Source organism: Musca vetustissima, unplaced genomic scaffold, assembly GCF_032173495.1.
Source record: "Musca vetustissima isolate MV318-11 ecotype Yass unplaced genomic scaffold, APGP_CSIRO_Mvet_v1 utg3678, whole genome shotgun sequence".
In the NCBI taxonomy this organism is placed as follows: Eukaryota; Metazoa; Arthropoda; class Insecta; order Diptera; family Muscidae; genus Musca; species Musca vetustissima.
Window position 1 is genome coordinate 147,843 of NW_026878205.1, and position 288,358 is coordinate 436,200.

Consider the following 288,358-nt stretch of genomic DNA (forward strand, 5'->3'; position numbering starts at 1 on the left):
GTTTTTGTTGTTGTTGTTCTGTTCTTAGTTGATAAAAACAATTTTCAATCACAATAGTACACACTTATCATTATACGATAATTTCGTATTATTATTATTATTGTTGCTATATCTACACTTAAAAAATGTATCAGGACTCTCTTTGGCCAGGTGAGGATCATTAGTTGTTGTTGTTGGATTTGGCGATAGATTATTGGGATTGGTTTTGTATCGTGCCAAGCTGTTGAAGTGTGACCACGTTGTTCCTGCAGGTTTCTCGTTTGTTTTAGGTTTCGATTTAGTTGTACTCTTAATTATCAGATACAAATGTTGGCTTAAGCTAATAGAAATCTAAAATTGTTTGGAAGGATATCCATTGGTAATAGACATTACAATTCATATGGTTCTATTCCGTAATCTCCTGATTAGTAGGTAAATTCTATCTTAAAGGAAAAAAACAAAAACAAAAAATATATTTTCTTATGTTGACTTGTTCCATCTCGTTTCAAATTTTGTAAAATTGTGTTATATTGGAGAGCAATTGGAGAGTAATTGGGGGTGACTTAGTATCTGTGTACTTGGGTGGGTAAAGGATTTTGTTTGGTGGGAGAGACAGTTTTCTCCAGTTTAAATTATTCTAAATATACACAGGTCTGTGCCCGTCCTGATGACGTTCACAATGGTTTGTTTTGGATTTTGTTGTTTTTTTTTTTTGCGGCAGCGGTACCAACACTACACACTACAGAAGAAGGGGTATCATGGCCTCTACTTGGAAGTGTGAAGTGTTTGGATGTACTATCATTCCAAAATGTAAAAAAGCCAATAGCCGAGGTTGAAGGCCATAAAGCTAACGGGGAAAACCATGCGTGAATATTTATCGATGATGTTGACATCCTTGATTTTGGGAATGGTGGCTTTAATGGCAGATGCGCCCTTTTTCAGGGCATGTATTACACGAGGTTTATTGCCTGTGGAAGAAACTCAAATGTGTTATTCAATTCATAATCGAGCAGTCACGTACCTCTCTGGCCCCGGTATCTAAGATTTGAACGACTTGTGGTTCCATAGTTGCGTGCAATTCGAAAACTCGGTGGAAATTTGGCCAAATCCAATGTTTCTGCACCCAGAGAATTTAGTGTGCTGTTATAGTTACCCTTGCGCAGTGATGGTATGGGACTCATGCGAACATCTTGTAACTCGATGATATCCTCGGCAGTCGAACAGGTCTCAGATTTGTCAGGTTTCCCTTAAAAGAAAATTGATTTTCGTGAGAGAGGTTGTTACATATATATTTGATCAGTATGGAAAATGTTTGGCAGGAAAGTATCATAAGGTTCGTTTGTGAGGGACGTCTTCGCTTACCTGATTTTTTACTATCACCATCTTTACCACGTTTCACTTTCTTTTTAGCTCGTTTACCCCAATACGTATAATTGACGGCCGCATATTCCAGTAGGGCAGCAAATACGAACACAAAACACATGACCAGATAAATATCTATGGCTTTGACATATGATATCCTCGGTAAGGAACTGCGAACTCCCGTACTTATGGTAGTCATAGTAAGGACAGTGGTAATGCCTAGACGCACAAAGAGAGAGTTATCGATTAATTTCTCGAAACAATACAATTCAATTGTCGTTCCACTTACCTAGCGCCACACGAGCACTAGTTGCCTCGTGATTTATCCAAAATGAAACCCAAGAGAGCATTACAATCAAAATGCTTGGCAGGTATGTTTGGAAGATGAAGTAGCCGATGTTGCGCTGCAGCTTAAAGGATAGCGACAGACGTTGGTACACCCCAGTGGCAAGGCGTTCTTTGCGATCGTTTGTCTCATAGCCGATTATTGTAAATTGTGGCAGTTGGGCATCCTCTACACCGCGCACTGGTGTTGGCTTCCAATACATGACGACATCGCTGACAGTGTAACCATCTACATGGAAGTGGAATGGAAGTCAGATCTCTCAATGTGTGCATATATGTATACGCGTAGTTGGCTTAAAATTCTCAACTTACAGCTTTCAATTTCTACGGTGCAGTTTTGTGAATCCAGGGGATAATAGTGCAAATCCATCATGCAGGCTAGTGTTGTTGTAAATCGCATGCCATAGGTAACGGATCCATCTCCACCCAATCGTACCAGTTTATTGCGTTCGGTAACATCGTGTAAAAAGCTAACAATAACAACAACATTAGAAAAAGTACATTAAAATTTATAGTCGACTTCCTTACCTATTTTTATCATTGGCAAAAAATGTATCCGGCACCCAAATTTTCTCTGCAAAATCGCCTGAGAGTGTTAGCACATCGTTGACACCATCATCATCCGCATCGTCATCATAGTAGGGACCATAGGCATTGAATGCCAACCGCTCATCGCGCCAATACTGATTCAGATACATGGTAATTGTATAGTCCTGAAAACAAGATGCAAGAGAGGTTTACTCTCTACTCAGAGTCTATGGAAGAGGAAGAGAATGCAAATCCCTCAACTGGAAAATATCCACAGAGTCACACACAAGCCGTCATCAATTCACACTCAATCATACAAGCTTCCATTCGTCCATTCATTCAGGGGGAATGAAATGAAGTGAAAATATGTTTGTTTGCAATTCGTTTGTAGGTTTGCGTGTGAGTGTCTGTGTGTAGGTGATGCCATTAAATTTGTAAATAACTTCCTTCATATCGTCATCGTCGGTGTTGGTTTTGTGTGTGTCTAAATATTAGGGTGTCATTACGTTCAATACTTCATAAGGGAGTAAATTAAGAATTTCTTGATTTTTTTCTTTAATAGAATGTCTTGATTTTTTCCATTATACAATTAAATATTCCCGGGTATTAATTAAAATTTGTTAGGATCAGTGGGGCGTAGGTTTGCGGATTTTTATATCGTGTCAGCCCATTGATGATCGGTATAACAAATGGTGGGCCAATATGTTGTGATATTGAAAAAACATGAACTGATGCAAACCTAGCAAATGTCATCGATTGATAGCGAATATAAAATATATCGTCCCAATATAAAATCTCTAAAATGGAGTATATACGTAGCATAGCGTATTGAATTAAGACTAGATGCTGATGATGCGTGCTAAGTTTCGTGGACATTGGTTAAGATTTGGATATAGCTCCCATATACATATTACTATTTTATTAATTGAATATACATGCTTAATAGGTCTGTTAGATTTTAACTGTACATCACTGATGAAATAAAAATCTTATTAGAACACGCAAATGTTCACATGATAACAAAATTCGAAAGTATATGGGAAATTACAAAATTCATTTAAAATTCCATTAAAAAAATTTGGAAAAAAATTTTTGCGAGCACATTTATGATTTTTGGTATATAGGATAAAAAAAAATATGCTGATTCGAAATCTGTTCGCGTTCACAAATTCGGATGCTGCGCACAAAAGTTATAGCGGTTTTAAATCTTGTATTTCAAATATAAATTAAATGTATTCCTATTCGTTGTAATTCGCGAATTTTTTCACAAACGCTTAAACACCATTGTTTTCTTTGCATACTAGTCAAATCACACTGAAATACGGTTTAATAGTCGCGAAAAACAAATAGAAACATGAAGATATCGGAAAATAAAATAAATTAATTTTTGAATTAAAACAAATTTTTTTTGGAATTTTCGATTTTTTTTAGTATGGTTAAGAGGATACGGTTTTGCCTTAATCTTCTAAAATATACGACGCTTTCTTCTGCAATTTTTTTTAGATGATTGTTAAATATCGGTAAATTCATTTAATAAGAGTTTCGTCGTTAAAAGTGACCAAATATATTGCACATACAATTCATAAAAATGATCAATATTGAAAAGCTTGCAATTCGCGAATTAGTTGAAATCAGTTGATGCGCATGTGTGCCACTCGATGCACTTTACTATGCAAAAACCCTAAAAATGGCTAAAAATCACGCAACTTGCTTGCGATTTTTATGCGCATCCGATTTCAGTAATCTCCTATGAAAATACACAAAAGGACACCTATTTTAAAAGGATCGGTTAAGAACCGCGGATGTGCCTCCACAATCGATTTTGAATAAAATACGCATATTATTCGCGTATCGATATATTTTTGACCTATTTTCAAACAGATTCGCGAATATGATAACACAATGATGAATGTATGTAAAATCAATTCGAAGAAAAACACGATTATATACGCGAATTTGTCAAAATAAGTTTGTGCAGTTTTTCCCACATTCAAGGTACCTATATCCGCCGTTTTATTGGACGGAATTGAATATAGATGGGCTCATTAGATCCGGCACGTAAAAAAAATCACGCGGGGTTCCACGGAATTTGAATGGACTTTCTTAATTTTAGACTCAAAAAATATGTTTTTTATAAAAATGTACGCACCAAATTTTCGTCTTTGGAACCCAATTGCAAAGAAGCTATAGTGAGCACATTCATGAGATATACACTAAACGAAGCAAAATCACGAGTTATACAATCCTATAATTAGTTTAGTCCATTATCTGAATGTGCATCCCAATTATAAGAAAAATTCAAAAAAACACGGAAAATCCGGCTTCAAAATGTCAGCATCCTTTTTGGGTGGATGCAGTGATTATATCGAAAAATCATACATTAGAACCATATTGTCCATGGGGTATTCTGTAACTTCGTCACGGATCACATGTGCGTGCGTTGTGTAGTTTAGCCACAAATCGGGTACGAACACAAAAAAAAAAACTCGTTGGCTTCAACGCATTTTCACCCATTTTTTTACATTACCACCATCACAGCTTCCACGTAACTTATTATTTATTACCAATATTTTAAGATTTTGACAAGAACACTTCATTTTATAGAATTGAATTTAAATTATATGCAATATGTTCATATTTCGCGAGTTATAACCTTGCAAACCTCAGCTTCAAGGAATTTAAACGATTTGCGATGAAGTTTCGCAATGTTAAACAGATCAACCTAATGTTTATACAAAATTTGGCAACAGCTGTAATTAGTATCATTCATTGCCATTAGCTTTTCAATCTGTTTGCTTGTAATTCTGTTTACACACCCAACACCCTTTTTTGCTTCGCATTGCTCATTAATAACCATTTACCAAGTAAAGTAAATAAAGTAATTAGTTAGCATCTGCTTCGAATCCAAATATTACACTGAGGGTGTTCGGCTCTGCTCTGAACACTAATTTTATATAAACTCACCATGTTGACTTCTGAAATTGCATCGAAACTTGCTATTGTCAGATCCATTCCCACGTGAAGGGGCTCTCCTGTTTTAATGAAACAATAACAACAAATATAATTTAATTAACATACATTTGATTTAATGCTGCCCTCCCGCCAATACAGCTTACCACCAAAGTTCGGTCTTAGTCGAATGTCATAGCCCTTCAGTATTTTTGTTATGGTCTGAGTGACATTTTCCAGTCGGCCGGCAATCATTTCTCTTCGTTTACATCTGACGGGGGTTGTATGAAGCACCAGCATAATGATTAAACTGCAGGCTATTGTTGTGCCAACAGTTCTTAGCATTTTGTTTGTTCGTGAAAAGGATACTTGAGTATGGATACTGTGCGATGCTCCTTAATGTTCATTCCATAGCTGTTCTAAGTATTCGGGCAGGCCTTCAAATCTGCAAAATAAAAAAAAAAACTCAAGGAAATGCATTATCCACTACCACCATCGACATCATTGTTGTCGTCATCGCCATCATCATTGGTAAGTACATGCATGAAAAGTCCGCAGTAATGGCCATCAATGGCATATAGTTGGGAGAGGACAACGATAGTGAAGCATCCGTTACGCATGTGGGTAATGAAGGGATGGATAGGTTTTGTGTTTGCATTGTTTAGCGGAAAATGCAAGTTTATTCAACTTCGTGACAGCATGTCTCAGCATTTGATTGCCAAAAACGAAGTGCGATTTAATTTCTAACGGCATTAGAAAACATTTATTTAGGGAAGGGCGTTCTGAATTAAATGGATTAAATTAACACAAATATCCTCTTTTTAAAATTTAATAAAATTTAAATTTTTGTCCACTTGTGATGATCATTAATAGTTGATATTGTTGAAGCATCCCTCGTAAATTGAGCAGAACTACGATGGAAAACAAACAATGATAAAATCCATGAGAAAGTGAAAATTGAAATTGTAACATTAAAATAGAAGAGGGAATGCAAAAACGAAAAAAACCTTCAGTGGAGGGTATAATTGCGTTAAAGCTCTTTAAGATGGAAGGATGTAGGACAGCCCTGTGTGAGTGTTAGTTTACAATTAACATCAATAGCCAGTACCACCGTGTGCGTTACTTACATCTCAAAAAAATGATACTGGACCGTAAGTGCTTAAGTGTTGGTTTACTTAATGAAATGTCATATCCGGTGTGAGTGAGTGCGAGAGTAAAAAATACGGAGAAAATGTTCTTGCGAGAAACCGTGATGAACGATTTAGTTAAATATAAATATTTACAACATGTGTTTAAAGATTTTCAATATGTTCAACTGAAAGTTAAAATTGCCATAACTTGGAAAAATAAATTATATATCTTGTCTAGATTGGTTTAGAAAACAGCAAATAATTAATGAATGCACAAGTTTAGACCAACTTTTTTATACATTTTCACTATTCATAAATGTATTATAATAAATGTTGATACCATTTTATACATATATAGATAAACATTGACAATATATCTATGAAGGGCAACACTTTTAGTATTTTGATTAGTGTATTTAGAAAAAAAATACTGTGATACTAAATACGAACTGTATATGTTCTGATAATATGGATAAATGTAAGGCGACCAGATTTTGAAAAATAGATGAAAAAAGAAAAAATCCGACGGGAATAAGAAGTAGAACTATTTCGACTAGGTTTTCCAAGGATATTTTGCAGTCCATAGGCCACAAGGAATAGTAATTTGTACGCACTGTTAAAGAAACATTTTTGTAAAATAAAAAAAAAAAAAAAAAAAAAAAAAACAGTAAGGAAAGTAGTAAAGTCGTGCTGGGCCGACCCTTCACCACTTTGGGTATATTGTACATATGTATCCTAACAATTGCATGTCTATGTTCCCTCTTTCTCCAACCTATCCTAATCTTAATTTCATTCGAGCAGATTTAGAGCCGCCTGCGTAACATGGGGAAATTTATGGAAAACGATTTATAGCAAAATTGATACACGCTATTCGGTACGCCGCGTTGTTAAGAATATAATCTATATGTGGGAGCTATATCTAAATCTGAGCCGATTTTCACGAAAATTAACACACATCTCTCTAGACTTAATTCAGTACGCTATGCCAAATTTTGTGCAAATCGAAAGCTATATATAGGAACATTGGTGCACCATTTACATAAAATCGGACGAACATATATATGGGAGATATGTCGAAATCTAAACCGATTTTACCGGAACTCATCACTCATCATTCTAGACTCAATTCAGTACGCTATGCCAAATTTCATGCAAATCGAAGAATATAAAGGGACTTTGTTGCACTATTTACGTAAAATCGGACAAAAATATATATATGAGAGCTATATCTAAATCTCAACCGATTTTCACGAAATTTTACACACATCGTTCTAGACTTAATTCAGCACGCTAAGCGAAATTTCGTGCCAATCGAAGGATACAAAGGGACTTTGGTGCACTATTTACCGAAAATCGGACGAAAATATATATGGGAGCTATATCTAAATCTGAACCGATTTTCACAAAATTTAACACACATCGTTCTTCAGTACGCTATGCCAAATTTCGTGCAAATCGAAGTATATATGGGCAATATTGCCAATTTTTTAATATTCCATTTTCAAAAAATCAGCTTTTTTGTTTTTGTGGCACATCAATGATTTGTGGTACACATAAAGAGAAAAATGTTCTGACTCCGAAACCGTTCGCGATCAAATTTTTGGTTGATGCGCGCAAAAGTTATCGAGGTTTTAATTTTGGGCATAAGAAAAAAATCTTAAAATTACGCCGTTTATTATATTGACCAAAAACGTTGATATATATCTTCCTCCGTAAAATAAGAATATGAATATATTTTAATAATCGCGATAAAGTTGCACATCTTCGCGAAATATGAAAAAATAAAAAAAATATAGCAGATTACATCAATATTTTCATTATATTAATGACATACACACACACACCTAAAAATTAATTTAAAAATATCTACACAATCTAAACACGATGGTGTATCAAATGATATCAAAATCACACAAGCCCGTGTAGCGGTTTGTAAATCACAGCGACAACAAAACAAGATATTGAGGAAAAATATTTGTTTTTGGTTCGAAAAAATAATGTCATCATATTTATTTTTTTAATTGTATACAAAAAATTTCAGAAAAAATGTTGGGATTATTCTGCTATTTTACCCGAATTTCGCCGAAAAATTTACATATATAATAATAACATATATAATAATAATCACTTTTTGTGTATAAGTATACGCCTTGCGGATTATATCAGGACCCTTCCGATAAATCTTAGAATTCTATAAATAGGAATAAATCTTAAAATAAAAAAATATTATGAAATATACATTTTAAATTGCGTGTAAATCGCGTAATTCTCAAAATCATTTGATGCGCATGCGGTTTCCAGGAAGTACTGAAGTTTATCTTCCAATCCATATATATTTTGCGAAATTTCATTTGACGGCTAAGATGTGCCACACGTTGCATTGAAGTACCCAAAAAATCGTAAAACGCGAATAATTTCCGAAAACTCCATATGCCATTAACGCGCATCCGATTTCGGTGGGCACCCTTAAAAAATACATCGATCTATACCGATTTCAATGTGGTCCATTAAGAACCATGGATGTGCCAGCAAAATCTATTTTTGAGATAAATTGCGTACATCTCTCTTTCGGCTGAAGTTTTTAAAGTTCTTTTTTCGAAAAAGATCAAAATCCGTATGAGGTCATTTATTGAAGCGAAAATGATACACAGAAAACGCAAATAAATCCGCGATATTTTCAAAAACATTTTTTGCCAAATTTCGTGTTTTTGGAAGGCCAGTTCCCGCCGTTCTAGTAGATGGATTTTCACGAAAATGAATTTATATCATCCGAAACGTAAAAAACTTTACTGATCGCGGGTACCCATGTCATTCAGTTGACAGATTTAAAAATTTGGCCCGAAAAATAGGTTTTTTAGAAATTTGATCGCACAAAATTCGCACCTCTGAAGCTGTGCATACTACATACACAAAATACATATCAAATTACGCAGATTCGCGACTACAATAATCTTATAATCGGTTATTATAAATTCCTGTTTGCGTATTAAAGCTAGAAGTAAAATTAAAAAAACACTCAAAATCGAGCTTCAAAATGTCAGCATCATTTAAAGGTAGATGCAGTGAAATTTTTGAAAAATGATACATAAGGGGCGTAGTCCATATTTTGTTGGCTTCTAGTTTTATTTTGACATGAAGATCGTGCAATGAGTGGCTTAGTCACAAATCGATAGAGAACATAAAAAAACTGGTTCGCCTCAACCTGTTTTTACACATTTTTTTACATTAAAGTAGACACAGCTTCCACCAAAATAAAGTTTGGAGGCCAATATCATGAACAGTTTGAAACGACAGATCAATTAACCCAAAACTATTCACTTTCTTTCATATACTTAAATAGTTCCCGAGTTATAAAGGGGTGAACCTCCGCTTCAGCTATGTTAAAAAATTGGCAATATTGCCCATATATAGTCTTTGGTACACCATTTACTTTAAATCGGACGAAAATATATATGGGTGCATTCTAGACCTAATTCATTACGCTCTGCCAAATTTCGTGCAAATCGAAAGTTAGTTTATCTTAAATCGGACGAAAATATATTTGGGAGCTATATCCAAATCTGAATCGATTTTCACGAAACTTTGCACACATCATTCTAGACCTAATTCATTACGCTATACCAAATTTCGTGCAAATCGAAAGATATATAGGGACCCTTTACATTAAATCGGACGAAAATATATATGGGAGCTATATCTATATCTGAACCGATTTTTCCCAATTTCAATAGGGTTCGTCCTTGGGCCGAATAAGTGACCTATGCCAAATATCATCCAATTCGGATTATAAATGCGACCTGTACTTTGTTTACAATTTAACATCGACAGACGGACGGACGGACATGCATAAATCGACTAAGAAAGTGATTCTATGCATATTCTCATGTGTCTATCTCGTTTTCCTTTGGTGAAGGGTATAATTAAAAGGTGAGTTTCTTTATATTGGTGATACCTAGAACCCAAAATATCAAATTACAGCCAATTCGGACAGAGAGAGCACATAAATTTTATAGATGACAGCCGGTCAAAATAGATGATTGTCCTCTTAATAATGGAGTATGAATTCTGGCTCAAACATTATTTACCAAAATGATGCTTTGACATATTTTGTCCCCGATTTTTTTATTTTTTAATGACGAATATAGACAATATTATATTCCTTTTGTAGATACTTAATATTATATTAATTGTACAACAGATTTTCAATATTCTGCAAAAGATAAGAATAAATTGTTGATGTTAAAGATACACCTCGCACGAATAGGCCGGTCGTTAAAAATGTTGATAAAATCAGATAAGGCCGAAGTTGACCGGCATGTTAGTAGTCGTAACATCGCCCGGGAGCTAAAAATCGACCATAAACCATTTACAATAACCAGAATTCGCCAGAATTGGCCAACAGGAGAAGTGTCGTGTTCCACTAGGACAACGCTAGGCCACAAACATTTACAGTGACTCGCCAGAAACTTCGGGAGCTTGGTTGGGAAGTTTTAATGCATCCGCCATACAGTCCGGACTTGGCACCAAGCGATTATCATATTTTTCTTGCATTGCTAAATTTCTTTAAAAATAAAAAAGACTTTTTTGCAAATAGAGAGTAGGACTTCTATGAGAGAGGCATTATGAAGTTACCTTTAAAATGGCAACAAATCACAAACAAAACGGTGCAATTTGGTCCAATCGGACATTCCGAAGTATGTTAAATCAAGATCTATAGTTCACATAAAAAAATGGATTTATTTTTCCCCAACCTTATATTTAAAATATAAATCATAAACGCATCTAATTTATACACCCAACGTTTTTGGTCTTTTCCTTCCTGTTTTTACCTTTAGAATAATGACTAATGTGTGGACTCATTTCAATATTGTTCTTACAAAATCGGGTTCAGACAATTTGCCGTCGTGAGAACGAATTTAAATCGAACTGTACTAAATCTAATATTAAAAATATCCTAATTCTCCAAGTACCTCCCCCCTTTACAAATCACATGTGAATCGAACGGAATGTCAAATTTCATCAAAATATACATATAATAATATTTTTATCAACCGCTATAAAGCTCCAAAACGATGTTAATTTCGGCCCGTCCTGAGGATGATATTCCAAAAATATAAAATTAATGGGGGTTCCTAGGAGAAAACTAATGTTATGATAGGATCTTGAATATGCCGAAACATATGTGAGAACAAGATGATTACCTAATAGAGTTTTATGGGGCTATACCAAAACGGGGATCACTATTTATTATTTTGTGTAGTGAAATTATTTTTAGTACCTACAGAGATGTGGGGGTACCCTGAAACTTACTTCAATTTAGTACAAGAGCGTGCTATACAATGAGAACCCCAAATACTAAATTACAGCCAAAGGAGAGGGCGGGTCTCTCCTTTGGACTTGATCTAGGCTTGGTTAAGATAATAGGTTGTACAAAGTTTGGTTCAAATCGGAGATTCCATTCCAATTTGTTACCGTTTGTTGTTGAGGTACAAGAGGTATTGAACCAATGGGTCCCATATTCGGACATGATCTAGGCGTTGTAAAGATAACAAGTTGTGAAAATTTGGTTCAAATCGGACCTTTCATTCGTCTGATATTGGATTTATAAATATTGAAAATTTTGACCATTTATGGGGGAGGTTCCAGAAGGATTAGACCAAAGGGTCCCATCATTGGAATTGATATAGGCTTGGTACATAAAATATGTTGTACAAAGTTTGATTTAAATCAGATAGTCCGTTTGCATGATATTACAAAATTAATTTTCAGCAACATATTGACCATTTTGTGTAGTTAGGATGAAATCTATTACTCTTTTCGAGAGTTAACGTACTCACCAGCCGACAAGACAGCCGGACGGACATGTATTTGCAAATCGAATCCGAATTTTCTGAGATGGATTTGGTCCAAGAAAGCAGTTTCGTCGTAACTATATAGAGCATTAAGCATACAAACTTCATATCAAGCTAATGGAGTATCTGATTGGATCCATTGATTGTACATCGTAATATTTTTTCCAATCGTATATTTAATTCGAAGATTTTGGTGTACATGACAACACTTCATGGTACCTCTCCATAGATGATAACAAATATTTATTATATAAAGCGAATGGTTTCATTGGATTCACTACCAAATATATTTGTTTACACCTCCAAGCACTGTGATGTTCTTGAACCTTAAGTATGCAAGCGTCAATTTCAAATTACTTAAGCCCTAAACGAGATTTCATTTTGTTTAACTAAGAGCGTAGTTTCAAGTTGGTTTGTGTATTTCGTAAAGAACACAACTGAAATGGTATATTGTAAAGAGGGAGGGAGTGAAACATTACGCGAATAGAAAACCAATGCAAATTAAAATATTTCCATTTCTATTTTTCCCCGATAATCCTTGAATGTTGTTAAGGTCGTGGTTTTTGTACAGCGAAGGAGATTACTTGCTGCTTTGGCTGCCGTTGTTGGCACTGGTCGATAACGACGACTCAAAAGACAACAACAACAACAACGCATCTGTAAATGAAACTAATAAAATTATATTTAGAAGAGAGATACTGTCCCCGTGCGGATGAGCATTTGTGTGTCTCTGGGTGGATGAGTGGGTGTGTGTGTGCGTAAGGATAGTAGTAATCGTTAATTTCGAACCTTGTCCTTTCATTGGAGAATAATAATAGAACTGTACAATGTTCTCGTTCTGCATATGGGCTGTCATGGGCGTGTGTGTGCTTAACGATGTTGGAAATTGTTTGTATTGTCATTTATAAATTTCCATAAAAGTGGAAATGGAAGCAAAAGTGAACAACAACTGCACAGTAAACATACAAGCAAATTATGCTGTATCAGCAACAGCAGTAGTAGTAGAAGCAGCAGCAACATCATCGTCAGATGTATGTTGCAACATTACGTGGAAATAGTATCCGTCGTCGTTAACGTCGTCATAGCCTCTGTCAACATTAACCCACACTGCAACACATGCACACACTCGATGCCCGACCCTGTTTACGAAACCAACATCAGAATGAAAACACAAAAATCTATGGTTCGCATAAATGATAAGTTTTACACTGACTGACATTAGATGAATGAACGAACTACGAAAACAAAGAATGCGGAAAAAAGAAGAGGGGGCCGGGGTGTCACGACACCGTTTCACAGCAAGTTTGACCTATTTTCAAGACTATGTTTGTGACGAATGCATGCCAACGACAACGAATGCCTTAAAGAGAACATGAATGCATAGCATCCGACGGATAAACAGATTGTCAAAGGAATAACACCACCAGACAGACAACATTATAAACTACAGCAACAACAGCAATAATAATAAGAACAACAGCACAGACATGGAAAAGAAAACTAAGCTCAGTGTACCCGTTATACCGTTTTGCTCTTTGGCCTGCACTTGAAGGATAACGATTTCAAAGTGCAATATTGCCTTTTTTTCTTCGGTGTGTAACAGCGTTTGCTTTGAATTTGTGGCTAGAACTGTGACGACGGCAGCGGCGACGACGACTGTTGTTGCAACAATTTGTTATGGATTGACCACCTGACACGGTTAGTGTGGCATGCAGTGGTTGTGGTGGTTGCGGAGGTGTTTGTGGCTGTGTGCAAAGAGACACCTAAATTAGGTTCCATTGGCACTTCCATTGCTGTGTTGTTCTTTGATTTTTGCAATGTATCTGCATTTGGCTATTCGCAATTTCCTTTTTCGTCGCCAAAGAGCAGAGGACAAAAGAACGAACACTTCAATTGAATGCCTTACAATTGACAATTCTATCCTACAGAAGATAACCTCGTATAACTTTAATGTGCTCTGACATTAAAACAGATTTCAGAAATTTTATGAAAATGAATATCCTTTGTGGCTTCGCTTCCGTTTGTTTAGCGTCTGGCCCTGCATCCGTACTTACCGTGGCGTTAAGCTCTAAAATCTGTTGCCTTCGTTGCTGTTCGATACGAGGGAAGAAAGATTATGTAAAATCCCCTGGGTCGTTAATGGACTATAATATAATATGATTTTGTTGTTGGTATTTTATTTTATATTGGTTGGTTGGTTGGTTGGTGGCAATGTAATTATTTCGTATAAGTAACGCGTTAAGTATTCGCCCGTATTCCCGTTGGTTCGTTGGTTTCTCGATTGGTTAGTAGCATTCAATTTGAATCACTTTCACTTCAACTTGATTGGCTTTATTTGTGGGTTGAGTGTGCAGTGGATACATTTTCATCCTTTTCAAGTGATACTGACGGCCACTGCTTTCACTTTTCTTTTCATTGTCCGTTCAGTTTTGCGTTCCACGAGACACGACGTGCTTTACTATCAACCGTTTCGAACCAACAGAGAGCTTTGATTTGTTTTAGATGCCAGTTTTCGGATGCTGTGTGGTTTATTGGTTATGAAATTTGACATTTTTACGGAGAAAGAGAACGACGAATATGATTTAAGAGAGACTAAAGAGAAATATTGTGATGTGTTTTTTGAGCTATGCGCATACATTGATATGCCGGTAATAGCGACATCTGTTTTTTATTCATGGTACAAATCCAAACTAAAGCTTTAATTACAGTTATTTAAGTTTTTTTATTCATAGATTCAAAATTTGATTGAAATCGGGTCCATTAAGCTATAAACTAAATTGATTACATATTAGTTAAATTTTATTGTTATTTATAATTATAATTTAGTGCTGTATATCATTGCTACTCAGTGTTGTATCTTATATATTAGGTATGCCTATCATATTGCGATGTAGCCTGAAACCACATTTTTTGTAAGATGAGGGTTCTAGCCAAATTTACCTGGTGAGTGCGATAAAAATTCTTTGGGAAGACAATTTGCAGAGTGGTCGATTTTATGTATTTTGGATGTGTAACTTATGGTGAAGGGTAGGTATCATAGTTGGGCAGATTTGCACACCAGCGTTGATGGGCTCTCTTTAAATTTTCCGAAATTTTTTTAATGAATTTATTTTTTGAACTTCCTCGGATTTTATTTATACTTTAAAAATATTAAATTTAATAAATTCCGAAGAAAAATTCATGTTTTTATTTTCCCTTAAACATTTTTTAAGAGAAATTTTGCTCAAGTTTCGACCTGGTGTGTTATGTGTTAAAAAATAATTTTTATGTTTTACTAACATTTAAATTTGGAAAGTACAGATATATGCGACCCTAATAAATGTATCCATTAAATCAAAATTTATTTATTTAATTTTTTTTTTTGTGGAATATATAAGAAGAAGTTGATCCATATAGCCCATTTAAACATCAAACATATGTTCAATATAAATATTAGGTTGTATAAAGTGTGGACCAAAGTAGATTCTCGTTATATGATGTAGATTTATGAAAAAAGGGTTCAGAGACCAATGCGCTCCATGATCTTGATTTGCTAAAAACGTTCGATACTGAATTCGCTTCAGACAATTTGTAAAAGTATCCAAAACGATGAACCTATGTGAGGGGGATACTAGAAGAAGTGGGCCGATTTTGTCCATTTTGGGGAAGTAACAAAAGGAGTGGACCTTCCTTTGGGAGAACCCTCCAAACAATCGGACATTACTATGCCGACTCCAAATTATCTAAGGGAGATTTGTGTTAAGGACAATGTTGACAGTGTCAAAGTTAAACATAATTACACATAAGGCAGAGTGTTGTTAAGAATCCGCACATGAAATAAGGTTAAGGTCATTTCATTTGAAATTTAAATCACTCCATTTGTAATTCAAAGCATTTAAACAAAATTACGGTGCCTATGCAAACGAATATACAGTTTTTTTTTAAATATATTCGATTATACCTTCGAGACGATTAATATACAAATTTGAGATTTACCTCCTCAATTATTATTGCAAGTGAAGGACGGCCATAGTTGAATCATCTAAGATTTCCACCTTGATGAATAACATATATACTTTATGAGGCCTGAATTTATGGTTTGAATGAATTATCTACTAAATTGCAAATTCAATACAACATCCATGAAATGGTGGATGATAAAATGAAACAAATCTTCTCTGATATAGTATAAATTATACATACACATACAAGTTTTAACATATCTACAAATTGTATTTACTTATATCACACGGTTTAATTACATCGATTTGCATTCTTATGTTTATAAGTTAACCTCATAGTCTGATTGATTTCGCTGTGATATTTGCAATTCTAATGAAGTCAACACTGAACTGTCAATAGGAAGGGGTTACATTGCTCTTCACGGACACCTTGGAAACGAAGTCAAATGCCGGGCTGGTTGTGTTTAGGAGTGGGTGAAGATGTAAATATTAGCATGTCATAATAAAGATAAATATTAACTACATCACGGAGGATAGACACATTATTTCTGAATAAAGAAAATAAAAACCATTGATTTCATATTTTTGAACAATGTGTTTATTTATTTGTTAACAATGTTTTTCGCTGATTTCAAAACAATCAAAGGATTAAAATCATGTAACGCACTCCATTCCGCACACACACACACACACACACACGCATTGGAATCTCTTTATCCCTTGGGCCATGTAAAATCCTTTTTGAACATGCCATAGGCAACCCAATAGAGCAAGTTGAATAAAGCAAAAGACATGGGAAAGGCAATTCGAGAAATGCGATCAATTAAGGATACACTGTTTACATAACGCATTCCTAAACGAAAAATAAGAAGATGAATATTAGGCGTGTTTACAAACAAATATTAGAGCAACTATTTACCTTTTTGTACCGCAGCTTCTCGTTCTCGTTGCTTGCGAAATTTCACATCGCCGATGAAACAGAGCCACATTTGTTTGCCCTTCGAAATGACGGGAGGTTCAGTTTGTGTCGTCCGCTCCATGGTTGATGCATGCGACGAGGGGCATTGAAAAATATGAGTCGGATCGTTATATATTGGACAGATCATGGCATTGCGTTTACGAAAACCACCCGGTTGAGTTTGACAAATGTCAGTGGCCAACGATTCGCTGCTCTCCCTCATTGATGGTAATTCTATTTCATGATCAATATCGTCATCATCAATTTCTTCATCTTCAATGTCCTCCCATTCATCTTCGCTGATTGTGGGTATTTCACCACTTCCCACCTTGGTGAAATAATGAACACCGGCAAATTCCAGTAACGTTGCTATACAATACAAGAAACTCATCAGTAGGAACCAATCTAGGGCAGTGGCGTATTTGACTTTTGGTAAATCGGTACGCGAATCCAAGCTAATGGTGGAGAGGGTTAGGACCGCTGTAACACACAAACCAACACGATCACTCGTCGCTTCACGGTGTATCCAAAACGATACCCATGATAGGACAACAATCAATATACATGGGACATAGACCTAATAGGAAGGAAGATACAATATCAAGATATTACTAACGGGGGAAAATAATAATTATTACAAAGTGATTATAAGCCAATCTTGTCAGACACACCGATTTCATGGTACATTTTCGAATGTTCGTTCGCATTGTTATTAGATGTCACCTAGATGTGACAATGTTGAATTGTATTCATTTATGTTGATATTATGATGTATTTCAAACAAGGGTACTATACCATATTGAATGCTTTTATTAATGTTTGAAATGTTTTAAAAAATCGTGGAGTTTTACTGTAATGTACCGTATAGTTTCCTTGGTTTTCCTTTGGTATACAGGGACTAGAACAATTTTTTGTCATATATTCGAATTTTATGATTTTAGAGTTGGTGATTAGGGCATTTTCAGCATGTTTTAATATTTTAAAACATTATTTTATGTTAGTATACATATGATCGATTACAGAAAAAGTTTCAGGACTAATTTGAAGAATAATTAGAAAATAACGGACAATAATCATTATTTTAGTCTCTGTATACCAAAGCGAAACCAAGGTAGTTTCTGACTTCCACGAGTCGCCACGTTGACTATGATTGTTTCGGAGTGTTTATCATTTAAATATGGATTTAAATATATATATATATATATATATTCTTTCAATATATATGATTTTGAGTTCCTACATCTAGATCAGATCCGTATAGACTAACCGCAAAATATTCCAAGTTTTGCGGCTATGTACAAATGTACCACGGTTATTGTTCTAAATACGTAATAATTTTAAAAATTCATAAAAATTATATATATGGAAAATATTTATAATTTTTTCTTCAGTTATGGGTGAAAATACCTGAAGAATGATTCCTCGATATTTGATCAAAATATATTTATTATTGAAAATTTTACTACTCTTACAACTAGTTCGTGAAGAATATCTATGTGACCGAGCTGACCAATTTTGGACCGACAATTTATGAGAAGAAATTGGTTCAATAGATTCAGTTATCGGATTTAATGTAGGTTTGCTACATATATGATGATGAACATTTGATGAATATTGAATTTAGAAACATTAGTTATTTGAGCAAAGACACATACGCTATTTGGACTTCTCGAACGCCAAATACTTCTTCTTCTCTTAACTTAAGCAATTTCACAATTCAAAAACTAAGAAAAATGTATAGCCAGTTATTTGTAATACTACCTGTATCAGAAAATATCCTGTATGTCTCTTTAAATTGAAGGCAACATGAAGTGTTGAAAAATCACCCTCCCTTCTTGCGTAGGTTAGATTGCGGCTCCTCATACTAATCAAATCGAATTGATTGAGAGTCATGCCTGGTACAAATGAGACCGCTTCATCGCCGCCTCTCCATTCGTAGACCAATTGGCGGCTGGTGTATCCATCTGAAATGACAACAACAATCAAATATGTCTTCCTTACCTCGGAGGTGGGTCTACTTACAACTGCCAAAAATTAAAGGGCAAGATTGGCGATCCATGGGGAAGTTTTTCAATTCCATGGGGCATGTGGCCTTGATGGTTAGTCTAAAAATTAGTTGGATGGCCATAAATAAGTCTCCTAATTAAATATTCATTAAAAACATTTTACCTCATTGAATATAAAATGCCACCATCCTGATCTAAACGCAAGAGTTTATTGGGCACCGTAATCGTGTGGATATGAGAGTGCTTGCCATTATAGAAATATGTATCTGGTCTCCAGATTTTATCCAACATCTGAAAGATAATTGAATTAAAATCTACTATTTATGAATAATAACGACTGTTGCCACAATTAGCCTACCTTAATGCTCAACGAAAGGCTTTTGATAGGTCCCTGAAAACTCAAACGTTTGTCCTTCCAGTATTGTCGAAAATAACAATCCATTGAATAATCCATATCGAGTTCAGACACTGGACCCATGCTGCGTATCAAAATATTCGTTTGTACGACCGTTGGTATGCCTAATGCCAGAAATTGTTTTAAATAATATGTATGCAATATTGTGTATGTGTGTGTGTGTCATACATACCTTGTCCATGTGTTGGCAACTGAGATTGCTCATAACTTTTGAGTAGATTTTCCAATAGTATAGAAATATTTCGACTTAGCATATCTGTTGAGGCTGTTCGCTTTTGCATACTATTTGGATCTGAGGCATTGTGACTACTCTTGAATACCGTAACCCGTTGAGTTGTTGTATAATCGCCGGGGAAACGTCTTTTTCGATATGGATTGGGATTTTCAATTTCCACATTTGGTACTATGTTGTCGGTATAATCGTTATTATCACTGTATGAACTGTATTTAAATAGTTTGGAATGAAATATCTATGTCGTAAATATATAAAATTTAAGAATTCTGGCCACTTACTCAACTCCTGCGTTATCGGTGCTGGTATATGTTTCAATGGTCTTGTTCTTATTCCAATTGTGTTCCATTGAAATCCATGTTGCTGTTGGTATTCCATGGCACTGCAGTTTTAAGAATCCTATTAAGATTAGCAAACTGAAATTGTAAAAATATAGAAATCAAATTTGGGGTCGAACATTGTTGAATTGGATATACATTCGTAATACTCCAAAATAGAGATCGGAATTGTGATCATTGTCAAGTGATCACGAATTATTGGTCTTATCGCATTTTTAAAATAATGTTGTATCATGACTACTAAGTCTTTAGAATAAAATGTATTTAAACCTCTGTTGGATATGGAATGGTTCGATTAAGTTCATATTCACATAGCTGAAAATAAGTTTATATCGATTTGTTTAGTGTTTGTGTAGAAGTTCTGATAATGTGCCTCAATAGTGTAGGGCGATGAGGCTTTCAACGCTATATGAAGTATATGGAAAAGCGGAACTATTTCAAACTTAAAGTGCATCTATCCAATGCAACATGTGTGTACAAAGTTGCCTTTTAGGAAAATTCATCATGCACATGGAATCGGATGGAATTACATATGGAAACTACATATATCTAATTGTGAACCGATGGATATTCACCATTTTGAGGAGAATAATCAAATGGAGTTATACTCGTATATAACTCGATACATGCTGTATAGAAAATATTTCGAAGTCCGATAACAGAATTTATATTTACGGAGACACCTTCAAAAAATTACAACCCACCGAATTGATCTAAAGATTAGATTAAACAATATTACATTATTAGGAGAGATAATCATAATGTGTCAATAATAAGTATATCAATAATGTTATTATTAAGGTTGTATGCAATTTAATAGTTGGCAGACAATGAATAGTCTGTCTGACACAAAATGAATAACGTGGAAGAACAATCTGTTCAAAGAGGATTTATATATTGTATACACAACAATTGATCTGGCGTTATCATAGAGTCCAGAATCAAGTAATAAAAATACTTCTTTATTTCCACATTACTTGTTTTATTGACACATGTACAACAATGAAATTGTTAATGTCTTCTCTGTTAAGCATATACATACCTAGTATGTGTGAATTCCTATCACCTAGATATGTTACAACTCTCATCTTTGGTAATTATACGCCTTCGTGCGTGTACGTTCACTTGGACACATCAGCCCTAAATTGTTGTCTGAAACTGGGTTTCCTTCAGGAAATTCACATGGAGCGCACACGCCTGTCTTTACACACTTGATACAGATGCAACATCGGAGGGCAAGAACATTTGCACCGCTGCCAATGCTTCTTCCTATGGCGGCAGCTACACTGCCATGATGTCAATTCTAATTTGAACTAAAAGTCTTGATCTCGTTCATCGTCATTAGGACACTCATTTTTTGCCAACAATCAGCACAAATGCTAAGGACAATGTGAGCGGGCGAATGTGACATAAAAGGAAAATGTCTCAAGAGACTCGTAAAATTTCAACTAAATAATGACAAAGCAAATAGTGAGGAACAAAATTGTCAGCCGGCAACGGGGGATGGTGGCGGTAGAAATTAGTGCATGTTTGATTTTGCTATGTAACTAACCACTGGTTCTTGTTGTCGTCCAGAGTTTATAGTCTTCGTGGTATGTACTTCATAGCCAGAAGTCACTTTTACCATCACGTTTCAAGTTGTAACTCATATGCGTTCATTTCAACACAATTAAAATGTGTAAATGGAACGAATTCTCAGTTGTTTTTTTTTGCATTTTGTATTTCTTGCACCTTTTTGTCGTAGAAAACACTTTATTCGTTCTATTGTTTTATTCCATTTTATGATGTTATTATATACTTGTCAAACTACTAAATTCTTTATTATTGTTTGTTAAAAAGAAAATCCATTGTATGTTTGCTCGGCATTGAATGTTGAGGGGAGGGGTAATGTGTGTAATTTTTAAATCATACAATAAAAAGTGTTAAAACTATGTACTATATATATATATATATATATATCTCAAGAGGATAATGGTTTTATCAAAAATTTAGCTTTGCGTTTTCAGCTTTATGACAACTTATGGTATAAACAAGAGATGCTCTTAAGATTCTTATTGTAAGGTACAGTAATATTCGATATAAACCAGGTACATCATGCAACCTACTCTAATAATTATGGTCATATGTGTACAAAAACCTGTTGATAGAATCTTTGGCTGACCACTGACATGAAATTGGACAACAAATATATATTTTTGTATATAGATATATGAAACTATTTTAATCAACCCATACACATGACATTCAATAATCTATGTAAAATTCATTGCCAATTGGGCACAATTAGAGTCTTTGGTGTACCATTTGCATGAAATCGAAGAAAATAATGTATGTGTATGTAAATCTGGTTCGATTTGAAGGGTATTTGACAGAAAAATTCATGCTGCAACACAGCACTATGTCAAAAAATATATAAGAAGAAAATATATATGAGAGCTATATATATATCTGAAATTATGGGAATATATAAACCTTTTTTAACGAAACTTACCGCTCACAATTATATACTCAATACGGAATGATATTTCAAATTTCGTCATAATGGGACAAACATAGGGAGTATATTGCACAATTTAGGCAAAATGGGATGAACATATATATATGGGGGCTATATTTAAATGTAAAATGATATGCTAAATTTAACAATATCTTGGAAATCAAAAAAAAAAAATATATATATATATATATAGAGATTAGAATTTGCACACATAATTCTAGACTCAATTTAATACGCTACTAGCAAATGTCCTCTACTTCGTTATAGTTCTAGCTCTACAGGTTCGCCAAATACAAATGATACCATATTAAGTACATTTTGTTAGGTTCTAGTACGAATTTCCAAAACCCCAGCCTTATCTGTCTCCTTTGGACCCAGAGTGACCCTCAACCAAAATGTGAAGATTGTAGCTTCAGCCGTTTCGTCTGGGCGTTGATGAATCGCTAAGTCACTCAGTCAATCAGCCAATCACTTTACTCTCTTATTAATACAGATTTACACTCTCTTGAAAATCTAAAGAAATATAGGGTATTTTGTATACCATTCATATAAAATCGGACGAAAATACATATGGAAGCTATATCTAAATCTGAACCGATCTTCAATATTAATAGGGTTCGTCCTTGAACCAAATAAGTGGACTGTGCCAAACTTCATCTCATTCGGATGATAAATTCGACCTGTACTTTGATTACAGTTTAACATGGACAGACAGACGAATGGATGATTCCATGCATATTCTCAAAAGTCGAACGAAGTCGACTATATAAAACACTTTGTAAAATCCATTTCGTTTAAGGACAAGATGATTATGTTTTTAATGACCCCGCAAATATATATGGGCAATATTGATAATTTTGTATAACTCGGGAATTATTATACTATACAAGAAAAATGTAATACTCTTGTATTAACTTTTCATAAAACTGACCTCTAAAGTTTTATTTGTTTGAAAATTGCTTCAATGTAAAAATGGGTAAAGGCAGGCTGAGACAATCAAGTTTTTGTGTTATCTCTCGATCTGTGACTAAACCACACATTTCACTACCTTCGTAAAATTAAAAGTAGAAGCCTACAAAATGAGGATTACGTCTCTTATGCATCGCCCTGTTATTTCGAGCTACGGGAGTTCATATGCTGGCATTAAAACAAAATTTTAAATAATTTTAGCTGCTCAATAAGTGACTATAATAACTATGTGACTATATAATAAGCCTATGCTACCTTGGACATTTCGAAATAATTTGCTTGGTTCTATATATATATATATTTATAAGGACTAACAAACGTACTTACAACCTTAATACGTGCTCAATATTATGGTAGATAAACGACTTTTACTTCAAATAATTTAAAATCCAATAAATATAAAATTCCATAGAAAGTCGTTTTCGCTGACATTGTGTCACTGCATCTAGTGGACAAAAGAGAACAACCACAGAGCCTTAGGCTTGTAAACAGCATAAATTGAAAATAACCTGCTTGCTTTAAGACTTTAAGATATATGACTTACTAACTGTTCTGTGGTCAAGACAGGGGTTGTGTTGATGCAGATAACTGTCATAAGGTGGTTCCATCTCAGTTAGCCTTTTTATGTACGCACAGATTTGAAATGTTTTTATTTTTCAATATTTAGCTAAACAGAATGCAACATAAGTTGATGTTGCATGACATTTGCATTCCAATTAAATTTAAGGTAATCCGTTCAGTTTATTTGAATCGATCTTAATACAAATTGTAACCCCCCCCACACACACACACGCATACATGTTGACTTTTGTTAACGAACAACCTGTTAGGCTGCAGTAAGATCTCAAGACAGAAAATGGCCACCTCTGACACAAAATGATGTATTAATCTGTGAAATCAGTTTTCTCACGCCACTTTGCGAGCGTATTGACAGTTCACCTGGTTGCAGGTTGCTTGAGCAGGTCAACCATCATTGAAGGGTAAGTCAAACCAAAAATGTAAAAGTATTTAGCCAACGGCTATATTCACGGCAATGTCATGTTGCAACAACAGCTATAGCATTGACAGCGTATAAAAGCTACAGCCAGCAGCTACAGCAACAGCAACAAATGTTTTGCAAAGACACTAAACATGTAACATTATCATCATTCGTTCGTTCGTTCGTTTGTTCGAGAGCGTGAGGAAAGAAAGATGTTCTATGCTGTGTTGGGTGTCTGTGTGGTTGTAATCACATTTGACTCTTCCGCAACAACGCTTGAATGCATTGCCATACACGTTGCCAATGCAATTGTGAGAGGGGTTATTCATATACGTGTATGTCGTCTATTTCACATGTGCCACAAATTATCTATTGGCGTTAGTGGCAGTAGTGGTTTCGTGGACGGATGGAAAGCGGGAGGGGTAGGGATAGGCACCACTTAAATGCCAGCACTAATGCGCTTTAATACTTTAATAAGTTTGCATTTTGCAAAATAGTTTTCAATATTTCCCAAGCTTTTGTTCATGTTTGAATATTCTCGGCATACCCGCATAGGCTGTTTGGAAATAAGACTGCCACAGAATTATCTTTCAAGTGTAAAGTGTGGAGAGGAGAGATATGGCATGATATCCATACTGTGTCAAGATATAATGCTTATTTCAATTGAAAGTACACACTATTACTGAGAAAGGATTAGCATGTAAAAATTAAAAAAAAATATTTTTTAAATCGAAAGTTTTAGGATATCTTATATGTAACTAAAGAGGTGAGATTTAAATTTCCGATATGAGAAAAAATCTAAACTAGTCTAAAATTCGACCAGGAAGATATTAAAACAAAAGTGGTACAAAGCGCAAGATTTCACAATATATCTTTGGTTTGGAGACTAATAAAGGCAGTTCCCATCGATGTGCACATGCAGAAACATAGCATTTTTAGATGAAACACTTAACATGTCTATCTATAGGGATGCTGCCACACAAGGATTTTTTGTTATAAATTCCCACATTACAAACTAAAATAATAACTATTGCAAATTTATATTAAATACTTAAATGAAATGATATTTTAAAGGTAGCGTAATATGATACGCATTTTTCATAAGCCATTCTACTTTTTGTACCCTCAGCCTTATGGCTAATGATATATTAGGTTTGGGAAAAATGAAATCCATTATTTTTATATGAACTATGGGAATGTCCGATTTGGGCCAAATATGCACGGTTTTGTTGCATGATTTGTTGCAATTTTAAAAGTAACTTCATAATGCCTCTCCCATGGAAGTCCTGATCTCTATTTGCAAAAAACTCTAGTAGTCGAGTTTCACAATCCTCCCTAGATACCAATTTTTTATCATTAAAGAAATGCTGCAATGCAAGAAAAAGATGATAATCGCTTGGTGCCAATTCCGGACTGTATAACAGATACATTAAAATTTCCCAAACAAACTCCCGAAGTTTCTGGCGAGTCAGTGTAGATGTGTTTGTTGACCAATTCTGGTCAATTGTAAATGGTTTAAAACAGTTTTTAGCTCCTGGTCTCCGGTCAGCTTCGATCATTTCTCCGATTTTATCGACATTTTCGACGACCTACCTGTGTCTTTAATATCAAAAATTCCTAAACGGAATCTACAAAACCAAAATTGCACATAATTGGCTGTTACAGTATCTGAACCATAAACACCATTCACAATTTTAGCCGCTTGGCTTGCATTTTCGCCTTTGTCAAAGAAAAACATTAAAATGTACCGAATTTTCTCTTTGTTCACTTCCATTTTTATCACCCTGTAACTCACAAATGCGAAATGCCACCCTTCCATAATTCTGAAATTGTTTGATCGTTAATATGCGAGAAATCTATCCAGAAATCTATCAAAAGAAATCCATTATAAAAATGTTGATAAAATCGGAGAAATGATCGAAGTTGACTAGCATGTTAGTAATCGTACCATCGTCCAGGAGCTAAAATTCGACCATAAAACTGTTTTAAACCATTTAAACAAAGCTGGATTCAAAAAGAAGCTCTATGCTTGGTTGCCACAGCAATTCTGTATCTCTGTATCTAACCAGACCATAGGCTGCGGGTATATATCTGCCGGCAACACCGATTGACATTTTTGCCGCCTTAGAAATAAAGTAAATGCAATATTTAAAATACTTAAAGAACATCGGAATTTCCACCGCCTGACTACTATTATGACAATTCTCGATCATAGAAACTAGTTGCAATTTGTACTTGTATCGATCTTGACCAACTCTCCAACAATTGCTTATTTATTTTAATAATGAAGAAATTGAATCAGTCTAGGCTCCATCTAATGACACAATAACGAAACGAAAGTGCAACAAGCCAAGTATCTGATATTCAATCTAATCCTTATAACATGCACTCACACACACACACAAACATAAAACGTTGAACAATAGATGTATGAACATTTTGCAATGTTTGTTCGGTTGTTGGAATTGCTCTTGACTGCTTTTTGTTGCATTGCACTTAACCTAAACTTTTGTTTAGTGTGGCAGCTTAAGCAATTTTTGCTTTATTCGCATAAAAAACTGAATCACGAAATTTACTTTCCTTTATTCTGTAAGCGTTATGCTGTGTTGATATTCAAAGTAGCTTAAATGCAGAAATGGAATTGTTTAATTCAATAAAGAATGATTTCATAAATTACGTTAACACCTCTCAAATACCCTACATTGTAGGCCTTTGAAATTTTTTAATAACATTATTTAGGAATATTTTGAATTAAGCTATTTTATTTTCAACCCTACACGAGCATACCAATGTATGAGTATGTTTGCGACATGTCGAGTGTGTAAATCCCCATAACCCTCTTTTAGGTTCCCTACGTTTGTCGTCGTCGTCGTCGAAGATAATGATATTGATAATAATGATGACGTTCTATGGGAAAGAATTATGCTTATGCACTTATTTTAAAGCTGGCTGAGTGGTTGGCGCTCTGCCTGCTTGACTAGTGTAAGCTATTTACAGTTTGTTCACTGTGGTTGTGTTGCGTACATCAGTGGTTTTCATTTGAAGGGTGTGCTCTGCGTAAATTCCTCGGTAGAGACATGACATCTCGACAGAGCATCTTTGATAATTTCTTGTTGTTTGTTTCGTTCTTTTGTCCGTCCGTCCGTCCGTTAGTTCGTTTGGTTGGCATGATTTGCTTTTCAATTATCGCTTATTAATTATCGATTTCCTTTATTGTCCAAGCCACCACCCTTATGCAGGTTTAGTGACGTACACACAACGTAATGGTGGTTAGATGGTCTGTCGGTGGGTCGATCAACCGTGTCGTTTTTGTATTATTGTCTAAGTCTTCTTACAGAATATGTGGTTACATTGGGTGTGAATTTAATAACCGTAAGTAAATTTAGTTTTCGGGCATTTCTCATGAGAATTTCGAAAAGGAAGAACAAATCTGAACGCCTACAATGTTAAATTGGCACATAATATTATTTACAGTGTCACGTCGTATTATTGGATAGACAAAAAGGAAAAGTATTTTAATTTTTTATAATAATGTGTATAAGCTTATTAGTCTCTCAATATTTTGTCTCATCGAATTAACTGTATTTTTTGTTTCTCTATTCGCACCATTGAATTTTTGTTTGGAGTACCATGGGGCGTATATTTCATTTGTTATGTTTAGTATACGCATTGCTGTTCATTATGGTATTATTTAAAAAATTGTCACGAAACGTTGGAAAAAATTTCGAAAAAACCTGTTCTGATTTAGCGATAACAATTTAGTTCACCCTATGTCGGAACAGTTTTATATCATATAGGCATTTGATTTATTTTGTATAATCGGCCTAGTCTAGAATTTTGACATTTTTATACTTGGAAACGTGAAGCAACTTTATGAAAATAAATCAGTTTGAGATTAATTTCAAAAATTATAATCTTTCTTGATTATCTGGCACTTATCAATCCAAAAGCAATAAATCCAAAACTGCTCCATACTGCAATTTACATAGCGAATATTAGAAGTTATACTTATACTTTCCGAATTATTTTTGATTTATCGATAAATAAATGAACTGTTTCAGAAGCTGCAATAATCTAATGTGAATTGAAAAATATCTTTAATTGCTCCTTTATACTTTTGTAAAGTCTTACTAGTTTTTGTGTACACAAACAAATTGACATCAAATCATATCTTTAGCATTGTCCAAAATTATAAAAGACGATGCTGTACGTTCCAATTACTTACAGTTTGAATACCAATGACAACTAAATTGAAAACAATTACCATATCAGAAATAAGTAATGACTGTCCAAAGCGTGAATATCTCTTCGTTGTGGGGGATTTACTTTGCAGCCAACAGCAACTGTAGTGTGTACGCAGGACGTAGTTGTCGATAAATTAAATTATTTTTGGATGATAAAGCCTTCCTCGTTCTTTGACCAGCATTTATGAGCGAGTAATTTTATAAAAGTTATTTCAAACACACACAAAATCTATTTTTTATTTGAAAATGATGGCTTCCAATAGATGAGGATGGATATTAAATTGGTATTTTGTAACGAATGTTTGCATAAAGTGTTTATCGTCATTATTAGATACAATAGGAAATGGATTAAATATAAATTTAATTTTAAAGACAGTTATATAATCCGATATATATGTATATTTATGGGGTTTCAAATTATTTGAGTGATAAATCGGAGCAGGATATTGTTCACAATTACTATTATTTATTACGATCTATTATTTCAACTATATATGTGGTAGTTTGATTTAAGAGTGTCCATACGTAACATACGAATATTTTGGTTTAATATTTTGTTGCAGTCGAATAAGCAGTACAAGAGGAACCCAATATATCCATGTGTATTTAAATCACTAGTAATCGGTATTTTGCACTTTTAAATTTATTTTACTAATTGAGACAGTGCGGATAACTTTACTCAGTTGATACTCGGATAATTTAGAATCATATGAATCCTTTATTTGGAAAGTGGTTTAAGTCGATATTTTTTCTTATATTGAGTTATTTAAATGTTTGTTAAAAAATATTATTAAGTGGTACTAATTTTGATTGTGGCTTGTGCCCTTAAACATGTTAGAATATTTAACGTAATATATTTTGTAAACTTTTCTAGGAAACCATGATATGTTTCAGAACCTAAAATGGACTTAAACCACTTTCAAAATAAACAACTCATATATTATCGTGTATTATTTATAAAAATCCATAGCGCACATCGAATAAATCCATAAATAATGAGAAAAGCGACAAAATTCTTTAAAATAAAAATTCAACTTTATAATACAGCCGCTAATATGTATTATTGTGGTATTATATTTAAATATAAAATAATGAGGGTATATACACTTTAATACGTTGAAAAGGTGCTTCATCGAAATATTGGTTTTAGACCCCAAGTTTCTTTGGACCAAGTCCGTTTCTGAAAATTTTGAGTCGACTTATAAATTTCTGTCCAATTTCAGGCCAATGGAATGCCCGATTCGAACCAAACCTTGCACAACCTATTATATTTACCAAGCATAGGTGAAGTGTGAAGATGGAACATATTGGTCCACTCCTTCTGGTACCTCTCCCACAAATGGTTAAAATTGTCAATATTTATAAATCCAATATTAGGCGAACGAAGTGTCAAATTTTAAACAAACTTCACACAACCTATTATATCTACCAAGCTTAGATGATGAGATGCTTCAGGTACATCCCCACAATCCCGATAAAAAAAAGTATACAAAAAGTCAATTTTATAATGTCGTGTGAACGGACTACCCAATTTGAACCAAACTTTGTACAACCTATTAACTATACCAAGCGTAGATGTAGTCCGAAGATTGGAGACATTGATCCACTCCTTATGGTACCTACCCCACATAGGGTCAACATTTTCAATATTTATAAATCCAATTACAAACGATCCTATTATCTTTACAAATCCTAGTCCTCCCCCAGAAAAAGTTAATATTTTATAAACTTGTAAAATTTATTATATTGACACAAACTGAATAACATATTTGATCAACTTTAAATTTTAAACCACTTGATAAGCTGTGTGTAATTCCGAAGACCTCCGCAAACCATAGGATGAGGGTATATATCTGTCGCAAACACCAGCTGACATATTTTTACTTGTTTTTATTTATTTTTTAAACCGAAAATTATTTTTTAATAAGAAATTAAAAGTCGGGTACTGTTTACCTATTTAAAGAAACGGGACCTTTCTATAGGGATTAGTTCGAAACTTGGGCACATATTAAAAACATTATAAATCAGCAAAAAATGTATCACGCCATAACTCAAAAATTTGACCTTTGAATAATGTGTCTTAATATACTCGCCAAGGAATTTATCGCTATTTTGTCTTACCAAAATCAATTTACCATTTCTTTATATATATATATATATATATTTCTTAAATTGTTTTAAACTTTTTTAAATATTTTCACAAGGCTAAAATCTGCTCCACACTCATTACAGTTCATCGCTTTCAATATTTGTGCTTCGTTAATGTTCTATTACCGCTTTAACTTGTGAAACTCCCTTGTAGCCCTAAGTAGACGTGGCGTGATAATCCGATTGAAGACGGCGAACATTTCCATTACACTGCGTCCACTGAAAATTGATTGGAAACGACAGTAGACAGTTTCGAAATATTATTAATAAGTATGATGGAGTAGTCTTAACAACATCCAACATCTTCGGTAATTTAAAATGAGACCTCACGTAAATTCTGACAAACGAAGATATGCTGTTGTTTATCGACGGATGTAGAGCTCATTAGTATCGTAACTCTACTGATAGAAAATCCGTGTTCAGTAGACGCTGCTTATCGCCAGATAAAAACACACTCACCACCACAAAATCAACAGAGGCCGTTTACATATAAACATTATATTCGCACCGAACGCTAATTACTATTAGCGTACTTCACTTTTTTAGAGGAAGTCTTAACGATTTCTATTTATTTTGCGTTTAACCGTATTTCTCGTTTGTCAATTTGACACGAGGATGTCTGCTGTGCAACTGAAAACTAAACTGAAAATGTCGCCAAGTGTAAGGTATCGCTTGTGTACGTTGTCACCGGTTAGGACACTAGGAAGTAAATGTCTAATGGATCTCACAGCAAATGTTGTGTTGGATTTTTGGCGCGCAAATAAAGCATTCCACATCTTTTGTTTATGGAGTGCATTGTACCATGTTTAGTCGGTGGTTTGGATGCTATTAAGGAAGGGCATGCGCCTGAAATCAGCCTTCCATATGCATATTTGTGGAGTGCATTCATTCATAAATTGGTAATTGAAATGTTGTTTTTTTGTTGATGACTTTATATTTGAGTAAGAAATTAGATATCAAAATATTTTAGTTTGATTAAAAAATGGCGTTGTCTGTATGTGAGGAACTAAAGACACCTTATAACATTTTGGTACATTCGTTAGTACGAAACCTTTTCTACAAAATCGACACCATCAGAACGAACTCGCGGAAAGGCAATGATTGAGTCTATAGTATTATTCTCGTTCCCATTATAATAAAAATCATATTGTCCAATATAGATGGTAGTTCACATTATCAGAAATGGCAAACATGTTTTTATACCAAATACACAATTCTGATCTCTTTTCACAATACCGCAATGATGATGGACGTACGGTATTCAGTAACTTCATAGTTTCTGTACAAATAAAAAACAAAACATTTATATGTGAATGTAAAAGTCAATATTCTATCCCTATGTGATTTATATCTTTTTGTTCTAGTTAGAAATATTTAGTAAATCTCAGATGTCTCTTTTTACACCAACGGCCGAAGAATATTCATGTGTGATATATTTTGTAATTTTCCCGTTCTGCGGTATACCATATTTAGTACTATTTAGAACTAATTTCCGGAAAATATTAGTGAATACCATTTTATTTATTGCAGATAAAGCTGCATACCAAATTTTAAAATTTTATCTCAAAAAGTTCTGTCGTAAAGATACTTACAAAATTTCCTAGATGCTTAGCCATATATATAATTCAGAACTTTTTAGTTCTAATTTCCATTTTTTTCTTAAAGCTACGTGTTAATTTTTTTAGTAGGAATTTTCAACGTCCTCGACCTTTTCACAAGCCTACGCAATCACACTGATACACATGCAACATTTTAAAATTGTATTTTCATCCATTTCGTCTGAACGTTTATGAACGCCAGTCATTTATAATGCAACTCTTTTATATTTACAGTATGTCAAGAATGAGTTTACACATTGAATCAATATTTTTTTTTTATTTTGTAAGTAATAAACCTAAATGTTTCTTTATTAAAGTGGTCTTTTTGATTACTCTATAATTGTATACATATACATTTTAGATAATATCGAAATACTTCTAATATAGAGATTTTTTCCTAAATTATTTTCTTTTTACTTTTACTCGTTGTTTTTGAAAATATGATTTTAAAATTTAGCAATTTAGTCACATCCAAGAAACGCGTTGGTGGGCTTTCATATTATGAATTGTATTTTTTTCTTGAAATAAATAAATAAAACAATAAAAATGCCAAGAAAATAGCAATTTTAGTTTTCAAACATAAAAAATATAATATTATATACTACAATGGCAGGTTTATAGAATAATATTTTTATTGAACGCACATTTTCATAGTTTTAATATTTAGTATGACAGCCCTTTGCATCTGTCACACATTGTAGGCGTTTTTCATCGAGTGGACCAACATTTACAAGTCAAATGCGTTCAGTACGCGTATTAATTTTGGGATTAGGACCACCTCCTCGCTTTAACTCCAATATTTCCTACTTTTTTGCTCGATGTTATATATTGTAAGTTCTTTCGTGTAACAATTAATTTCCCAATGAGCATATTTTCCTTAATCTATGTACCAAAAATCATGAATGTGTGGTTTTTAAAAGAATTTTGTAATTTCTATATATGCTTTTGTTGTGCAGTTATTTTAATTTGTACTAAAATTTAAATTGGTTGGCTCAAACTGTGTTATGTGTAGCATACAATTCTGATATATACAAATAAATATCAAAAAATAATATAATTGGTGTTACTTCGAACTTCTGCATTTGAAAATACTACATACTATATATACTACAGAGTATAAAAATTTTCAAAGGATTACGTGTTTCTCATAAAAGATTTCCGTTATAAAAAGTTCCTTTATATATTGTTTTAGAAGATCTAAATGCATACAAGATTACTGCCACATTTTTTATTCCTTTGATCCCTTCTATCAGTAAAATCAAAATAAAATCATGTTACCTTTTTTCTTCACAATTTAAAGTAAAAAAACAGTTTCGCCACCAGTTACTTTCGCTTTGAAATGCCCCCTAATACCCGTTTGCATCTGTAGCAGTTCAACCCAAAAAATTGCAAATGCATTTGCGGAGTATCGTACATGACTGGGTGATTAGTATGTCGGCTAATCGCAATGGCATTGGATCTATTTTTAAATTTTACTTTCACATCGTGGCATTTGCGAGAATTAAATTATATAATATCTGGAGCCCACTTTAATCACGATATACAGACTTTGGTTTATTTCGGCAGCCCGTTCGATGTGGAAACTTATATTCGTGCCGCAGAAATATGGACTACGCCGAAAATTGTGATTACCGAGCACACCGGCGAAGTGCATTTGAAGAACGATGCTGGTGTTAATAACAATCTCTTCTTCGTGGCCATTGGAAATTTACGTCGTCGATCATTTTGGAATCACATGAACAATGCCCTGTCGGAAATGCAAAGCCGAGTGCGTGGAGTATTTATCACAACTCCGCCGAATGGTAAGCGCTCTCAATTAAATATTGGCGAACATTTTGAATGGTGTTGGCAACGAGGTCTAATAAACACACTCATCCTTGTTGATCACGAGTTACCGACAGAACAACGATTTCAGATATTCAATTATAATCCATTCCTGGAACGGCACATTTTTGATAGTACCAATTCAACAACCATCAACCTCTTTCCCGATAAATTTCGCAATCTTCATGGTTATCAAATCAAAGCAACGGCCCAATATGATCCGCCAAGGGTTTTCGAAAGGATCGAATGCAAGGGAAGGAAGCGGCAACCGCTTTCGGGATATGTGGCCAACATCTTCCGAGCTTTTCTCAAAGAATACAATGCCAGTTTGTATTTGCGATATTACGTTCCCAACAAAACGTTAGACATAGTGGAAATCCTGCAACAAATCAACCAGGGCGATGTTGAGTTGTCTGTTAACCCATATGTGCCGCACAAAGGTATTCAACTCAGTTACCCAATTCGTATGCTGCGCCGATGTATTGTTGTGCCATCAGCAAAGGAGTTGGAGAAATACAAATACTTCATTATGCCCTTTGATATGGATGTCTGGCTGTGTTTCTTGGGATCCTGGGTGTGGTTGAGCTTAACACGTCTCCTGAATTGGACTAGCACACATAGACGTTGTCACTGCAATCACCTCGATGTGGGCCGGACATTTTTAGAAGTATTTCGAATACTGACATTTCTTCCCGTTCCTGGCAATTGCTGCAGCAAAAGTGTTCGCTGGTACCACCTCTCGTGGTTTGTGCAAGTTATTCCCTTGGCATTCATTCTCTCGAATTTATATCTGGCTTCATTGACCAGCTTCTTTTCTGGTTTGACATTTCGCTCACAAATTTCCACATTAGACGAGTTGGTGAAAAGAAACTTGGCCATTGACACCATCGACTATGACATACCAAGTATTTTGGAAAATCGCGGTCTACCCAAAGGATTCACCGATATATTGAAACCTCGGTCAGCCACAGATTTGCTGCCCGAAATATTGGAACTGAAGCCATCGCTGACGTTTTCGGCTTTGATCGATCGCATTCAATTCGTATTGAATCAAGAAAAACATCTGTTGAAACCGACTAAACACGTGGTGGAAGAGTGCATCAATACCGTTCCATTTGGATTTGTTATGCCGCCACATTCTCAATTTGAACTGCCTTTGAATCGCTTCCTAATGCGATGTGCAGCCGCTGGTTTAATTGAAAAATGGGCAAGGGATTCAATTGACGATGGATATTGTACGGGTATGCTCACGCTCAGCAAGTCCGACTTCCAGGTAGCTCGGCCATTGTTGTTGGAACATTTTCAATTTGGATGGTATGTGCTGGGTGGTGGCTACACCTTGTCGCTTTTGGCATTCGTCTTGGAAAATTGTAAACGCATCCTAAGGCGATTTAGAATATTTATTATATATTATTAATAACAATGTATTCAATCTTGAAAAATAGGAATAACATGATCACGAGTTAATGCTATTCATTAAAATCACAAACAGTAATTAAAATAAATTATAAACAATAAACATTTCATTAGCAAATTAAGGAGAATACAAATCGATGACGCAATAATCAGCACGAATATTTATAAGCGAATAAATTTATTATTATAAAATAGTTTGTCTGTTAATAACATTTTGACGTTGTATTGCACATAAGGCACTGACTCGATTATATAAAGTACATATAAATATAATACTCAAAATTAAAAATGTTTCAATATCCTTTTACGGCCAGGAACATTTCAAACCGTGGATAGTTACCTCTGTTATGAAATCAGTAAACCACTTTTCGATTGGCTGCGCTGGCCCAGAGACATAGAAACCGTAAAGACTGGACAAAATGCATTTTGACAAAATAGTTTATGAACAAATGTGAAGGGGGAATCAGGCATAACAGAGGCATGTTAAGAATAAAACCGCCAATACTCCATAATGTGTGTATAAAATGTAAATAAAGTCAGAGATCTGTACTCAAAATATATTTTTTATTTAATAAGCTTAAGGTATAGATAGCACTAAAAACGTTCAATATTGTTCGCTCTGTTGTTTTGGTATCATAACAACAGAGGAAAAGCCATCTGTTGGAAATTGTTTACGTAGCGATTGTCGTATATTTATACTTTTATGTCTTTGTCTTAGCTCTTGTAATTGTAATAGATTAGGCTGGATGTGGATGCTATGTGGTGCAAAGGTTGATTATCGTGGACACAAACCCGATATAATTACATTGGTAACTTGTAGATGTCGCTATAGTACATTTGTGTTTCAAAGTCAATGATGACAATTGATGTCGATAGGAAAGGGGAAATACCTATTTCGGGGTTTCTCTTATCAACTCGATTCAAAAAGGATAATTTTTATAATGTTTTAAACACGTGGGTAAATATCCGAGAAGTCACGAGTAAAAACAGTTTTTCCTATAGTAAAAACTGTTTTACTGCCAAACCACTTGACGTAGGCAGCAATATATTGTTTATATCAAAATAACTATTGGTATGGAAAATTGGCAAGAGATCATGGTCCATGTTTTGATATATAACCGTACATTCCGATTTAATTTATTCATCTATTACCAACATTTGACAATGAAATTGACTGTAATTTGGCGCAGAGAGATTTCAATGTGTATACAAATATCAATGAAATAATTTGTCGTAGGTCCGCGTACCTTACATAGATAAAGATGAATTTTGAAAAATGTTTAATCCAGTATCAAAATGTATCTTTTAATTCAAATTTTGCCAATCGTTATAATTTCCAAACCTACAGTAAATCAAACCAGTGAGCGGAGCAGTATAGTCGGACGGGGCCGACCATAAGATACCCTACACAACTTCGACGAAAATCTAACTTTCTATTGTTCTGTATTCAGAGCTTGGGCAATATTTCGCGATATTTGCACCCTCTAGATTCCAGATTCTCTTTACCGTGTGTTATGTTGTGATGTTGAGCTTTCAATTGTGGCCTGTAGATCGACTTGAAAAACAAACACAAAAAATTAAGTTTACGGTCCACTTCATTCCAAAATTTTTATCTGATCATCACCGAAAATTATAGGCGTTGTCCTTGACCATAACTGGAACCACATGGAACATTTCAAAGCGATCAGCGCTATAGTTCCGCTCTCCAGAGTGGTAATGGGTTACTAAATAATATACGAATACGGAGATACCTGTAAATATTTAGGTGTAACTCCCACATCCGATCACATACAACAATATAATTGGTCTTAATTTAAAGGTCAACCACTCCTCTTGGATATAATATCAACTTCTCGGGTAAATGTTCTTCAGGGGTAAATATATACGCCATAAAATAAAAATTTTGTAATTTTTCACACAAAAGTCAGGGTCCATTTGACCCGTTAAATATTGACCGATCTTTATCCAAACAGGCATGCTTATTCTTTGGCCCGATCCGCTTCTCCATGCAAAATTTCACGATTTTCGGGCCATTATTGCGGCCTCTGGAGCGACCAGAAAAACCGACAAAAATTTAGTATTTGGTCCATTTCATCCCCTAAATATTAACCGATCTTTCCCAAAAACAATAGGGGTCTTCATTGGCCAGATTGGTCCATAACTGTGGCCTGTATCGTGTTTACAAATTATAATGGACAGACGGACGGACGGACACACATGTCTAGATCGACTCAGCTAGTCGAGATATGACGATCAGTATACTTAAAGGTGGGTCTAGGACCAATATTTCGCGGCGTTACAAACTTTTGGGGCTGCACAAAGCTATAATACCCTGACAACATAGTTGTGTAGGGCATAAAAATAGAGACTAAAGGGCAACCTATTCATGTACCTCCCCTCAGATGGAAAACTTTTTAATAAAAACAAAGAGTAGAAGAAGTTAAGTCCTATCATCGAGAGCTATCCTGTGCACCACTTTCAAACATCAAACTTTGCACATCGAAATACTTCTTCCAAACTTTAATCATATTCCAATATGAGAAATATCGGACCACTTCTTCTGGTACCTCCCACACAAAATGGCAAACATTTTTCCTGAAAAATAGTTTTGTACAATATTGCGAACGTACTTTCCGATTTTTACCACAGCTGTATAATGATCTTAAATCTCATATGAAGCTAACGGAATATCCAATTTTATCAAAACATTGCTCGCAACATAATTACCTTAAATATATCAACTTAAAAGGGACCCACCAGAATGAGTGGCCCGATATTCCTCATCTTCAAACTTTATTAAAGTTTGGAAGAAATATTACGATGTCCACATTTTTTTTATGAAATCGGTTACTCTCGAATTATAGTGAGCCGGCCAGACAGACGTACGGATATTTGTAAATCGACCCTAAATGGTCTGAGAATGAATTGGTAAAAAAACACATACTTCGTTGAGGTACATTTTGCGTAGCAAAGTGTATATACCCTCATCAGCCACACAAATAATAGATCACTTGAAAAGTCGACGTCTTGACACATAACTGTTATATTCATAGAGTATGGAATATTGCATTATGTGGGAGGTATCATATGAAGTCCCATCTTCGAACGTTATATTGAGATTATCCTGAATTCTGTAAAGATTTTTTTTTGATTCAAATAAAACACATTATGTAACTAATATATCAATTATTATTATATTTGTTATTCAATATTTTTGCAATTGGTTAAAAAGTAAGACTTAGCCTAACCTAAACTTGTGTCAAGATTTGTAATTTTTACAAAAAATTCATGTTAGTGCTACGGTTGTTGTTGTTGTTGTTCAATTCATGCGAGTAACCATTGATTGTTTCGCATTTTTGATTTCCTTAACATTGTTTCCACTTAAAGCTAATAACAAATACTTCTACTGCTTCTTCTTCTTCTTTCCATTAACATTAGTAAAAGATTAACATAAAAATTTGTTTATACAAAAACTCCATAAAACGATATCAGTAGATTACAAATTACATTAAACATTCTAGAAAGGTTTGTTTTGTTTGTTTTTTTTTTAGAATTTTAGCACCCAAAAGGTATGAAACAGTGGTTGAGAGATAGACACATACACACATACACGCTTAAACATAGTGAGTGAGTGATGAAAACGGTTCCACCATTTTGTCTAGTTTCTGTTTGTCCATCATGCCGGATGCACTTGCTTGCTTTGATATCAGCGATAATATCTGAAAGGAGGGAAGAGGGATAAAATAATTATTTTTTTTGTTGAAGTTGATCCACGGCAGCGGTTTGAAGCATCAACGTAAAAAAGCTGCTTAAAACATATCATAAGCTGTGTCTGACGTTAGATTGATGTACTCGTAATTCAAAACAAAACACAAAAACAAATACTTGAATTAATACTAGAATACAATGGCTATGAATTGCAATAAAAACGACTGTGATGGTTATCACATGGATGCTGAAGGACAAGAATCACCTTAGATTTGAAGTCACAACTCTATTGAATGGCTTGGTATAGCTTACTTGTGTGCTACCCTGAAAATAGAAAAGAGCGTAAGATACAGAGATACACAAGATCCATACATTGTTATTGTTGTTGTTGTGGTTACATCTTGGTGAAAATGCGAAATGTGTAAAAAGAGAGTGTGAAAAGTCGTTTAGAAAATAATGTTCAAAATGAATTCCAGTCAATGCTTACCAAATGAACGCATGCGCATGAATTGATTTGAATGTGTTGGGGTTTGTTTTTGTGGTTTCCACTTAGTCGATATGCCCCAGCAGTTCGTTGAGTTACAGTGATGTGTGGTTCTTTACTTAATTAACACCTGAAATCTCTTAAAAATATAACAGTTATTCGATTTCTTTACATTTGAAGTGTTTCTAAAGGAAACAGAATTACATGTAGCGGGGTATCAAATGAAAATGTTTAAAGCAAAATGAACTGCGTTTACCTTTTTTTGAATTATCCAAATGTAAGCTGAAGAGCCACTACTGAGTGCTGATGGTGGTATCTACTAGTGTCAATGCTATAGCGGATATGAAGCTAGGGATTATTTGTAAACAAACAAAAACAAACGTAGATATAACGAAAGAGATGCTTTATTAGTTTGGAAATGTAATTTTCAAAAAAAAGTCTAGTCGATTGTTCTTCCAGTTGTGAACTACATTGATGTTGTTTCTCGTCATCTAATAAAACGGGTACAGAGGTGCAAGCTATATATTGGGGAATTCTAGGACATTATGCCATTTTTTGGTTTATAAAGATCCCTAAAAATAATAGTATACTATGTCGATTGACATATTGAAAAAAATAAATATTTTTGAACTGTTGGAAAATCTCAAGAAGAATTGTGCTACAATATATGGCTATTTCGATGGGAAATTATTTTCCGTTAGAGCTGAGGTTTGGCTTATTGTAAGATGGGACTGTTTCAATATGTACTTTGATTGTGCAGCCCCAATAATTTGGTGAGCAACATCATAATCACAAATAATTTACCACATTTTTAAGGAATTATAATTTTTTAAATGTTCTACTGTAGGGAACAAAATCGATTTTCGATTATTTTGTAGAGAACGGTATATTTAATATCTGTATCATCGACGAATTTAATGTATTGAAGTGAGTTAGGATTTGCATTCTATTCATGTAAAAAATGAAAGGAAAAACATTTTAAAAAGCGGTAGCAACGTAATCAAATGCGATTGTTACGAACATGTATATGGAAATAAAGGGGTAATGTTGTATGGCATTAACTACAATTTAGTTTGCGTTAAGATAATCCTTATTCCTCAATTTCACATTTCGAAAATTTCAATAAAAGAAGATGAAAAATAAATAATTTTGTAGTTTTTGAAATTAAGGAGGAGAATGACCAAAAACTCCAGCGGTATTAGATAGATTACATACGTATAATTGCGGCCATTTGCATTATTTTTCTGAGAAATCGCCTCTTTTCATCCCAAACAATGTTAAAAGATGATTGTATTTTTTTAAACCGATCGGATTAGTCGTTTTTGAGTGCCCTCCAGTCAAGACAACACTGTTTCAAGAATAAGGCCTTTAATGTTTTAAGAAGCGCTATCGCTACCACTTAGAATTTCCATCATAAATCGCCTATTAATTAAAAAGTTTTTTAATTATTCACCTTACATTTTTAGGCAACGTTATTGGATATTGGATATTTATAGGTTTGACATATATAAATCGATGTTCAGAAACTGTTAATGGACTTGTATTTTTTTATTCTTTCGATAGTCGAGTGGTGTTCCCAATTGTGAGTGATGCTCCCATAGCATGCATCAACTGAAAATGTTTCTGAAATACAAATAAAAATCTTGTTAAATTCGGCCGGGTCGAACAAGCCATCCGATTGATTGGGATCCGTCCATTGAATAGGACGGGACCTTTGTATAATCATGGACCTATATCTATAAATTTTCCTTTCCGAAGCCACATCGGGAAATTACAGCAAAAACTTGAAATTCAATATCAAACATACATGTCATGTATGTTATAAAAAATCATCATTACATAGACGTGCAACAAGCAATTCTAACAGATTCGAAATGTGAATTTATTCTTTTTGCTGAAAATATTGATGTATTACACATATTATCAATGGGGGCTACATCATAAATTGGACCTATAAAAATAGGCTATAACATTTAAATGGTAGATCCGTAGGTTTCTTGAGAGAGTAAAATTGTACCTTATGAACAGCTGATCAGTTCAATCCAATCCATCTAACAAAAATGTAATTGCAAATTAAAAGGGGTCTACCTAGTCGGAGTTAGTAACTAATACGGATGTAATTAAAGTAATTAAAAAAATTAAAATGTCGAAATTTTTGTTAAATTTTCGTACATCCTCCTTTGAGTATTTGTAACGAGTTGAATGTGTAATTCATTCCTGGCTTCTTGAAAAACATCACCTCTAAAATGCGTCGATGTATGTACGCATTTTAGCGATATGGAAAAATATCGTCGTAACAAAAAAACCTAAACCCTAATACACGTCTAGTACGAGTTATCCTATTACTACAAATGGATTCGAATTGGGGAATGGTATGGACAATAAGCTACATACAGTCATGCCTTGGAACTTGTTACAATTTGTGATGCGGGAAGCAATGGAAGGGAAATTTCAATTCAGATCAAATAAAACAACGTTCAGTTTTAAAATTTTCATTTTTTCCATGTGTATTTTTTCGTTTGTTGTTGTCTTTTCAAAAAAATGTTATTTCTTTTTTTAGTGTTGTTGTTTTTGTTTGCTGAATTTTTGTATGTTTCGTATCAATTTTGTGTGGGTTTTTGGTTTGCCAATTTGTTGTTGTTGTTTTTTTTCTTCTGATGTTGCTTACAATAATAATTTTGTTGCCGTTTTTTTTTGTTTTTTTTTGTCATTTTCTGTTGGGGTTGTTTTTTTATTTTTGTTATTAATTAATTTATTTCAATAATTCATTTAACTAAAATTAAATCAATGAATTCTTAATAGATTTCATTCGGTTTTGTTGTTGTTGTTTTTTTTTTGTCTAAATACTAAAGTGTGAGTTTTTTGTTTTTATTAGTTTAAGAACTTCTTGCAAACACATTCATTATTTATTTAATATATTTTTTTCTTGTTTTCATGTTTTTGTTGTTGCTGGTAATGTTTTTCTTTGTTGTTGTTGCTGTTTTACTATTATTGTTAATAATATAATTACGGTTTTGTTTTCATTTATTTGCCTTTGCTTTGCTTTGTTTTGTTTTTGTTAATTTGTTATATTTGTTTTTGTTTTAATATTTAATCATAAAAGTCACAACAGTACGCAGTTCTTTTTATTATTTATCATTATAATCATTATTATTATTTTTTTTATTAATTAAATATATTCAAATGTTCATACCAAGAGAATGTGTAGTTGAGTGTGCGTGTGTGTGTAGGATGAGTGGGTTTTGTTGTGTGTAGGAATTGTTGTTGTTGTTGTTGTGTAGTGCAAGAATATGTCTTTCACACTCTTAAATTTAGTTATTGGACTAAGTGTATTGTGTATACGTGTGTATGTGTGTGTGTGTAAGTGTATGTATATATTAGGCTTTGGCTTGCTTTGAATATTTTTATCTGTGACAATTAGATTATGACACTATTATTATGAGGGACATGTATACGTAAATAAACAAAAGAATAAATAAAAAATATGAATACCAGCAATTTCGAAAAAATAAACTATTGAAAATATATTGCTCATGTGCTTTCTTGGTTACATAAGGTTAAGATGTCAACGTTTCGTCGGTAATAATATTCATAATAAAATATGGTGATCTAATCACAACTAAATAAAAAATGTTCTTCTAAAAAAAAACCAACAATCAAAAATGATCACTTTTGAAATATTCACTCCTCAAACATTGAGCACGTCTGACTAATTGTCACAAGGCAAAAATGGGCGACCAACCCTAATGTTGTGTATAATTTGTTTTAAAATTAATATTTACATACTTAGCTTACCTCTATTTCCGTTTCCGTTCTTTGTTTCGTTTAATTTTATTTTATTTATTTTGTTGTTGATTTTGTATTTGTATTTGTTTTGCATTAGTATACCATTTCCTATACAAAGTACGCTTATAAAGTAATTTTAGAATTTGGGTTTGGTATGTTTACTTGTATTTTTCTCTATAAATTTCCATCAACTATTCATTCATCTGTTTTCCGTCGGTCCGTCCGTTCGTTCGTCCACATACTTTCGTATTTCCTTTCTGGCTATTTTCAATTTCCTATCATGCTCTTAGATAACTTCTTGTTCTTCATGTTTTTCGTCCACACTCATCGAGTGAGGCTGGTGTGGGTTTTTGTTGTTCAGAAACCTAGCATTTATCTGAACTGGGGGGCGTATGACAACTGCACGATCTTACATATGTGTGTGTGTGTGTGTCTGTATGTGTTTGAATTTCATCTATTATTATTTGTCTTGCGTCTAAGCGTTTGTCCAGCGGTCTTCTGTTTGCTTTTTGTTTATGTGTTTGTGTATGTGTTGCATGGTTGTGTGAGTATATTTAAATGGACATCATTTATTTTAATTGGTTTTATGGTAATGCAAATGCATTTTTGGTTGTTATTCGTTTACAAGTGTCACATAACTATTTAGAAGGGATTATTGTTAGCATAGTAGTTTGAGTGTGTGTGTGTGTGTTTGTGAGTATGTGGTAGTGTACTCTGCTTATAATTATTTGAAATGTTTGTATTATAGCTTACTAAGCAGTCCATACGCCCTCCATAACTTTAAACGGCCAAGTCGTTTTTAGCCGTTTTGCACACAATTCACAATTCATTCGGGGGGTCTTCAGTTGAGGGTAATTATTTTTTTTTTGATGCTGTTTTGTTCTTTATTTTAAATTTGTAATTTCAATTTTTAATGGCCCATTCAGAATTGTGGTGTGCAAATGCGGATTGGCGTGATTATTTTGTGTGTGTGTGTGTGAGTGTTACAAAAAACATTCAGTGAATCTCAATTAAACATATTTACACAAGTGTGTGAATGTATGAATGTGTTTTTTTTTTGTTGGAGTATTGGTACTTGTGATAAATTCATTAAATTGTTGTTGTCATTTGTGGCAAAGAGTTTCCATTTACACATTAATTGCATTAACTAACTGTACGATGAGTTTTAGATATGTATTAACACAAGTGTCACTTTTTAGTTGTTGTTGTTATGCTCTACCGCTCTTTTCTGTTGTATTCTGTTAGTATTGTCTACATATAATCTGTATGTGTGATGTTGTTGTTACCAGTGTGTGTGAATGAAAAGTGAGAATAAAATTGAAAAAATATACTGATTCGGGGTTTCCTGCTGATATTAAGCTTTTGCATCTCAATAAATTCCTTAGATACAACATTTATTTTAATCGGAAGGAATTACATCATAATGATAACTGATAAACGTAGCAGGAATTCGGAATCAGATTAGTTTTGGTGAGTCCGAGTCCACTCTGAACCTTATGCGAAATATTATTGATCTCTATACTGTGAACGTGTACTTTCATGGCGTAGAACATACACGGTGCTAGCAGCATCGAATTCATATGGGTTCTTTGTATTATCATTAGTTTGCGAATAGTATAATTTTGAATGAAAGAACTTTTGTTATTGGGAAAATAGTGAAAAGAATTATGTGGCTTCATAAAAAAGTGATTTTTAGAGTAATAAAATGACGCTGAAACAAAATAAAAATTACATGAAAATGATTTTCCGATCATAACCTAATGATTATTATTATCAAAGTAGATGCTGTCATTTAACCAAAACAAAATACGAGGTGGTAATTCGACCTGTATTTTGAACATGAATTGCATAATTTATTAGTACCGATAATTACATTACGTTATTAGACCGTTTGAGGGCGAATTCAATGCCGCCCGTTGGATGATGAGGGGATCGCCTCTTCTGAGAAAACGAAGTACCAAATTACCGACAATACGCCTAAGAAATTTCGCAAAACTTGTAACTACATTCAACATTTGTTGCGAGGAAGTTTTGCAGCCATCAAAAACATAATATTCGCACAGAACCAGTAAAATGTCTAAAGTGGAATGGGACCAGGTGCTTCATATGGGACCAGGTGAACGTATATTGAACAATTTCTGCAATGACAGTTTTCATCTGTCCTGAATCCGAAATGCAAAATTCAAGCTTCTTCGAAAAAAGTGAATTGATATATCCAATTCAAAATTCTATTACAAATTTTGCGATTTCTGTTGAGATAGTATTAAAATATTGTAACACCAATAAATACAACCACACTGGTAATTTGTATAGTAGTAGTATTAGTGTACATAGATATGAATATGAATTTGACATTCGATGTGACATTGATGGTTTCCTGTACTCCATATTAGTTTTTTGTTCGTTTTTATTTTTATTTTGATTTTTTTTTTTTTTTTGGTATAAAATATATGAGTGACAATGTATGTATGTGTGGATGTTTTTTCTTTAACTGCCCTCTCTCTCTCTCACTCTTCATTTACTTCATTATCAGCATCGTCATTGTAATTCTCGTCTTTGTTGTAAACAAATGTAATGATTATTCTTGATAAATTCGCATTTGTTATGGGTCGTTCATATTGCCTATCCCGTTTTGTTTATTTGTCTGTTGTGTGTGTGTGTGTGTGCATATGTCTGTGTTCTTTCATATTTTCTTCTTCTGTTTGGTGATCGTTATTGTTGTTATTTATTTTAGCCAAATGGCTTTATTGTTGTTGAATTATTATTATTGTTACAATTAACTGATTTATATTAACAATGATTTTTTTTCTGGGTTCATGTTGTTGTTATTCGATGAGCGAGCTTGTGTGTATGTGTGAGTGATGTGTATGTAGGTATGTATGTTTTGCAATACAATTAACTTTGTAATTTTTGTTGTTGCTGTTACAGTTTATTGAATTTGTGGTCAGAATTTTTGCTGTTGTTGCAATTCTGTCGTGTTTATTTGTTTGTTTGGTTGTGTGTTGGTGTGGTTAATGTCGTTGATGTTGCAGTTTTGTTGCATTATTAAATTAAAAATATTTTATTTTAATTATCAATGCATTTGCCATAATACTAGTAGTAGTAGTTGTTGTTTATGTCTTTTTCAACGTCTTTTTTGTTGTTTTAAACAGTAATTATTTATTTTTTTGTTTCGTTCTCTTATTTTGTTTTTTAATATTTAACACACTCATGACGATAATGATGATGATGGTGATGTTGACGTTGATGCCCTGTGATTTGTGTCAATGATTTTTGTTGCTTGTGAGACTGTGTGTGTATGTGTGGCTGTAATGCGTGTGTAAATATTTCTGTAAATTATTAATGAGATGCGTGTGTGTGTAATTTTTTTTTGTATGAATGTTTGTTTTGTTGTTGTGTGTTTCATAGAAATTGACATTTTCAATATTGTTGTTATTTTATTTCGCATGAATTATTTTCCATTTGGTTGTTGCTTTTATTTTATCTACAATATTCATTTTGTTGTTTTTTTTGTTTCATTTAAATTTCTATTAAATTTACTAACAGAACTCTTTAAATTCGAGTCTTTTTGTTGTTGTTGATTTTGGTAATTTTTGTTTTTCAAATTTCCGCCTTTGTTTTGTATAAAATTGTTTTTATTTTTAATTTTAATATTTTTTTTGTTTGTTTATTTTTTTAATGTTCTTCTAAGTGCTTTAATTTAACTAACTGTATGTATGTAGTACCTGTTTTATTATTGTTGACTTAAAAAGATCACTTAATTTTATTCATTTGTTCTTCATGCTTTGTGTGTTTTGTTTTTCAGTTTTAATTTTAATTATTCCTATATATTTTGTGTGGGTGTGTGTGTGTTTTATTTATTTAATTTTAACTTAGTATATCATACCGTACCGTTAGTAGGCATGGCTGAATGCATACACTTTGCATATATACAACAGTTTTCAGTTTTAGTGTTATTTTGTTTCTGTTTGGTTTTTGGGGAGGAGCCATTTTCAGGGGCTGGGATGAAAATGTGTCGAGGATATTTAACGGATGGAAGTATCCTTCCACTGACTTGACCAACCATATAATGGAGATCCAGTTTGTGTCCAGTTTTATTTTTAATTTCTTAGTATTTTATTTCATTATAACATATTTACAGTCTTCATTTAAAAGTAACGTTTACATGTATGCCTGTTTTCAATTGGGGGTTCTTGCTTACATTTTATTTTATTATTATTATTTTCTTTTTTAATTATTTGTTTTTTTCAATTGATATTACAACTTTCTATCTATGGTCAAATAGAGAGGGGCGGGGGAATTTGGATTAATGGTGGGGTTATGTAAAGTAATTCTGTATGTACATATTTACATTAAATAAATTGAAATATATTTTACATGGGACTGAGGGCAACTGGGAGAAATGAATTGCTTTATGTTGTGGTTCAAACTATAATAAAATTGTAGATATTTTCTAAAGACATTTTGTTTATGTTAATGTTGAAAATATAAAAATTTTAACATTAATTCAAGAACAATTTTTTATGAATTTATCCATGCAGATGTTTAATGAAAAAAAAGAGTCGAATATTTGTAATTTTCCCTCTACCAATGTTACATCCCGGAAGAGGATCAAAATTCAAATTACAGTAATGGGGTTGATGAACTAACATATGGATGGGAATATTATGACGATTCCATGTCATAGTTGGTCAATCTAAAGATTTCGAAAATTGAGCCAGACTCCATCCACAATTATATTTTTCAAAAAACATCCAATATAATACCGTTCAAAAACATGATGATATTGAAATAATAGATCAAAATTTCGATTGTATTCGAGACTCCACAGCCATGGAGAAAAATCAAATCGCATAAATTTAAAGTGGTTTCTTTATTTTTAGAATTTTTAGCACTTCTTATTACATATATTGTATTCATTTTCATTCTGACAATACGAAAGTCGATATCTACATCGATATTTATTTAGAGAATGCGGTTATTTTATATAAATACCCATTTATTTCAGTTTGAACCACAACAAATTGGATGTCGAACACACAGTGAGAATCCGAGGAACTCATTTTGTATATCATTGGCTCTCTGTTTGAGAATTATCAGTCGGAAGAGTTCACACTTTAAGAAACTCTGTGTGTGCGCGTGTGTTGAGCGTGCTCAATTAGAGCGCTCTCGGCTAAGGTGTATAATGCACTCCTGCAATTAAACAAGTTTGAATGGCATAGAATTGCATCGAGGAATATGTAATCTATCTAGTGCTTACAACAGGTTACACTGTGTACGCGATGAGAGGGGCGGGGAACTGGAAAATGGGGACGTTTTGTTTGACTAGCCTAAAGTAATTGTTCTGAGCCATTGCATTGTTTTGTCATTATAAGGCAAATGTCACCCATGCACACACACACACACCCGCACACAGGGAGTATTCAATTGACAAGGATAACATGGCAAAGGTGTGCGTGTGTGTGCGTGCTAATAGTAATGCGTGTTTGGCATGATACCAGTTACGTTTGCCTTCAAATGTTCACAATGGTTTTTTTTTTGATTTTTCAGGATGAGCCGGATGGGGATTTTGTGGTGGTGGTGTTGTTGGCCATTATCAATCAATTCGTTAAATTTCTTCTAAAGATTTGTTTTCTTTAAATTTAATACTTTACTTGTTTTTGTTTAAACTAAAATATGAATATCGTCTACTTTGTATAAAATCACAATATTTTCTTTTGTTTTTTTAGTGTTATTATTATTGTTTTTTTACTTTTGTTTTGTTGTTGTTTTTGTTTGTTTTTCTTTCTCTTATTTTGAAGATAACTAATCGAGTTTGGTTTGTTTAGAATATAGATGTTGCTGCAGTGGATCCATGTATTGTTTTCTTAATGCATGTTGTTGTAGTTGTAGGAATGTTTGTTGACTGTGAATGTGCACCTCGTATATACATTAATCTCGATCCGAATGAGAGTGGCAAGCATCACATGGCGGTTAGACAGATAGATACAGAGAGAGTGAGTGACTGATTTAAGGGTGGAGGAGGAGAAGGAGACATATAAGTGGCTGCTTTTGCATGAAATTCGTTCAGTTTTATTGCGACAGACAGGCAGACAGTCAGTCTAGGCATTCGGCAACATATCGGGATTGCTTCACGGTAATGCCTGCAATTTGTGGGCATAGCAATGAGGTGAATGCTGTTGTTGTTGCTGCTGTGACTGTTCCTGCTGCTGTGGCGGCTCAAGTTCCTGGCGATGAATTTGAGCTTGGGCATGAGAGCTATGCTGGCTGTGGTTGTTGGCGGTGACTTTGGTGCCTTTGCGTTTGGCGGCGATGGTGTTATACTATCAGTGCTTATATTCGGGATAACGACCATTCTCCATGATTTGACCGGTTTGACTGTTGTTGCTGCTGCTGGTGGTGGTGGTGTTGTCGCCGGTGAGCTGCTGCTGTTGCTGCGGCTGTGGTTGATGCTGATGGGAGGGGTGCTGATGCTGCTGTTGGTGTAGCTGATGCAATTGCAGCTGCTGTTGAGCTGAATCGCCCTGCAGCGTGTAGCGACGATTGAGTGGCTGGATAACACTTCCACTGCTTTCGGTCTCCGTGGAGGGTGGCGAGGGGTAGTAGTCCCTCTGACTTACAACGATGCCATTTGGTACGGTTGCCATATTCGCTGCCATATGGGCATTGACTGACGATGAGGTTGTATTGGCCGCTCCCACCGAGGATGGATGATCGCCGTGGTGCTGGTGCTGATGCTGGTGGTGGTGGATAACGGTATTCGCTGATGCCGTCCCCGATGTGTGTCCGCCGCCGTTGGATTGTTGGGAATCCGCTGTTGTACCGGCTAACGGTTGCTGCTCCATTACCACGACGGATACCACATCCTCACTCGCCCATCGGGCTAACTGTTGTTGAGCTTGAATAAAGTCATCACTAGAAAATAATAATCATAACAGGAACAACGGTACACGGAGTAACGAAAACACAAATAAACAAATAAATGTTGTTTTTGGTTTTGGTTTTGTTTTTTTTTGTTTTGGTACACCACACAACACACAAGAAGAATATTAAAATTGAGAGAGAAGCAACGCAACCGATAAAGTAACGTAAACGTAAAGGTAACGCAACGAAGCGGAATGAAACGTAACGCAACACAAACATCAAAACATAACCGATAAAGATATTTTCAAAACAAAATTCATTTCGAAATGAGAAAGGACATGATTAAGAAGCCAAACGAATCGAAAAAAGGAACGAACGAACAAATGAAAATCAAAGTAGTGTCATGTGGTTCATCATGATGTTAACAACAATAATTATGATGATGATGATGGTGGTGGTGGTGGAGGTGATGATCGTGGGGTTGGTTGTGTCCATTGTTGGTCATTGCACCATCACAATTACGATGACGATGCAGAGGGTGGCGCACATGCAAAGCGCAGTTCGCATTCAGGATGACAGTCGTTTGTTTATGTGTCGATGGAAATAAACGAAAAGAAACGATTCAAAATTATACACAAAATCGGCACACACACTCGTACATGGCAAAACTTATAACAACAGAATTGAGGGGTGGGGCTGGGCCGTTCAAAGTTGCATCAACAATATTGACCCAAAATGTACGGGGAGGGATGGGGGTTTTTTCGGCTACGTTCTATTCTACAAAATGCCACCGTGGGCGTACATACCTCTCACTGTCGGCCACTTCCCGAGGATCGAGACGTTGGTCTACCATCGAACGATCGTGGGGATCGGCACTCTCATAGATGCCGTCTTCGTCCTGATGCAAATGCGTGTGCGATGAGTGATGCGATGAATGCGGGCCGTGCGTGGCATGGCCATGGGCATGCGAGTGATGTGCATGATGGCCGAAAGCATGAGGTGAGTGTGACTGATGTGAAGGATGTCTACTGGTTGTAGTGGGATGTCTGTACCTTCCATACGAGAATCTCGACTCCTCTTCGGCACGCGGTCGACAACGACTGCTATAAGACGGATGTATTGTTGCAGTTTTTTGCGATTGTGCTAATTGCTGATTAGATCTGCGGGTGGGAGGATGTGGCCATAAAGGAATGGGAGGAGAAAAATAAAAGAAAAATCGTTAGATTAATACAAATTTTGGACTAAATGACTATTTCGGCATTGGTAGCATCTAATTGGAGCAATTTTGTCTAGGTGCCTATTTTTTTGTATAGCCAATTCACATTTATTGAGAGAGAAGCCCACTGTTCCTGTTCAATTTAGGGGTGGTATTGTATTCAGTGTTTTCTTTTTCTTTTCATACATACATCGATGTGTATGCGTGTGTGTGTGTGAGATAGAGAGTGTTTTGTGCGTGCGAGCGGTTGCCCTTTCGCTCCCTTCTTTTGTACCTTTACCTTCATCACACAAGGTATTCCACGCCATAGCGATAGTCTGTAAGAGATTTTAGAAATTGGTTCATATTCAGAGTTTAGTTCGGATTGGGTGCATGTGTACGTATGAATGGATCTGATTCTGAATTCTATCATACGAATACATTTGGTGGTTTTGGTATTAGTTTTGGTAACTGGTACTTGGTAATTGGTTTATTTTGGTTTATTTAAGTATGCTGTGTTTACATAGTAAGGGGATATTGTAGCATTTAGTATTGGGACTTGCCGAGGCAAAACTTTGTCGTGGTCCGTCCAATTGTCGCTTGCAAAACGCAATGATTCGTTGTTTTGTTCATCAGCTGCCAACAACAAAGTTCGGCTTCGCAAGAATCCCATTTGTTTTTGTTGAAAGCGGGTTGCACAACTCTTAATAAACATGTCTATATGTTTGCGTATTATTATTATTGTATTAGTAGTAGTAATCATTCAATCAATGAATCAATTCCTAAATAAGTATAACATTTGAAAGCGTTCTCTTTTTATGTACGAGTACGAGTATATCTATGCCAAAAAATAGACACCTACAATACAGCCCCAACACAATAATTATGATGCAGCAAGCACATTACTCAGTTAGTTACTAACCCTTGCGAGGATTCACTACAAGCGGCTGAACTATCTAATCTATAGAGGCGGTCGCCTTCGTTTTCCGAAATCCGTATGTCCTCTGAGCCGCTGGGACTCATGTGGCGCGACGAATGGTGTTCTAGCTGGCGTATGAGGTCTTCGAGGTTGCGTATACGCAATGGCCCCGTGGCTGGTGCATCCTCGTCGTCGGGCGGTAATTGCTGCTGCACAAGCGGCTGGTGCAGCTGATGCTGGGATCGATGGTGATGCATAATGGGTCCGCCACCGTGTGGACCACCCATACCCGATCCTGACATATCCAACAGGGTGTGCTGAGCACCCTGGTCGCAAATGTTCTCCCGGGAACTATTCTTGGAGCTGGCCGAACGTTTGTAAGGTTCGGTGGAGTAGCCCAATTGCGACGAGGCACACTCCTGTAGTGTTTTGCGTATCATTTCTTCGCTCAGACTGCCAGTGCCGACGGGTGTATTGCCGGTGCCAGTGCCGCGATGTGAAGCAGCATTACGTAGTGCTTCCAATATATCTTCATGATAGCCGTTAAGCGATTTGAGAGTGCGTTCTACCTCGGAGACAGCAGCATTGCTAGTCGATGCCATTGTGCTGTCCTGAGCGATCAATTCCATATTATCCGATTGTCCATCGTCATGCATACCGCTGTGAACCATACCATAGCCGTGTTTCTTCAAAATACCTTTTTCTGTGAAATAGTGGAAGTAGGAGGAGTTGGAGAATTGTTTTGGTCATTGTGTCATACCGGTATGCTCAACAAGAGGGTAATTTATAAAGTTCAAATATTTCAAAAATAGAAACATGAAACAAAATAATAAAAATTTCTAATATGAATGTCTGATATAAATATACTCATTGAAAACTAATTTATTTCAAAGAGATTCGGTGACATATGGACAATTTAAAAAAAATAAAAAAGAATCGCAAGTAGCTGTCAACGATATAATCGTTTTTTGTACTATATCTGAAAATCTCCTATATAAGTAATGGACTTTATGTGAATTTTACTACCAGTCACCGAAGAATTAACATGATTTAAAAGATATAAAATAGAAGATGTCTACGAATGATGGCTACATAGACCCAACATACAACAATTCTAGGAACAGATATTTTTTTACATTAAGTTTTATGTTTATGGATCTAGAGCAGAACTAAATTGAGAGTAAGTGAGTGAGAGCGTAGCTGAGAGATAATCATCAATAAATGACTGACGAAAAGACAAAAAAGAGAACACGCGTTTAGCCATCACCGTTATCCTACTATTTTGTGTTGATATTTATGGAAGATCTATACAAAGGCAAAGCAAATTCATTATAAACTTCTTGTCCACTTCCTTTAAAGTTTGAAATGTCGAACTATATTTAAATTTCAACAATCTTAGAATCTCTATATTTATATATGTAGCATTATAATAAAATATTTTAGGAAACTTTTTTATATTTAGATTAGTATGATAAATATTGGACGTTGGATTAATTCAATTTCATAAAACTGTAAAATTACTTTTTTTTTTAATTATTGAAAATGTTAGTAGCTTGTCAAAAAATTAATAAATAATGTTTGTTTTTATTTTTCTATGTCTTAACTGCCCGACAAATAAATCATAAAAACCAATAAAATGACTTTATAAATTACCCTTTTCTTGACGTTTATAAGAAATGTTTTGAAGTATGCAGAGAGAGAGAGAGAAAGAGAAGTATTTACAAATGTTCAAGTGTTTCATTGTTTTCGTTTTTCTTAGATTTAATCTTCGTTTTCTTTGTTGACGTTCATGTTAACAGACATAGTGGGTGCATGTGTGCAGCTGTGAGTATATGTGTGAGTGCGCAAAGTAGAATTAGAAATATAAACTTTAAACATAGACAAAACAAATGTCCGGTAAAATTGAAAATAACTCTCTAAGCCAAAGTGCAAAAAACAGTTGAAGTGCAGAATTTCAATTGGAATCGTGAGTATTTGAATCATTTTTCATTTTCAATTCAAAACTTGTCGATGCACAACGTCTAAGCCACGGAACTCATTAAGATTTTTGTGTAACTCGTTGTTTTGGTAATTTTTACGAAATGTTCGTTTGTATCCTCCTTTGAACTCTTCGTTTTTATGCAATTAACATACAACATTCCGTTAGCACAATAAAACATTTAAAACAGGACACATAATGAATTTAAATATTAATTTCGGGAGCAAACTGCTAAACATGTATGTATGTAATACGAGTATGTAGTGTTTTTTTTTTGTTTTGTTTATTTATCTAGCACATTTATATATTTAGACTGACAATAACTGAATAACCACCTGCTATACTAACCATTTTGTGATTGATTACAGTTGAGAACACGAACCAAGAAAGAAAGAAAGACTCACTACGAAAAACACACTACTTTAGGTGGACATTCATTCGCACAGACTTTATTTCAAGTTAAAACAAAAAAATAATAATTGAACAAAATTCGAAAAAATAACATTGGGGCTTAAAATAATAACAACGTAATTCGTCAGTTGTGCTGTATCTTATATGTTATACACAAAATATTAAATAATAAATATTAACACATAAATATAAATAATAATTAATAAAGAATAAAATAATAATTTTCTTAGTAATTTATTCATGAATTATTATTCGATAGTTATTATTTGGTCTGTGATCACAAATTTAAGAGTTAGCATATCATGATGTTGTTTCACAATTCGTTTTGGACATTTTTTAGCTGCTTAGCATAACATGAACTTTTTTTTCGTAGACAACAAATATTGTACCAAGTTGTATAAAATTCTGTATTTAACTAGCATACCAATGAATACTGTAATTATGCGAATGTTCGTCCCTCGATTGAAAAATCACAATTCGATATTAGTTTAACTCTGGAATCGAGGGCCTTGGCTGGGGTAAAATGGGAGGGACTAAAACTGATTTTAATATTTAAATAAATGTAAACATTTTTAAATGTTTTTGATTAAATTCAATTCTGTATTGAAATTAAAATTAAATATGGTTTTGCCTTTTCAAATAAATTAAAATTGTATTATAAATAAAATTGTTCGTTAAATGTGTACACCAACTGACGATTATGTTTTTGTTCTTAAATAGAAACAAAATCCACAAATACACACACACAAATCAAATAAAAATTATACAATATTTGATCAGATAAAATATACACAGGAAACATTGAACGCCAACAAAGTTTAACTAATTTATATACGAGTATATAATTTGTTCACTAGTTATATTAATAAATATTTATTATTTTGTTTTGTTTATGTCTGTTTGTATAAAATGTAGAACAGTTACACATTATAGAGACAGAATTTATATGTTTATGGATTTATGTGTTTGGTAAATAACAACGAAAAACACTATCTGCACTATTTATAGGTATATGAGACAGAAGTCAAGTTTACCTGAATGCTGGTGATCGTCATCGGCCGTATAACGGCGACTGTGAATGCTCTTGTCACGTCTGCAAAAGAACAAACAAATTATATGGTTAAAAAAGGTATAGTATAGTAGTATTCGAAGTCAATATAAATAATAAATTCAATTAAGGTCTTAAGATTTAGGAAAAATTAATAACACTGTAAATATTTTTTTTAAATTTTTTTCAGTTTTCTTCCACATTTTTAGTAAATCGAAAAATTTTAATTTAGTTCTTTGATACATTGGGATTATGAAAACCTAAACGAATTTAGTGGCAAATGTCTCGTTGGCAAATAGCTAATCCGGAGTAGTCTTGTTAGACTGATTTAAATATGTCTTGAGAAGATTGATGGCACTAGGTAATCTATCTATTTTACCAGGAAATTGAATAATTTATTAAAATACCTATATAATTTAAAGAAATTTATTGGATGCTTAGATTGGTGTGTTGTTAGGAGTCTCAAGATTATGTCACTACAGTTTAGAATGGGTCCTGGTAGACTTAACTTAATTTTATAATTAACTTAATTTTATAATCTCATTTTAGGTTATAGCGATTTTGGTTTTAAGTAAAATTTTCCTTCCCGATATAAATGTTTGAGGTTATGTTGATTTTCCCTTGATGTAGGATTTTAACATTCCGTTAAGTATGTAAGTTGGAAATTTAAGGTTACAGAGGCACCAGCCGATTTTATATATTTTGTGAATCTTAGTCACATTTGCTAGCCAAAGTTGAATGCAATTTGGAATTTAAGGTTTTGTATGTTGCCCTTAAAATATCCCTTGCCGATACTCTCATTGTACCTGCATTGGGAAATTCGAATTTGGAACGGCACTAAATATGGTACAATTTGTATTTGGCGAACCGGCAGAGCTAGAACTTTTAAACTTGGTATGAAGGAAATTTGAACTATATGTATCTGAAATGTACTAAAATGTACTTAATTCGGTACAATTTCGTAGCATGTGAACGAATAGAGCTAATAACATGAAATTTAGAATGCGAATCAAAATCGAGAAATAGGGTCAATTTCGCAGCATGTGAACGAATAGAGCTAATAACATGAAATTTAGAATGCGAATCAAAATCGAGAAATAGGGTCGATATGAGGAGGTGGTCTTGGAAGTGTGTGCTCATGTGTACGAAAAGTACTAAGCAGTACAAAATTTGGTACAATTTGAATTTGGAGGAATGAGTGGCGCTGGGATCCTAAAATTTTAACTTAACATTACCGTCGGATTGTTGGACTGGGATATGTTTAGGAAATTTGTACATATGTGTACGAAAAGTACTACATGGTACTATGTTTGACGCAATTTACATTTGGGTGATGGGATAGAGCTATAATACTAAAATTATGATATAATTTGGTGAACCGATAGAGCTGAAATCCTAAATTGGGAAGTATGACTTCTATTAGATTGTATCCGGAATTTGAAATTAAGATTGGTGTTGAAGTGTATGACTGGGGAATGTAGGAAGTTTTGGAAATGGTACTGAAGTTGGTACAATTTGGATTTGAGTGTAACGACCGAGGTTCTAAATTTGGATTTAGGTGAATCTATATTTGAAAGTGGGTAATAAATGGTACCACATTTAGCATAAAACTAAATTTCTGTGGCGGTCAGAATTGGTGTGCAGTGTTGAGATATGGAGGTAGTTTCAGAAATACGTACTACAAGAATACAAAGTTTATAAATGGTACTGAATTTTAAATTATGGTCGATATTGGTGTGTAAGTTGATTAGCTCTTCTGATATGTGCAGTTTTCTGTGAAAATAACATAATATATTAAGATAGCTAGCTTTGGAAACATATTAAAATCTCAAAATAATTTGCAGCGATTTTTCAAAATTCACATGTTTGGCTTGGATTGCTGCAATTGTATACGGAATAATTTGATTGAAATACTTACGTGAAACCTGATTGATTTTCGTAGACATTTAATTTATTGGAACCATCTTGGGAGATCTCTTCCACTGATTGATGATTGGGGGCAGTGGCTGGTGGTCCACCGTATGCTTTGGCCATTGGCTTCTTGGTATAGGGTGGATCGTATTTAAGGGTTGTAGTCTTGCGCCTGTTTGTACCAACGTTGACAACATTACATCCAACGACATCCATCGATAACAGTGGGGACGCAGCGGTGATGGTGGTATTATTTTTAGTATTTATTATTCGTTTCATGTTTTCAGGTTTTGAGTTTATTTTGAGTTTGGTTTTGAGGTTTTTCGTTTTTCAATATACAGATATATATGTATGTGGATAAATATATATTTTTTGTATTGGATTTAGATTTTGGATTTGGGATTGGATTGGATAGTTCGATTTGAAAATGATGATATTGAGGGTTGGTTGATTGGTCGGTTGGTTGGTTGATTGGTTAGTTATTGATTTATGGTTATTATGAAATTGGCAATATTTGTAGTTAAGGTGGTTCGGTTGTTGATTGGTTTTTTGTTTGTTTGTTGTTATTGTTCATGTTGGTGTTGTCGTTGTTGCCATACGTTGATGATGACGATGGGTTGGTAGTTGGCGTTTGTTTGCATTTTGTTGTTGATGTTGTTGTCATGGTTTTGGTTATTATTGGTTTGATGATTATCATTTTATTTATTTTAGAGCAGATTTTGATTAGTTTTTATCCATTACGCATTTATGATTATTTTTGTTGTTGTTATTATTGTTTAATGTGATTTTGAATGCGTCACACGCATACACGGACAGTGACAGCGAACGTACAATATGACATTGGATGAGTGGCGCACATTATGCATGTGTGTGTGTATATATATTTTATGTAGCCATGTAGTTTGTGTGCCATCCGACAGACAAATAAATGCATTTTTAATTATTTCGTTTTGATTTCGTTTGAATGAAAGACGACCATGATGTCGAGTGTCATATTATTGTTGTTATTCATTCATTTTGTTTTTTTATGATTTTTATTATTATTTTTTTTGTTTGTTTTAATTTCATATTTTTATTTTCCGTGGGGGTTTGCAATTGAAGTTTTTTATTATTTTTGTGTGGAATGGAGAATAAACAATTTGGATTTGTATGGAATAGTAAGTAAAAGAAACATATGATCGATTAATAAGATACAGTTTAATTTCAATGTAATTAATAATTTTTGTTTTGTAATCGATTCTTTTATTAATCAAAGAAACACAAAATTAAAAAAATATGTAAATAAAATTACAATCAATTTAAACACAAATTTGAACAAAAATTACAGATATCAATTAATTGAAAATGATAATGAATTTGCTTACAGAAATAATTGGAATTAAAAATTTGTGGAAAATCCGGTATAAAAACTCGCAATGGTTGCAAAAGTTTGTTATTTTTATAAATTAATAACTTATTTTGAATATTTACTGAAGTAAAATCATAAGTTATTCTCGGTATTACCTAAAAGGCTAGACTTGATAGCGACGAAGATATACATATATTTCATAGGTAAAACGATATATTTGGACTTATTTATCAGTCAAAATTGGACATACAAATTTCCTTAACACATTATCTGGACTTACATGATGTCTTATTTTCCGAATAAAATTTCCAAAATTCAAAGAATGTACATTAAAGATCTAAATATATGTGAATTTTAGATGTATGAATAGGCATTCCAGAGTTTTTGGAGAAACCTTAGATCTCGATAAATTCGGTTGAATGTTCCTAATTTTTTTGTTTCTTTATTAAACTGGAGTCATACATCATGAGTGATTTTCCATTCCATGTTGCAGATTTGTGTTAGCCATAGGTGCTGTGATCAACATTATGTTTTTACCAATACTAAAAGCACTGGTGATAATTAAATAAATTCGTCATAATCCTTGACATAATGTAAATTTTATATTTGAATTTACGTAGTCTTTTAAGTATAAATATTTTACATTTTCGAGATAAATTAATTAAAATTGAACATCCTGAGGGTACGATAATCAAAATGTTTGTATTATCTCACCGGATATTAAATGCGATTAGGGAATTTAAACAATTTATATAATTTTGAAAATAATAATAACAATAACAATAAAAGAAGAAACGATATTTATAAAAACATCTTTTGCAACCAAATGATTTACCTTCTTTTCCACCTGTTGAGAAAATAGCAGGTGAGCGTGTATTGGTGTGTGGCGGTCATGACGTTATTCAATATGCAAAATGTGTGAGTGTGTTAGTAAAGATGTTTTATTTTGCTTTCATTGTTGTTGTTATTGTTGTTTTTGGTTAGTGTGTTAGGTTTGTTGTAAGAAAATGTCATTGCAACAATGTTTATCAGATATTTAGTTGTTGTTGTTGTTATTGTTTTTACAGTGTAAAATGTACAAATATTAATTATTTAGTTTGTTGTTATTGTTGATTAGTTGTTTGATGCAAATTACAAATACATATGCATACAATTAATACACAAACAAAACACAAATGCAACAATTTCAATGTTTTATATGTGTATCGGGCATAATCAGGCGAGCATCGGTCCATTCATCGAACATATGCATGTCGATCGTTTACATGACACAATTTTCAATTCCTTTCAAAGGGGCTCAGTAGAAAGCACCACCATAACTCAAAATGTATGTGAACTTTAATTTTACACATTGTTTTTTGTTTTTTATATTGTGTTAATGTATGCGACATATGAGGTGCGTCGGCACACAAGATGCAGCCAATCGATCAATTCTTGCAATATGGTGTACATTTAATGCGAACAGAGATTCGTTGATCCACCATGGCAGGGCAATGGCATGCACGACGTGCTGACGTCCACATTTGGATCAGCGAATATCTGTTCTTCAGATCACAGTCACATGGTAATGACAACTAACTACATTCCATCGATAAGAGAGAGATAGTTGGTTTTGAAATTTAATTTAATTTTTTTTGTGGGAAAATCCGATTTTGTATGGCATATTCGAAAAGATTTGGTATGGGGACCAAATATGAATTGTTTACTTGTTTCTTGTTTTTTTTTTTAAGGAATATGCTTTAAATGTTTGATTGGTTGGTTTGGTATTCAATAAAAGTTCTTAAAATAGTTATTCAAAATTCAAATACTCTAAATCCTACATTACTAGTACGTACTCCCCGGTCCGACTATGTAGGTATAGCTTATTAAATGAGAAAGAATGAAACAAGAGTGTGTTATAATGGCAAATTTCCACTTACCTGTTACAGTGCAGTGCAGCTGTGTTCAGTCAAATGCAGTGAATTGTTTCTGCTTAGTCGCTGAAGTAATACTCCATACTCCATAGACACATACCCACACTCGCACACATACAAAGCGAATTAATTCATGCACTCAATCACAATGGACCAAAGTCAAAAGTTACCAAGTCATAAAATGACCATAACAATGCATTTTTACAGCTTTGCCATCAAACAAAGTTGCCTTTGAACATGTTGATGGCGGTGGCCTGTCTTTTTGTCTGTTGCTAACCACATTTATGTCATGTCATGTGGTTGTCATAGTCGGATTTAATGTCATTCAATTGATGATGCATTTAACGGATGTCATGTCCATCCATTCAGTCAGTCAGTCAGTCACCCACACCCACGTCATACAACAACTACAGCAACAACAAATATTGTATTTCAGTCTGTTTTGCTATTGTTGTTGTTGTTGTTGTGAATCGAATTTTTTGTGTTCCCAACTTTATGTCTGTATCAACTAATTTAATTGTAGTACATTTCGTAGCAATTGTTGTGATTCATTATTATGGTGCACGTTTAACCAATTCAACGGGATGGCCATACCAGGTGTTTATGACCCAATACAAAGACAAATGTATGGAAATGCATTTGATTGAAGTGTTTTATATCTGACCTTCTTCACCGACGTGAAAAAGAAGTACATATGTTTTACTCTAGAACATTTTGTAAATGCCGCAAAATCAGTTAGGAAACAAAGCCAAATTGGTAGACACTTTGCAATGAAAATAATTAATAGAAGACGTTTTTCAATAATAAATTTAGCATAGAAAACTGAATTGAGACTAAATCAGGGCTGTCCCCACTCATACATATATTTGTTATTCCCCTAACCAAACTGTGGTACAACGTATTATGTCTTTGTACATATGTTTGTATCATGCAAAAGGAAACGATATAGTTACATTATTCCTTTTGAAAATGTGCATAGAATCACTTTCTGAGTCGATTTATGCATGTCCGTACATCTCTCCATGTTAAATTGTAAAGAAAGTACAGGTCGCGTTTACATAATTTTACCCCATTGGAAACAAACGGCTCAAATGAAAAAGTATAGTATAGGTTGCAGAATGACATATAAATATGTAATGGATGAATCTAAGTCGATACATAAAAGTACATAAAATTTCATCATTCAAAAATGCGACGTCTGTAGGGACAGTAAACTGAACAAATTTAAATTGTAAAGTAATTCATTATATAGATAATGTTGATGTTAAGTAAAAGTTGATTCCCTTTTCCAATCAACCTTCAAATACATGAAAATACTGCAGTTATTAGATTTTTTTAAGTTTTGAGAAGAAAAAGAAATAGACCGTCAAAAATATTGACATATATTACATATAAAGGACCAAGCTATCGAAGATTAATTTTACGACCACTACTTGGCAAAGAATCGAACAACGTCAACAAATGGACGGCGCTTTTATTTGGAGGAATTATCTCCAAGCTGTGGGATCCTTTATGACACGTTAGAATACAATTTCATAAAATTGTTTCATGTGTGTTGAATACGCAAGGTCCTTATTTGCCTGTGTAATTGAAAACGGCGAAAATGGACGAAAACATTTTCTTATTTAATCGAAAATTGTTTGCATGCCTAGAAAAATTAATTTTTCACAGACTGGAATTCTATTTTCAAAAAAACAAAAAATCCAAAATACGCATTGTTCTTGTTGAAATTGTTTAATTTTATAATTTTATACGCAATGCGTATTTAGGTAGAATTCATTGAAATACATGTATTTAACACTTGAGGTGAATACAATTGTACGCATACGCTACATCAAGGCAATTTTCCGTTTTTAAATGAATGACCCTAAAATAATATATTTATATTTAAATTTCTTGAGGATTACTTTACATTACAACCTGATTTCAAAAGAAAACCTTTATGTTGTGATTCTGAATTCCACAGAAATTCAAATGTGATAAAATACATTTTTCAAAGACGAATTTATCTTCACCCGCACACATTAAATGCACATTGTAAATGTTTTGGTTTTACAGAAGTTTCTATGATATTTTGATGTGTCAATATATTCAGAAATAGGTATAATTATGGTATAGGTATAATTATATGATCTGCAACTCTTATAATGTGTCGAGTATTCAATTTCAATTCATACATTTGAACACAGCTACACTGTTTAAAGTGAAATATTAATATATTTATGGAAATAAAGCAAATGACCAAAAATAAGTGAATAACTTACCTGAAGTCGGTTGGGCGATAGTGTTTGGTTCATTTTAATGGGGTTTATTGATTTTCAATACCTTTGCCAATATTTTACATATTTTTTTTTCTTAACAATTCGCAAATAAGCGACGAATCGAAAGTATGAAGGTGGGAGGTGAAATCGCATTGATATGCAGCGATAGCAAATAAGAGTAAATTTCGCTTTATACCGTATTATAGGTTTTTATTTTCTTTTGTCGTTTTTCTTCTTTTGTTTTGCCAAAAAGAAAATAAAAACTCATTCAGTGACATATTACGAGAAAAATTTGTTTTAAGGTTTGCCCAATGTTGCCATGAAGGAACGAACGAACGAACAAATAAAAGAACGAACGAACATTTGGTATGAAGAACGTTTGATGGGGATTTGTTGGATGGAATAGTATACGGTACGTATCGATAGTAGGATTTGGATATTTTCTTCTAATTATTTTTTTGGTAGTTTTATTTATTTTTTGTTTTGTTTGCTATTATCACTGAAGTTGTGGAACGAGTACAAGTACAAGTTGTTTTTGTGAATACTGAGAATACTGGATACTGAGAGTACTGAGTCTACATAAATGCTAACAGTCACAATGACGACGACAACCGTAAAAGTAGTAATGAAAAATTTACTTTATCCGGACTTCACATTGGTTTTGCATTTCTTTTTTTTCCAACAACGTATATTTGATCTTTGGCTATATACGTTTCTTTTGTAATTTTGGAATTTGCTCCTTTTTTAATTAACATTCATATAGAAAATTGATATTTTTCGATGTTGATTAATTGTTTGGTTTTTCATTAATAATTGGAACTTAAAAAAATTTGTTACAAATTAAAACATTGAATTTAATGAATTTAATTTTTTGTTTTTTTTTTACTGAGCAGAGGAAGTGACAGCTTGCAGTGGTGACTGGCTGGCTGGTTGTTTTTTTGTTATAGCTTGACATAACTGAGCGTGGAAGTAGTGTGGGTGGTGGGGGCGGAGGAAATGGTTATGTGGTGGTGCCTTATAGGTTTAGCTTGTTCCTAGGAACTCTTCTAGAGACGTATTTTCATGGTTACTGGGAAATATGGCAATTTTGCGTAAAGGATTGTGGCGGTGATGGCGGTAGTGGCAGTAGTAGAATGTGCAATAAGCCAATTAGCAAGCATTGTGATTATTGTTGATTACAGTGTGTTCAGGCAAATTTAGCAGCAATATAGCTTCATTAGAATTTAAAAAAAAGGAAATGGAAATTTGTGTTTTCCTCCTCTTGTCTTGCAATAACATTCAAAGGCTTACAATGTGTGAGTGTGTTGGGTGAGCGAGTTAGGGAGGGGGGTATGGACTGCGTGGGGCTTTTTGGCTGATTTTTGTTGTTGGTGTCGGAAAACACAACATCGAGTTATGAAACACATGTAGATATGTATATAAGATACGAGCGAACACTACAAACAAACACAAAATCATATATATACACCAATAATGAAAACACAGACAGACACAAAGAGATATTTAGATAGAGAGAGAGATAGTGATATGAACAAATATACAGAGTGTATAAAAGGTTTTTTTGTGTGTTTTTGAAAAATAAAAACAATTATTAATTTCAAATGTCCATAAGAAACAAAAAAGATTTCAACACACAGTTGCCAACAAGGCAACCACATAATGGCAAAAATGAAAAAAAAATATTCACAATATGAAAAAAAGAATATTTTTTTAAATAGATACATGTTCTTGTTGTGGTTTTGTTGCTCTTCAATGATGAAAACTAATGAGAGAAAATATTGATAATGGCATTTGTTTTTTATTATTTTTTAGTATTCTATTTGGTGTCTACCGGTGTTTTTTTCTGCCTTTATTTTTATGAGAACCTATGGTTAATGCTATGGTTGGAGTCTAATGTACTGACTTGAGTGTGTATATGTGTCTAAGAGAGTGTGTTAGTGGTGATGGTGGTTGTGTTTAGAGGTCTTTGGGGGCAATGTGGCAATGGTGTTTTTTTCTCGTCATAGTTAATATGCAAAATCAAAAACAAAATTAAAAAAAAAAATAATTACAACAAATTGACTTTTTAATCAACCAAAGAATCGTATAACAGATTTCGATTGTTTAGCTTTCAATCGCTTTATCGTTTGTTTTTCTGCATTTTTTTTGTCACCAAATATTGGTTTGTTTGTTTTTCATTACTTCTTTTCAACTAACCTCAGACACAGGGAGAAGTTTCTATGTACTACAACTGACCTGTAGCACAGTGCCATCAAGGTGAATGTTACAAAAACGAACCCAACAACTGACATTAGTACACCAACTAGGAATACTGTATTTGAGCCATGGTAGTTCTCTATACGAGTTTCAATTCAGAGTTTTGTGTATGTGGCGGTGGCGGTGATGGTGGCGATTGCGATGGCGGTGGCGGTGGTTGGAAATTTCAACAATTATTTTTATTATCATTATTGTGAGTGTTGTTGTTGTTGTTTGTAGTTGTGTAAATAAATGTAAATATTTTCAAATGTGTTGGGAAAACATAAAAATATGAATTCATTGTTTGTTTGTTTGTTTGCGAGGAAATAATGGCAAATATTTAATTAAATTAATTAATTTAATCAAATTTATGCACAAAAATTTGTTGTTCAAGAATCCATTCCACATGTGTAAGTAATAATGGACGGGTTTTTTTGTTATAAATAAATGCATTGGTTAATTATTTTTAGTTGTTTTTTTTTCGTTATTGGTTTATTGATCGATCGATGGATAGTCGTTGATGAAAATTGAATTTTCCATTGCGTTGGGATTGGTTTTTGTTTGGTATTTTGTCAATTCGTTGGCATTGATGTGGTCATCACCAAATGTTATTCCATTATTGTAGTTGATGTTGTTATTGTTGTTGTCGATGATGTTGCAGTAAATATATATGTAAAGTAATTGATATGTTTTGTTAGAATACAATACAACTAAATTAAGTAAATTTGCATTTAAATAGTTAACGTAAACTGACAATAAAACCTTCACTTCATCACCCTTCCTGTGTTTTTTTGTGTAGCTATCGTTGGGACAAGAAGAATCTCAGCACGCCATGACAATGGTAATCCCAAAAGCGCGCATTATTCAAATGGATATTGACCTCTTTCATGCATTCATTCATTGATGATGGACAGTTTCAGGACAAATTCCTCGCCAACCATCCATCCACCCATTCGTTCATTCATCTATCAAACCAGACCCTCGAACCATTAAAAAAACTATGTGTATAAGTATTTTTTATGGTTTGTGTATATGAGTGTGTGTGTGTGTGTGGTAGTAGTTCATGCATAAAAGATGAATTGATTTGTATACAACAAATGTGTTACATTCAACGAAGAGAAAAACATACGAACAGAGAGTCATGTAAAGCCACTGAAATAATAAATAATTAATTAGTAACCTCCAATCAATCCCTTGCTATTATCAACACAATACCCTCCCAAACTCACACATTCACACACTAATGTTTCAACAATTCCTGAAGTAATAATGAAAAGCTTTCAATAGTTACAGGTGGTTTGAGGTGAAAGTGTACACACAGGTAAGGCGGGCTATAGTGAATATGAGGTTTTGCTTAAACTATTTCCGATTTCTTACTTCAAGAACTTAAGACGAACTATTTTACGAATTTTGCTAATAGTTCAAAAATAGTAGCTCATTATAATACACAAATTACATCCCTAGTTTTATGTACATGTTCAAAATATACTTCAGATATTGCATTGTATATTGGTTCCCTTAATCACGAGTGTACTGTTTGTGGCTGTGTTGAGAGGCCAGTACATCATACATCATTTCTGAGATGTTGGAAAAAATATGTATTCAGTGTTTCAAAAGCCACTTTCACTATTCAACCGAATGAATCAATGGAAATGTATATCCTAGATGCATTGAAATGTAGAAACAGGTTACTAGACCACTTAACATGTTTACTATACATTTTAAATATATATATATATTTTATGTTCTATGTAATACTTAAAATCTAAAAATATGTAAAATTTAAATTTTCAATTGATTTCGTAGGAAAATCAAATTAAATAATTAAGTATTAGTCCAACATTCATTTGGCGGTTTTCATACTTATTAACAATCTAACTAATCTAACCAGGTGGATTTAGGAGTAAAATAATCCAAGGGACTTGTAAAAACTACGAGTTATTCAAATATTCGTTTTATGTCAAATTTTTTTCAACATAAAATTGAGTTGAGTTGTAACGATAAAAGTGAATATATTTTATTGTTAGCAAACAAAAAAAATTCTGTAGATTTTGTTTGCATTTTTCTATTCTATATTATTATAATTAGAAATTTTAAAATAAATAAAAAAAAAAACAAAACTTGTACGACAATATAAATTAAAAAAAAAATAATTGAAATATATAAATATATATATATATATGAGATGTATTTGAGAGAGATGTATTTGGACCCACACAAACATATATAATGGAAAATAAAGGATTTAACATTTTATATATCACCACACTTATATTTGGTTTGATAACATATTTGCTGATATACACAGTAAGAGAGAGAAAGAGTTAGACAGATGTTAAGAACGAGAGAACACGAGTATTGAAAACAAGAATTGTGATAATTCATATGCAAACATATACACACACACAGACAAACATATATTTATATACATATTTAATATTTTCAGAATTATACGAATAATGATAATAACATTTATATTTTATCGATAGTTTTATTTGGAATCAAACATACACGCTCACATATATATGATGAAATATTTGTTAGAGGATTATATGAGTCACGCACACACACACTCTCAACTTCGTACATGTTTCTTACGCTTGCACAAAAGAAAGTGGAAAATAATAATTTCTTGTTAAATATGTAACAGATACGTATGTATGTATGAGAATAAACCAATACATTCCCACTTAATAGTTTAATATCTAGAATAATGAAATGTGAACATATGTACTCTCGTATGTATGTATACATTTAAATTCATAAATATTTTCCAAATTAAAATTATTCATTAGTACAAATAGACAATTAAACAATTTAAATACATACACACGCACAGAAGGAAAGGAACACACGCATGTACATATTAAATTGGCCATAGGCAGAATTTTGAATATCGTTTATGCACCCCCATCTAAAGACAATTATTGTGAGAGCACAATACTAAGATGGTATCTTTGGCTATGTAATGAAAATAGTGCAAATTATTTTGTCCTGAATGCCCACGGCATTTTCAATCGAAAAACAATGATTGTATATGCTTTAAAGGAAATATATTAATATAGATCCAAAGTATAATATTGTAGGGACGCTGTATAGTGAACCGATATGAAAATAAATATAAGGGGCGGTGACAAATTGGTGGTAAATTGGCACAAAGAATTTACAGATTTCGTTTGGGAACAACCCCGGGACTTTAGCAGATGAACGGCAACACGAGGTACTGAAAGAAATACAAGTTTAACCATTGGAGGAATTCAATGTCGAAACCTAAAACGAAAATCACCTGATCGAACAAAACTCTAAATTATTCGATGTCTTTTTATATATCCCTTACTAATTGGATATACATGACCAGTTTAAATAATGATAATTCATCTATGGATTTTTCGTTTTCTCTTAATGTAGTGTGCGATCCTGGTAACCGGAATAATAAACCATTTCTTGTACGAATTTCAGTATGCATATAGGAACTGGACAGAAATAATTCCAAAACGAATTTTGATGTAAAACAGTTTGTATGGAACTCAACAGCAAATATCTACATGTAAATAATTTATAAAACCAATTTTCTCGTATTCGTCGATGCTCAACTTTTACGTTACAGATATGTATCTGATAATAGTTAATCGAAAGATATATGATCTAACCTGAAAACTTACTACCAACCACAGCAATTGATAGTTAAATTGTCTTAGAATTTGTTTAGGGCAAAGAAGTATTCCCTAGACGTATATTCCCTTTTTACTTGGTGATAACTGTTGCAATCACATTTTGGACATGACATTCAATTTGGAAAAGTGAAACCGCTGCCTATATTTTATGGAATCGCCCTCTCTCTACATTTGATTATATTTCAATGAAATTTAAATATGTTCTATGGTAGTATTAGTATACATACATATATGTTCATATGTCTGTATACATGCATACAATTTAGAAAGCTTTATATGACGATATGAGAGTGTGTGTGTGTGAGGTCTTGTATTTGAATAGGCACGCAGTTTACTAGACACCCACCCCTCTACTTCGCCGTCGAGCAGTGAGTGCAGCGTGGGATGTTCGGTCGGTAGGTGGTTGGTTGGTTGATTGCTCTTCTTCGTGTCCGCTTTTGTTTGGGAAGGACAGAAAACCAAGCAAATGTCTTTTTGTTCTTCTTCACATTTTGTTGTTAGTTTTGCTTTTTATTTCGTTTTTTGTTTTGTTAATGATTGCAAGTGTGTTAGGAATTTTTTGTTTGTTTGTTAGTAAAAAGCGTTTTAATTGCGAAAATGTACTTTTTGTTCATTATCAATGTTTTGTTTGGAAGCTGTTTTTTCCGTTTTTTTTTCAAATCATAACAAAATATAAACATAGAACAGTGAATAGAAAAGGGATTGTATTTGTTTTTGGGGGACAAATTTTGTGTTGTGTTTTTCTTTGGTTTTTTTATTCGATTTTTATGAGTGACCAAAAAATTGCAGCAAAATTAAGAGGACAGTTAATAAACCAAACGACAAAAAAAAAAAAAAAAAAAAAAGAAACACACACAAATCAAGGATACCAAATAATCCATAAACAACAAAAAATAGGACACAATCAATGTAATTGATTAGATAGTAATAAAACAATAACTGACGACAATACGATAAAATCGGAAGGAAATCAACAAAACAAAACAAAACAAAAAATCGTTACAGTTGTGATCAAATTTGCTGTTGTTGTTGATGTTTGCTTGGTACTCTACCTGTAACAAACGGCCAATGTTGCGAAACTAATGAAGACGCATTTCACGATTACGGTTAATATGATGACCATGGATAATGTGCTGATTCTATCTTGATCTGTGGAGGCTGCAATGGGTGAGGTGAGGCGTATTGAGAGCAGTTCAAGGCAGAGAGAAATATGATACAGAGGTTTGGTGCTTGCAACAGCCCAACGATGTAAACGCTGTCATCACATGTCTACATATCGTTGGGCTATTGCCCGGCCATTCATTGTTCATGTTTTGTCCTCTTAAGGATTACCATTGTCATTTTATAGTTTGAAAATAGGCGCAGAACTTAATTAACTTAAAACATGTGTACAAGTCAGAAAGAGTCTGGCCACTCGACCACTGGCCACAGACTTCAGAACAGTGGCATCTTCTTGGCCTTTGTTTCTTTCTGTTTCTGTGTCTTTTTTAGAGTTCAGTTGATTTAGCTTACCATACGGCGTCTCCTTCTTCTCCATTTTGATTGTGTTCTCTTGCGTTGGCAGGGCTTCCGTTGGCAGTGGTGTGGTTAATAAGACAATTAGGCTGCAATCAAATCCTCCCCATCCCATGTCGCAGAAGCATTTGTTGGTGTTGGTGCAAACCTGTAGGGACAAGGGGAAAAGACAAGGGAAGAAAATCAGTCTTTAGTGGGACATCGTTATGACAACATATGACATGGCCTTCGCCGCCGTTGCTGTCGACTTCGAAATTGATGACAAACTGCGCCCCACCACTGGCGGTCAAATCAATGGACGCTGTTTATTGCAATGACGTACTAATTGGAATGAGGCTTTCTAGGCGAAATTACTTTCGTAATAGTTTGGCAACGAACCAATTGTATGCCGATGCAAAAGTCCACAAAAATCAAACCACATCAACTTTGACGGAATGGTCAGCAGCAAGCCTTAGCAGTTATTAATTACGTGTCTCTTTTGATTTCGCAATCAAACCCGTTTCTTTTTTGTTTGAACTCAAAAGGGGGCACCGTTGTTGTGCCAGAAAAGCAGTTCGATGGAAACTTACCCCTCGATCGTTACACTCTTGACCAAGACTGTTGGTTGGACATTTGGTTTGGTCGACATGTGGAAATATGCTGACACATGTCTGATTGAGGCAAATCAAATTTTCACCGCATGGGGTGCCATCCTTGACCAACCCATGGTCGGGAGTTTCACCAACTCCTGTTCCTTGGCCGCTTGTAGCTCTGCAATTAAGGAAAATATTATTTGCCAAATGTATGTAGCAAGCACGAGTTTTGGCTATAGTACGTGTATGAAATAAATCGATTTTCTTAGAAATATCAGCGGCGATAAAAATTGTATTTCATACATTTTTTTTATTTTACTTTTCAATTCATAGTTTTGTGATGTTTGATATATTCTGATTATTTATAATTCGATGAAATATCCACTTACTTGCATTCATATTCCTTGCCTTTGATGGATATTATGGTTCTTGAATAGAGGTCACCATCATTGACAGGCTGTCGTTCACCCTCTTTGCATTGCAATGTTCCGCACTGCACATTTCTAAGCGATGGAAGAAAAAATGGTTCGTGGAAATTCGCCATTCAGGTGGATATGATGTGTGTGGCTCTACTTACTCTGGTTCGCATTTTATGTAGTTATCCTTGCCATTTTGACCGCAGTGACCATTAATGGATCCCTTTGAATTAAACTGCTCGAAGCACTCACGATCGGCGGCTACACCGCCATAGCCCCATATGGCTTCACACTGCAAATTCAATGTGGGGCATTTTCCCTGAAAGCAATAACCTACGGACGCGGAGGTACGCAGTATGAAAGCAATTAGGGCCAGCCGTAAAATAGTCTAATACAACATACCAGACACTCCAGATTTGGAGTGGCCACAGGGTGATCCGTTCTTCTTGAACACATCCATGGGACATTCGCCAACCTCGCCATCACAGTACTCTGGCAAATCACATTCGTTGTTTGAATCACGGCAAATATGATCCTTGGGACGTAACTGTTCGCATGAAATGATTGAAGGTTGCAAACGCACGCACGCACACGGAGAGGCGGGGAAGGAGTGGAAAGAAGAAAATGGAAAAACACAGAATGCAATTAAAAGTTCATTTTCAACTTACACGACACTGGTCACAACAGGCTCCACCAGCACACTGGGCTTCCGACTTGAGCTTACACGTAATGGCATCACAGCATGGATCAGAGGCACATTCTTCAAAGGTACCACAATCGCACTCCTCGTCCTCCTCCACAACCTTGTTGCCACAGTTGCGACGCATTTCGATCTTTGCGTGGGCCAATAACAACGACAAGATGGATATTTTGTTTGGTTTTTATTAGTGAGGGGGCATTTAAGTGTATTCGAATGTAATGGCATGGCAGGTAGAGGGTGGGGCACGGTGGAAAAGCAGGAGTATATAATAATCAATTGCTTGTCAAGGGACACAAATGGAACGGGACTGTGGGAGTTCGTGTGTCGTGTGTTGCCAAGCAGCACACATTCAAACGAATACATCAAAGAATTCCCTTGAAAGGTAATACATTAACACAAATAAAGGAAGGCAGCCCAACAAAGTCGTGTTTATGTGTATGTGTGTGTGTGTGTGCGAGTATGAGTGTGAGTAAATGCGTGCTCGCCCTAATGTACAAATATACATATGTATTAAGCTATAGTTGTATGAATGCATGGTGTGTGTGAGTGTTTACAGTAAATTAAATAATTGAAAGGAAGCTGCGAAAAAGGACTCTTTTCATAAAAAACAAACAAACAAACACACGCGCGCGCACCCACTAGGCATAGGGCAATGTTTGGAAAACATGCGATGTTCTTATTTTTGTGCATTTTTTATTTTGGAAGTCTTCCTCTCGCAATGCCACTTCGCTTTTTCGCATAAAGGACACCTGAGCCAAGTGTATCCTTGTGGCATGTTCCATGTACTATATGTAATCCTTACAATTAACGTAGCCGACACTTGTCCAGCGTCTGTTTGCCGGCGGTTATTTCAGTTCAGTTGTCAAAGTGTAAAACAGCTTTCAACGTCAAGTATCCTGCGGTTGCATATTTTTCTTTACATCGAAAGCTGAGATTGCTGTTGTTGTGGTTGTTGGTGTTGCTTTTTAGATGTAAACAATGCTTGAGGTGTGCTTGTGTTAATTATACCCAGCTGGTCAAGGTCCATCCATGTTGAATATTGTTAAACGCTTGCATAACTCTTTTTAGAAAAAATAAAACACTATTTATGTTGATGTACTCTTGTCTTTGGCGACAGCTTTGCGTGTGTGTATTTCGGTGTGTTTGTTTTCACGGCAATGATGCAGAATTATATACATTAATGATGAGATGTATATACATATATATATGTGTGGATTGTGTATAGAATGTCAACAATGTCAACCAGATGAATTAATTGCAATAAATTTAGATAATGTACATATGACCTATGGTAGATTTACTTTTATGTATGCTAGATTTAGTTGTATGCTTCGAAATAATCATCGCATAGAAAATATTTTCTCTGATAGTTTGAACAGCTATAAAAATTCGGTAATAACGTTTGCGTGGGTAAATATGTCAGTCATAAACAAAATCTAATTTTATCTACATACATATATTTTTTGTCTTCAATTTATTTTGCGAAAGTTAAACTCTATATTCAGAAACATCAATGTTATTCTAATCATAGGACAAATAATTGTGTACTATTGATTTACACTGGTTTAAAATAGATTCTAATAATACTTTAAAAGCGTCAATAAAATTTGTTGGATACCCTCCACCACAAATATTCACCGGAGATCCCAGAAGGTATATACATATACATATATTCTTCATCTGAATAAAATTCTATGTCAATTTATGCTTGTTCGTATGTCTATTGAAATCACGATAGAGCTCGCAATATTTATGATAGATAGATTTTGCACATACATTGGTATTACTCCTAGGATGTTTGGTATTAAAATGACCTATTTTAAACCACTAGGATAGTAAATCTTCTAACAACAATTATCGGTATGGGTCCACTTTTCAGGATAGCCCCTATATAACAGAAATCTACATTCATCGGTATTTTGGGAGTTTCGACACGTTTTTCAATAAAATTGGTTATAATTTGGTATGTTGAGTTTTCATTGGTTGACACATCTTCCTACCGAGAATGATCAATATTGGTCAGTACTTCCCATTATTTGATATTTTGGGCACGTTTTTCCGCCAAATTAGCTACAATTTAGTATTTTGATATTCAATGGGTATTAAATCTTCCTACAAATATTGTATACTTTGGACCATTCATAGGATGGTCCCTATATAACGATCCCTCTCAAATTTCATTCTTTGTGCTCGTTTTTTTGAACCTAATTGGGAGAAACATGGTACTTTGAATTCACATTAGGTTGCTAAAAATTATTAAATTTGTTTGGATAGCCCCATATAATGTTAATCCCATTATTTCATATTTTGGGGATTATGAGCCCGTTTTTTAATGGGAATGGGATCTTGTTTGGTTGTGGTTGGGTGTTAAATCTAATAACATTTTTTTTTTCATGGCATTAACCGCCATATCTCTGAATACAGAATATTTCGGAAATATATTAGTAACAATAAAAACCCAAAATTGTGTTAAAATGATTTTATTATGAATTTTATCATTTTATGAATTTTTCAGATACATATACGATATATGAACTTAAAAATATCTTTCTACGACTGTCCTTAAGTGAAAATATTTTTTATACCACGAAAAATATGAGTATATTGCAAGATCCAATAAATTCTAAATGGTACGTAAAAAGGGTGCGAGGAATCGTACAGAATACTGTAATTACATATTTTATTTAGTCATATGATTTTATGATTATTATTATTTGTGGAATTATCTAAAGTTTTTTTTTTCGCATATTGACTTTATTTAATTTAAGTTTAAAACAAATGCCTTTTAATGAGAAAACTATACCTTCCTTCGGTTATTTTATGACATATGACATTATGGGTCCCAATGGAATTCTAAGGTGGCATAAATGTTTATTTTGATATTTGTTTTATTTTTTATTTTTTGCTTTCAATATTAAACAAAGAATGAAAAACAAATAATAAACTTTGACTTACTTGCGTTTTAAATCGAATCTGTTAATTTTTTCTATTCAATGTGGAGGGAAAGAGTACGTTTTGAGCCAGGATTATATTATAGTATTTAGGTTGCCGATTTGCCGTCGGAAAAAAGCGTTGGATAAAAAGAGAAGGAGCAGAGGTTGTGTGGAGCTTTAATGCAACTCCTTTAAAATGACACTTACATCGCTCTCAATGGAACACTCCAGTTCCATGTCAAATGTGGACATTTTTAAATTGCGTTTTTTTTCGATTTTTTCACCTATAAATGTTTTTGCACTTTTATGTGTTTGTTCTGTTTCACAAAAATAACTTTTGTTGGTTTGCTCGAAAACTATTTTGCTGTTGTTTTCCTTCGTTTTGTCTTTGTTTTTTATTTAATTGTTATTATTTTACTCTGATTAAAATCATCATTATTTATTTTAAGTTTTTATTGTTGTTTTGGTAGTTGGGTGTTTTTTTTTTGTTTGGTTTAGTTTAGTTTGGCTTGTCTGCTTCTTTCTGCCTATGATTATTATATAATCACTTACAAAAATATTTCACACTTTGTGAATTTGCGTATCTTGTGCTGCTGCTGTTTTTCTGCTACGTTTAAACTGTCGAAGCTGCAAAATGCAACTGCCGTTTTTGGCCTGCCCAAGTTGTCATGAAGGCTATTTTTTCCGTTTCAGTTGCAGTTTTTAGTTTTTGTTTTTAGTTGTGCATACACAAATATAATAGATGCTCGTTTCTGAGCTCTAGGATGCTGATGATGATGATGACGGCTACGACGAGTGGCAGTGGTAGTGGTATGAACAATGTGCATAAGTATCACAGTTTTAATGGGGGGAAGTATTCCCCAGGCATATTGTTTGCTGTGCACACAGATTTTTGCTCTGGGCTGTCAGAGGCCTTGTAATATTGCCACAGGCTAGCTGGCAGAGTGAGCAGAGGCTGGTGCTGGGTTTACTTCCCCGTACCAATTTCCAAAGCCAAAAGTTGTACATCACACTTTGGTGGCTGTCAGAAAGGGGATACAAAAACCACTGACAATTTTCAAGACTTTGTGGTCGTTGTTGTAGTTGTTGTTGCTGTTGTTTTAGCTGATGAATATGTTGGTTGTTCTTTAGGCTGGGTTTTTTTGTGGTGCGTGTTGTTTTTTAAGTAACACAAGAGTTGATGAAGAATTACTCAAGTGGCAGCAGCTAAACACAATAACAAAAACAGCAAAAACAACGCCATGAAAATATGTGAAGCAGCAGCAAGCATGCATCGAAGCGTTACACACGTACCTACAACAATTAAATCTGACGCCTACGCTTTGCTTTTGAAAATGCCCACCCTGCAACCTCATGCACTGCTATAAATGGCCAAAAGGCTGGGTTGAGCACCAGCTATAATATCAGCAACGGCAAAGGCAAACATCCAGATTTGGTTGTAGTGGCAGCAACAACATCAGCGCCAGGCTGTGCAACAAACACGTGCACTCAAGCTGACACGCGCAGGTGTTTCGAAGGCAACACCAACGACAACTTTAAGCAACAAAACCAACAACAGAACAGAACAACACAACAACAGCGAGCAAAGCACCGCACAACACAGTAGCAACGATTGAAGCAAGCAACTCATTCACTGATGTTGAGCACAGAGGACAAAGTAGAGGAAAATATAAAAGTACGTGAATAGTCACAAGGCTTTACTTGAAGCACTTATTGTCTCGCATCCAAAAAGATTCAGATTCATATGTTCGTTGCCTGCTAGAAGATATAGCAGCGGCAGCATCGGCATCGTCAGCAGCAACAGTAGCACCAACAACCAACTGACAAACCTATACTAATTCATAAAAAGTTTCGAACGCACCACTATACATTTAACGCACACACACACACACATACATTCATATATATGCCTCTTGTTATTCTTCTTCTTCTGAGAATTGTGAACATGATATCGAGGTCATTGTTTACGCGCTGAAACTAAATCTGAATCTGACTGGGGCCTCAATGCGAATGTGTGTTCCATTCTCAGCCATTGTATTTCTGAAAGTCCTTTTCTTTGTTGTTGTGTTTTTTTTTTGTTTCGTTCATTTTTGCTAAAGTATTAAACAAATAACAAAAAGTGAAAACAATAACATTATTGCAACACTCGCATAGAGAGACAACACATACCAACGCACTGACAACGACAACGACGACACTCACACTTACAATACAAAATAAAACAATGAAAGGCGGCTATTCTATTTGTTTGGATATATTTATGACAGAAGCGCGCACCGATTTTAATCATCCAACGAACAAAAGGACTGGGCCGCAGAAGTGACGCACTAACCAAAATGACCTATTGCCAACCAGAAAATACAACAACAACAACACGAAGAAATGGCAATAAAATGCACATAAATTATGGTCATGCTGATTCTGCAGTACCCTGCTAATTGAAGCTTATATTCTATATCACTGGGATATTCCAAAAAAGAAAGGATTGTATGCTTTTAAATTTTCATTGAATCGTATAAAGCTATGTTTGTAAGAATGTACACTAAATGTTAGGGAAATGGAACATGGTTGGCTTCGAACAATTGTAGTCAGCGTATGAACATTTTAGGAAATCGGTTGCGTCAGAGATAGAAATTAAAAAAAAAATCCAATTGATTACAATATCTAACTATTTCTGTTAGAAAAGCTCTCCTTAGAAAACTCGCAACAGTTGTGAGTACTAAAATGTCCTCCGCTTTTCTTATTTTCTACGAGGAAAATGTGTTGGAGAAAAATTGGTAACCTCAATTGTCGACTGACTTCTGATTAATTGTATATAATATATAATATATGGGCGACTTGAATGTATACGTATAATATTACAGTCGATGGTTCAATTTTTAAAATGGATTAAAATTAAAGACGATGGTATTTATGTTTTTAATGTAAAGTAGCCCTTCGATATTCAGAAATATTCAGTAAAGGAATTGTATTTATTCCGAAACAAATAATTCTCAGGCAATTTATTGAAGTTATTCTCAACAAAGTATATAAAAATTGTAATATTAGTCTTAGTATATCTTAAAACCGAATTCATGTGTCATTTTCGAAGTGCGGTGTTATTTTGTATAAAATGTTTCTTCACGTGGCAACGAACAAAAGAATCCGCTATCTAAATTGAAATATATCCCATGACAATCCCATTATACGCATTGCATACTTTATAGAGCAACATCGTTAAACTTTCATTTTTCAAAGGAATTGATAATGGCAATAGCATTTTTTCTAGAGGCACACAACTAACGAATAAGTAAAAAAGAACAACTACAATAACAATAAGAAGAAGAACACCACCAATAACAACTGAATTCGTCGAACATAAATAATGCAATAAACGAACGCTTTGTTTTATTTAGCCTATTTTTGGGTCGTATGTTTTCGTTTTCCTGGCACAGTGTCAATGCATTTGGCATTTTGTAGAACAAACAACGTTGACCTTTTGGAATTCTTTGATGATTTCGATGATGGCTTGTCATAGACGAGGATATGTTCTTCACTGGGCATTGATTTATATGATGGCCATGCACAAGAGTTGTTGGCGTTTTTGTTTCGTTTCGTTCGATTGACTTACCTCGTTGGGTTTGTTCAGCAAACACAGGCCATTCCCCCCACGCAGTGAATCGATGTAATCCTTTTTACTGCACTCGGAGAATTTGTAAGGCTGGACATTCTCTTGGCCGACAATCGATTGAGCCATTATGCAACCGTGCCAATCGCGGCAAAAACATTCCTCTCCTACAGCATCGACGAATGAAAAATGGAAATGAGAATTAAAATTTATGAAATAGTCATCGTCCGGCTTCGGTGGGTGCTGTCATCACTGCCCGCACCAGAGTGAAGTGGCGACAGCTAACAGTCATCGATACTTACGTCCATCGTCGTGGCCCATGCCAATGTTGTGGCCAATCATGTGGGCCATGGTGCCGGCCAATAAATGTGGTTCGTAGACATTGATGTCAACGCTGATGCCCACAGCACGTGGCGTACACACGGTGTCCGCCACTGCCATGCCCGCCTCACCTCCGGCAAACGTCTCTCCGCTAGAATGTAACGAAAAACGAGAAAAAAAGCAAAGCAACATAAATAAGTAGTCTCATTATTAATCTGGCTGATTGACTTGGAATATTTCTCGGTTTTTTGATTAACTTAAAAGCGAAATGAATTCTCGGGGTATTAATTGTGATTGTGTGAGTCGGAGCGTAAGGAATTCATTTGTACAAAGTCGTTGATTAATTGTGGCAAATCAAAAGATAATTATGGTCTCTTTATCGGAAATGTAAAATGTTTTCGCTACGCTGTTCACAGTCCAACCATAAGGGCAGAAAGCAAACGGGATATGGATCAATCGTACGTATAAGTAATGGACGCCTTACGTATACGCCGCCACGGCAGATTAAGTATAAACGATCATTATTTTAAGTATGCTACTATTATTGTTAGTGTTGCCATTGGTTTTTAATTTTATGATGTAATTGAAAACAATTTGACACTTAATATGCAAAATGTTTCACCTGAAGATTATGAAAAAAATATTCCAATTACAAATAGATTCTACATCGCAAAAATTATTTGTAAAATATATTCTGAATATGATACGGCCCAAAAATATCTCCAATGTAAAAACTCTAAAGCGACAACTTTGCAAACTACTACTGTCCTTCCTCTCAGCTTCTAATAAATACTTGACCATTAGTTTGGTCATATGTCAATGTAATGTTGTTAATTTCATTACACTAGCAGAGGCCATGGCAGGCATTGATTTAATTAATGCGAAATAAATAAACGGAGTGTATGCAAGAGTAATAAATACGTAAACCTGCTCAGCCTGCTATTGTTTCAGTCACGAATGTGTTCGTGTGCTGACCGCTTGGCTGACTGACTGACTGGCTGGCAATTAATGTTGTAAAAAGGTAAAAATTGAATTATAATTGGATTAATTTTTCGGGTCATAAAATTTCAATCCAATTTTATGATAAGTGGAAATCGAAAAGGCAACAAAAAATATAAATAAATGTAATTATATTTTTTAATTATATAATTATGTAAAACTATTCACTACTGAATGTCATTATAAATCCAATTCAATATATTTATAATTATTGATGTTTTTTTTTTGTTAATCCTTGAAGTTGTAATTTTTGTTGGATAATAAAGAATTAAACTAGGCAAATCAATGTGATGGGTTAAAGTGTTACTTATCCAAGCGTTGGATTTGTAATAGAAGTTCGCAATTCGAATATGAATATTGAATCATTTGTATATATCGGAGTCGTGTCCAGACAAATTAAATTAAATGTTATTTGAAAATCAGATGACGTCGTAGCCAAATTAAAATTGAACCAATTTGAACTGGTGTTAGCTGCTATTTTAAGGCCACACTTTATTTTTGTTTTACTATTAAATTTGGATATCAAAAGAAGACTGCATGTTTTTACGTCAAATAAAAAGCTTTCAATGAGAAAAAATGGTAGCAAAAATATATTATTTTTAATAGTAAATCACATATAAATAAAATAAATTGTTTAAAAAAAGTTTAATTCTAGAAAAGTAGTATTGTTTTATTTTTTTATATTATTAGAAATGTTCTTATTTATGTTAATTGGAAACAGCATTCTATTCAACGTCATGCGTATCTATTTGACATTTGGCTGTGAGTGTATGTCAGTGTGAATAAGTCTTAGTTGTGTCGTTAATTAACTAAAATGACCATAAAGGCAGTAATACATCATTAATGTAAAGTACAACATATCACAGAGGACTAAAATGGACTGTTTTCAAATCAAGAATACACAAGCACATAACAAATTACCAACACATGAATGTGTTTTGAAATATTTCTCCTAGCTAATGAATGAAGAAGAAGATGAGCAAAAAACAGCAAAAACAAACTTCTATGGATAGACAGTTGTCCATTATACTGACACCACCACCACCACCCCTGCTACTACTTCTACCTGAAATGATAATCTCGGCTTATCTCACACAAGAAGTAACTTTAATTTAATTACATAATATCATCTGTATGTTGGTGATGTATTACAGTTTAGATCTGTTGGCATTGGCAACTGTAGAAAGATTACAATGTTTGACCTCTTTGGCAATTAATTTAATTTTGTGATGGAAGTTTTGTACACTTTTTGTTTTACTTGTGCAAATTTTGGAACGAAACAAAGATAGACTGAAAGCATTAAGGAGATGAGAAATGTACGGTGGGGGTCGAATGTATTATACCCTACACTACATAGGAAATATGCAGGATCTCAATCCGATAAGCTGTGAAAATGATAGTTCCAATCGATATAGTATTGTTGGTTTTGTAGTTACATTATTTTATACATTATTAGTTTCTAGTTAATTGGATTGATATGACTATTTCGATACATTGTTTAATATATACTGTAAAATATAATACGATTTAAACTAAATTTGGCCCACGTCTTTCTAAATCGACATATCTGGAGGGATTATCTGATTCTTGCTTCATGGCAATTACATAATACAGAATAACCTTTTCCGAATTTAAAGTGATTCTATATGGAGCTAAGCGTACGTTCGAGAGTGCCATTATACATCCAAATTTAAGAGCCTTATCATTACGCTGTACAATTTTATACTACGCCAATGCCTTACAATTCATTTATTATTATGGGTTATACTGAATATTTTGTGATTTGTTTCCATTTCTTCGTATCGAATAAACTCAATATTAATTTTATTGAAATATCGGGTCATTAAATTAATTTTTAAATTGCAAAGGCAATATTGAAATGTTCAGAAAATTGTCAATATTAATAACACCTCATATTTACACACATATACTCTCATGTAGTTTGATGCTTTCAGTCGGAAACCATTTATCTATGAAAAATTATAGACTATTAGCCCAAAGGATTATATTTAAATACTTAAGCATGTTAATTGTTGTAATTCCCCAATACAAAGTGTCTATGTAAACAATATTTAATATGATGTCCATTTTAACTACAGTTATATGTTCCTGTAGACCAATTTTGATGCTGGTTGGATTTGCTTGGCATGAAATGAAATTTTCAAAATAACAAAAAATATGCTATATTTTTATATGTGTATTTAAAGTTGATTGCGCATATACAAGTAGATAGGAAATACACAGTATTTTTATATCATTAGCATTTTTTCAAGATATGTTTATATGCACATATATTAGAGGATGTATATACAAATGCTCATTTGGTTTCCTTGTACTTTGATGGATGAAAACAACCAAATATTACCAGACAAAAAAGGTGTTCATCAAGCGCTATACACCCTATAATATTTAACAAATTAAAACCAGTCAAGACATGTAGAAAAATCTATGTAAATATTAACACATGTATTACAAAATGAAATTTAAACCTAAAAGTTTGTTACTAAAAAAAATTACATCAAACTAGTGGGAATGTCTGATAGGAGACATAGTTACAAGTTGTGTGATCCCATATTTTGTGTATTAATTTAAACTTTCAAAGAAAAGGACAGGAATGAAACTAGGGTAAGAATGTTACAAGGAAAATTATAATTCACAAATAAAAATTTTCTGTCTTCACCAAAATCACCAAAAATTACAAGAAAAAATATATTTTATTAATTCTTTTCTCATAAGAATTCGCTTTGCATTTCGTAAGTATTTAGACTAAATCATTATGCACCAAATGGTGTAGGGCACATATATAGCAAGATATTTAAGTGGGCTGGGAGTAGTTATGAATGTATTATACGTTTTTGTGCTTGAACAGCAACTTCAAAGAGATTTTCTGTTACTAACTCATTTTTTCCGCTAGCATACTCATGCATATTTGTATCCGGGAAAAAACATACACACGCACACACAGTCAAATTTCAAATACATTTCATAACATAGATTTATGAATACACAACGTACTCCCCCACCCCTTTGCTGTGTATGTACGTATGTGTGTTATTGAAAAATACAACTGTAGTTTAAACCGAAAAAAATGAATGAACGGAAATAATAATAAAATGCTAACTTAATGGCATTTGGCGTATGTATACATTTGAAGCACTTTGTGTTTGTATGTAAAAGAGTATGTGTGTGCATGTATTTGTATTTCCTAAAGTGGGCTTCAATTTACTGGGTTTTGGCATTTTTCCGCTATGCCTACAATCGTTTTGCCTTCTATAACAATTTCGCGTTTGAATGTTTACAAGCTGAAGAATATTTTTTTCTGACTGGGGTCTTGCCATTTTTCCACATTTTCGCTTAAAGCTTTTAGAAATATATATATATATATATATATATATATTAAGAAAATGTAGTCGTACTTATTGGAAGAGCTTATTTAAAGCATACGCCAATATGTAAGGTCAACATAATATACAAATAAAATGAAAACGACAACAATAACGGAAATGCCAAGAAGGGAAATAAACAAACATGTGTGTATGCACAAATACATATGTATGTATATTGGGTTTGTTCGCAAAATAAGTAAAATACAGGAACATATCCCTTTCCACCTCTCACCGCCTGATGCCATGATGGCCAATTCAAAGTTCACTGAAAGGGAAAGCTTTGATGGGAGGATTGCTTTGTTGAAGAGCACTTGGTAAAAGGTTGCATCGTATACAAACAAAATTGAATACTTTAAGTAGACTTTGTTAACGTTTTGTATCAATTAGGAGAGCAAAAATACATAAAAAAGTGAACATAAAAATATATATAACGATCGTACTCTGTCGTACCACGAACAACATCTAACTACTTGTTCCAGTAATTTGTTAAGTAAAGCAAACAAGATTTTATTATCCTCCACAGCCAAGGGATCCCTGTCTGACGGACAATCAAATATCCAGTATGTTGGTCTATAACATGTTCACATTGTTGTACATACTTACTTAGCACCAAACGCCGTTGTTGGCTCGTTAAACATGTACTTTATCCTGTTTTTCGGGTAATTTTGACAATTACAGACAACAACTACATACACATATTTTTCTGTTTTGACAAATAATGGGGTGCAGAGTGTTTTTAGGATTAGCCGATTATTTGTTATGGGAATGAACACACATGAAACCGTGTTTTACAAGTAATATTATTTCGATTGGGATTAATCGACATATCGCCAGTAGATCTGAAATCTCAAAACAGTTGTGAACACATTATGTCGTATGGTTTATTGTATTTTATTGTACTAATGTTTGTTAACACAAAGATAAAGAAATGTATATACTATACGGGGTCCTATATTAATAGATTTTGGTAGAAAAATGTTGCATGAATGAGACCAAATTTTATATTCTTATGTGGACCATTTGCAAAACCAAAGCTTCTAGTGGTACCACCAACGTCTGTGCACACGTTATATGTGGCCGATTTAATTTTTAATTACAAGTAATTTCTTTAAAAAAATCTAGATTTTGCACACTTATCCGCCATCGCTCGTCTTCCTATATTTTTATTTTTGTTTTTTTTTTATTTCAAAATGTTTAACATGTATAAATAGTAATATAAGTCTAGGCGACAAGAAACAAAAAGCTAATGACTACAGCTTTTATCTTTGACATTTTGTGTACTAAATATTCCCAATGGCCTGTTATGGACCTCTAAAATTCGCCATTAGTTTGTGGGTATTAATAAATATTTCATGTGTTACAAATTTGTCCAGAGGATATTTAGAAAGAGCGAAACACACACAAACACACATGACGGCAGCTTACAAAGGAAAATCCCAAAAACGTAACAACACCAACAGTAACAGGGGCTATAATGATAGCATCATGAGTTGAATGTTTATATCCCGAGTTTTCTGCTGTTTATGGCTTAAACATACAAGCTAAACATCCAACCAACCGACTAACCAAACAGCCAGTCACCCAGCTCTTCAGTCTGTTACAGCTTCAGCTTTATTTAGGCAAACGTTTTGTTATCCTACAGCAGTTCCCACATCAAACACACAAGTATACATGTATGTGCTCACAGTATCAGCTGCTTTACAAGTGTGATGTTTTCATGCCATTACATTACTCTGACCGCCTTGTTTTTTCGAGAGCTAGAGGCCCTCCGTCGTCAGCGCACTCCAGTCTGCATTTGTTTCCCAGTAACGTAATAACAGACAGGATTTATAGGCATTAAGTTGTTAACTAAAAGTGGAGCTACGAGTTGCTCATAAATCAAGCAGAACTCGCCAAGAGCTTTTGTACCATACGTCCGTTTACCCGAAAGACTAGATGTGTAAAATGGGTTTCTTTCTAGTAGTTGGGGCCAAATGAAAATTTATAAAGTATAAAATCAAATGGGATAGGATTTAGTGAGTGTGTTGATATATGTAATATGCTTAAATGCGTATAAAGGAGTAGAACGTCTATGGAGTTGAGGGTCGGAAGATAGAAAAATGCCAACTAAATGCAATGATATTTCAATGAAAAATCAGAAGATATTACTACTAGATGCTGTATATGAACACATATAACCTATATATATATAACCTATATATATTTATATATATACATATATATTGTTCATGGGATATATGGGTCTACGTCTCCATGATGCAGTAGCGAGTACAAAAAGTATTAATATTTGTAGTGTCCCCATAGAAAGATCCGGCGATATTTTGAAGAATTAAGTCGCATTTCCATACCAATTTCATCATTCAGGCTCCTGATAAATAAAAACAGTAAGCAAAGTCGGACGGGGCCGACTATATGGTACCCTTTACCACTGTGGGTATATTAAACAGACGTCGCAATTTTTAAGGACCATTAACTTGAAATTGGATGAACTAAAGTATGTGTTCCTTATCTAAATGCGAACCGACTTAGATCAATTCATAAACATGTCATTAGTTTGGTGCACTATTTGCTAAAAATTGGATGAAAATTTATATGGAAGCTATATTCAAATATGAACAAATATCAACGAAACTTGTCATAGTTTAGGTTATACTAATTTCAAAACGCTTTGTTCACCATTCACCTAAAATCGCAAGAAAAAATATATAGGAGATACATCTAAATCAGAACCATTTTCACCAAAACCTGATACACGTTAGACTATACTATCTTCTGTAGCAAAAAGTGTGCCTATCGGCCCAGCATAGCGCCTTTGGTGCACCATATACAAAATCGCACGAAAATATATATGGGACCTACATATAAATCTGAATTTGACACACATTAACCTCTACAAAATGTAGTACAAAATGTTGTGCCAATCGGCATAATTTTATCTTTTTGGAAAATATATCTCTAAATCTGAATCGATACCAATAAAACTTGGCAAACATTAAGCTGTCCTAACTTCACTATAGTATGCAAAATTTCGTGTGAATCGGACATACTTTAATTCGTTGGTGCAATTATTACTAAAAATCAGACGAAACTATATATGGGAGCTATAAGTAAATCTGAACCGATTTACGCGAAATCAAATTGGTACGCTATGCCATATTTCGTGTAAATGGTGCATCATTTACAGTAAATCCGATGAAAATATATATGGGAGCTATATCTATATCTGAACCGATTTCAATGTTCGTCCTCTGGACCAAATAGCTGTGAGCTGTGCAAAATTTCATCCAAATCGAATCCTAAACGCGACCTCTACTTTCTTGACAAGGATACATGGACATGCGTAAATCGATATTCTCAAAAGGAACCATTTGTCTGTTTCCTTTCCTTTTGCCTGTTACAAACAGATGCACAAAAACGTAATAACCTGTATCACAGCGTGGTAAAGGGTATAAATATCATCTACATAGGTGTGTGTTTTAATATAGCACCCATACATATCTTTTACTTAATTCTGTGAATTTTGAAGTTTTTAGCCCATTTTTTAACCCCATGGAGGGTATGACATGGCTCAATTTTAAAACTAGTTAAGTCAATACTTATTCATCTTATCTTATCTTATTAACTCAACATAAAATAAAAAAAATAACGTAAATAATAGTATCCATATATTTTATATACAATCAAATACGCCAAATTTTAACATGGCATATAATGTGTCCGTATAACTATTAATACTTACGTTAGAAGTTGTGTTGTATCACGTTCCACTTGAAAGAGATTTCTCGATGTGTAGTCATTAAAATTTGATATAGCCTTGGTAATGTCCTTGCTGCCATCAATGACAGCCTGATTCTTGCCCCAGGTCTCAATGTAAACCACTGATACGCGGGTATTCATAGTACGGAAATACTGAAAATGCACAACAAAACATGAAAGATTAGTACACGACCGATTCCATTTAATTAAAAGCGTCAAACACTATCGCAGTCCGAAGCCACAGTGAGCAAACAAAAACACTGCTGCTTGTGAGAGGTTTCAATTAAAATTGACGGGAATAACATACACATACACACACGCACACAAGCAGAGAAAAAGAGCTGCTGCTCTCAACTAAAGACAATAATAAATTAAACAATTAAAAATACTTTTAATGCGAAATAAAACCGGGGAAGACCTAAATGGATTAAGTGTATTCGCATGTATGGCTGTTGTCTATGTGAGTCTATGTTTGTTTGTATGTGTGTGTGTGATAATCTGTGTTTTTCACAAGGAAACAAAGTCTTGAAGATGCGTTTTGACACGAACACACATGATTTATTAGCCAGGCCAAGTATCAAGACCCTCCACCAACACAAAAATGGAAAAATGACAAAAAGCTACAACAATACCATCAGAGGGTAAATTGAACATGAATCTTCAACATGAGTCGAATGTTAAATTCCAAGTCCAAGCAATAGAACTAGAAGCAATGTTTAATGGCTCTTTGGTTTGTCCAAATAAGCAGTGCAGAAACACACACACACACACACAACAACCAACTAACAAACCGACCGACCGTCCAATAGACTATAGACTGGACGGGAGCAATGGGGCAATGCTGTGCTAATGGAGTTGTTTCACATCGACCGGAGAGTGTATGGCAAAAGATAAAATTGCATTTTAGGCTAAACGACTTGTACTCGTATTCTTTTCTTCAACTAATGGCATAATGAATGGTTACCACGATGATCATCTCCAAAGGAGGTAAACACGCTACCATCAAGTGCAAGGAAAATAGCAGACCACCCGACTAATAGTAAGACGATGATGACGACCACGTCGACGACGAAGGGAGGCCAAGCAAAGCTGTTTGTTGTTTAGTTGGTTGGCTGGCGTATTCATTTATTTATGGTTTTCATTCTCGACGCCAGACCAAACAAAATGATTGAGCTTAACAATAAATAACCGAATACTGTCAGCCGCCAGTAGTAGTTGTGGGAAAGCAAAACAATGATTTTAATGCGAACACATACTTGCATACGTGAGTGTGTCTCTAGAATGCTACACTCCCCCGGAAGTGGCAAAGAAGTAAAAAAATGTATTGTCTGTCGAACGAAAAATAACAGGCATTGGATTTAAAGAAAACTTTTATAGGCACATACACTCAATCTAAATGGCAATATTATGACATACGAGGCAGTTGTATAAAGCATTGGAAGCAAAGGACTATAGTTTAATATTCGGGTTGAAACGAATATTTCTTAGGTACAATTACAATCGAAATCGGTTGTACCCACATTGTTTATAACGACAAATCGGCTATAACGATGAAATTCAAAAGTCCCGAATTTCTGTCCTTTAGAGACTACACTAAACGATATATCGGTTGTAATGATTTGTGTTCGCAAAATATTAGAATTGTCCTATATATTTTAATGACGAAAACACAGAGCATGTTCGAAAATAGTGTTATGTTTTATTACATTATTCTTAAGTGTTTAATTACTATGAAATGTATATGTATTTTTCCATCATTTCTGCTATTAAATTCAAAAATTTAATTTTATATATTATTTTCATGTCAGAATAACAAAATATACGTATGTCGCTTATAAGCGATTTCGACTGTAGTACAAATGGTGTCGAGTATCATGTGGACTGGTCCGACTGATTTTAATTTTAAATGGAAAAATAATATCTTTTTTAGTCGGCATTAACTATTCTCCCTGAAAATTACAGACAACGACTAAATAAGTTCCCACTATGACTGTTTCAGAAATAACTACCAGAATACTCCATGTCAATGATTTCTACCCGTGCTTCCAACCAATCTTGAGTTTTCTCTCCCCATTCGATTTTTCCAAGGATTTGGTTTTTGTCTGACTTACTCCAGTGGCAAACTGTGCGGCAGAGTGCCATTGTGAACACGAATAGACCAAAGCCATTAAAGATGAAACGAACAGAGGAGGAATGTTTAAGGCGAATATTGTTTTGTTATTGTTTTCCAGTTGGACGACGTATCCTGTACATTTCAACTCACTTGACACATATTTTTTGCAAAGTGTGTCGTCATTGTTTTTGTTTATTTTGTTTATTTTGCAAAGTTCATTGATACAATGTGCCCTACTCCGCCCTGCCCGCCCGCACCGCACGGTCTGTACTCATTTATGTTTAAACATTATACCTTAAATATAATTTCGAATGTTTGAATAATGGAATGAATCTAAGCACAGATATTCCATTGTTTTGCAATAGGATTGGATTTCTGTTATTATTCCGTTTGATTGTGGTCAAATGGAATAAATTTAAGTTGCATAACATTATCATGCCATTGAATACAGTATTGGTTTCATTCATGGATGTGGTTGTAGAAGCTGGTTTATATACGAGTACTAAATGCAACTCATTTCTAGTTGAGATGTTTAAAATGTATACAAAAATTGTTGGAAAAAGTTGTTAGAAAAATGAGCTATACCAAAATGTTGCAATACCATTAGTATACTAATAGTCATAGGGGGTCTACATAATATCTTCTTTAATTTTTAAAGAAAGTCCTTATCTATCATGTTTTCAAAATGTAAATTTTGGAAGAATGTGATTCAAATGGCTGGATTCATAACCCTTCCTCTAGGAATACTTTTGTACGGAATGAAGCATGTAAATGCTGTTAGGATCTGCTATAATCATTTTCTAATTGTTCAAAAGTTTGGTAGAATGAATCCCAATTTATTATTCAGTAGCCGGCAATTATTACTCTATTGATATTTTGTTACAAATATCTTAAGTCATTTTATTTAATTATTCCATTTGTGACCGTCTCACCTACATCATTGTCTGTACGAATTTTCTCTTTTGGCCTTACATGAATGTAAATGTGATAAATAACTTTGTACTCCATAAATGTTCCATAAATAATTACAAAGAAATTTACCACAAGCATTCGAGCAATGTGCACAAGCACGACCTGAGATCATAAATAATTCCGATACGAATTGTAATAATGAGCGTATCTTCTGTGGCCACCCACCCACACGAGTCCTGATGGAAGACTAACGAAATGAATGAACTAATGGAGCAACTAATTGTGTAAAGCCGTAATGAAGAGCCAACCACCAGACGAATCTCAGATTGGAGGTCTATTTAACGCGATTGCAGACAATTGTCGTTAATCTTCTTCGTCTCAGAGGATAACACCCCCTAACGTATATAAGTGTATGAAAAAAACAACAAACTAAAAATATGCCAACGGCTTTCCTGTGGAATATCTTTCTTGTCGGCTACTATTGGTAGGTATTTTTAAATTTTCCAAACAATAAAAAAATAGTAAGAAATTCCTTTTAAAGGACGAAAATTTAAGAGGATTCTAGGAAATACGTGAAGGATAAACTATAAAAAAGAGACAAAATGTGAAAATGAAATGTTTTTTGTCTATTTGTTATTTCAGATCTCGTTCACATGACCGACATGCAGTGTTGAGGAATGTGACGGCGAAAGGCGGTGTGCAAGAAGAAAACCCGGAAGTGCTTGCCTACTGTTCAAACAAATGCTAAACGTGGAAATGCAAGTGTGTTAGTGTATAAGTTAGTAGTCAGTCACCGAATGAATGAGTGAATGAGCGTGTGAGTGTATGCTCTTTAAACATTCAAATATTGCACGTGTTTGCCGTAGTAGTTGCTGTTAGTCAGTAAACGTGTGTATGTGTGAGTGTGTTTGCTATAGAGTTAAGTAAAACAAAACGGCAGAGGACTTTCATGTCTTTTATTGAAGAGAAAGAATCATGACTGACTTACTTGCAACAACTTTTGCAAAATCCACAAACACACACACACATTCAACTTTACGTGGGTGTGGTTGTGCGTTTTGAATATGTGTAGTGTGTTTGATTTGGTGGCAGTGTTACCATTTTAAAAACTTAAAATTTTCAATTGAACTAGTTTGGAGATTCAATAGAAAATCCAGGGAGATGGTGATAAAAGTGTCAAAATTAAATTCTCAAGGTCCAATAGAAGAGTTAATCATTACGAATATTATAATGCTATACATTATCATTCTTTTTTCCATCAATAAAAAATCAAAAGCACTTTCAGTCAATATAAGTCGAAAATGTTTAATCTAAATGCGTCATAGTTATATCTGTCTGATTGTGTGTGTTCATAGTTTGTAGGTCGTTAAACAGCACTATCTTCGAATAAGTTGTATGTATGGTAATTGGGATCAAAAACTAAATTATTTTATTTTTAGTTGAAAAATAGACCAGATCTGGTATGAAAATATGGAAAATCGTATTTTTAATGTTATATTGTATTTTGATTATTGCATACAAAATCATGAAACATTTTATAAACTTCTATGCTTGATGTCTTAGGATATGTTACCCTTTTGTAGCTTTTTTTACTAAATTGAAAATCGCAACGGCAACACTGTTCACATCAGAGTTCGTTTGCAAAACTTAAGATTTATGTTTTGCATTTAAAAGATTTAAAGCCTCCTGTGGTGGTGGTTTAAATAAAAGAGACGGTTTTAGTTGTCTGACGCGGCATCATCAGACACATGCCCTCTTTGCCATTAAGTTACGAACGAATGCACGGAGAATATAAAAAAGCAAACTAAACTAAAGAAGGGAAAATACTGAACCTACAAAAATAATGAGCCTAGCTAAGCCTAGGGTAGCTTTGTTTGCCATAAATATCTCGTCACTGTAACTCTAAGCCAACTTTTCTCTTTGAGCATGACCCCCACCGACGCGACGGTCGTCGTGTCACATGTGATTTGGCAGTAATTTTAAATTAAAACAAACACAAAAAGAGTGAAGGAAAAAACGAGTATGCTTCTCCCATAATATTCCATCTTCGTTGTCTAAATGTGTTTGGAATTGAGTTAGCGAGTCTAGTGACATCAATGCTTCGCAAATAAATAACAAGAGAGTTCGAGTTAGACGGAGGAGAAGGGTATTAGGATGGAGGAACATTAAATGTACTTACCAAATCCGCAATGTTGGCAACTTGTATTGCATCGTGTATTACTTCGGCCCTTGTACTTCCATTCCGCTTATCGAACATGGCCTTGTCCACTATTATGGCAGTTTCTATGTATTTGGTAGCTTCGCGAACATCACGTTTATAGCGACCAGCACCATTTCGATCTATCTCATCGATAAGACCAGCTGGCAAATGTTTTGTGCGTCGTGACAAACGCCACGAGTCCAGATTGCCCGTATTCGCGCAGCCCTTGTTGGCTTTGGTGCGTGCCTCAAAGATAACATGAGGATGCTTCTGCTGAAACAAATGTTGAAACGAAAGTATGAGCAAAATACGAAATACAAAATGTACAAATAGTCGAACGACGAACAGTACAAATAGTAAATCTTCAAGTGTTTAAATGGGATTTTTCGTAAGACAAATGGTTGTTAGTAAATAAATTGTTTAGAATTTTGTACAGACTGTGTGGCCATGTATGTGAAGTGTTTGTAGGTACAATTGTGTAGCGAATATTTTGCAACATAATTACACGGTGACAATTGTAGAATTTTTGTTCACATGCTTCCAAGATATCTAATAGATGCAATTCATATGACAGTGTGTTATACGGAGATTCTTAGGATTTGATGCGGTTCATTCTATGACGCAGACATGACACCGAAAAATTTTTGGCTTGGCGTCTTCGTAGGGACACCGATGTGGAGTTATTCAATTTTCCCAATTCATTATGTGGCATAATTCAAATTGTGGATGATTGTTCTTATGCATTATTTTGGTATGCGCACGTCTGCATTCCATTACAATTATAATTGGTGCGGAATAGCTATACGATTCGTTAGGAAATAAAACTAGTAAAACCAGTTTAAGATTTAAAGAGTTAAATTTGCATATATTGCAAATACCATGATGTATTTTGATTAAAAAAAAACAAACGTTTCCAAAGTAGGGGATCTGGTATGACAATAACACTAAATGTGTTCAAAAAATAAATACTCAATAATCGCTAGCTGGGTTCTGAATTGTTGCTTTTTGGATTGGATTTTCTTTGTAAAAACCTTAGCTAATAATTCAAAACCCAACTAGCGGTTTAAGTTGCAAAATGTGTCACTGTGTTATACCAAAATTACTTGCGGCTATTGTCAATTTGTAAGCGAGAGCGGTGAAGTGTTGCCTAATATAAATCCAGACTTAGAAGCAAAGTTGCCCAAGCCAATTTTGAACTTTCAAAAATATTTTTTTTTGTAAATTTCAGTAACTGTGGAAGTCATAGCCGATTTTTGGCGGAAACAACTGACGAAGTCTGCGAAAGTTCCTCAAAACATTTCAGAGTTTAGGATGAGGAGAATGAAAATATCTAAATATAATGAAAACACACACCCAGGAACACTAAGAATTAAATCGAAGTTTTTTAAACAATAATTGTACTGTCCTGTTATCTTAAATTCTATTGTAGTATTCACATTAAATTTGTATATAGAAAAGTCTACATGGTATTACGTTTCATTCTGGGGAGTAACTGTCAATCTTTTCGTTGAGCCATTCACCCTCCCTTGGCAAATAAATTCAAAGTAAAAGGGGTGACCTGGAGAAACTTGCTTTCCATTTCAGTAAAAGGGAGAAAAAGGATAACAACCACTTTGCAATCAAAAACGAAAAAAGGAGATCTTGTTATTTTATTGTTGTTATAGTACACCAAAAATTTAAAAAAAACAACAATAATAATGAAAGGAAAAAATTTTTGCTTATACGTCAAAATGTGAATATACCCATATGAGCATGCAAAATTGGTACAAAGGTTTGTCAGAAAGGTAAATTGTTCTTGTTGTTTGAATTTTCCAAAAACTGGGTACATATACACCCAAACACATGCATGCGTGGCCTCTTACAAGGTGCATGCCTATTCGAAAGTTCCCGTTGTTGGATGTGGCTGCTAAATAAAGGAAATGCTGCGTCAGATATTTCCTAAAAATGGGTTGTTGTCCGTTGCCGCAGCGTGTTATTGGAATTTTACATTTTTTGTTCGTTTCTCATCGATAAATTTGACTGAATGGAAAACAAAAACTGAAAGGTTTTTTGAAACGACTGCATGGAGTTCAAATAAAACAACGGCCTTGTATCAAAAACGCAAAAAAATGTTTTTTTTTTTTGAATTTTGCTTCAACTTGAAAATTGTAAAAATATGTTTGTTTGTATAGCGTTTTTACAGTTCGTCAGGTTGTTGCATACTTTTTTTGGCAATTGCCAAGGAGAATTGCGGTGTGTAGGTATGCATTTACAGCGGAATATTGTACATAAGTACCAATTGAAGAATATGAATTATTATTTCGAAAAAAATGAGGTTGTCTGAAGTGGGACAAATAAAAAAGTACAGTTCTATAGAGTTTGAGGGACAAGGACAGAGTACACAATTCTGAATTTTTCATCAATGATTGATACTTAATAAATATCTTAAATACATTTTTTAATCTATATTATCCTAAGTTTTATTTTTCAGAGGTCAATAAAATGCGTTCTTCAACAAGAAAAACTCCATCAATTTGGACAGAAAGAAAACAATAGTTATTTAATAATTTAGATTTCCAATTCACTTTTTACTACCTTTAATATAATACAATAAAGTCCAACATACGCATACATCTTACTATACAAATACCTTAAACATAAATTGACCATTGTGTGGAATTTCGAATGCTTGCTGTACATGTATGTTATCTCGGCATCCGCAATGGGACTTATCTCTCTACTCTGAAGTTGATTCTTGCAACAACATGCAATTTATGAGGCATTGTTTGTAAAACATTTTATTGTTTATGATGTGCTCTTTTAAAGCTACATTCGGACATGATTTCCCTCCGGTCTTTTTTCCGGTTTAGAAATTTTCAAAGTTTGCATTGAAGATAAAAAGAACAACAATGCGTACGGTTCGATAAACAGGGAAGGGTGGGCTACAAGTCGATGTTTATGCCTATACAAGTTTTTATTTGCAATGAGCCACCTAACTGTGAGTGTGTATGAGTTGTGAGTGGTGCTTTCTCAAACATGAATATGAATCTGGAACTGAGTCTTAAATGGATATGTTGATTGATTCATGGCAAATGCGTAATGTTGAACACAACAGATTAAATGTGATGATATATTCTATGGAGCGGGAGAGAGAGAGAGAGACACAGGGTACATGGTCAACAAAACACGCAATGCAGCTATGGGTTATACACTTTCCATGATTGACTTTGGGTTGCACTTATGGTCGTACTTATTTCCAGTATATGTAAGTATATATTAAGTGTTGTATGTCAACTGATAGTTGACTAATACATACCATTTTGAAAACAGTTTCCTAAAGATAGAAGAATTGTTAAAAAATTCGAACTGAAATTGTTGTGGTACAAAATAGACTTACATCTAAAATGCTATAATTTCATCTAAAGACTATTTTATTTTGTCATCTTTTTTTGATAATTACTTCAATCATGAGATAATTACAAAACTTCGGTAATGGATGTACATATATTCTCGATTATTGCGAAATTTTCGTTAAAACTTTTTCAGACATAGATATTCTTTCCTTTACGATTTTCGAAATATTTGAATTTTAAATGTTACGCTGATCGTTTTTGTTTTTAATAGTTATGGTATGATGCTGATTTTTATAAAGTTCGTATGTTTTTGCAAAGGCAATATAGCGAAATAAAATATTAATCACATGATCGATTCTAGTTTTCTTTGAAGCATAATATCCTGTCAACATCGCATCGTACCAAATCTAATGTGTTAAATGATTTCATATACACGGCTAAACAATTGAAACATTAGTTTGGTCATTAAAAATACAGAACATATGGTAGAAACCATACCGATTTTCTTTTGTCAGAATGTTATTATTTACCTTGATGTACCAAAGTACAGCCATTTCAATTTCGTAATGTAGCTGAATCAGTTTAAATCTTTAAAATCAGGAAAGGTATCTGTACAGACCTAAATGACATTGTTGAGATCTAAATAAACAGGCGGACATGACTAAAGTGGTTTAAAGTTTAATTTTATAAAACCAAGTAGATATTTTCCAACAAAATTATCATAAATATGTTTAATGACATCATAAACAAGAGCTCCATATGCACTGGCATTTTGTGCCCTAATGATTTTATGATGGAGAAGTGGTGTTGGGCGCCATTTGAGTATTCCTTTCAAAGGTGTATGCCAATTGAAATTATATAATATTAAATAATTGTTGGGTAGTCTATATTAAATAATTATGTGTTCTGGGCAAGAATCGGGTAAAAGTGGAAAAGTACGATCAAATATAGATTCTTTGCGTTTGGGAACTCTCGGTTCAAGAAAATAAGGACACAAAAAATGCGCAAGGACTCAGCGAAATTTTAATTAACTTTCGTGGCTTGAAACAAAAAAGTACAAACATTGGGAAAGATATTTTTTATGTCTTTAAAGATCAACTATTTATTTTGCTAATATTCAAGTTTGTTGTTAGAAGTGATTAAAGTGCTTTGTTTCTTGATGTGGCTTTTAATTCTGTTATGTTTATTGTTTTTCAATAATTTCATTTCAATAATCCATTTCAAGTTCCACCAAATTAAGGGGGTTTAAAAGAGGATTTTTATTAACCGTCGTACAAACCTATTTTTTTGGTCTTGTAGTTGTTGCTCTTTGTTCTCTTAGTATTACAAAGGATTATAATTTTCCCCTTTAGTCTATGGTAACGGCGGTTTAGTTGGCCATGCTTGTCAACGCTTTACACAAGGACCTCATGTCCTGTGTTCATGTTTTGTGTTGTTGTTGTGTTTTTTTTTTTGGTTCTAAAGAGAATTTGTAACCATTCAGGCTGTCAGTCAGTGTGAGGAAAACAACTCCTCGTTGTGGTCGTTGGTCTCATCAGTAGAGGCACGAGAAGGAGTCGTTGGTAGTAAACCACGAGTTGATATGGGTTAGTTTCTCTTTTTTGTTTGGTTCGGTTCGGCCGGTACCAATGGTTGCCATTGGTTTTTTTCGGAGCCATGAGAAGAACATTTTTTGTGTGTTTTGGTGAATTTTGGTTTTGCAGACGGCTTTGTCACAACACATTCCCTGAACACCAAATTGTGAGGCGTGGAGTTTGCGGTTCTACAACGTTTTGTCGTTTTAACATATTGTCGGGCGTTGGCGGAGCCAGGGTATTTTATTTGAATGTAATGCAAAAAAAAGTTAATTAAAAAATCTTATGGTTTTTCAATGACTAGAACACACACCCACCCTGCTAAAGAACAGCAACACATTTTACAATGTTAGCGACAAACTTTGCTTGAGCTGATGTTTTTACTGCTTTTGAAATGTTCTCGTGATTTTGTCAAAGGATTAATAAGTTTTTGTTTTTGGGACCTTCTCCCAAACGCGGGTGGTTATTAAACAAAATGTCTTCATTACAAAATCGTTTTTCATTAGCGCGCAGTGCTGATTTTAAAGCAACTGTTTCCTGAAATTAGTACATGACTGAAATTGACATTTGTGGGAGGTTACTTTGTTCCGCTTTGCTTTGCTTGGCTAATGACAAAGTCATTCATCAATTTTAAGGTGATTAGATTTTTTTCGCGAAAATTACTTTTTCTATTGTGAAAATTATTTGAAATGGGTTTATTTCCGTTTAAATTAGGCTCTCTACTGGCTGTGTGTATTCAAAATTTCGAATGTTCTCCATACCGCTGAACTGAATTGAAGATTTGTCAGCATTTTCCGTAATTGACCTTCGATTAGATTTAGTTTTCCAATTAGAATTATGCGGGGGATGCCGTTGTCGTCCACACGCCTTGGCATTTCCATTCGTTTTTAATGAAACCTAATTAATAAACTTGATAGAAGCAATTAAAATCAAAGCACACAAACAATTTCAATTTTGTTGATGGCGACGGTGACGGTGATAATTTGATGCCGACTGTTGCCACAGCGACACGTACTTCCAATCCGTGTCATTGTTGGCCCGGCCCAGCACAGCCCTCCTACGCTGTGTTGACGGAAAAGGGGTTGGAATTCAATTGCAAATAATCAAATCGAATTTCTAAACAATGACAACAATTTAGCGACCCTCGCCAATGATTGGCATTGCTGTTGGATTGTGCAGAAGTTTGCTAAAAGAAAATCCGTTTAGCAATTTTCCACTCTCCCAGGTATATATTTTGTGTGGTGTTTCGTGCTGCTTAGTTTTTATTATGTTTGATTAGCATATGTTGGAGATGTTATTGTTGGGGCTTTGTAGGGTTGTTTCGAGGAAGTATCGCCGTGAAATCTCTTCACAGTTATTTAGTTTTCGTTTCTTTTGTTTTACTAGTTCCCTAATCTTTTGTCATCATTCCTGTTCAATTATAATAATCACGACAATTGTGGTTCATGTTTCACCTTAAGGTACTCTGGAGGGTGAGGATGATAAAAAACCGAAAAACACTTTGAAACAACATCATTCCCTTGGCTTGGTTGTGATTTGCAATAAAAGCCAGACCATAACAATAAAATCGTCTATCTTAGATGACAAAAACCGGATCAAATAACACCAACACACATGCGGTATTATAATACTCAACGAGGGAATAAAAAACGTTGTTTTTCATGCTATTTTTTCCCTTCTCTTTTCTTTTATACCATTTCGAGTACCTTTAATCGTACGATTTTTTTTTCTTTTAAACGCTTCCCATATATTTTCTACAACCCTCTACATTCTGCATACAAGCATTAAGTAAGAATGGTGAATACGAAAATCTATCAGTTTCGATATGTGAAGTGAAATAACGGGGTTGGACAATATGCAAAGCATTAAAAAACATGGCATAGAACTTTTCAATTTAGTATTTTGTGATATGGTTTAATTTATAACTTCGATATCACTAATTGAAAAGAATACATATGCCTCAATATTTAAAAGAAAAATAAATATTTCATATTCCTTTTTAATTGGCATTTGTGGAAAAAAATCTTTTTTGTAATATTTTTTAAATCACAAACTTTCAAATATATTTCTAAACCTTTTGCGTTAATTTCTCATAAACATTTCATTTACAAAAATTCCCCATATCATCCTCGTACTTTTATTCACAAAAATAAAAAAATTATGATGACATTTATGGACGAGATAAGGTCGACGACAGAATCGAATTTGAAATGAGGGCAATAATAATGGGCCACCACTTATCCACGTATACGTTTAAACCGGGCGACATCGAAGGAGGGAGCGAGTGTAATTTCTATTTCCCTAAATGTATAGCAATGTTTAGATGTGTGCCATTTGCATTTGCAGACTAACTTCACATCATCCAGACACCTGTTCCAAGTGGGGTCTTACTGCCTTTTACGTTTTCTTTTTTCTCACCAAACTAACTCAATCAGCATTTTCGAGCATCCTATTCATCAGTTTTTTTTTCTACATCTGCCCATGTTTTTTCCGAACACCGATTAATATTTTATTCCGCCAGGGTTCCATATTTTAGAGATTTATGGCAAAATGTTCGTGGTTGGTGGCAGCAATGAAAATCAATATAAACGTTTGCTGCCATAAATCTAAATTGCTGCTGCTGCCTTAGACTATAGCTGTTGTAGCGTCGAATTGGGTTTGAATGGAGAAATTCAAATAAATGGGCCAAAATTATGAGGGGGGCATATTGTGGAGACGTATGCACATCGAGAAATAAAAACGCAGAAAAAGAAAATAGCAAACGAAGGCAAAGAAGTCATAAGTTCTCCTATTTATACGGGTTTGTTCATTCTGGCAACGTTTAGTTTCCTGCCACATCCCCTCCCCTGATTTTATGTGTTATTCTACTTTTTCTAAAAACGATTTCTATTTGTACTCAAATCCATTCGTACGTTATAATCGAAATATTTGATTGTTTTTTGTGCTCTTCAATGAAGCGACTGGCAGAAAAAAAGGATTGTGGGTGTTGTAATGTATGGTTGACTGAATGACTGGTTGGTTGGAAGGCTTCTGGGGCTAATACACCAACAATTGTATATGGGACAGTTTTGGAATGGATGCTTAACTTTTGCTGTTGTTGTTATTGTTTGTTTCTGAGTTGGAAAAGTATTGTAAGGTGTTGGTTGTAAAAAAGTTTTGAAAGTGTTGAATCGTGAATTTCGTTTGGCACCACATAAATTGTTGTTTACCTCCACCTATTTTAAAAGGCGGAGAAGGCTAATGCGATGATGACAAGAAAAGGGCAAACGTGTATATATTTTGGCTACATATGTATGGATGTATGTGTGTGTCAGCATATGCCATGGTGTTCTTCTTCAATTACTTACCGATAGATCACCTCCATAGAAGGGATGTATCACAAATGTTTCATTGCCTATGTGTATGACTCCGCTGACACCATTGCATGTGTGAAAGGCTGCACTGGCTCCTGGATAATCCTTAACCGTTCCATGGTAATAACAATGCTCAATATCCTAAACGGAGAAAGTGAGAAAAACAATTTAATTCAATAACTCATATCAAATTACAATAATTATGTATTAATTTTGTTGAATTGTGACATTTGAGAAATAATACGAATACGAAGTATGATCATATATTTATTAAAGTTAACTTATTCTGCACCTGTTCTCTTTAGTTGCGAATTTTGAAAATTGGCCAAAAACAATGGCACTGAAGTGTTAACATAGTCTGCCAAATAAAAAAGTTTACTACGTGCCTCTTTTATAGATAAGTGGTTTTAGGCCCACACACTCGTATATAATTCAAACGAAATATTGAAATGATTTGTTGAGTTTATACCCACGAGAAAATATCTGTAAATTCGCCAACAACATTTATTACCCATTGATACTTTGTTGTTGGGCTTTTATTACCGATTTGTGTTTAATGTTGAACTTAAATAACAGTTATGCCGGTATGGATAAAATTAATTAGCTGTGTGTCGCCGATATATAATTTGTCTTTAGGAAATGTATATAGATATTACACTGTCAGAAAATCTAAGCAATATTATTTCGAAAAGGACTTTAAAAACAAATCTACAAAGCATTATATCCATAACATTGTGAATCAGCGACGTAGCCAGAGGAGGGGCCCGCTATGGAATTTTTTCACAGTAAATTTATGTTTGCAACATCGAATTTATTCATTTTGTACTAGCGGCCCCCATGAATTGAAATCCTGTATACCGATCTGTTGTGAATGAAGAATACTGAATACTTACTGATATCTAATTTATAATTTTTATATTGTAAGGGTATCTTCGAATATAGCAATATATTTCTTTGTCCACCTGTTATGTCAAACCATTTGAGTTGTAATTTGACAGAAGTCGGGTAGGAGTCATAGTCATTGCAATTTTGTGGCATTCGGAAATATACAGAATCATTTACAAGAAATCGTTCGATTATATATTAGGTTTGGGGAAAAAGATATCCCTTACTTTTATATGAGCTATTTGGACCAAATATGCACCGTTTTCTTGTATGAATTGTTGCCATTTTAAAAGAAATCTTCATAATGTCCTGCTCTCTATTTGCAAAAAACTCTAAAAAAAGAAATTTTACAATGCAGGAAAAATATGATAATCGCTTGGTGCCAAGTCCGGACTGTATGGTGGATGCATTAAACTTCCCAACCAGCGAGACACTGTAGATGTGTGTGGCCTAGCGTTGTCCTGGTGGAACACAACACCTCTCCTGTAGGCCAATTCTGGCCGTTTCTGGTCATTTGATATCTTTAAACGGTCTAGTTGTTAACAGTACAGACAGAATTTAGCGTTTGACCATATGGAAGAAACATACATGGACATAATAAATAATCCTCTTACAGTCCCACCAAATGCATAGCAGAACCATCCTGGCCGTTAGTCCTGGTTTAAGAAATGGGTCTACCTCAATCCGTTTGACCAAGACTTTGCAGTTAATTGGTGTGGCACCAAAATCCAGCTTTGTGTAAATGTTTTGAAACAGTTTTATGGTAGATTTTTAGCTCCTGGGCGATGTTACGACTGCTAACATGCCTGTCAATTTCGATAATTTCTCCGATTTTATCGACATTTTCGATGAAAAAAATAATGCAGTTTCCCCTAACTATATAAGAAATATGTATAAAAGTAAAGTTATATAAATAAATCTTTACTAATGTCTTGGTATATCCTCAAAAGCAACTATGGTTTTATCTGGTTTCGCAATTCTATAGTTTTACTAAAAATATTTTTAAAATAACATTACATTTACGTGAATACTTACATGACGATTGCCATCTACTAAATAACCGCTAGAGTGATAGTGTTTCTGTATTAAATTCGGCGATAAAAGTTGTCTGCAAGTAGAAGAAAGAAAAGAGAATAAACAATTACTTTAATTACTTAATGATTATTCCAAGCTATAAAAAATACATATTCAGGTTCTAACCACCAAAATGCAACCCTACCCCCAAAAACGTGACCACACAGCTTCACATAAAAATACCACCCGTACTGTGGGAAGAAAATTATGTTATCACTATGTTAATTATTTCTGAACGTTGTTAATATAAATAGGCCAGAAACAAATGACCGTCAGTAGTGTTTGCCTTTGTTTTTCTTCTTCTCTGTTGTTGTTGCTGCTGTGATGTTTGGTCGTTAAATTATGTTGCATTGCACGTACTTATAAAAGCGTTAAATATTTATTGAAGCTAATAAATAATTTTGCATTTAAGTGATTTCTTCTCCCCCCTATCCAATAGCTTCAATCCAACTCAGCTTTAGTACTCGCCCTGGCCCCCTCCCCATTCAGTGGCATGCGTTATTTTGCAGCCACCCAAACCATTTGGTTTTTGTCCCATTCATTCATTTATTTGTTGTATTTTTATTTACTGGGCGATTGTGCCAGTGTGTGTGATTGTGCGTGTTATTGTATGCGTGTGATTCTCTGTGTTTAACAACAATTGTTCTCAATTCTATTTTGTATTATTATACGGAGGGAAAAATTTAATTAAACATGTACTTCTCGTCGTACATTCTGCACGAGTGCGAGTAGAGAAAACATTTGGACGGACGCCATTAACTGGATATACGGCAGAGTATTACCGGGGTCCACCAATGATATGGCCTGCAGATAAATTTTGTGCCACACAGTGGAGTCCAATTGAGTTGAGTGTGAAAGAGAAATGGGCAGCCATCGCTTACCGAGTCCATTGTTACACGGGAGTATGTAAATGGTTGAGTCCATTGTTGGTCGGTTAAATAGATTTTATTTATTTGTTGCTGTTGTTGTTGCTATTGCTACGCTTTAAGAATTTATTTGCTTGTGCAGCATTTGTTGTATGTGAATATGTGTGTATAAGTGCTGGCTTGGTTGTTCGGTCCAATAAAATCGAGTATTTAGTGAAAATGATTATGGTGGGAACAAAATAATCTGTGCCGCACACAGACATACTAACATACGTAAATAGACACATATGTGTTTGCAGCCCCTGTCGTTGGTGTTGTTGTGGATGTTGTATTATTGTGGGTCACTGGACTGCATTATGATCAACTACAACAATTTAAAATATTAATGTCGATTTAAGAACAACAGTCCATGAACTAATTTCAATCTCATTCTATTGTGGCCGTGTTAACAAATGATAGTGTATATGTATGTGTGTGTGTGTATGTGTGTGTGTGCATGTGTGTTCTTGTTTCTGTGACAGACTGTGAGATTTCGTTTTGGTATTATATTGGCCTGGTTTGTATTGGTTGTTGAGTTAATTAAAATTGTCTTCTGACCGCATTGATGCTGAAAAGGTCGACTGCAATCAAGTCACGAAACCATGCAATCACAATCACAATACCTGTGTCTTCGATGTGCATCAACTTGAATGGATCTTAAAAATGCTATTTATGTGCAACATTATGTGATTGCATTTGCTATGAAAATTGGCTGTATCCAGGGCATATTAGCTACATAGCATGTCGCCATGTCACAGTGTCCGGAAGTGAATGTTAAACATTTAATGCATTTTTTACATAAATATATATCTAAGCTTGGCCGTTTTTAAAATATCATTAATACAAAAAATAAAAAAAAAATGATTTCGAAAGGAATTAAAAAGTAAAAAAAATAATTCTGGATATATTCTATAGTCAGAAGGACCTGTTAACAAAGTAAACCTAAATGAGACCTGCTACAATATTAGGAATTTCAAAATTGTAGAATTCTGAGGTAAAGTTAATATTACGTCAAACATGAACAATTCATAAAACTGACAATTGAGGCACATAAAACTGACTATTGTGATTTAGAAATAACTGAAAAATATATTTTTGCTATTTTATTAAAGCGTGAAGGTAGTTCCAAGTTAAGAATTTTGCAAATTTAAAAATATTTACAGGTTTAAAATATAATTATCATGTATGTAATCCATATTTTCCATATCTGTATATAGTAATCGAAATTCTCCGCATTTTTTAAAAATATTACTAATAAATTGGAAATCTATTTATAGACTAGAATACAAATCTTTATTTATTTATTTCGAATACATAACAAAAAAAAAACCTTTCCAAAAACGAAAATATTTGAAATGGCATAGAAAAAAATAAATAAATATACAACATTTAATGTTGAACACAACGACGTACATACATGCAATATTGCATTTAGATGAGAGTGTCATGTCTGTGAGTGGTAGATTGAATTTGATCCTTATTGATTGTAATGGTCTGAGTCTTTTTTTTATGATTATGTCTAGATTCTACTACAATGTACGTACAAATGCAACTGGCCTGTGCGAGAGTATAGTATACTTTTCAGGGCTATTGCATGTCTCCAAACATATACAAGTTTAGTGTGTATGTCTGCTGTATATGTTATGTCTATTAAAGAAACACACATACAAACACTGTCAGGATTTGGAAGTACGTGCGTTTTTGTTCATTTACAATTCACTCCACTATCCGTATGACAATCCATTCGCTACATATACACATTTATATCCTCATGTGGACTTGCATGTGTGTATGAATCTATAAATAAATGTAGTTTCCTTCCTATATTTTGTAGGCTACCAATCGAGGGAGAAAAAAAAAACATTATGGGTCAATATTAGAATGGCTCTATTCAATTGTTTATTTAAAATGAAATTTATGCATGGATTTTTGGCAATGTAAATATTTGAGAAACTAAATGCTTACCACCAGCACACACATATATACACATGTATACAAACATATTAAATACCACTCAAAATAAATGCCACAAGCAATTATGTGTGAAAATTTTGAGATATTTTTGTATGGAATTCTATGCAGTTAAATAAGTAAAAATATATAAACCCTGGATATGTGAAAAAATGTGCACCCATCTAGACCTTTGATCTAAATCAGTAAAAATTGCTTTGGAAATGTTTTGACAACGGATTGATATTTTTTACGTTTTTTTCGTGTGACTGGCTGAAATGGCTCCCCATAACTCATGAAGGGAGCAATCATTTTGTCCAAAATCTAACCTCTCTTCCAAACTCAGAATTCGTATTGATCAATTCTTCTTGTGCCTCCCATACAAAAACTGTAATTTGGATATATTTTTTTTCATTTCCTTTATACAGTCAAAATCGTTTAAAACGACACCATTTATAACGAAGTCAAAAGTCCCGAGGAATGTTCTATCCTTTATGTGATATCGTTTATAACGACATATCGCTTATAACAACCAATTTCATCGACTCCTTGACAATCGTTATAAGCGATTTTGACTGTACTATGTTTTGATTTTTGTAATTTTTAAAAAATGTGAGGTATAAGAAAAGAGTTCGCAGATTCTGAAAAATCGATCTCAAAATCCTTATAAGTCAACAGTCGATAAGATTTTTTATTAATTTTAATATACCGTTACAATCGGATTATAGAGTTTTAACAATTTCTCCCTAATACACACTTCACTACTTCACAAAAATAAGCAATGTGCGGTCATTGCTTCTCAATTCAACAACTTGAGAGTTTTTATTCAACTTATTTTATTTTAACTTAATTAGTGGTGTTTTTGGCCGAACGCATAATACATTATTTAATGCGTAAGCTGACACCACTTAAATTAGATTTATGTCTTAAAAAAATTAAAATGAAGAAGATGTCTTTTTTGGTCCTCAGACATTGGTGGCTCTGTTATTATGAAGGCACATTCTATCCAATTTATTTTTTCCTTGATTTTTTTTTTGTAATTTTATTAACGCAATTTTAATTTTTATTGTTTATATGTTTGACATAGGCCTTAATGTGTAACCTTGTAACATTGCCTTTATTGTTATGGTTGCCCTGTACATTAACTACGATGAGAGGTCAGAAATCTTTGGCATTTTAAGTGTTTTAGGCATTGTTTGTAATTTGCACTTTCATTTGTTGTTGTTTTATTTTTCCTTGGACGATCTTTTTATGGGCCGACAACAGGGAATTGCCGACAGATATACATGACACAAACACCCCAAATCTTATCATTATATTGCAAAGGGGCAAATCAACTCAGAGATGATGCAGGTTTGACCACCCCCTCCCGACCCAAAATTGACAATGAAAACGAAACGAAAAACACACACAAAAAACGATAAAGAAAATAACGAATACAAATAAGAACGCAACAACACAATAAAATATTTCACAAGTAAAAATAAAAAAAATCCAATTCAATGCCCATGTCCCTTTGCGTGTGTGTGTGCTACAAACGGAAGGATGTTGTGGCAAAGGCCTTTGAGTAAGGAAACAGTCAGTAAAAAAACGTAAAACATTTTCGAATATAATCAAACCATAGTTGCTCCCAAAGTAACAAACCAAATAACGAAAACAGTTTGGGCAATAAAACACAATATGAAGAATGAAATCAAATTAAGCTGTTTTATCTGTTAAGACTTCAAATGCAAAACAACATCAATAAACAGAAAGCCCAGAAAAGTAAAATAACAAACAAGTGATGAATGAAAAAAAAACAAGAAAACGAACACACCCACGGCAACAACAATCGAATGGATGAATGAATGAAAGAAGGAAAGTATTAATACATCATCCAAGTCTGTTAAATATTGGAGCAAATGCAAAAACGTAGTCGTATTCAATCATTGAGATTTTCTTTCCTTTCTTTGATAGTTTCCTGTGAGCTTTACATCTCAATTTTATTAAGAAAGAAGGCAAATGAAAACTATGTTTATCCTTTGTAGCTGTCAATTTTGCGTTGGTTTTTTCCAATCATTCTAATGGTTGCAAAATGTTGGATGGTCTTTTCGGAATGCTGCAAATTGTAGGGTTAACACATGGGATTAAGATTTATGTATGACTTCGGTTGGAATTTGAAAATTAAAACATTTTACGATAAAAAAGAAAAATTTGCATTTATTTCGAAGAGATTTAATTTCATTCAACGAAATTCAGCAGTCAATTAAGGCGGCAAGAATGATAGGGGTAAAATGTGTCGAAGTTATGCTTTTCGTTTTAAACAAATTGGAATATTTACATTTAAATAATACTTTGATTTCTGATGTCAAGAAATTATTTCACGAATGAAGACCAATGGAGGGAGGCAGGCGATGCCGACTGATCAAGAGATATCGAGTTTTATTTGCATTAAAGGGCGTCAATAAAATGTCTGACGCCGTAAACCTAAATTTGTGAAAGAGCAGATTTGCCGACAGTATGAGAATTATTATGCTTATCAACCAAATAGGTGTATATTCTGATTCCACACAGTAACAAAAGGAGATATATGAAAAAAATACTTAGTATAGTTGATTTTTAGTTCAATGAATCATTCCTGATCGGAATAAAATTCTGTATCGATTTTGCCATGTCCGACACGATTGCGATCGCAATATTTAAGATTGCGACTCAAAATTACCCATATAATTTGTCCAAATTTAGGTATGCTTACGGTTTTACCGAAATTGATATAATTGCGTAATCATGGAGGACATAATACTTATTCGCAAACATTTTCCAATATCCATATTAACCTCATAAAAAATATTCCTGTTCCTGTATGTTTAAATTGGGTCTAAAGGTCTTGAACTATTTTCGGTATAGTGAACATTTTTGTTGAATTCTCATTTCGTCCTGGCAGACAATTTAAATGTCCGGAAAGAATATATAGGCTTTCCAATACAAGTTTCGAAATATCTTCAAATTTCACGATGGAAAGTTTAATTCAATCTCAGATATCACAAATATTTTCATTTAAATAGGGAGCCATATACAACCATAAGTGGAAAATAAAAAAATATATATATATATAAATTATATTACCATAAATATTGAATAGGAATAACTAGCGAACTGTTGGTAATTTCTTTCAATTTTGATCTGGGTTTTGTTTTTCAACTGCCTGTGACTGATGTTTCTCTCATACAATGTAAACGTTAACGTTGAATTGCAGCATGTGACCTTTAATTGCCACTCATGGCAGCAGGTCGAATAAAAAAAAAAATACTTTTTCCGGCTGTCATTGTATATTTTGGTCATGGTAAATAGAAAAACAACCCAAGTAAATTGTTTACTTAGCCATTCTGTGTCAGTTGGACGCAGTCACTGGGTTGTCACACTTTTTGCTCTGACCTCGCCTAGATAAGCAAATCTTGCTGTGATGCTTTTATTACATTTAATTTGTTTTTCTTTTTTTTGTTTTGCTCTACCTCTGTCTACGTTGCTTCCTCTCCATGATATGGTTAAGTGGGAAATGCAAGTTTTTGTTTTCTTTTTTGTTGCCTTTAGGGAGGGATTAGATTTCGGCAACAATGTCCAGAAAGTTTTGTCAACACGTTTTAGGGTATGCCCAAAGGAATGTTTACCAAAAACTTTAGTTTTTCATATTAAATCTGATTATTAATGACATTAAAGGTGCAGAAATATAAACCAAAATTAACAATGATGACCATGAGGAAAAAAACCAAAAAACAAAGAATTTTAGAAATTATAACGTTGGGCTAATAAAATGGGTATTTTGAGAAGATGAGACAATAAATAATATATTTTAGTGACGGTGGATGTTATTTCATGGCGAACCACCTTGAAGTAGTACAATTAAAAAATATACGAGTGTTCAATGGCTGATTTATTTTTTTTTTTTTTGCAATTTCCCATCACATTCATCCCGTCATAGGCCAATCCTATATCAATTACAACAACACGTTTTAGTTTATGTATATTTTATACTAAAATATGTATTTTATAGACAGCTCCGCCCTATTTTGTATCGATTTTTGTAATGTTTTTAAATTTTTTTATAAAGTCTCATGTCTTGCTTCCAGAAAACCTACGTCGTATGAGTAATTGTAAATAAATGATTATGTATGCAACACCATGAATGCCACATACCATAATCACTAAATCCTCCATCCCCCAGTCACAATTTATTTTACGTTGCGTACACACGTTCGCAACACCTAATGAAATATCACATTCTTATGGCAAATACTTACGAATTTAATTCCAGATCTAAACGAAACTTATGATTAAAAGCCTTAATTAACAATGAGGTTCGATGAAAGTGTTTCTGCAAAGAGAGAAGAGAAGAATAAAGCTTGAAATTAATAAACAGAATTAATGGAAGACATTTAATACTCGAGTAAATAAATGAGAATTTTATTAAGTGTAAATAAGTAGAAAGCATCTGTTTTGTATGCCAGACAATAATTAACGTAAAGCAGTATGAGAGGGATAATGTCAAAGTCGCATTTTTTTCTGTTTCTACTTCTTTGTCTTTTCACTTGATTGAGGAGAGCAATGACACACACACGTAACAACGCACAAGTGTTTTCAGACATCTTCGGTTTGATTAACAAATTGAATAATTTATTTATTAATTTGCAAAGTGAATAGTCGTAGTCTATACTAATATAAAGCAATTATTTAACAATAGATCAATGGTAATTAATTATTTTAAAAGAGTATTTTCATTTACAAAGTATACTTAAGATATTCTACGTAATTTATTTTTTTAAATTTTATTATTTCCGAACAACGTACATACTTCATAGTTAACTTGACATAACATTAATAGAACTATGCAAGACATGAAGCAATTCCGAATCAGTACAAAATGGAAGCTCCTTGGAGAATTTATCTCCAAAAAGGATCCTTTAAATGTCTCATAAAATATTATATTGAGAGATATTCATTGTGTTCCAATTGGTGTTTGACTAATATTTTCTTCAGCATTGATTTATATTTGAATCGATTATAAACAAAGATATTTGTGTTGGATTTCCAAACTTTATGATCAAAAATTAAAAAAAGTATAATTTCAACAATCGTAAATATAAAACTGCACTTACATTGGAACCTTTTACCGGGTTAACCTACTTTATGAGGATTTATTTGACATATATACAATGGAATTGGCAATTTAAACCCACAGGGTTAACGAAATCCGGTACAATGTAAACGTTCTTTAAATGAAAAAAATGCATCATTATTTTAAAGCCAAATTAAAGACACCAGTTTACACATTTGAATTCTGTATTTGTTTTACTTGCTTTTACAGTGTCCGCGGGGAATCGCATTGGTGGCAAGAGATTCATGAATATTTACATTTCAATTGGAATATTTTAAATAATTTCAATATTGATATTGTTTTTATTTTTATTTTGTAAATATATTTGCTTTGCCATTATTTTTGTCAGCGCTGCTGTTTTAGCTACTGCCGCAGCTAAAGTAGGTTGCTGGTTTGCGTCGACAACTGGTTGACTGTTTATTTGTGTGAAAGAAGTAATGTAAACCATTCATTTCATTTGAGTAATTGAAATTTAATTGATAAACAGAATGAAAGCTTTGGAAAACCGCTTTCCATTAAAATGTTTCACTTGAGAGCACTCAAATCGACAATGCCGGCAAATAAAAAGAAACAAGAAATGAGTTCGTAGTCATTCCCAACCACATGCACACACACACACACCACCCGCCCACAAACGAGTCAACTATAAATAAGGCCGTGGCTAAAAGAGAAGTGAAAATAAATAGCAAAAATGTGCCGTGAGAGATCCAGAGGTGTATACACGTAGCCATCACCTCCCCGCTATCCTTGCCCTTTTAAACTGTTGAAGATTTTGCCACAGTTAAACAAGGCAAGTAAACAATTTTCAATGTATGAATTTAAATTGAAATACAACCGAAGCAACAGCATCTGAAACGAAATGCTGCCTACCGCACTCATTACGGCTGCATCCATACCTTGCGAATTGAGTGGCAAATATATTTTCGAATACTGTGTATAAATAAATTATGGTTGTTATCGTTATGCTCACAGTTGTTGTTCGTTGCTGTTGTTGTTGTTACAGATGATATGCCGAATCCTACCTAACCTGGCGATGGTCGAAAAATTCTTGTCATTGCTCGGCAACGACAATGAAGAAGAAAGCCTACAATTGTTTTCCTCAACATGCTCATTAAACAAATTAAAATGTTGACTGTTCTCATTTTGTTACATTTTTTTGCTGATTTCTCTTTTATACACATCCGTTACCACCACATTAACGTTCATCTTTGTGCACGTACATGCTCACACATATATTGTTATGTTTTTGTGTACAGATTCTGGATTCCATTGTATATGCGTGGGTAGGTGTTACAATGGATGCACATATTATAACATAAATGTTTACAATTATACAAAAGCCCTTGAAAATATTTCTGATTCTATATGTAAAGCAATTTGACAGTACCAAAAGTTTCGGGGTATACATTGTTTAAGAAAATGGAATGACAATTCAGATATGAAATTCAACGAATAAATATTTAATTATCGACAATTCAACTCTTTTTAGGCGGTATATGTTACTGAAGTCCCCTAGTAATATTATTTTTAATAGTGATTGGTATCGTATAGATTTTTAAAATTTTAAAGACATTCCACTATATTTATCATCGCGGCGGACAGTATATTCAGAATATATTTACGACAGTAATAAAGAAACGAATGCCAGATGGCTCGGATAATACATGTGTAATTAAATATTATTATTTGTCGATTTGACAATCTATCCAAAATCTTTGTGTAATAGTCGCCTCTACTAGTTCCTATTTTTTTTTTAAGATAATCCCTTAAAAGTAATAACACAATTTTAAATACCAACAACATATAATCAAGTGCAATACAATAGGAGTGAAATAATAAAGCAATGTCTTCTTCCTTTGTCAGATATCGAGGCAAAAAAAATCAGATTTATTACTCTTGATCAGCATTAAACAATTTATCGATTTTTTGGGATCTCCATGGGTACCTTTTTGCGATAACTCACTTACTTTTTTATATATGCAACAAACACCATCTATGCATTGGATCGGGGACTTTTCAATGGATGTGATGTCTTTTTTCAGAAACCAGAAAAAACTCCAGAAACTGGTATCTGGTATAACATGCCAACGATTGCCTCATTTAAATATCATATCATTACAAAATAATGGAAAATCACTCCCAGTTGCATAATCGAGCTACGCCAATGCCGCTCAGGCAATATTTTATACTTAATTACAAAATAACATCAACAACCATTTTTGCTTGAGAAATATCATCGTTTCCACACAATTAAGTGTGTACTTCACTTCATTATAAAAGAAAAACTCATCGTCGTGTTTAATAGGCCATCATCATCATCGTCGTCGTCGTCGTGTACACTGAACCATTTCAGCCAGCGTAGACACATAATGTACTAAACATTTATGGTAATGACCTACACTTGGAAAAGGGACTTGTCCCCTACTTCTCTGCTCTAAAAGAATACAAAATACAAAGAAGACTTTTATGTTCGACTTCGACTATCACTGCCAGAGCAAGTCATAGGTGTTTGTGTTTGTCTTTCTTTTTTTTGTCTCCCTCTATTCGATTATGTGTATATATGAATCCCTTATGACCTCTTTGCATATTGAAATGACTTACCAAAAATAAAGCTACATTTTTGCAGTTTCTCATTACATTAACGTTCTAGATGTTCGTTCAGTCGCTCGCTGCAAGATTCATGCTCAACGAATGACATAAATTTGAATAAGGTCACATCATTTGGATTTGTTAATGATAATAGTTGTCATTAGTATTCATTTGAAATTGATAAATGTCACAAGTTTTTTTTCCTTTTCTTTTGTTCTTGCAGAAGAATATAATTTCTCCTTTGCCTTTTCTTGTTGCAAGGGGTGGGAGGGACAATGATGAAATGAATTAAAAAAAATACTCCAAGTAATTTATGTACAAATTCCTAAGAATTTATGGGACATTTGAACCAAAAGGCCATGGCTAATAGATGAATCTGCATTCATAAATCTCACACAAGGGGCAGTCTGAGACATTATCCAAGACGATTTAAAGATTGAAGCTATTTTATGGCCAACGATTACCACAAATAAATATTGAAATTTTATGAAAATTTTTCTTGAATATTAAAAAGATATCGTTTTCCATTCTCCGGGTTTTGTGGCTTTCGACAGGGGTGAATGTGTGTGTGTGTCCATGTTTGTGTGTCTATTTTAATGGAATACTAAGCACTTTGGGTACTACATCATCAGGCCACACTAATGGAATAACCGCAGAAATGGAATCGTTCGTTGCGGACTATGGTGGTTAGTTTGCCATTGTCCTTCTTCATTGTTCTAGCAATCAGTGGTTGGCTGGCTGGCTGGCTGGCTAGATGGCTGTTCTATACTTGCCACAATAGCTGAAACATGAGTTTTATAGCTTGAGGCATTGCTTATAAATTGTTTGTTGCCGGTCTAAGCTTAGTTGTAGTCGTTTGCTTTTTAATACATGTCCTAGTTGAATTAGTGGCAATACACCAAAAGGAATTATTTAAAAATTTTCATAAAAACTAATGTTATGGTTTTTGGTTTATTTGCAGCACCGCCGTCGTTCTGTGTTCTGATAATTTTTTATGGTGGCCCTCAAGTGATAATTGGTTAGAATGAATGTTAAAACTTCCCAACTGCAGTATATAAATATATTTGGGATGTTTGGCGGGCTGGCTTGTAGGATGGTTTGTTCGCTGGTTTGCCATGTGAATATTCAGGCTGTAGCTTGAATATTGGATGAAACAGGATGATTGTTGACAATGTGCCAGAAAATGTCGCAACTTTAGAAGATTGTTAGCAAAACAATTGTTTTCTTGGCTTGGTGATAGGAAGGAAAATATGTATATGCATTGCTGCGGGTTAAATAGAAATCTAAGGTGAAAGACCATCAATATGAAATAGAACAGTGGTCGATCAAAGGTAAAGAATTTCATATATTATAAAAACAAATAAAAAATGTATCTGAAGAAACAACATTAGTTTGGAATATGATAACTAGATTTTTTTGGTTTTGATGGGACAATATTGTTTAGTTATGGTAGGGAGCATTTCTAGGTAGCGAAAAAATTACCTCACATGAATCAGCGTTCAAAAGGGGTCGAATATCAATGGACATCTGAATATTGTCAGATATCTATTTTCGTTAATTTGTTATTTTATTTAATATTGTAGAAAAAAATATTTTTGTGAAATTTATAATATCCCGATTGCATCGTTTATTATTTTCGTGGACAAGTTTCAATTGTTGAAGCTTTAAACATTTTCCTTTTAATTTACAATTTTGTAATTAATATTGAATACTCATTAAATGTCATGGACACAAAATTAATTTTATTAAACCATATCACAAAAAAAAAAAAAAAAACGCTCATATTCTCTCCACTGTGTCGTCGTGTAGTGATGACAAGAATGCAACAGAAATACAAGCCTAGACACAATGAAACAATCCCCAGTCATACAACTCACAATTCCATGCAATGCTGCACAATTACAAGTGGTATCCGGCTACAATGGAAATGCAACTGATATAGTCGAATCAGTGAGGGAAAAACTGAAACGGAACGAAGGAGCCTAACCCCAAGGACTTAAAAAAAAAACAACAACAACGACATAATCAACAATGGCAATGCCTTGCTAGCATTTGGGGAGTTGGGCTGGCATCCAATAACACACCAACATGGTGTTCAGGCATTCAGAAAGATGCCGACAGCACTTGAAAGTATGCAAAATATTTGAGTTTTTCATTTGCAATGCAGTGAGTCCTGAGTTGAGACCGTTCTCCATGCTGTCGTTATTGTTGTTGTTGCTGCAGTTGGTTTTATGTATTTCGGTACTTTTGGATACGCACCAATAGCTGTTCTTGTTTTGCATTGTCTGTCTCTCTGTGTGTGTGTGTATCTCTCTCTGTTCTTCGCGCTGTATAGCCCCAGAAACAATGATATTTGGCTTTGATCTTGTGAAAACATTTGATTCGATACATGGATGGTTCTCTTGCCCCGCCGCAGCTTGTACACACAAAAAACAATAATGCAACATTTGTAACCCTCCGCTATGCAGATATTCTTCTATGTGAAATAGAATATCACATTGAATTTGTGCTGTTGTTGTTGTTAAAAGTTATAGCTATGGCAACGTGGAGGCTATGTAACACCTATGAATGATTGTGTTCCTGGTCGAACCAATGCGTCACAGAGCCTGAAGTAATTGCGGTGACACGTTTACAAAGTAAATGTACTATACCGGACACGGGTTAAATTTGGGTGTAAAAAAAGACACACAAATGTTTAGCTATTAAATCAAACTCTTTGAAATGTTGTGTTGGATTTCAATCGTACCAATGATTACCCTTAAAAGCTTGTTTTTATTATTATACACTTCAGTTTAAATATTCTGATAGTATTATTAACATTATTGGAAACAATCCTGAATCTATATCTAGCTGAACAAGAAGATAACACACGTGCTGCTTTTTTGCTTGATTAGGCATTATTTGCTTTTAATTAGGTATAGCGTCCGTTTATTAAATTTAGGATTGTGATATAACTTTACACTCTTAAATACATGATTTACACGAGTTTGTAGATCTTATACACTGAACAAAGAAAATTGTGCAGTTATTATATATTCTGAGAATGAAATATTTTATTACGAACAATGTTTCCCCTCATAATTTTATTCTTTTATTATTACGAAAAAAAAATTATTACTTTCCTATTGTTCTATATATAGACATTGCAAATTTGGTTCATGCTCACAAATCATGATTTATTCACTACACAACTCAGGTACCCAATAGTTGCCATCACGGAGTTATTAATCAGATTTCGATGTAGTGTTCGGGGGAATATACCCCCCAATGGTGACTAAAAGAACAAACTATAAGCCCACATAGATATTTCATTCACTGGGCAGCTGTGATACGTTTTTAAATGGACTTTCATTTGAAATTCTTCGCTAGACTCAAATTATGCCATGACGACCGTGTGCTGTTGCAGCCCATCACGACATAAATCAACACAGCTCTTATATAATATTTGCCTCTATGTCCATGGCGGTGTCGCATGTGCCTATGGGAAAGGATGCTAGAAGAAACACACAGAAAAACTGGACAAACTTAATACGATAATATCGGCAAACCATTATATTAATGTGGCCGTTTATATGGCTATGGCATAACACCTGAAGCATCACGGCCGAACGTGAAAGGAATTTCGATAAAAATCCAATCCAATCACATGGAGTGTACCGAGAGTCAAGCGAACAGGAAAAATATAAATTTCGACAAACACACTAACACACACACACATTTATATACAAACAACGACAAAAACAGCAGCAACAACATTGTTGTTATGTCCAAATGTTTGTTTGATGCAACATGCTGGGCTCCGAGAGGCAAATCATAAAAAATGTAAGCACCCCCCATCAAGAACTGTTGATTATGTCTACTAAAATTAAAATGCTTGTCCTAGCTGGACGGAGTACAACACAGAAGTGATTATTCCAATGGATGACATTATTTGATACCATGAATGTCTATGTGGGCGGAAAAAGGTGGGTAGATAGGTAGGTGTTCATGTTAATATCTCCATGGCTACTTGAATTTTTGGCAAGGCACAGCTCACGTAGCGAATATTATCTTTTGTTTTCATGCAGCTACAATTAAACGGATTATGTATTATTTGTGATATGGCGATGTCTGGCATAGATTCATGGAAATCATCCCATAATAAAAGTTATAATAATAATTGTGAATTCACCGTAAAAATATAATAAATTAATGTTGGACTTTATGAACACTTTATCCTTCATGCTTCGCGTCTCTGATTTAAAATTATAAATAATTTTGTAAGTTATGAACATAGGTATACTTTAAAAAAAATGATATACAAATAGCTTAATGTAGTTATTTGAAATTAAAAATTAAATGGTATTATCTACGAAAGATAATCAATATGGAATCAGTTAGCAGATCTATCATGGAGAGATAAAACAATTCAAACGTTTAAAATGGTGCTTGAGTTATTATGTGAATCTGTCTTTACTCTGATGGAACTATTTAAGATCAATTTGTATTCATATTAACATAATATTATAGAATATTTAATTAAAGTGTACTACCGGAAATCTATTATTAATAAAAATGTATATCATCTATAAATATTACTGTAAAGTCTGGACTAGTATTAGAAAATGCCAAACAATACCGATAGTAGCTGAAAACGTGCAAATATGGGTGGGCGAAATTATAGCTTTACTTTATTCCGAAACTGCACTGGTTTTCAAAATTTAAGGGTATCTCTACAGAGTCAAAGATCCAATTTAACATTAAAATAATGTTAAATATATTATTATATTTTTTTTTCACTTGGACTTCACTCTTTGATCGAAGTATTTTTTCGCTACATTTGTTGATACAACTGGCCCTGCCACTTTCAATTGCTACCGAATATTGCATCACAATGCGATCAGACAAAATTATTTCAAATCTTATATGAAATACAACTATAATAAATAATAAGCTTCGGTATTGGCCCCATTTAAGTCTACTTTTACACGAACAATACTAAATCGTTTGCATCTTAATATTAATTTCCAATATCCAAAGAAATTTCCTTAAACAGAATTCTATCGATGCCAGTGAATGGGATGATAACCATCATATGTGGGAAGCCAACGAACATGTTTGTTGTGTATGGTGCGGGGGTCATTCGCTCATTCATTTTGTACTTTGCATTCATTGTAAATGCATCCTGATAGTTTATGGACTTGTGTGATACGATGCCAAATTCGAACGGATTTGCATAAAGCTCTGAACTTTCATTGGTCTAAATAATTCAATTGTCGTTTTTAATTTTCAATTTAAGAGATTATGCATGACCTCAACAAAAGCTCAGGCTAAGGCTCATCTGAGCAAATGCATATGCGAACACAAATATCTAAATGTTTATCCATGGACATGCAACCTTTTCGACCCAGTCACCAACCACACCACCCCCCAGTTCTTGTTTGGCACACAACAGCACTGCCAGACATATTTGCAACTTCAAACTTTGTTCTGAGGTTGAGGCTGATGGCTGTGTGTGTGTGTGTGAATGTATTTGTTGGGGTGGTGTTGAGAGTGTAAAATGTTCATTTTAGGCATATTGCCAAAAAATGTTTTACAAACTAAAAACAATAGTTTTCCGGTTGTATTTGCTGTTGTTGTTGTTGTCGTCTTGCTTTCTTCTTCATAATCTTGGCTACCACAATGGAAATGTTTGTGTCCAACTGAGAAATATGTCATGTAAATGTTTCATGTTTCAAGCTAGTTTCTTTTTCTCAGGTATTAAGCTAAAGCCTCTCACTCTGTTTGCGTTTTGTTCTACGTTTTGCTTATAAAGCCTAACAGTTGGATAATTACTGGTATATGATATTGTTCTTGTATTTTTGCTGGTTTGTGTGTGTGTGCATGTATACCCACACACACACACTACTATTTATGACAGATAATAAGTGAAGAGGCATTTCATGTGTTCATACACATGCACTCTCGTATGTGGACAAAGGCATTTGACTCAAACAGATTATGAAAGAAATGCTATCCTTTTTTGGTTTCGAAAATTGCTATCCTCGTTGTATACTCAATTCACTTTGAATGTCTTTGGGCTATTAAATTCCAAAAAGTGCATCCATTAATATCTGTAGTCAAAGGCATTTATGATATCTTTTCTCACAAAGTGTTGCATGCAATTATTTTTTTTGTGTTTCGTTTCATTGAAATGTCTATGTCTTGGGTCACTTCAATCGAAAAAAAACGGAATAAAATGCTTGAAAATATTATTGTGGGTGTGTGTGTTCATGAGTGAGTTCCGTAATTATTTATGATTATTTTAATAGTATATTGTTAATTGATGCTCAAGTATAATTTCTGAGTTTATAATTCTACTATTTCAATTGTGGGTCTGGTCTTAAATCCGGTTATGGTGACTCAATTCCATATAATGCTATATTCAAAATAATAAATGTATTTAAGACCAAATTGTGAAATTATTGATAACAACTATTGTTTATCGAAGTATTTCATTCGAATAAATCTGTCAATATATGACAAATACTCAGGATTTTCACTGCCGTAAAAAAATAAAAATAAAAAATGTTTAGGAACTAAAAGATTTTTAATTTATTTCAAATAATATTTGTGCTATTAAATTTAAAATAAGTCTATGGACATAGCTGATGGGTGCATTGCATTTGGTTCCGTTAGTTGTTTATACTATCATTATTAACATTTTTAATAATTTTTATTTTAAACATTTCCAACGATATTGAAAATCATAATCTAAAAGTATGTTGTAATACCGCTATTGTTGATTTGGCTATGTTATAGCCGAGCAGAGCCGAGCTATCAGTAGCATATTTATGCCAACATTTGCCTTTTGTTTTCACACATTCATTAGCGTAATGGAGTTTTTCAATTTAATTAAGTACCAACAACAACAACAAAAATAGCAGCAGTAGGAGCTACTACAACACCAACAACTGTACACCATTGAATTGTTGCTGTTATTTTTTCTGAACCAAATTAGGACATGTTGAAAGCCAAGAGAAATAAGAAGAAAGATCGAAATGAAATGTTGCCATGACTAAAAATGGTTTTAAGGCTGATTGTGAATTGGGGCGGGTTCGATGTTACTTTATACACTTTTTGAACTTATGTAAAATTACTAATTAAAATGAAATTCATATTTTGTACGTCGGTATGTAATTTTGTTCATGGCAAGTGGCAAACATTTAAGGGAATCATTGTTGCCATGACAATACATAACAATTAAGGCAAAAATTGTCCAATTTCAGTCCCTGGATTTTCCCAAGGAATCGATTTCGACATTGTGCAAACCATTTGAAAGCAACAACCAAAAGTTGTCGGTTATGGTGGCATGGCGTGTGCCACATGTGTGGTGTGAAACCAGTTTTTTTATGTTAACACAAGTGTGTGTGTGTATGTGTGCATGTACATTTTACCACAAAACTATGTTGTAGAAAATATATTAAATTAAAATTTAATTTCACAAATCCCTTACAAACAACCACCAACAACAAGGCATTCCCCAAACAAAATCATGGCATATGTTAATGTTGTCACAGAACTTACATATATTAGGGTGGAACGAGAATTAATGTGGGTTAATCGATGAATTTTGGAGTTATCTTGGAATTATTGTGGTACAAACTATTTTAAATTTAAACCTTTTCCCCGATTAAGATCGATGCCATATCCCGTATTTTAATTTTAAGCGACCTACGTGCATAATAATTTCAAAATTGTCTTTATGAAAACATATTTACTGCTATCATTACAACCTAATAAATTGCATCCCTCTCCAAAAAATCCGAATGGGGAAATATAACTTGGTAACTAGAAAACTAAAAGGGAGAAAAATAGTTTTGTTTTATGAAATTTCATTGCGTGTTTCCATGAAAACTCCAACGATTATAAGCAGAGACATAAGACATAATTTATACAACGGCATAACTAACGACACTGTAAACATTTACGTCAACTACAGTTACAACGGAACTGAAAGAAAGGGGGAGGAGGTCCATGAGCGAAACGCCAAATGGCGACAAACATAAAAAAATCAAGTTGACGAAAGTAACAAACCGAAATTCTTCATAATCGCAATCACATACATATAAAAATACATACACACATACAATGTGTGAATGTTGCTGTTGTTGTACACACAGAAAAAATTATAAGGGACCCCATTTAAAATTTACTTTGAACCTAACCGCAAATTCTCATTTGAATCTGGGCATCAGCGACGACAAAAAAGAGATGAGAGACAGCAAACTGAAAGTACTAGGATTTCGTGGTTTGGTTGACAGATTCAAAAAAAACCAAAAAAAAAGAAGAAACTTACATAGACTCAAACAAATAACCCTGCAACCACTTTCAAACACACAGACACACACATGCATACTAAAGCTTCTTAAAAGCTTTAGTAATCCCAGAGTATTTCCTGATTGATCGAGATTAGCTGTATTACAGGAATACATGACACATAGACATAACTCAAATATTTCCTCCCACACACACACACACACACAGCCAATGAAACATATGTAACATGGATATGAGTATGTGCATTTGTAGTTGTTAGCAAATGATGTTGTTGGTGGTTTTTGCAGTTCCTTTTTTTACATATCCACAATCTACTGTATTCAAAATGTATTTGTATATTTGTGTATGTTTACATGTCATAAGCATAACCATGTTCATTTTTGCTTTAACAAATATCTATTTTTTGTTGATGCTCTTCCATAGCATCAAACGAACGAACAAGCATAAGGTGTCATATGGATATGTTTTTGGAGTGGAATTCTTCATCATCATCAGCATCATCGCCGTCACCATAGCCCGAGATTCGTTTTCACATAAACACTATTTTTCCACATACATATAAGTTTGTGTGGATGTATTTATGTAAATGTGTGAACGTAAGCCCGATGCTGGGTGAACGGATATTAAAATGAAGCATTGTCGGAAACGGATGTATAAACAAAAATTGCTGAATTGAAAGTTACTTACAGCCATATTGTGCTGAGCGCGTTCCCTTTTACCAAAGCATCCTGTTTCAATATTCGATCCTTAATCGTTTATTTGTTGCAATATTTGCATTAAATACTATCACATACAGACAACAGATACAAATAAAAGCATATACACACACATTCTTACACACATTCTGCTGTACAATCACATACCACACGCTGTTGAGATTTCGATGAAGAAATCAAAGAAATGAAATGGAAAAAAACCCTCATTCAACACTTTTTTTTTTGCAATATATGAAGAATTTTTATAAAAAATGAAATATGTAAATGTACACTTATGTGGGAAATAATAGCAGTGTCATTTCAAAACTAACTGAATTTGCCAATAACTGGCTAATAGATTTATATCTTAGGATATAATGCTTCTTATAGTACGGATTTCGTTAAGCCAATGGGTTTAAATTGTCAATTCCATTGCTTGCATCCCCATAAAGTAGGTTAACCCGGTAAAAAGTTCCAATGTAAATGCCGTCTTACACAAGGAACAAATAACAAAAATTGTAAATAAGTTTAAAGAAAAAATTGCATTTTTTTATTTAAAAAAAGGGCAATTGGAATTTTTGCAATATATTTCGTTCTAATTATACTTAAAAATCTGTCTATATACAATTTTAAAAGTTCCGAGTGGCCACGCCTCACACTGCTATTACTTTGCCCGGTACTGTTGTTGTTAATATTTTTTATTGTGAAAATATGAGGGTATTTCTGGCATTGTTAAGAAAACAAACTAGGGTCTAAAATTATTAATCGGCAGTGATAAAAGTATTTATATACCGTGGAGGGTTTTCAAAACGAATGTGCGTCGGATAAGTGCATATGTGTTAACCGTACATGGTTTTAAATCTAAAAATAATACATTTTGTTCTCTATTTATTGTTATCATTTTGAACTATTTATGTGCTTAATACGATTTAGATGAAAGGATCAATGAAATAAATTTTATTTTTCAAATTTTTACACATATGACTCAATTGCTGCAAGACCGTCATAAATAAAAAAAATGATTTTGCAGAAAATGTGTTTTAATTTTTCAGTTTGCACACACCTTATAAGAAAGAGAGAGAGAGAGGAACAGCTTCTCAACATGAAATATGATATAGCGAACAATTCTGCATTATTAACTTAAAAACCAGAATTTTTTATTTATGACGGTCCTGCAGCAAATGAGCGATAAGTGTTCCCTCATTTAATTTACAATATACCCTATGTTGTTTTAATGTTCTGTTATTGTTAGTAAATTTATGAGAAAAATGCCAAAGGCAAGGGATTAAATACTTAAATACATCGCATATTTGTCCAGGAATACTTGAAACACGTTTCTTATTGTCTTGAACAAGTGTCTGTTATCGAACTAAGAATAATATTAAAAAAAATAAACAAAATAAAACGTGACTTCAAACTTGAAATATTTGATATTTACTCGTCTCAATAGTCTCGAATTGTAACAGTGTTGCCTTTAGCTTGCCCTGGAACACAATCAATAAATGTACTCTATTACATCTTTACATGAAAATGTAAAATTATTGTCAGTTTAACAAGCTGTTGCCATTTTCAATTTCCTTGTCGACAATGAGAAACCTTGAATTTATGTAAATCTGTTGTGGCAATATGTGCGTAAGTAAGTGAGTGTGTGTGTGTGTGAGTAGAGCAAATTTATTATATTTGATTTCCTATTCAATACTAATCATGATAATGACGACAATAATGCTTCCAAACCAATCTAAGACAAATTTAAAATAAAATTTACAATTTTACAATAGGCTTAGGTGTGTATATGTGGTTTTTAGATAACCAACAACTTGGGTATGTGGATATGTTATGTGGCAAGGCAAGGAAACTTTTGGCAACATTATTCAAATATTATTAAGAAAAAATATTTGCCATTGTAAAAATAACATTGTATTGGGGAAAATGGCAATGGCAATATAACATTGTTTTATTGGAAAGAAGCATTGAAATCCCCAGGTAACAAATATATTATTCTTATTAAATGTTACAAAGGAGATGGGTAATTTGCTATTACATAATATTGTCATTGATGTATGTATGTCATTATGTTACCACAACAAATACAATCGTATTACAAATAATCAATAAAATGAACAATGAAAATTTATGTATAAAAGAGAATGCTTCTATCATAAAATGTCTACTTTGGTGAGTTTGAAGGTTTTTCAAAATTTAATATTGGAAAGCGTTGAAGACAACAGAGTCAAGAGCTCTCCCGAAGAACAAAATGTACTTCACCAAGAGAAGATGTTAAGAGGAACCATATACGATACGGCATACACAGCAGCAGATCATTCACGGACAAAATCATCGGAACAAAAATGCGCAACATAACCATCCTAGACTAGGACGAATAGAAAAACACTATCACATTGAGAAGAAGACAATATTTTGTGTGATGAGAAGAAGACAATATTTTGTGTTCCATAACTTTTTCAATTGAGTCAAATTTGTTTATATTATATGCAAATATTAAAAATTGCTTGGTGTTTACCCATTAAAACCTGAATTTCAGTCACAGCTAAATAAATAAAATCTCGAGCTCAATTTGAATAGGGGTTATATGAAAATGTGGACCGATATGCCAAATTTTCAATTCTAAATATCCTAAAAAACACAATCGCAATACCGATTAACCGAAATGGCAAAATCTTCATCTTGTTATTGTAGTATTCAATCCTATAAAATATGAAGACACGTACAAACTCCTTCATCTCCAAATCACAAAGCTTATTTTGGCTTAAACATCTAAAGCAATTATATTCCATGGTGAGTTATATTTCGTGTGGTTGGAGCCAAAACCACGTGGAAAATTGTGGTAATACCGTAGTGCAGGTGTCATCGTTCGGGATCTCATAATGATGATAAATATGTTGGTAAAATTTTAATGTTGTTTGAAATTCATTTGAATTTCAGCTAAACAATTTTATAATCAAGGAGACACAAATTGTATATTCATGGAAATGTGTGTGTGCGTGTGTGGTTGTGTGTTCACACAACACCACATACCACAAAAGTTAGAAACTTGATTAATTGCTTGAAGAGTATTTTTAGAAATTCAACCCTTAAGAATAAAAAATCACCTTGACTTGCAATTTGAAAAAGAAAAAAAAACAAAAAAGCTTTACATTTTTGTTAACCGAAATAAAGAAAGATCTCGTCTTTGTCTTCGTGTGGTGTGGGAAGGTAGCTGATGCTACACCACTATCGTAGATATCAACGTGTAGGCAGAATGTCGTTTGGGTACATAACTTAATTTCCGGAATACCTAAATTAAAACAAATCTACTGGGATTTAATGTGGGTTAGGTATGTACATCATCGTCATCTGATGTATCCTTACTGGATACATCTTAAGATGTAGTTTTTTATACCTTTTTTTTTGGTTTCAATATGGGAATGACCCTTTGGTCCAACATACATATGTTGTTTGTAGACACAACTACAGTCACTGGTCAATATGTTATTTAAAAATTTTGAAAAAATTGTATTTAGCTTTTTAGCAACAAAACTGCCAAATACAGTGAGTATTATTTTCAAAATTGAAAATATGGAAACGGCACTTTAAGAAGAATGTGTAATATTATTGAAAACTATAACAAATCGATGATTTATAGAACTATTTATCATACCCTTCGTGGGAATTCGAACGGGGTCACTGTGTCAGCACAATTCTAGACATACCTAATTTACAATACCGGACACTGTATGACACTGCAATATACATATGTAGTAGTGCCTTACATGAGGAGGATTTGATTAGTTGTAGAACACCACTATACCTGTATATTTTATTATCTCGGGTCGGGATGACATTGTTTATTTATACACTGGTATGTATATACCCTAAACAACAACAATAACAGCAGCATTCCCTTATTTTGGTCATATATTGTGCCATTTCATTTTGGGTTAAATGTAGAAAATTGCATGGTCCGACAGTCTGACCCATGTTGTTTGTCATGGCGTTTTCAGTTTTTGTAGTTGTTGCAGCTGCCACAAACCCCATTATTTTGTGGGTGTGTTTCTGAAAATTCCATTTTGGTTTTATGTTAAGTGTAGCCAGCAAATATGGTACTTAATTTTGTATGCGCTTCAGATGTGGTTTGTTAAGTTAGCCCGAGGATATGTTTGTCATTCACTCAGACCCCAATAAGTTTCTTCAGAGTAGTCTATGGTATGACCAACTGGACAAACTATCAGCACTCTTTCTATAATATTTGAAAATTCTTGAATCTCTGCCATGAGGAATGTTGAAAAATATTTTCTAAGTTTACATAATTGCTGTCGAAGAGTACTAATGAAAGCAACTGGAATTAGGGTTGCCAAACATGAAATAAAAAAACATCCAAAGAGTGGTGGAAGTTAATAGGATTAACTTCCATCCAAAGTTATTTCCCGCGGATTAATGTTTCTAAATCAAATCAAATTTTTTGTCGATTGAAAATCATATTCGGCATTTTGGATTGGATAAGGCGTCCTTGCGTATAAGGGTAATGCGGACGTTGAACAAACCCAGACACGTGCATGTTACTAGATATACACACACCCATTTTGAGTTTAGTATCTCTAAATTTACTCTCTAAACCCTGAAATTGATTTCGAAATGCCAACTATTTCCATTCATACACAGAACTGCTAGAGTCCACTGGAAAAAAGTATATCTAAATTATTGCAACATTACAAATTGTTGTGGTAGTTTTTAGATTATACAGCAAAGGGGAAGTATGATTTTGAAAATATTTGTCATTTCTTCCGGGGCATAACAACAACGACAACTCACTGCCATTTCACCAAACCAGCGAACCGACAAACCAAACCATATAACATTTTGCATAAATATTGTTTACTTATGCATCTGACAAATATTGTGGACACTGGCTAATGATATGTAATGAAAAGCTTATACTTTTGAACTGTAGGTGACCATAGACCAGTGACCAACTACCACACAATGATAATCTCCTACACGCTTGACAATGTCACAGCGTGCTGAGTGGCATTGATGGCCAACAATGGAAATGTTTTGAAATTATTCATGCGCATGACTTTGACGCCAACATTATTAATAAAATAAATTGTTGGAAATTATCACACAGTGTAATGAAAAGTCCTGCAATGACCAAAGGACCACAAAAAGGGATTTAATTACCAACACACATATGTAAACATGCCTACGTACAGTGAAATGAATTAGTTTTTTAGGTTGTGTTTGATACAACAACGTTCGTGGGCTGCAACAAACACCCATTACTGTACTGGAAGTAATACCAGCTATGGTCGCTGTGTACGTTGTCGACCACCAAAAGGGTCAGGACAAAATATAAATTAGTTGCCAGATACTAAATAGTCAAACTTTAATTAGTTGTTTAGTTAAGTTTACAATTAATATACGGACATTAGATTTTCATGTAAAACCATATATCCGAGGTTAGCAGGGATGCTATCTATCAACATAATACATAATTTAAACATTTCTAGTTATTTTTTTTTTTTTTTGAAAAAGTTTTATCAAGCATACCTTTGTTCTTCCTCTACTAAAGCCACCATCATCATGAGGACGTGGTCGTTGTCCAGGCTGTAAGAAATAAAACGACAGGTTTTTTATTTAAATTTAAAATAATAGCCTTAAAGTATAAGTACATGGACAATAATTTATAGTTAATTGTTTAAGAGTTTAAATATAAAAGAGTTGTATAAAACTATTATGTGAAAAGGTAAAACATTATATAAATCTGTACAATTGTTTGATTAAAAATGTTATAAAAAAAAACAATAATGCTTTTACATAGTTATTAATTATTTATATTAAAATAAAAAAGATAAATAAATATATTACACAAAAATATTATATTAGTATATGAAATTAATTAAGACTTGCAGTTGTAGTTAGCTATTTTTACCCTACTGCATACAATCATGAAATGTGGGTGGAAAAGTGTAATTAATACCCACAAAATTTGATTTGTAAATTGAAAATGGCAGAAAACTCTACTACAACTATCCAACCTGTATACATTAGGGATATGACTTATTGATTGGGATGGGTCTGCCAAATTTTCGAGATTCATATGAAAATTTGGCCCTGATATAAGCACTAAAAACATCAATCGAAAAGGGATACCTGGTATTGAACGAATCCGTAAAAGAGGTTCGGTGTTTTTCATTTCATCCTCTACCACATATTAATGACTTTGATTCCCCCATACAAAATAATAACCCTGTCACAAAACATTCACCAAATTGTGATGAAAATTATATCGTGATCGTTAATATGGCCATAAAGGTTAAAACCATGCCACATGCAATAGCTCTTTAAAGAAATCAAATAAAATAGCAATAAAGACAGACAACATTTGCAACATAACTCCCAACTAATAATACCAGAATACCATGAATGCATTGAAACATTCGGACCAACTGATTGTGGTCACTGAGGTGGCCATGAATAATGTAATAAAAAAAAACGTTAATGACTATTATTCGGTTAAATTTCCCAATCGGAATATATACACATATTTTATGCGGAGCCGTTCTATTGACATTGGTTTCGATATGGTTATGGGAATTCTCTTTATCATTTATGCTTATAAATTGGACTTTGCACAAAGACTGGCAAAAAATGCAATAAAAATAGCAAGAGCAATAATTGGGGTAAGCAAAACCGAAAATAAGTGGGTGCGTGTGTCAGTTCGGCTTTGAGTTTAAGCAAAATGTTATTTGTAACTGTGAGGGAATAAATGAACAAATAGACAAACAAACGATTATGTTGGCCAAAGAATGTTGTAAATCAATTTTGCTAATAAATCTTTTTTGTGTACATTTCCGGAGAAAATATTTATCGTTCCTTATTTGGAATAAAATGTGGAGTGAGAGAGAGAGAACGCCGAAACGAAGATGAGTTTATTTTCATTATATGTTTTGATGCCTTGAGCTTAGTTTGTAGCGATAAATTGTTGATACACTGGAAGAAATAAATCAGTTGTTTCAGTTTCAATTAAAAATTGAGTTGGATACCATCATTAGCTCTGAAGTGAAGTTTTAATAATTTACATTATTTTATTATTCCAATCTACAGTTTCATGTATACCTTATCATTGTTATTACTTTTTCTGTTATTAATTCCCTCATTTTTTATTAAAGTAGTCTAATTTTTGTCAGCGGCCAAAAAATTAAAATAATTACCTGAAGTTTAAACTAATAAAGTACTAAGTTCAGTAGGCCTATTCTGTAACTGTTTAACAACATTCGACATTGTTTATTTTACAACAATTTCATTTGTTACTTTTGTTGTTTTTACAATAACAAAGGAAAATTAAACAATATCGAATGTTGTTAAAAGTTACAGAATAGGCTTACAGATCTATAGATCTTATCGGAACCCTGTAATATAAGAAATTCGAATGTATTGAAAACACCATTACAAGTAAAAAATACCCTAGACGAAAGCTAGTTTTATCTAAAATATTGAAATGTTTTTGGGGATGGCCACCTCGATTTCAAATTTCAATTTGTATGCTAAAAGGGCATGTCAAATGAAGTTTTGTCTTTTTTTGGGATATAATTGATTAAATCATCAAATATTTAAATATTTTATAAATAATAAATATTTGAATTTTTTATTTAATTTTTGCTTGGTGTAAAGAAAAATATTTTATGTTCAAAAGAATGTCATGTGAAAAAAACAGACAGAAATAAAGAAAACACACATACAAAAATATCATACACATATTGACTGTATGTTTTGGAAATATAAATTCACATTTAGTACAACAGGATGTGAGCAGCTTCTTTTTTTCTTGGTAACATTTTGCTCGCATTGCCAGAGGGACAATAAATATTTGTTGGCAACCTAAACATGAGTTACAATTTAAACACTAAGCTTTGTTAAAAACACAGACACACACGTACATATTACAAATATCAACGAGCGACAAGGCAAGACAGCAAGGCGTTCAATGATTACTGATTTGCCATTCGTTGCTGGCAGTAGCTGTCAGTGTGGGTGCGTTAAACAAAGTGAGACCTTCTGGGCACATTTTCTCGTCAAAAATAAACGCAGTAAGAACGGCAAATCGTTTAACGGAAACAAATGATGGGGTATACTGTTGAACTTCATTGATTTTGAAAATAAATCAGAACAATTTACACCATTCTTGGTAATCAATTTTTTCGCCGTTATGTACTCCTTTCTGATTTCGCTTCGGTTTCCAGTTCCCATCCGCAGACAACTGCAACATTTGGTGGGCTCGTGTTTTTTTTTCTTTTTGTAAACGTATTACTTATAAATGTGCCGGCGTGCCACCGACATGACTGTCTGGGCCTACCTCATGTTGCAAACATTATTTGTGCCTTCTGTTTCAAATTTGAAAAGTTTTTTGTTTTTGTTTTCTTTGGCTCAAGTAAATGAAACATCGATTTATACTTTAAGTACTGTTTTACTGCCCCAATTGCCCGGGGCAGGGATACCCTGTCTAATGGCAACGACAATTGGAAACACGTTCGCTTACAAATTGTTTCAAAACGCTTTTCGTTGCTAATTTGCTAATTTCCTTCATAAATATTGCGGCCTACTCACAATAAAGTATTTTGCATTTTATTACATTGAATGCCAAAGTGTATCGAATATTCGGCGGAGGCGGGCAACAACGAATTGCTTTTCAGTTGCCAAAATATTTTGAGCAAACAAATCGAATGCCAGACCCGAGGCAAGGGGATTGGATGAATGGCTTTAGGTTAGCATAACAAAGCATGTTTGTACATCAATGGGACGGTCCTTTGTAAACCTTTTTCTTTTTCGCCTTCGTTTTTTATCTTTCGACAATTCGTGTATTTTGAATAATTCATTGCGCATACATAAACTTTTCTTTTTATCAAATTAAATTCATAAGACTTGTTTAGCTTCTACTATGACTACAAATAATAACAAAAAACAACAACAAGCATCAGAAGCAGCTGTACCATCTCAACCCATTTATTTGTAGCTCTCTTGGAATTTACTCCGAAGCAATTAAATATGTTTGAAGTGCGACATTTTCGCTGAAACACTCACGCAACAAAAGGTCCCCGGAGAATATCCACTAATTGGCTTCTTCTTAAAATACATTGTAGCTGGTGTTTTTTTTTTCTGAGAATATTTCGTACTTGTTTGGATTTTGCTTTCGACCTCTAATTAATTATTTCGTAATTTACATTTTATAAATTAATGAAGATGTCTGGAAAAAAAACTGTGCAGAGAAATATTACGGATTTTCTTTGATGACAAATAGTTTTTCGAAAACATAAAAAAATCGTGGCAGTTTAAAATGTAAGTAACACGAATTATTTGTGCCATTAATAATTAAAAACGGCGTAATTGTACTCAAATTTATTTCACTGAAGTTTAATTCGAGAAACCTCGGCCCAATGCTGTAATTGGAAACAGTGGAATTTCAATTGGTAAGCAATGGCGTTTTGTTATTGAGATGAGTGGCAAGAAAAAAAAAATATGTCCTTATAATTTTGGTCATCGTTGATGGTAAGTTAGTAAAATAAAGCACCTGCTACACATTTGTTGGAAACAAGAAAAAAAAGAAAATGCTATCAAAAATCGTATATTGACCTACATACACTTGTGGCCAAAACTAAAGCAACTGACATTGCAAACTGAATAAATGAAAAAAGTAAATTTTGCTAGTTATGGACAGCATAACCATTATTTTTGATTGCGGCAACAATCGAGGCATTGAAACAATATAATGCTCAATTTGATTCCTCGGGTATTTTCGTGTCTGAGACTTTAATTCATCCGAGAACATAACATTACTCCACTGAGGCGCATTCCTACTATACTATAGACTATAAGAACTTTTGCGAAAGCCAAATTTGGCTTTCCTATTTTTCAGAAATAAAAGAACCTTCTTGATAGTCTCCGTGAATATAGTCATGCTACCATAGCTCGTTCACGCTCTGTTCTTGAGGACATATCCAACGATAACCCTCTCACAAATTAGTTGAACACTTGGATGTGTATTTTTTACTGCTATGGCAATTTGTTGATCAGCACGAACTGTTTTTTTTTTCTATAAGGTGTAATAGGTTTAGAAATCAAAACATAGTAATTGCAACGGTAAAAATAATTAAACTTTCAGAGTTCATTTGTTTGCACATTAGATTTGCTTTAGTTTTGTCCAAGTAAAAATAGAGACAATTTACTTTTCCATACATTACTAATTTCAAAACACGATATGTTTATTTTTCAAAAAGTCTCGAATAAATGTAATTTTGGTTGCAGTGTATATAAAATAATAAGCCTATTTTAAAAAGGACCTATTCTGATAAAATCGACATTTGCATTAAAAAGTAGAATTATGTTCATGAAATAAGTCACAAAGTCGAACGTTCGTAATAGACTTTAAATTTTCTTTGTAAATGGTTGGATTATTTTATCGAAAGATAAAAACGAAAAATATATTCAACAATGTTCGGTTGACGTATACATCACATTTATCAACTTAAAATCGATGTAATATGATTTGCAAAATCGAAATATAGAGTTATTGCTTGACCTTGTCAACGTATCACCACGACCGATATATGCCATTCATCAATGTAGCCAACTCTATTATTTTCGGGTCAAGAGTAAACAATAAAATATACGGGGTATATATGTCGAATATTTCGAGGTGTTGCAAACGAGATACAACCAGAGAAACAGTGACGTTAATGACATACATTTCCGACGTATAATACATACGTCAGAAACGTCGGAAACCCACCCAAAACCATTAGGTTTTTGACAAAATGGCATTTTCCATTAATTAATTTGGAATTTAAGTATGGTTTACTCAAATCCAAATCAAATTTCAAAATTGTCTTTTAAAAAAAGTTTTGAATTTGTTATCAGTTCTAGTAAGGAATAGTCAGATATATGTAAAAATAATATATATTCTTGAAAATAACTGTATATGGTAATAATATTGAAATAAATGACGTTAACTACATTTATTACAATTTATATAGGTATATGACGTTTTCGACGTTTACACCTTTTTGACAGTCAAAAACCTAAAAATTCGTCATACGGACCATCCCTGGATGCAACATTTAATGGATGCAGTTCTGTCCATCCTAAACAATGAATAGATAGTGGCAAAATCAACAGAATGAAGGTTAAATCCATTGGTTTTATGGAGGCTGCCAACAATACAAAGTATTTTGATCCTATCTAGCCTCTGGACAAAAACAAAATGAACATTTTTGGATAAATTTGCCGTATTACTATCGATAGTTATTTAGTTATAGGTTTTAGTTTGTTTTGTTTTTTGTTGTTTTTTTCATTTTTATACCCTTCACCACACTGTGGTACAGGGGTATTATGTCTTAGTGCATATGTTTGTAACAGTCAAAAGAAAACGAGATGGACACATGGTTCCTTTGGAGAATATGCATAGAATTAAGTTTCGTGAAAATTGTCTCAGATTTAGATATAGCTCCCATATATATTTTCGTCCGATTTTAGGTAAATGTTATACCAAAGTCCTTTTATATCTTCAGATTTGCCCGAAATTTGGCACAGCGCACTGAGTTATGTCTACAATGATTCGAGAAAATTGGCTCGGATTTAGATAAATGTCCCATCTATATTTTCGTTCGATTTAAAGTAAATGATGCTCCATGGTCCCAAAATATAGCCGATATTAATCAAACGTACTGAAATTAGTATAATCTAACCTGAGACAAGTTTCGCTGAAATTAGTTCATATTTGGATATAGCTCCTAATAAATTTCCGTCCGATTTTAAGTAAATGGTACATCAAACTCTTTATGTTTGTCAAATTGATATGAATTTTTGCATAACGTACAAAATTGAGCATAAAATGTCTTAATTGCGTTTTGTAGAATTACAGACTTAGCCCATATATATTTCCGACCCAATTCGTGTTAATTGGGTTCCAAACTTTACTTTCGTTACTGGTTTATTATTATCATTAGTATATTATTTGGGAAATATCTACGTTCTTTATACACTTTTCTCATATACTAAAAAATATTTCAGTGAAAAATAAAACTACATTCTTGTATTGTATATACAAAAAAAAAAATAATAAATAATGAATAGAATTCAATTTCGTTCTCTTTGTCAATTTACAAAATTTGTACAAATTCTTAGTGACAATATTAAAAAAGATGTTACTGCTAAATGCAATTTATATTATCATCAGAAATAATGAAAGAAAACGAATGGAGAGAAACATGCAATTCAATTTATATAGAATAGAAAAAATACGTTAGGAATTATTTCATCTAAAATCTTCATTAGGTGGAAAAACATGCATAAAATTTCGAAAGAATTATAACTATTTTGTTTGTTTGTTTAAGCAATGGTATGCTTGCTGCTGTTGCTGTTATTGTTATTGTTATTTGTATTGTTGTTGGTTTGTCTGATATTTATTGAGTGTTTTATTTATTCTTTGGGTGTATGGTTTCAGTTTGGGAATTTTGAATAAGTGAAATTGATATGTGTTTCTGTTTTCCACTTGAAGATTTTGTTGTTTCGTTTCTATTGATGGCGTTTCCATTTTGTTGAATGATTGTCAAATCAAAAAATAAAATATAAAAACAAACAGATTCAAATGACTTTAAAATAAAAAGAAACCAGAAAAAAAGAAAAAAATGTTTGAATGAAGTCTTAACAGATGAATGAGAAAGTTTTGTCAGAGCGAGAGAGAGAGAGAGAGATAGAAAGGAGTGAGGAGTGAGAGTATGAACATACCATTGTGTAATTGTTTAAATTTCGTTTTGAACGTAAACGATTGCGTACCTTGGGTGGACTCACTTCACGCGTTGAAATGCCCATTTTCTCGTGGTGTCTTAGCTGCACCGGGTAAATGATTTGATAATAATGGCCACCGATACGGCGTACCAATTCTTGGTTCTGACGGTATTCCTTAAGTAGACGTTCAACTTCACCTAAAAGAAGAGAGAACAATAGCTTAATTAGTATATTTGTAATATCGGGAAGATATGTCTGTATGTACACATAAAAATATAAATTATGTTTGTAATTATTAAATTCGATCTATTTGTCTCTGTAGTGCAGGCATCGAAAATAAATGAAAGTTCACCGAGGCAAAGGTTCTTAATCATATCTGAAATAATTTACAAACAAATATCACAACTGCGAGTTAATCATTGAACAAATTTCCTGTCGATTTTTTATGATGTATTATTGTTGTCCTTCCTTCAAATTCAAACACAAAAACTATTTGACCCTCCCAAGCATATTACCAAAGTAAATTTATTAATTCATTATTAACAATTCATTGCAGTCTTTAAATTAATTGAATTTAATGGAATGGCTTTCAATGTTATAAAAAAACATAGAACATTTACACAAAACATTTTTTTATTTTGTTTTAAATCAGCATTTTATTATGCTGTTGTTTTTTTTTTGCCATTGTTGTTATTCTTGTTGTTGATGATGACGATGATCTATAAATTAAACTAGCAAGAGTCAAGAGATGAATTTGCTGTTGTTTCTGGTCTTGGCTGTTGGTGATGGCAGGGGTGTGTTACGATTTGAATAAGTTCAAATGCTGCATAAAAACGGAAATTAAATTTTCGTTTCGAGAGTAATGCTGTTCTGCAGTCACTTCATCCAAACAACATCAGCAAAAAACAACAACAACTAATGAAAAGTTCACTTGAATAGAGCGCCGAGGGGGAGCGGTCGGAGTGATGGTTAAAAAATAAAATAAAGATGCATTTAAAGCAGTAGAGACGCTAGGGTTACACGTTAACAAATAACACAGGGTGTCATACCCATTGCATTTCGGCGGCATGGCATGGGATGGCGGGGTGCAACACATAGCCAAGGGTCCAAACAAAAACTCTTTGGGGAAAAACTATGAAAATTGTACTACGTCGAATACAATGCGGATTTGTGAAAGTTAGCTGAGTTGCGGCGGCTGATGAAGCAGCAACATCAACAGCAACAGAAGCAGGAATCGGGTACAAGTATATTTTTGCTGGGCAAAGAATGAAGTGATTGCTGATGTGCATGAATCAGTATCCGTTTCCGACGTCTCCAGTCGAATGCCTTTCTAATGGGCAAAGGGGTTTTTTCTGCCTGGCAGCGGAAAGGCCACAAACTTTTGCAAGGCAAATACAATTTAATTAATTAAATAATTTCATTTTGCAAAGCAGTCAATTACTCAGTTCGAGGGGTTGGAAATATTTGCATTGTCCCGCACTGAACGAGGAAAAAAATACGAACGAACACACAGTTCGGTGAATGAAATATTGAAATTGGTTGGCCAACCAAACTTTGCCGTCAGCACATACTAACACGCGCACACACAGACACACACACACACACACACATACTCTCACTCCTGCGTAATGAAGAAGCTGCAGCAGGTTTTAATGGTTAAAACGTCTGTTTGAATAAATGACACTTTTATATTTTCATTTGGTGGTTACAGCTGCAGCCGGCGGTAATGCTGGCAGTAACTTGGACTTGCCCTTAAGAAAACCAGACCCAGCTCCAAATGATAAATGAAACAAACATGTTCTGCCAAAAGTATAAAAAGGGTTGCAAATTTACGTCAACTTGGTTTTTGTATTATCACTCAACAGCTAAAGTTGTCTACGATTCCGACACAAGGAACACACACATACACACACAACCATATCCATGGCCACACATCTTTTGGGGAAGATTGTCTCGTAACGTTTAAATTTTGTTTTGATGGATATTAATTGTATTGAAAATGTTTATGCCAAGTCCGTAACACCTTTCAAAGGCTGCGACAAGTTCCACCCCGCTGATGATCAGATGAGGATGGAGTTTTCCATCAATGTTGTAGCCACGAAATTCCTTCATTAATCAAGCGAATGAATGATTTTTCTTAGCATATATGACAGAATGTTTTACCGACTCCCCCATAGCACAAAAAAGATGTTCTCTACAAAACAGCTGGTGAAATGCTAATGAAATGCCATAACATTTTTAGGGTTTTTACCCCCAACCTCTTGTAAGGGTAAAGTATTCTTTTGGCCCCATATTCATTATAACAAGGGCTGAATAAAATTTAAGACGCATGTCGCCATTTATATTCGAACTAAACATATTTTTTCAACATCTCTCCGCTTCCATCTTCTGCGGAATCTAATGTGACAAATTAATAACATGTTTGTGCCTATATGGCTTATTTTCCACACTATGTCAAACTTTGACAAAAACAAAATATATATAAACTTTTTTTCTTATTCCAATGTAGAAAAATGATAGTTGGTGGAAAACAAATATTTTGGTTCAAGGAGTTCCAGTGACAGTTGTACACAAGTTTTGTGATGCTGCAAAAGGGAGGGTATTTGGGGAATTTATGAAATTATATGCCATCAAGCGATTGTTATTGGCTGCTGAATACAGTCCATTCAATATTTAACGATGTTATACAACTTTAGACATAATCGTCATTATGTGTATACAAAAATACACATATTATTGGAAAAATTAATTTCCAAGAATTATCCCATGGCGATAAGTAAACAAGCAATTACACAAATATAAATATAATGTCACACAGAATGTGGGTGTTGTAGTAGTGATTTCAACTGAGAAATGTTTAAAAAAATTACGTTTTCCTGCCATTACATTAAGATTTGAATTCAAAGCTTTGAAATATAAATTGAAATTGTGAATTTTCCAATACATGATTTAGGTAGCACTAAAATGAATCTTTAAATATCCTAATAGCGACAGGACAGTTCAAAAATTAATTGAATTTCGCATGGAATATATGCATTAAATCACTTTTTTCCACACTTCCAAAAATGTGTTAATTCCAGTATCCATAAAAACATTCAATGGAGTAAAAAATTATTTGAGAATGTGTTTAAATATTACAACTTTTATGGACAATAAGGAGCACAGGAGAAGCCCCTGGCTACAGTGGCAGCTATCGTGCATACAGCCAACACAATAAGTTTTCTATTGTTTCAAAACTAGTATTTGTTTTATTTCCATTTTATTCACTATTAAAAAAATCCATTTGTTAATTAATTTAGATAGTATGATGGGCCAGTATTCAAATAGAAGAATGCCTAAAAAGCCTCGTTTATTTAATATATCCTAGTACATTCCTATATATGTATAGACTGTTTAACATGCATATGTTTAGAGAAACATATTTTCATATTTCCTTGATTAGTTATTTGTTTGTAATTTGACTATTTGCAGCTGGCGTTAAACAACAACCAGACAACTCAGTAAAAAAAAAATTCCTCGAATACGGAAAACTTAATTTATTTCATATTAAAAATATTTTATTTTCAATGCATGTATTTATAAATTAATTGAATTTCTTAATTCTACCACTTAAGAGGAAGAATGTGTGAGATCTGTCTTTTTCCCTCTGTCTCTCAATACTCAATATTTTCAAATGGCATCTCTGCCTCGGATGTATGAATTAAGGCAGAGACATAATAAAAGATGAAAAATTGAAACACATTTCCAATTAATAAAGATTATAAAGGCAAACAAAAGGCATTTCAAACACGCAATCAAATAAATGGACGTACGAAGGAATGAATGGACAGACGAACGAACGGACGGCCACAAGCGCCGACAAAATGTTCGCACAAGAACAATTATCATGGTAGTTGGATGATGAGCGAATGTCGGGTGTACAATCAGATACAAACAGAAATAAATATTAATTTATTGAATTATGTACTAACATAAGCAGAAATGGGTGGTGTAAAATGTATAAATGTATGTACATATTTTAATTTTGATTAATATATAACCTATTTAGAGAATGAAAATTCGCCTGCCATTGAATTTAAATCGTAAACATATATTTCTATTGAACAGAAGCATTAAATTATACGAACAAATTGTTCGATTTTATTTTCTGTTGCGGCGAATATACGAGAAATTTTAGAAACGGCTTTTAATTGAAATTGATTTTCTTGTTCTTTTTATACAACAGACATCGGTGGTGGTGGTAATAGTAAAGACAAAAGTCAACTTGAAATCGACAATTTATTGTTTAATGTTTTAATTTCATTTCGAAAGAAACAAAAAACAATTCACACGAAATCCAAGATTTGTCCTTTGTGGCCTGTATGCGTGTTTGTCCGCCTATCTCTTCTCTCTGTGTTGCAAGTAATTAATTACTTTATGTAACATCACTACTCATTGTATTGAAGGACTTTTCGTGCTGTAAATTAAACAACACTTTGTTATTTAAGATGTAATTTAATTGAATGTTACACGCACACAACATTAATGCCCCTCTCAACCAACAACAACACGCCTGCATAAGGATGATGCTGTTGTTGTCATCGTCGTCAATGTTATGTTCAGCTACAGCTGCTTCGCACAAATGACGTTCGAATGTCCTGAAGCGGCGAGATGTATTTTGTGAAAATTCTGTGTTCTTCTTCTTCTTCTGGTCTACAAATGTAATTTGAACGATTTCAAAGCAGAAGAAGAAGAATCAAAAGACCATTCGTGGAAAATGTAATTCCCAAATAGAATCAACATTTTACTGTCATTATTACAGAATCGCATGTCAATTTTTCATTATACAATTTCGCCAGACAGACAGAGAGGCAGACAGACAAACATTCAGTCAAAATAGCTTTTAAATTGTTGATGCAAACCAACAAAAACAAGATGGATAATTGCGACAACAACAATAGCATACGATTATATGTTGGTAATGATTATTGAACAACTAAATTCATCAAATCCTTACAAGTAAAATGAATGGAAATACACACACACGCATACATACAAATACATTCACAGCAATTTACACTCTTTCAAGTACATAGCAATATAATAACTTCTAGACAAATATTATTAAAGCCCTGAAAACATAAGTAAACAAAAACCGGACCGAAACATGTATTCCCAGCTATGTGACATGAAACATATGCATGGATATATGTTCCATAGCAATATTTCAGGCAATACACTGAGAGAAAATATATCATTCACAGATGTAAAACAGAGAAGTGTACATTGGTTTGGGCACTCAAGTCTCTGTCAGAAAGTCTAGAATTTTGTATTTTATGTTTCCCGAAATCGTATATGCTTGGAAGGAATATAAACTTCGAAGAAACTTTAAAACAAGTATATTAACCTATTCAGAGATTATGTGGAAGCCTTTTTCCAAAATGGTCGCCGAATTGTTGATAAGCTCTTGTGTGGATCTTCAAAATCTTGGGAGTCAATATCAACTAAAATTTCAAATTTGAAAATTTTGCATAATATCAAATAACTCTTTTTCATTTAAATAGAAATGATGTACGTTAACTACCGAAATATTTTTCCCTGTGCACTTTATCTTTCGGTTTCATGTTTTCTATTTTTTTCTTGTCAAAATTAATACCACAAAAGCAAAAGAAGAGACAGATCTTTTGTTATTGCGGGTAAATAACTCAGAGACTATAGCATTCATCGAAGCAAATGTAATTTAGCTAAAGACTTTATTCTTCTTCGAATAGAAAACACGAAATCTATTCATTTAGCTTATCTCTTGAGTTGCGATAATGAGACCAGTCTAACTGCTAAGCCCTCTTACAATACTGGCAGAATTAAAGTGTTTTATTCGCATAGCTCTCTTTGACTCACATCACGTCGACACGTACATACATATAAATATTACCGATGGACTTCTCTAGCTATTGCATGAGTGTTTGTGTGCGTCATCAAACATTCCAAGATAAAGTAAATAAATGCTTTTGATTAATTCCGCTTTTGTTAAAGATTCGCATTGCAAAGCAAATGGGAATGCGAAAAACTAACACAAGCATAATAGCATAGCTAACACTCACTCGCCGGCTCGCTTTCTGTTTCATTCAGTCCTCCTCATTCAGGACGACGACTTAACGGGGAAAATGATTACATTTTCCGAATATTTACTTTAGCCACCAGAGGGATATAATTAATTGATATTATGTGATAATTACTATTAGATGGAGAGCAATAATGAAATGATGTTCATCAAAGATGTGTTCTTTCTTTTTTTTTTGGTTCTTTGGATACATTTTTGTCCCATATGTATAAAAGGCTTTGTCTAATGACTTTACTTTGTGAACTTTGATGGTTATGGTAATGAAACTAAATTTTATCAGACATAATTATTGATATATTATCCAAAAAAAATTGCCAGATGAGCTCAATCTGTCTAATAACCCTGTAAATGATAATCGTTTTAATATATATTGAAAACTAAAGTTAAAACATCTAACAGATTCAGTGTACTTCTGAGTATACTTCAGACTATTCAAAAAAAAAAAAAAAGTATTTCATATACAAATTCTATAACTTATTAAAAATATTACTTCTGATTCCCAACAACCCAAATATGTACTTCAAAGTTTGAAGGAAAAAAGAAAACACAGGTAAAATATACCTTCTTTGTGTTATAACTTCTTGGAACATTCATATTTAAATCTACGGGCTTACTAACTTAAGCAAAAACAATTCATGGAATTGATTACACGTACAAAATCTAAATAAAATTTGAAATTTACCTCTTAGTAGGGCAAACAAAGTTCACAAGTTTTTTTTTTGTGTGGGGTGGATAAACACCTTTGCGCTACCGCCGGAAAAGCCTGCCGAATACACTCCAATGTAATTGTTAACAACATTTGTTTATTTTCACACATTATATCAATTCTCTGCGGAAACATATTTCCAGGCAAACTTTTTAAATTCCAATATAAATCGGATTAATTTATTATTATTTACAAAAGGTATTGCCATTCAAATACATTTAACAATAATGTGAATATTTTTGTAATTTGTTTTTGTTATTTAAAGGTAAATCGGATTTACTCAATGAACCGTATACTCTTCTAATAAATAAATAAATAAATGAACGAACCAACCAGCGAACGAATAAATAAATATACAATGGCTTTGTTTAATGAATTTGAGAATATCATTTTGTGTGTGTGTGTGTTTTTTAAGTTTGTGGTATTAAAACATCGATGGCAATTCAATCGATTTAGTTATTGTTCATGATATTTTCCATTGTTGGCTGTTAACAATGTTAAATCTGTTAAATGAAATATCATTTTTATGACTGTTGCCCATCATCTGCAGCTCAGAACTTTACAATGTCTGGATCATGACATTCTTTCATTATTTCGTATTTCTTATAAAGAAGTAAGGCAAACTTTGTCGTCTCAATTAGTCGTTGCGGAGGTATTCGTCACAATCGCTGTTAAATAAAAACATTACTTATTCATTTATAAGGCCCATTATTCCGGCACTACACCGAGTTGTCATACACATAAAAGTTGACAACGAACGAGCTGTACGAATGAATGAACGACCGAATGGCAAGGAAACAGTTGACAAAGAAAGTTCAGATCATAAAACTTTTCTCATTTGAGTCGACTTCAAAACGAATGAAATACAATTGTATGCGTAGTTGAAAAAAAAAACAAAAAACGTATATAAAGCGAAAAAAAAAACAAATCAGCCAAGAACAAAAGCTGAACAGGTGTCATAACTTCAGGAAAATAAAGGCTAAACGAAAGCCCTGGTATTTGCCGAACAACACAAATGTCAAAAGTGAACTGTAGTAGCGACAACAAACAGTAACAGCAGATTGTTACGATGGCATCAGTTATACAAATCCTCATATCGTAGAACCAACATCAGCAGCCGCAGCACCAACCAACATCAGTCTCATACAACAAACTTAACATAACATAGTCTCATCGAAATGCAAATGTAAACATTTGTAATAAAACAACAATTTAACCATGTGCTAACCATACCTATACTACCAACAACAACCATCCATCCAACCAACACACATACTAACCATGCATATGCAATACAAAACATTTCAGAAATGCCAACACTCAATCTGAATGGGTATAGAAATTTTCAAAAGTATTGCAAGAGTATTACAACTTTTCGCTTTTCACTTTTGTTATTGCCTTTTTGCATTACGAGCTTCGCTAGCTCTTAGGTTTGTTGGTGTTGTTGTTGTTACTGTGTCTGTATTCTTTTTTATATTTTCCTTTGCAATGATCCCCATCTTTGCCCTAACAAATGGGGTTAACGAATTTTGTCCTCTGTCTCTATGTTACCATGATTATCCGTATGTTTTTCTCTTCGCTTTGAGTAAAGTGGGCGTTTGTGTGCGTGTGTGTGTGCTACATTCAAAGAGGGATTTGGGCGCTTTCATCTCATGTAGATAACACATTTACATACGCACTTACACACAACTCACACAAACACGATGAAACACTTTTATGTTGAATATATTCACACATGCTTAAGGGGAATGATATAATTGTCAAATTTATACAGATAATACAGTGAAGATGAAAATTGTTCTAAGATTTTTAAAATGAAAAATTAAACACATTTTTGGAGAAAATTTTCTGAAATTGTAACATGTAATTTCTAGAAAAAGTATAATAATATGTTCGAAATAGGATGGTGGTTATGGCTGCAGATGCAGGTATCATAAGTGTGCTCGACTTCTGTCACGTAATGTTGATGTTTTGTGTGTCTATGTATTTATTTGAAACCGGTGAAATTTAAATGTTTTTTGGATATAAATACGAAATATCAAATAAAGACCTTTATGAGTCACATTGCTTAACATGTCTGATGAGGCGCTTAACTAACGGCGAAACTCGTCGTCTAATGATGAAAATGTTGCAACTTCGATCATGTAGCTCATCCCGAAAGAGAAGTAAATAAAAACATGTCACCTTTTGTCTAATATTTTGTGAAATTCTCACCTCAATTTTTCACTTCAGTGTTTACCTAAACTCATGTACAAGGGTAAGTGAATATTGTACAGCGTGTGTGTATTTGTTTGAAGTTTCATATGGGGGCAGGCAAAAAGTCAAATTGAAAAAAGGTTTTACCATCAACATTACTATGGCAATGTTCCTTTCAGAAGTGGTGTACCATCGTTCAAAAATACCCTTAACAACACTCTACTTTGTCACCCACACTGTGTTTGTTTCTGATAAAAAAAAATGTCTCAGTAAAATTAAAGAGAAAAAAACACAAAATCGTTTTCACCCACCAACGCTACTTCAATCACTTCTACCCTCTCCTGCAGCAGCAGCAGATTTTCTTACAGCTAACCCATATTGTGACATCGGATTTAATATTATGATATCTTATAATTTAAAAAGTTGCACAAACGGGAATGTATAACTTTGTGGATTTGTTTAAAGCAGAATCGTGAAGAACAACGACAATGTCGGTATGGAAATACAGTACCAATAGAAAATAACAACAACAACAGCAATAACATCATCATCTGCAGTAGAAGCAGGAAACTTCCAACTTTCTTTGCAAATAAGTTAATAATGTTATTATATCTTGGATTTATATAAAATGAATTTGAAGAGATTTGTAACTGCCACCGACACGAATACCACAGCATCGCACTACACCACACCACTGCTGTGGGGTTCACCACATATTGTGGTGTTATCATTTCCACCTGAAGGGATTTGTGACACTTGCTTGTCATCGCTATTGTAATGGGGTTTTGGATGGGTTAATGTCTTAACTGTTAAATTCCGATATGTCTTCGAATGTAAATTATGACTTAGTTAGACATAGCAGCCAAGTGGGAAGCGGTAGTTATGTAGCAGTCTGCACAAGGTAAAAAATAATTGAAAAAATATACAAATGAATGTAAAAGAGCTTTATAAAATGCTAAAAAGGAATATGTATTTATAAAAAATGAATGAACTGGAAATCTGGCAAATAAACTTCCAAATGTCAAATCATGGACCTATATGGACAAATTTCTGCAAAATGTCAGCCCCTTGAGCTGGGAAATGCTTCCAAAATCAATATGTGGACCGTTACATCATGTTTGCAATACCAAACATACAATGAACAATTGCAATGACTGTGCAGAATTGCATACATCTATCTCAAATTTTGCGATGTCCATCGTGATTTCAACATCGCTGGCTCAACTTGAATAACTATTTTTTTTTGAGAAGGTGCTTTTGGACTTTAGTGTTTAATTTCCAAATTTATATTTTTCACAGACGTAGATCTATTTTCTTAAAATACGTCACATACATTTCTGTCTGCAACTTTGGAATCACATTTTCAACGACCAGGTAATACATTTTCGACAGTTATTATTTTAAATAAAAAAAATATTCGCCATCTTATATTATACATATTTTTAATAGAAAATATGTAAAGTATTTCAACAACAACAAAAGATTTTAGTAAACTAAAATTGATGTACGATTAGTTACACCTACCGTGTATATATATTATTTGCAATATTTATGTTAGCTGCCGCCCAAAATGTCATTGCCACCCTGACATTAGTTATACTGACTAGCTGGCATCAGTTATACTAACGATGACCTGTAGTTGTGTTACATTCATTTAAGTAAAATGAAATTTATTGACCGCCAACACACACACACAACGGCAACAACGAAAATATTAATTCAAACAATACGGAAAACGGAAATACAAAAACCCATATTTCAAATTCAACAAGCTGAACACAATGGTGTTTTATGATGACACTGGGACTGCTCTGCATTCGATGCATACACGACTGTTTGTTATTTGGGTTGTTGAATTTTACAAAAGCCTTGTAAAGTTGACATTGATGGTGTTTGGATTACCGCCAGTGGTGGTAGCTGCTCATCATCTCTTCGTGCATGCATATGAAAATAGTTTTGTAAGTTTTGAGACACTACTTATGAAGAAGAAGCACTATCCTGTTGTATTCCATGGAATACTCATAGGTTGTCGACGACACAGGAAAATGTAGATGAATGATGATGATGATATGAATTCATTCTTCAACGCAACGCAACTCGAGACTCGTATTTCCTTATTTTGGTGCGGTCCTGTGGAACTTCTTTTGCTTTGTGTGATCTTATATGTGCATATATTTATGGCAACTAAGCTTTTTGTCAAACAAACACACGTGTAGGTAATATGTCGTAGTTGCATCATACACCACTATCAAACCTTAAGCGTTAAGACACTATACATTTTATTATCATTTATGCTGACTGCATAACAAATACATTCATACATATATTAGAGAGAATGTGTTTACGTACATGTGGCTGAGTGGGTGGGTGGATTTCTTGTTTACATGTGCTGAAGTCATATTTTGCATTATGTGGCATTATGTACGATTATCATGTTTTATGCATTGTTGTCAACCTACCAGTCAGTCGCACTGTCTGTGAATCAGTCAACCAACCTGTTGTATGAGTATCTGTCCAGTGAAATTACAACCTGCTATATTCCTCCTTCCTTTTTTAAGATGAATTGAATAAAACGTCAACGTTTTCGTTTCACCTGCTATTGGATTGTTTTGTGTGTTTATTTGGGTTTACTGATGATTACTTTTATTTTGATTATTATTTTTAATGGGCGAGTATTTTGTGTTTGTTCTAACTAAATGTTGTAAAAATGTTTAAAAAGGTTTAGTGACTAATAGTATTATCGTATACTGAGTATGAACTTCTGTTTATACAAATTTTCTATTTATATTATATTGAACCTTAGAATGGATACATACTCATATTTAAATCGCCATAATTCTTCTAATAAGTGCATATCTTTTAGTATATACTTTCATAATACTTTCAATGTTAAACAAATCAAACATAATTAAATTTGTTTACAATTCGCCCTTAGTACTTTTTATAGTACTATAGGAGTACTATCAGTGGTATAAAAAATTGAGACCCCCGGATTTAATCTTTTGAGATAAAAGCCACAAAAGAGCGGTTCCTCACTTCAAATGTGCATGACTTTGAAATCATTGCTAATAATGGGAAAACTCCACAAATTGTGTGAACATTTTGAAGTTGAAATAATCTTTACATAAATTAAAAATATCAAGCATTATTATTGCACTTAAAGTCATGACAATATTTTTTTTTAAATTTTAATATTTTGTTTTTAAATTTTAATATATGGATAGTATTGATTATTTTTAATTTAGGAATAATGATTAAAAAATTGATCGCCGATGGTATTTTTGTGTGTTTTTGGTTATAGAAAATTACATGGGTAGATAAGGTTTCGGTCAGATTTATTTATTTACCAAATTTAAAATATTTTTTATATAAATTTTTTTCTGTAAATTGTCATGGTAGTAATTTTAATTTAGTAGCAATTATGTGCAAATATAGTTTATTTCATATTCAAATAAATAGGTTTGTACATGTTCCATTTCGAATTCGGTTATGCCAGATTCATTATAATATATGAACAGTTATGCATAGTCGTAAAATATGTATATATGTTTTGAAACTTCGCCTTGGATTTCTAAGAACTTTTTCTATAACTTAAATATTTTTTAAGTAACATTTATATGTTTTGTCGAGGTTTGTCAAGGACCCTCTATTTAGGGATTTTTAATTTTTTAAGTTTTTTTTTATATATTTTTTGTCTTCTTCGTGAGTATTTTATTTTTATTAATCTACTTTTGTATTCCTACTTAAAACATACTACCTAAAAATTAAAAATATCTTCCATTATATTTCGACCAGACTCTTTTTGTTTTCGTCATCGCAATTATTCGTAGTTTTGACGTAGACATAATGTCGATAGCAACTTGAGATTATACTTTTAACTAAAAGGTGCAAATATTTCTATGGTTGATGGTAAAAGTTTCATCATCTTTCCACATATGTCTATGGTACTTTATAAAATGAATGCCGTTGAAGGTTGGAGACAGTGGTGAAATGTTATCAATGCGACAACAAATGGGGCGAATTTTGAAATGGACTTATTTATGATCATAATGTTTGTGAGCATTGTAATGCTGCGGAATTTCAATACTCACATACCAGCTCTGATAAAATTATATACATAGCATGTAAATGTTTTTTTTTTTTTTTTAAGTTGTTGGTGTTTTATATATACATTTTTCCATTGAACCACTGTCTCTTCCACAAAAGATGTCTCATCCAAATGAATGAGAACATCATCATCAGAGCGTATAAAGTGCATTGATGTACTACTGGTGCTGCTCAGTCTTGGCTTGCATTAAACAGCGTGTGCAGCTGATGTTGTCGTGAGTTGATATTCCTTTTCTATGCATTTCTTAGGTCGTTTTATTTTGGTTGTCATTTTCGTTTCAATTTTTCTGCGATGAAACTCTTGAGGTCGTCATCATCAACAGCAACGTCCTCACACACACACACACACTTATAAACGCATATTCAGCTTGCTTGGAGAAGCGTAAGAAACTTTTGTAATTAAAATTTTTTGTTAGAAACCAACTTTTTAACGGTAGTTTTAGTTTTTAATTTCTCCTTAAGAAGAAAATCATAAACTGGCGCCGAAGGCAGCAATACCACTAAAAACTATCAACTATGTGGAATGTGTATATGATACCAATACAATGACACACCTGCCGGTATACAGTCACACGTTCATTACGTCGCAATCGAAATATAAAACTGGCATTACAATATAATAATGGTCATTATGACTTCGGTAATGACGTCATTTATCACTATTTTGGATATGTTTGTGTGTTTTAGGCACAAATGATACAACAAAGTGTTTACTCGTAATTGATTTATGTGATTAGTAAGAAAGTGTCAATTTCATTAGATCTATGTGTAAATTATTGCCTAAAGCTCTAATTGCTTCCAAGTATCATTGCAAAAATGTTGTTATGCCTTAGAGCTGGTGAAGAATATTCTCGTCTGGCAGATAAATGAAAAATAATGTTTCATGTTTATTGATTTTTTTATTGATATAAATTAAAGGAGGTGAAGTCATATGGCGCATAATGTAATTAATTCAACAAATTATAGGTTGTCAATTGTGGTATGTGTAAAATATATGACATTACTGAAGGATATCTACTTGGAAGAAAATAGTAAATAAATTATACAAAACTGGTTTCAGAATTTTTTTTTTTAAGAACATCTCTTTTGTCGAAAAAAAAAATAATTAGTACAATAAGATGGTCCAAATAGTTTCTAAACGATGTCCATCATCATTCTAATGTTATCATTTAAAAAGCCCTTCAACCTTTTGCGTGGGCACCAATGGCTAGGAGATTTCTAGGATTGAGGCTATTTACTTTACTTAGCAAATTGATTTCTAGAAGCGTGTGTAGTTCTGACTCTGGCGCTGACGCACTATAAAGGTTCGTGCATAGCTCTTTGCGTTTTTGTCTTGTCTTCTTGTGTGTTTTTGCTATACTGGCAAATAAATGTGGCACAACAGTGTAGTACACAAACGAATACACACTCACTCACACACATCACGACGCTCTTAGACATACTTAATGAAATATATTTATTTAAGTATCAAATATCCTTCTTAAAGCAATTTTCTGTTCTTCCAATGAAAGAGCTTTGAACGGTCTGAACTCTCATCAAATGAAATAGAAAAAAAACATCGTATATATGTATATAAAGATGCCTACGGTAAGACTTTGTTGGACAATGCCTGTGTGAATGTATGAATGCCAGCAGCTGGACTAGAAACTTTTTGTACAAATAAACAAAACAAAAGAAAGTAAAAAAACAGAAAATAAATATAAAAAACAACATAGAGCAAATAAGAAAGAAAGGCGCCTTCAAGTCTTTTCTCGATTGATTCAAGTTTCAATTCCATCTTTACAACAATTAAAAGTATCTAATAGTCTGAGCAGTACGCTGACTTATTGTGACCCCCTCGACAACGGTCGAGAGCATTGGCCTGTACCAAATAACAAATAAACAAACAAAAGTAAAAAATAAGAAAACAGACATGAATAGGTTGTAAACAAGTATTCACGTTGTAAATAGAGCACATTGACAACGTACACAAGTCTACAAGATAATATTCATACACATTACAAATGTATTCATACATAAATATGAATATTGCCTGAAATTGCTGCAGTCATTGATCTATGAAAATAATTCCAAACTTTAACTTTGCTCTTTCAGAAATAAAGAGAATTAAAAAAAAAATTTTTTCTAAAGTCAGTTGGCAATTGTATTCCCTTTTGTAATTTTGTAAAAGGAATGAATGTTAAGAAATAATAACATCGAAGTATTGATTGCATACTTAAAAACTATGACAATAATTGTCCTCATCTGATAAATGAAACTTATGAAATTTACTTTTACATATTGTCTCAGCGACTACCAATAGAACTTAAATATTTTTTTTTTTTCTTACAAATTTTAAACTATCTATATTATAATTATTTTTCCATTAGCAATTTTCACTTTTCTGCTATTTGTAAAATATCATTTATTCAATTTTCCCTGTGATTCTATTAAAGAGAAAAATATCTCACGCACAATAGTTTATATTGTGTGATGAAATTTTTGGCATGAACGGATATTTGACAATATCGTTATTTTCAACACTTCAACAAATAAAAAGGATAGACAGGCTAGTTTCATGCAAAAGTTAGAAAAGGATTCACATGTAATGTAACAAGGAGCGTAGAGAAAAATATACAAAGAAAATAAGACATTTTGTCAATGCGATAACACACATGATTAAATGTGACAAATACTCGTATACGAATATTTACATATATACAAACTTGTATTCTACATACTCAGGCACTAAACTCTATACATTGTGCTTTGGTGTTAGTATATGTGTTATTATGTTGGCTAGAGGCAAGACCACTACTATCACATTTCCAGAGAAAACTCACACCATTTTCACTTTTACACAGATATGTATGTAGTCTTCTTTTGAGTAGATTTGGTTGAATCCGTGTATGTATATGCGTGTGTGTTTTTAATAAAATCTATACAAAGACATTTCAGTAGTCTAAACTAGGGGAAATGTTAAACAACCTAAAGCTTGAATGGACAAATAATTTTATATAAATACTAGATAGTGTATTAGGTTGTGATGAGATATTTTCTGAGGGCCTATTATATGATATGCATATATTGAAAAATTCTGAATAATGACATTTTACGGTTACGATTGCCTTCGGTTTGGAAATGCAGACTTTTAAAAATTTATAACATTTATAAAATATGCATCATGTACCTATATTAAATTGTTTGAAAGTTTTATTTATCCCTGAGGACCGTGTTTCGGAAGTTTATCAGGAAAACCTGCTTTGTCAATTGGTGTAAATCATAACTAATATATACTATATGGGTCTCCCACGAATATAATTGTATCGATAAATAATATATGTTTTTCCCAAACAAAGTGTCTGTAATTTTATATTAATGAGCAGATCTATAAACACTCAACAATGAACACTCACACATTTAAATAAATACACAATACGATAAAAACGTCGATATCATTCATAATTTTCAATAAATGTATGTTTATTTCTCTATACAAATTATTTGTTCTGGTAATTGCAATATTTTTTTTTTTCATAAAAGTAATAAACCCTTTCTATGGCGGAGAATTTTTTTTACGAAAATGTTGTCCAGGTTTTTCATACGTTACACTCTAATGCAGATGCTGTACATGTGTGGGTGAGTTAGTTGTTTTTTTTGTTTTTTTTTTTTGCTGGAACCCTCTTATTTAAGTCTTTGTGTCTTTGTGAAAATTAAATCTTTGCTGTATTAGGTGATATCCAATTTGGTAAATGTTTTTAGATGTAATCCTTGGAAAATGACCCGAAACTTGAGATGAAGTCATGCGTTAAAATAAGATTTATTATTTATTTTTCAAGCAATTATTTAAAACTTTGCATAGTCATACAAAAGACATCACAATTCAATGGCATTGCTATGGAAATGCTTTGGTGTTTTTGTCGTTGCAGTAGTCGTTTTCTTTCCCTTCGTTTTATTTTGTTCTTTGGTGTTTTCATTTTTTTTGTTTTTGAATATTTTGTGTTTTGTGGGAAGCTTTGAAGTTTTTCTTTTGAAACTTTTAAATGAAATTTAATCCTTGAAACATCATATGCAGTAATTAATGCTCTCGAACCAACTGACCATGTAACCGCACACTGACTCTCTCACACATACACACAATGTTTCTGCAACAAGCTGCATATTATGAAGACCAAGTTTATTACACAAAATGTTGGAGGAGAACACGAAACGAAAGGTAGGATCAGCAGCAGACATTGCAGCTGCTGCTATCAGAAAATTTTAAGTGAATTAACAACGCCAATGTGGCCCAACAAAATTCATTGGACCAAACACACATACACAGAGATACACACACAGCTAAAGTGGCAATAACGACTAAAAATTGAGTAAAAACAAGCTTTATAAACTAAAAAGGAGTTTATGATAAGCTAGCTATGCTATTGAGAGACAGTGTGAGAACGAGTGGGTAGGGAGTGAGCTGGAAAACAAAGTCATGGCCAAATGTTGTATTTTTTTGTTTTGTTTTTGATGCGAGTTATTTTCTTGCTTCATACAGACAGCTGGTTCATTAATTTAAGAATACTGATGTTATAGCCTTGTATGGCCAACTAAATCGGATTTCCTCGGGGGTATTACGTTAACACCAAATGTTTTGTTCACTTTGTAATCATACCACAAAAATCTGCTCAGCAATTTGTCTATTGTTGAGTTAACCGTCCAGCATGCATGCAGGAAGGCAACAGACATTGGACTAGAGGAAAGCTGATGCACATCATTTAAATTTTTGTTGGGTTATTGTAAAACTTCTATTGTTTAACAACTTACATAATGTATACAATTTCCTAGATTGACGTAAACAATACCCTACAACATGACAATATATAATCGCAAATAATTGAAAGTTAATACCCAGGGAAAACCATACAAGCCGTGTGGTAATAACTATTGCATTATATTTTGGATAACTTATAGTCAAAAATTGAAAAGAGGGTATAGTCGTTGCATAAATGAGGAAACATCATATTAGATGAGGTCACAAAAAGCGAACTTCTTCTCTTCGTTATTTTGGGATATTATAATATTTTTTATTTATCTAAAAATCCGTTTTTTAAGGTTGTTTACATGGGACCGTTTTATCGACATCCTCTTACCGGTGTATATTTTTATTGTCTGTAACCAACTCGAAATATTTTGGCAATATTGGAATTATATGCATAAAGTGACCATGGAAGTCGTTTCAATCAATCAAAAACAGTTCCATGGGGAATTATTTAAAATGTGGTTTGGTAAGATATTTTGCTATTGCTACTGTATCTATCCTTCATTGTCGATGATGCATGTAACGAAAATGTGTGTATGTGTGTGTGTGTTGATATAGTAAATAGTTCAATATCGATAAGTCTATTTTTGGTAAACTATGATAAAGAAGAAGGGAAATGTTACACCATAAAAGTGTGTGTGTATATATTTCATGCCACTTCCTTTCCCTCCTAATACTATACTATAGATAACCTGTGTGTGGATGTGTGTATGTGTTTTTTGTCTATGGGTAAAACAAAATCACAATACAAGTTATGTAAGACGATAAGTAAAGTAAAGAAATTGATAAGAGTTTTCCAAGTTAATTAATTTTAGAATTTTCCTGACAACCAAAAACAATAGCAACATTGAGAATAAAAACCAAAGAAAAATCCCTGTTCATGCGTCTTGTGCTGTGCATCAGATGTGCACAGATAAATTGAAATCGGTTGATGGTAAAAGAACATTGAGCAACAACACAACCCAACTACAACAAGAACAGCAACATTAAAAAACGTAGAACGCTACAGCTTAGGTTCAACTATGGCTTGGGCTGCAGCCTTACCAGAGAAATGAGATAAATGTTTGATAATGCAATTAAGGCAGTGAAGTGTTGAGTCTGTCGACGACGACGACAGCGGCTGTGACGACTGCGAATTGTTGGCTGTTATTCAAATTGGGTTATCTGCCGCAGCAAATAACTATCCGAAAGAACGCAATGAAAAGAAGTGCTGAAAATTGAATTCTTTGAATTTTATTGTAAACATCAAAGCAATCGATTAGAATGTCAAATAATATTACAGTTGACAAGACAGCTGGAATAATTCAACAAATGAAAAGAAGACAAAAAACTGAACACAAATAATGTTAAAAAAGAGATAACAATATATCGAAATGACATATTTAAGAACGCTATAAATATACAGAATGAGTTAAATTGGAATTTTACGCTATTTTATAAGAAAATTAAAAAAATAACATTGGTTTTATGTAATAAAAATACTTACATATGAACTGTAGCATTTTATTTAACATGCTTCGGAATGTCCGATTTGGGCCAAATATGCATGTATGATTTGTTGCCATTTTATAGGTAACTTCATAATGCCTCTCTCATAGAAGTTCTCTATTTAAAAAAAAACTCTAGTAGTCGATTTTTATCATTAAAGAAATTTTGCAAAGGAAGAACAAGAAGATAATCGCTTGGTGTCAAGTCCGGATGTTAATTTTCTATGATGACATGTTATGCATGGCGGATTCATTAAAAACTTCCCAATCAAGCTCCCGAAATTTCCAGCATTGTGTAAATGGTTTTAAACAGTTTAATGGTCGATTTTTAGCTCCATGCCGGTCAACTTCGGTCATTTCTACGATTTTATCGAAAACCGGTCGATGACATTTTAAAAATATAAAAATTCAAAAGCGTGATACTTGTAACAAATAATAATAATAACTAAAAATTTAAGATATATATATATATATATCGTCAGCTAAAATGCAAAAAGGCGTAACTAACAAAAAATTGACTTTTTGAATGAATATTGTGAATTTCAATAAACTACATATGTTGACAAAGTTTTACACGTCTGCGGTCAAATAAGAAGCTTCTATTAACAAAAAACAAAAAGGCGTAACTACAAGTGGGTTTATTTGATAAATGCAAAAAGGCGTAACTAACAAAAAATTCAAATTTTTACTTAATTGTTATGACTGCCATTAAACTAAATAACTAAATTTGTTAAAAAAATTATAGTCTATTATTCGTCATATGCAATATCACCCTGCCGGGCATACTTTTTTATTTCACATGACATGTTTATAGTTTTCATTCAAAACAGTTTTTTGCTTCTCCTACACAATTATGCTTTTGTTAGTTACGCCTTTTTGCATTTTAGCTAACGATATATATATATATATATATAATTCTACTTCTATATTATAATAACATCGAAAAAAAGATCAAGAATATTATCTATGATTTTTCAAATGATTCTTACAGTTTTAAAATACTTTTGCGAACAACATTTTTATTAATAGACATATTTCTAATCATCATTTTGATAATTTCTCTGTCATCAACATCTAAACAATATACTTGAATTATGTCGACAATGTACATCCTAGGAGTAATGACATTACGTATGTTAAACATCTCGTATTCAATTTCTTAACAATTTCAAATTGTGACAACACGTTTGATTTCTTACTGGATGTTGCTCAATAACTTTTTTCAATATTTTCACATGATTTAGCAAGCTCTCTCAACATATGTAATTTAATGAGTAATTTTTACTCAGTAATGTGCATTACTATTATATGTTTTCACACAAACTTCGAGTTATATATGACGCTTTGTCACCATCGACAATTAATAATATTTGTTAAAAAAACAAAACCTGTAATAATTTCACTGATAAAGGAAGAAAACATTGCAATTAAAAAACAAAAAACATTCACAAAAATATGTACATATATATGTATGTCATCATAGAAAATTAACATGACATATTTACCTACGGCAATTTCATGTGAAATTTCATTAAACACTTCTCGTTCTCCAAAAAAAAAAAGAAAAAATGTTTTCGTTTTGATGTTTGTGGCATTAAAAGACAAATCGGCTGGGGAAATTTATTTTCGATGGCGGGTATTATGCACTCCATCTTTTCTGTCATGTACCTTACGCTGCAGTGGTTGATATATATATATATATATATTTACTTAAATGTCACTAATGATGTCTAAAACCAAAGACAAACACAACATCAAAGTGCGTAACCGACAAACAGGCTGTCTGTATTAATACAAAGTGTTTTTCGTTGCTGCCTTCTTTCTTGTCACCAAGACTTGGTGGCTGGCATCTAAACAAAGCTAAGAATTTTTGGATGCTTTCTCCCGTCGCAAAGATGAACGTTGTTCGCTGCTCATCATCCTGCGGCTGTTTATCTGAACGTTTTCCTTCATTTCCGTCGAAATGCGTCTGTGTGCGTGCTTGTGACTGTGTACTCCTATTTACATTTTCAATGTTGGCTAAATTGTCGATAATATTTATTTATTTTGTTTACAGCACGCTCTGTGCTTTGTTTCAAATGGGTATTTCGTTGCCTTTGATTTGAGGTATGCCTGTGCATAAAATATTACAAAAATGTTCCTTTGAGTTAATGTTAAGTGTTTGTGGAGAAAAAATGCGGGGATGTCGAAAGTGAAACTGCTGCTGCTGCTTTAATTAAAAATGATTTACATGAAAAGTGGAGAGGGATGTGGAAATCTATCTCTCCATTGTTAATGATATTAAAAGGCGGGGAATAAGTGATGACCTCTAAAGCATTATGGCTGAATATCTATTCCTTAATTTTAATAGCATAACTACCACATTTGTAAGTAACAAATAATCATAATCCCCCTTCGTTTGATTGATTGATGATCTGTTTTCTTTATAGCTTGGTTTTACAAATACAACATCACATAAACGTTTCATGGGACACCGATAGAGAAAAACACCAATCATTTATAATAATAACATTCCAAGGACATGTCATTGAGTGGGCACGTGTATGAGATTGTATAATTGAAAAGCATTTAAGATCGATATGCCTAGAATATATGGTAAAATACCTGAGGGATACTATAACAATTTTCCATATTCGCCAGAGATTTTATACTTGATATCTCGTAAAATATAAATAATATCAATTTGCATTTCAAACCAACAAAAGGTAACAATATGGCTATTATCGCTGATTAAAGATGAATCGTTAATTTTTAAGTTTCTGTGATTTTCATTTATTTTTGTATGTCAAATTAACGGTGGACTCTAAACGAGAATTATAAACGACGCGGCTTAGTTTCGATGTAGGCGACTTAGCACTCTATTGTAAAAGCTTTGTTTTATTGAGTAAATTTCTGTTGTTGGCGTCATTAAAGCTTATTAATTCTATCATTATGGCCGAGGAAAAAAGATTTTATGGTGAATCGTCATAAAGAGGATGCTTTGTACCTTGTCGTTAAACAGATTAAACTACAACATCGTAAATTTAAACAAAATTTTACAAAATAGCTAATAAACCGACATGGGAGGCTTAGCACAATTATTTTTTTTTTGTTCTGGATTTTTGTCTCTTTATGATGGTACTGATTTATCTTTTGTTTTAGTGTGTCACAGGCAGTCAGGCAATTGAGTGAAACGTGTTGCGAGTAATAAAAAATAACATCACTTGTAATGAAGTGCTTTTGCCGGAGAAACTTATCAGTCTTAATCATACAGTGGTAGGCAATACATAAATTTGTACACTGTGGTACAGGTTATTCCTTATGCATTTATATAAAATATGCAGAGGGAAACAATTTGTAGGTTTAGTTACTTTTTTACTCACATACATAATTCCATCACGAGCAATTTAGGGATCGTAATAAATTTTTAACGAGCGGCAAATGATGGAGTCGCATTTTCATATAGCTATCATGTCGTCCATTATTTACATACATGAAAATAGTTTTAAGCGTACTTTTATTCAAATAGCGCAGGAATCATATAGTCGACCTTGCCCGATCTTTTATCCTTTCCTTACTTGTTAAATAATTGACTTTCAATTATATATGATTTGAATGATGTATTAATAAATAAAATTCCAAGTATAGCAGCCAGAGTCATTGATTCGTGGAATAAAATATAAACTAAATCTATTAGCTTGAATTTTTACAAAGCCTTTCTTTTTCAAGTTTATACAAAAGAAAAAATTTCCCTATATACATATATACCAAAAATCATTGATGTAGAACGAAAAAATACGATTTTTGAAAATGGAATATTAAATAATTGGCAATATTTCACACATAAATTATGCTATAATGTAAACTATATAGTCGAAGTTATGGACTTTATAATTAATTTTGAACGGAAATGACAAAATAACGACAAACATTGGTAAGAAAAAAATTGTATGCTATAAATCCATTTTACACAGAAAAAAGTCGTCACATACCCTTACCAAAATAATTGAGCAAACACTCCATAAATTATAAATCCCAGTTTATTTGTCTGGCACAATTTATACGCATTGCCAGTTATGTCTTTAAGAGTGTGCTAGTTGCAAATACGGAAAGAGAATTTTTGCTTTTCCTGGAATATTTTTTCAGTGCTCCATACAAAAATACAAATAAAATGTTCGGGTGTATGTGTGCGTAACAAATAATACTCACACAAACACACACACATATATATACACATAATGTAGAACACCAGCATATGGTGCATATTTTTGTGTGTGTGAATGTACTAGCGCTGCACAGCGTGTCTATGCATTTGCTTGCAAATAGAGTTTGGCAATGCGGTGCTGCTATATTCCGCCACTATTACCACCATCGTTTAGCTTTGCAGAGAAAAAAAAGTGGAACGCGAGCAGGATGTGGATTCATAATAAACTGATGTTTCAGTTGGTTAGGTTGTTGTTACGTTTTTTTTTTTGCTCTTTCCAGTGCTGGAGGAGGCAGCTGAAAATATTTGTTCACTGCACAAAAATGCAGCTGCATTATTGCTCTAAAATGTTGGAAGTATTCTATTTATATTTGTGAGGAATAAAGTGTATATAAATCAGTAAACATAAAGTAAAAGTTTTTGGAAATTTCTACACTGCAAAGAATGAATTGAACTTAAATTATTTAGGAGATAATTTGGTATAGGAAACAGTTATTACTAAACATACCGATTTAAATAAATTTACATAAATTTAATGTACATAAACATTTTCCCTACATAAATATTCAATATGTATTATGAATATAACAATGATATTTCTTCTGTTTCTTAAACAGATTGCTACTGACCCCTATCTGTCAATTCTCTTTCAATATATAAGCGTCAACCCTCGTACTGTTTTTGAGAACACACATGTTTGTATCATGCTTTAAATAGTGTTTTAATGATGTTCAGAAGGTAAAAAAAATCCAGGATGTGTTGTGCTTGTGTTGGTGTTCCTCTATGCGTTCTGGTTTTTATTTTTGATGTTGTTTTCTGCAGTGCAACAACGTCGTTTGTTGGAACTTTTAGCCGTTTGCGGATTGTAAGTGGCAGTGTTGGTGTCGTTGCTTGTTAAATACTTGGGTTTTCTTTCGTTTCGGTTCGTTCGTTTTGTTTCGTTCGTAGTTCGTTGGTTGGTCGTCCATTCATTCATTCGTTTGATTTTCTTCATTTTTCGTACTGGGATAAAAATGACAAGTGTGTTTGTTGCCCTAGTCTGAATCTAGTCCCTTAGTTTACTCGAATGAACATTTGCAATATTCCTAAAAGAGGGATACTGAAGTGTGACTGTCACAAAACATAAATAAATAAATGAATAAAATAAATAATCACATTAAAGTTTTAAGATTTATCAATATCGCATAATGACAATTAAATAATTTTAATCGACTTGGAAATGCTAGTCAGATATCGACGAGGACTTCAATTAAATTTTAGGAACTAATACTCAAGATTTATGCAGAGAATTTCTTCAAGATAAAAAACATTTGTATCTATCAAACCATACTTTAAACATTTTTAACAGGATATACTATGATGTAAACTACAGCTATAAAGATTGTCGATTAAATAGGATGCTTGGATTTACATAAATAACTTTTCAGAAGATATTTCGTCATCTGATGTATTTAATATATATTAAATGTTTATTAAAATTTGGTTAAGTTTCATTTTATTTTTAATATCTTCAAACTATTTTTTAATAATGTAGAAGCTTTTCATGTATCTAGTCTTATGCACACATTTAATGTAGCTATTAAAAATAGTTGACAAATAAAATATTCTTTTGTACGTAAAGTTTAAGACGGAGGACATTCATTTTGATTACTGACTTATTTTTTTAGAAACAAGTAAAATAGCCAATTCGGTTATTTTTTGGAATTTCATTTCTCGGTTTTTAATTATTTGCTTAATTGTAGCCCATAGTTTTATTTCCTCCCCAGATATATGGACATGATTTCCCATACCAGTCTTATTCAAGAAAAAACATCCTCTTCTGCTTGTAAATGTAATATTTGATTCTTGGACCTTTCAGACAAACCGCATTTTACCAAGCATACATGCATATCTGTCTGTCTGTCTGTGTGCTTGATTGCGCTGCTGTGCGCTACATAAGTGAAAATGGTTTCATCTTTATTTATTGTTTTATTTTCCAACATTATTTATGGATGATTGTGAAACATATGTTTGAGCTATAAATAACTATAAGTGAAACGAAACTATTGTTTTTAATGAATTGCTCGAGAGACGAGTGCTAACAAGTACCCACTTTAAATGGAAAGAGGATGGTCCATTGAAAAAGACAGACGAACACATTCGCTGACGACAGGACAAAGAACGCTATTTGAAATTAAAGAAGGCATTCTTTGTCTGCCAATTTTTGCTTTCTTTTTTCCCTACAAGACAACAAAACAAACGTTCCTTGCTTTTTCGTTAATTTCCCTTTTTAAAAACTAATTATATTTGTATGTTCATGGTAGTATTTTTTTTTTCGTTGTCTTAGAATCTATGTAAATGAAACATGCACTTCCTACTCACAAGCCTCTGTGACCCAACCTTCTTAAATTGTGCAGCTTCAGGATGGTGGTACCTTAAATTAAAGTTCAAAGTAATAGAACTTGAAAATTGTGTATGTTGTGCTAATTGGATTTTAATTTTTCCCGGTTCTTGCTATGCGTGGAATCAACAAGCCAAAACGAAGGAAACGAATTTTGTTTATTATCGGTCGGTTGCCAGCTAGCCAGCGGAGTGGTTGGCTTCATTTCGTTGGTTTGTTTTCGACTGTGTTCCCATGTCGAGCTCCATTTCTATGTTAATTATTCCAGTGGTATATTCTTCTACGCTTTGTTGTTTTGGAAAAGTTTTTCTGTGTGAACTTTCAACGCTATATTTACTTTTCTTTTTTTGTATTTTTTTTAATTTGCTTCCAAATTTATTAATTTCTATGAAGCAATACAGCAACAACCAACTGAATTGGGAATATTCAAAGTTAATTAAAAAAAGGCAATTGTATGACTTCCCTATACCAAATGTAAAATTATGAGTGGGAATATTAAAAAGTAACTTTAGGTTATTATAAATTTTGACAACGGTAAAACAGAAATAATAATTTCATTTCAATTATAAAAAACAGACAGAACAATAAATGACCAACCATGAAAAGAAATAAAAACATTATTCAGCTGGTTATTAAAAATTAATGATAATTTTAAAGTTTATTCTTTAATTGCGTAAAAATTCTTAAAATGTATTCCAAATTCACAGCAATGAAATTCGAATTAATACACTCGCTTTGTGTCTGTATATTTCCATTGAAAATACCAGTCTAAAGTACATACACGTGTCGCATTAACCAAATTTTCGTGGTCTGACTAAGGAATGGATGATCTGTTGTATGTAAGTGTGTGCGTGTGTTCAGTATGTGGTATCGAAATTAACACGTTTATACATGGCTGATCAAAATATCGGTTATTTTGCTTTGGGGACTGAAAGTGATTATGATTTGGCGTATTCATAGATGAACATTTTGAAACCACTTCCGTTTCCTTGGCTGCGTCTTGTATACTACGTGTGTGTGTGTGTATATATGTACAAGTTTTCATGGATGTAACCACCATAGCAGTGAAACCACAAAACAATATGCTTATGTGTATGTGTATATGGTCGCGAGCGTGTATATCTGTTCAAAGCACCAAATATATTTTGTCGATAATAATGATTTTAAAAATAAAAATCAAAATATAATAAACCACAGCATTTGCTGTACTTTGGTTAGCCGTTGTGGCATTTGGGTGGATGTGTGTATGTGGGTGTGCATATATATTTTGTGGAATTTTTAGAATGTGTTTTAGCGTTCATCTCTCTAAAAATTATGCTTATATCTAAGTATACACGTATGTACCATATATGGCTTTCAATGGCTTTCTGATGTATACCAACATATAAACTTAATTAAAAATCTGTCAAATACATGGCCACTCAGCACTCGAAATGAATGGAGTTTTATGTGGCACACACACACGCCTACATACACCTATTATATTCGATTATAAACATAAATTGTGTGACATGGATGTTTCGCTTCGTTCGCCTTGTTCCGAGCTAAAGTACTGTTGGCAAACTTGGCGAGATTTACTGTTCTTGTCGTTTATATCATTTCGTTGAGTAAGAATTTGATGTTTGTTGCTGTTGTTGTTGGAGGAGGAGTTTTACTTGGCGTTGTCGTTGCCGCTTTTGCTATTTAGTTGTCATGACATCTTCTGACATGCCATGGTCCTCTTCCTGGTGACCATGACAATTCGGATAAGAATCTGCTGTTGAAGCTGTTTATTTGTAAAACATTGTCACACATAAACATGGCAAATTTATAAAAACGCGACACCCAACCAAATAGCCATGGCAACGACATTGTTTTCACCTACGATTGCTAGGAATGTTAACGTATTGAAACGTTTTATGCAATTAGAAATTCGTAATGAAAAATAATACCGGTGAATGAAAGAACATACTTTAATACGAAATACATATTGCTTAAAATAACACATTTCTTGTCGTCGTATACGTTAGTGCCGACATGTTTTTAAAATTTAATTTTTAAAAATTATAGGAAGGTTCTCAAAACCAAAAAATGTGAAAGGTAAAAAATGCATAAAATCTTTATTAGATTTGATAGAATGTATAAATATTTCCCGGTTAAAAAACTACGAATTTTCTAAACATGGATATCCATTTATAATTTTAATCTCAAAATGTGGTATTGAATATCAATAGTTTTTATGCACAAATTTATCAGCTTGCCTAATTTGTAAAGTAAAGGGATTGACAACTCCATCTCGTTTTCTAAATTCTGACTCTAACCTATTTTTTAAACCCATTAGAGAATAAAATATAGTGTGGAAAAAATATATTCTATATAGAATAGAATATTCTATATAGAAATAGATTAAAAATCGGCTGTTACATTCGTTAGCAGAACATATTTTTTGGAATTTAACTACATTTTTCAACAAAATGAGTTTTTTATGCTTTAAAAACAGATTTGATTGATTCCAATCACATGAAATGTTTTACCAAGAAATTCTGTTAACAGTTTTCTTTCTAGAATCCCAGCTGAATTTATGTAGTTTACTTATTACCAATGGTTCGCATTTGAATACGAGTATGCCAATAGCTTTAAAACAGATTGATATTTATGTCAAGGAAATGCCTTCTAAACATTCCGCATTGTTATTAAATTTCATGTCATTATATTCTGCTGTATTTTTTGTATGCTGTATTTTTTTGTTGGTAAAAGGAGAATACCAATTTGCCATACTTGATGAAAAAGAAATGACATTTTACAAATTTATGACAAGACATTCATCAGACTCCAAATGTCTGTGTGCAAACAACAGAGGTAGCACAACACAGCGGCCGCGAATGGGCGGAGGCTTAAAACAGCAGTAACACTCTATTGTGGTATTCAAAAATAAATATTTCTACACTTGACATTTAAACATTACACAGTATTTTAGGCAACCGCATCGTACCCCACTTCCCCGTCTATTATCCGTCACCCGAAAACAATGCCATCCACATTGACGCAGATGTGTAGCCAAAAACGCCAATGCGTATTCATAATTCATGTCAAATATTCCCGCTTGTCATAAATTAGAGAGTGCAAGTAAGGGAATACAGTTGGACGAACATATACTGGGAAGTCTTTCATTTCAATCTTAAATGATAGAAAGCTATCATGCCTCATAAATCTACCGATAATGTACATACATAAATAAAAAAAGACAACCTCTGTTAACATTGAACAAATGTTTTATTCAAAATCTTTGGATTTTTTTCTGAGGAAATAAAAATTCGTTCACCTTTTCATATCTGGAATTCATAGACTTTTGATTTGCTTTTTGCAATTGGCTTTTTTATGAAATCGTAAATGCCGTACGAATAAAGTGATGGGAGTGTGGGTGGAGAATTACCTAATATTTAATATAACATTTTAATTTTGAAACTAAAACCTCCTGCATATAATTTTGTTGTTATTGTCAAGGAAGAATGGAATAACCATTCTCTGTTCACTCGTTCGTTCGTTCATTCACTCCATGCAACAGGAGTTACGAATAGTTTTTACAACACCATCAACGACAAATTTAAAACCCTTTTAGCATTAACTACCCTCTTAGTTGCGACATTAACTCCATAAATTCCATAAAGACCCTGAAAGAAGGACTTCGAGTATTGTATATCGTAACAGTAATGGCGGTTAGGTAAACGTGAAAATGGTTTCGTCTAATGAAGAGTCCTTGTGGCATGCCAGTGTAGCTGGTTGCCAAAAGCTGCACATAAATTGTAACTAGTTTGGTGGCAAAACGTGCGATAGCCAAAATATTGCGTTTACATGACAACGCTCATGGCTTCTTAGCCGAAAATCAAAAGGAGTAACACACAAGTTAAATATTTGTTAGCTAAAGTGGCAATGAACAGTTTTCTAAAAGAGTTGAAGGTATATTTTTTGTCAAATTTAAAATATTGTTACATTCTTTCGAAAAATTTGTGACAATGTTGAACTCATTATTACTCATCATATATAGGGATTCGTTGAAGATATTCATTATTGGGACGATTTAGGATACCTGTCTGGTGAAATATACTAAAGGTCATATAGTGTATTAGGAGTCGAAGGGGGACACTGAACTGATTTTATGAACTTAAAAAGTGTTTCATATGTTTTCAACTCTATAATACAGTCGATGCCACATATTCCTATTTTCATTCCTTAGAAATATTCTCAAAAATATTTGTTAGTGTTTGAAGAATATCTATCAGAAAATAATGTTTTCGGGTGGTAGTATGATTCGTAAATGGATTTTGTAGATATTTACCAATTTTATGAATTGTTTATATATAGTTATTAAGAACATGTTTCCGGAAACCACAATGTGGAACTAGAAACCTTTTTGTGTGGCTTATGAAATGATTACAGATTAGCTATGTATATTTTTTAATTTGGATTTGGATGATAATATTATTCGAAATAAAACTTAACGAACCAATGTTTTGTATTTATCCAGATTTATTGTTATCTCTAAACAATTTAAATTTTTAATTATCATCACGTTTCAACTTCTTTAACTGTTATTACCAAATCAATGAATTACAAAACACTGTTCTTTAATGGATTTCCTTTAAGTTCTAATTATGCCAAATGGAGCAATTTTCTGTTCTCTCCAAATCCATTTCAAAAAATTTAATGTTCACATTTAATTAGCAGCAGTTGATAAAAAATGCAGATAGCATTTAGCCAAATCACACCACTCAAGTAAATGCTTTAAATTATTTGCATAGTTTTGGTTGGCTGTAATAAAAATTAATGTTCCAACCTTCCCACTGAGCTGGAAACCAATTGTCAGTGCCTCAAGAAAATTACAACGAATCGGTTTATCTGGAATACAAAGAAACAAAAAGCAAACAGAAAAAAAAACGAAAACTGGGAGAAATGCAAATGGTTTTATTTAATCCATCCCAAATATGTTCTATGTAATTTTGAAAAATTCTAAAGGATGACCACATTTTGTTACAGTTCTTTTGGTTTCAATGACTAAATTTCAACTTGAATGAAGAAGAAGACAGTTTTTGTTGATGGCAGGAACTGGGGGTTGGAGGAGGGATTGGTTGTTGGATGGCAATTTGAATGGGATTTTGTCATGAGGACACAGACGTCGCACTCACACAGCTGAACTACGGAGCTGGATAGCCATGAAATATGTGGATTCCCAGAGGACTCTAACTAGAAATGCGATTGTCGGTTCTAATGTTTATTCTGCTCAAAATGTTATTCGCCGTTTCATGAATTACATTTGACACAATTCGTATTTATCTCTTCTCTCCATGACTTTCACACAGCGTACTCTGGGTGTTGTCTTTTGCTACTCATCCGTTTATTTTTAAAAATGTCAGTGTATTTATATTACTTGGTGTTCGTGTCGGTGTCTGTGTGTGCGTGTGAGGAGTACGAGTGCTTTCCTTCGCTTACATATCTTAGTGACATTCATACAAGTGTTGTTGTTGATAAATGACATCGTTATAAAACTTAAGCTTATTATGGACCAAACAAAACAAAACGAAACAAACATTCAAGCAACCAACAGACCAAAAAAACTGGAAAAATCGCCTTTGCCAAACTCATACCAAAAGCATTTCTCATTCTGCTTGCGTGCGTGTGTATGTGTACGTGAATGTGACCTTAACACTTCTTCTCTTGTCTGCTGGGCACATTACGCATTTTGATATGTTCACAACTTAATATCACACACCGAATTGTTTGGGCATTCCCCAAAGAGTAACAAAACTTTTGGATCATGGTACTCATGTTTCTAGTCGTCATTGGTGTGTGTGTGTGTGCAAGACTTCGTGCCGTTCGTGTATTGCACGAGCACTTTATGGCTGCCATAGAACATGCCACAGTATGGCTGCTTTTTCCAGTCTATGACGCTATGGCATCGTTATGGGGCCGCAATGATGGTGTTGATACTGTGCGACGTTTGAAGCATTGTAACAACAACGTCGGAGTTGTGATGTTGGCGATGGTATCACTTGATTTGTTGTCCTGCATAGCCAACGGAGTATGGTGTACGCACAAACATTATGACAAACGATGAGTATTAATGCTCTGTTGCACACAGCAGCACTTCGGGGCATACACATAAATTGCATCCCAGTTGTACACGCAGCTAACATTACTCATTCAAACATTAGCTATCCCCAAAAACAGATAGACAAATAAACACCAACACACACACGCACACACTTGCACATGGCGAAGATGTTGCTCATCTTCATATAAAGGAATTCCTTAAGAAGCCAACCAATTCAGATGGAGAAGAACTCTTTGGCAACAAGAACATAGCAATGGCTCGTTCTGCAGCAATGCTATATGGATATATTGTACGTTTGTGTTGGTAGTCGTCATTTTCTGGGGGGATATGTAGATGACTGTTGCTGGTCATAAATGGCCAAATAACAGTATTCGGAAAAAAGTTTCATTTTATTACCTCATTAAATATTTGCTGTATTTTATTTGGAATGCCGGCTGGTACAATTTTATTTGAGTGCAAAACTTTTATATTGCCAATTATGCCGGTTTACCAAAATAGTGGAAAATACGTTTGTTTTATTTCAAATGACTTTTGTTTGGTATTAATTAGCGGAATTGGCTACATTGGTTTTGTGGGTAAAAAAATATTTGCTAATTGAAGTACAAGTACAAATAAAAATTGGGGAATTTCTCAATTGTAAATTTTGATTACAATAAGGTTATTGATGACTAAATCCGAAACTCGAGTTTTCACTGCCTTTCCCGAAAGTAATCACCGAGAGCATAAACCACTTTAAAAATAAAAATCTTGTTGTTTTAAATAATTCTATTAAAACAATAAAAAGTAATTAAGCTGACTTACCTAAAAGTGAGTTATTAAGTTTTAGAGATAGGTTAGTGGCAGATTGATTTAATATTACATTTTTCGGTTTCAAGACTTGAACTTAATTTGCTTTGAGAGCAGACACTAAGCCACATAGGTGACGTATACTTCACGTAAAAGGTTTCCTACCCAACAAACCAAAAGTATTGAGAATAATATTATATTAAGCTTACCAACACAACCATAAGCTTGAAAAAGTCTTGAGATAATCTTGAGAAATGTTTATTAATAATTGTAGAAAAATCAAAACGGAACCCTTATGATACAATTACTTGTGTAATATTACTAAAAGCTTATTCTTGCAATTGTAGAATAAGCTTACAAATGTAATTTTATCTTAACTAGTGTGTATATAAGCATACTCATCTCAATATACAACTCTTGAGAAACATTTGTGTACAACAATAGTTTATCAAGCATAGTTGAAAACTGTTTGTGAATTCAAATTTTAACAACATTTTTTTAATATTACTAAAAAAAGCTTAAGAACAACTATTATTATAAGCTTGTTCTCAAGTGGTATTGAGATTTGATTACTGAATGGTATGTTGGGTAATCAGTATCATAATAATCATACGCTATAGTGTACAATTGAAATACATGAGGCAGGACATCAGATAATGTACAAATGAAACACCTTTATATAGAATTACCCATGTAGCAGGTTATTTGTAAAAGTTATGAACAAATTAAACAAGGCTAATGTGGCCTATAAAACTTGTTCCTTTATAATTTATTTTTTATTTTAAGAAATTATTATTAGTATTGGACCTATATACATATATACCTTCTGATATTGTCTACAATTAACGATACCCTGGAAAATATAAAATTCACGACTTGACCTTTTCCACGTGCTGTTATATTAATGTACATTGTCTCAGTTATTATACGACATTTTTAAGTGCATATTACATATATACAAACAGACACACTTGTGTCGTTTATCAGTATTAGTTAAAAACGCTTTCCGTAGTCTATATTTAAATCAAAAACTAACCTTTCTATTGCCATTGAAGCGTATTCCATTTGAAAGGGACATTTAATCTTTTTAGTATTATTTTCAAAGACAAGAATCTACTAAAAGGATATTGGATGAATACTGAAGTACATTTAACATTTAATATTGAGTTACTTAATGAAAACAACATTTCATTTCGTTTTGCACAGTCACACACGTTGACATCTGTACATCAACTATTTTATAAAAGATAAAACTATAAAAGTCAGCTCGTACCGTTCTCTATCTCTCTCCTCCTCCTTTGATTGTGCTCCTATACGCACTTTGGCTATATAACTCAGTTTCCGTTCTACAGTTGATGACTTTTGTAACTACCTCAATTTATTGCATAAACACAAAAGGATTCTGTGTTTGTGATAACAACAACGACAACAGCAAAAACAACTGACGGCCATTCGGTATTAAATAAAAGTGAATTTTCTACAATTGCTGCCACAACTTCGAAAGCAACAAACAAATGAATGTCTTTGCTGTTTGGTCGTAAAGTTTGCAGGCAGTTAAATGTATGAGTGTGTGGGTGTGTATAAGTGTAGTACACAGCAGATACTTATTTCCACATTTTGCAGTTTATTTAGATTTTTTATCAAGATTTTGGAACTGAAATGAGTTTGGTTATATTGTTGCCATTTGCGAATAATAAAAAAAGTCACGAAATAACTATCAGAAATATTGAAATATAAATTGGAATGAAATGGGACTCGATGTTTTGAAATTACAAAATATCAGAAAGTAAAAAGTCTTGTAAAGAAATAATTAGTTTAAACTGAATAAAGGACAATTTTTTAAATGCCTAATAGCAAACAGTCAGCCATTATGTGGAAAGTGTAAAACAAATTAATTTTTTTCTTAACATTGGACCATATTTGGAAAATGATTTAATTTCCAAATGTTGGCAACCCTGTGTGGCTGCAATAAAACTAAACGTGCAACTAGTTTTGCATGATGATGAAAATGCTAACTTTGATGGTGATGATGGTGCTGATGACTTTGCCGCCATCTAACGTTCGTTCCATTTCTCAAAGGGACACAATGTAACAAAAACAGAAAAACGAAAAATCCGTTGTCTCATGGCGTTAATGTCAGTTGTAAATGTTATTCCACATAGACTACAAAGCTTTGAATTCGAAATACTCTAAAGTGTTACAAATTCATTGGATTTTCAACAACAGCTAAAATTTTGTTGTGGGCACTTGCAGCAAACGACACCAACAATAACAACCAAACAGATGCTCTACAAAAATGTAACACCAAACAAAGTACAAAATAAATAAATGTCAATTCTCGGAACATAATGTCTGGATGTATTTAAGTTGTAGATATTGTTGTTGTTGTTGCTGATGTTGCTGCTGTTTTCGAAACCTTATTATCAACGAAATTGAAAACATTGGGCGTTGCCAACAACTGATTAATGTCGACGGTAAACAACGAGCATCGTCGGTGTGGAACATCAAAGGCATCAACCACAACATCACCTCCATCCAACCAGCCACCCAATCAACCACTGTTAGCCATACTCAGCAGCAAACTGGAACACATGGAATGGAAATAATAGACATCAGAATATAAATTAATGCTAATAATAGCAGCAGCTACCGCTGTGACAAAAACTATATAGCCAGCCAGCGACATATCAAAAGGAAACAATGCCAGCAAAGTGACATGACAAACTCCCTGTCTCATACTCAAACACGACGACTATAGCCAGCTAATGGTCGCACTGGGACACGTTGTCATAGTATGGCTGCTGTGGTGTTGGGTTTCTCTGTTAGAGTTGGTGGATGAGGTGGTTGGTCTCCAGCATCACAGCCCAAAGATCCGTGTGATGCTTTACTTGTTTTGTTTTGTTTTTCTTTGTTTTGTTTTTTACTTTGATTGTGGTTAGTTTACAAGTGTTTGTAATAATATTTACTGCTATGACTAGTGATGCTTTGGCGGAAGTTTATTCCATGGAAATCAAAGAAGTAGACAATAAAATACAGGTTTGTGTAAACGTTAAAGTATAACATTCTAATGTAGATACCATTTGAAGAAAAAAAAACAATATATATCTATATATATGTATATTAGGGTGTAAGTTAAATAATTCAGTCAATGTTAAAATATATGGGAGTTCTAATTAGCGGCACAATTCTTACTAAGTTGCATTCGCACTATTCGATATTTTTTACAAAACAATGCATAGGGGTGGGGGCCCATTTGAACACTTTTTGCTTTCAAGCCTTCTAAATTTTTTAATTTTATAATTTTTGACGAAGTCATTGACATTTTTGAATGGTGTTTATGTTCAAATATATATGGATTTTATTCATACATATCAGAAATGCATTTATGTATTAAAAAATATATACAAAAATGATCGAAAATTAAAAAAAAAACAGGAAAAAATTGCACACCTGCACACTTACAACCAAAAAATTAAAAGTTTACAATGGCACTAAAAAAGCTGGCCAAAGTGGTTTACGCAGATAAAAAACAAGATTGGCATATACAAAAAATTGGTTGCGGGTGGGAAGATTTTAAACCGAGATTTTAAGAGCAATGTTCAAAGGTTCTCCGCTCTCCCATATATTTCAACTGATTTCTAATAACATAACAATCGCGTAAATCAAGAATGATTAAAAGCTATCCTTGCTATTTTTTTTTTTTTGAAACAACTAAGACATATTCGAAGTAAATACCCTTTACTCAGATCGTGGTATATATTCTATGAAACGGACAGTTTTTCCAAATGTATGTATTAGACAAAGATATATATATATACATGTGTATATAAGATATATATAAAAGACTAGGGTTTATTCAACAATCTTCTTGCCAGAAACACAGGCACAAAATTTAGCTCAAATAAATCTTTGTATCAGAAAAAACACCAGACTCAAAGAGAACGATGAAACATCATAAAATAAAAAATAAATTGATAACAATTCAGTTGTGTGTTTTCTATGAATTTCAAATAGATTCATTATTTACGCAACACAGCCAACACCATTGGCAACCGGAGAAATAATAACCAAGGCAGCGGCACAAAAGCAACTTTGATCAATTCATTGCACTTAACCTCGACTCCGTTTTGCTTTGCTGCCACAGTAGCAAATTGGGAATTGTTTTATTGGAATATGAAAAACAGAAATAAAAAAAAACATTTGGTGTGGCATAGTATTGTACATGGCTACACTCACACAAACGGAGCTTAGGAAAATAAAATGTGCCATCAATTTGTTGATGTTGTACAAGAAATTTTTCACATCACTGCATTCATTTTGGCATTAATAAAATTTATATTTCGATGATGGAAAATATTTGTATTTGAAATATGGGATATACACCAAAAAACAATGTTTATTGAACCAATTGCCTACAAAAAGGGAAGTCTATTTTATAGGCTAAATGATAGATGAATGTTTGCCTAAGAGGACCTACTTCATAACAATTTGTTATTAATTCCATTAATCTTATGTGATCTTTAACATAAACATTATCCGATGGCAAATTATCAATATATTAAAAGACGGCATAAAAATTGTACCTAATAACAATCTTTGAAATTATTTTGTAAACCACAGACCAATAAAATATTTATATATATAACTCAGAAAATTCATATTAAAAATCCATCACAGCAACTCTTCTGATCTCTGATAATTTTAGTCTCACTAAATATGGTTATTAACAAATTTCTTACTTTGTTCTTAAAATATTCGTACTTCAAGTAACATTCATTGCTTTGCATATTATCAACTTGTAACAAGTTGCTACTTTGAGATATTTTTCAAGAATATTCACAACAAATTTATATACCTTTTTTGGGGAGTCTTTAACTATCTACGGACTTACTACTCCGAATACATTGTCCTTAATGCAATTGTACACATGTTGTCTTAAGTGAAGCAGACAGAAAGAGAAGGGAAAATGGAAAAGCGTCTTCTATAATTAAATTTCTGTAATGACTTCAATAATTTTCTTTTGTAAATTACCGGAATTTTTCATTTTCATGGGAGGGGTGGGTTGATTGTGCAAGTCTGTAATTTTTTTTAATAGATTTTATGTTTCTCTTAAAAGGCAATGGTCATTATCATTACAATTCAAGCGGCAGAAGCAGAAGAAGACGAAGCATCTCTACAACCACCATCGGCTGATGACGTTGTTGTGGTTGTAGTAACTGAAATAACGGTAGCTACATCGACAGCAACAACACCGATCTTACTGATGTCGATGACAACAACACTACAATGGAGAAGGATATGTGGTAAAGTATACAAAGTACTTCAAAAATACTATTGCACACAAACACATATTTACTCACACACGCACACACACATATTTGTATGTAACGATAGAATGGAAGGCAATGAAGCCTTAACAAGTGCTAGCAATAATTACAATGGCACTGCTTCCATGTGTGAGACGAGTGCGTGTGTGTGTGTATTTTTCTACATATTGAAATCATGGCTAGGTGGTTAAGGCAAATGAAAAAACACACACACTCACACACACATTGAGGATGTGGAGTATGGGGAATAGGTCATTGTGTGCATGAGTGAGTGCCATATATGCTGTGAGCAAGTATGCGTGGATTTGTGTGTGTGTATGTTCGCAAATGACCATGACTTATATGATGTGTTTTTTCCATAGCTGTCGAGTTGTTGGGCCTTGCCATACACTCTAAGAACGAACGCCACAATAAGTAACAGGAGGGGCATAGGGCATGCAGGGTAATGCCGGAGAAAGTATATGATGCCACAGCTCATTTTGATAGCTTTAATAACAGCAAAATGATTTTTGTAAAGCCCTCAAGATATATTTATATGTATGCATTTTTTAAGAACATCGTACGGAGGAAAAGTGAAATGCACACAGAATGTACATACACACAGTCCCACACACACACACATGTGTACGTACATATATACGATGTGATGTTTGTCCATGTGGTTTAACTGAAACATTTATTTCGAGGTATTTTCAGCGTTACTGTGGTTCGAAACTATAATAATGGCTTTAATAATATTTAAGTAGTAATAATAACAATGTGAAGGATTTAGTAATACTCAGTGAGTGGTTGTGTGTGTGGTGTGGTGTGGTGATATCTTCAGTCCTATTATACTATATGTTGGAATCACTGAGAACACACTTAGGAACAATATAGGGAAAAGGGGATGCTATATATAACTGTGACATTTGACATAAACTTAATGTTGATTTTAAACTTTGTAGCGTTTTAGCACATGGATCTGAAGAATTCGGAACATTTTGAAAATCTAATAATTAAGTAAGCAATTTGGAAATAATTGGTGTTTATATTTTAATTATAACTATGAAAAATGATTTCTAGAAGAGATGGTAGCTAAGATAAGAACAAGCTCTGCCACTATCCGAGCTTCAAAAATTCCCTCCCCTTGAGATGACTTATTTAAGTTAAACAGATAAAAATTTGTGTAAGTCGGCAGTTGTCATACGCTCCACATTGCAAATAATCAACCTCGCATAAAACGTAATACCAAAGTATATTCATTTGACTAGGACCATTAGGGTTACGTCAAAACATGGATCTATACTACATATTTTTCTGCGAATGAGTTGTTACTCATTAAACCTTCATAATAGCGAGACTAATATATGGTCGGGCTCATAGGAACAATGTAATTGCAACATTTCAAAGCTCGGTAAACATGCAGGTGGACATGGCTACATTCCGGATTAATATACAAACAAAACAGCAATCGACCGCGTGAAAATGATTGCATTTGAAGAAAATGATTGCCTGGTCATGATGCAACTATACAGATCAATTCGAAGGGTTACACCAAAATGTGTTCGCCTTTTATCGTTTCAAAGTTTTTGTAAAAAACTGAAAACCTTGTTATTTGAATACGTTTTTTACCGTATTTGGAAAATTTATTTCATATACATAGTTCTGAGATTATACCTTTCATTTCGTTACAAATAGTTTACATTCTATTTGCAAGTCGTCTGCAAAGAGTAAAACCATAAAACTTTTGAACGAAAGTGTTAAAATTACTTGTTAATGAAACATTATTTTTTGTATTGAGTAGGATTTGAATTTCCTGAAAATTTGCTTTATAAATTTTCTGGAATATTTTTTCATTCGTTGTGTTTGCATTGTTCAATAAAGACGTTTATAACATTTTTCTTTTATAAAACTGTGTGTGTGTTCTTTCTCGGGAAATCCTCAACAAAGGTTATGGGCTCAGAGATCGAAGAATAGAAGAAAAATAGTTGTGCCGCGAATAAATTGAAAAAAAAAAACAATTGTGTGCTGCTGAAAATAAAGAATTTCAAAAATGTCATCAATATTCCAAATTGAAAAATTGGAGGAGACAAATTACGACGGCTGGAAGATTCACATGCGTTCCGTGTTAATTCATGCTGATTTGTGGGATTATGTTAGCGGAGCTTTGCCGATACCTTCCGATGATGCTGGTCGTACAATATGGGAAACCAAAGATCAAAAAGCTTTATCGTCAATTCTTCTAAGTATGAAGAGATCCCAGCTTAATATTATAAAGCACTGCACAACTTCCAGAAGTGCTTGGCAGACGCTGGAAAAGAAATTTCAACCTAAAGGTCCTGCTCGCAAAATATATTTGTTCCGTAAGCTACTAGCAACGAAGATGACCCAAAGTCAATCAATGTCAGAACATCAGACCAATTTCAACGAGGTAGTTGAAAAGCTTTCCGAGGTTGAGGTAAATATAACGCAAGATCTGTTGTCCATTATATTGTTAGATAGCTTATCAGAAGACTACGAGAACTTTGTCATCGCAATGGAATCAAGAGACGCTCTACCAACATTGGAAGTCCTGAAAAATAAACTTATGGAAGAATTTGAAAGACGAACAAGTAAATCATCAGTGGAAGAGAATCATCATCAGGCCTTCGTGTCAAAATCAAAGGATAAAAAATTCTGTAAGAAGACCGATATCAAGTGCTATAAATGCGGTAAGAAGGGGCATATGGCACGAGATTGTAAATCGAGAAGAACTGCAGCAAATGCAATGTTAAATGGAATAACCAGTGGCGATTTAGAGAAATCCACATGGATTTATGACAGTGGATCAACGAGTCACATGTGTTGTGACAGAAACATGTTCCACCAATTTCGAAAACACAAGGAGAAAATTGAACTGGCAGGCGATTTTTTCATATTCTCCGAAGGAATTGGGCAAGTACATCTGAAATATAAAAATAGAAATGTACGATTGTGTGATGTACTTTATGTGCCAAAACTAAAGTATAATTTTATATCAATATCGAAACTGGCTGACGAAAAACTATTCGTAACATTCGATAATGGCAATGTCTGGGTCCGAGATGGGGACGAGGAGATTTTGAGCGGGAAAAAATGTTCGCAGCTATACATATACAAACCCAATGTCCAACTACATCACATGAACTCGGCGCAATCAAATGACGAAATTTCACTTTGGCACAATCGACTAGGTCACCTAAATGTAAAGGCTATTGGAGAAATGATAAAACAAAACATTGTTCATGGTTTGAATATAAAAACCCCACCACCAAAATTAGACTGTGATGTTTGTTACAAATCGAAAATCCACGTTGAATCATTTCCAAAGAAAGCAACTCAGTTTACCAAAGATGTCTTAGAATTGGTACATACCGACATATGTAGACCTATGCGCATTGATTCTTGTGGTGGATCACGATATTTCGCTCTGTTCATTGATGACTATTCAAGGATGATTTTTGTGTATTTCTTGAAGAACAAAGGGGATATATATAACGCATTTGTAAAATTTATCGCTATGGCTGAACGGCAAACGGGAAAAAAATTGAAAGTCCTGCGAAGTGACAATGGCCGGGAATATTTAAGTACCAAATATTCCACATGTCTGGACAAACTCGGAATCCAGAGGCAACTAACAGTTGAATATACGCCGCAGCAAAATGGAGTGGCTGAAAGAGCCAACAGAACCATCGTCGAAATGGCTCGTAGCATGTTAATTGGATCTGGTTTGCATGAATCATTATGGGGAGAAGCCGTAGGTACTGCAGTATACGTTAGAAATCGTTGTCCTACAACAGCAGTAGAAGGTGTTACACCGATTGAACGGTGGAGTGGCAGAAAACCAACTGTCGCTCACTTGAAAGTTTTTGGATGCAAGGCAATCAAGTTGGACAAACGACCTGGCAAGTCAAAGTTCCAGGCCCGAGGTATAGAATGTGTCTTAACAGGTTATTGCAACGAATCGAAAGCTTATCGATTATATGACACAAAAAGAAATATTTTATACAAAAGCCGAGATGTTAAGTTTATAGAAACGGTGTCGAACGACCCTATAAACAAATATGATATATTTGGTGAAAGAATATGTCAAGAAGACAAAATCCAAAATGTTGAAGAATTCGATGCTTCCATACTTGCTGAAAATACAAGGCATGTTTATTCGGAGGAAACAAATCGGGCATCGGCAGAGCTTATCAGGGAACCAAGCCAAATAGTTGAAGAAGGTGTAACCCTGATTGAGGAGTCCCCTCAATATAATGATTTAAACTACAAGGTATTGCGATCTGGGAAGCGAATTATGAACAATCTCATAATAAATGATAAAACAGAAGTTCCAAAAACTGTGGAGAGGCTTTAGCAAGAAATGATCGGGATATGTGGAATCAATCGAAGAAACTCGAATATCAGTCCTTAGTCGATAAAGGAACATGGCAACTGGTGGATAAGCCAGATGGTGTGCCCATTATAAAATGCAAGTGGGTGTTCACAAAGAAACAAGACAAGGATGGCAATTTAGAGCGCTACAAATCAAGACTAGTCGCGAAAGGCTGTAGTCAGAAGTACGGGGTAAACTACACAGAAATATTTTCACCAGTGACCCGATATTCCACTGTACGTACCATATTAGCTTTGTCAGCAGAATTAAAATTATATGCGCATCAAATAGACGTCACTACCGCGTATCTCAATGGGGAAATCGATGCTGACATTTATATGGCCCAACCACAGATGTTTGAGAATACCGAAACCCCGGATAAGGTATGTAAGCTACAAAAAGCAATTTATGGACTCAAACAGTCCGGTAGAAAGTGGAATGAAAAACTGGACGAAATTTTGAAACAAATTGGATTTAAACAATGTGTGATTGATCCATGTGTGTATACCATGAACACGGGAAGGGATATTATTATTCTCGTTGTGTACGTGGATGATATTATATTGGTTAGTTCCAATGAAAGCTACATAAAACAGGTGAAATCTAAGATTGGATCGTACTTAGACATTCACGATAAAGGACCCGTGGACTACTTTCTGGGGATGGAGATTAAGAGAAATACGCCCACGGGACCTATACAGCTTTCACAGAAGAATATGATTTTAGAGTTGTTAAAAGAAAATGGAATGGAAAACACAAGAAAAGTTTCAACTCCATTAGATCCGGGTCAAAAGTTTAGGAAGTGTACGGATGGGTGTGAAAATTGCACAAAAGTGGATATGAAAAAGTATCAGTCTCTGATTGGTTCTTTAATGTACATTGGACTATGCACAAGACCGGATATCCTACATGCAGTAACTAAATTATCACAATTTAACAATGATCCGCATGCTGAGCACATGAATGGAGCTCACCATATTCTCAGATATCTAAATGCAACTATAAACCAATGTTTGGAATACAAATGTACTGGAAAGCCATTATATGGATTTGCAGATGCCGACTGGGCAGGTGGCTCAGATGACAGAAAATCTTTTACAGGATTTGTATTTATATTGGCTGGAGCTGCAGTAATGTATGAATCTAAAAAACAACAAACGGTTGCGTTAAGTAGAACCGAAGCCGAATATATGGCGTTATCTGCAGCGACGAAAGAAATCATTTATATTCGAAACTTGTTGCATGAAATTGGTTTTGGAAGACTTGTGAGAAATGCCACTACCTTATATGGTGACAACATTGGATCTCAACAACTTGTTAAAAACCCAGTATACCATTCCAGGAGCAAGCATATTGACATTCGAGTACATCATGTAAGGAATGTTTTCAAGGACGGAAAGCTAGATTTGAAGTATGTGCCCTCAAGCGAAAATCCTGCTGATATTTTGACAAAGTCCTTAGCCAAACTGAAAAACAAGAAATTGTCTGAAAAGATGGGCTTAAAGTGAAATACGTTTTCATTAAGGGGTGGTGTTGAAATTACTTGTTAATGAAACATTATTTTTTGTATTGAGTAGGATTTGAATTTCCTGAAAATTTGCTTTATAAATTTTCTGGAATATTTTTTCATTCGTTGTGTTTGCATTGTTCAATAAAGACGTTTATAACATTTTTCTTTTATAAAACTGTGTGTGTGTTCTTTCTCGGGAAATCCTCAACAGAAAGTATAGAGAGCAACAAATAAATGACGTGTTACGAAATGTCGCTCATGGGCAATGACAAAAGCAAATGTCTGTGCATAGGAGTACAGAAATGTATTTTGTCAAATTTTGTATAGAACAAAATTATTAATTAATTTGTTGCGGACAAAAATGTAATAAGCAGAAGGATCTGCATTAAATTCTACAGCTTTAAAATTCCGCATGTGATCCAGATTTTAAAGAGTTACCATTAATATATTAAATTGTAAAGTTTTGTCAAATAAACTTTGCGGTAAAGTAATCATAAAAAAGTATAAACAGAAGCCACACATTACACAATCGTAATGTTTACAGACATTCGGAAAACAGACGGACAGACAAACAATTGTCCAATGTCTAGGAATTGTGTGTTCTGGGGTTTGGTTTTTTTGCTGTTGTTCTATTTTTGGTCCGGATGATTTCTATTTTGTTCGTTTTTGTTGCAGTTGTCATTCACATGGTGAGTTGTCTATTCTCTGGATGGCAGTAACATTACAAAAGCCAACCAGGCACTAACAATCACAAAAAAAAACAACCAACAATAACACGCACACAAACACACCTACCAACCACCAGCACAACAAAACTAAAACGGAAATAACAACAATAACCTGTACAACGACAACGACAATTCCAATACCAACACCAACATTGGTAATAACTACAATAATGAACATACAATGGAATTGTCAATTGGAAAAGTTACAATGGATAAACAGCAGCGGTAATGGCAGTGGCAACAGCTGCATTGCACTGAAGCAAGAAGCCACCACGATCATCATCCGCAGCATTACAGCCACAGTCACATTGCGGAGTGTAAATGAATATTGTATTGAAAATGCGTTGGTATAAGTGTTGTCTCACTATCTGTGTGTGTGTGTGTGTGTATGTATGTGCATCTCTAGTTACATTATTATTTGTAAACGTGGCTAAATGTACAGGTGATTGCTTGTTCTTTAGCGACGTGATTTTTTTCAACTTCAATGAAAACTGCTGTCACTCGTTGTGGTTGTCTGTTTTATAATACTTGGTCCGCAACAATGTCGGTTGGTTGGTTTGCTGTTCTGGTATGTTTTGTTCTCGCCAAAAAACATGTGTCCATGATTCTAACGTTGTGCTGCTGGTTTTACAAAGTTAATTTCACTGGAATGTCCGTGCCACATTCTCCGATCATTTGCCATTAAAAAGGTATTTGTATGCTTTGCAAATTGTCCCTCATAAATAATAAAGTTGAAATTGGTGTTATAAAAATAAATATTAGATTTGTAAAAAGGGAAACAAAAAACGAATAATAAATGAAATAAAATGTGAATAAACAAAACAAATGATTTAAAGATGAATACAATTAAATAAGGCGCAATGTCGATGTGAGAATTATTTGTAATATAAAGCGCTATATAAACTGAGACCACATAATAATAAACATAATAATAACAATGATTTGACTGAAAAGCATACAACGTGTTACGTAAATATAATTTGTCTATATATATACACTTCGATTTGAAGGAAAACATCGATCTCCTAACGGTAAAATTTAAATATGTTTTGATCGAGAAGAACTTTCGAAACGCATGAAAACGTGAATCAAATATATAGTACTAATTCAATTTTTCTGAATTTTTCATTATATGGTGTTTTACTTTTTTGTTATTTTTTATTTTAATATGGCAAAATCGATTATTTACTTCTTTTTTTGTTGTTGTTTCTAAGTCAACAAAAACTATATGAACTTATTGAACCTAGCACATAATTTTCTCAGTTCATAATTGATATTTGATTTGATTGTTCTAGTAAATTTAAAAACTAATAATAATTTTCCATTAAAAACACAAACAGTTTTAATTGAAAATAAAAAGAAAAACCAACACAAATATAATAGTTGCTCTTGAATATTTGTTTATGGTTCATTGAAGTGTCAAAACAATTCGATATATAACATTTAACAAATAAATTGTTGATAATACAAATCAACTTGAAAACGCACAATTGACACAATGTTCTTTTGAAAAACAAACATACACACCCACACATACACGAACACGTATTAAACTTTCTAGAGATATACTATACCCACACAAAAAGCAAACAGCACAGTTGAAATTATTTAACCTAAGAGCTTTTTTTTATATATCTTGTTGTGGAAAACATTTGAATTGAGTATTTGTGTATATAAATAGAAAAAAACTTCTCCCCACTGCCATAGATGATTTAAAAAAAAGAAAACGACAAATGCTAAGCATAGAAATGGCAAAAACAGACATTTGAACACCAAAACGTGTTATAAATTTCGCTGATTTTAAACATCTACGTTGGCTGCTTTACGTTGCTTTGAGACCATAGCTTTGTAGCAAAAAGGGGAATCCTAAATTATGTTTATCATTTAACATTCACCAACACACCACAACAACCCACCCAATTGTAACTGAGGAGAATCGTACTAAAATATTGTGTACTGACGATCAAATAGCTTCCAACCTTTGGAAACGAAACCAAACGAAAGAAAGACGACTGATATAAAATGCCAATACCAAGAAAATCCTTCTTCATTGTTGGCCACCCAGGCGTATGTGCGATAAGAATGTTTCTTCTTTTTTATTTTCTTTAAGAAAAATTTGGCATTTGGCAAAAAATATATGGCGTACCATCCTCTTCAACGGAGAAGAAGAAAAACTCAAACGTAATTTTCGTATAATAACTGTTATTTGTCTTTTCCGTTTTCTCTTCTGGCCGTTTCTGGCTGACACCTAAATTGAGATGTGTTTTGTTGTTTTTTCTCTGTTTTTTCATTTTTGTTACTTTAAAAAAATATTTTACTATTTCATAGCTCAGAGGGCAAATGATTTATATATTATTTTAAGAGAAAAATTTTAATTTTGGTGAAAAACTTTTAAATGCAAAATGTTTTTTATAAACTAATTTAACATAGTAAAAATATGAGAAAGTCAATATTCTTAATTATAAAGAAGTAAAGATTAAAAATACAGAAGGATCTATTACTTGCTACAATTTTTTTTTTTTGCCCCAAACATTCTACAAAAGTATCGACCATAAGATTTTAGATAAGATCACCAAAGACGAGAATTGATATCCACATGATTTCATTGTTTTTTTTTCAAAATTTACTAGATCCGGGATTTCGTTTTTAATTTGACTATCTTCCTGTCATGAATTTTTGGTCAAATTAATAGCAAGTTCTAAACCCAGTGTGAAAAATCAAAATTTCAAAGCAAAATTTTTAGATCTTATTGAGGGGTAGAACATTCCTGACGAGTGAAAATCTATGTCCTGAGTAGTTCACGTGATAAACAGTACCTATTATTTGATAATCCACCCTAAGTCGAAAAATTTAAAACCAGGATTAAAAAAAAACCCTTCCAGCATCATAAACTTTCAGTCCGGTTTGGTTCGATATTTTGGAATGAAAAAAAAATAAAAAATGTAAAAAAATAATAAAATTTCTCATTTTCTCATAAAATTCCAATAACGTTTTGTTCCCATTTTCCCGCAATTTCGAAATTCTTATTTTTCGAAGCTGCTAATAGCAGAATGCCTCCACAAAGTATTTACTAATTTCTGCAATGCCTTCTTAGTGTCTGTCTGTCTGCAACTACCTCAACTAATCCATCTGCAATGAGCTTTTGTTCTTTGCAAATCGTTTTGTATTGTACATTTCAATTTTATAGAATTACAACACTTGGTTATATTGTCTAATTCCCAACATGCAACATGTATGTTTGTAATTAATGGTAATGGCTCTCTTTTGTGCTTCATCATCGAACATAACCCCCACAGTCATTCAACGACGGAGCCACTCTGCCCGTCTGACTAGCTAGCTGACTGACGACTATTGGTGTGCTGGGCTAACGTTAATCACCCATTTTGGCAATTCTTTTAGTCTGAACTTCGGACAATGCGATGTTGCTGTTGGTTTGTGCAACAGCAGCTGGTGTTGTTGATTGCCTTGTTGTACAACAAAAACAACAGCTGTAACCACATTTGCCATAAACACCAAGAATAAATAATTGCAGTGTAGCAACGTAAGGGCAGCACCTTGTTGCATGTCTTCTGGGCCAGTGGCCTACCACATAGTGAAGAAACTGCAATAACAGCACAAAAAGGGTTCCTAGACAGATTTATTTGTGGTTCTCTGGCATTTATTAAAGACATTGGTGTTCTCATTATTTTAGATGTGTTCCTTTTTTCTATTTTTTTCGGATTGGGGTTTCCCACCAAACACTGTTGGAAGTTTTTTGAAAATGTAAAAATATATCAATTTTGAAGTATGTAATACAGATGACTGGAATTAAAAAATATATTTTATTTTTTCTTTCACATAAAAGGGACGTTATTAGCAACACACGTTTTACAGAAACTGAGTTTTCTGTGTATAATTTGTGTACATTAAAGCTGTGTTCCCAAACCTGCAATATAGTACTATATTGTACTAGTTTTGCAATTTTTGCTAGAAAGGCGTTCCCTTACGCCGAAAAGTAGGACAATTTGAAATTAAATTTAAGAGAGTTAAAACCAAAATGGCGTTCTCTTCTCCTATTTTCTGCAAGACCAATTTGGCCAAGCACGAAATAGTAAATGTAGTAAATTATGAATTTGACATTTGATTGCCAGAGATATACAGTCCGAAATAAAGCACATGCAAGTTAGCGCTTCAACAAAAGGGACACACGCACAGACGCACACACATTTGCTTAAAAAAAAAAAAAACAAATAAGAAATTAAAAAATTGACAAACAGATTGTTTATTCTCTTTTGGAGGATAGCGAAGATGAATGGCTGGCAGAAGATTCAGATGAAGATACTATAGAAAGAAGACCTGGGTTGAGAACGTGCATCATCATGTTCTATTGGTTAATCGTACTAACCAATGTGTGTACAGTGGCCCAAAATATCTTGGGCTTATGTCAAGTTTAGGGGATCCTCTTGGATCGCTTTGACATTTTTACAGTAAGTAGCCCTCGGTGAACTGATTACAGTGATATATATTTTAGAAATGCATACTTCCCGAGATATGGGCCTTGAAAGTTCGGAGAGTATGTTGTTTTAATCAGCCGTTTGACTATTTCCAGCAAGGTAATATGAGTATCATTTAAAGGTTATGATTTGTGCTTTAAAACTAGACGAAGAATATATCATCATAATGTATATACAATTTAAAAAAAGAATTTGGATTGCGTAGCCATGTATGCGCTTGTCCATATGTGAAAAGGTTGTTTTAAACAAAATATGCTCCGAAATTTCAAGGCCAATGTCTCGGGAAGTATGTATTTCCCCACATGAAATGTATATCACTGTAGTCAGCACAAGGAGGGCTACTTACGGTAATCATTTCAAAATGATCCAAGTGGAGCACCTAAAGATTAACATTATGGGAGCGTCCAGCCATGTAAGGCTTTCCGGACTTGGAGTCGTCGGAAACTCCACTTCCAAATATTCGATAATGATTTCATCTAAATTATACAAATAAAAAATAAACAATAAATATTAATATTATCAAAATCACACAATGGAGGCCTTTTAACTTTTTGTTTATTTGTGTGCATTAGGTTTCTGTAGTTTTTTTTTTTTTTTTTTGTCCTTAATTGATGAAATTTTTGATTTTGACGTTTCTTCGTGTTTTAACTATTTTTCGTTCCTTTACTTTTTGTGCAAATTTTGTATGTGAGAGTAATTTTTGATAGTTTGCTCTTTTACTAGCTTCACTATCAAAAAGTACGGGAACGAACCTTAATTGTCCTTGAATTTATAGTTGGCTTTCGAAAATGTACAATAAATTGGAAATGGCAACTCTATTATTACTCTACAAAATGTTGAATACAATACAAAGATATAATTTGCCGCCAACAATGTGTCGAAAGATCTCTGTGACACCTGCAAAAAGATTTGGTCGATATTATCCTTGACCATTGACTTTCTAAAGTCGCTTTCTATGCATTGGTCAAATCTCCTTGTAAATCCTAGTCTTGTATCAATGTGTTGTGGGTCAGCCTGGGTTAATTTATTACAAAAGTGAGTCCATCTTGTCGCTCGGTTGGTCAGTCGTCCGGCTTGCCTTTGTCTAACACGTGTATATCTGTGAAAATCTTCTATTGTGTAAATTGTAAAATGATTGGTTATTAAATGAGAACATCTGGACATTTATCAAATTGTATGGTTTGTGGTGTGTCTGTGTGTGTGTGTGTGATGAGTATGTGCGTGAATGTGGGTGTTTATGGAGCATTAAAAGTGATTTTATGTTTTCAATTCAATTACAGGAAATTCCAATGAAATATTTTGTGGCTTTTCAAAGACACTGACCAATGGCTTTGATTTCTCATGCATTGCTGGCAACGGACAACAGGTAAAAGGCTTTAATAATACATCTGCCATACAAATATAATTAAGAGTAAATAAAAGAGTTTATTAAAAATTTATAATGGGCATTTTACTATTTCATATTTAAAATTAAGACATTGTAGAAATTAATGAATTTGCACTGATGATGAAAATAATGAATTTATTAAATCGAATTGAGTTTTTGAAAATTACAGAGAAATTTAATTTAAATGAATATTTCAAAAATATTGTTGTACATATTAAATTAAATGTATATAAACCGTATGATGCGAATGTAGAGAAATAAATTGAATGTAACAAGTTGTGCATTTTATGTTTTTTTCTCAATACCATAATCATTGGATATTATATCCTTTTAATTTAATATAAATTGCAATATATTCATATTGTATGTAATTATATTTAACCCTTCTTTGAAAAATGATGGAAATATCCATCATACCAATGAATGCCTAACAAAATATTAAAAAAATGCTAACTTTTAATCTGTCGAGCCTCCATAAGTCATTTAATGTGCATTGCATAAATAAACACTTAGGTGTAAAAAATAAAATACGTAACTAACGGTTAATCGAGTTTAAGTTCCATAGTTGGATGTCTCAGAGCTCACATCGATTAACACATTAAAACAACAAGTTGAGAAAAGCGATGATGAAGTGTATGCTGTTTTTAAAATTCCTTTATAATATGAATTCAATTTTATAATGTAGAATGCATAACGACATTAATCTTCATTGACCAGGAAAGATTTTAAAATATAAACCGTTATCACTCTGACAAGATTTCTGAACTTAAATGTTATATTTTTAAAAAAGTGGCGCCTTAGTTAGCTTGTTTAGTTGAATTTACGAAAAAAAAGCGATTACGATTTGTTTAAAATTTATTTTGTTGTGATGAAAAATATAATGAAAAAAATTAAGAAAGTATTTTAGTACATTTTTCTGTTATTGTGAAATCAATTTCTGAACTTAAATAAAAAATATCAAATGGTAGAATTTTACATCACCATGTTGTTTTTTGTTCAATTTATAGAGTAAATGTGTAATATTTTTTTAGTTATTTTTTCCATTAATTTGAGAATGAAATCTATCACCTTGAGTTTTTTTATTAAAAAAGAAAATGCCATCCAATAAAGTGTTAATATTTTTTGAATAAAAGTTTAAAATATTTCAAATTGCAGTTTTAAAGCATAGAAATAATTCATTTCTTCCGTGATAATAACCTGCCGTACACTCATTCCAGGATATAAAGTTTTTCTTGTACAAAAAATGAAAATTATAGGGCTACTAGCAACAAACTTATCCCGTCATACCTCAAAAGCTTGACATATGACAAATTTGCTCTCATATTTTCATAATTTATTGTTTATTCCATTTGGAGAAATATTTTGCCAACATTTGAATTTATATTGTTCCTCTTTCTTTTTTTTAATTTGGTATTAGTACTTTTAATACTATTTGCGGTTTCTTTAATTATCGTTTAAATTAAATCTTTCCCATCCACATTTACGTCTTATTGCACACAATCCCTAATAATGATTTAATCGATTATTCATGAATGAGCTGCTAAGTAGGCATTCTCAGCAACATTAAGTTATACCATTTATGATCCTACCTATAGAAGTATGCTAATTATACACATGTATACGTATGTGTATGTCATCTTCTTAGTCCAATCTTTTTTGCCGATATAATTACAACGATTAGTCACAAACGTTTGCCACGTTCATTCCTAGCTGTTTACAGCTTACTTTGCTAAAGGATAAATTCACAACCGTCATTATTATAGTTTATACGTATGTATGGCACACATACACGCTCACATACAGTACAGTAGCCATATTTATAAATGACCAAGTTGTCGTTATTGTCGTAATCTGAATCATAACATAACGTAAACGTACGTAATTCGTAATTGTACTTACCAACAGGACTTTCTTCATTCCAAAATGAATCGTCCAGCGTGTAGTCGGCTTCTGCAAATAGAGAAAAGAAGTGGAAAACGAAACGAATGAGTACACCATTTAATGGGGACACATACAAGTGTTGGCACAAATAAAAAGAAAATGTGTGAAAATAAAACTATAAACAAAATTACTTGTATGCCATTTTCAACAACAATGGCTAGTCCCTGCTAGACCAGCGATTGGAGACCGACCAGTTCTACATTTAATATGTATTTCTCTATTATTACAACGTATTATTGTTGTTGTTGTTGCTGCTGTTGTTGGTTAGGAAAAACAACGAAACATAAACGGATTAAAATAAACGTTTTTTTAAAGGATTTCACATTTGGAAATTGTAGTCCGTGTTGTTGTCGTGAGAAAATCATTAAAAATGCATTTGCTCGTTAACGGGAAGCTGGTGGTTGTTGTTACCCAACGAACGGGGTAGCCTAAAAGTGCTAAAGCGATTATCACTTCATTTGCCAGCAGCATTCGCCAAACGATGGATAAATGCTGCCGACATCGGCGACATCACAAAATGAGCACAACTAATTAGCTAACCATTCGCATGGTCATTGTTTAATTTGTTCTCCCATTTAAAATGTTGTTGTTGTTGGCGTTGTTTTTTTTATTATTTTGTCGTTACCAAATGTTGGGTTCGGTGGTTTGGAGAAGAACTGCCAGCCACAAATGACAAAATGAATGGCTTAAACTGTTATCAATTACTTGTGTAGCTGGCTTAATTAATGATGTCGATTATTAGTCAATTTTGAAAATAGAAAATGTTCAAATGTAATCTGTTCAGGTGCACCTAATGAAGGTCGTAATTGTTGTCATGTTGCTGGCTAATAAGAAATTGTTAATTAATTAAACTGGATGCGTATACACAGGTGGAATTGGAATGGATTTGCCTTTAGATGTCAAGGTAGATAATTAAGAATATTTAATTGTTGGTATTGAAGATAACAACTCGTTTAGACGTTTCAGATAAGGATGGGGATTTCATACTCTCTATAAAAAATTGACGTAATTATGGCAAACTGAAGGCATAAGAATTTAATTCAAGTCAAAATGATGGTTCATTTTGATTTGCAGTTATTTGTTACAGAGTCGTGAAAGCTGAGAGTGAATTGATAAAACATTTATATAAATCGAAATGCAGTATTTGTAAAAATTCCAATACATTTCCAAAAGAAAACCAGCAAGGAAAGTAGTAAAGTCGGACGGGGCAGACTATATGATACCCTTCACCACTTTGGGTATGTTCTACATATGTATCCTAACAGACGAGGCTGGTTTCTTATATATCTATATCTGTACCGATTTCAGGGAAACTTGCAAGAGGCTAATTTATATTACTTCAGTAAGTTGTGTCAATCGGCCTAGCTATGGATCTTTTTACGAAGCTTAGCAACATCATTCTAGACTTAATTCAGTACCCTATACCAAAATTCGTGCAAATAGAAAGATATATAGGGACTTTGTTGCACCAATTACATTAAATCGGACGAAAATATATCTCAACCGATTTTCACGAAACTTAGCACACGCCATTCTAGCCTTAATTCAGTACGCTATGGCAAATTTCCTGCAAATCGAATGATTTTCAGACACTTTGGTGCACCAATTACCTAAACTCGGATGAAAATATATATGGGAGCTATATATAAATCTGAACCGATTTTCACGAAACTTTACACACAATATTCTAGTCTTAATTTAACACGCTATGCCAAAATTCATGTAAATGAAAAGGTTTCCAGGGACTTTGGTTCACCAATTACCTAAAATCGGGCGAAACTATATATGGGAGCTATATCTAAATCTGAACCGATTTTCACGAAACTTTGCACAGATCATTCAGTACGCAATTTAGTACGCTATGCCCAATTTCGTGCAAATCGAAAGATATATAGGGACTTTGGTACACAATTTACCTTAAATCGGACGAAGATATATATGGGAGCTATATCTAAAGCTGAACCGATTAAAACGAAACTTGGCAGTCATTCTAGACCTTATTCATTACGCTGTGCCAAATTTCGAAATCGAGAGATATTTAGGGACTTTGGTACACAATTTACCTTAAATCGAACGAAACTATATATGGGAGCTATATCTAAATTTGAACCGATTTTCAGAAACTTTGCACACATCATTCTAGAACTTATTCATTGCGCTGTGTCAAATTTCGTGCAAATCTAGAGATATATAGGGACTTTGGTAAACCATTTACCTTAAATCGGACGAAAATATATATGGGAGCTATATCTAAATTTGAACCGATTTTTCCCAATTTCAATGAGCTGTGCCAAATTTCATCCAATTCGAAGCAAAAATGCGACCTGTACTTTATTTACAATTTAACATCAACAGACGGACGGACGGACGGACGGACGGACGGACATACATAAATCGACTTAAAAAGTGATTCTATGCATATTCTCAAAAGGAACCACGTGTCTATCTCGTTTCCTTTACCCTGTACCACAGTGTGGTGAAGGGTATAAATTTTGAATTTCAAATATTGAAAAAACTTAAACAAATATTGACACTCACTTTAAATCGATTGCAATTTTGCAGTTAAAATCGACACAATATCGCAGTAAAAGCAGTACGACAGGTGAAATTGATCACCGACAATTTATTTTTTATTTTTTACAACTATATATAGATTTTATGCACCTATTCAGAAGAAAATATAAAAAACGAATTTGCCTAAATCGGATAAGATTATATATACTCTGATCAAGTATATATCGACGCCTCTGAACCATAGTATGCTAAGTCGACTTAGCATGTTTTAAAGTTCTTTACGTTTTTAGATACTACGGTCCTTAATTTAAATTCACTGACATTTTGGTAATCATCGGCCAATCCAAACCAAAGTTATAAGCAAAAATGTACTTAGCATGTCACGTACGATTAAAGACACTTCCATACTTTGAAAGCTTCTACTGAAAAACTCACTTTTCCGACTTAGCATACTATGGTTAGGAGGCGTCGATATGTTATGGGCCTATTAAATTTCGATAAGTTAAAAAGGGATGAATGGGGAAATACGAAACTAACATGCAATGTTGCATATGCCAGTTAATGGAAATTTCTCTGGATACTTTTTCAGAATAATCATAATATCCATATTTTTGTAATTTTTCACACAAAAATCTGTATACTATTGACACCCTATCTATATTAATCAAGGCTGATCAGCATCAAACCAGAAATACAACAAACAAGAAATATTTACCATATAACTTTATTTCTTATAGATACTTTGAAACACCAGGATGAATATGTCGAACAAAATATTGGAAGATTGATTCATAATTGCGACCTGTATTTCGATGTCAAGGACTTGATCGATGCAACTATACAAGATCGATCTACACACCTAAAAGTGGGTCACGAGGTGATATTTCGAAGTATTACCAATCCTTTTGATCACATAAACAATATATTTGAATATGATGTAAATACAAAAACGCACACCCACCACTAATAACATCTTCTAAAATTTCCGGAAAAACAAATCTAGTCATTCATTGTTTGCCCCATTTTTATTTGGCATTTTTATTTTTATTTCGCAAAAAAGCCACCCAGCCTCTCCAAAGCTTCAGTTCTCAATTCTAAGCAGTGGGTAAATGAGGACAATTTATTATCCTGTTGCCTTGCAGAATTGTGTCTTGGCAAACACAACCGTAACCGCAAACTAACTTTTTTTATACCAAAGTCATACCAAAAAAGGTTAACAACATTTTTGCCCTGTTAAATGTTTGTTTATTTGCCTGAATACCTTTAAAGAATGCCACCACATCCAACCATCCATATATCAAATCAAATTAGTAACCGCACAAAATATTTGATTTAATGGGTGTACACGCCTGAAGAGGCCGCAAGATGAATGGGCAAACCTGAAAAGACATTCTTGAGGAAACTTAAGAAACCGCAATGAATGAACGAACGAACGATGGAATGAATGATACCCACATACATAAAAACAACAACAGCAACAGCAGTCAAAAATCTCAACCACAAATTCATATACATAAATGGTTGCATATATATGTTTGTATGTGTATTACGCTTACCCAGTAGACATTTGCAAGGGTAGGTCATAAATCAGAAAGCAAGCAAATAAATTAACTTTGGCAATCTGTGGCATTTTTACCGAAAAAATATTAAATAATTTCGCAATTTATTTTCGTGAGTACATCTTATATAAACAAATGTTTAAGGAAAATAGTCAGTATTGATAAAAAAACATAATCTACAAACTCGTATTTTGTATTGTCCTAAGCGATTTCATCAGAAGAATATTTATCTTACTCTTATATGCATACAATGCACTCAAAACATTCTTTCTAGTACTTAGAAATATTCGTTGATAGTTTTTTGTCTGTACTGATGAGGTGTGATGTGATGCAAATTCGTTTGAGATTTGTGGTTTGACGCTGTGTTTAACCGCATTTAACAACTAATAGACTGAAATGGGTGATGACGCGGTCAACATTTGTATGCAAAAACGCACATTTGCCAACACTGACAGTGTGTGACGGTGCCGGCAAATGCAGCAACACAAACACGACAAAGGCGTCAACTACAGTCTGAATAACCAATGAAGTAAAGTTTTTTTTTTGTTCAGTTTCGCCACAAGAACAGATTCTCCTAAAGAATAACTAGTGCATGACATAGTGTGAAGTGATATGAGATCAGCAAGTCCCCCCAAACGGGGACATTCAGCCATTAATGTAGTAGAGCGTATACGACAAATGCCAACAACACAAAAGGCCAATATACAACCGAACGAATGAACGGTCGGAACGAACGACGGACCGACCAAACAACCAGCGAAACAAGATGTTTTCACACAACCTTCAAAATTCACTGTGAACCCAGGACACACTTGCATTTTGCCAAATCAGCAGTTGTACATGAGTGGTGTTAGCAAATGTTGTACCGAAATCACATGCACTTACACACACACAAATATATATATATGAATGCACACACTTTTACACTGGCTTAACTCGCATACAGTCGAGTAGTCCAATTGCAAAATCGTATACCGTTTAAATTCAATTGCAGATTTCCATTTCTCACCACCGCCCCCATTCCCTTTGCATTACCACATTTCTTTAATTTTTTTTTTGTATATGTAAATGTTACAGCATCGGAACGAGTACGGAGAGGGAGGATAGTGGAGCAACAAAACACAAGGGCATGAATCGAACGAACGAACATATGTGTGCATGTATGTAGTATATCAGTCACAAATCCATTTTACGCTTAAACTGTCTTCGCAAGGATTATACAACCACAATCATTCTCCTACATACTGTGGGCAAACTACTCCTCCCCAGTACCCCACTTCTATGGCAAAGACAAACTATGGGCGCTAACAAGAAGCAAGGACGCATTTCAACACAGACACATGTTGCATATTAAGTGTCTGTGTACGGTTTTCGATAAATTCATGAGAATGTGGGTGTGTGTGTGCGTGTGCGAGAATATCGATACGAGCCTTTTGCTGATCCTAAATGTTGTTATTGCTTACACGACTACTGCTGCTTCTGCTACTGCTGCATTCGAGCGCCCAGAAATATAAGGTACACATTTATTATTTATTAATGTTGATTTCGATTTTGATGGATTTTACAAAACGAATTTGTGGCGTTCAATAAATGCATGGCGAGATGTATGCGCTTGCATACAAGTGCACAACCAAACGTTCGTATGTTCGTATTGTAACATCTACAACACTGAACACATCCTGACAGATACGAATGTTCTGTGCAATGATTATTTTTTGTACATCCGACCATAAATGCATGCATTTGCTTTTATATATGTATGTTGTGAATATCGATACTTGTGGAAATGTATATAAGGGTAGGTAATTTTTATTTGGGGCTTTAATATGAGTTGATTTTATTAATCGATATACCAAATATATATTTTCAACCAAATTAAAATATGAGGAAATGAGTGTGTTATAAGGAGGCATCATATTTCAAATTATTCTTTAAGAACATACTAACTTCGAAATATGTACCGGAAAATATTATATATATTAATTTTCTATATATGCATATTCTATATTTTACGCGATGCATATTCGTAATTTCATTTGCCCATTTGTCTGACTATTCATTTATTTTTTTAATTGTGTTGAAACTTGGCACAATCCATTATATTGCCACAGGAACGAACCCTATTGAAGTTGGTGATAATCGGTTCAGATTTGGATCTAGCTCCTATATATAATTTCGTTGGATTTCATGCAAAGACAAAATTTGACAAAACTCTCATTTTAAAATAGCATTTCTAAAGTAAGCTATAAATCGGTTAAAATATAGATATGGTTGACCGCAACATTGATAAAATAAATATTTACATACACGTCAATATTCATACAACTCTATTTCAGTAATGAAATTTCGCTCTTTTCTATTCTAAATCATCAACATGTACGGTGTGTGTAACCACCTACATGTACAGCCAGTGATGTTTGCATTGAAAAACTATGTATATTGCTCTCTTAAGGCATTCAATTCATAATATTCCAAATATGTGTATGTATGTATATATTACATAGTTAATACATATTACATAGTTAAGCGTTATGGACCAGTTTTATTAGAAATGTTGCTTTCAATTGCTGGCGGCTTGTTTGATTCCAAGGTAATATGAAAAACGACTTAAGGGGACCCCCCCCATTCTCGGGGTCAAAATTTTTGTTGATATAATTGGAATCTACACTGATTAAAGAATGTCTAGCAAAATTTATATATAGATATATCCGATTTATTGTGTCAGCATCAAGTGACAAAATTTCAAACTTTAAACGCTCATTTTAAACAAAATAGCATTTCTAAAAACTAATAATCCAATCGGTTCCAAATTTTACGTTTCTCTGGGAGTGTATAGCTCGCGTTGAATAGGATAAAGCCAATCGGTAAATATTTATTTTTTAACTTGGTTTTTGGTAACAACTCTATTTTTCAAAAATATTTTTTCAAAGGGCCACCATTTTCTTAATTTTAGAGCGAAGTCAATAATCCTAGTTCATACGAGAGTGTGTACTCTTTCTAACGCCGTTGGAATTTTCGGATTCCGATGTTCCAGTGAGGAGTTATCATGCCCGCCATCAAAAATAAGGACTTTTCTTTAATTACAAAAAACAACAACAAAACAATAACAAAATTTTTTTGTAAATTATTTTTCTTCTAATTTAAATCTTCAAGTATATATGTTCAAAGTTACAAACCTTAACAAGCATTGGTATTGATTTACCAGCCCATTGAAAATCTTGAAAAAATAAAATCGAGAATGGGGGGGGGGGGTTCCCCTAATACATAAGCGAAAAGGTAACAACGTGGAGAAAAGAGCAAAACATAACAAAATAATAGAGAAATAAATAAATAAACACAAAAGGATGTTAAATGTTAGATATTAAAATTTTTATTGCATTGAAAAACAAATTCCGAAAATCTGTTTATTTACTATCACAAATGTAATTTTCTCTCTCCAAACTAAGTATTTAAAATTCAAATTTCAATTTATATGGTATCGTTAAAGTTGTTGGCATAGTCATTATGTCAGTCTTTACATTTATATTCTTAATTCCATTTAAACTCCAGGAAGAAGGAACATGAAATGGAAGATAATTCTATATTACATTCGACGAATTTCTAACGTGTCAGCTAAAATTTCATACATTTTACGGTGCGAACACATTTACTATTCCCCGACATATTTTTATAATACCGTGGATTGTCATTAAGCAACTGAACAATTCATTTAATATTTTGTTCGAAAATACTATGAAGATAGCATTTTGAAAATGTTTTCATAGGAACAAGATGGCAAATAAAATTTCAGTATAATATTCTCATTAGCGTATTAAAATATTCCAAAAATTAACCCAAAAGTATTCAAACGAACTCATTAAACTGACAAAAATAAAAACTCCGGGTATCAACGTTAACACCACCAATGGCAAGAAACCAAGACCATTAGGCCAGCCACCCTTGGGCTCAACCAGTCGTATGAAAGTAAATGGGCAAAAGTGACTCCTTTCATCTTTGTCTAAGCTGTTTAAGGTATGTCCAAGATGCTAAAGCCTAAAATACAGCGCTCTCCTCCCCCTTCCCATGAACACATACACACCGAGACAGGCTTAACCAAAGCAAGTGACAAAGAATTTACATAATTTTTAAATGAAGAAAAGATTTTGTTTATCCTTTAATTTTCACCCTCCGTTCGCTCTGAGGTTTAGGTTGCGTTTTTGGATAATGGTGGTGGTGGCGCAAATGGGAAACTGGCCAGATACCGTGTCATAGCCCGTTTACTAAGCAATCAAAGCGTGACTCAGGTTATGATAGTGAGCCAGCCATAGCCAGCCATCTAGAGAAATAGTTGTTACAACTAACGCAAGGAAATGGAAATAATCTCATTTGAAGCTATTTATTTTCTTAAATCCACCCTCTTTGTCAACCTTCTATAATGGATATTTACTGTGTGTTAGTGTGCGCGGTACACTGTTTCAAAAAGAAAAGAAAAAACATTCAACGAAAATAAATACAATTAAAAAATGTCTACAGTGGGCGTATCGTTTTCTGTTGTCAGATATTAATCGAGCAGTAAATAAAATCGATGCATTCAGATGTAAGGACAAAAAAAAAAAAAAAATTGCAAATGTAATAGTTTATTGGGAATACAAATTACAAAGTTACAGCATTTGCAGATTCTACCAGTCGCAATAATAATATAATACCTTCTATTAAAATTAGCTGGTGTTATAAAACCGTTAACATATTTTGGAGCTACAACAAAAATTCAATATTGTTGATATGTAAGCTTTCTACTTATTTGTTGTACAACTACTTATACAGATCGTAGAACATATTCGACCTAAATAACATACACGTTTTTTATTTAATCTAGTAACATTTGTGCTCTCCACTCTACAATTGGAAACAGTGTTGACTAGATAGATCTAGTCTGTTTCTTCATTTCGCCTTAATTTCAAATCATAAGGTGACTGCCTTTAAATAATCCACGTCATCCTTGAAATGTATTCTTCGCCTCAGCCACATAGTTTCATTACAAATATAAAGACTTACGTAAATACTCCAGCATTCCATCCATTCGTCCATTCATTCGTTTGTATATGAGCGCTTCTCTTAAATTGCTACTATAGCTTGATATCTAATTTGCCCAGCTTCCATCTTGTGTTTGCGCTCTTTTTTCTAAATTGCGGTTTTTTGTCACCCAGTTTCCTGGTAACCACGGCAACGGAAGCAGTCGTATTAACTAAATAAGGAAAACTGTTACGTGGACCGTAACAAAGCACAGCGCTTAGTCGCTGCGTACGACGACGCTTGTGGTATTTGGCAACTTTGAATGGATGTTACCTTGTTATGCTGATAAAAGGTGCCGAAAATGTTCGTAATAATACTTCCGTGTTTCTAATTTGAATTCATGAATAATTTCACAATTTTAATGAAATAACCATGGCCTCCTCTTCCTTCGGTTTTCCGTGCGGGTCGTGGTGCGGGTGCTGCTGTTCCAAAATAAAATATATATTTTTGCTGGTAAAAAAATCCTAAATAAATGAAATGTTATGCTCCATAAAATTTTGCGCAAACTAACAGACGCACATCCAGCTAGAAATATTCACACCCAGGTGTATGTATCCGAAATATGTGTGCGCACAGGGATGCGGGGCAAATTGACGGTGTTGGCAACCGTGCATACCCGTTTTTGGCTCACTGAAGTATTCATAACTTTTATTATTTCATGGGAATGAAAAATGTACAAGTGAATTTGTGTTATTGCATTTAAGTTTATTTATATACGAGTAAATTTTTGGGAAATATTCCATGAAATGAAGTGTGCAGGAAAGAAATACAACAATTAGGGATCATAGGGTGACCGGTGTTGAGATAAAATGAGAGTTTTGTTGAGAATTCCAAATTTAGTTACAGATGTCTATTAGGGAAAAAATACTTAATTTTTAAAAACGAAATATTCTTTTAAATGCCCTAAATTTAGTACCAGTGATATACATCATGAAAAATGTTCCTGTATAAATAAAGTAGATATTAAAGACATTAAAAAGAAATAAATGAAAATACCAATAATTAAGTGGACCATAAAAGTATAAAAACTGTGTAGGGATATTTATGGACCTTTACTGAATTTCGCGCAATCGTATTTCCAACGATCAAGATCCCACAGCACCATCGGTTGAAAATATAGTAACTGATCATAATAATTTAAATTTAATGCCTTACTGATTCACGGCCATTTTTTTAAAATTTTTTTAAACAGCATATTTATCGAAATGTTACATGAAATAAAGTAACACAAACAAAATAGTAAAAGGTTTAATAGGTTTTCTTTGAATTGATTTCCTGGGAAATTATTTAAGCAACATTAATGGAAAAATACAATATTTGAAATATATTTACAACAAAATTCATTGGAATGCAAAATAGAATTAATTTTTCTTATTTCATGGATGTCGGAGCTTAAAATTAGAGGGACTGTTTGTAACACTTTCAATGTCTTCTAAAAGAGCTCAATTTGGGGAGGAATGTCTTAATAACCCCATTTGTAAGGAATTAGAGAACATGTGTGTGTGTACATATTTTTATAAAATGTTACCCACTGAACATTTTCGTTGGATGCTTTTAAAGATTTTAATTTAATTTTGTTTTTGCAAAATAGTCAGGCTTAATCCCAGTTTGTTGTTTTTTTATAAAAAACAACTATTTATTAGTCACGAAGTCAGGCGCCAACGAAACGAACTTCTCATTGGGGTCGTATCGCTGGTAACGTAAGAACTTCGAATTGTCACAAGAGACATTTGGGTTTGAAAGGTTTTTTGTAAAGAAGCTATTAATAGCTTCTGGGGAGAATATCCCAACAAAAAACTAAGGGAACTGATGAGGATCAGTGGCGAGATCCGAAACTATAGTCTTCCCTGCCTTACCCCTCGGCGGACAATGTGTGTAATAAATAGTTGTTTTTTATAAAAAACAACAAACTGGGATTAAGCCTGACTATTTTGCAAAAACAAAATACAAATGGTATCCCAAATAACCCGCCAAACTCTACTGATTTTAATTTAATATTAAAAATACGAATCCTTTTTTAAATATCGATCACAAAATTTTTCTATTTGGTTTACGAAAATACGAAACTATCTTCAGAAAGACCATTTAGGGTGTTTGTGTGTCCTAGAAGGTGAGATCAAGTATTATAAGATTTGGTGATCGTGGTTATGTGTCGTAAATTTCCTCAAAGTCAAATATTTTATCTGGATGTACAAGTATCACTTGGTTACACTCACTACTCAAACAAATATAAAATAGATACGGCAGATTGTTATATTCCAACAAACATTCGAACAGACACACACACAAAGTGAGACAACAATTTGTAGCAGAATTCTCATAAAGGAAGAAATGCTTAAGTAAAAGTATATGGCTTCATTTTTGGATGTTTTCACTTTTCTCAAAGGAAAAAGAAAATTACAAAGTTGTACTGCTGGTGTTGTTGTAGCTGCTCTTATTGCTACTGCTGTTAATGCTAAATACTCACAATCCCGACTACCAAGGCAGCCAGGCGGTTAGCTTTATATGTTGCCTCCACCCTTTAGCCCACTTGCTCGACGCAACGAAGAGGTCGGAGTTGAGCTGATTTGCTGATGATGGCGATGGCGATGACGATGATTATACGAGACGAGTAAAGACGTTTATGTTCGTAATAACAAATTGTGTACAAATGTATGTCTGTGTACGGACTTCCGTTGCCATATCTCTGTGTATTATTGTGAATCGTGGGTTGTGTTGCTACATGTGTGAGTGTGTGTTTGTGTGCGCCAAGTTTTTCATTTCATTTTGAAAGTTCGCTTTGCTAGCAAATATGTAAAAGTACGATTGCAAATGCGAGTGAAAAACGCGTTAGCATTGGAGTTGGAAATTGAAGAGCAACGAAGCGTTAAGCTTAATTTACATGTTAACTTGTTCAAATAAAAAAAAAACCAAACGAAACGAAAGAAAGTAGCAACGTCAGAATAACAACATCGGGTAGTTAAGCAAAGATATGCTAACGATGATATTATTTAGTACAACAGCAACACGAACAACATCAGCATTATCACTAACATTCTCACCACCACCAGCAGCAGCAACAACAACATTGGCTTCCCTTTCAAACAAATTTTCGCCATTGCACCACCATCACCATTATCATCGGTACGCGATGCTAAAGCAGCAACATCATCATTTTACAACCTGATACCGATAAGAATTACTTTATTACTGTGAATAGTTTCATGTTAATTACTCTTCACACATTTAGCCTGATGGTATATTAAACGACCTTAAACAGAACGAAGTAGTCCGCATTGAGCTTAACAATAATTAAGAAGGAGAAAATAAAAATACAAATGTTTTATAATAATGAAAAAAAAACTTTCAAAATCCAATGTTAACACATCAAGAATTATCTGCATTAAAATAACTAATTGCAAAAATTAAAAAATTGTAATGTTTATTAATACACAGTATCTGAAAGGGACAGTATTGAAAGTGCTTTATACACAGTAAGAAGAATTAAATCAAGGAAGAAATTATTTTGTTTTTATACCCTTTCTTCCAGTTAACACATTTAATAACAAAATATATTCCGCTGTTAAACGCTGCCTGAGAGGAAACAATTTGTTTCAGAATCCAAACGCTTTGCCATTTTCATATAACAAGGTAAAGCGTAGGAATTCTAAATCAAAGTATGTCCAAAAAACACACACACTTTTTTATTTTAATTCATTTATATTTATTTAGATTGATATTCAATTCATTTTCACATAAGTTTATTTTATTTTTAATTTGTTCGTAAGGCGAAGATTTATATGTTTATTTCCAAATCAAATAGCCAAACAAAACGAAACAACGTTCGTTCAAAAGTAAATGTTTGTTAATGCAACTAAGTCTATGCGAAATTTTGGCCCACATATACTACTGAAATAGTCCGTCAATGTATGATCTGTGGATCTATTTATTATTCTCTAGATAGAGAATCATTTCTAAACTAAAAACTAAATATTAAAAAGGTGATTCATGCAAATATCGATTTTAGACCCTAAATCCGTTTGAGACAATTTAAAATTAAATGACTGCCTGATGCGAATGATATGTATTGAAGAAACATAATATATGAATAAAATTATATCTATCAAACCCATAATGCTTTGCTCGAGTATGATGTTTCTATATCTTCACTCCCTCAATTAGTTTGGTAACGAACTTTAAACATTTGCAATTGTAAATCTCATATATGTGTATCCAACTTTTATCCGCAGGTGGTCAACGATTTAAAAACAAAATTAAACCGTATTATACATAAATGAATCCAAGGTCAAATCCCAAAAGGTCAAATGGTTCGAGCCGGATAACTAGAATATTATTGGGATGGACTTTTTAAAACTTATAAAAGTCCGTGTTCCCGAATGATACTTGTTTACACTATTTTTAACCGATTTTTTTCTGCGATCATGAAACAATTTTATCTGTAAATAGGATATGAATAAAATTTCGTACGGGAGATGCAGTACATTCTTTCTGGAAAATAAAAGTGCAATATCAAGATAACAGAATGCAATATCGACAAAAAATCATTTTAAATTATTCTCTATGTTCATTTCTACAACAATTCTGATGGTGAAATTCGTACTATTCGAATACGAAGCGATTTTATTAATTTTGACTGTATACAAAAATTGGTACTGTACACATTTTTGGCCTTTTTTCTGCTCGGTCAATTTTTTTTTCAAATTTTCTTTTGATATGTGCCGTTCATAATTAGGTCTTGACATAGGTATTCCAAAAAATATATATTTACTTGCCGTGTATTAAATATAAGCTCTACAACATGTTGTTGCCTGTGGACAACATTGGGCCACAAAGGGTTAATTATTGGTTATTTTGAGTCATGTACTTTCCTGTATTTTCTAGAGAATAGGTCTTATTATATACAAAGGATCTGTTGACCAAGTAAAACTGTAAAATCTATAATATGCAGCTTTGTGCGAACTGAAATGCAATTACACAAAATGTTGCTCTGAAACTTTATCTAATAATCCTGACTGACTCCTCTCTGTAGACACATAAGAGATAAAGTCGTCTCTTAAGATATATAGTTTTTTGTTAACCATTGAATATGATTACTTAAATGACATTTTGTAACTAATTACGATGTTGAGTTGTTTTTTTATCACAAATGCCCATCACAACTGCTTCTTAACTTACATTTAATATGAAATTGATTAGCTTTGTTTTTTGTGCTGCCGAAGAAGAAGAATAAAAGCTTTAATTCACCTTAGAATGTGGCCTTTTTCCAAAGCAAGACTCCTTATGAATACATTTCATCATCCGCTTTGGCGTTTTGTTGTTGCTGTTTTGCGATTTTAAGATTTGCAGCTTTTAGCAGACAAGACAAGACTTTGAATATTAAATGTTGACATGAAGCAACACTTAGAGCAAGGACTTGAACGAGAATGGCACAGCATATTGAAGCACCAAGTTCAGCCATGCCACTCTGGCCAACAAAGAATGACAAGAAAAGGCAGTGCTTTTTATGCACATAAAGCTTAATTTTATTTCTATTTTGTCGCTATCTTTTGCTTTTACTATTTCATTAAGAGGGGCAATGAAAAGAGGAAAAAAAATGAAGCAGGAGGAGAAGTAGAATGGGATTTCCCTTAATGTGTAGTTTCATTTTTTTGCTTAATATTTTGGTTGTTGTTCTTATTGCTGTTGTTGTTGATGTCGTTTATAAGTCCTAACTCATTTGTAATGCTCCTTTTTAATAATCTAAGTCGTTCCTTTTTTCTTCATTCTGTTCTGGTTAAAATGAAATCAGAAAAAAAGACAGGACAAAAAGGAAAGCGTCCTCAACCATAAGGATGCTCCTTAAAAACAAAACTCCATGAAATGGTACCATTGGCTGTTGTGTTGTGATGGATAAACATGGGCAAAGATTGATGGCCTAATGAACTTGTAACAGTGAAAATTACCCCCAAGAAGACACTGGCACTGAATAACCCGGCCAGTAAGGCCTTTCATCTTTCTTGGGGGTAAATTTGTATTTTTTTTTTTTAAACTTCCACAACTCGATTTTCGTTCTTGAATGGGAAAGAATAAGTCATAATCTTTAATGGTATTACAAATGCATGCAATTAGTTATGGAAGATTTTTGCAAAGAAATACAAAACGAAGGAACACGACAAAGTTCTATTTAGTATCCTTGTTGTTTTAAATTTTTTTCTCCTGTAATGTTAAGCAACTAATCTAATAGTCCTTTAATTCTTGCCATCCTTTGTGGGGTTTTGGAAAGCGAAACCACTGAAGAGTGGTCAGCAACAATGTTTGACATTTTTCAATGGACCATTTGTTTCATTTATTTTTAGATCTTCATTGGGTTGGAAAGGAATTTTAAAGCACATCCGTAAAGGATATTTCGAGACTAGAATATTTTAATTTATTTTAGGGGTTATTTTAAGTAAAAAAATATAATTTTTAATTTATGTTTAAATGTTGTTTATGAATAAATAGCGCTGAGGTTATCGATTATATCATCGATATGTCTATTTATATACCTATAAAGATTAGCTTTCTCTGGATAGAATACACAATAGTAAAACACCTGGAATTAATAGACAAAAAATATATGCAACAGAAATAGATTAGACACTCAATTTGGAAAATGTTTCTGAAATACCAAAACTTGGACATCAGACCAATATTCGTCGTTTTTGATATGGGAATTTTCGACCCAAAGTATAAAATTACAGTAGACAATGCATAATGAAAAAAATCATTATAATATTATCATCTACTTGACATAAGTAATGTTTAAGTTTTGACAAAAAAGCCCGTTCTGCATTATTACTCTTTGGTCCATGTCAGATGGATGGATTTTTTTTAATTAAAAATAATCACGTTACTCTTTGTATATCTCATTCATTCATAATCTTACTTTTTCCAATTACTTGAATACACACACTCACAGACATTTTGCATTAGTCACGAATTATCTTTTACAACTCATCAAAATTCAAGTAAAATCAGATATCTTGGATAAATGAAAGCAACCGAAATTGTTGTGATTATCTGAACCCTAAGAAATGTAAATGCAAACTCTACTCCATGTGTGTGATTGTAGGTTTGTGAAAATGAAAATGCAACAAAATTGCTGTTCACTCACGCACTAATGTTGATTGTTATATACATATGTATGAATGTATGTGCGATGAGCTTTGTTTTTTTAATGAAAAATAAATACGTACATTCCCATTGGCCTCTCTATATGTATGTCTATGTGTCGTTGGATCGTTATACTAAAACATTGCAGTTGTTGTTGTAAAACTATTTTCTCTTTTTGTTTTGGCTTTTGTAAGTTCCACCTTCTACATTTGGAAGACCTCATAAATAGGCAGCTGCAGCATCACACAAGGATCTACACACACACACACACCCATAATACTTTAAGGCAAAGGTCTTTGCCTTTATCTTGGTGTATTGCTTCAACTGTTTGCAAACTTCCTTTTTGTCCAAGAAACCGCCTGGCGTCTCTCTCTCTATCTCTCTGTCGCTCTTTGTCATCAGTATGAAAAGGCATTAAACTTCTATTCTAAATATTACCCGGGACTATACGAGTATGTAAAATGTTCGCTTTGTTTCGTTTTGTTTTTTGAGACTTCAGTTCAGTGTGTTTGTGTAATTATTATTGTTGTCACGATTGTGTTGCTTCTTAAATATCAGCCCATGAATTCTGGTGCATTGCCTTCATCCTTTCGCTTGGCTTGGCTGGGTTTATTGTTGTTGTTGTTGCAGTCGTATGAATGTTACCAACTTCCTGTCTTTTGCAATACAACTATCACGAATGATGTTTGCATTGTTGCGACTGCTACCGTCGACTGGCGGAAAACAATAGCCGACGATTGCAAGAAACTAAGAGCAGCAGCATAAAAAGGAAATATAACAAACAAAAAAATCAGCAGAACAGTGGGGCTTTTTATGGGAATATCCCAAATCCGCAGACAGTCAAAGACAATGACATCAACAATACTGGCATTTAACAATTACAGTGGCATCTCTGATATGAGCATATCATAGTTGAAGAGTAGAGAAACTTCCAGAAAAACTAAATTTGCTTGTATGATTCAAAAATACTTTCTGAAATACTTAAAAAACGCATGCCCTGTGGCAACTTTTGGCGGACCACCTAGTGCATTATGGCAACTCGGATAGACAGTTCTTGAATATGCTGAGTTAAAAACACAACTTGAATTTTAATTCAGACAATAATGTCGAGGATTATGGAAACTTCAAATCATTATTCCACATACTGTTGTTTTCTGGTAATATATACCAATGCAGAACTGTACATACAGATTAAAAAATTGATTGATATTTAAGGGAACCCCACCCATTCTCGATTTTAATTTTCCAAGATTTTCAATGGGCTGGTAAATCAATACCAATGCTTGTTAAGGTTTATAACTTTGCACATATATATTGGAAGATTTAAAAGAGAAGAAAAATTATTTACAAAAAAATTTTGTTGTTGTTTTTTGTGATCAAAGAAAAGTCCTTATTTTTGATGGCGGGCATGATAACTCCTCACTGGAACATAGGAATCCGAAAATTCCAACGGTGTTAGAAAGAGTACATGTCTGGCTCTCGTATGAACTAGGATTATTGACTTTGCTCTAAAATTAACAAAATGGCGGTCCCAAGTTAAAAAATAAGGAAGATCTTCACCGATTGGCTTTATCCTAGTTCATACGATAGCTATACACTCACAGAGAAACGTGTAAAAAATTGGAATCGATTGCGTTATTAGTTTTGGAGTTATCGTGCCCGCCATTCGCAAAAGAGAAAAACGCGTTTAAAGTTTGAGAAGCCCTTAAGCCGTCACTTGATGCTGACACAATAAATCGGCTACATTTTCAAGAGTTCTTGAGATTTTCACTTGAAATTTTGTAGGGAAATTCTTGAATTAGAGTAGAATCGAATTAAATCAAAAAAATGTTTGACCCCAAGACAATTGCACTTAATTTGAATTGTTCCTTGGAATATATATAATGTTTCTTCTTTTTAGGAGTTGTACATTGTGACTTGAGCTCATTTTAAACCTGCCCAATTGTATAATATTTTTAAACATAAATAAAGGTTGAACTGCTCTTGTTGTTCTGCCATTGCTATTTATGGGCATGGACATGAACATGAACTTTACTAGATTTAATTATCTTTGTTCCAATCTCCTCTCCTCTCACTGATAGAGATAAAGAAACCTGATTACTTAACTGTGGGGATAGATAAACGAGACAAGTTTGAAATTAAATGACCAACCTTTTTGTTCGGTACGACAGTCATTTCACTATTCAATTATTTTTAATTGATTTTGATTTTTGTCCCAGTCGTCGTAATTGAATAGTAGACATGTTTTCCAAAGTACTCAAACATTTCGACAAAGTTTAGTCGGAGCAAAAAAAACCAAACAGATATAGATTTTTGGATTAGTTTACCGTCCCAGTCCAGTCCAATCAGAAAGTAGACACATTCGTAGTTCAAATAACTTGAGAACAAACAATGCTTGTTTTTCAACTGATGATGGAGCACAATACACCCACCCATCCATACATACCCACACACACATCCTCCACTGAGATATGAATGAAAAGTAAATGAGAAAAAAATACAGGGTAACTTTTAGTTTGATTGCTGACATCTAAGTCCAAGGCATGACAATCCTTAACGCCAACAATCAGCAGCAACAGCAGCAGTCCAGCACCCACTCAGTATCTAATAATAATGGAATGTGAACTATTTTCCAGGGCATGAGAGTTATGAGACGACGAACAAACGACAGCAACAACGAAATGAAAACTTTTCTGACACAATTAACGCATTGCAGTATTCGAATGAATTCCCAAACAAGCTAACTTTCGTCCCGCCACCCCCGGCCCCCTCTGGTTACGACGGTCTCATTTGGCATTGGTAACATCATCTTGGGTCGGTCATATCTTAGCTTTTGGTCAAATAACTTAAATAGTTTTTGTTAGCTGTCATAACTTTGGCGAACAAAAACAAGCGGCCGAAGGGAGTGAAGCAGCAGAGAAATATGTGAAAAGTTTCTATAACTTAATTTCAATCCAAATGGCCATAAATGGTCACGAGTAAATAGCATTAGACATTTGCTATTTAGTGTTTTTAAAGTTTTCCTGGTCACTCACATGGATTTCCCTAGTTTTTGGGGTAACAGAATAAATGGCCCGAACGAATAATGCCATAAATCTCATTCAAATTTATACTCTTATCTGACTGACTTTTAGCTGACTGATAAATGTGGTAAATTAACCTTCAAACTAACTTGGCTCAAGATAAGAAGGGCGATTTAAAAACTGCCAAGCAGTGATAATGATGAAATTTAAACCAGAAAGGAGGCGGCAGACGACTACTTTTGAAATGCCTATCCGGCCATTTCATATTTTGTTAGGAGGCCTTTGGGGAAACATGTTGTTTGAAAAAATATGTTTTGTTTTGTTAGGTCTTATCTATGCAACAGATAAATCTAAATAAATCTGACACCCACACCTGCAGCAAAACATTTCTAATCTATGTTATTTTGATGTAGGTCTTTTGAAAAGTTTTTGTTTCGCTTTTTCGTTGTGGGTTTGTGTATATGGGTTGTTGTATTTAAAGTGATTAATTTAATGTAATACTATTTAAAGTTAAATTCAAATTTAGGAAATTTAATCTAAAGGCCCTTATGTAAATATAGACATCTTAAAAATGATCAAATGTTTATTTAATAGTAAAAATATCAGAATATGTATTTCCAGACAAAAACAGTTCTAGCCGTAAAATAATAAATTTATATATAGTTTTAATTCGTTGTAAATTAAGGATAGCCGAATTCGACATGACTACAAGTTACAACTTAAAAGTGATATACTAATATATATTCTTTCAAAAACTGTATAGGTCAATGTCTATTTTAGTGACATGCTCCAAATGTACTACCCAATAATATTCGTTAGTAGTCAAAAAATAAATTTTTGTTGGGTTTTAAATAGTTTCAATTACTTTAGATCGGCGATATGGTTTAAAAAAATATATATCTTGTTTCGACGAATTCCGAAACCAACTAGCAATTCGGTTTATTTGTTCTCTCTTTGCTCTGCTTTCTCCCTCTGTAATGATAAAATATTGCCCCCAGTCTTTAAATCGTAATAAATGCTCACTTATTACTACAACTAGTAGATTCTGCTATTGCTGGTAGTATGTTTTCAGAACAGGAAAGAAATTAACATACGTTTACATAATAACAATTCTATGAATTTATTACACGGAAAAATTAACATGAACATGAAGAAATGTACGGCTGCTGACTTGCTGCTGTTGGTTGCTGCCTACTCGCCTGCTGGCAGGCATGAGAAACGTTATGGATATTTTCCATAGTGGGAAGCTGGGGTGTGCGTATGTGTATGTAGAAGATTTGTATTCTTGTTTGTTTGTAAATCAGAGGCCTTATGCAACGAACTGGAAAAAAGGAACCTAAAAAGTGTTGCTAGTTTCGATGCAAAATTATGTTATGCTGCGATATGCAATCCAATCTACTTTTTTTTTTGCGACATTACTACTACATATATTATTGAAGCTTCTATTATTATTATTTTAAATATTAGCATGAATCGAAATGGAGAATTATTGCTATGAAGTCACAACTATCTATATACGTGTTAGGCATATTCATGTCCAGAAGTCGCTTATAAAGAACTACGGAAAGGAATCAGAATTTGTAAGTGGAACGTCTTCAGAATCATATAAATAAATGAGGATTCAACCTCAGAGTAGGAAAGTGTTTATTTATTAATCGTTTATGAGGAAAATATCAAATGTGATGATAATCTAATAACGTCCACGTAAGGCTGTCAATACCAATCGTTTGAGGGAAAAATCTGGCCTTCAAGGGATCGCGGGTATACTAAATAAGGAGAAGATTAAATAATTCCATATAATACTACAACATGAACTGCCACACTATTTCTATGGGGTACCTCCCATTAATAGATTAATGTCAAATTGTGTCAAACTGCTCCTAAAGTTTATCTTGAGAAGTTTGTTGTCGAAAATTCTAATCACACCCAGTACAAGTTCAATAAAAACTATCAAGATTTTGTCGTCGAGAAAATATGCATAACCTGATTGGCCATGTTCCCATGTAAAAATCTCTTCTCAGAAAATACAACAACTATAAAATTGAAGTAACATTATACGAATTCTAAAATATCCCACAGTGAAATGAACTCAAAGTCAATACATATTCCCTACATATATATGAGGGCTTATATAAATCACCGAATGATAATTGTTTAATTTGCAAGCAGCTGGACATTTTTCATTGCATTTAAATTAAAATGTTTATCAAATAACAAAGTTTTTCAAATATTTGCATTAATATTAATTTATTTTACAATACTCCCTAACACGCATATGGACACAAATCTGCAGAGCAGAGAATGCTTATTTGGCCATGCCCGAAGAAAGATGGAAAGACAGAAGGAGAAGAAGAAGAAAAAATATACAACTGCAGCTACAGCTGCCACTATACGAAACAACAGTAACAAACAAACGTGCAAACGGGTGGGCCAACGAAAAAGAACTATGGAAACTGCCTTGGCCCTCTTTTTTTGTGCTAAACATAAACGAGCAAAAGAAAAGTGGAACGTGTACATGAAGAAACCAGTGAATATGCCTGAAGCTCACTATAATAAACATTTGCAGGCTATCCTCATAATGCATCCGAATAAGTGTTTGTAAAATTGTGTACAGGACAATGTACGTGGGTGTGTGTATGAGTGTTCTCAGCATAACTACAAGTGTAAGAATTTCATAGGCAAAATACACACACACACACACACATATATATATATATATATATAACGGAAAGTAAAAAATGTAACAAGGGAATATATGTATGTATATGTGTGTTTCCTCACACTTGCCCAGCTAGGCATTTTGCATGTAAGTACGTCGAATTTTATGTTGGTCCAGGCAAATGTTCCCGAAATTATGTGAAAAATAAATACTCAATGGTTAAAGAATATCAATTAAAATTTGCATTTTGTACGTTTAGCAAGAAAATTAGTAATAAAGGGAATAATTAACATGGATGACAGCTTTAAAGATTCTATGAATAACACATCTCCAACAATAAGCATATAATTAAATTATAATAAACATCCAAAACAAATTGACTGGCTGATTTCATTTTTGCAAATTATCAATAAAATATATAAAAAAACATTTGTATAAATAAAGTTACCAAAAAATTAGTACATTTTTATTTTTGACATATTGTATAATTATTTATTAGTTATGTATGCATATCTGTCACTTGTCAATTTTTTTGCTATATTTGGCCTAATTAGTTACGTATATTGCATATCAATTATTTAATAAAAATAACAATTTTATTTTTTGGATTAAACAACAACAAAATTAAAATAATATGTGAAGAATATTCTTCATTCAAATGGAACTTCAAAAAGTTTAAATTCGAGAAAATCCTAATTTATTAACAATAAAATATTATTATTAATTAAAAATTTATAGAAGGCTATACCATTTTGAATTCATTTTACTATTAGTAGTCAGACGGGCCGACTATATGATACCCTTCTCTATGGGTATATTAAATAGGACTACTAACATGAAATGTAATGAAATAAAATATGTGATATTTATATAAATGCGAATCTATCCATAAACATGTCATTCGTTTGTTACAATGGTACAAAAGTCTTCAAGACTTCAAACAAATATAAATAGGTCATTCGTTGGGCTATGTCTGTACTTCTAGAAAACGCAACTACGTAATTCTATGCTCAATTTTGTACGTTGTGCAAAGTTTGATGTCAATCTGACTAACATGAGGAGTTTGATGCCCAATTTACTTAAAATCGGGCGAAAACTTGTCACAGGTTAGGTTATACAAATTTCAGTACGTTTTGTTCCTATCAGCCTATTGGTTCCTTGGTGCGTCGATGACTTAAAATCAATCTATAATAAAAGGGAGCTATATCTAAATCTTAAATATCTAAATCTAACCGATGTAGGGGTTTTGGTGCACCAATTACCCTAAATCGGACGAAAATATATATGGGAGCTATATCTAAACCTTGACTGATTTTCACGAAACTTGACCGACAACACTCTAGGCTCAATTCAGTATGTTATGCCAAATTTCGTGCAAATCGAACGATATATAGGGTTTTTGGTGCACCATTTATATGAAATCGGACGAAACTATATATGGGAGCTATATCTAAATCTAGACCGACTTTCTCGAAACTTGGCAGACATCATTCTAGGCTCAATTCAGTACGATATTCTAAATTTCGTGCAAATCGACAGATATATAGGGTCTTTGGTGCGCCATTTACCAATTTCAATAGCGTTCGTCCTTGGGCCAAACAAATGAGCTGTGCCAAATTTCATCAAAATCGGATTATAAATGCGACCTGTACTTTGTTTACAATTTAACACCAACAGACGGACAGACGGATGGACGGACGGACGGACGGACATGCATAAATCGACTCAGAAAGTAATTCTATGCATATTCTCAAAAGGAACTATGGGCCTATCTCGTTTCCTTTTGCCTGTTACAAACATATGCACAAAGACATAATACCCTGTACCACACTGTGGTGAAGGGTATAAAAATACGATGTATTGTAAAATTGCCAAAAGCTAGCATTTTTGGATACAACAACTAATTCCAATTCGATAAAAGATATACTTTGTCTTCTACCTACAATGGTAGTTCAAGAGTAGTTATGTGGGGTACTGCATGGTCTGCTCTTTTCGACAAGTTGTTTTTTTTTAATTTCTGTATTAACTTTTTTATATGGGAAATATTTCTGGTTTTTTATTTGTTGCATGACACGTGGCATATAAATTATAACTATTATTTGTTTTCAAGGTGAATTTGGAATTATTTTTGATCCATTTTCTGCAATTTTGTTTTTAACTCGATACCTGTGTGAACTCAATTTCAAAACTAATTTCAATGATTTTGTTTATTTTCATTTCATACACATTGGATTACAATATTCCCGTCCAAAAAAATAATCGTATAATTCTTTTGGACAATGATAAAGTTATTGTTATTTGAATGCGACAAAAATATAGAAATAACAACAACAAACGGCATGTAATAAATTTGGTCGCTTTCATTGGGAATAACAAACAAACGAATTTGTTTAACGTGTCTTACTATCGAAAATCTATTTCATATTTTGTATTTTGGGGCAATAGAATAGAATGCAGTCACATAGCTATAAAACACCAATATTATATGAGTTTTGAACATCTAAAACTCTTGATGAAAACTGCTAAAAGAACAAACTAATGCCTAACATTTTTGAACTCTACTTTATACGAAATCGATTGCAAAAAGCCAGTAACACAAAAAGCAGTATACCCCCACTGAACGAACACGTAGAGTGAATACATTTATTGTTGTGGGAATTTAAATACACTTAGTAATATATTAAAAACTTTATCAGGAAATAATAATTAAACAGTAATATATTAAAAACCAGGAAGTGGAGCAGTATAGTCGGACGGAGCCGACCATGTGATACCCAACTACAACTACCAACGAGCTACAAGTTTCGAAGAATTTGTATTCCGAGCGTGGGAAATATTTCGCGATATTTTCAATCTCTTGAACGTATAGTGGTTAACAGCTCCTCCGCGGCTTATTTTAAGGAATCATGTTTCCGGGGTAAAAATGCATATGTTGTTATTTTACACAAACAAGGTTTGTTCGTTTGACCCGCTAAATATTGAACATCATTATCATATGCAATCTACTTCTCGGGAATATTTATTTTTTATTTTTTCTTCATCAAAATATTCATGCTTATTCCATGGTCAGAACCCTTTTTCTGTGTAAAATTTCGTGATGTCCGGTTGATCAGTTGGCCCTTGATGTTCGGTTGTGACCTCTAGATTGACCAGAAAAACAGACAAAAATAAAGTTTTGATTCATTTCATTCCCTAATGGATCATTACTTGTTTGGCTAGAACCCATTCTATGTGCAATATTTGGTGGCGATTGATCCACAACTGTGGTCGGTGGTCGTATTTACAAATTAAAATCGACAGACCGTCAGACACACATGTCTAGATCGATTCAGCTAGTCGATCGGTATACTAAAAGATGGATCTTGGCGTTACAAACACTTGGGGCCACACAAACTTACATATGGTAGTTGTGTAGGCCTACATTAAGAAACACACAATAAAAAAACAATAGTTGCTGTTTTATTTTCTTGATAGAATTTTTATAGTGAAAATTAAGTTTTTTTTTTTAATTTACTGCAGCTACTCTAAAGAATTGTCCAACCGATTGTACCGTGAAAGGAAAAATATTTCAATGATATTATGCTATCAATAAAATCATAATACACTTAGTCTTTCTTCAGAGATCGTTCTGTGATCTAATGTTAAGACTAAGAACTGCGAAAGTGAAGTATAGATATATATCTATGACAAGAACGGCATTCAAAATGTTGGAATGATTATTCGATAAATTCAGAACGATCGGTATATTTATATATAAAAAAGTATAAAGTAAGTATGTCGCACATTACTCCTATATTGATAAAATGTTCGCTCAGTTTCAATATTTGCTATTAATTTGTAGTGGACAAGATATAATTGACGATCAAATAATGAACTATCTCATAATTAATCTTCGAAGTATTTTAAAATTTTTTATGTCATTTTTTACATATTTTATCATTTAAACCACTGTGCTTTACTTTAACAATTGCATTTTCTGCAGTGCTAGATTTTTTTCAGCATTATTTTATTTTTTGGTCTCGGCGGAACATAAAGTGTAGTTATGTGTTAGATGAATGTAGCTGAACATCTCGGGTTTCCTTTGATTTATAACATTGATTTCCTATTATATATGGAGAAGAAGCGTGTGCTCCAAAGGAATCACTCTGAACTAAAAGCAAAATAACAACAATACAAAAACTTAAAACTATCAAGGCAAAACTATAAACAACTCAGTTGTTACAAGTATACAAAGTGAGTATACAACAACAAAAGACATCTTACAAAAACAGTAATACAACGCTTTACTGGTAAAACAGGAAAATAATAATGGCTCCACAGAAAAAACGAGCAGAAAACAAGACTCGAAGAAAACATATCAACTCTACTATTCTTAAAGAGGGAATGCGAAAAAATGTGAAATCACAATCAGTATCTAAAGTAAAGTGAAACATCTTTGTCTATTTTGTAAAGAGGTTGCTTTTGAATTTTCCCTCTCCTACCCCATCCCAAAGCGAGCAAAAATAACAGCAGCAGCAACAACAAGTTGAATTGTGATTTTATCCCAATTCTGCGAATCTCTAAAACAAGCTGACATTTTGCAACAATAACTGGGCTATAGACTGAAAAATCCACCTATTTTTTTTATCTCTGAGAACTTTTTCTTAGCTCTACTTCTGTAGAAGGTAAAGATTGTTAGCGCTAACATCGTTGTTGTTGTTGTCGCTGTTAGTGTTTAGCAACAAAATACTGCCGAGGAACAACAACACAAAAACAAGATTCTTTTGGTAGTTTATAGTGTTTTATGGTAACATAATGCGAATATAAACAATATAAAGTAACAATAAAAGGAAAGGAGAAAAAAGAAACACAAAAAAAAAAAACACCGACAACTGGCGTTGGAATGAAGTGAAGAGCCAGTAATAAAACTATGTACGCCACTATTTATAAAGCGTGAGTGAAATGTGGTGGTTGCAGAACTTATTCTGCCTCTTTTGCGTTTTGTTTTATTCGTTTCTATATATATATATTTTTTTTTGCCTTGAGTTTCGATGGTAAATTCAAAACAATCAGCGAAAAAGTTTGCTTTGTTGTGGTACTGGTTGTTGGTTGTTATTCTTATCCTTGTAAAAGTACAGAAACACACAAAAAATATCGCAATAAAAATTGTATTTTCATTCGTGTTGTTTTCAATACATAAAGTAACTGGAATAATGGATTTTTATTATATTTTACATACATAAATATGTGATATAATATGTACATGTGTTTGTCTGTTTATTTTTCTTAAATCTTTGATGTTTATGTATGCGATTTTGTAACGTAAGCATAGAGATATTGTTATTGTTTTTCATAAAAAAAAAACAATTTCAATATTTTTGGTTATAACACTTTGTCATATGTAATATAAATGAAACAATTCTGAGACTTCAATCAAAAATTGTTTTGGTATTGGATTTGTTAGTGTAACAAAAAAATGTTGTATTTATTATCATTATTTATTGGTGCTAAGATTTCGATACATATCAATTGAAAAAATATTGAAATTAAATAAAAGTAAACGTGACAGATAGAAAGTGAAGAAGATTTAAGAGGAACATTTTTTAACAAATAAAATAACTGACTTCTTGAGTTTTCCATCACATATTAAAGTCGTTAACATCGAAGTGAGGCTCCAGCGAAATTCTCATGCAGTTTATGTCGTTGGTCAGCTAAGTACTTCGCTTTGTTACAAGAGACATTTGGGTATAAAAAGGTTTTTACACTGTATTATTATAGAATTTGGAAGATTTAAGAGAAATTTGGGCTTGATAGTTTTCCTAGTCGTAGGTCATTGTTAGTTTAGATGGAGCTGGGCTATCTACTAGGACTAATGCACTAGAAACCAATATCTGATGAAATGTAAGTCTTTTATTTAAATGTTATTGTCAGACTTTGATAAAGTACAGGTGCATTTTTAAACTTTCTGCATCAACGGCTTTAGTTTTATCTTGATTAAATACATAGAAATGATCGATGAATGTCCCGCATATTCTAGTGCAGAAATGCAATAATATATCGGCTCTGTATAGAATGGGTCTATTTTCCATTCTTTAACATTTGATCTATGTTTCTAAATTTGGACAGATTATGTCGAATATTCTTCATATTTTTGATTTTTAACAAAATCGACTGTAATGTGACGTTTCGACTTATAATAATATAAAGAAAGCTACCATATAATTACAATTACAAGTTGATGTTTTAAAGATCATATTTGTATTTACCAACGAACTTGATATAATTCGACATATTGGCGTCCACACAAAATGTCCTCATATATTCGTATCGGGCGAATTTAGATATGTCATCGTAATTTAAAATTATGTTCGTATTTAAAACTTTCTACCATCTCCTGTTTAAACAATTCAAACTAATAGTAGGGATCTTTAATTTTTTTCCCCAAAACTATTTTAATGACCACTCGTAATTCACATTTGTATTCGTTCAAAATCACAAACAAAATTTAAAAACGACTACGAATTTTGCAACAAAATTAAATGTGTTGAACATAACTACTTTTCCCCGATTGCTGCTGCTGCAGCTACTTTCATTGAAAGTATTAACGCTGCAATAATAAATTATTTAATGGCAATGACGTCAAGTGATTTATTGTCATGTCGTCTTTTGGCGAAATAAAGCAACAAAAATGCAATCCTCTTGAAAATTATTTTTACATCATATTCATTTGTAACGATGTTAACATTAAGTGTACATTTTACACAATTTTGTAGACACATATGTGTGTATGAATGTATGTAAATCTAGTTTTGTAGTTTATTCATAATTTTTGTGATGATGTTTGGAAGATTTCATTATAGTATGTTTGTAGAAAAAAAACAAAATGTTATAAATAAATTTAATATGGAACTAGTTTAGTTTTAATGTAAACAACCCATACACCTGTAAAGCTCAAAATGACACACACATCCACAGACATGTATAAGGTACCTCACGTAACGTCATGTTCGTTTTCTTTCTTTTTCATTTATTAATATGATTTTATTATTATTTTTTGTTATTCTATACAATTTTGTTGTTGGCCAGATTTTTTTTCGTTAGTTCGTCCGTTGATGGCTCATTCGTTTGTTTGTTCTCAAAATAACCACAACTATGTAAAATTTATGAATTCACCAACATAGAAAACCACTTTTTTAGATGGGTTTCATTTCATCATTCAGGCTTTTTTGTCGCTGTCGTGTTTTTGTGTTCTTGATTTCTAGTTTGTTGCTGTTGTTCCTTCTGAAATAAAAATCAACTATTTAGAATTCAAAACTCGTGTAGTTTCATGTGATTTTTTGCGTTTCATTTCATTGTGAGCATCGTTTGTATGATTTTAAATGTGGCCGACTGAAATAACCATCTATGAAACGTCCGAAACGAACTTGAGCCTGAATTCAACGAACAACGTTTGTTTCAATGTATGTGTGTGTGTGCATGGCAGTTAGCTGTATGACTTTCTGGCTTCAATGTATTTTTAGATGTGGGTAGGAGTTGATACCCCATGTGGACATGGCTATAGACTTAGCCATTTGGTTGGGCAGCATCCACTCTGGCAGATGCTGAATGTAAGCGGAATTAAATTTCGTGGCTAATTAATGTCCAAGGCCTTGGAAAATGAAATTCACGTCAAACCACATCATAAACGCTCACAGTTCGCTGAAGTATGAAAAGGTTTTTGTGCATAGACGAATGAACGGATGTAGTTGGCACTGTGTTTAGAAGTGATTGTACGTGTTCAAAACGGAGAAAATTTGTCGAAAAAATTACATAGTATTGAATCTAGAATTTTCCAGATCCAGATTTTATATAAAACATAGTAATATCCAAACTGGAAGAAATGAGTGCGATAATTTTTACAACAATATTTTTGACATATTAAAAATAATGGAAAAATAAATAGAAAAAAGTAGCCTTATCATAGTATATGAAGAACCTGCCTTATAATAGAATTTTAAATTTTTAGGAATATCTAGACCGCACTTCTGTATTTACAAAACGGCTATATAATGCTATTGTGTATAGTACGGAAACATTACTTGTTCAATTATTACTAAATACATTTCTTATAAATATCACTTTTAAATATGCACCTCAAAACACTGTCTACAATATTAGTTTTTTTTTTCATTTTGACGAATTTGAATTGTATAAGGAGTACATTCATACTAACATAGTCTACTTGCAGATTATAATTTGATAACGGTTGATGTATGTGTAACCAAACTAAGGTTGTCCAATCATACATACACACACATAACTTCGTACATCTATAGTCAAGGTGAAATTTCATCATTACAAATTATAGAGTAACAAGTTCAACCGAAATACTGGGTAAGCAAACAGTTGGAAAGATGAGTATTACTTAAAGAACCAACGAATGTCGTCCTGTATTTAGCAAATTTTAATTTGATCAAATGAATTAATCCACCCATATTTCTTGTCTAAACTTTGTCAAGTTGTAAGTGTGAAAGTAACGACATTCATGCCATGCATAAACGTCAACGTTGTCCTAATGAACAACCGAACGAACGAACCAGCGAATGTGCTCAAATGGACGGACGACCGAATATACTCCCGGCAAAAGTGGCTGTCTTTTGCATCTTTCACTGACTGCTGGCTGTCGGCTGACAACTGTCATGCTTGATGTGAATATGCTGTTGGAGATGACTTAGAACTGGTCCACATAAATGCAAAATGCGAATTTGCTGATGTGTGTTTGGAAAGGCACAAAATGTTGGCCACAAATATGCCTGACAGTTGTACCATGTCTGCAGATGACTTGCCAACTGACTTTTCGCAAGTCTGTCCGATTGTCTCAACCCATAAACATTTATTTAAGACGCACACTCACTCGAAATCATAACCCACACATACACACCGACATTTACATTCGTATATGGTGGTATGTGATGATGATATGTCATCGTTCCAGTTGTCATATTTGCGCTTACATTTGATACATTCAAATATAGCCTACTGACTGTATGGTCGGTTCGTTTGTCAGTTCGTTGGGTGGACGGATGGATGGCTGGATGAATGAATGAATGGGTGGCAGGTGGTATGAATGTAATTCTTGCATTTTGCTGGCTTTAATCATAGCTGGTTGGCTGTCTGGCTGGCATTGCCATCTACTGTATGATGCCAGCATTCGCTTTGAGTGATGACTTTTTTGTTGCTTTGCTTCTGATATAAAAGTGCTTCTGGCCATTTTTCTGGTGTATGTTGGCAGTGCCTGTACACATACATATAGATACTATGTATGTGTATATAATGCTCTACACATACACTGATACTTGCACATGAAATATTTGATTTTTCATCAATTCTTTCGCACAAATACACTGGCCAAAAAAGTGGCTTCTTTATGAACTTGCCATAAACGTACACGAGAATAATTTATTTTGCGCCTTTTTACACTTCTACTGACTAGGAGATAAACATTCAAACTTATCAAGTGGAATATATTCATCTCACAAATGAACATCTTTTATAAATTATTGATGTATAGTTTTGAGATTTAATTTTTAAGTCTCTGCGGAAAAAATCTGCTCATTTTCGACCACGGCTGGATTTTGTCATCTATCTTGGAATTATGTTCATAAATTTGGTGTTGGAATTAGCAATATCACGAATAAATAACAACTGGATATAGCAAAAATAAAAATGTTTTCAGGTCAGATATATTTTAATATCACTATTAACATAATAGTCATTCGAGATTAAAACATTTTATTTAATATAATGTTGACCCTCTCTAATATATATATTTTTTGTGAGGATATTTTACGTATTCAACGTAAAATATCCCCTTCGTACACCGTCATTTAATTGCATTGGTGTAGCTTAGCCATTCTGTCTTTCGTTGCATTTCAACATTTGCCTTCAGGGGGAAGGTAACCCAACTAGAACATCGTCAGTTGTTTCACGATACATGAATGAATGTATGGACGGATGGATGGATGGATGAATTGATGCTTGCATGGATAGTTGGATGAATGGTAGGATGTACTCTCTTTCTCATGGTTAGTTACAAGCATGATGTTGTCATTTTGACTATATGCACGAACATAGACATAGTCAACATATATGTACGGGTGTTTGGGCATGCGGTTATATAGCACGAAGGCCGTTAAATGAAATTTACATTTTGTTGCGAGTTATGAAAAGTAGAACAGACATTTAAGCGAAGGCCTTTCAAGAGAAAATAACAACAGCAGCAGCAGAAATAACGAAACACAAAAAACTTTAAGCAAAGCACACTCTCGCATCTGAGGAATTGCGGGTGGCTGTCCTTAACTACGTTTCTTGTTAGGCTGACGCCCTCTCCGTGCCGCCCCTTAACGGGCGGCGGTGCAAGTATGACATTTTAAAATCTGGCAAACATGAATTCATGCTACCAAAATGTTGCTTACTCAGGCGTTGAGGTGTGGGTGTTGTTTGTTTGCCTTGCTGCCTCTTGCATAGACTGTCACATGACGGGTTTTGGTTTTTGTTGCTCTGGTGTTTGCAGCCTTTTTTCCGCGTGATGGAAATTCTTTTTTATTTTCTGTGGGCTTGAATAAGTTTGCGCACACACATAGCCCACCCATATATACAGAATGTGAAGGTGTTTGTCTATATGCGAAATATTGTTTGTGTGACTTTGTGGATTTGCTTTGGCTGTCTATTGAAGTTATAGTTTTATTATGCAGCAGAATGCAAATTCAATTGTCTCTTATGTTTTTGTTTTTCCATTCTGCTTTTTCTTCTTATTCTTTAATTCTGTCATTTTCTTATTGCTTCAGACAAATCCTTGGCCCGAAAGCAAGAGTACTATAAAATATATTTAACATAAATTAAGGTGTGTGTGTGCGTGTGTGGATGTGTTTTTCTACTTTTTTGTGCACGATAAAAACACCGGCATATTTACCATAATTCATTCATACATGTCTGACGAGCATATACTCTTGTAACCAGTGGCGTTGTGTGTTGACCATTCGGGAAGGAAAATTTAATTTTTTAAAAGCACCACCATATAAAATGCTTAAAAACATCTTCAACATTTTGAAGCATAAATTGCAGTTTTCCGCTTTTTTGAACAATTTGGGTGTAGTTTTCAATTTATGGTTATTGTTGAGTAGAACATAAGAAAACGTTTTCTACATTTCCCTTTTCAGGCGATTTTAAACCTCAAACTAAATTTACTGGACAAACATTTATGCGGTTTTGAAGTTAAAGTTTCTTATCGTTTTTTATTCGTATATATCGTTTTTTATTCGTATATATCTTTTGGCATTAAAATTTGTTCTCTGAAACTATCAGATTGTTTAATTAAACAAGAGCAGTTCGTCTGATTTTCTACACAATATATTATTGATTTAATACGCAACAATAATTTATGTTATGATAGATGTTCGCCGCCCTTTTTCATTTCGACAATTTTCTGACAACAGAGAGCCTGCATTTAATGGCTGCTGGTGGATTTGTAACGGCCATTCTCACCACAGGCAACATTGTGGATAGTAGCCGTTCGTCCTTCACGAATAGCTGTGACTAGTCTTTTTTTCTTGCAAATGTATGGTTTTATTTGGCCAAACAATGTTTGAGTGTTTATTTTAAGGAGCTCAGGCTAGACATACTCTGTATAAATCATAAAATATTGTGACTAATAATGTAACGATTTGAAGAGAAATAATAAATATAAAAAATATAGTTTTTAAATAAGCCATTCATATATCCCTATCACAATTTCCATACGAAGTGTTCCACCATAAAACCAATAAAACCCCTTACCAATAATTTACGATGGTCCGTTTTCTATTCCTGCTGATACATATAAATAACAGCCCTAATAACCGAATTTATTTCACAAAGTATGTCAATTTTCCAATAAACTTATAACTTTAGTACAAATTATTTTCATTGAATTGTATAATTTGAGTTATTCCCAGTGTGAAATATTGCCTAGACGTTACACCGCCCCATTTTTTTATTTTGTTTTGCTTTGGTCTTTTATTTTTGTTATTTTATTCTTAGTGGGTGATCCATACGAATGGTAAACCATTATCAATAAATTAAAGTCGAGAGAATAGCAAACACATTTCGTTCTTGCTGAATGTACTTACCTCCAGCTGGTGCCACACAATAGAATAAATGGGCAATCACCAGAGCCCTGAAGGGGGCAGTTATTTGCATTGCGACGACAAGTTCTTGCGACAAATCAAACAGCAATGAATGTGACTGGTGTCGACAATCCTGGCTGGGTCGGGGTTTCGGCGGCTTCTGCTGCTGCTGCTGTGCTATACTTCTCCACTGACTGTTGGTGACACTTGCTCCGCCGCAGCTTAGTTCAGCAGTTATGGCGGCAATGGCTTTGGATGCGGTGGAATAAAGTTTGAACGCACGCTTTTTAGGCGTTGGACTATAAACAATATCTGAACACTTTTGGTCTGGATGGAGGTGAAGTATTGTTGGTTTTGTTGTTGTTGAGCACTGCCGTCGTCAATTGTTTACAACAGTGGTTCAATGGCGTAGTCGAAAGTAGCGATGGTAGTTTGTAGTTGGTATGAGGATGGCTGTTGTCGATTGGGTCAGTGATGTTGTTGATTGGGATGCCAATGATGACGATTTTGCTGATAACTGGATAAGTGTCAAGGTGGGGTATTCTTGTGTACTGTTGAGGTGGAGTATAGAAGTCTCCCCTCAAAAAAGAAGAGCTTATTATTGTTGTTTGGCGTCTTGTTCGTTTGTCGTGGTGTATATGTTTGCGTTAGAGAGTATTGGCGTTACTTATCTTGTGTACGTACAAGTTGCAGTAATGTGTGTGGATGAGAGGAGCATGGTCATTAATATGAACCAATCCACCAGCATTTTAGAGTACACTGCCATAAGTTACGCTATAGGTTGTTGGTATGTGAAATTCACAACTATGAATCCCGTTCAAATTACAAGGACAGCGACATCATCTCCACTGACGGGCCCAGCTGCACTCGTAACCGTTTTTATTTAACTTCTTTGTTTTTAATTTAGGCTACAATAGTTTACTGATAAGCCAACACATTTTTTGTTGCACACTCTCTTGCCTTTGTCTTGTAGAACTTCTTCTTCACCTTGTTCACCTTCTTGCGATTTTTCTTAGCCGTGTAGCTACTTGCCTAGGCGTTACTGGATTCAACTTATATTACGATCTGATGCTTAAAGCTATTAGGTTGAATATTCTGTACAAGTGACAGTAATAGCAGTAGTTGGTGTAGTAGCGGCGGTAGTAGCACGACTCCTGTCTATGATTGCGGCTGACAAGCACTCGAAGGCTATAAGCTGTGTATGAGCTATAATGAATGAAAGGCAGCAAACGAAGTAGCAGTGTATGGAAGAAAGTGATGATGGCTGTTGTGTTCGTTATTTCCCTTTTAATCATTCACCTTCCTCACCAGAGTGTAGAAACTTTTGTACTTTGTACCTTCGTCGTTATGTGTTGCAACATTGTCACCACTTCATGTCAAATCTGTAAAAGAGAAAAGAAAATGGAGTATTATTTACTAAGTTTTTTATGTGTGGGGTTTTTTGTTTTGTTTTATTCTTGTAAATTGATGCACATCAGGCCACAAGATAAGAATACTAAAGTTTAGTTTTACACCCAAGCTCACAGACACACACTCTCTCTACAACCGCTCATCTTTACATTGACACATATTGTCGCAATTATGCACCCTATGGCCTCCTGATTCAACGAATTAATTGAATTGACATTTTTACTAAAAGTTTTGAAAGGCATTTTCCTTCTTGTTGTTGTGTAGAGAAATTATTAACATTTCAATGGATTGGCTGTTTGATGGAACTTCTGAAGTTTTCCACCTAACAAAACTTTAGCCTAATTAAATCCTCGTGATAAACTTTTAAAACTTTTTGTTTCATATTGTTTGTGTGATGGTGGCTGACTGACTGCCTGAATGTATAACTCAGATATATGTGTATATATCATGTGTTACGAATATAAATTAATTTACGGCAAAATGTTTGCAGCATCTAACATTCAGAGAGTATAAGTGATGATGATTAAATATGGAACATAAATCATACGCCTAAATGTCTCAAAGAGTTGTTTGCTAGAAATAGTTTTTTAACTATGTACATATAAATGGGATACAATGTTTCTAAGAAGAAGAAGATATGTTATATATATATCTTCATATACAGAATACTAAGCTTTGTCCACAAATATTATTTTTATATTGATAACACTGTGCAGCACTAAAATCTTGAACCAATCGAGCCCCAAAATCTTGAAGCTTGTGATGGTGGAAGAAAATCCCTAGCTGGGTTTAGCATTATTAGCTAAGGGTTTTTTTAAAATTAATTTTTAAAATTAGCACAATTTTCAAATAATACGTACGTATTATTGAGTCTATATCTCGTGAACTATTTGAAATATTGCTTTTCTCTCTTAAGCAATATTTTTCCTCTTAATTAGATCTAAAAATTTTCTCTTGAGATAAAATCAATGAAACAACACCATCATACTGAAAATAGCACAACTGCAAAAAAATTAAAATTTCGACATACTTTTTCCATGTTTAATTTTTACTTCAATTTTGTACCTATTTATTGAAAAAAGCATAGCAATTTTTATTTCTATAAACATACAATTGGGAGTGAAGTTCATCTTGATGAATTTGTGAGGCTATAACTATGTGAAGGAGTCAACCAATGAAATCGGGGTTTTAAGAAAAGTTGTTTGATTTGCTATTGGCTATCTTCTTGTCATATACTGTTTGGCCGAGTCAGTAGCAGTTTCTGAAAAAAGTGTGAAAAACATGGAAAAAGTATGTCTAAATTTTAATTTTTTGCAGTTGTGCTATTTTTAGTATGATGGTGTTGTTTTATTGGTTTTATTATATATATATAAGAGAGAAAAGCAATATTTCATAGTTCACGAGATATAGACTCAATAATAAGTACGTATTATTCGAAAATTGTGCTAAAGTCCGCCCCAGTCGAATATTTTAAAAATGAATTTAAAAAAACCTTAGCTAATAATGCAAAACCCAGCTAGGGATTTCACAAGCTTATATTGGTTCAAGATTTTAAAGTTGAAAAATGTGTCACTGTGTAATTAGTTCCAGGTCTCGCTTTCAAAAGGAATTCACGTTTCGAAAGTGGTTATGTATATGTTACATACAAATTGGAGGATGTTAAAATGTGCATTCCGATTGACTGATTCGACAGAACTGAAAAAGACGATGGTTCGGAAGTTGCGATATTTTGATACGCTCCACCATAAGACAGCTAAAAAAAACACGTTGAAATTCCAGTGTTACCATTGCATTGAATCTATCTTCACAATTGGCATAGGTTCTGACATTTTTGGGAAAGCACATATTAAAACTTTTTCTATGAGGCGATGTTTCATACTGAGGAATAACTGAACATATAAACTAAAACTACTATGAGTTGAAAATATTACCACTTCTGCTGAAATGCTGTTATGACAGTCATAATACCTTATATGAGAAGTTCAATTCGACAAAAACTACTGAAACATTCAAAATGATTAAATTGTGATGATTCCGACGACATATCCCGATTATAATACAAAATAACGTTTGCAAATTGTCGAGGCTCTGCTTTCAACAGATTTATATGGGGTATCCCACAAATGTTTCGATGATACACACTTTTCATTTTTCTCATTGTTACAGTAATGAACTTATTTTTGTTTTATTTATTTTCATTTTAACGCACGTTAGTTTCTAACTTATTTTATAAGAGCAATTTGTGTCCTTTATTTACGTATTTACCTGCCATTTAATCAGATTTCAATGCGATATTAACAAAAAGTTCTTCAACATATTTTATTAACATTGTAATAAATATGAATTTCCTTTTCACTAATGACCATGATAAATTGTTTCGTCATTTAATACGGAAATTTGAGCTCTTTTAATTTCTAAAACAATATATTTAGGAACGGAACTCAATAAATTTCAAATAATTACACCATGTCATAATTAGAATGGCTTTACGGCTTTCATAATGACCACATAGAAAATTTCAATTTCGATACGAAATACATTTTAATGTTAATCACTCGCAAATTAGTTGCAGCCAGAAGAATTCCATCCTGTGGCAATTGAAAATTGAAATAGTCGACACTTTAATAGTTGCAGCTTTATAGTTTGTAGTCACAATTTTTCAGGGCACACGGATATTTGAAATGTTTCGGAAAAATATTTTTGAAAATTGTTCAACAAAAATGCCGTGTCAATTAATTAGCCGTCTAGTTGAGTTTATCGAGTAACGATGTTGAATTTAGTTTGATGTTCAAAAAATCACTGTCAAGTCTAACAATAATAGAGATGGGTTTGCTGGTAATGATGATGGCAGCCCATAACTTGCCAGCCATCATTGGACTAGGCTCTCTCGTATGTTGGCGTATGTTAGTGTTTTCATTCACTTCTTTTGTTGATTTTCCCGTTTTCAATGCAAATCTATTTGAATGACTGTGTTTGCGAGTGTGTGCTCGTATGTCGGTATGAGTGTATATGAATTATGGAATTCATATATAGCTAAAATGTGTACCACAAACACTGATTGTGTGTTAGTGTTTGTGTATACCATCATAATGATAAATTTGCAGATTCTAAAAACAACACTACCAGATGTTTGTCATTCCAATCACCATTCCATCAGAATGTTGGAAGAGTTATAATAACAACGATAATGATCTTCATAATGATGTTCACGACGACGTTAGTGTTAATCATTCAACATGCCCACTAAGAAGCATCACGGGCTTGCACCAAAAAAATTATTGATAAAGTTCAGTTCATTTAGGTCTCATTTACTGAAATGTGAATACTGAAATAGCACAATGTACAAGAGGAAAGCAAGGCAATGACCACTGATATTTGGATAAAAACCAACTTTAGTGCATTCAAAATTATTTATTGAGCAAAAAAAAAAACTTCTCTTAGAAAATTGGCATAGACAAATGCGTCATAATTAAGGTCAAATGATTGATGAACATTCACTTACAAAAGAAACTACTCACATCGGTGTATAATTTTAGCCATGAAGGGAAATGAATGTGTTTTCCCTTTTTGAAAAAATGCCATGATGTGTTAGAAATGTCAAATTATTATTACACATTACAACAAAAATAGTCCGTGCACCATCGATTTTACCATCCCCATCTCTGAGCAAAAATAGCTATTAAGCAATTAATTATCTCCACTAATATTGATGTTCACTATCTTGAAATAAATTCACAGATAAAAGTAGCTGATACAAAAAAGAAATGGAGGCAAATCAGAATCAAAAGTAGCTTACTTTTGTAGTCAAGTGTTGTCACAGCAAACAGAGGCTGATGTTGGTGCCACTGCTGCCGTTGTTAGTCTTGGCAAACAATCTAATCAATTATGGTAATTGTGTGCAACTATTAAATTCTAAATAGGTACATTTATATACCGTAGCCATGCACAAACAAACACACTCCGATAATATACGAACAAACAAACACACAAAATCCATATGCACACACACACACACACACCCGTAAACTATATGACTGAAAGAGAGGAAGCAGAACTAGAACAGAATAGAACTGAACGAGCGTAGAAACGTAATTTTGCGACAATATTGGAAGATGAGCACATATTTTACATGCCCAGCACGTTGATGGCACTGCTGACTGGCTGTTTGACTGCTGCTGCTGCTACCGATGGTAACGACGATGCTGATGATGGGTAGAGATGTTCTCTTCTCAACTCGCCCATTCATTCATTTTTATACACTACCATCCCCTTTTTGGTTCAGCAGCTATCACCCAGTATATTCCGTAACTCTGTCACTACTGTCAATTTTGAGTAAACATTTATTGTTTGTCATCATTATGTAGTCTAATAAATGTTAAAAAAAAAACACAAAAACAAATGTTTATGCTTGTACGATGACAATGATCGTCATTTACAGTTATATACAAATTATGTTTATTCTCTGTTAGGGTTGGTCTTCTTGGGTCTAGGAAAGTAACAGTCATTAATTAAGGCAAAAATACATAGGACAATGTGGGAAGGTCTCCCAGAAACAGAAAATACGAATTGAGATAATAAAATTCTAATTAAAATAATTCGGTTTTAACTGGGAGAAACATAAAATTAAAAACTTGTTAATTAATATATACGATTTTTTAAATGCTTACAGGTCAGAATATGAGGAACTTTGAAAAAAGTAGGTATTATATTAACCCATTATTAATAAATTACTTCATTCAACTGCGTAAGTACAATTTAACACTGCTTGCTAGACTTGTTGCCTTGGCATCTTGGTGGCCAAGCATGCCAAAAGAGCTGCCAGTTGCAGTTCGGAAGATCACTCATGTATGCTAGGTGTATATCCAATTCACAATTATAAAGAAAACATATTACATTATTACTTTTGTTTTCTTGACTGTACTGCTTCAACTTAACAAAAACTGGCATTTTTATTGGAAGTTGGTTGTACCCACCCACCCAGCCAATCAGCCAGACCATAACTGGATAATATCCATTTAGATTATCTGCTATCATTTGCATGTCGTTCTTTGCAGATGTCGTCACTTATGTTTCCTTTAATAATTAAACATCTTACTGGTCTTGATTGGCAAACGGCAATGACAAACGAATGGAAAGGATGTCCTTAGAATAGTCTTAGCCACATTTGCCACTGGAACGTTTCAACAAGTTAACACACAATGTGTAAATTTTATGGGATATTACCAAGTGATTGCAACTACATACATATATACAAACGAATGCTATTGACATTCTATATAGACTAACGTTAAGGAAGGATTTGCACATATTTATATCTAACACACACACACACACTCATATACATAGTCACTCAGTTAACCATTGTGTGGCCCAAGTGCTATTCTAAGTTAGCAGGTGGTATATAAAATCATTGGAGGATATCATTGATAATTGAGTGTTTGCCTATGGCTCAATGGAAAACTACTCCACAAACAAGAACAACAACAATTCTATTTATTTGATGCTAAAAGGTACGGGATACGCATATCTGTAAATAATATTGAATCTTGCGATGATTTTCTTGGTTAGCGAATAGGAATACCACTTATTTACAGCTCACAATGAACTGGGTGTTACTGAGTTGGGTATGTATTAGTGGTGTATGTTTACGAGTATGTATGTGTGTGTGTGTGTGTTTGGCATGACTGTGTACAAATTCTGTAATTACAAATAACATTCATTGGCCCATCTGCTACAGCAACTTCATCAATTCATTGACTCCTTTTCGTTCGTTCTTTGATTATCAGCCACTTAACAAGGGCATTGTTTTTACGTTCCTTCGCTCTCAAGTTTATGGCCCAACAATTTGTCGAACACGTGCGTTTAATGTTATTCTATTTGACTCTCAATAACACCGCCAAATGTTGCCGGGTTTGTTGTTGTTCTTCTTGGAACAAATAAAAAACAATGTTAGGTTGAATATTTTAAAGCATTCAGTATTGTATAAAGGATGTATGAAAATTGAGTGAAGGAATTTAAGAATCCTATGTTTAAAAGCAGGAAAAATTATTTTCTATGGTATCTATTGAACATACATAATTAAGGAAATTGAGAGTATGCTTGAATGACAAGATTAACTGTCAGACCAACTGATTTTTCTTATTCGATTGCATCTTGGAATAAACACATGTGAGGTCCCAACCACTATATTGGCGATAGGTATATTATCCTAATAAATGCCGTTATCTTACGAACAGACGCTTAATATATAGAAGAATCAATTTAGAGCACGTCATTACAAGCACTACTCGGTCGTCTGTGCAGAATTTCATGTTTATCGGACAGATGTTTTGCCACAAATACAAATCAACGGACAGACTGATGGTCATATTTCATATTTTAATGTAGTATTATTAAAAAGTCGTTGATTACAATGTATATTCATATAAAAATAATTAAAAATATAATATTTTTAGACGACTGATAAAAAATGAAAAACAAACTATAAAAAGTACCTTCGGGGTAGATTCGGCACATTCGGCGAATTTAACTTTTTACAAAACAGTAAAAAATTTAACTAATACTAATTTAATATATGTTTTTGGTGCTAGTATTTATAATAATGTGTCAGAGGACAATAATCAGTCATAAAGTTTTTAAATAAGTTGAATAAGTTTTGAGATAAAAAAAGTGTCCAAAGGTCCCTGTCACCCCCAATACCAACATATTACTATTAACATATCATCACTAGATGTGTATCTTTTCAAAATCCATTAAAATAAACTTTTAAATGATTGATATTTATTTACTTTATACAAGCTCAACTCTCAATTTAATGTATAGACTATAACAATACCAAAAACATGGTAAAATGTCATACAAACGAACAACTTTTGTTTCCAATCTATGTTCAAAACCAGGATGTTATCATCATACAGCAGATTATCATCTCTTACATCAACATTGAAAACGGGAAATGTTTATTATTTTCCGGCAATTGTAAACCATTTTTGGTTGAAAACATGTGGGGCCATGTGGGTGCAGTGGCGTACCGAGTCGTGCCAGTGTCCCTGTGTTAAAAGCTTTAAAACGTTCTTTCATCATTATATCAATTTGTACGACACATTTGTCTCATTCAAGTCTCAATGCAGTGTGCCTGTGTGTGTGTTGCGTTGGTTGTCTGGTGTTTCGACGACGACAATGGCCTGCAACAGGCCATACCGTCATTGTTGGCTCGCAAGGTGGCGACTGTTCGTGCAATCTGAGGTTTAGATATACATACCAAATTGCACCACCGAAATCACTTTAGCCCTGTAAATAATTTACTAATGGTTTGCCGCTTTGCGGTTCGACACGCAACATATGAATGCCTGATATAGCCGGGCAGACGTCCCATTTGCATGCAAACACATCAAATGGTCGGCCAGCTATTGAAGTGGCCAGCAGTGGTGCATTGGCAGTGTTGAGGAATTTGCATTCATCGAATTCGACTTGATTGGTTGTAGCAGCAACGACAACAGCTTAACGTTCGGGGAACAACAGAAAAGCAGAAAATGTTGGTTGAAATGTAAATCTGGTTACCCCGTAAATTACAATGCGGTTAGTTGTTCGGCAGGTTCATTGAATGGGAAAAGGCGCAACAGAAGATTTGCAGCAGTCACAGGCGCTGCAACAACGTCAGCGACAGAACAAAAAATGGTTGTAATTGCAACTGGTTGTTAGCACTAAGATTGATGGAGGAGATATACACTTTGGGTTGGGCATTGTCATTGCAAATCTGGCGTTGGTTGGTATGGGCGGGGGGCTTTATACGAGTATTGTTGCATATCACACAGACACAAAAAGCAGGCCAGTAGAGCCTTCAAATGTCTATCCATTGCCCCAAAACAGATGACAAAGAGCACACCGACATTGAATATTCTTGCTATGAATGGTGTCCTCACACAAATACACAGAAACGCAGGCACACAGACACACGAACATCGAGGAGAAGGGTTTGGGCTAACAATGGCAATGATAACATGGAAAATCAACATGAATCAGAACAGCAACAATAAAAACAGCCAACTGTCATATGCACACTCACACACGTCGAATTGTAGAATGTGTAAGGACATAGACGCGTGTGTGTGCATACGACCATGTTTAAACAATGTATGTCATTACAATACATAGAATCACTTCAATGCAAAGGCAGACGATATGCGAGGGGTGTTACCAGTGATGCTTCTGACGACGACGATGATGCCGATAATAATGGTGGGGAGTGATGGCAACCCGGTCAAATCAGGTTTGTATATGTTGTCTTCTTTTTTAACTTTTGTAGTTTTATGTGTGTGTGGTATTAAGGTATGATTCTTTGTGGGTGTGTGTGTGTTAGTCTGCGACTGAACATCGGTTGACTGCTAGGTTTCGCTTTTGCCTTGGTTCGGTTTTGGTTTTTGTGCAAACATCTCACATCACACAGAGTGCAGGTGACACATTATGGTGTCACTCAGCCAAACACATGGTCAGGCACACACACATACCCATATGCATTGACATATTCCTGCACGCATATATCTACATTTATTACAAAGCAATGAATGAATGTATTTTTAAACCGTACACGCACAAGCAAACATTCGTCCTGTGGTAAAGACCATTGAAAAAAAAATGGAAACAAAAATAATAAAAGCACAAAAAAGATTTTTTAGTTGCCTTACACAATGTAACCAAGCACGCACACATGAATAACTATTTTTATAAAAAGAAAACAGACACCTTCTACTCTTCTCTCTGCTGTCACACTTCTTATTATTGTTATTGTTGTAATTCATTTTTTGCTCCTGTGGAGCAAATTGTTGCCTTTATTGTTGTAGTTAGAATTATACTTGGTGTAATTTGTTGCTGGTGCCTTTAAAAAATCTATTTGTGTCCCTAGAAACCGTATGTACCTACGTGTTATTGTAACTAATGAGACAATAACCACCGACGTTGCAGCTCTGATTTCAAAACTAACAGCAATAAATGCAACAATGGCAGAAAAACAAGTAATTGGAACTACATATATTATATTAAGACCGAGATTTTATTATTTCAAAAAACATTCCAATTTGTTGGACGTCAAACATTTTGGCTATATTTTTCAGTTGTCGACCGAATGTAGATTAGTTAACTTGTTTTTAATTTTTTCTTCTGTAAAAGCGAAGTAAGTTTTCAATAATCGTTTTCTTTCGTTTTCCAACATCAATTTTTCCAACAATCATTATAAACATAACTGAGGTATTCTATATTAACTAAAAAAATATATATTATACATTTCCTTGAAATGCCACATAAGCCCACCATTGAAGGGGTAGCTTTGAACACAATTCAAGGCGATTCAGGCCAATATTTTGGGTCTGCAAAAGTCACAAAAGTCCAATGAATGGAGCATTCTACCACTCTGGACCAATAAAACATAAAAAGTATAAAGATGTCTCCTAAAAATATTGTGAAAGCTCGATATCGGTACTGATCCTGATTTCAATTTCGATTATAAACCATTTGAAGAGAACATGTTACTACAATGTTCCAGTTAAAATAATGTGAAATCGTTGGACTTTTTGAAGAAGAAGCCAGACTCCTTTAAATTTTTAATATTCTGATATATATATATATATATATATATATATATTGCAAGAGGTACATAAATGCCATACAAAGAAATGACAAGACCAATCTTCACGACATTTTGCATGTAGGACGTATTCTGGCCAATGAAGATCCCTATTGTTTTGGTAAAGATCGGTTAATATTTAGGGGATGAAATGGACCAAATACTAAATTTTTGTCATTTTTCTGGTCACACCAGAGACCGGAAAAATAATGGACCGAACCTCGCGAACGCCACAACACAATCCACGGTCGGCCCCGTCCGGCTATACTGCTCCGCTCACTGGTTTAAGGATATATTGTAAATAAACAAAAAATACAAAATGTTCGTGGTTAACAGTGAATTCAGACCATTCTGAGCTTTAAACTTCCTAGGAATAGTACCAATGCATATGCATAATTTTAAAGCTCTATCACAAATATTCCGTACGCTATCGTTATTTCAATAGACACATGTGGCTAAATCGATATATAATTTTATTCTGACCAATATTATATATTTCATGGAGTCTCCTATGAATATATGTCAAGACATACACCTTCGTGATCTGAATGTAAATACATGTATCGGTGAATATATGTAATGTATGCATGTATTGTGTAGCCAGTAGACAATAAGTGTAAAAAGCCAGACAAACTATTAATCTTTCAATAACTCGTACACATTGATAATTTAAACCACGAATATCATGATTTCGCAACAGAAGTCAATTAAAATTTTAAGCATCGTCATCTCCATCCTTCGGCATTGATGTCTTTCCAGTTGGAATGGCATGACTCCATAATCTCATGGCGGAACATATCATTTAGTCCAGTGAATTTAAAATAACTTAACAATTTCTAAACCAAGGCTGGGAACACAAACTATTTGTTGTTTCTTTCAAGGTCTTTTCGTGGGATTTTTCGAGATAATTTATAGATCCAATTTTTGTTTTCATTTTCATTCTTTGTAAATGTTATCATAAACATTGATTACATTTTCGTTTTTTTTTCTTTTTTTTCATTATATTATTCTGACTTCCTTTTCTTTGCAGGGTCGGTTTTAATGCCGTCATGGCTTTTCCTGTTCTTTTTTTCTGCAAGCGCGGATTTTTTTTATAAATAATTGAAGGCGTTTATTTATGTTGTAAATGGTTGGTCGGTTCGTTCGGGTCGGTCATGGTGCTGAGCTGAGGCATTCTGTTCGTTAAACCATCGATTCAATATGCCATTACTTTCAGTTAAAATATGGTACAAAATGGAAAACTTAAAGTAAACTCCATTCATTTTAAGCTGATCCGTCATGCTGTGATGCGCCCGCTCTTCGATGTCATCCTTATTGGTAGGTAGCAAACCAGTCGGGCAGACATCAAGCAATAGTAACTGGAGCATCATTTTCGCATTTCATTTCAAGTGATTGCAATATCATATACATACTCTCCCTCCACACACACACACACACACAACCTAACTCTGTAACGCACAGCTCTTTGAGAAATATAAGTTTTGCAAAAGTTTTTCGTTTCTTTTGTTAATTTTTCATTTTTCTTGATTGGATATGTGGACCGAGTAAATTGTAATGATAAGTCTTATTTTAAGGAACGATTTGACGTCGATGCTCCTTGGCCGGCACTGACTGTCATGATACTCGAAAAATGCGAAAAGCTAAACCAATACCAGAGAAAGAACAAGCAGCATAACCGAAGAAGACAAAGACGAACTGAGAGAAGACAACTTTCTTAGCAGTTCTTGAAGTTTCAAAATGAATGAAATTGCAAAAGACTTTATGAAAGAATGAGGCTAGCTAAAATGAGTGGAAACAATCTTGCGAGGTTACCAAGTCAGCCACAAAATGGAGCTGTAGCAACAACAGCATCAACATCACCAACGACAGCAGCCACAGTCAAAGTTTGTCCAAAAATAGTTGCTCACAAGCCGAAGCGGCAACGGCAACAAGAACAACAACAGCAAATGAAATGCGAAAGAGCTTTAAGTAATGAAATTGCAACCATACATGCCAAGAAGTTTGCCATCTTCGCAAAGTCCTGTTTGTTTAGTACTAGATGGAATTTACGCAAAACATGGACTATAAAGAATCATCAGTATGCCATATGTATGTATGTATGTGTGTGCACGTGTTTTTGTAAGCAGGGCTCTATGAACTTGTCTAAGTTATTATGACCCAGTAGCTGGTGTTGTTGCTGGGTAACCAAACATACCTAAAAAACAACAACAAAACACAATATATGGACTGCGTATGTTTGTTGGATTTCAACAGAGCAGAGATATGTTTTTCAACAACGCAAAACAAAAATAAAATAATATTTAGTTGAGTGACTAGAAACAAATGGTACTTTTTGTTGTCCCTAGTAACTGTAAATTGGCTTCATAGGAATCATTCATATCAAACAAGCAGTAAATATTTTTTGACAGGTCCATTATTATTATGATTTCAAATTCTGCACAATTAAAAACAGATATTCACGTTCGTAATTTATACCGTAGTGCAAAGTCAAAAAGAAATATGCGATATGTATTAAAATAAGGAATACGATGTTTGTAAAAAAAATCAAATCAGAAAGTTAGCCCTCGGTCCTAGCCGAAATTATTTTTAACCGAGTAGGCAGAAATTTAACATTCCGGGTTCTTGGAGAGTGAAATTGATTCCTTCAGAAATTGTTTGATATATGTATGCCTCCCCATTTTAAGTTCTCTGAGAATTTTGGATTCCAGGTAATTTTGGGGAATGTGGAAGTTCAGAATACAGTTCTCCAACCTGAGTGTTTGTAATTTTGTATTTACATCATTCCAATCATAAACTTACTAGCAAAAAATTGAAACGGCATGGAATTTTGTTTGGAGTGTCGTCAAAAAACTTAAAGTTTTAATCGGTATTGCCGATACTACTACCTTTGGCAAAAATGTTTCCTCGTTTACTGCGTTAACGTAATCTATTCCTATTGGGATCTAAAACCGGAATTTTGACTAGTCTTAAGGCAAAGGAATCTCAAATAGAATAAAAAACAAACAAAGTTCTAAAAAGGATTCGGTATTAAAACAGACCCCAAAACCACAATTTAATTAGTAAACATTTATTTTTATACTGTTCCACTGTTCTATCAAATGTCTAGTTTATTGCCGAGGTTTACATCATCACTTCACGTTCCATCCATAATGTTCAGACAATGATGCCGCACTTTGAGTGTGAAATAAAATTAGCTGTCAGGTGACGTGGAGTTTTTTACAACGATATTCAGTATGAAGGTTGGTTCTGGATGAAAAAATATTCTCTATTACCAAAAGGAGAGAGAAAAAAACGAATTAGTCTTGTTTTTAAAGGTATTAAAGGATAATGACTGGCTTGTTTTCTGCGTAATAAAATGAGGATAATAGACATGAGGTTCGCTTCATTTCGACAGCACTAAATTAAAGGAAGTACACCAAAAAGGTATTTGTTATTAAACATTGATGTATTCACAAGTGGAAATAGATGATGATGATGAGAAGAATAGACAGGATCATTATATTATAAATTTGTTTGTTAAATGGATACATTAAAAACCGTAAATAGGGTCTTTATAAAAATGTTATAACAAACAGTTTATTAAATATATTTTTTTGTTATTTAAGTATAGAAAATATACCCTCCGTATCCTGCAAATCTAACAAATTCAGTACTCTGAAAGGTCATACAATCAATGATTTGTTCAGACAATATCAACAAGGCAATGCATTTTTGATGGGGTTCATAGATATCAATATGTTCATAAAATATTTACAAAATGCAGTTCATTGTTTTGAATTCTATTGTTGTTGGGAATTGAATCACCGCCATTCAAATGACACATCAAAAAGAACAATGCCACAAAAAGCATGAAAAAACACTTGTTGGTACCGAACCACATGAGAAGCAGTAACACACGGTGGTTTGGGGCAATACTCTTTTGGTCGTTTTAGTTTTTTCCTTGTTTCCAATTTGCCAACAACAGGAGTGATCCCAATCAATCGCGTAAAATGACGCAAATTCATTGTTTATAACTTTGCGTACGTCAAATATAGCACACACACACACACACACACACTCGAACACCGACATACACATAGAACGAGAGAGCCAAACCCCACTCCTGCATTACAAGGCCATTGCTAACATTGCATTTGTGTGCATGTATGGATGTGTGTGCGATGGTTTTTATTTTGTTTTGTCTATTCACAACTGGAAGAGCAGAAATAAATTGAAAACGAATTTGTTTTTAGCTGTCAATTAGCGCCTCTGTCATGTGGGATTATAATGACATGGACAGTCGACGTGTATGAAACGCCCAATGGCAAAGAACATATTTACTCGCAGTGGAACATGTTGGGGAATATGTAAAAACGCAGAGTCTGTTTCTGCCATATCAGCTATACAAGCAAAGGCACAGGGATATCGATTTAGAAAAATAAAAACCGAAGGAATCATTGTCGAATGAACAATTACCAAATTGAAGCTTTTGCTGAAAAACTTTAATGTTTAAGTGAAATCTGTAAACATCGATTAAACATGCCGTAAACAGTTTAGCCTTGGGCGAAATTCTGTTCGAAAATTACATATTAGAGTCTAAATACAACACCTTAGACGGGGAAAACAAAAAAGAGACTCCCATTTCCTAATTATCTCTGTGGGGTGAAGGGTATCATAAAGTCGGACGGGCCGACTATGAACATGAAACATGAAATTAAACATGTCATTCTGCAACCTGTACTAAATTTTGGTCAGATATAGAGTTCCTTCTTACAATGGGATAAAAATATCTAAATAAATTTAAAGCAAAATATCGAAATCTAAACCGATTTCATCGAAACATGTCATAAGTTATGTTACACTTATTTCAGTATGTTTTTTGCATTCGGTCACATTTTGAGTTCTTCAGTTACTTTTAAATCCAAACTTCGTCCAAATCGAAGGATATATAGAAACTTTGGTGCACCATTTACATAAAATCGGACGAAAATATATATGGTAGCTATATTTAAATCTGATCCGATTTTTACGAAATTTAACACACATCTTTCTAGACTTAATTCAGTACGCTATGCCAAATTACGTGCAAATCGAATGATATATAGGGACTTTGGTGCACCATTTACATAGAATCGGACGAAAATATATGGGAGCTATATCTAAATCTGAACCTATTTTTCCCAATTTCAATAGGGTTCGTTCTTGGGCCAAATAAATGAGCTGTGCTAAATTTCATCCAATTCGAAGCAAAAATGCGACCTGTACTTTGTTTACAATTTAACATGGACAGACAGACGAACGGACGTATATGCATAAATCGACTCCGAAAGTGATTCTATGTATATTCTCAAAAGGAACCATGTGTCTATCTTGTTTCCTTTTGCCTGTTACAAACATATGCACAAAGACATAATACCCTGTACCACAATGAAGGTGAAGGTTATAAAAATAAAGATTTTTGAACAAATTCGATATGAGATACTGTAGAAAAAATTGATAACTTGCTATCGTACGGTTATACAATTCTTTTAATATTTACTCTTGAACAAAAGCTCACTCGAAATTGGTAAATTATCGATCTATTTGGAAGAATATATATTTAAAATTATTGTAATAAATAATATAAAATTATTTATTATAATAATTTTTTTAAAAAAATCATCAATACATGATTAATTTTCAATAACAAAATAAAAAAAACCTTTTTCCACACTTCTTGTATTCCACCTTTTTTCCTAAAATTTCCCTATGGGCATCCCTAATTGTTTGTGATGAATATTTTTGTTACGTTAGCGATTTAGAAAACAATAAAACAGACTAGGCAAACTGTCAGACGTTGTAACATCCAATGATTTTACTTATTGATGTACACACATACATACGCATTTTCTGTAATATAGAGGTCAACATGGGTAGTGTGCCATACCATTCACTGACTGAACACATTTTTAATTATATTCTCTTTTTTGTTGTCGTATTTTTATTGAATCAAAAATTAGCAACATTTTTAATTGAATCGTCCGAACAGTTAATTGTCAGTCTTCCTCTGACGTAGCAACCATCCGATGCGCCGTAAGTTATAACCATGCTGTTTGTTGTTGCTCTTCCGATGGGTTCTTTTTTCGCATAACTGATGGCTATGTGAACACAAACCAAAAATATGTAGTGTGAGTGTCAAAAGTATTTGTGATTGTGGCTGCATATTTTGCATTGACACGACATTTTATATTTCTTTCGTTGTTAGTTGGTGTTGTTCATTTTTTGTAACCGTCTGACTGCCTTCTACAACATTGCTAACAACAGAGGCAGGGGAGGGATATCTGAATTGCAATGACGCGGTTATTAGTATCTCAAAATGTTCAATTGTTTGTGACACAATCATTCCAAAATGTAATTTAATAAAATTAACTGGCATTTTGAATAATAAAACAAAAATCAGGGATTTGTTAGTGTTTAATGTATCATCAACGAACCATATTTTTATTAAGACGATTTTTTTAAAGTTTTCATATAAAATTTTGTAATGGAATAGAACTACCAAAAACCCTAAAATACTCCTAAGACCTTATATATATTAGGTTGGGGAAAAACAAATCCATTATTTTTATATGAACTATAGGACTTTTTTTTACATGCTTCAGAATGTCCCATTTGCACTGTTTTTTTATGATTTGTTGCAATTTTAAAGGTAACTTCATAATGCCTATCTCATAGAAGTCCTGCTCTATATTTGCAAAAAAAAAAAAAAAATTAAAAAAACTCTAGTAGTCGATTTTCACAATCCTCAGTAGATACCAATTTTCGTCATTAAAGAAATTTTGCAATGCAAGAAAAATATGATAATCGCTTGATGCCAAGTCCGGACTGTATTTTCCCCCAACCTAATATACTTATATATACTTTACGAGATATGCCTCCCTCAGTTCCTTAGAACACTTTGCAATACACATTGACATTCCTTCATCCTATTTCTCCTGTATAAGTACATGGTATGAATACCACTATAAGGACATTAAAGTACCGAAAATCATATATAATACGGCCTCGCGGTATATATTTCGAAAAAATACCTTATTGAATTATGAAAACCATATTATGTTAAAGTCGGTCGCGTTCCCCCAAATCTTTATTACATATCAAAATCTACAAACGATTTTTTTTTCAATTTTCTGATTTTTAATTTTTGACTTTCTATGCATTCGATTATATATAATTTAAAAAAATAGAAATACACACGCACATACACTCACACAGATACTAATACACCTTTATGGAGAGTACATCAGAGTATGCGCATAAACCAAACCAACTACTATGGTCAACTAATCACATTGACAGGCCATGGCCGGAGATTAGCGAGTAATTTATTCGTTGTGCTTCCAAAACTCCTGCCTCACACTCGATGGCTAAGGTGACCATTGTTATGGTCAAACCGAGGGCCGGTCGCCCGTTGTCGGCTTGTTTGGATGGGTTAGTTCACTGTCACATTGAATTATGAAAATGAATATCGAGGAGGACGCATTTAGGATTTTCGGCAATATTTGATTTTGTGACACTGCTACAACTAGAGGATTTATCATTTTTCAAACGCACACATACTCCGCCGTCAAGCACCTATATACACACAAACGCGCATGATGGCTTATCGAGTCTAAATGAAAGTATAACACATTTACACTTTCATGATGCCAAAAAACCACTGGGGAAATGCGTTCATCCTATGGTGCGTTCGTTTGGCTCACAGTGAGACCTTTCATGTTCATATTGTATTTGGTGACCTATAAATCAAAATGTATGAATGTATGTGAGAGTGTCACTTTGTGCGTGTTTCTCGTGAGGAGTGCCTTTTATGATGTCGGACGCGTTAATTGATTTATGCAGCGATGCAATTAGGCATTTTTGTTTTTTGTTGTTTTGGTATGGCATAAATGTATGGATGTAAATGCGAGTGTGTGTATGTGTGTGTGCGTCGCATGAGTGTTACTGATTTCAGAAAATGGCTAAAATGAATGGACAGCCTTTTGTATGTGTCACTTTCTGTAGGGATTTACTTGATGTGGCACAAAGTAGTGATTTCAATTTAATTTTCCATGAAAAATAAAATCCCAACTCAATGGGACCCCATCACGAGCAAAGCGATATAAAACAAGAACAAAAATTGCTAAAACATTTTTCACACAATCAAAATACAGTCACTCACATCTATATTGAAAAAAAAATAGATTAAAGAATATATTTTCGATTAAATGAATAAATTTCTTGGAATAACCGTACATACTACATTGGCTATTTTCGATATTTCAATAACAACAATAACTTTTGATGAGTCCATTTAATAAAAAAAGAACAAAAACATTTGTCTGATAAAATTGTATTATTTAAAAAAAAATGAGTAATTAATAACATATATGTATATAAGCATGCAGAAACCATTTTATTTATCATTTCATTAAACAAATGGAACGACAAAGCAGTTATTCAATATTGCCGCATCAGGTGTAAATGCATTGTTTACGATATATATATATATATATAGGCCAATTCCACATATTTTGATATAGCTGTGATTTTATTAAAGGATGCTAAACGGATTCTTACTTTAAAAGACTAACAAAGTTATGTTATAAACCTTATCTCAATGCCTTCAACTATTATATGTATTTGTTGTTTCTTTTCATTATTAATAAAGCTAAAACAATTAATTTGCCATCAATCATTTGCCAAATGATTGCAAACATCATTATTTTGCCACAAAAACCAAACAGACGCTGCCAACCAAATGTTCAATCAACTTTTGTTGTTTTGCGGTCTGTCATGTTAAAAATGTCTGATTTGTCAAAAATTACAAATACAAGTAATGATGCTGCATTCGAAAAACAACAGCACAACCACCACCACCACCACCACAAACGGAGCATTAGAGGTTGAGGTACATTAAAACATTTTGTGGTTCTACAAAATAATCGACTACACATGGTCGGCCTGGTCTCCCAATGGGGTCTTTTTGTCTCAGATGTTTTTGCTGTTTCATTTTTCCCATTCCAGATAATATTTGACTTCTATTGGATCTTTTGTACAATGACCCTATTTATAAAAATACAATATTGTGTTCGCCACATGTTGCCGATGGCTATTTTCATTTTCAGTCTTCAAATATTGTTATTTTTTTCGAAATATTTGTGTGGAAGATTTTTCTGTTTTTAATGTGAATGGATAGTTTTTTTATTTGTACTATAAACGCCTTTGGTCAAATTTAATAAATATTTGTCTATTTATGATTTTAATGGTATTTAATTTAAACTCACAGCAATATTAACCCTTTCACGCAGATGTCTATGGACCATAAAAAGTAATAATAATAAAATGTTTTTTTGAGTATTTTTTAAAAGCCCAGAAGCATAAAAAACAACAACAAAAGAATTTGATGTAAATAAATATTAAAAATGTTATTAAAATGGAAGTGAAATAAAACATGCCTTAAGCTAATATAAATTAATCTGTCTATAGTAGCCTTTTTAGGTTATAAAACTTCTCCGATTAGATTTATCCATGATAATTCACGAGATTATAGACATGATTATAAGTTTATATATTTTGTCATAACAACAGAGTTTCGAGAAAAAGGCCTTTCAACTTTTGAGGCCCGAATTTTTCCCCTTGCTTATGCTATTTTCGATATATTCAATTTTTACATCTATTACAAAGCGTTTAGAAGAAAAATTGTATGCTGTTACGAGTCTTTAGCTTGGAGAAAATAAAAGTTCAACGGGAAAGGCAAATTCAACGCTGAAGAAAAATCCATCTCTTTAGGGACTTGTTTATAACAATCAAAAATATTTTAAAATATCAACTGTATACAATCAGAGTACTTAACTCCCCAAATTACCAAAATTTGGAAGTTCCCGATATATTGGGGCTATTGTAAAAATTGCACCAAATTTATAATTTTTGGTATGCATTTTTTTTACCTAACCAATAAATATTATTCCGAATATTTAATTGATTATTTTATCCTCACAAGACCGCTATTTCTAAATTTCATGGAATTTATTAACATAAAATATATATAAATTATTACAAGGTACGAAGGTATATCTGAAAATATCTACATTTAATTTTTGTGCTATGCAATATGGCTTATTTATAATTTAAACCTCTAAAATTGACTGAATCATTTTAGAGTGGAAAAATTAAAATTGCATTTTAATTTATTTAATTTAGAGAAGTCTAATCTCGGCTTTATATTCGCCAGAAATGTTTGCGAGATTTTAAATTACATTTCATTTGAAATATTTTGGTTTTGTTGTTTAAATTCGGCAAAAACGCAACACACACACACACCATACAAACGGCCACAAAATTGAAAATATATATTTTCCCATCATATAATTGATGTACGTTGTATGTATGGAACTGAAAATGAACATAACATTTTCTAAATGTTATGATTCGAATATACACACATACATGTGTACATTTATACACACATTTGCATTTTTCATATTTTGGCTGATAAACCTCAGTTCTGTTTTTGTTGATTGCGGGCTTTGTCGTTTGCTGATTGTTTTCGTGTTGGCTGGTTTTTCTATTTTTCAGCTGGAATATCAATAAAAACATTTTTTGTTAACTGATACGATATGAAAGTAACAAAATACATGCAAACATGGCGCTAATACCCTGTATATCTGTTGGCCAAAGTCGATGTCGTAAATTTTCATTTAAATGCCATAAAAAAGCGCCAACAAATACAATTTTATATTAATTTACTAAATTCCATTTTATGATTTATCGCCCCGATTACTCCGGCAAAGGTTCAACCGAATAAACACCGCCACCACAGACGAAAAATACAGCCACATCAGCAGTAACGGCGACAAATGAAAAAAATAGAAAAAAAGAAAAGCTGAAACAGGAGCAGAAAAAACAAACGTGTGTAACCGTGCCACACTCCAACTCCAATCTAGTCAAAACAAACGGCCAACAAAGCTGTCCTCTCTCTCTCTCTTTCCCGACTTCCAACGTAAATTGTAAATTGCCACAATTCTAACTGGGCAATTGTCCTCGGTGTGAACAACCTAGGAATGGAAAATATACCAAACGGTGGGTGGCAGATGAAAAGGGGGAAAACAATAAAACCCCAGCAAAACATTTAAATGTTTGTGTGTGTGTGGGTGTATTGGTGTTGTGTCCCTGTCGTATCGCTCTTTGGCATTCTATGCTGCATAGATTTTAGCTGTCTTACTTTTATATCCGGCGTTAAATGATTTGATTAACATTTATTGCGATGGATAGAAAATGGAATGAAATGAAAACGAAAGGAAAGGAAAAGCGAACAAAATATCGACAAACGTTGAAAAGGTGAACAAAACTTTGAATTATGGCTGGGACAATTTAGTATCTAAGCCAAGAAGCCAAGGTACCTTGTTTTGAATTATGACCATCTGCGTGTGTTTTTTGGTATGCTATTCTATGGCATGGCATAAGGTTGTGAATCTGGTTTGGATTCCTTAAGTCAAAGTTAGATTTATGTCAACAATTCTTTAAAAAGCGAGGGATTTGTAATGGATGTTTTCGGTTTTTCTTTATAGCATTTGATTGTAATCTTAATATGTATTTTAAAGAAACGACATCGGCTATGTTTTGTTAAAGGCAGATATTTAAGGATTTATAATAGAAAAAGCTATACAAAGGATATAAAGTTGTGGTTGAATGTTATGTTGTTAGGGTGCCTGTAATATTAATATGATGACAGAAAATCCTTTTATTCATTGAGGAAATTCGGAATTATATACGATATATAATATTGAATTTTATAATTCTGATTCTCATTTTTGATTCTCAGCTTGTAAAAATCAATCAATTGAAAAAAATTGAACAGCTCTAACGGTCACAATGCCAAATTGTGCTTTCCGATTTTACACAAATTAATTTTTAAAATAATAATTTGTAAATATTTCTTCCAATACCCAAAAACACATACAGTCCAGATTTAAACTGCTATAGACATGTCAAATTTTGAAAACAAGTGCAATGATTTCAGCACTATGAGTTTTACTACATTGTATTTAACAACAATTTATCTATATACTCATACGCAGGATCTTATATTTCCTTTTTCTTCCCTTTTTAATAAAAAAAAAAACACTAAAATGAATCTTCTCATCATTCAAACCACAAGATATTTAAAGATACCAACCGAATACAAGCGTCAAAGTGAAAACTCCACAAGAATGATTTTGATTTATGGATTGCATCTAAATTTGAATTTACAAACAGATGCATCACTAGCAACCCTCTCCCTTAAAGGTTAGGGAATTTGGAGAATCAAACGAAACATATATAGTATATCGTATATGTGAATAACTTTAGTGGCAACATCTTTGTTTGCCGAAATGTAGATGCACGTTTCGGCATTATGGTGAGATCATGCACCAAACATTTATCATTTAAATTCTGAATATTAACTCCTCTGATGTGTAAGTGCAACGAAAAAACACGAATTCTAGCTACCAAGCATTGCATTTGTAATACCCTGACAATGCACTCCATTCCCCTCCATCGTGCGGTCGGAACAGTTTTTGTGGTCGGAACATAAAAAGTATTTCACATTTACATGTGAATGTCAGATGCAAACATGCTGCATGCAAAAACCATCTTTGGAAGATTACCAGCGCTAAGATGCCCTCCCACAATTCGTAAGAGGTTGTAATAAAATCCACTGGGGTATGGGGTGTGGTTATGGGTATTCTCTGCAGGGCCATTGAGCTGCAAAAATTATAGCATTTTTATGACTTTGCCGTTCGTATTTTCAAATTCACTTTCACACTTGCACGCTGTATGGCGAACATGGTAAGTAAATAAAAATCTTATACATCTCCCGGAGGAAATGTTTGGATCATTGTTTTATTTATGACATGGCGATGCTGCACTATTGTGCGTTAAGACAAGTTAATTGTTAAAAGCTTTGCCAAGTTGTTTAGGACTTCATCTCCTTCTCCGTTATTGTTGTTGTTGTCGCCGTGATCTTCTTTTGTTTCGTTTTGTTTTCGTTGGTTTCCTGTTACTGTGTTACAAGGCAAGTTAAATGGCTACGTGTTGCCGGCTATGTTCGATTTGAAATGGGTATTTTTGGGTGGCCAGACATCATTTCCTAAAAAGCCATTCTTTTATCGTCTGGCAAGTGCTTGGCTCATTCTATTGCATCTCGTCGCATCTTATCTGATAAAAACTGCAAACACTTTGTAATAAGTTTTCGAAAGACTTTAAATTGTATTGTTTGTTGGTGGGGACTTGAGTTGCAACAGATACTGTTGATGCATTTGCTGCCGTTGTGGTTTAGCCAACACTATTACCAAGTGCCAGGGAACGGAGAAAAAAGGAGACTGTATAAAAAACCAACAAAGTCCTTCAAGAGTTTTCACCACACTATTCTCTAACGGCCACCACACACAGCAATAAAGTGTCGAGGATTTTTGTTTAGTGAAATAAAAAATGAAACTTGGCCAACGACAACAGAACCTAAAAAATGCATTATATCCCAAGGAACAGAGACAAAATACATGTTTCTTGGTTAGATTAAAACTTATTTGTAACCGCAGTAACAAATGCAGCATCACCATCGCTTCACCGCCACCACCACCAGCAATAACAAAAACAACAACTACTTTAATAACATTGGCGACTACAAGTTTACATTCAAAAGCACTATGCCATCAACTAAGGGGACCGCTACCGTTTGTAATAGTTCCCCACTAAACGATAAGAAAAAATGGAAATGAAAAAAACAAAAACAACAAATCTCATCTTAATAGCGCAACAACACTCTCTGACTGGGGACTTAAAAAGTTTTGAATTAAGAGACACTGCTACAGTTTTTCTTTATGAAAAGAATAACATCTTAAATAGTTTTTTTTTCTGTGCACCCTTTACAGGGTCACTTGTTTATATACAAAATCGGGATAGATGAAAATATTAAAAAAACATGTGCATGCATATTGTATGGTTTATTGCTGAGGATAGAATCATTTAAGCTCAGGTCGCAATTTTTATTCTAAACAAATGATAGGATATAGCAAACACATAATCAAGTCTATTTAATTATGCTATTTAAAATTATATTCACTAATATATTTTCAAAAAATTAGCGGTTTGATGTAAAAATCATAATTCAGTGCCGTTCAATTTGCTAAACGCGTACTTGAAATTTGAAAGGCATAGGTCTTTCGACAATATCTTCGTGACAAAATAGAGAAGTTACTAAAAATTATTTTGAAAAGCTTTAATGCCTATCATTTGCAGAACATTGAAAATCTTTTATAAACCTAATTTAATATTTATTGTCTGTAATAAGTATAGTTTGCCAATATCTGGCGAAGATGTATAAAAATAATTATTGATAAATAAAAATATCTAAAAAAATTGTATGGCGGTTTATGTTGTGGATATTTGTAATCCTCTTTATTGTAATGACTTTAAAATTAACTACAAACGTGGAATGGTTAGTGTACCATACGGGGAAAAAGAAATCAATTATTTTTAGGCAGATGACTGTGCTGATAACGTATCGATCAAATAATTTCATATTTCGTTGGAAGAGTGGCATTTCGCAGTAAAAAGGATTTTGCTGTTTTTTGTTTGGTGCATTCAGTTGTAAATTACAGAGTGTTAAAAATTGAAGTGAACAAACAGAAAATTCGGTACATTTCACAGTTTTTCTTTGACAAAGGCGAAAATGCAAGACAAGAAGAAAAATTGTGAATGGTGTTTATGGTTTCGATACTGTAACAACCAATTAAGTGCAATTTTCCGTTCAGGAATTTTTGATGTTAAAGATGCACCTCGCACAGGTAGGCCGGAGGAGCTAATTCGACCATAAGACTGTTTAAGCCATTTACAATGAAACGGCCAGAATTGGAAAACTAGATCACACCAATCTACAGTGACTCGTCAGAAACTTCGGGAGTTTGGTGGGAAGTTTTAATGCATCCGCCATACAGTTCGGACTTGGCACCAAGCGACTATCATCGTTTTCATGCATTGCAAAATTTATTTAATGATAAACCATTGGTATCTAGGGAGGATTGTGAAAATCGACTACTAGAGTTTTTTGCAAATAGAGAGCAGGACTTCCATGAAGTTACTTTCATAATGGCAACAATTCATACAACAAAACGGCCCAAACCGGACATTCTGAAGCATGTTAAATTAAGTCCCATACCTCCACCTAATATACATGTGATATTTAAATTTGAAATGGTCCAAAGTAAACTTGACACAAGTCCTTCTAGTTCAATCCGCTTTGCCACAATTCAAAACGCAACCACTATTCATTAGCCTACATTTTAATGACCTTCTCACAACATATTTTAAATATATGCCACGTTATTCAACATTTTAAGTCATTCTATTTAATAGCAACATCCAATTTGAACGACCTGGCATTTGTGATCGAGTAGACGCAATGGAAATGTTGATTGGTAAATTTCACGTTGTTGTTATTGTATTTCTACCATCTTTCCGAATTGCAGCTAGTTACACTTGTGTAAAACTTTGTCATATTCTCCAACCAGTATCTTGTTTCCTTTTGTAAATTAATACAACTTCAGATATAAGGTTAAGAAAGTTTTGGGCAGATAATATTTCAATATTTGTTTCCGCGTGTGTATGTGCACACTTTTCTATCCACCACAGACTATAAGGAAAATTCATATAATGCGGAAACAAAAACTTTAAATTAGACAACGTGACATTGTTCACAAAACATTTGCCGGCCGGGTACATTCCACAAAAGCAGTTGCTTGCGAAAAGTGGTTTTGTTTGCCCAAATAGATGAGTGTCTTTACCACAATATAAAATGTTTTGCATAGTTAATGTTGTTGCTGTTGTTGTTGTTTGACAGCAATAACAACGTAAACGAAACTTTAGTTTTTGCGGTAAGAGCACAATCATTTTCAATCTTTTAACACCCAGACAATCAGCAGGAGATTGCTGAGCCACTCTTGTTGGCTGCCACAAATATGAAGACAAAAACCAAACGAGAACGTCCAATGCGGATGTGGTGTTAGTTTCAATTTTATTCCATCCGGTTTCCGTTCACTTCCTAAATAAACAGGAACGCCAGCCATCTACACAACTAGTCATCCATTGCCAAAGGAGAACAAAACAATTACAGATACAGTAACGCACACACAAACACACACACACTGATATTGGTATATCAAGACAACCCTAGTCCCATACCGTACTACTTGACCAAAAGACTGAAAAGTCCACTAATGCGAGAGAACTAGCGGAAATCATGGAGTGTTGTTGGCGATAAAAGTGTGCTCGCCCTTAACGATAATTGTGTTATGTTGCAATTGTTGTTGTTGTTTTCGTTGTCGTTGCTGCAACTTCAACGTTTCACTAATTCCCAACAGTTGGTTGCAACGAAAATTTTGTATTCTTCAAAGAAGTGTCATAAAGAGCCAAGATTATCACTAGGTAAAAATATTTTTGTTGCCTTCTGGAACAAAAAAATAAGGAGTACACAATCTAATTGGTTTAGTTTTTTTTTTTCATTTCCACAGGAGTACATGAACTATTTCAACAGAGTCTGAAGTGCTGGTTAAATGTTAATGTCCCCCAACTAATGACTGAATGCAATTCCAAGGAAACCAATCAAGAGGCGGTGCAGCAGAAATGAGTTACAGGAAAACTATTTCACCGCAGGACACAACATGCATTGCTAACTACCTCGGCTTAGGATAAAATAACTCGAAAGCCCAATATCATCCATGCAACACTCGTTCGCATCCCCAAATGGAAATGCGAATAGCATAAATGTGTAGCCGGGAATGACAGAACTGGGAGATTTCTGTTTATGGCACTGCTATGCAAGGACAATCATCATACACTCATATAGTCTAAAACCCTGCGTCCACACGCACACACACACGCACACTCACAGTTGCAGTCATGAGTGTTTTGAGCAAACCTAAAATGACACTTTGTTTTGCAATTGGAAGCAGTATGGCGACATTTGAATGCCACATGCAGGCATTCAACACTTGCAAATGCATTACCACGGCACACGAACACACCATGCCAGCCAGTGTGCCTGGCCGAACGGCCTTTCCGTAAGTTGTGTGCGTGTATGTGTGACTACATATATGTGTGTGTCATTGTACGAACGAGTGAGTGAGCGAGTGTATAATACCAACTACTGCAAATATCTGAATTTGAATAGCAATGCGGTGATGTGTGCTGTATGTGTGTATCAATGGGTGTGTGAATGTGTGTGTGTTGTGCAGTTATGTATAAGTATGACAAGTCTAACGACCCTAAGCTCTGCAGCTATAAAATATGGCATGGCAGCAAGACAATTGAAACACCAAAACCAAGTCAACATTAGTATTGCCACCGCCATTACCACTGCCATTATTGCTGTGACAGAATCCAACCCTTGAAGGCCTAGAATTAGAAAAGGGAGGTACAGAGCATGTGACTCTCCTGACTGTAGCTGTGCTGCTGCTGTTGTTGATGTTGATGACGGCTTAGCTTTTGTGTGTTCCATAAAAATGCAAATAAACAACAGTTTATTGGCTATCCTGCCGTTGGGTCATCGCCAGAAGGAAGTGTGGCGTGAAATAATCTTTAAATATTTAGAAATATTATTCCTGAATGGAGAAAAAAAAACAGAAATGCCAATTGTTGATATGTGAGCTTTTTTAGTGTTGGTCTATTGCATACTATTTTATGTTATTTAAATCTTCTTAACATTATTGAAAAAAGAGAAAAAAAAATTAATAATTGAAATGTTGAAGATTGCAGTTTTTTTATTTATAGAATATTAAAGTGTTTTGGAAAATAAATTGAATTGGTTTTAAAATAGGTATAAGTATTTTAAAATAGAATTAAAAATTATTATATGTACTTGGTTTTCTTAATCTGTAACAAACAATTGTCGGTTGACTAAAAATATTTTGATATATGAACATTGATTGACAAAAATAAATATTTAGATATGGATTTTTTTTTTGATTATCTATAATTTAAACTCAAATTTCGATTTAGGATTATTTTGTTGCGTTTGTTTGCTTTAGTGAAGCTGCCATTTCGGTTGTTGTGCAAACTTTTGCCAATTTCGAACAGACAGGTATAACCACATGTATATGAAGTTCTCTTGAATCTATGAGCTTGTGAAATTCCTCGAATAATAAAAATTGGGGATTGCAAAAATTTAAATAATTTCATAACGTTCAATATTTAAAATTGCATTCATTTCACATTGTCATTATAGACTTAATAATTAAAAATAATTTCATATTTAAATAGAGACCATCATAATTTATATCGAATGTCTGAAATGTGACTTTTTTTCAATTTCAAGTACAAAAACAAATGTGTATATAATGACACAGCATTTTAAAATTTGGTGACTTTTTTATAATAAACGTAATTCTATGTGGTACAAAAGTCACCAACTTTAAAAAAAGTGTCATTTATGAACAGTTTTTTTTGACTTTAAATTGAAAAACGGTCAAAATGACCGTCTCGGCAATCTAGTGTTTAAAACCAATATAGATGATATTCGATGGAATGAAGTAATTTTATTATAAAGATATTTTTATATATTTCGTTTTTATTCCACAAAATATCTCTAAAACAAATGTTGCCTCTGTAGTTTTAAAACAATAAATTAATTGGAATATCCGCCATCCTCATAACCAAACCGAAGAAAAAAATATATATTACTCTACTTAATTTTGTGTGTTTTATTAATTTTATACTCTTCTTAAATGCGGCACAATTGGCAACGACAACTAAATGGCAAATACAATTCACCAAGTTAAACAACATCGAAATTTATTAACATTTAACATTTTAATCACCACCAGAGTGGTTTGTTTTGCATAATAATATTTCGCTATTTATTTATTTTTTGCCCCTATTCCATATGGCTGGCCATACAAACTTAATTAATGTTCGTCGTTTGGGTTCGATTCAATTCGATTATGTTTTTAACTGAAATGAATGAAAATCAGTCGTGGTCGCACTTTGTATAATTTTCGAATTAATTTTAATTTTGTCGAAAAGTGGGAAAATATTTATGGATGTTTAAAAATATATATGCACACTCACACGCGATTGATCAATATTACAAAACATGCTTTCTCAAAAAAGAAACTCATTTATAATTAAATGGACTTTTTACAATAACATCTACAAATGTTTGCATGTAAATAACAAATTCATTAACGAGGGCTGCAATGAATATTATGGGTGTAATAACGCTAATTTCGTCATTTATTAAACATGAAATAAAAATAGCTTAGTACACCTACTATAAGCGTGAATTTCTTAAAAATATAATAACGTAGATTAAAAAATTAATTCCTCAAACAGCCTACTGTAGACTTTGGAAGATTTTTGATTTTTTTATATAATACTAGCGGGCCCGGCAAACGTTGTCTTGCCTAACAATATTTTTGATGTATAATTTTCGGCATTTTAGGTTGTTTTTATACCCACCATCATAAGGTGAATTGTTTATATTTTTGTAACATCTTGGTATTTATCAGAGCACACATAGGGTAACATTACAAAACTGAATTTGATGTTTATGAGTGAGTTTTGTTGCTCCCTCCATTTAAGATATAAATTTTATATTTGCACATACATTTGTACTACTCATAAGATGGCCTAGCGTTGTCCTGCCCCTGTATTCTGTAACTTTTTAACAACATTCGATATTGTCTATTTTACAACAATTTCATTTGTTTGGTTTATTGTTTTTACAATAACAAAAGAAATTTAAACAATATCGAATGTTGTTAAAAGTTACAGAATAGGCCTACTGGTGAAACACGACACCTCCCCTGTTGGCCAATTCTGGCCAATTGCTATATTCAAACGGTACAGTTGTTGGCAGTAGAGATCAGAATTTAGAGTTTGGCCATATGAAAGCAACTCATAATAAATAATCCCATTCCAGTCCCACCAAATGCATAGCAGAACCTTCCTGGTCGTTAGGCCTGGTTTGGTCACCGTTTGAGGTGCTTTACCGCTCTTTGACCACGATCGTTTTTGCATAGGGTTATCGTATGTGATCCATTTCTCATTTCCAGTCACCATCCGTTTATAAAAATAAGAGTATCTCATTCCGTTTGGTCAAGGCTTCGCAGATGGAAATTCGATCCATTCCATTTTTTTCTGTTAATTGGTGAGGCACCCAACCATTGAGCTTATTTTTGAATCCAGCTTTGTGTTTAATTGGTTTAATTTTTAGCTCCTGGACGATGTTACGACATGCCTGTAAAATTCGATCGTTCCACCGGTCTAATGGATTTCTTTTTCCCAAACCTAATATTAGGGATACTTATTGGGAAGAAATTCTCCCTAATTAGAATTTTCCATATTGACTCAAGTATTCGGATATCCCCATCTAACGGCATCCCTTAATATTCGGTATTTGGCTGCAATGTTATGTTCGCCCAAGCTTTCAAATATCCCCCATGTAATAGTAATCCACCTTTTTCGATACTGTGGGGGATTTCGGCACGTTTGGTTGTATATTTGGTAGAATGAATCGTACTGAAATTGTCAATATTGGTTAAATCTTTGAGGTACCCACAATATTCGGTACTTTGAGGAGTTCGGTATTTTAGGGAGTGCTTTTATGTTTTATTTTGGATGAAGAAAACCTGTTTACAAAAAATTATCAATATTGGTGCAAATTGGTCCGGGTAGCCCCATATAATGATATACTCTTATTGTTCGGTATTTTCTCATGTGGTATTAGTATATATCCATACCCATTGTAGTATCGTATATCATTCATATCATATATAATTCCGTGATATTGAAAGGGTAAAACACATTTGCGGAAACATTTCTATTCAGGACCAAGTTTTGTATAGCTCCTACATACGGGTCCCGCACCATTTTCGGTTTTGTAAAGAATTTGACGGAATGGATGGACCATGGATTTGGCTTAATGCAATAAAAAGGCGCCATACATATTTCCTGTTTAATTTTCAGTATGTTGAAGTTCTTACCCCCCGTTTTCCAATCTACTACACATACTGTGTAACATAGTCCTCATATAAATGTCCCGGCCGATTTAAGGAATCTACATATTAGGAAGTACAAAAGTTCGATCTTAACAACGAAACGTGTACATACAATGATCGCGAATTCATCTCAATTATTGTTTTGCATTCTCAGAAAAAAAGTTTCGTTACAATGCCAATTGAATAAAATAAAATAATTTGAAAATTTTCAATATTTGACAAATGAATATTTTTTTTTTTCATAGTATTGTTTTTCATAATATTTTTTTTCATAATATTTTTTCTTTTTTGCAAATTTTTCGCGATTTTTAAATTTTTCTCACCTTTTAAACCTTCCCTGAAGCTCTACGAATATTTTAAGACTAAGATAAGAAAAATCCGTTCAGCCGTTCTCGAGTTTTAGCGAGACTAACGAACAGCAATTCATTTTTATATATATATAGATTTTTTCAATTACCTACTATATAGGCTTGAATTGTTAACATATTTTTCCAATGATCTTCTCTTTGCGTTGATATCCACAATTTTCCAACCGCGTTACCATCATTATTATTCAGCATGTTATTAAATCTCAAAACTCAATTCAGTTTCGGTAACTGACAGATTTATTACCAATTTCTGTTTAATATTTAGATCCTTCCCATACCTTTGAATAACTCCCTCGTCTGAATATAACATAAATGTCCATATTGATGGCCAAAGCACAAAGAAAAAAAACAAAAGCTCTATGAAAATGAGCATGCAACGTTAATGTTTGCGCCCGTATATGTATATGCACTTGTGTGTACATAATCAGTTATGACACACATATTCGCACACACACTTATATATAGATATCCAATAAAATGGTCGCATGCCACGAGGACTTTACGAGTGCACAGTCACACAAATATTATCACATATATTTGCACAAATTAAAACTGATATGCTAAGCATACATACATACATACATACGCGCACTGGTGCATTCAAAAGTGTATATACATACGTACGGATATTTTTATTTCTGTTTTCTAAGTGACAAGCCACCCCGTCCAACTCAGCCGTTTCCCACAACACTCAGCGGCAGTGAATTATTTTGCTTGGCTGTGTGGCAAGTCATCAATAGGAATTAAAACGATTATTATTCTCTACATTGTCCGTGAATGACACACGACTGGTGGCACTGGCACAACAAAAATTTGTAGCGGCTGGTCGGCTTGATTGCATGGCATGCAATGGGTAATGGCAAACACAACACAACACAACAATACGACAGCAGTAACAACAGCAACAACAATTGCGTAGTTAAAAATTCATTAAATGACAACAATGAAATTATATTGGAAAGCGTGCATAATTGTAAAGTATGTCAGCAACTTTGGTGTTATTCGTCGTAGGTCTTCTTCGTTTCCAACTGGGCGTCTGGGCGACCCGCTCGACTCCAGTGGGTAAACATCAGCCGAATATCGACTACTAGTGTTAATCAGCAAAAAATTGCAATGGCAATGGCATCGACAACGTTGGCATTAACATTTCCATTATGGACATGTCGAAAGCCGGCCTACATAAAATAAGAATGGATTTTTCATTCTCGTTTTTGTGTGTGTCAGTGTGTGCGTTGTCTCCTTCAAAGCCTTTCTCTTCGGTACTGTTACTTAAAAGCCATAAATCCATACGGTTGTGGATGCTGGGCAGTCGCCGTCTCGCATAGGGCCCGGATAACTCAACGAACCAAAGCGACTTAACACAAAATGGAAGAAAATTAATTTCAGTGAACATTTTTCACAAAACAATTAAAATTTCAATTATTTTTAGTGGTCCAACGGTCAAAATCCACAAGAAATGCAAAAGACAACTCGGGCACAGTTACAGTCAGTTTAAGCCAAATATTTATATTCTCGCTAGCGTGAAATTCGGGAATAAAACTGCCCAATTGTGCCTATTCGTCTACCAAAGGTGGTGGTTTCTTGAATGGATGGCTTGATTTGGCGAATGGATGAATAGTTGGGCTGAACGACGGACAGACAACTAAAACGAAGAGAGGAACCACAAAAATACAAAATCACATTAATACCCACCAAACACGAACGCTTCCTTCTCGCGAGGATAAAGCAAATGAATTGTGATAGGCATGGGAGGCAGTGTGTGTCTGGCAATGAAGGACTCTTACTGTCCTCCTTCCCCTGCAGCGTGTCGGGTCTACGCTGCCCTCAGTCTTACTGGGTTTCACTGCAGAACTCCTTCACATAAACAAGTACCCTTGTTATAATTCACCTGAAAAGACAATTTATTTTGTAACCGAAATGAAAGGTACGCTCATTCACACAGAATACGAGGCAACCTGCCACAATAGAATTTTCACCTGGAATAAATAATGATAGCGGTGGGACTACAAAGGCAACCCTAAGCCCTTCAGTAGAAGAATAATAAAAAGTAGCGAAGAAGAATAAAAAAAACGAAATGGACACAAAGCAAATAATAATGACGATGATAAAGAATGAAACAGTCGCACAAAAGCCATAGAAATAGAAAATGAGTGGAAGACTCCTTCTCAAGTAGCAATAAAGACAACAAGAGGACAGACAGTTTCTCAATGCACACCGTCGTGAAAAGCCACAGAGTACATTGATGTACATAAATTGATGTGAATTTATCCCTGGGTCTTCCTTTGGTCAAACATTCCATCTCTATCACAAAAACGCTTTGAAATCTTGTTGCATGGATTGTCGCAATGGACAAATTCTAAGAAATTTTATTTTACTACCTCAGGCCACAAGTTAGTTAAAGGGAGAATTAAATCAGAATTTACTTTTTGTAACCACTGCAAAAGCACTGATATATCACGCCACAGCCTCTTTTCGTAATAAATTCAATTCAAATCCATTTAAATGGCAAGTTTTCTATTCTATTCGATTTATTTATTTTTTTGTTTCATTTGGTGCCCAAGCCGTAGACAATCGACATTAAAATTCTAGCCGTCTCTTCGATGTTGACATTCAATTCCAATTTAATGTTACTCTGTGCGCTGTTATATTTGCAATTGTTCTGGAAATGAAGATGTATTTCAGAGAAATTAATATTTCAGCCGTTCGAGTTAAGATGGTGATGGTGGTTGGATTTGCCCAGCATTTTTCTAGGTTAATTGATATTTATATTGAATATTGTGTTTCAAGTAAAAAATGGAAAATGTAATGGAGTTTGAAGTCTGAAAAAAATCAAAATCTGAACAGCTTCCAAATGAAATTATATAGGTCGCGAATTGCATTAATTCAACAATATTAAAGTAAGCTAAATATAATTGTATAAGATAAGATATAAAACTCTTGCTGTTAATTTCACTTTCTTTACTATATTACGATACTGTGCTTGCATGGACAATATGCCTTCAATAAAGTCCCAGAGTTGTTCTGGGGTTCACATCATACTTAGAAGAGGTGTTTCGTGACGATAACATCAATTTATTGAAGGACATCAATAATTGAGAAATTGGTAAACGTATTATATCCAATTGAGGAAGCGGTAGAAGCTGACTCAAAAAGGATATCTCTATAAAGGTTTTTAAAAGACCCAGATACTTTGGCGAATGAGTTTGTATAAAATGTTCTTAAAGATATCAAATCAAACAGAATATTTTCAATTTCTGGAAATTGATGTATAGTTTTAAAATCAAATCAAAAGTGAGTGAATGTTGAGATAAAAGCAGATGCACAATGTGGTAGAACGTCAATTTTGTTAAAATTCTATGGTGGGTATGGTTTCTACCCTCTTTATTTAATTTTATTTCCAGGAAATTAAAACAAAAAATGGGAATTTTCAAACACTAGATATAATATACATAATCAATAAACTTAATTCTACCAATCGACTAATCCAGTCGACTACTCTCTGTCCGTTCTCTATCCGACCCTTGACCTTGTCATCGATCTGGAGAATATTTTACCACAAATCAATTGAAATTTGGTTCAAAGCTCAGACACTCGACAAGAAATAAATATGCGGCAAATCTGTGTCTTCTGAGGCTAAATCTCCAATAGTTTTTGTCCTCGGTTCTGATTTTACACAGCCATATTCATACATTCAGTTATAAAAGTTTATATCAACATGTAGGCAGCAGAGATGGTCTGTCTGCCAGGAATAGTGACGTACAATACATACGTCAGAAATATTATATATTTTAGAAAAGAGCTCCATATGATAAAGAAGTAGATGTATTTTTTTACATTTTATAGAGGTATATGACTTTTTTGACGTTTACAACATGTTGACAGACAAAAATATAAAAATCCGTCCCTTGTTGGCAGAGAAATTAAAAAAAATTAGAGCATATTATAAAAAATAAACCTATAAATCTTATCGGATCAATTTCACCAAATTTTGGTACACATTCAAAATTTATTCAGACGTCCCAAAACAAAATATCAAACAACTTGTTGATGTAGTTGTTTCTCGCAGCAAATCAATTTCGCCCCCCAGCATACTGCTCTCATTATTTAGTGTCCAACAGAAACAAAGTAAAACTTTTGAAGAACCTTTAATTTTTAATTCTTGTGCTTTGGAATTGTCTAAGAATTTAAGTATCCAATCAAATAAAATTAACATAATTTCATTAAAATTGTCATTAATCTGCAACAAAAATTTGACACACTTTTGGTTTACCTTCTTTACATTTCAACATTTATTTGTGTTTGTATTTTGACAATATGGTTGATGTTGTTGTTTTTGTGTCAGTTTTTCTTATTTTTTTTTTTTTTTTTGTGAAAATCTCATCAACCTTTTCGTTTCGTTTTGCCTTTATGTCATTTCCACTTGACTGAGAAACGGTGAAGTACCGTGGCAGCAGTGATGCTGGCATGTTTCCAATTTACTGTGCAATCATCGATGTTGAATATTTCGCCGAAACAGAGACAAAGTTAAAAAAACTTTAAAAGTAATCCAAAATTGCCATCTCTTTTCGCAATTCACTATTTCACCCCCACATACACAGGCAGACAGATAAACCCTGGGCCTCCGCCGCAGCACACAGCAGACCGTTAAGATCCACACCAAAGGTATCAACGGCAACATGGCTGCGAACTATGATTATAATGATTGAGCTTTTGTGTAATGATGACGGTTGTGTTTTGCTTGATCCATCAAATTGTCATCTCATATCAATAAAATATAAAGAGTCCCAGTAAAAAAAGAAGTGGGGGAAAATGATTTTTCGTATTTTCCCATCTGTGTCTATTATTTGCAATGATTTTCTTGGCGGCTGTAAAGGTTATGAGTTGCACTAAAGCGGGAATTTTAATTTGATGGCAATTTTCGCAAAAAAAAGGACTGATAAGCAAACGTCACATTACAAACACCATTGTCGTTGGCGACCGAGCACAAAATTACTCTGGGGATTGTGGCCAATAGTCTGTGTAACACTATACAGATGGAAGTGGCAAACTAAATGTTTTTATGGTTATTATTTTCTAGAGATTTTTCATATCTATTCTTCGGTTTGCAAAATAACACAAACAAAAACGAAAAAAAGAAAAAATATCTATAAACATTTTAATGACACTCCTGCAATGTTTCCCAACGCTATCGACTATTTTACAGCTAAAAGAAGGAAAGAAATACACAAATAATTCCATTATTGTTCTACTTATTTGCACCCTATACTACAAACAAATGTTAAAAGTTCGATTTTGAAATTGTGAAGTGTACTCAAATTCGGTTAATATTAAAATACATTTTCTGGGCAATGTGCGGCAATTTGTGATCTTTAACCAAATTTGTATCAAAAGTTATATTAGAAATTCTAAACTACATCTCTACGAGTAACAAAATATCAGACGATGTTATCCTGATATATGTTTGCTATTTTGTACAGTTCTTTCAGAAGTGTCAGAGTTTCGGTAACTCCAGCTCAATCTAGGTTTGTTATGAACATTTTTTTGTATTTTTTTTTTCAAATTTGAAAAGGAGTGAAAATATATTTCAAATATTCGGCATTGTTTAATTTGTGAAAAATATTAGGATATGCACATCTTGGGTCATCTCTGATACACTAGAACCAACTTTGCTCCGTAATGTTTTAATCGACTACTTGACTTCATTTATTAATTACGAATACTGTTTAAATACGCTTGTAATCATAGCATAAAGCTGCAATGGTATAAATTAACTCGGACACGAATCCGAGCCTTTTTAGAAAATAAATCATCGCTTATTTTTAGCGAGTTCGAAAAATGCATATACAATAGTATATCCCTTCATCAATGTTGCTGATTCCAATTCCTCCGGTTTCCGATATTAGAGTATTCCCAAATTCCATTATGCCTATTATATTTCTCCCATAGAATTTATACTTGCCTTTTTTTCTCGGTTTTTATTACTTTGCTGCTCCGAGTATTTGTATTGAACCCTTTTGGTGTTACTGTTCATTTTATCTGGTCTGGTCTTCTAAACCCACTGCCACATTAAAAGCTTGCAAAGTCTCTTACGGCGACGGCGACGACGACTGCGTCGACGGTGCCTGGTGGTTTAGGTGGTTGCGGCTTTTGATACTTTCAAGCTATGATGTTCTGCTGATGTTTGTTATGGCTCTGTTACTTGCCGGTCCTTACTTGCCCCGTTTAGTACAGTGAACTGTACAAATCACGATGGGACGACGATGGGTACTAAGCTCAACTAAAGGGAATTGAACCGAACTGAATGGTGGATAGCATGTTGATGATGACATTATAAAGTGGAATTGACATACATAAAAATTGATTTTCATTCCTCACTCATTGCACTTCAGTTGCCGATGCTGATGGGGGAGAGCACGGTGGGTGCGGCAAGGGGACCACCTATGTTGGGACCGAGTTGTGACAGCCAGTCTGATGTTTTGTTCTTTTGCTATATGGCATTCACTGATGACACGCTTTTTGCCTTCTGCATGCGATTGACATTAGCAGCAGCTTTCTGTTTTATTTTGCTTTAGCTGTTACATTTTAGCAATTTCTCACACTCACACAGACACACTCACACATAGATATCCATAAAGATGAACAAACATTTAGTCGCAGATATATACGCGCGAATGGAGATAAATACGGGTAATTTACTTTATGGACACTTTAATTTATAGCAATTAATAAGAACTGCATAATAAAGTACGGAATAATGTTTATCCGAGGAAATTAGTGGCAGCATAAATAATCTCAACACCATCACAATCAACGCCCATTGAAATCTTTGGAGGAAAATAAGGAAAAACTTGAAAAGAAAACGAAAGAAAAATGTCCTGCAATAATAAATATAACAATTTAAAAAAATATAAAATTATGCCATAAAGTCATTTAAAGATTTCCAGACATAGAGGAGTTGAAAACTCAAAACTTGTGATGATGTCATTTTGACCATTTTTAAATATAAATGTATGTATATAGTATGTAAAGACCTATTTGGTCATGTCCACTTAACATTTCAATTTCGTTTCGAATTGAGTTCTATATTGTTAAAAAAAGCACACACACACACAAAAAGTCCAACGACTTCCTCTTTGGGGTTTCTTTTGTCGAACGGAAATGAAAACAATTGCAGGACGATGTTTTTGCTGTGTTAAAGTCCATGGATTACTTGTGTCACAGACATCAGTTCGGGTGCCAAAACACATTCAAATCGATAGTCCAGTCATAAACAAATTCAAACGTGACTGCCCTCGGAAATTGTTGGATTTGAATGTTAGGCAATTTTTGATCTCGTTGTTGTCATCTACATACAATGAAAAGTTTTTTGTTCTTATAATAATTTTTTATAGTCACATTATATATGTTTAGTTATGATATGTATATAAATATTATAAACATACATTTAAGAGAAATTTTAAGTATTCTTGTATTTGTGGAATATTATTTCTTCAAAAGTTCTTCAGTTAATTCTTGTTTCTAGCAAATACCCGTTCAATATTGGTATTAAGATATTCAACTTTAAAAAAAAAACCTGGAAAGCCTAGAAGTTAAAAAATTAAGTATTTTCAACAGTTTAAGGAATGTCGAAAAGATGTACTTCGGCTCGTGAAGCTATGGGTCGTTTACACGAAGCAATTCGCCAGGACGCATAGAATTATGGAAAACCCAAAAAATGAAAGCGGTTTGCTATGATTGATGAGAGATAAAATTAACGATTACTCAGAAGTGTCTCTGGGATAGGAAAATATGTAGGATTACTTTAAAGGGGGCAAAATAGTAAAACTAACTATATACAATTGAATACAAAAGCAACATTCATATTAAATTGCGGATTTGTGAAATAAGTTCTTAAATATATTAAAAATATTTGTATTAAATTTTAGGCCAGATTATTATTATTTTTTTTTCAAATTCCCTAGGAGTATTTTATTTTTCCAAACATATTACAAGAATACATTTTTAACTAACTTGATTTTGGATGTATTGAATCTAAAGTTTTTTATTTTCTTCAATCCTTGCCGTAACATCCACGTTTTAAGTAGAATGTATAATTTTAGGGGTATACTGTAAATGAGTGCAGGAAGTCCTATATATATTTATAGAAATAGGAATTTTCCTTCAAGGAATACATTTCAAAAATTTATAAATTATCAATGCCGATTTGATTATACAATAACCGTTCGAAACATACAAATAATAAAATGAAAGAAAAAAAAAATATTCTCCAACATGTCATTTCATCAATCTTATCTAAATACATACTATTAAATACAATTATAATAAATTTATTGTCTATGTTGAAACTAAAATGCATAAATATAAATAAAATATTATAGTAATAATAAATATATTTCATAAACATATTAGTTTTCATTTTCTGAATAACAATTTAATTAAATATCTACAGAGAATATCTATGCGTGTATGTCTAATCAAGATAAATCAATGCAATCAAATCTACTATTTGTGATACAATGCATTCACATTGCCATCAAACATTCGTTTTTGTTTCTGTTGCTGTTGTTGTTTTTTTGTTTTTCAAATAACGAACTAGAATTTCAATGGAATTTACCTTTGAACCTTAGAGTTTTATATTTCACAAATATTCGCATTCGTTACGAAGCAAAAACGTTTTGCAATAGAACTCTGATAAACATTCATCGCCCATCCCCATCGGTAAATATAAAATCCCGCATCAAAGAAATATACACAATATTTAAATATCGTATTTCTCCGAAGAACTCTCGACTTATTTATAATGACGTTTGTTAGCCATGCAAATCATGAAAATGTGAATTTTAATAATTTAATTATATTGCAAATGTACAATGTTGTTTTTGTAGCGTTGAAAAATTTGTTGTATAATAAATGAGACTATTTGAAAATCAAGTGAAAAAAATATAATTTGTCAAAATTGTTGTTTAATTGGATACATTTTGTTAGTACATACATATTTAAATAAGGAGGGTATGTGCGAATAATGGGGCGTATTATTATGATAAATTGATGAAATGGTCCCCCGTTAATCATACGCCACCACGAGCTGTTATATTCTAATTTTCCATAAAAAAGTAAAAATAAAAGGAACAAATATTAAAAAAACTTGACAAAATATTAAAGGAAAGCAAGACCAGAAAAAATAGATTTTTCTGCTTGGAAGTGTCACTTGTTTTATATTATCCAAAACGTAGGTTAACCTATCATGCTCCCGATATACTGGAAGATTTATTGGAAGTGATATCCAATACTGTTATTAAGAGAGTAAAATGTTTATTTTCAGATATTCTTGAGTTGTATTCGACTTAAATCATCCATTAAATTTGGATGATTTCATTTGCGTTTTTTTTCAAAACTATGGAATAGCGTGTAAACATTTTGAATCGATTTGATTATTATTTTGTTTTCAGAAATATTTGTATATTAGAACCAGAAAGCGACCATCCTGGCCATCATGCTACAAATAGCAGCATTGCTTAGAGTTAGACATAGGGTTCTGGTTTTGTTTTTGCAAAATTGTATCCCCAAAGTCTGTTACGTAATCTTTTGAGTGTTTGTTATCCAAACGGCCATATTTATAGAACAAACATCATAATAATATGTTATTGTCAAAAATAACTCGTTATAACCTAATATAATTCGGTAAAAAATGGCAAATTAAAATAGATAACTAGTTATTGTTGATCATACGCCGCCAAGTCTTTTCGTATTGACAAAGTAAAACTTAAACTTTGAAATTTCCCTTGCCTAAATACAGCTATACATTTTGTTTAAAATTGACAAATATTGTTAGATTATTATTATCGTATTTGACTAATAGAATGTATTTGACAATTAACACAATTCAATGGACATAATGTTAGTTGGACATTATTAATTTCGTATTTACAATTAGTTTGAATTTATTTATTTTTGACATATTTAAGGGCATCATATTAAATTCACAAACAACTCTTCACAGATAACCACTGAAATAACACACTAAATGATAATAATAAATTATAATTATTATAAAGTTTGTTATATGTATCGAACATATGAATTTGACATTTACGCAATGGAAATGCAACCAAAGGATACTCTTTCGTACATTCATTCACTCATTCATCAGTGACATTAAATTTTAATAAACTAGTTGTGATAAAAAATGAAAATATATTTAGTTTTCAATAAAAACTAGGTAATATTAAGTTAAACTTGAATATTGATATTTATTAAATGCAATTTATGAAATATTTACCTTTTTCTCTAAAAACTATGTTACATAAATAACATATATTAATTATGTTATTACATCCATATGCAAAAAGGAATAATTGCATTTGAAAATATAGTGAATGTTAAAAATAAATTTGAAAATGTAGTATGCATCAATATATCGGGAAATATCTAAGAGGATAACTAAATTGTGGGGTACTAAAGTCAGTGAACACAACTGGCCAATTCACGTATGAAAAGAATTGTAAACGGTTTCAAGTTTATAAAAGAAAAATCGAAAACAATTATGATTTATAGAAGTCTCTTGCAGATCTGGAACAGATCAAATGAATTTGAAAAAAAGAGCTAGACCTATGTTTATTGAAAGTGAAAAACTTTCACTTTGATGCAATTTGCATGGAATTGTGGAAAAACCAATCAAAAGTCATGATAACGCACGGATAAAATGAAAGCGGTTTTCTACGATTGATAAGAGAATATAATTAGCGATTACTCACAAGGGGCAAAATAGTATCGTATGAATAAATCAACGATCCATTATTTTGATCAGGCATTAAATGTTCTTTTTGATTTGATCTCGAGCACGTTCTGGTAAAAGATATTAAACTAACACTATACAATGAAATACAAAGCAATATTAATATTAAATTGCGGATTTGTGAAATCATTTCTGTAATAATAAAATATATTTACGTACAAATTAAGTCCAGAAATTAGGTTTTTCTAAATTCTCTAGGAGTATAATATTTTTCCGAACATGTAAGAAGAAACCTTTGGATTGAATCTTTTTTTTTTTTTGATTTTTTATAGATAAATTTGGTACATCTCTCTCGGCTGAAGTTTTTAAAGTTATATTTTCGCAATAGTTCAAAATCCGTAACAAGTAATATATTGAAACGGAAATGATCCACAAAATGCATTAAATCCGCTAAATTCCGGCAATCAGCAATCAAACAATCATTAAATAATTTTTTAGAAATTCGTGATTACGCATTGAAACTAGAAGAATTATTCAAAAACACTCAAAATTGAGCTTCAAAATGTCTGCATCATTTAAAGGCAGATGCAGATAAATTTTCGATTCATAAGGAACGTCATACTCATTTTGTGGGCTTCTACTTTTACTTCAGCAAGAAGGCCGCAAAATTAGTGGCTTAGCCACAAATTGAGAAAAAAATAACATAGAAAACCAGTGTTGCCTCACAAGTTTTCAATTTTTCTCATGTACTTTAATAATTCCGGAGCTATAAAGGGGTGAACCTCGGCTTCAGTTATATTAAAAAATTGGCAATATTGCCCATATGAGTGACTAGGTTCTTATAAATTAAGTTTTGAATAAAATAATTTAAAATAAGTTATCGATTTAAACTCTCCTTATATGGAGGTATTACATATTTTTTGATAGATAGTTTATGTGTAAAAAATAATAATTACTATTATATAATTATTTACTAATTACATACATGAATACAATGTGAAGATAATATTTTTTACATTATTTGTATCTAAAAGTATTAGAAGTCTTGATGGAACAGCGCTCCTTAAAACTCTGGGCAAATTCATAGTGTATATTTGTAAAATATATATATAAGTAATATGATATTAATTGCATACCAAATAAATATCTAACCGAACAGAAAAATTAGAAAAAATAGTTTCAATGTTGATTCCTCAGTTGTTTTAAACATTTTTGGCATTTGTTGATACAAAAATATATGAGCAATTGTGAGCCCGATCAGGATCATCCGTTAGGAATTCGATTATTTCGAAAAACCATTTTCTGAAGAACGAATCGGCGCTTATAACTTTTGGGTTTGATTTCCCTGAATTTCAAATGGGCTAATAAAACTACAAAATTAACTGTAATTTTCACTATATAGTATGAAGTAAATAAACAATGAAACAAATTGTGGTATAATAAGTTTTGATCTGTTTTTTTTTTTTTTAATTTTCAAACATTTATGTGTATATTATTTTAATAAAGAAATGCATTTTTGTTTCAAATATACAGTGGTGGTCACTTAATTAAAACATCTAGAGTGTAAACATGTTTTGAACAACCCTCGATTCGTTTGAAGTATTTTTTAATTTTTTTGTTTTTAAATCAGGACACTTCGATATACTGCACTTAAGAGATTTAGTGTGAAGATAGAAAATTATTCCTTGCAATTTTTCCATTAATAACGGTTTTTATGAAAATACATCGACTTTGAAGTGGCCACATAATAAAAAAATTGTGATTTTTTACTTTACTGCATTTTTTGAAAATATTATTTATGTAAACTAAGCAACGATAATATCATTTACAGATAAAAATTTTTGAAAAAAATCTATAAAATCTATCAAAATTGCCAAAAATTTGTACACCTAACATTCAGAAAATCAACCTTATTATAGAATATAAAGGTCAGAATGCACCAGAACTAGAATTAGTAGAAAACCATAAATAATTCTCAAAATAAATAAATATTTGAAATAAAAACTCAAAAATTGGGAATTAACCTAAAGGAACGATTCAACTTCGATAGCCTTTATTGAAGAAGGCCGGAATAGTTTTTGCCAAGGTGTATTTAATAAGGTGTATTTAATAAGGTGTATGCATCAGACACAACAACAAATATTTTACAAAAACAACATTGTTGTTATAGAAATTAAATTGTCATGCTGGCAATAAGTTTTTGACAAAAATAAACAAAAATAATTATAAATTTATTTTTGTCAAAGGAATAATTAATGAATTTGTGTATTCTTAGGTTATTGGCAGAAAATAAAGTTTAAGGCATGGTCGCGATTAATTTTAAGTTTCCCACAATTAGCCCATGGCTCCTTGTGATGTTGTTTATATTGTTATATCGAAGTGTTCTGAATTAAAAAAATTCAAAAATACTTCAAACGAATAAGTTTTAATTACGTGACACCACTGTATATATTTAAGTATTTTTGGATATAACAACTGTAAAAAACAATACCGTTGAAAAATATCAAGTCTTGTTTGAACAAGGACTTCATTGTATCAGTAACCAAATATTTAAATCGAACTTAAAGAATGTCATTTATATATTCAGCGTAAAGGTTACATATGTATCTATTGTTTAAAATTTACAAAAAACCACAAATTGTAAAATAAAAAAAATCTACAAGGATTTACAGCAAAAAGTGTTCAAAAGTTCCTCCCTCTCCCCTAATTATATTTGTTGATAATTATGATTTATTTCCTCAGGATATAATTATAAATGTAAAAATTCCTTATGCCCATAATTTTTTTTGGTATAAATATTAACTTTATAAAAATTTAAACCCATAAAAAACAACTGCACGTTAATTTAATGAATTTTTTAAAATGAACTTCAAGCTACAAACAAATTACATCTTAATTTGCCTTATGGCATGTCTGGATTTGTTTCTCTAATTCCAATGATTACAGAGTACAAAAAATGTGGAAAGACAAATTTGTGTTACGTGTCGTTAAGTGATATCAACAACGTACACACACACACACGCATTTTATATAAGACTTATCAGCCGGCGGTTTAACGTATGCGTGTATGGGTGACAAAATAAACGTCATAATTCCCATTTTGTTGTATGCGGTATTATGCTATCCGTTGTCTTAAAGTCTGAGGAATAACACGAACGACACAGCAATGCTGCTGCATGCCAGCATGAAAGACAACAAAAACAATAATAAAAACAAAAGTATAAGACAACAGCTTAACCTTCTTCTATGGCACATAATCCTAATTATTTAACAAATTACTCTATTACTATATATGAACATGTGTGGTGTGTGTGTGTGAAAGAGTAACACACCAGCAGCAGAAGAAACAACAACAAAGAGGTGTATACAATACATGTCAACTTCTTTTCTTCAGACTTGTGTATGCATGTAAGTGTACCGGGCTAAGTAAGCTTTACGAGTTTTGAGTATTAGTATCAGCAGTAGTTGTAGTTGTAGAAGAATGTGTGTGTGTGTGTGTATGTTTTTTCGCTTTTTAATAGAAAACAAAGACTTACACTTGAATTGAAGAACTTCTTTTGTTTCTGGGTATGTCGATGTTACAGGGGGCTGTCTACAAAAATTGGATGTCAGTGTCTCCGATTCTGATTTAGATGACAATAGATACGTGATGTAGAATTGGGACTATGTTTCCCTAGTTGTTTGTTTTTTTGAGCTCCTTGCGAAGTGTATGTAAGCCGGATAATGATTGAAAAGTAATTCCTTTTTTAATGTTAAACTTTTCTAGAGGATTTGCTGTTGTTAAATGATGTGTTTTTTGTTTAATGGTGATTTATTTAGTATTTGCTTTATTTTTTGTTTGTTTTTTTCATTTATTTTCTATATCAGCACTTTTGCCTGCAAAAGACAAAATTTGTTATGAAGTTTCACACAATGGACCTTCATTATAGGTAAGCATTTAGTGGTAGTGATTTGTTTGCATTACTTTTTTGTTAACTAATCAAACGCACACATATATACACACACATATACACTCAAATATACATATATGTATTGATATTTCACAAATTGATTTTGTTTTTGTTTTGTTAAGCACTAATGAACACAATTCGTTAAAGATTATTTCAATTTTTTTTCTGTTTTCTTAGATACGTAACCAACCGAGTAACTTATTTTCTAGGTATTTGTTTAAGCATTTCAAGCATTCTGCTTGCTTCTGCTTTCCTTTTTTCTATTTGTTTATTTGAATTTACTAGCTTATACTTTGTTCCGTTTTCGTGTCGTATTTTCGGAATAGTAGTGGAGTCAGCATTTATATTTTTATGACAATGATCGGCATCATTGTTACCATTGCCGTCAGCAAAAGTAAACGATTGTTGGCCATGTCTGCATCATCATTATCATTGTAGCCAGCAAAGGTAGATGTAGCTAGGGTTTGTTTTTGTAAGGACACAACTTTTATTTTATTTTTACAAAGGATTCTTGCTTAGTCAACACTTTGTTGGCATTTATTTGTGAATAGTGCTCGGTACGAGAGGGTCAAATCGAAGTAACATCCCTACTAAGAGTCGCTTTTATTGGTTAAAAAAATTTTGACAAAGCCAAAGCATTACTCTTGGCATTTAGTTCCCTTTAAATTTGATGTTGATTTTGGCACTTGCAATTGTTTTGCAATTAATTTTCTTTGTCACTTCGAACAGCTGCCAGCCGAATAGTTGTGGTTGTATTTAGTAACAAGAACACTTGTGGAAAATTTACTTTTTTTATACACTAGTTTTTATTTCGTGTTGGTTGGTTTGTTGGTGGCTAACTCCTTGCTCCGTACCATTAATAGTCAAATACATATGTATATGTGTGGTGTTTTTCTTTTTGGGGGGACTATGATTTACATGGAAGTTGGTTTTTATGAGAAATTTACTTTTTAGTAATTTTTTTGTTGTTGTTAATTCCTTTTTTACAATTTTCTTTCTACACTGATTTTTGGTTTGTTTGTTGTTGTTGTTTTTATTTATTTGATTTTTGCATTTAATAGTTGTAGTACACCGTTGGCATGTTTTGAGTTATAAAAATTATCTACGTGTGATTTAGAAAGGACAAAAACGGAATACATCAGTTAACGTATACTGACAGACGCACCACCTCGATTTTCATCACTGTTTGGTTCTAGCTACTGTGTACTGTTTGTGTCTGTTATTGTCAAAGAGTCGTATCGTGTCGAGCTGAAATGAACAGAGCAGCGCAGAGCAGAGCAGAGTAAAGTGATTGCTTCTGTCTGTAATTGTGGCTATGTGTTTGGCTGTGTATGTGTGTCTTTCGAGTAATGATAACATGAAATTATGGCCCACTCATACACACACTCTCAAACGCATTATTGCAGAGAATAGAAATGTGTCTGCAAAAAAAAAACAAACGATTTGTAAAAACACAATAGAAGGGAGTCACAGCCAACAGAGTAGTTGGCCAGGCAAGAGATGTTACTCCATGGCAATGCTCATTTAACAGCATCATTTTCTCTAACATATGGCATGAAAACACTGAGCAACATAGCAGCAGGAGCGGCAGTGGCAGAACAGCATCATTAACATCTCTATGATGCTGCAAGTATCTGCACATTAATAAATGTCTACGCATGTACTTGTTTTTCTTTACAATAAATAATAACAACATTTTTATTAAACTTGTAATATAGAATTTATCCACAAATAGATAAAGCCACATAACGATATGTAAACTTAATTTAATTTGAATTCATTTAAATGATTTCCATCGTTTTTTTTTATTTTAAATTACTTTGTTGTCAAATTATCCAAAACTCTCATTTACTGAGAGAGAGAGCAAAGATTTTGACATTTGTTTAGAGAGTGATTTGAGAAATGAATAAACATGAACTTGGCATCACTTTTTTCCAACTTGTGGAGACTTTCTAGCACTTGTCATTTATGTGTTTTCTTTCTTCTTTCGCTCGTTCTTTTCAGCTGCATCCTTCCATCCCCCAGCTTTACCCGGAATGTGTGTTAAGAAAGTATGCCAAATGAAATGTCAAAATAACTATAGATGGTTTTGTAGAGTTAAAGCCATGGCTAAAAAAAACAACAAAAGGCAACATAAAAATGAAGAAACAGAAAGATGCATGTCAACGTTTTTGTGTACCCTACCGGGTCGTATTTGTTAATCTTTAAGGATGTTCACAGATATATATTTAGTAATCATTTCTATACAGAATGACGATGTTGATGACGATTCCACCCTTATAATGACAAACCCTTGACCCACATTTAGCATAATTTCACTTTGTAGAGTAGAGTAATTTCCCTATGCCAGTTCTTTCAAAAAATATTGTACTAGGAAGTTATACGGTTTTTCACAAACATAATCGGATTGGTTTCTTCTATAAGGCCATACAAATACACCCTTCAAATCAAATTGGTGAACTGAATTAGTCTTATGTTTTGTATTCCTTAAGTAAAGAAGCCCAACAAATTATCGAAAATAAGTGTCTTATAATTAAGAATCGAAGAAAGTAATATATTCGGAGGGATTTGTACGTACAATGTAAATATCACACCACGAAATATTCTTCGGAATACACTTAGCCTTGTTATGTTTCCCAGTTGAAAATATCCAATATTTTAGAAATTGTCATAAATAATAATTCTAGAATATTCGGTATCGATGTAATTTACTTCGAAGGTTAAATCCTTATATTCCACACAAAGAAGCGGTAATTTGACATTCCACTTTTTGGAGATTAAAGAATTCTTCGCAGAGAATATTCAATATAGCTTTGGTTTCAGTTCAATTTGATTTTTTTCTTTGACCCGCCAAACTTAAGGTCATTATTTTTGAGAATTTTCGAGACATTGTCATTACGTTTCTATGTCATATAAATGACATTTTCGATTATGTATCAGTTTATTGAGGAGAATCAGGTCTTGTGAACCTTGTAACGCACATTAGCTAAGTGCGGATATCAAATTCTCAAGTCTTGATTTTAATACCACAAAGGATAACATGACAACACTGTCAAGATGACATCAGAAAATATCTCCTATGCTAACACTAATCCACCAACATAATCGACGAGGCAGACATAGGTATGGAAGATGCAAATAGTCCCCAATAAAACATTGCAGCCATTACACCGCTAGTGAGGGTTGCAAAACATTCAATTCAGGATAAAAGGAATCCATGATCAAATGTTTGAAGATGTGGATTTCTTCTTAATTATTTCATAAATATTGTATTTTCAAAGTATTACTTATACGCCTGAAAACTATTTATCAGTTTAGAAAATAAACGTCAGTAAATTTGAGTTATTTCTGACAAGTAAAAAAAGTATACCCTATGTTCCCTTTGGACTCTATTGATTCCAATTGATACCACAAAATACAGTGAAGTAAATACCAAATTTGAACCTTCGACAAAAAACACTTTTTTATCATTTGGATATAGGTGTTTCAATTTATAAAATTAACTTAAAGTAATTAACCGGGTATTAAACAAAACTTTACAAATACTTCTTCACTTTTGTGGGTATCAAATTCCATCTAACTTTTGAGTCATCATTATTATTTATTATTCGAACCCTTAGCGAACCCTTACTGTCAATGTAAGGTATTTTAATATTCGAATATGCTTAACCAGAATACTATTTTACTTCATTTTCGATGTTTTTTGGGCTTGCTTTCTGCTCAACAAACAAACCAACAATCCTTTTTGCCTACTGTCACAATTTATGGGTTTCCTATCTGGCTATGGTTTGCTTCTTCTACATTTATGTAAATTGATATGTGTGCGTGTGTGTGGGTACATGTGTTTGTCAGTATATGCGCAGTGGTTATGGACAGATGGTAAATTGTGATGCTTCACACAGCTACAAAAAAGTAACCAAAAACGAAAAGTAAAACACATCAAATCAACATTCACGCATAAGACCAACTAGATTTTCTAAGGATTCAAGTACAGCGATGCAATTCGATAAGAAAAATAAATTCATTGAATCACAATCACCGTTTTCACCGTTTGTTTTCACTTTTCTATTGGTGTTTTTACTTCGTTTCCATCACACACCCAAATGTTGTTGTAGTGATTACACAAAATTGTTTCGACAATTTCTTATTTCTTGATTCTTCTTCTTTCCTGAGCTCATTACCAATTTCGATTTGCACTAATTAACACGTTTGTGATTTTCTCCAGTTGTAGCGAAACTAGTGACTTTTCCATTCGATTTCGACTTTAATTTCGTTTGCAATTCACTTCAATTCTTCAATTGTGTTGGTGGTATACTTCAATATTTCCATATTTCTTTTTTCTATTCTTGGAAAATTTCTTTCTTCATTCACACACAACAAAATTTTCACTTTACGCGCTCTGTCTTAACGGTTAGAAAGGCTTTACAGAACATCTACCACACGTCTGACAAGTTATCGCAACGTTTCATGGATGCTGGAGCAAATTGGTCCAGTTGGTCCAAAAGAAGCTGAAACTCTGCGAGCACATAAACAATGGAAAAGGAAAATGTTTCGCATATTCAGCAACATTTAAGAGTAACCCCGAAGAGAATCGACATGGCTGTAAAGAGTAACAACACCATTGTTATCAACATCTCCTTTTGTATGCACGTGTCGCGCCCAAACTGTCTGTATACACAAAAATCCAGAAGATAAAAAATATTTAGTTTTTACACAATTCGAAGGGAATCAATGATAAGTGTGATGTTGATGACAACAAGATTTAGGATTCGAAAAAAAAAAACATCAAAGCGATATTCAGATCAGGATAACACATTACTAATACTAAGTGACCAAACCCGATGTAATAATTCCTATTAATATTCAAACCACCTCACCAACCATCCCTCTCTCAAATAAATAACCGGCTATTATTGGACTTTAGATCCTAGATTTGATTTTAAAACAAAAACAAACAGCCAAGCACACGAACAAACGCACGCACACAGGCACGCAGTTATCGTCTGGCTATAATTTCAGATTGTTGTAAATGTAGGTGTCTAGTCCGTACGCTTTTGTTGTTGAGTTGGGCTTTTCGGTACGAACTGTAAGGTGTAAACGTGAAACGTCCCTGAAACATGCGCCCTGAACTCCACAACATATCACATTGAGTAATAATAAGACGTGAAAGAGATGTAGTGGTGGTGTTGTTGCTGGCGTTGTAATCGTTCAGTCAGTCATTCCGTCAGCCCGATGACGACGGTGATGATGATGTTGTTGTAGTGGCTGTTTTTCATTTTTCATCTTTGTTTGGTTATGTGACACTCAACGCATCGCAACTGTTGAGCAATAAAATTTTCCATTCCCTTTTGTTGAGGCATTTCTTGATATTTTTATATTGCCACCCTACCACCGTTAACCAAAAATACTCCAGCAGCCATACACTCACGTACATTCTCGTTTGCCTTGTTTGCTATACATCGTTTCGGTCCTGTGCTGCTTTCAATCATCTTTGGGGTTTCCTTTGGCTGCCCATCATTCTTGGTCTTCTCAACGTCAACAACATCATCATCATCATCGTAGTCATCATTGTAATAAAATCAACACCCACCCCCAAACAACAACCCCATCCCTAACACACTCTCACCAAACATCATCAGCCCAACATCCACACCGACGCCACCACCACCGCCACCAACAACACAGCAACCATCATCGTCATAGTCAGCGGCATTGGATTTCGTTTTGTGTTTAACAATTGACACAGTGACACAAAACTTTTAGCTCTGGTAGTAGTGTGTCCTGGCTGAATTATCATCATGTTACAACACAACCGAAATATGCCAGCCTGCCTGCCCGCCTTCCAGCTACATCGTTGAAAGAGCGGCTGCGAGAGCTAAGTAAACATACACACACCTTTTTTATGCAGAAATCCACTTCTTCTCTTCACTAATTTACTCCCCGTCGATGTTGCTTAATACAGGACATCTGATTGTATTTTATGAGCCCGGTTATTTGTTATTTGTGTAGTTGTAATTTGATGTTCGCTGAGAGAGATTCTCTCGGTTATAGCATTCTCTTTTTCTCCATCACAGAATAAATGGTACTTTGAGAGATATGTTGTGGTCCTAAGAGAACGCAAATGTTAAATTGCCAATATTCAAAGAAATGCTGTTGTTGCTTCTGTTGATTTTCTCAGTAATATCTTACTGTCTGCACTGGTCTTTGCAGTAATAACAAACATAGTTCCAATGACGTCTGACAGCAGAGGTGTACAACGTTCAAATTCTGGGGTGTGGTGCATTGTTGAGAACACGTATTCTTTAAATTTGGAGAAGTGCCAGTCGATATTGCCAGCCTATGGTTTGCGGAGGACTACGAATTACTACCCCTTATTTTTATTCGCTTTAGGTGTATATTTTTATCCAATAGTTGACTATCTGTGGAAATGTACCAGAAGTTTCTGCTCTATATAAATATTTGGACATCTTTGATAGGTTTGCTGATTTGGGGGTTCACGCTTATACCTTCGGAACTCTGTAGATGATAAAGAACTCTCCTGATGTGCCTGGGTGGGCACGAAATACAAAACTACCGAGCTCGGCTAAGACCTCAGGATGTCGGAGAAGGGCTTGAACTTTATATGAACCATTAATGGGTCTATATATGTCAAATGTCAAAGTATGGTCATTACGATTGAAAAAATTAGACTAGAGGCAAGATATTGAGGCTATTCCTGAACGTAGGTTTGACTTGTTTGAACTGAATTGAAACAGAATAAGGGCTTCCACAAAGCATCGTAATGTTACTCGGTTAGTTTCCATTTAAGATTAATTTGTTTTAGTTCTTGGGCGAATTGTTGCTTCTTGCAGGCCATGAGTTAGTGATCGTGATTCCTTTCAAGCGTTATTCTGGTTATTAATCTTAATTTATTTTTATACGCCTTTGTATGGGTTCCTGGTTTTTTAGGTTTCACATGTCTACGTAACTTTTGGTGTTGGGCCGAAAATTCTACATATTATCCTGAGTCACTTTGGAACACTTTTTGTTTTCAAGCCTCATAAAAATTTGCATTTCATAATTTTCGTTTTTTTTTTAAGATGTTAAATAATAGCTACATATTTAACCTTTATACTTAATAAACTATTTAAATATTTTGTTACTGTTTTAATGAACGAAGTCATTATGTTTCAAGCTTTGAACAAGGCTTAACATTTTTGAACGGCATTGTTTTTTACAGTGCTTATGTTCAAAAATGTATATTTTACGCATACATATGAGATATGCATTAATTTATAAAAAATAAATGGTCGAAAAAAAGTATTCAGCATAAATATACAAAATTTAAGTTCATACTATATGGTGAAAATACTGTAGTATTACGTAGTATTATTAACCTATCTGAAATTTGGAGAAAAATTAACAAGAACGACTTTTTACTGGAGTTGATTGGGCATGTTCAAATGTGCATCCTGTGACATTTTATGGAGATTTATAATAATGTATTGTAGTTCATATGTATGGAAGAATATACATTAATTTCACGACCAACATAGCGAGCCAGTCTGTCCAGGTCTTCTACTTTATTCTGAAAATAGTATATAATTCCAGCAGTACTAAAAAATTCCAACAATAACTAAACTATTAGCATTATTTATGAATTTGCGATTATATTTGTTACAATATCATAGTTACGGATAACAAATAAAAAAATTAAAAAAACAAACCCGTAAAAGGATTATTTAACAGTTGATCACTTATAAAATGCTTCCTGCAAAAAAATAGTTATATTCATAGAAGCAGTTAAAAACTTAATTTTCTTATAAAATAAAATCAAATTAAATTCTTTCTCCCGTTACAAATATGCACATATCGCACACACACTACTATCGAACAGCTTCCTTCCAGCTACATGTCCCCCATTTTATATCGTCCATTTATGGCCATTCGAATGATGAGAACGATTAATTTTTTATTACTTGCAAAGATAAACATTGCGTACCTTGGTCATGTTGTTGTTGCTTCTGCTCTTTTTCATGCTGTTGTTGTTGGGTCATTTTAATTCTTGTTATGACCTTCCTTACACGCTTTAACTACTTTTGTGGTCGAACAAGAACTATCATTGACATTCCCAAGGAGGCATGTGTTGGTGTATGAGTGTGAGTAGTGATTAAAACTTTCATATTTAAAAATCACACTTTGACCTAGGCAACCCTTTGGGCGACTACTACAAACTTTTCGTTGTGGTTGTTGTTGTTGTTTTTGCCAAACTTTTTAATACCCAGATTTAAAAACATTTACATGCTAGCCAACATTGAACTGTTGCGGCGACGATGACGATGACAACAACATCAGCAAGAAGAATTTGCAGCTCTAGGCCAGAGTAATCAGCAGACGGACGATGGTTGGTCGGAACGGTGGTGTTAGGGCGGGCGGGGAGACAACACTTAAAAAAGAAATGTAATTTTTATGTCGGTAAAAATCTTGACAAAATAATAAAATCACATGCTAAAGTGGTAATTAAAAAATGTTTACTGTGAGTGGCAGCAACGTTTATCCAAACACATGATTACCCACAAACAGAGTCACACACACAAATGTATGTATATGTATGTTGGTATGTGGTTATAAGGACACGAAATGTACACCCACATACCCCTACATATGACAGAGAACTGAATGTTGTTCCTGAACATAAAGACTGACATGAGTATGACTGAGTGTTAAAACCTCATGATGGACAGAATGTGATATACGCTCATTTCACACACACACACACGCTCACCCAAACGTATATACGACCATAGTCACATGTATTTATGGTAATAATCACGTACTGAACATTGTTTACATTGACAGCCATATGTATGCAATGACATATATACACACACACGCAAACACACATACACATATTCAAAGACAAACAACGGGTAAACTGTTAGTGCAGCTAGTAAAAATGTCGCAGCCCAGCTATGCATCGCTGCATTATAATGTTATTAAGTGAAAATGGGAGGGAGAAAAAGAGCTAAAGCGTGAAATAAAACATGTGCATAAATAATTAACTTTACACCGAACATTGGTCGGTCGCATATTTATTTTTGTTTTCATTGCAGGAGAGAAGAGCCCAGCATAAACGTGCACCAACCTGAAGATTGGCATCTTCGTTTGGTTGAAACACACCTGTTTTGGCGAAACAGATTTTGTCGTATTGCCGAAAAAAATTGAATACAACAATGAACAAATAATAATGATGTTGTGATTAAGATTTAGCACATTCCACATAAAATAACAAGAAATGTGAGTGCAATCCATTACAGTAACTAAATCCTCATTGCACCAACCATACTAAAAATATATAATGATGAAATTATCTGTATGCTACTCTGATGCACACTGATAACTACATGTCGGGCGAGTCGAAAATCACAATGGATTATTAATGGTGCGAAAAGTATTAGTCAATTTTGTTCAGCAATATTTAAAATGTTAGAACCGTTATTTAGTATAGGAATATCTAAGATAGTTTAGGAACTGCTAAGATATCTTCTATGTTTCATTACAGCCACTTCGGTTGTAAGCCACACCAGTTGTAAACATAAAAACCCTAATAAATCAATCAATATATGTGCATAATTATAGTATATCTTAAATCGGTTCTATCGAATCTCTCTATCTTGCGGATAGTACAGTAACGGCGGGTATGAAACAATATTCAACAAGTATATATTAGTATGGAGGTATGTTTATATTCAAAGTCTATGTCGAATGACCAACAAACCATCATTGCCTTAAAATTTCCATCGAGTACAATGAAAGACATTTTAGAAAGACTTGCCAAGGATTTGTTATATTCTCGCAAAAATAAAAAAAAAAACTGTCTGGAGCTCAATAGATAAACAATACTGTTTTCCGAACATTGCTTATACGCCCCTTATTACCAAAAATCCAGGGTTCATACGCAATTATTATTCTCTGAAGAATATTTGGAAAATTATCTTATGAGTATTTTGGTACCGAAGTGGCATCACATTTAGATTATACTTAATTGTAGCACCATAAACAATTAAATATAATCTAAATCTGGCGCACAATTAAAATAACTGTTCGCACATTGATCCGTATAATAGAAGTTGCAATTGTAAATTGATCACTGACCAACTTACTTGCCTGTTGATAACATTTGAAAATAGTGCAGAAATTGAATTGAATATTACCAATCTAATTACCTAAAATTTTCAATTTAATGATTTCAAAGAAATCAAAATCGATTTACAAGGTATATATGTATGTTTGTGTGTGCGTGTGGTTATTTGTTCGCCAAAATGATTTGAATTCCAAATAAAAGCATTAGTGTGAAATACATTGTCAAATTTGAAGTCAATATGTCGTTAAAATCCATTGTCATTGTTATAGCCTTAAATTGATGTGGATTGGTTTTACGATGTAACCACTCCTTCTGTATGTACGCACACACACACACAATCACGCACGCATTCAAATGTTTGTACTCTATCATCACAAACACTCACAAATGCACTTGTAATAGCACATATTTTTATGTTGTGTGCACTTGTGAAAATGTATAAATGTAGAGATGACGACCACTTCATGTAAAACAGACACTCTACCATGGAAACCGATTTGGAGGATAATTAAAAAAACCCCATTTCCATGCTACCGTTTCGATACATTTTTTCCTCCCACTCTCGGATGCGATGAAAAATGTGCGTATGCATGAACGGATGTGTGTGAGAGTGTGTATGTGCGCAAAAACAAATGCAAATTTATGTGAATATACCACAATGTAGGGAGTTTGTATTTACAGTGATGGGCATATGTATGAACATGTACAGTACAAGCAAACATTTAACAAAATAAAATAATAGAAAAATGATACACAATCCATAATAAGGAAATTCTTCAAAACGTAACACAACGACTAAAAGGAGTTGCCACCATTAAAATGTTATCTCTTTTCAAATAGCTGATTGTCAAAATAATTACCGAACAAAAACAAATGCAATAAATGGTATGTAAGAATTGATACTCGGGGTCAACGCTGGTGTCGGGCTTCAGGAGAGACTTCAAGGAGGGGGACTTCATTGTGACCACCTGTGTTGAAGAAATGTAGAACATTTCATTGTAGTGTCAAGATATTTTTGATCAACAACCTCACCTGAAAATCGGTACAAAATCATAAACCGAAAACTAAAAGAGAATAGCTTTTCTGTATTTAGTATTACATAGACTTTTCATTTAACCTTAATTTTCTTCTCTTTAATACTGGACTTAATAATTTTTCGCCAACTTTTACTGTAAGTGTATGTTTCGGAATTTGGTTCGGCATACTTTATTCGCTCTCTCACCCTTTTTTTATGACATTAATATGTTGCAGTTTGGCCCATACAAAATGTTTTTTAATGTTTACAATCCTTTTTATAACTCGGCTTCATATCGTAAAAAATATCAACAGTAGCAGCAGCAACAACAACGATATCAGCTACAGTAACAACATCAATTCCAGTAACAGAGCAGGACCCTAGCATCAACAACAATGTGTCACACAGTAGGTCTGATGCAACAGCTTTGTTGTGTTGTATCCCTTGTTTGGGGCTGGTAATTTGTGTCCTGGTTTTTGAAAATACATTTTTATTTATAAATGTTGGTATGTGTGTTTGTGTGCGTCGTCTGTCTATAAACAGTAAAGCATGTTAAAACGCACTGGGAATGTTTGTGTTGTTTTTGAATGGGTAGGTGTTAAGGTGTTGTTGTCTCCTAAAGTGTGTGTTGACTTGGTGTGTGTGTGTGTTGTGAGTGAGTATATGTGAGTGTGTGCCTAGATGTGTCTCGCTTGTACAGATACAAAGTTGGTAACTGTTGAATTTTTCATTTAGTTGGGACCTTCACATTTTATTATGTTGTCGCCTTTGCCTCAAAGAGTTTAATAAAGTTCACTAAAATGTGTGTATATGTCTGTGTGTGTGAGCATGTGAATATGGTTGTGATTTAAATTACATTTTTTAACCACATTCCCATTTAGTTTCAATTTTATTAAGGTGGAGTCATAAAAATAGAGACATCTTAATTGCATTTAAAAAATGTTGCAATACAAATTTGAATTTAAAAAGTTGTAATTAATTAATTTATTTTTAAAATAACATATTAAAAAATACATAATTAAGGGATTTTGGTTAGTTTATTTGAAACATCTTTGTGTTTTGTTATATTACTAGTATAGAACAACATTCTAAAAGCCAGCATCTTCTATATTTGCCGGTTAAAATTTGAAGAAAATAAGAATGTGTTTAGATCGTAATGTTTGCAATTTATATTATGTTATTAAAAATATTATAATCTGATTTGTGAATGAAAAAACGATATGTTGTAGTGTTGAAATCGCCATTCCGTCTCAAATACCCCGTCCCATTACCTGTTGTTCAACCAAAGTTGCTATATTTTGCATTCTATATTCCCGATGAAAAGCAATTCCTTGAAGACAAATTTAATGCAGGTCCGCGTTTTCACATAATACACTTACGAAGGTTCATTTTAATCATTTTCAGTATGTTAAAGCTCCTAGCCCAATTTCCAACCGTTGTATTCTTATCTCTGGATACAGACAATTTTAAATTAGCACTTTTCTAATATAGGCATATCTAAGGACCAAGTCTTAAGTCAAACTTAACGACGTAGTTGTTTGTTTTAATTTAAAATATTAAACGGAAACATTAAACTTCAACTCCATTAAAATAATTTTGTCAAAACATCCTACCCTAATTTACTCACAAAGGGTATCAAGTAGATCATTCCCACTTAAAAAAACTAACAATTGTGTAAAGGCGTTGTAGTTTGTCCAATTTCATCTAAAGGCTATTCCCAAATTATGTAATAAAAATCCACCAAACATACCCACTTAATCCCATACATACGCAGACAGACACAATACACACGCATTTCTAGCTGTTCATGCACACCCAACCTTTATTGTCTTGGCGTGTGTGTGTAATGTGCCTGTTTGTGTCAGTAGAATTCATAAAATATAAATCAAAATGTTGAATAGAAAATTAAGCAACTAATTTGAAACGACAAATTGACAGAAACATGCATTGTCAACCGGATAGTAGGACGACAGAACCGGAATGTGAAGTTCACAAAAAATTGTAGAAAAAATGACAAGAAAAACCAAATATCTACCGGCTCATATTACCGTATACACATCCAGTGGATAATAACACCCTCTGGACAGGCCTGTTCGGACTATGGCTGTAGGAATACGACACCCAACAACGAACTATCTGAATGCTGAATGAATACATTAATGTCATGCTCAAAAAGGACTCTGAACTATTGGTTTCCCATGTCAAAGTTAAACAGTTTTTTGCTGTTGTTGTTGTAGTAACAACCACATTGAAGACACAATCAAAACAGAGCATCGTTGCTGCTGCTGCTTCTGCTGTTGACCAACGTGAATTGGAGACTGACCTTAATTCTTGGGATAAATAAAATATTATGTTCGTTTGCCGGCGCACCAGTTCTCCTTGCTTAGCCTGTCCTTCATTAAATTTCATTAAAATTAATCCACCTCCTAAAGTGAGCTTACATTGGGTGTACCGACACGCACATACATAGATAGCCGAAAATTCGTCCGCCAAGTTCATCTAGGATACACATTCTCTGCTATGTGGCGATTGCCACCCGACACTCATACATTTATCATATTAAGTGTTAGACAAATTCAACAATCAAAAAATACGAACGAACAACCACACGAAGTGATGTGAAATACTCCAACACCAACACAAATGAAAACAAATATTTCGAACGACGACAACAGAAACTAAAGCGAAAAAAGGAAAAATCAACAGTAATAACATCAACGACGACGACGACAACAACGAAAAACTATGGCAACAGCAGCATCGTATGAAACGATAATAATGATGGCAGTGGAGGGAGGAATACAATGGAATTGTTGATATACACATATATTTGGACGCATGGCGACAGCATTTGGGACATACATATATTTGTAATTGTTGAATATATCGGTAAGCATTACCCTAGGCGTAGATCTATGTACAATTATAATATTAACGTACTACGGAAAGATAAATCTGACAGACTTTGGACGAAATACGCAAAATTGGAATAAGCTTAGAGAAATGCAAATTTGTCACAAAAACGAATGAAGGAAAGCCTTCCAGAAGTCTCCAAACATTCGCTACACTTTGTTGGAAGCGCCTAAGGGATTTAAATCCGATCAAAAGTAGATTAATGTCAGCTAGCTTCGATCAAAATATTTGTGGTTCAAAAAAAGTGGACGGGTAATAAAATGTGGACTAGTTCTAAACCCATTCCACTTCTTACAAGAATGTATGCTAATATATCTACCGGTATTTGAGGAGACCTCCTTCTCCTTTCAATTTGAACATATAAATTTATCGGCGATCTTCTCAAATTTATTTTTTCCTCAAAACAGTATTTCACGAATGGTGCATAATGTCATGAAGTACATCTTCTTCATTATAGCCTCAACCATAAATTTTAGCCACAATTGTCATAAGAAAAAAAGAGGGTGAAAAGAATATTCGCAGCTACGGAATAAATATCTAAATCATTCTCCTCATTGTAATGAGGTGGGTAATAATTGGTTTATTTTGGTTTTTGGATTTTATAGATCTTCCCGATGTTTAATTTTTGGAACCTCTAACGAATATATGAGCTTTGAAAGCAGAATCATGAACAAATTCTACTTAAACTGTTTTTGATCATTGAAGACTCGTACAGAGATATGAATTTTAAAATGTTCATTGCATGCGGTCTGTCAAAGTGACTCCAGGAGTTATTTACTGTTCCAATGAGACAAGTTCTTGACCACTTAAAACTAAAATTTGTAAATCTTACTTTAATTTTCAGTGTATTCACTCACTGACTTCTGCTGTAACTAAAAACCTGGAAACCTTAAGGAAACAAAATCAACGATCTACCGGATGTCCTTAAACACATACAAAATTATATCATTTCACATTGACATACACAAGTCGTGCCAGCACAAACAAACAAATAAATAAACATACCGAACGAAATACAATGACAGTCAGTCACAGGCTTGATAAACAACAACTAAAGACAACAACATCCTCGGGATACTTTTCCAATGAATTGTTTTTGTAGTTGTTTTGGCTTTCGTTCTCGTCGTCTTATTAAAGTTGTCGTTGAGTTATTGTTGTTGTTGCTGTTGTTTATTAAAGTAGGACACATTCCAATTCACTTAAGATTGGTTGTTGTTGCTTCTTTTTTGTTGCGACTTCTACTTTAATCAAACGCAAGACAGCAGCAACGAAATCAATGAACAAACGAATGAACAACTGAAAATATCCTTTTCGTTTGCCATTATTTTTGGCTTCTGAGCTTAACTCGACTCTAAATGGAACATCAAACATTCAATACATTCGTACAATATTTATTGAACAACAACAAACACCAGCTATCGATTCGACTACATATTTATTATTACGAACACACACACAGAAAAACTCTCACACAAGACGGCACGACAAACACTTTGTGTGTGGATTTGGTATTTCATGTCAGTCTTCTTGTTTTCATTTTCATTTTCATTTTCCACTTTGGCATTGCATCCATCCAAAGGAGTTGTCAATGACAACGGAATAACCAGGACCCTAGTCAGCGACGATTCCAGCGTTGCTCGAAATGAAATGGGAATAGAAGTGGGTAACCCCGTAACGAACCAAAATACAACATCTTGCTGACAGCGGCCACAAACAACAACAAAATCAAAGAAATACAAAAAGAACAAAAAGGAAAACAAAAACTTGAAAGTGTTAAAATTCATTTTGTTTTTCATTCACCAGCCAGCCAGTCAATCAGCCATCTAGTCCCACAAACACCATGAAGGGTACCTGCACTCTCTGGGTGCTTTGGCATTCAACATTTCTCAATCTGCGTCTGCATCACCTGTTCATTCTCCAGCTTCCGTTCCCGTTCCCGTTCGTAGTAGTTGTAATTAAACCAAATTTCAATAGATTTGCCGTTCCTTATACATCTTTTCTTTACCCCGAAGTTGGTTGTAATGCCTTTGTATTTCTATTTATTTAGCTACACGCGTTTCATTTGAACTTTATTTCAAGTTGTTTTATCATTTATTTATTATTACATGTGTTTGATGGCGTTTTGTCTGATTTCTACGAAGAAGCAACAATCGATGTTGCGAGTACACAGTATAGAATGCAGAAACCCCAGCCCACATATACACCCACATATTAGTGTTAATAAGTAACTAATGGACACTTTTATTTTTGGAACTAGAGGTTGTGAGTATTGCTTGAGATAAGTGAATATTTCCAGACAATGACATGTTTGCACCTATATAAGTATAAAAGTGTAACAAACTCATCGACCTATAACCAACGCCTAGACGAAACTGCTGAAGCTAGAAAAAGAAAATAATTAGATCTAAAAAAAAATTGCAAAACAATAAAAGGTTCTTAAATTATATCATTGAACTATGAAATTTGGAATATGGAGTGTAAGAAATGTACAACATAAGGTAATGGGTAAACTAATAAATTTTGAAATTAATAAGGAGGTCAACATAGAAAATTTGTGTATATACCCAAATTTCAGTAGTGTTGGCGGTTTATTTGGGATACCATTTGTATTTTGTTTTTGCAAATTAGTCAGGCTGAATCCCAGTTTGTTGTTTTTATAAAAAACAGCTATTTATTAGTGGGGAATTGTTCGCCGAGGGGTAGGGCAGGGAAGACTATAGTTTCGGATCACGCCACTGATCCTCATCAGTTCCCTTAGTTTTTTGTTGGGATATTCTCCCCAGAAGCTATTGCTTCTATACAAAAAACCTTTCATACCCAAATGTCTCTTGTAACAAAGCGAAGTACTTAGCTGACCAACGACATAAACTGCATGAGAATTTCGCCAACACTACTTCGAGGTTAACAAGGCATTTACAAACAATACCACACCTTTCCCACTGTTGTGTGTTGTCACATCGCGACAAATGCACACAGCGACTTTGTTGGTGTTGCTAGTATACAGCAACAAACCAAACAGTTCAACCGTGCCTGCGTCTACAACTTCAGTAGTGTTGGCGGTTTATTTGGGATACCATTTGTATTTTGTTTTTGCAAAATAGTCAGGCTGAATCCCAGTTTGTTGTTTTTATAAAAAACAACTATTTATTAATGGCATTGTTTGCCGAGGGGTAAGGCAGGGAAGACTATAGTTTCGGATCACGCCACTGATCCTCATCAGTTCCCTTAGTTTAATAATAAACCGCCAACACTACTGAAGTTGTAGACGCAGGCACGGTTGAACTGTTTGGTTTGTTGCTGTATACTAGCAACACCAACAAAGTCGCTGTGTGCATTTGTCGCGATGTGACAACACACAACAGTGGGAAAGGTGTGGTATTGTTTGTAAATGCCTTGTTAACCTCGAAGTGAGGCTCGTACGAAATTCTCATGCAGTTTATGTCGTTGGTCAGCTAAGTACTTCGCTTTGTTACAAGAGACATTTGGGTATGAAAGGTTTTTTGTATAGAAGCAATAGCTTCTGGGGAGAATATCCCAACAAAAAACTAAGGGAACTGATGAGGATCAGTGGCGTGATCCGAAACTATAGTCTTCCCTGCCTTACCCCTCGGCAAACAATGCCATACATTCCCCACTAATAAATAGTTGTTTTTTATAAAAACAACAAACTGGGATTCAGCCTGACTATTTTGCAAAAACAAAATACCCAAATTAAAGATAATTTTTTACACATTAATATCAAATTTACAAAAATCTTTTCTTCTGTAGCTAATAGTGAAATTAGATGTAGAATAATTTTATCTTGGACGAAATAATGTGTTCTACCCTCCAATATCCTGGAATGACATATTACCACTTCTACAATTTGAACGAATATATATTAATTTATGGTAGGTATCGTTGACACCAGATGAGAAAATACCGAACAATGGGCGATACCATTATATGTGGGCTACCCGGAAATTTGGACCAATATTCATAATTTTTGGTAAAGAGGTTTTGATCACACAAAATAAAAAATTGGAGTCTCTTTGGTTGAAACACTGGATCTAACTCAAAGAGTGGACCAATATTGATAAATTTTAGTAAGATTCATTCTAAGAAATAAAATAACCAAATCCCCCACAGTATCGGAAAATGTGAGTACTATTATATATGTAAGGAGATTTTCTTCGCAATAATTATCTCTAATATTAAATTAGAAGCAATTCTGTTAAATATTGGGGGTACCGATATGTGGGATCTGCCATAAAAACAGAACCAATACACAACTTTTTCAATACCAAATAATCGGGGAGTAGTACTAATGTGTACATTTCGAAGCTCTATATTAAATAGTGAAGGGTATAAAATGCTAACTTTATATTTAGCTACCGTTATGCGGAAGTCTTATAAATATATTGGGAAAATGTAATTAAATCAAACTTATATGTGCATTTAAATTTATTAAATTTAATTTTTTCCACGACTTCAATTATTATTATACATCAACAATATAGCTAGGCAAGACCCGATAGTTTCTATATATTTTTTTATATTATTTTTCTTAAATTGATGTGTGTATATTCGGTACTTATATTATAAATACCAATTTCTCTTGTTCAGTGACTTTAACAAAATTTGATTTAGAATACTTTTGTCCTTTATACCACCCTTCTAAAACGACATCTATTGGGAAAAATTGGTACAAACTCGGAATAATATCGGTTTTTACTCTAAAATGTTTTCATATATTTTGACGATTTTTGATGTTTAGGCTGATTTTTGAGTTGCGGTCTATTTATATAGTACAACATTATGGCAAACATTTTTGTAGAATAACCTGACCAGCTTTAATCCCGTTTTTAATGAGTTTTCAACCATTTTTGGAAAAAGGATGCTTCAGAGAGTTGACTGAGGGTTAATGTATTAGACAAAAATATTCCTCACATTTATATCAAAGGCACCACATATCTAAACTGCAAGGATTTTGAGAAATCTTAATCCGAATATTTTTAAATGACATGGAAATATTGTCTCGCCTATTTTTAGCCCCATATCATAATTTGTTGAAATCTCCCGTTAATTACCAAAAGGAAATTAAATTTGTTGCACAGTGTAATTTTAAGTTTAGAGTTA

General features: G+C 33.4%; 4 protein-coding genes across 4 annotated transcripts; 1 reads left to right on the forward strand and 3 right to left on the reverse strand.

Moving 5' to 3' along the window:
* Nucleotides 1-679: 679 nt before the first annotated feature.
* On the reverse strand, nt 680-5,601 carry LOC133323009 (gamma-aminobutyric acid receptor subunit beta-like). Its single transcript, XM_061531965.1, has 8 exons — nt 5,331-5,601; nt 5,179-5,246; nt 2,215-2,399; nt 1,999-2,156; nt 1,631-1,915; nt 1,342-1,560; nt 1,001-1,225; nt 680-947 (listed from the first exon to the last, which is right to left on the reverse strand). Exons 1-8 carry the CDS (start codon nt 5,506-5,508, stop codon nt 778-780), a joined length of 1,488 nt encoding a protein of 495 aa, XP_061387949.1. The 5' UTR covers nt 5,509-5,601; the 3' UTR covers nt 680-777.
* An 11,198-nt stretch (nt 5,602-16,799) lies between these two features.
* LOC133323025 (gamma-aminobutyric acid receptor alpha-like) lies at nt 16,800-19,746 on the reverse strand. The gene is made up of 7 exons (XM_061531982.1): nt 19,638-19,746; nt 19,409-19,569; nt 19,214-19,341; nt 19,067-19,149; nt 18,806-19,008; nt 17,006-17,621; nt 16,800-16,939 (listed from the first exon to the last, which is right to left on the reverse strand). Exons 1-7 carry the CDS (start codon nt 19,744-19,746, stop codon nt 16,800-16,802), a joined length of 1,440 nt encoding a protein of 479 aa, XP_061387966.1.
* Nucleotides 19,747-33,917: 14,171 nt separating this feature from the next.
* LOC133323026 (uncharacterized) lies at nt 33,918-35,711 on the forward strand. Its single transcript, XM_061531983.1, has one exon. It carries the CDS (start codon nt 33,918-33,920, stop codon nt 35,709-35,711), a length of 1,794 nt encoding a protein of 597 aa, XP_061387967.1.
* Nucleotides 35,712-49,958: 14,247 nt separating this feature from the next.
* On the reverse strand, nt 49,959-222,195 carry LOC133323016 (disintegrin and metalloproteinase domain-containing protein unc-71). The gene is made up of 23 exons (XM_061531973.1): nt 222,079-222,195; nt 187,974-188,024; nt 135,490-135,638; nt 128,209-128,265; nt 110,226-110,299; nt 103,055-103,127; nt 101,129-101,275; nt 92,855-93,145; nt 87,634-87,803; nt 79,491-79,660; nt 79,192-79,355; nt 72,617-72,781; nt 72,351-72,495; nt 72,110-72,281; nt 71,922-72,035; nt 71,530-71,710; nt 70,958-71,108; nt 70,498-70,603; nt 58,022-58,186; nt 56,090-56,148; nt 52,670-53,369; nt 51,359-51,712; nt 49,959-50,603 (listed from the first exon to the last, which is right to left on the reverse strand). Exons 1-23 carry the CDS (start codon nt 222,146-222,148, stop codon nt 50,015-50,017), a joined length of 4,317 nt encoding a protein of 1,438 aa, XP_061387957.1. The 5' UTR covers nt 222,149-222,195; the 3' UTR covers nt 49,959-50,014.
* Nucleotides 222,196-288,358: the final 66,163 nt, after the last annotated feature.

Excerpts from the sequence above, each read along its gene's own strand:
- LOC133323009 (XM_061531965.1), bottom strand. The coding sequence starts at position 5,508 with ATGCTAAGAACTGTTGGCACAACAATAGCCTGCAGTTTAATCATTATG. Across the intron at positions 2,400-5,178 it reads CAATTTCAGAAGTCAACATG|GACTATACAATTACCATGTA; the intron begins GTGAGTTTATAT and ends TCTTGTTTTCAG. Across the intron at positions 2,157-2,214 it reads TTTGCCAATGATAAAAATAG|CTTTTTACACGATGTTACCG; the intron begins GTAAGGAAGTCG and ends TGTTATTGTTAG.
- LOC133323025 (XM_061531982.1), bottom strand. The coding sequence starts at position 19,746 with ATGCAAAAGCGAACAGCCTCAACAGATATGCTAAGTCGAAATATTTCT. Across the intron at positions 19,570-19,637 it reads GTTGCCAACACATGGACAAG|GCATACCAACGGTCGTACAA; the intron begins GTATGTATGACA and ends TTCTGGCATTAG. Across the intron at positions 19,342-19,408 it reads GCCTTTCGTTGAGCATTAAG|ATGTTGGATAAAATCTGGAG; the intron begins GTAGGCTAATTG and ends ATTATCTTTCAG.
- LOC133323026 (XM_061531983.1), top strand. The coding sequence starts at position 33,918 with ATGGCATTGGATCTATTTTTAAATTTTACTTTCACATCGTGGCATTTG.
- LOC133323016 (XM_061531973.1), bottom strand. The coding sequence starts at position 222,148 with ATGCAAATAACTGCCCCCTTCAGGGCTCTGGTGATTGCCCATTTATTC. Across the intron at positions 72,036-72,109 it reads TACATAAAATGCGAACCAGA|AAATGTGCAGTGCGGAACAT; the intron begins GTAAGTAGAGCC and ends TCCATCGCTTAG. Across the intron at positions 70,604-70,957 it reads GAAGAAGGAGACGCCGTATG|CCTCCACAGATCAAGATAGA; the intron begins GTAAGCTAAATC and ends CACCCATTGCAG.